General features: G+C 43.4%; 7 protein-coding genes, 1 long non-coding RNA gene and 1 pseudogene across 19 annotated transcripts; 7 read left to right on the top strand and 2 right to left on the bottom strand.

The window, feature by feature from the left end:
• The first annotated feature begins 12,815 nt into the window (after nucleotides 1-12,815).
• On the top strand, nucleotides 12,816-17,634 carry LOC139563210 (uncharacterized). Its single transcript, XR_011672510.1, has 3 exons — nucleotides 12,816-14,953; nucleotides 15,077-15,323; nucleotides 15,852-17,634. It is a non-coding gene; the product is annotated as an uncharacterized lncRNA (long non-coding RNA).
• Nucleotides 17,635-17,931: 297 nt separating this feature from the next.
• LOC139562751 (myotubularin-related protein 10-like) lies at nucleotides 17,932-47,057 on the top strand. 2 transcript variants are annotated; one of them, XM_071380740.1, is made up of 16 exons: nucleotides 17,932-18,559; nucleotides 18,734-18,794; nucleotides 24,946-25,082; nucleotides 26,087-26,159; nucleotides 32,358-32,500; nucleotides 40,804-40,897; nucleotides 41,373-41,520; nucleotides 41,922-42,009; nucleotides 42,238-42,326; nucleotides 42,597-42,727; nucleotides 42,876-42,945; nucleotides 43,299-43,369; nucleotides 43,490-43,662; nucleotides 43,992-44,162; nucleotides 44,335-44,517; nucleotides 44,800-47,057. In XM_071380740.1, exons 1-16 carry the CDS (start codon nucleotides 18,503-18,505, stop codon nucleotides 45,421-45,423), a joined length of 2,313 nt encoding a protein of 770 aa, XP_071236841.1. In that variant the 5' UTR covers nucleotides 17,932-18,502; the 3' UTR covers nucleotides 45,424-47,057. The 2 variants fall into 2 exon arrangements, with proteins under 2 accessions (XP_071236841.1, XP_071236842.1); XM_071380741.1 differs by lacking the exon at nucleotides 17,932-18,559 and having other exon boundaries at nucleotides 24,946-25,095.
• A 729-nt stretch (nucleotides 47,058-47,786) lies between these two features.
• LOC139563122 (ataxin-1-like) lies at nucleotides 47,787-59,101 on the top strand. Its single transcript, XM_071381416.1, has 3 exons — nucleotides 47,787-47,921; nucleotides 49,727-50,895; nucleotides 51,410-59,101. Exons 2-3 carry the CDS (start codon nucleotides 49,864-49,866, stop codon nucleotides 52,814-52,816), a joined length of 2,439 nt encoding a protein of 812 aa, XP_071237517.1. The 5' UTR covers nucleotides 47,787-47,921; nucleotides 49,727-49,863; the 3' UTR covers nucleotides 52,817-59,101.
• A 448-nt stretch (nucleotides 59,102-59,549) lies between these two features.
• On the bottom strand, nucleotides 59,550-76,670 carry LOC139563123 (zinc finger protein 821-like). Of its 9 annotated transcripts, none has more exons than XM_071381421.1 (6): nucleotides 76,543-76,670; nucleotides 66,489-66,608; nucleotides 66,264-66,360; nucleotides 65,416-65,514; nucleotides 64,705-64,871; nucleotides 59,550-64,532 (listed from the first exon to the last, which is right to left on the bottom strand). In XM_071381421.1, the coding sequence occupies exons 2-6, from the start codon at nucleotides 66,524-66,526 to the stop codon at nucleotides 63,617-63,619; spliced, it is 1,317 nt and encodes a 438-aa protein (XP_071237522.1). In that variant the 5' UTR covers nucleotides 66,527-66,608; nucleotides 76,543-76,670; the 3' UTR covers nucleotides 59,550-63,616. The 9 variants fall into 9 exon arrangements, with proteins under 9 accessions (XP_071237522.1, XP_071237519.1, XP_071237521.1 ...); XM_071381418.1 differs by having other exon boundaries at nucleotides 66,264-66,364; nucleotides 76,543-76,669; XM_071381420.1 differs by having other exon boundaries at nucleotides 66,264-66,364; nucleotides 76,563-76,653.
• Nucleotides 76,671-76,681: 11 nt separating this feature from the next.
• LOC139563120 (AP-1 complex subunit gamma-1) lies at nucleotides 76,682-105,457 on the top strand. Of its 2 annotated transcripts, none has more exons than XM_071381412.1 (22): nucleotides 76,682-76,823; nucleotides 88,829-89,032; nucleotides 90,361-90,485; nucleotides 91,232-91,373; nucleotides 92,864-92,960; nucleotides 93,623-93,699; nucleotides 94,904-94,999; nucleotides 95,095-95,175; nucleotides 95,267-95,421; nucleotides 95,535-95,648; nucleotides 95,805-95,945; nucleotides 96,508-96,562; nucleotides 96,825-96,947; nucleotides 97,180-97,269; nucleotides 97,398-97,522; nucleotides 97,650-97,754; nucleotides 97,838-97,979; nucleotides 98,801-98,927; nucleotides 99,301-99,396; nucleotides 99,619-99,779; nucleotides 99,965-100,063; nucleotides 100,229-105,457. In XM_071381412.1, the coding sequence occupies exons 2-22, from the start codon at nucleotides 88,832-88,834 to the stop codon at nucleotides 100,328-100,330; spliced, it is 2,454 nt and encodes an 817-aa protein (XP_071237513.1). In that variant the 5' UTR covers nucleotides 76,682-76,823; nucleotides 88,829-88,831; the 3' UTR covers nucleotides 100,331-105,457. The 2 variants fall into 2 exon arrangements, with proteins under 2 accessions (XP_071237513.1, XP_071237516.1); XM_071381415.1 differs by having other exon boundaries at nucleotides 76,728-76,823; nucleotides 88,811-89,032.
• A 3,606-nt stretch (nucleotides 105,458-109,063) lies between these two features.
• On the top strand, nucleotides 109,064-157,746 carry LOC139562841 (PH domain leucine-rich repeat-containing protein phosphatase 2-like). The gene is made up of 19 exons (XM_071380962.1): nucleotides 109,064-109,368; nucleotides 113,048-113,328; nucleotides 117,106-117,239; nucleotides 129,049-129,239; nucleotides 129,688-129,813; nucleotides 133,513-133,667; nucleotides 135,036-135,182; nucleotides 135,752-135,982; nucleotides 138,555-138,757; nucleotides 138,880-138,940; nucleotides 140,699-140,794; nucleotides 141,517-141,672; nucleotides 143,657-143,857; nucleotides 144,070-144,232; nucleotides 146,390-146,520; nucleotides 146,697-146,810; nucleotides 147,409-147,603; nucleotides 148,185-148,416; nucleotides 148,583-157,746. Exons 1-19 carry the CDS (start codon nucleotides 109,174-109,176, stop codon nucleotides 149,873-149,875), a joined length of 4,305 nt encoding a protein of 1,434 aa, XP_071237063.1. The 5' UTR covers nucleotides 109,064-109,173; the 3' UTR covers nucleotides 149,876-157,746.
• Nucleotides 157,747-158,213: 467 nt separating this feature from the next.
• Nucleotides 158,214-162,535, bottom strand: LOC139563199 (MARVEL domain-containing protein 3-like; annotated as a pseudogene).
• Nucleotides 162,536-162,955: 420 nt separating this feature from the next.
• On the top strand, nucleotides 162,956-192,635 carry LOC139563198 (ubiquitin carboxyl-terminal hydrolase 10-like). 2 transcript variants are annotated; one of them, XM_071381542.1, is made up of 15 exons: nucleotides 163,000-163,246; nucleotides 170,537-170,605; nucleotides 171,101-171,146; nucleotides 171,527-171,586; nucleotides 172,510-173,796; nucleotides 180,054-180,145; nucleotides 180,268-180,377; nucleotides 180,614-180,672; nucleotides 180,767-180,870; nucleotides 182,626-182,725; nucleotides 182,937-183,105; nucleotides 184,306-184,471; nucleotides 186,207-186,351; nucleotides 187,329-187,394; nucleotides 191,360-192,635. In XM_071381542.1, the coding sequence occupies exons 1-15, from the start codon at nucleotides 163,220-163,222 to the stop codon at nucleotides 191,545-191,547; spliced, it is 2,688 nt and encodes an 895-aa protein (XP_071237643.1). In that variant the 5' UTR covers nucleotides 163,000-163,219; the 3' UTR covers nucleotides 191,548-192,635. The 2 variants fall into 2 exon arrangements, with proteins under 2 accessions (XP_071237644.1, XP_071237643.1); XM_071381543.1 differs by lacking the exon at nucleotides 171,527-171,586 and having other exon boundaries at nucleotides 162,956-163,246.
• A 16,107-nt stretch (nucleotides 192,636-208,742) lies between these two features.
• On the top strand, nucleotides 208,743-230,697 carry LOC139562987 (cysteine-rich secretory protein LCCL domain-containing 2-like). Its single transcript, XM_071381210.1, has 13 exons — nucleotides 208,743-208,949; nucleotides 214,439-214,820; nucleotides 218,742-218,860; nucleotides 221,870-222,002; nucleotides 223,991-224,106; nucleotides 224,589-224,851; nucleotides 224,967-225,094; nucleotides 225,183-225,313; nucleotides 225,441-225,484; nucleotides 225,597-225,669; nucleotides 226,057-226,132; nucleotides 227,650-227,780; nucleotides 228,825-230,697. Exons 2-13 carry the CDS (start codon nucleotides 214,545-214,547, stop codon nucleotides 228,874-228,876), a joined length of 1,542 nt encoding a protein of 513 aa, XP_071237311.1. The 5' UTR covers nucleotides 208,743-208,949; nucleotides 214,439-214,544; the 3' UTR covers nucleotides 228,877-230,697.
• The last annotated feature ends 7,895 nt before the right edge of the window (nucleotides 230,698-238,592 follow it).

Here is a 238,592-nt window from a genome sequence, read left to right as displayed (position 1 = left end):
ACAGGCATCTCAATTCTGATATTTTCCCACTAATTGTTCTTTTAACTTCTTTGGGACTGGGGGGCAGTATTGAGTAGCTTGGATAAAAAGGTGCCCAGAGTAAACTGCCTGCTACTCAGGCCTAAAAGCTAGAATATGCATGTAATTAGTAGATTTGGATAGAAAACACTCTGAAGTTTCTAAAACTGTTTGAATGATGTCTGTGAGTATAACAGAACTCACATGGCAGGCAAAAACCTGAGAAAAAATCCAACCAGGAAGTGGGAAATCTGAGGTTTGTAGTTTTTCAAGTCATTGTCTATCGAATATACAGTGTCTATGTGGTCATATTGCACTTCCTAAGGCTTCCACTAGATGTCAACAGTCTTTAGAACCTTGTTTGAGGCGTCTACTGTGAAGGAGGGGGGAATGAGAGCTGTTTGAGTCAGGGATCTGGCAGAGTGCCATGAGCTCAGTCTCGCGCGCTCCCGTGAGAGTTAGCTGCGTTCTATTGCATTTCTACAGACAAAGGAATTCTCCGGTTGAAACATTATTGAAGATTTTTTTTATTTTATTTTTTTATTTATTTCACCTTTATTTAACCAGGTAGGCAAATTGAGAACATGTTCTCATTTACAATTGCGACCTGGCCAAGATAAAGCAAAGCAGTTCGACACATACAACAACATATAGTTACACATGGAGTAAAACAAACATACAGTCAATAATACAGTGAAAAATAAGTCTTTATACAATGTGAGCAAGTGAGGTGAGATAAGGGAGGTGAAGGCAAACAAAATATATAAAATATATATATAAATAAAAATATAAAAAAGGCCATGGTGGCGAAGTAAATACAATATAGCAAGTAAAAAAAACACTGGAATGGTTGGTTTGCAGTGGAAGAAAGTGTAAAGTAGAGATAGAAATAATGGGGTGCAAAGGAGCAAAATAAATAAATAAATACGGTAGGTAGGTAAAGAGGTAGTTGTTTGGGCTAAATTATAGATGGGCTATGTACAGGTGCAGTAATCTATGAGCTGCTCTGACAGCTGGTGCTTAAAGCTAGTGAGGGAGACAAGTGTTTCCAGTTTCAGAGATTTTTGTAGTTCGTTCCAGTCATTGGCAGCAGAGAACTGGAAGGAGAGGCGGCCAAAGGAAGAATTGGTTTTGGGGGTGACCAGAGAGATATACCTGCTGGAGCGCGTGCTACAGGTAGGTGCTGCTATGGTGACCAGCGAGCTGAGATAAGGGGGGACTTTACCTAGCAGGGTCTTGTAGATGACCTGGAGCCAGTGGGTTTGGCGACGAGTATGAAGCGAGGGCCAGCCAACGAGAGTGTACAGGTCGCAGTGGTGGGTAGTATATGGGGCTTTGGTGACAAAACGGATGGCACTGTGATAGACTGCATCCAATTTATTGAGTAGGGTTTTGGAGGATATTTTGTAAATGACATCGCCGAAGTCGAGGATTGGTAGGATGGTCAGTTTTACAAGGGTATGTTTGGCAGCATGAGTGAAGGATGCTTTGTTGCGGAATAGGAAGCCAATTCTAGATTTAACTTTGGATTGGAGATGTTTGATGTGAGTCTGGAAGGATAGTTTACAGTCTAACCAGACACCTAGGTATTTGTAGTTGTCCACATATTCTAAGTCAGAGCCGTCCAGAGTAGTGATGTTGGACAGGCGGGCAGGTGCAGGCAGCGATCGGTTGAAGAGCATGCATTTAGTTTTACTTGTATTTAAGAGCAATTGGAGGCCACGGAAGGAGAGCTGTACGGCATTGAAGCTCGCCTGGAGGGTTGTTAACACAGTGTCAAAAGAAGGGCCAGAAGTATACAAAATAGTGTCGTCTGCGTAGAGGTGGATCAGAGAATCACCAGCAGCAAGAGCGACATCATTGATGTATACAGAGAAGAGAGTCGGTCCAAGAATTGAACCCTGTGGCACCCCCATAGAGACTGCCAGAGGCCCGGACAACAGACCCTCCGATTTGATACACTGAACTCGATCAGAGAAGTAGTTGGTGAACCAGGCGAGGCAATCATTAGAGAAACCAAGGCTGTCGAGTCTGCCGATGAGGATGTGGTGATTGACAGAGTCAAAAGCCTTGGCCAGGTCAATGAATACGGCTGCACAGTACTGTTTCCTATCGATGGCGGTTAAGATATCGTTTATGACCTTGAGCGTGGCTGAGGTGCACCCATGACCAGCTCTGAAACCAGATTGCATAGCGGAGAAGGTATGGTGGGATTCGAAATGGTCGGTAATCTGTTTGTTGACTTGGCTTTCGAAGACCTTAGAAAGGCAAGGTAGGATAGATATAGGTCTGTAGCTGTTAGGGTCAAGAGTGTCCCCCCCTTTGAAGAGGGGGATAACCGCAGCTGCTTTCCAATCTTTGGGAATCTCAGACGACACGAAAGAGAGGTTGAAAAGGCTAGTAATAGGGGTGGCAACAATTTCAGCAGATAGTTTTAGAAAGAAAGGGTCCAGATTATCTAGCCCGGCTGATTTGTAAGGGTCCAGATTTTGCAGCTCTTTCAGAACATCAGCTGACTGTATTTGGGAGAAAGAGAAATGGGGAAGGCTTGGGCGAGTAGCAGAGGGGAGGGCAGTGCTGTTGACCGGGGTAGGGGTAGCCAGGTGGAAAGCATGGCCAGCCGTAGAAAAATGCTTATTGAAATTCTCAATTATAGTGGATTTGTCGGTGGTGACAGTGTTTCCTATCTTCAGTGCAGTTGGAAGCTGGGAGGAGGTGTTCTTATTCTCCATGGACTTTACAGTGTCCCAGAACTTTTTTGAATTTGTGTTGCAGGAAGCACATTTCTGCTTGAAAAAGCTAGCCTTGGCTTTTCTAACTGCCTGTGTATATTGGTTTCTAGCTTCCCTGAAAAGTTGCATATCACGGGGGCAGTTCGATGCTAATGCAGAGCGCCATAGGATGTTTTTCTGTTGGTTAAGGGCAGTCAGGTCAGGAGAGAACCAAGGGCTATATCTGTTCCTGGTTCTAAATTTCTTGAATGGGGCATGCTTATTCAAGATGGTGAGGAAGGCATTTAAAAAAAATATCCAGGCATCCTCTACTGACGGGATGAGATCAATATCCTTCCAGGATACCTCGGCCAGGTCGATTAGAAAGGCCTGCTCGCTGAAGTGTTTTAGGGAGCGTTTGATAGTGATGAGGGGTGGTCGTTTGACCGCTGACCCATTACGGATGCAGGCAATGAGGCAGTGATCGCTGAGATCTTGGTTGAAAACAGCAGAGCAGATGTTAAAAACATCCTAAAGATTGATTCTAAACTTCGTTTGACATGTTTCTACGAACTGTAATATGAGTTTTCGTCTGAACTTTTGCCTGGACTTGCCCGCGCCTCCTGAGTTTGGATTTGTATACTAAACGCGCGAACAAAAGGAGGTATTTGGACATAAATTATGGACTTTATCGAACAAAACAAACATTTATTGTCGAACTGGGATTCCTAGGAGTGCATTCTGATGAAGATCATCAAAGGTAAGTGAATATGGTAATGCTATTTCTGACTTCTGTTGACTCCACAACATGGCGGGTATCTGTATGGCTTGTTTTTTGTGTCTGAGAGCCGTACTCAGATTATTGCATGGTGTGCTTTTTGCGTAAAGTTTTTTTGAAATCTGACAAAGTGGTTGCATTAAGGAGAAGTGGATCTAAAATTCCATGCATAACACTTGTATCTTTTAGCAATGTTTATTATGAGTATTTCTGTAAATTGATGTGGCTCTCTGCAAAATCACTGGATGTTTTGGAACTACTGAACATAACGCGCCAATGTAAACTGAGATTTTGGGATATAAATATGAACTTTATCGAACAAAACATACATGAATTGTGTAACATGAAGTCCTCTGAGTGTCATCTGATGAAGATCATCAAAGGTTAGTGATTCATTTTATCTCTATTTCTGTTTTTGTGACTCCTCTCTTTGACTTGAAAAATGGCTGTGTTTTTCTGTGACTAGGTGCTGACCTAACATAATCGTTTGGTGTGCTTTCGTCGTAAAGCCTTTTTGAAATCGCACACTGTGGCTGGATTTACAACAAGTTTATCTTTAAAATGGTGTAAAATACTTGTATGTTTGAGGAATTTTAATTATGGGATTTCTGTTGTTTTGAATTTGGCGCCCTGCAATTTCACTGGCTGTTGGGTAGGTGGGACGCTACCGTCCCGAATATCCCAGAGAGGTTAACCAATCACATCAGACCTTTTCATATCAGCGCCAGTTCAGAGCTAATCTAATTGGTCAAAATATCAGAATTGGGCTTCCTGGGTAAATGCAGTCTAACATGGTGGATCTGTTGAGTTGGTAAACACAGCCTTGTGCCCTGTCAGTGCCAGGTGTGGGAGATTAATTGTAATTAAGGGTATGGCCTTCAGTGTATAACCTGGCTGTTTTCTGTGGCAGATTCCCATTACCATGAGAAGGTTGGAGTGCATAGGAAAGATGGGATTGTCCAAATTCAGAAAGGGCGCTGCTCATTTCGACTTCCACCGTACCTTCTCCGCTATGCAATCTGGTTTCCGAGCTGGTCATGGGTGCACCTCAGTCACGCTCAAGGTTCTAAACAACATCATAACCGCCATCGATAAAAGACAATACTGTGCAGCCGTATTCATCGACCTGGCCAAAGCTTTCGACTCTGCCAATAAGAATGCGGTGATTGACAGACTCAACAGCCTTGGTTTCTCAAATGACTGCCTCGCCTGGTTCACCAACTACTTCTCAGATAGACTTCAGTGTGTCAAATCGGGGGGGCCTGTTGTCTGGACCTCTGGCAGTCTCTATAGGGGTGCCACAGGGTTCAAATCTCAGGCCGACTCTTTTCTCTGTATACATCAATGATGTCGCTCTTGCTGCTGGTGATTCTCTGATCCACCTCTTTGCAGACGACACCATTTTGTATACATCTGGCCTTTCTTTGGACGCTGTGTTAACTAACCTCCAGACGAGCTTCAATGCCAAACAACACTCCTTCCGTGGCCTCCAACTGCTCTTAAATGCAAGTAAAACTAATTGCATGCTCTTCAACCGATCGCTGCCCGCACCTGCCCGCACGTCTAGCATCACTAGTCTGGACGGTTCTGACTTAGAATATGTGGACAACTACAAATATCTAGGTATCTGGTTAGACTGTAAACACTCCTTCCAGACTCACATCAAGCATCTCCAATCCAAAATTAAATCTAGAATCGGCTTCCTATTTCGCAACAAAGCATCCTTCACTCATGCTACGAAACATACCCTCGTAAAACTGACTATCCTACCGATCCTTGATGTCATTTACAAAATAGCCTCCAACACTCTACTCAGCAAATTGGATGTAGTCTATCACTGTGCCATCTGTTTTGTCATCAAAGCCCCATATACTACCCACCACTGCGACCTGTATGCTCTCGTTGGCTGGCCCTCGCTACATATTCGTCGCCAAACCCACTGGCTCCAGGTCATCTATACGTCTTTGCTAGGTAAAGCCCCACCTTATCTCAGCTCACTGGTCACCATAGCAGCACCCACCCGTAGCACGCGCTCCAGAAGGTATATTTCACTGTTCACCCCCAAAGCCAATTCCTCCTTTGGCCGCCTTTCCTTCCAGTTCTCTGCTGCTAATGACTGGAACGAACTGCAAAAACACTGAAGCTGGAGACTCATATCTCCCTTACTAACGTTAAGCATCAGCTGTCAGAGCAGCTTACAGATCATTGCACCTGTACATAGCCCATCTGTAAATAGCCCACCCAACTACCTCATCCCCATATTGTTATTTATTTATTTATTGCTCCTTGGCACCCCAGTATCTCTACTTGCACATTCATCTTCTGCACATCTATCACTCCAGTGTTTAATTTCTAATTTCTAAATTCAAAATTCTAGGCCACTACGGCCTATTTATTGCCTTACCTCACTAATCTTACTTCATTTGCACACAATGTATATAGACTTTTCTATTGTGTTATTGACTGTACGTTTGTTTATTCCATGTGTAACTCTGTGTTGTTGTTTGTGTCGTACTGTTTTGCTTTATCTTGGCCAGGTCGCAGTTGTAAATGAGAACTTGTTCTCAACTAGCCTACCTGGTTAAATAAAGGTGAAATATAATACATAAATATGTGTGGTTATGGCAAGGTTGCCTGCATGCTAGTTGGACCTGCTCTCCTTCTCCCTGGGCATGTCCCTCTGAGGTGTTGTGCAAAGTATTTTAAAAAAAATGTATTTTACCCTTATTTTACCAGGTAAGTTGACTGAGAAACACATTCTCATTTACAGCAACAACCTGGGGAACAGTTACGGGGAGAGGAGGGGGGATGAAGGAACCAATTGTAAGCTGGGGATGACTAGGTGACCGGGATGGTATGAGGGCCAGATTGAGAATTTAGCCAGGACACTGGGGTTAACACCCCTACTCTTACGATAAGTGCCATGGGATTTTTAGTTACCACAGAATCAGGACACCCGTTTAACCTAACATCCCATCCTGAAAGACGGCACCCTACACAGGGCATTGTCCCAAATCACTGCCCTGGGGCATTGGGATATTTATTAATAAAAACATTTAGACCAGAGGAAAGGGTGTTTCCTACTGGCCCTCCAACACCACTTCCAGCAGCATCTGGTCTCCCATTCAGGACCAACTCTGCTTAGCTTCAGAAGCAAGCCAGCAGTGGGATGCAGGATGGTATGCTGCTGGCGTAATATTGATCAGATCTGTGGGTGTCATGGCCCAGGCCTTTATTGAATTGTGGATTTAAAATGTTGTCTTGTTTTTCTTGTCCCTGATCATATGACACAGTTTCTCACAGCCACATTTCTAATGTAATTTGGTTGATGGATATTTGTAAAGCTTTTGCAAGTCCACTCCGTGTCTGCTCATCTACGGTCAGCAATGTGGGAAGTGAGGTGGCAGGTAGCCTAGCAATTAAAAGCATCAGATTTGACTCCCTGAGCCAACTGTGAACAATCTGTTGATGTGCCCTTATTGGTCCTGTAAGTCGCTCTGGATAAGGGTGTCTGCTAAATTTCTAAAACGTAAATGAGGGTGCAGGGAGGGGTGTGGTCAGACTGCTCGCTCTGTAACCTGTCTGACAGGCTTAACAATGGAATGCAGGCTGCCCATGACATTAGCTGTTTTTGAGAGGATCAAAACTGCAATGTATCATGGGTAAATTGTAACTGACTGATATATAAATAAGTAGTTATTTATAATGCAAGGTGATTTATAGATCACCTTGCAGTCGTTTTGATTCTCTCAAACATGGCCAATCTGTAACAGGTCATGCTGCATTTCCAACATCTTTGTCAGACACGTGTGCGTGTCAAAAACCTGTAGAACCTCATTGGTGAAAGACAACAATCGCTGATGAAGAGCAAAGATTATGGATATACTAACAAGATACTATGGGAGTCAATGTCCACAAAGCAGCACGGGGAGCTGTTTAGCTCCTGCATATCCTTTCTTTGGATTGGTGGATACATCTCATTATGTAATCTTTTTTTTAAATATTCGATGAGTGTTGTTGACATCAACCACCTGTATTTCAATAGGGACACTACTAGCCCCATACCACTTCTGTGGGACATCAAAGATATTGTTGTTAAAAACAAGTCTGTTCTTTCCTAAGTGGTTTGAAAGAAATAGTATATTTGTGTTTGATTTATTTGATAAAGGAAATATACTCTCTTATAGAAAGTTCTTAAACATATAACTTCCCAATACATTATAAAGAATGTAATTCTATATGCAAAGCAATACCTTCAGGACTTACTCAATTAATGAAATCTAATTTGTGTTTTGGAGAACGTGTCAAGATAGAGGCACAATTTATGTTAGAAGGTTGCTCCCTGCTGGATAAGAAATGCAATAACACATTCATAAGATAACTTTTTCACTCAAAGAACAAGATCTCTCTTAGAGGGAAATTCTTCTGGATTGCATATATTACTGAAATTGAATGGAGGAAAGCTTTGTTGCTCAGTCACAAATTTTGTATATCAAATAAAGTAAAAGAAATTCACGTTAAAATCTTGCACAAAATATACCCTTGCAATAACTTGTCTAAATTCATGGATTTAGAGGTAATTTGCCTTTTCTGTGATAAAGGGGAATCTATAATACACATGTTTTATGAGTGTGACTCTGAAGTTATTTTGGAGCGAGTCAATTTACATTTTTAATTTCATCAATAAGACCAATGTATTTACAATGAAAGATGTAATTTTATTATTTAAATGAAAACTTACTAAATTAGTCGCTAATTTCCTCATATTCTGTTAAATTTTATATACACAAACAAATATTTGAAATCTGTCCCAAAATGCTAAATATTTTTACTTGAAATCCAATATTTAATAACATTTTATTTTAGGTACCTTAACTTTTGAAAGTCAATTCTTGTGATTTTATTTTTTTACTTTTAATGTTATTTTATGTTTATTCAGAGAAAATACATGTGTAGTGATGTCCTATGTTTGTATTATAATTTAAAATGTAATATTATATATAAATTATACAACAACAAAAAAATACTAGCCTCTTACCGACAACTGATATTGTTTTTTCTCAAAGTCACCTCCTACTTACCAGTACACTCGTAACAACTTAAGCATTACGAAACTTCTATTCGATCAAATAAACCTCACGTAGCAAATAAGCCATACATTTTTTGTTGTCAATTCGGCATATTGACCTCCACAAAAACTCATTGCTTGGTGGACGAAACAAAAAACGTCACCCGTTGTTGGGAGACTGATTTTCTGCGGAGTTGGGCCCTTCTGAAGAGCTGGGTGCATGGCAATGACAGGAAAAAAGGTAAGTAGCGCCATCTGCAGGGCAAAAGTTAAGCACAAACTTTGCCCAGAGAAATTTGATGCTGCAAAATGGTAGGGGAACGGGGGAATTTAGAAATGTTCTTATTGTTACATTTACTTTGAGAATATTTGGAATCACGACTCTGTCGTATCCAAAAACAAATGTTTTAGTCTTATCTACAGTACATTGTATGGAATAGTATATATTTACATAATGGGAATTGTCCTATGCTGATCATTAATGGACAAAATGTCGAGACTGTAACGGTTCTCCTCTTCGTCTGAGGAGGAGTAGGAAATATCGGACCAATGCGCAGTGTGGTAAGTGTCCATAATTAGATTTTTAATAAATCAAATGAACACAGAACAAAATCACGAACAAACACCCGAAACAGTCCTGTATGGTGAAACAGACACAGAAATAAACTACCCACAACCCATAGTGGGAAAACAGGCTACCTAAGTATGATTCTCAATCAGAGACAACGATCGACACCTGCCTCTGATTGAGAACCATACTAGGCCAAACACATAGAATATAACATACAGAACAAAACATAGAATAACAACATAGAATGCCCACCCCAACTCACGCCCTGACCAAACTAAAATAAAGACATAAAAAAGGAACTAAGGTCAGAACGTGACAGAGACTTACATGATTAACTCTTAAAATAAGATTATTTTTTTAAACGAAATGTATAGTACAACTAATCAGCGAAATAGTTTACTTCTTTTAACTATACCAGTCACATTACCTACTCACACCACACACGTCTGCTCATTCTGTCTTCCTGTCACAGGCAGCTCTATTTCCTCATTCTGTAAATCAAGAACAAGTTATTATTGTAAGTATCATCAAGCTGATGATTATCTTGGGGAAATGTCAAGATAGGCAATTATTTTCACAAGCTAGTCAAACTTCAATGATTGGGTTTGTGGGTACAATCAAGGAGCTTGATTCTACTGTAACTTTGGAAACCTTATTTTCTCAAAGGGAAAACGTAGCTAATGTATCAAGAAGACAAAGAAGTAGAGATACCACTGCAATGTGAAGAGGGTCTTGGGCAAATTGACCTGAGTCAAGACAACACAGTCGATTAACTGCACTTCTGATGTCAATGAGAAGGAATGTGATGGCTTTAAGGGCAAAACACCAAGTACCAAATCATATATCACATTTAAAAAAGTGCATTATTTTCATGTGTTCGCAATTTTACCTCAACATTTCTATTTCCTTTTCATTTGTTAAGAGATCCTTTATTGTGGCATTTTCTAAATCAATGAGTGAGTTCACATTTCCATTTCCACAAATTCACATTTCCTAAATGATCCAGTATGAGGAAACCAACTCATGTAAAATCTGATAAATATACACATGTATTCAATACAACTTATTTGATTGATATTATTTTCAGATCAATAGTTTAATCATTCTCTATTTCTGTTTAGGAAGATATGGTTAAAATGAAAATGTGTTCTTTCTCCATAGTAGTGAAAGACGTGCCTGATCTGGAAACTCAGGTCACCAAACAGGAACGAGAATCAATCAACCTTACATGCCATTTCACAGCTGCAAAAGATTATTCTGACAAGCCATTCTCCGTGTACTGGATCAAGACCATCAGCGAAGAAAGCACTTGTCTTTATTCATTTTCTGATGAAAGCCATGATGCACAAACCTATAACCATCCCTGTCTCACTGATAAGGACTTGCTTAAAAGAGTGACACATACTTCATATCCCTCCCAAAATGGACGCAACTATCATCACCTTAAGATGAACAATGTCACACATTCGGACAGTGGACAGTATGTGTGTGCCTTAAAAGTACAAGTACAAGGTGAAAAATGGTACTGTGAGGTAATCACTAATATGACAGTCACTGTGAAAGAGAATGAAGAATTCAACAACCACACCTCCAAGAATGAAATATCTCCGTTAAATAGTGAGTTACAGTACATTGTTAACACTAAACAATCTTATGCTCATGAATGAATAATACCTAATTGATCTTCATTCTAAATGCTTTGTGTTTTAGATCCTTTCATACCACTGTATGTGGTGGGAGCCCTTTTCTTCTGCTTATTTGTTACTACCATTGTCATTGTCATGAGGAAAAAGACCAAGATTTCCCAAGGTGTATAAAAAACAACCTACTGTACTATCATGAAGTATGTATTTTTTCAATCATAGTCATTGTTATTGGCCTTCTCTTTTTCTCTTTTTCCTCTCCAGCAGAATCTCACACTCTGAGGATGAAAAGGTATGTTTTAGTTTAAAAAAAACATTTCCTATAAACCTGACACTCTAGACCCAAACTGTTACAGACCTATATCCATCCTGCCCTGTTTTTCTAAAGTCTTCGAAAGCCAAGTTAACAAACATATCACCGACCATTTCGAATCCCACTGCACCTTCTCCACTATGCAATCTGGTTTCCAAGCTGGTCATGGGTGCACCTCAGCCACGCTCAAGGTCCTATACGACATCATAACCGCCATAGATAAAAGACAGCACTGTGCAGCCGTTTTCATCGACCAGGCCAAGGCTTTCGACTCTGTCAATCACCACATTCTTATCATCAGACTCAATAGCCTTGGTTTCTCAAATGACTGCCTCGCCTTGTTCACCAACTACTTCTCAGATAGAGTTCAGTATGTCAAATTGGAGGGCCTGTTGTCCGGACCTCTGCAGTCTCTATGGGGGTGCAACAGGGTTCAGTTCTCGGGCCGACTCTTTTCCCTGTATATATCAATGATGTCGCTCTTGCTGCTGGTGATTCTCTGATCCACCTCTACGCAGACGACACTATTCTGTATACATCTGGCCCCCGTCCTTGGACACTGTGTTAACAAACCTCCAAACGAGCTTCAATGCCAAACAACACTCCTTCCGTGGCCTCCAACTGCTCTTAAATGCAAGTAAAACTAAATGCATGCTCTTCAACCGATTGCTGCCCGCACCTGCCTGCCCGCCTAGCATCACTACTCTGGATGGTTCTGACTTAGAATATGTGGACAACTACAAATATCTAGGTATCTGGTTAGACTGTAAACACTCCTTCCAGACTCACATCAAGCATCTCCAATCCGAAATTAAATCTAGAATCGGCTTCCTATTTCACAACAAAGTCTCCTTCACTCATGCTGCTGAACATGCCCTCGTAAAACTGACTATCCTACCGATCCTTGACTTCGGCGATGTCATTTACAAAATAGCCTCCAACACTCTACTCAGCAAATTGGATGTAGTCTATCATGGTGCCATCTGTTTTGTCACCAAAGCCCCATATACTACCCACCACTGCGACCTGTATGCTCTCGTTGGCTGGGCCTCGCTACATATTCGTTGCCAAACCCACTGGCTCCAGGTCATCTACAATTGAAGTTGTAAGTTTACATACACCTTAGCCAAATACATTTAAACTCAGTTTTTCACAATTCCTGACATTTAATCCTAGTAAGAATTCCCTGTCTTAGGTCAGTTAGGATCACTACTTTATTTTAAGAATGTGAAATGTCAGAATAATAGTAGAGAGAATGATTTATTTCAGCTTTTATTTCTTTCATCACATTCCCAGTGGGTCAGAAGTTACATACACTCAATTAGTATTTGGTAGCATTGCCTTTAAATTGTGGGTCAAACGTTTTGGATAGCCTTCCACAAGCTTCCCACAATAAGTTGGGTGAATTTTGGCCCATTCCTCTTGACAGAGCTGGTGTAACTGAGTCAGGTTTGTAGGCCTCCTTGCTCACACACGCTTTTCCAGTTCTGCCCAAAAATGTTCTATAGGATTGAGGTCAGGGCTTTGTGATGGCCACTCCAATACCTTGACTTTGTTGTCCTTAAGCCATTTTGTCACAACTTTGGAAGTATGCTTGGGGTCATTGTCCATTTGGAAGACTCATTTGCGACCAAGCTTTAACTCCCTGACTGATGTCTTGAGATGTTGCTTCAATAAATCCACATCATTTTCCTGCCTCATGATGCCATCTATTTTGTGACGTGCACCAGTCCCTCCTCCAGCAAAGCACCCCCACAACATGATGCTGCCACCCCAGTGCTTCACGGTTGGGATGGTGTTCTTCGGCTTGCAAGCCTCCCCCTTTTTCTTCCAAGCATAATGATGGTCATTATGGCCAAACAGTTCTATTTTTGTTTCATCAGACCAGAGGACATTTCTCCAAAAAGTAAGATCTTTGTCCCCATGTGCAGTTGCAAACCGTAGTCTGGCTTTTTTTATGGCGGTTTTGGGGCAGTGGTTTCTTCTTTGCTGAGCGGCCTTTCAGGTTATGTCGATATCGGACTCGTTTTACTGTGGATATAGATACTTTTGTACCTTTTTCCTCCAGCATCTTCACAAGATCCTTTGCTGTTGTTCTGGGATTGATTTGCACTTTTCGCACCAAAGTATGTTCATCTCTAGGAGACAGAACACATCTCCTTCCTGAGTGGTATGACGGCTGTGTGGTCCCATGGTGTTTATATTTGCGTACTATTATTTGTACAGATGAACGTGTTACCTTCAGGCATTTGGAAATTGCTCCCAAGGATGAACCAGACTTGTGGAGTTCTACAAAAAAAAAAATTCTGAGGTCTTGCCTGATTTCCCATGATGTCAAGCAAAGAGGCACTGAGTTTGAAGGTAGGCCTTGAAATACATTCACAGGTACACCTCCAATTGACTCAAATGATGTCAATTAGCCTATCAGACGCTTCTAAAGCCATGACATTATTTTCTGGAATTTTCCAAGCTGTTTAACTTCTCTAGGATAGGGGGCAGAGTTTTCACTTTGGGAAAAATAGCGTGCCCAATTTCAACTTCATTCTACTCATCCCCAGAATATAAGATATGCATATTATTTGGATAGAAAACACTCTGAAGTTTCTAAAACTGTTTGAATCATATCTGTAAGTATAACAGAACTTATGTAGCAGGCAAAACCCCGAGGACTAACCATTATTTTTTTATTTTATTTTTTAAGTCACTGTCTGTTCAATGAGTTTTCATTGGGAAGCCATATTTCTAATCACTCTGTTCTCAGTTCCTACTGCTTCCACTGGATGTCACCAGTCTTGGGAAATAGGTTGAGGTTATTCATTTGTGCAATGAAGAAGAAGGCCATCAGGAAGTAGAGTAAAGGTACAGTCAATTTAGTGTATGTAAACGTCTGATCCACTGGAATTGTGATACAGTGAATTATAAGTGAAATAATCTGTTTGTAAACAATTGTTGGAAAAATTACTTGTGTCATGCACAAAGTAGATCCTAACCGACTTGCCAAAACCATAGTTTGTTAACAAGAAATTTGTTGAGTGGTTGAAAAATGAGTTTTAATGACTCCAACCTAAGTGTATGTAAACTTCCCGACTTCAACTGTAGATGGAAACAGAAAAGTCTGAGACTTCTGGGTAAAACACTGGGGTAAATCCTGTATGGAAATGCACCATTTCAGGGAGGGAGTCTGGAAATACTCCTGGTTATCCCCAAAGCCAATTCCTCCTTTGACCGCCTTTCCTTCCAGTTCTCTGCTGCCAATGACTGGAACGAATTGCAAATATCACTGAAGCTGGAGACTTATACCTCCCTCACTAACTTTCAGAATCAGCTGTCAGAGCAGCTTAACGATCACTGTACCTGTACGTAGCCCATCTGTAAATAGCACACCCAACTACCTCATCCCCATAATACATTTTTTTTTTGTTGCTCTTTTGCACCCCAGTATCTCTACTTGCACATTCATCATCTGCACATCTATCACTCCAGTGTTAATGCTAAATTGTAATTATTTTGCCGCTATGGCCTATTTATTGCCTTACCTCCCTAACCTTACTACATTTGCACACACTGTACATAGATTTTTCTATTGTGTTATTGACTGTACATTAGTTTATCCCATGTGTAACTCTGTGTTGTTGTTTTTGTCACACTGCTTTGCTTTATCTTGGCCAGGTCGCAGTTGTAAATGAGAACTTGTTCTCAACTGGCCTACCTGGTTAAATAAAGGTTATAAAAATTATTTAAAAAACATGCTACTAATGATTTAATACAATACACATTTATTCTAGAATGATAATACTTATTATTGATCTATTACAGAGATCAAGATGGAGAGCAGACGCATGACTCAGACTGTGAGTGTGCATTGTGCATGTTTATTCCATAATAGGAATGTGTGAATTTGTTCATAGAAATATAGTGCTGCTGACTGCAGCTCAAACCCATCTAATTCCACTACTTCCTCTTTCTGGGTGTAGGCTCCCCATATGCTGTGAGCAGAAGAGAGGAGGAGGGGCCCTAATCACTTCTGAAGATGACTGAAGTGAGAGATCCTGTTACTGCACAGAACAGGACCGAGGAACACTGCACAGAACAGGGCTGAGGAACATGCTGATGTTGCTGCCGAGCCCTATTCTGTGGTCATGCTCAATACTGAATATGAGGCCTTTGACCCCCAGGCCACACAGACGTCATGCACCTGACCACCTCAGGATTGGAACGAAAGTATGAATTACTAACAACCAATAGTTACTCATATCATGTAGATATTGTGTTTAGACCGGGGTTGGGGTGGGGCCACCAGGGGTTTGTTTGGGATGGGGGTCAAATCAAATCAATGTTATTTGTCACATGCACCGAATACAACAGGTGGAGACCTTACAGTGAAATGCTTACTTACAAGCCCTTAACCAACAATGCAGTTTTAAGAAAAAATACCTAAAAAAGAAAATAAATAAAAGTAACATAATTAAAGAGCAGCAGTAAAATTACAATAGCGAGGCTATATACAGGGGGTACTGGTAAAGAGTCAATATGCGGGGGCACCGGTTAGTCTAAGTAATTGAGGTAATATGTACATTTAGGTAGAGTTATTAAAGTGACTATGCATAGATAATATGCTGCAATTGTTTATGTGTCGGGGGGCTAGGATCAGTCTTCTATATCTGGAGTATTTATCCTGTCTTATCCGGAGTCCTGTGTGAATTTAAGTATGCCCCCTTTAACTCTCTTTCTTTTTCTCTCTTCTCTCAGGGGATCTGAGCAGTAGGACCATGCCTCAAGACTACCTGGCCTGATGACTCCTTGCTGTCCCCAGTCCACCTGGTTGTGCTGCTGCTCCAGTTTCAACTGTTCTGCCTGTGGCTATGGAACCCTGACCTGTTCACCGGACGTGCTACCTTGTCCCGGGCCTGCTGTTTTTGACTCTCTCTCTCTACCGCACCTGCTGTCTCTAACTCTGAAGGATCGGCTATGAAAACCAGCTGACATCTACTCCTGAGGTGCTGACCTGTTGCACCCTCTACAACCTCTGTGATTATTATTATTTGACCCTACTGGTTATATGTGAACGTTTGAACATCTTGGCCATGTACTGTTATAATCTCAACCCGGCCCAGCCAGAAGAGGACTGGCCACCCCTCAGAGCCTGGTTCCTCTCTAGGTTTCTTCCTAGGTTCCTGCCGTTCTAGGGAATTTTTCCTAGCCACCGTGCTTCTACATCTGCATTGCTTGCTGTTTGGGGTTATAGGCTGGGTTTCTGTATAGCACTTTGTGACATCGGCTGATGTAAAAAGGGCTTTATAAATACATTTCATTATTTATTTATTTATTTATTTTTCCGTTATTTTACCAGGTAAGTTGACTGAGAACACGTTCTCATTTGCAGCAACGACCTGGGGAATAGTTACAGGGGAGAGGAGGGGGATGAATGAGCCAATTGTAAACTGGGGATTATTAGGTGACCGTGATGTTTGAGGGCCAGATTGGGAATTTAGCCAGGACACCGGGGTTAACACCCCTACTCTTACGATAAGTGCCATGGGATCTTTAATGACCTCAGAGAGTCAGGACACCCGTTTAACGTCCCATCCGAAAGACAGCACCCTACAGAGAGCAGTGTCCCCAATCACTGCCCTGGGGCATTGGGATCTTTGTTTAGACCAGAGGAAAGAGTGCCTCCTACTGGCCCTCCAACACCACTTCCAGCAGCATCTGGTCTCCCATCCAGGGACTGATTGAGGGGGGGGGGGCAATGCAAATAGTCCGGGTAGCTATTTGATTAGATGTTCTGGAGTCTTATGGCTTGGGGGTAGAATCTGTTCAGAATCCTTTTGGACCTAGACTTGGCACTCCGGTACCGCTTGCCGTGCGGTAGCAGAGAGAACAGTCTATGACTAGGGTGGCTGGAGTCTATGACAATTTTTAGGTCCTTCCTCTGACACCGCCTGGTATAGAGGTCCTGGATGTCAGGAAGCTTAGCCCCAGTGATGTACTGGGCCATACGCACTACCCTCTGTAGTGCCTTGTGGTCGGGTGCCGAGCAGTTGCCATACCAGGCAGTGATGCAACCAGTCAGGATGCTCTCGATGGTGCAGCTGTAGAACCATTTGAGGATCTGAGGACCCATGCCAAATCTTTTCAGTCTCCTGAGGGGGAATAGGTTTTGTTGTGCCCTCTTCGTGCTCTCTTGTCTTGGTGTGCTTGGACCGTGTTAGTTTGTTGGTGATGTGGACACCAAGGAACTTGAAGCTCTCAACCTGCTCCACTACAGCCCCGTCGATGAGAATGGAGGCGTGATCGGTACTCTTTTTACTGTAGTCCTTTTCCGTCGTTGTCAGTGTTCAGGCCTACCACTGTTGTGTCATCGGCAAACTTAATGATGGTGTTGGATCCACTCATGCTGGATTGAACATTTTCATTAAATGGTGGTAGTGCTTAGTCCTACAGTTGTGCTTAATGTTTCTCTGATAGTGTGTGATACTGTATGTTTGATTGCCTAATTATTATGTAACATTGAATAAACATTGCATAAATAAAATTAATGGGATTTTTTATTTTGATATGCAATCTTTGCAATATCAATTTGATTATCAATTGGGGAAAGTGTATAATGAGCCCCAAGTCGACATATGAATGGATCAGACGACGCTTGAGGAATCAAGAGCGAGAGAAATCACTTTATGGGGCTCTCCCATGCCCTCAGTTGTAGGTCAAAAGGCCCCTACGTTTATATTTTCAAAATTGTATAGTCTGGAAAGCAGTCAGTTAAAACTGGTCCCAGGTCTGTACTTGGGGGTGCAACATAGCCCGCCCCGAAACTCCTCCCCTGTCTGTATCTGATTCCTCCCGAAGGTAAACATGGCCGCTGTGTCTATAAAGCGAAAGGATAGCAAAGCTTTGGATATAATGCTGCTAGCTAGCTAAATTCGAAAGTTATCACTGCTGTATGCCATCAGGGTTTACGTTGTGGAGTTCTTCTCCAGCAAGCTAATGAATGAACCAACGTTCTGCAGCAAGGCGTTCGCAAAGTTCTGCAAATGGAATGCTTGCTAGATAGCTAGCTCTACCAAGTTGTTTCACGAACTAAAACTTGCTTGCTAGCCGCGAACTGCAATGTTAGCTTACTAGCTCGCTAGGAGGATAACCATAGCTCGCCAGCACAGCACAACAGCTGTGTGTTGACACGAAAGGGGATAGCCAGCCAGCTATCTCAGCCTGATCCAAATGGAGAAATCTATCTCGAAAAATGGATTGTATTTGACTACTTGACATATTCAGCAGTTTATTTTTGAGCTGTTGTGCTATCCAGCTTAGACGTTAGCTAAGTTTTGACATTATTTTCTCACTGAAGTCTTGGGAGTATCCATTAATCAACTTTAGTTGTTGGACTCAAGCTATTAATAATGTTTTCTGTGAAGCCCATGAAACCAACCTTTAAATCCTACCTTCCGCCTTTACAGGTGAGTAACCTTACTTTACTAGCTACGTTATTTGTCCTCAGTATACTGTAACTTGTACTACTGAGTAGTTAGCTAGGTAGGATTACTTGTTAATTCACTAGCTACTGTATATGCTGTGCATTTAGTTTGCTTATTATAGACTAACAAACGGTCTCTGTTTTACTTTTCATGCAGACTGAACTGAAAAAAATTCCACAGCCACCTATCAAGAAGTTAGAGGCCAGGTTACTTCCAGGTGAGTTTACAGTTCCCTCTGCCACAGCTAACTTGTTGCCTCTGCCTGTCCTATTTAACCAACAACTATGTTATGAGTATGTAGAGGCTACATAAATTAAACCACCCATCAAAATATCTCACTCCTGAAAAATAACCTGTAAAGGCTGATCTCATCCAGTTATAGTCTTCTCATGTTAATGTAAAAGATGACTGATATTTAAATGACCAGCCAGTGAAAACTCCTGTATCTCTTCAGCTAAATGTAATTTCTTGTTTTGAATGTGTTCTCTGTCAGTGTACCTCACTTGTGGTTTTGCCTACAGGTCATTTGCATCCCTAATTGTCACATCATTAGGCTGTGGTAATCTAATCCAACTGAGTCTATTTTCTCTGGGCTGTCTCAAGTCAACATGGCAGTGCCTGCCTGGCCTCCTTTTCATCACTGCAACTAATGGTGCATAATTTAGCCTTAGTTAACAATGGGCTGGTTCATATATTCCTTCCTGCCTTTGCAGTCACAAACCCAGCTCAGAGGATGCGAGTTGGTTAATGACTGTCTTAAGGAGAATACAATAAGAGATTCACAAGGGTATTTCCTGTTCATAGGGCATCAGTCACTAAAAGCTATTTACCACAGTGTGTTTTCCTCCACCAATGAGTTTTTAATGTGTGGCAGAGCCTCAGGTTTGTTGACTTTTTTTACATTAAGTTGGCAGTGTTTGTGTGAGCTAAACTGACACCCAACCTCTCCAAATTACATTTTGCTCCAGTATATTAAGATATACAAGGAGACATTAGAAAGAAAATTAAAATTCTGTATATGTATCTAACCATCACTCATCAAACTGTGTAAAGGGGGGGGGGGGGGGGCATGACCCTCCCACTCAATTCATGTTGCCCCCCCATAAACTATTGTTCCAAAAAAGCCAGGATGTGTAACAACATTCTTTGGCATTTCGGTTCATTCATGGCTGTTATGGAGGCAGAAGCTCACTGATATAATGGAGCAATATAGAGAAACACTTGACCATATAACCTTGAAGTATCATTAGGCCTATATCTGAGTCTAAGGAAAAGTAATGAACCAGAGGTTGTGCTGTGGGACTAATTTCCCTTTGAGGCGTTCACTCCTTATAATTAAGCAACAGAGGATAGACCTTCCCTCATTCTAGAAGCAATTAGCATGTTTTTTTTTTTACGCTGCTGAAATAAAACCAAAACGTTGTACTTTATTGCTATTTTCTCTGCTTTGCAGGGCTCTATGTTTGCATACACAAAGGAATTTAGGAGCGCAATGAAAAATATTCTATGTAATAATGCTAGAATCTTTCATTTTTAGGATCGCACAGTAAAATATTTGGGCGCATATGTGAGTAAAACAGGTGCACTGTATAGCCCTGCTTTGGTTGTATACTTCTACTCTTTTCTATTTCTCTGCTCTATTTCAGCTGATCCTTTTAAGATGCTGGTATGTTTTATAGAGGGATAGCCGCTGTTCTTTGATTGGAGGTTTAGCTAGTGTTATTGCTGGGTTCTGCCAGTGTCTTTAAATGAATGCTGGCAGTGAAAGTAAACATGACGCCCTCACGCAATGCCACCTGGCCTTGCTTTACAAAATAAGGTAGTCACCTCCTCTCCCTCAACTGGACTACAAACAGTTTAGCCTACATTGAATCTCAGGTTTGATTTTACACCATGGCCTATGTTCTGATCTTTAGTTCATGGCTCTGTGAAGGTGGCCCTGAATGGAGAGACTTTGGCTTTGTTTGTGGGCTTCCCATCTCCTCGGCAGTGTTGCTATGCGACTTGAATGTGACCCATTCAAAGGGGTCTCTGATTGAATGATCCATTCAAGTCCACACCACACTGACCAGACAGAGGACCACAGTGGGGCTAACTCAACAAATCATCTCAACTGTCCTCTCTCTTCTATCTTCCCCTCTCTCTCTCTCTGTTCATCTGTCCTACCCCTTTCATTTCTGTAGCTCTCTGTTTATCTCTCTGTCCTTCTCAGATTCTCTCTTCATCCCTGGCTGGTCCTTTGCTGGCTGCCCAGCTCTAATTAGTGAACTGTCTGGTTGTGATTCTCCCTCTTCTCTCTGAATATTTTTATTTTTCTCCTCCTCTAGGCGTAGTTCTCTCTCTCGTCCCCCACTCGCTTTCTCTCTCTCCTACTCTCTCTATTTGTATGTGACGTGTGTTTCTGGAGTGTGTGTATGGGTGTGCAAATATAGACGCCCAACATTGACTGTCTTGTTTAGGCTCCTCGCTGACACACTGTCACCTTCATGACACACATTCATCTGAACTGTAGGCATCTGTAATGATAGTTAGACAGGTACTTTAATAGATGTCCCACTGTTGTTTTCTCAGTAGGAGAATGTGAGCTGAGGTGGAAAAATGTGCCTGGCAGTGGTGTTTGCATGAGGCAAAGCGCACTCTCTGTACTCCCAAACACATTCTCACCTCTCTGGCCTCGTACTAATGCTGTCCTCCGTCTCTCTTCACCACTTAGTTTGTCAGCACGAGAGTTCTGCTCCGTTAATCACACAGCCTAGGCTAATGTGGGCAAAGTCATGAGTTTCTCAAAATGACATGTCTTATCGCTATCCATCAACAATGTCAAATCAAATTTATTTGTCACATACACATGGTTAGCAGGTGTTAATGCAAGTGTAGCGAAATGCTTGTGCTTCTAGTTCAGTAATGCAGTAATATCTAACAAGTAATATAACCTAACAATTTCACAACACCTACCTTATACACACACACAAGTGTAAAGGAATTAATACGAATATGTACATAAAAATATATAAATGAGTGATGGCCGAACGGCATAGGCAAGATGGTATATATAGTACACTGTACAGTGTATATATATATATGAGATGAGTAATGTAGGGTATGAGAACATTATTTAAAGTGGCTAGTGATACATTTATTTACATCAAGATGCAGTAGATGGTATGTGATGGTGTTACTGGCGCACTGTACTCTACTATTGTACAGGTGGAATGCTGACGCATATCTGTCCCTTTAACTGCCGTCTTTGTGTTGTAACTGAGGAATTTCTCCCTAGTCTCGTGTGACTCAGAGGGGATTGTGATAATCACTGTATACAGAGACCATGTTGTGTCTCTGAGCCTGTGTCCCTCGCCACCAGCTGTCCAAACTGATCTGGTCTGCTAGGTGCTGTACACAAACACAGGCGGCCTGCTTTGAAAGCTACAAAACCCCAGGAAGCAAAGCCAGGTTGTGGTTAGTTGGGTCAGTTGGCAGGTCTGATCACATTAATAGCCCTATTCGATTTAGGGGTTTGTGGACTTAGTCAAAAAGGAGAACCTCATCCAAGGAAGCGTTTGTTTCCTCCAGTATGGTTACATGATATACATGTTTTTGACATGCCAATCACACACAGGATAGGCCTTGTGATTCTTCTGGATCTGTGTTACCACTGGTCACATGATAGATCACAACCTTGGCCAACTGACATTTATCTGAATAGGCACTGAAACTAGCCAACTCTGTGATAAACAGAGAGTGCTATGATGTAAGCGGTTGATGACATGACCACAGTACTGTTTGTTAGATGTTGTGGTAACCCAGGTTACTTACTGGCAGAGTTGCTGTCCAGTGGGGGTTAAAGGCTGCAGTCCAGGCTGTGTGGCTGTACTGTATTCTTGTGTCAGACCCGTCAGCATTCTGCCTCCACAAAAGAGTTGTTAACTCAGCAAGCCTGCAGATTATTAGACCCAGCTTTGGAAGTGAACACGGTTGTGATGGATGGTGGTGATGGTGGGCGCTTGCTGACTTGTCCCACAATTACAAGAGCGGCAACCTATTTCTTCAGTCTCTCTCTCTGTTCCTTGTCTGATCTTAATCCATGCTGAGAAACATGACAGTAGATCTCCACCTTACTATCCCCACTCCCCGTCTTCAATAAGACTCACAGGCCATAACGTTTTATTGTTACATTCTTGTGCATACATTAAATAACTTGTAATGCAGTGACATGGGTCGTATAATGTAGCTTGTAAACAATGTTTTACATGAATTACAGGCAAGAACAAATACACCTAGCCTTGGGCAAAATGTGTAAGTAACATGTTCACATTTGTTTATTCGTCCTATACAAGGAGTAGCCTACACAGTGCAAGATTCACCTGGAAGTCAGCATTTCATTCCACTTTGTACTCCATCTTTATATCAATGTACGGTCAGGCTCTAATTTGGATGTACGGTCAGGCTCTAATTTCAATGTACGGTCAGGCTCTAATTTGGATGTACGGTCAGGCTCTAATTTGGATGTACGGTCAGGCTCTAATTTGGATGTACGGTCAGGCTCTAATTTGGATGTACGGTCAGGCTCTAATTTGGATGTACGGTCAGGCTCTAATTTGGATGTACGGTCAGGCTCTAATTTGGATGTACGGTCAGGCTCTAATTTGGATGTACGGTCAGGCTCTAATTTGGATGTACGGTCAGGCTCTAATTTGGATGTACGGTCAGGCTCTAATTTGGATGTACGGTCAGGCTCTAATTTGGATGTACGGTCAGGCTCTAATTTGCTCATAGACAATGCAGTGTATATAACGAATGCATCAAAAGAAACCAGCTAAATAGAAAGTGACAGATTATAGTTGTGCTGAAGGGGTTAAGCTCACGCTGACTGAGGAAAAGCTGTCATTTTGACATTTGAGGATCCTGTTTGCAGTGCTGGGCCTGGTTCTTTGGCTGTTCCCTGCCTGTCCTACGGTAACCCTCTGCAAAGCAGCTCCAGCTGTTATGGATGGGCTGGCCTATAGTCTAGCGAAGCTGCAGTGTCACTCACAACCATACTGCCACGATATAAAATGAGAGGGAATCACAACTGCACTGCATTCATGTACTAGTCTATCATACAGTCTCTTCTACTTTAGGTCTTCACTTCATACATTGGTAAATTCATGCTTAATCTATCATGAAATGCCAGGAATTTTGCACTATGCAAAGGTAGCAGCTGCATTCATTGAACTGGTCATTGTTTAGATTTCAAATGTTTGAGAGAGACAACGGTTTGTCATAAACATTCATGTCCATCAAAGTTGCCTGCGATTTTGTGAGCTCATTACCGTCAGACCTCTTAGGTTCAGTGACACAGGAAACGGCAACATCAATAAAATCAACATTCATGGTTTAGTGTAGAAAGTTACGGCCTAGTTTAGGACTGGGTACACCGGTCTTTGATGAAGAGGGGTTTTGATCTGGATGTAAAACTTGAGAGGAGGACCTCGATCCATATGCTGGGTTCTCAGTTCTCCTAATGGCAGATCATTTTCCCAGGAGGAGGACAGCTAGGCCTACCTGATCCCCATTCTCTGGCTCATGGGGTTTCCCTGGCAAGCCTGTAGTGCATGGGCTGAGTCTGAACTCCCACTGAATGGCCAGAGAGCGAGAAGGATCCTGGAGTAGAAACAGTCAGCAGTGTATGTGACTCATCATGAGCTCTTTTTTATATTGAAAAAGAAATACCTCTTGGAGCCGTGTGCATCTGGGCTATGGAGGTAATTAAAAACATCTGTTTGTGAGGAGGAGAGAAGTCCTGTAAATGGAGGTAATCCTCTTGAGTTCAGACACCAGGTTGTCAGGCTGTGGGTTTTTGTGGTGTGTCCTGAGATGCTACTGGAACCAAAGAGGGGTTAAAGAGTAGAGGTCACAACGGGCTACTAGGCCTATAAGTTAGGTAACAGAGAGTGTTGTGTTGACCTCCTCTGTCATGATGCGTTCTAGCTATTCTTTGACAGGTATTTCCATCACCCTGACCCAATGCCTCAGACTGGAATGTGGGATCATTAGAGCCAATTCGAGGGCCTGAGAGGAGAAATGCACAGATCACTCTCCAGCAGCGTAACAGGATGCCTCTGGCTGGATGGCAGAAGCCTGAATGAGACTAGGAGATAGACAGTTTAGTACGTGATCATTCCACTTCCATAGCACATTTTCCCAAGCTTCATTCATGTCATATTACTCAGCCATCTGTCCCTGTTTTGTTTCATCGCTATAAGACTTAAAATAACTGTGTGGTTAACACTCACCTTCTATTTATGTCCCTTTTAGGCCTATGTTTTCTACCTCTTTTCTTTGAAACCTAAATGTCATAGTTCATGTTACTTCCTGTTTGTCATCCTCAGGGGAGATTGTGGTGAACGAAGTGAGCTTTGTGAGGAAGTGCATCGGAGCAGATAGCAGCCATGGTGACCTGTGGGGGAAGCTGATATGCACCAACTTCAAGGTTTCCTTCATCACCCATGATGCCCTCCCCATGCAGGTCTGTTTTCAATGTGAGTGCACTCCAGTGAAGGCTGCTGAGGGGAGGATGGCTCATAATAATAACTGGAACAGCGCGAATGGAATGGCATCACATGGAAACCGTGTGTTTGATGTATTTGGTACCATTCCACTGAATCCGCTCCAGCCATTACCACGAGCCCGTCCTCCCTAATTATGGTGCCACCAACCTCCTGTGGTGCACTCTGTGTGCCTCTCCCAAAAATGACCGTAGCTCTATGGGCTGGTTACCCAGACACGGATTAATCCGAGACCATTTCCATTCAAATGTATTTCTAGTCCACGACTAGTCTTAATCTGTGTCCCGGGAGACTGACCCTACATGATCACACCTGAGTTTATTGGAGAAAGTGTGGTCAAGCTTGTCACACGATAAGCAACATGTGGGATAGGCCTGTTGTCTGTTGTAAAATACCCATCAACAAAAAGGTTTCTAGGACACTGCCGTCTTTCTTCCAGTGTCAGATGTTTTATGTGACTTCCCACCCTGTGCTTTTAGAACACCTGTTTTATGTTAAGCTTATTTTGATGCCTTCACCTCTTAAACAACTTAAGTGAGTAATCCCAGATCTGTTTACTTGAGAAACAATAGTTTATAGGAATCATGGAAGGATTGCACTACTCTTGGAAATTTAGCCTTGATTGTCATTGATTGCAAAGTTGTGGATTTGCCTTTCAGTGCAAATGGGGTAACTTTTAGATTCACAGATTTGCTCAAGTTGTCAATGATCTCCATTCATCAGCTGATTCCATGTTAATCATTACATTTCACTGAAATACAAAAACAACAGCATCATCATCATCAGTGTTCCTGGCAGAGCAATTCCAGATGGTTCAAATGTTCTCCTCTCAGCTGTTGATAACATGTGGTGCAGTCCCACTCTGCTCCAGTTAAAACCTCTGGTCTCCCTGGAACTATTGTGTGCTTTTTCCCCCCAGGTACCTCCACTCCTCACCATGTTGATCTCTGTGTTGTTCTCTCAGAGGTTCCAGGTTGCCAACCGTCTGCTTGGAGAGCACGATGTTCCCCTGGCGTGTGTTGAGCAGGTGGTGACAGGTAAGACCATGTGTTATTATGCTAACCATGGTGACGAGATGGCAAACAAACTCAAACAGAAATCTCCACCAAAATATAACTCTCAGTGGAAAGTAGCCTACTCATATGACACTGGCAGTCCCTTTAGTCCAGAAATAAAGAGCAGTTTAGGTTCCTGACAGGTGATGTTTATTTGTATTTTTTTATAGCCTGTGTAAAATAAATTACCTATGAAACACATTGCCCCCCACGATTCTGTCTTTATGACCAATATAGTGGATTTTGTCAGACACCCCACACTTGGACGGCTACAGCTGTAATGCTTCATCTACACCCAGCTGTTAAATTATGAATGCACAATGGGCAGGTTGTGCTCTCCTTTGAGATCCCCTTGAATGTTTTTTCTGATGGCTGAGGGACCGGTCGGATCTCTCAGATCCAATCACGTCCCATCTGGCTGACCTCAGTCTGTGTTTAGGTTTTATTTGACTGTCCTCTACCGGGCTGATTTTTCTTGTTTGTGTAACTCATAGCCTCACTCTCTGCTGACATGGCTGGGAGCGTGGGGCTCTTGTGCTGAGCTGATAGAGCATGAAGCAATGTTTTCTACTCAGTACGCCCTCAACAAAGGTCCTTTATGAGAGCCTTGGCTTGGCAAAAACACTGACCCAATGCTCCACCCACCACAAACCAGAGACGAGGCATAGGTCTTATCCTTGTCTTGTAAGGTTGTGAAAGTGTGTGCAGGTGGTGGTACACAGGCCAAGACTAGATTCCTGGTGTGCCATGGAAACATGCATATCATCCCCTTCTCGTTGTAAGATCATTAAATACTGAACAAAAATATAAAAGCAACAGGCAACAATTACAGTTCATATAAGGAAATCAATGAATTGAAATAAATTCATTAGGCCCAATTGTCGTACTTGAGAAAAAAGTAAAGATACCTTAATAGAAAATTACTCAATAGTAATTTGAGTAAAAGAGTAAAAGAGTCACCCAGTAAAATCCTACTTTAGTAAAAGTCTAAACGTATTTGGTTTTCAATATCCTTAAGTATCAAAAGTAAATGTAATTCCTTATATTAAGCAAACCAGACAGCACCACCTTCTTGTTTATTTATTTATGGATAGCCAGGAGCAAGCTCCAACCCTTAGACATCATTTACAAATAAAGCATGTGTTTAGTGAGTCCTCCAGATCAGTGGCAGTAGGGATGACCAGGGATGTTGTCTCGATAAGCGTGTGAATTAGACCATTTTCCTGTACTATTGTTTAGTAATGTAGTGAAGTAAAAGTTGTCAAAAATATAAGTAGTAAAGTACAGATACCCCAAAAAAAGTAGTATTTTTACTTAAGTACTTTACACCACTGGATTTCACAACTGGGCAGGGGCGCAGCCACGGGTGGGCGTGGGAGGGCATAGGCCCACCCATTTGGGAGCCAGGTACACCCACTGGCCCAGTCAATCAGAATGAGTTTTTCCCCACAAAAAGGCTTTATTACAGACAGAAAAGCTCCTCAGTTTCATCAGCTGTTCGGGTGGCTGGCCTTAGACAATCCCGCAGGTGAAGAAGCTGAATGTGGAGGGGCTGGCGTGGTTACACGTGATTTATTTTGTGTGGTTGGACATACTGCATTATTCTCTAAACGACATTGGTGGACATTGTCAGAGAATGGTAGAGAAATTAACGTTCAATTCTCTGGCAACAACGCTGGTGGACATTGATTTTCTTCATCGTTTTATGCCAATAACAAATCTACATACTGTATCAACACAGAACCCTCAAATTTACACCCTTTAGGGATTGTTTAAATGCAGCGTGATACAAAGTTGGACTATTTGTAAACATCATTCGTGCTCTCGTCCATACATACTGCCAAATTTAATATGTTACCTAATAGCCACAGTTTTTTTTTTTCTTGCAAGGATTATCCAACCCCAAAATCAGCTTTCGATTCTTCCCGTTACCCCACTAAATATAATACTTTTCTTGTGTAATTTTTGCCAATTTCAAGCTCTATTGCCTCTACACTCGCTTTTCCAATGACCAACGGCCCCACACACTACGCTTCGAGATTTTTTTCCGCTACACCCGCAATATCCGTTTGATAACAGGTTTCAAACCTGCCATCAAAAAATATGTACACATTTATAAAAAAAATAAAATAAAAAATGTTTTATTTCTTTTTCTCCCCAATTTCGTGGTATCCAATTGTTAGTCGTTACTGTCTTGTCTCATCGCTACAACTCCCGCACGGACTCGGGAGAGGCGAAGGTCGAGAGCCATGCGTCCTCAAACACAACCCAACCAAGCCGCACTGCTGCTTAACACAGCGCGCATCCAACCCGGAAGCCAGCCGCACCAATGTGTCGGAGGAAACATCGTACACCTAGCGACCTGGTCAGCGTGCACTGCGCCCGGCCCGCCACAGGAATCGCTAGTGCGCGATGAGACAAGAATATCTCTGCCGGCCAAACCCTCCCTGACCCGGACGACGCTAGGCCAATTGTGCGTCGCCCAACAATTTGATCAATATTTGATCAATATACTCACATACCCAAGCTGTGTTCAAATACCCGTAATAATATACTGTATACTACATACTTGATTTTTATATACTTCATGCTATTAGTTCATTTTAGTACATTGTAAACAAACCGTAACCTTTCAGTTGAGCTTCACATGTCTACCGGAAGTTGATGCTGTTGCTATGCAGCCTCTTGCTAGCTTGTTAGCATAGCAAATTACTAGTTTTGTTATTTTACAACTTCAGGTGTTTGGATTCAGACTGTTCAGAGCGCTCTCGACTAGGAGCAGGGTTGATCTGAGCGTTCTGACCTCACAACCGTAGTCAAGCACCCAAGCTAACTGGCTAAAGTTGGCTAGCTTGTTAGCTACTTCCAGACACAAATAAGAGAACACCTCACTCTAACCATTTTACTCACCCTAGCAGAGCTGGTTATTCAAAGTGTTGGTGACTGTAACTGTGCTGCTGGCAACAATAGCCAGAATTAAATGTCCATTGAGAACGTACAACAACTATACCATTTAGCTAAGAATGACGTGAATAATCAAGTTAATAAACGTTGGATAGTTAGTTAGATTATAGTTAATATACTGCCTGACAAGTCCGACGTATACGTTGCCAATTAACGTTAGGTAACGTTAACTAGCTAACATACCGGTACATACTGCTGTAATGTTGTGCGGTTCATAAGGATAGCAAAACTAACAAATTGTCAGCCAACATAATGTAACTTATTTGAAGTCATTACTTTATAACATTGCTCAACATTTTCTTAACATTTGTCATAATTAATTAAATTAATGAATTTGTATCTTGAGACCAATAAGCATACTACATACTCAATTTAATACACATAGTGTGGTTATGCTGAGTAAATATACTAATCTTGATTAGTGAACCGCGGATGTATTGAGCTTGTGATTTTTCTTTCATGTCATTGTTAGCCAGTTTAGGGGTGGCAGGTAGCCTAGGGATTAGTGTTAGGCCAGTAACCGAAAGGTTGCTAGATCGAATCCTGACATGGTAAAAATCTGGCATTCTGCCCCTGAGCAAGGCAGTTAACCCACTAGCTAACATACCAGTACATACTGCTTTAATGCTAGGCTGTCATTATACATAAGAATTTGTTCTTAACTGACTTGCCTAGTTAAATAAATCAAATAAAATTGTGCCAGTTCACAATAGCATCTCTGAATTCTTTATTAGATTGGAATTTTGCTGTCAGCAGGGAAATGCTACCCAGTTTTATCCATGATTTAGATTTTTTCCCCATATTCGAGCCGAATTGGTAGAATGCTCTTGCGCTTCTGTTAGTGCCTCTATTGCTTTGCTATAGTTGACCTTTTCTATGATTGTTATTTCTGCGCCTCTCTCAATGGTGTCAAGAGTTTAGATTTTCTCACTCACGGGTTTTAATATATGCCAAAACAAAATCCAAGATAGTGTTACCCACTTCCCAGGAGAGAAGTTCTGGTATTTGTGCCTTTCAGTTGGTCACGGCACTTGATTCCTTTGTATTAGAACTAATACTGAAGCGTCTGCCAATGTTCTACTGGAGAATATGGAAGACCTAATGTCTTATACCAGTGTCACGCTTCAAATATAACTGCTGTTGACAACACATATTACCAAAATTAGGGTCCATCATATAAATCTCTCGTCAATACACACACTCAGGAAACATACACACAAAACAAACAGTATTTGGTTAGGAATGTCTTCCTTTGATATAATTTTAAAATGAGTTATTTCTTCTCCATCAAAATATTTTTTAATTACTATGTAATTTTAAATTTTGTAGCAACATGGTAGTTTCTCCTATGCAAATTTCAGTGTAAGGTTTAAAGTTATAGCTGGTATGACTTTTTTAAAAATATATATATATATATATATATATATATATATATATAAAAATCTACCTCCGGTCCCTGTCCTGGAATGACATAGCTCATGCATTTATATCTTACGATCGTAACCCATGGCATATTTCTTCATGACTTTGTCCTGGTATCGCTATAGTACCTCAGGATCTTATTCTGGAATCGCTTTCATCAGGACTCTGTCCTGGCATCCAACACGTGACCTATTCAGAGAACAGGATTTTCTAAAAGTTCTTAGAACAGGTTTTTATAAGTTCCCAGAACTTTCCCCTATCGGAGGTTGCGTTTAAGAAAATCAGTCTCACCCTTAATTTATTTTGTCTGTTTGGAATGGCAAATCCACTCACGCTCCCTGCCGGTCCGAGAGTGTCCCTTTTCTGCTCCGCTTAGTCGGAGTGTGGGGCTCCCTGCCATGTCTAACGCAACCTCGGTCTCCTCGGGAGCAATCAGCAAGCGGAGTTAGCCATCCCATCCTTGTCGCCAAATTGTCAGATAAATTCTATAGGAAGAGAGACTGCAGATTCTTTCAAACAACAATTTTATTCTTAGATTTGCAAAAATGAAACAATCAACCATCACTAAGAATAGTCAGAGTTGAAAGCTCTACAAACCGAGTTGGCTCTCAGCTTTTATAGGAAAGTCCAACCTCATTGTCTATGTGGCAGTTAGCAGATGTGTGCAATCAGGGGTGAGGAACATGGTGTATAAAAGGCGTTTAGTTTGTCTCTGTAGATTAAGATAGCTGACGTTGCCACTATTGTCTGTTCCTTCCTGCATGTTTCCATACAGAGGAGTTCCTACAGATAGTACAAACGGGATGCCACATACTGCAGTCACACCCAGCTCTTATCTGCATGCCCAGACTTATAACTAAGTCCCAAAAGACAACAAGCCTGCATCAGGGAAAAAACCCACTAGCATATAACAATGGACAATTATCTAAGTAAAAACAGCATAGTATGTCTAATTTAGTAATTTTCCACGACAACATTACTATAGTCAGTATGCCAATTGCACACACTGTCAACTTGAAACATCTGTGGTGTTGTGACAACTGCACATTTTAGTGTTCTTTTATTGTCCCCAGCACAAGTTGCACCTGTGTATTGATCATGCTGTTTAATCAGCTTCTTAATATGCCACACCTATAAAGTGGATGGATTATCTTGGCAAAGGAGAAATACTCACTAACAGAGATGTAAACAAATTTGTGTACAAAATTTGAGAAATAAGTTTTTTGTGCGTATGAAAAATCTCTAGGCTCTTTTATTTAATCTCATGAAAAATGGGACCAACACTCTACATGTTGTGTTTTATAACTTTGTTCAGTATATTTTAGGGGGTGAAATAAACAGTTGAGTCTTGTGGAAGATGTTTTACCATATGTAATACTCGAGGAACCTCTGAAAAATATTATTCTGTATTATATTTAGAGTATTATCCCATAAAGGGTCATCCGAACATGAAGAATGAGGTTCCTCATTTGTTTTTAGACAGCTGAGGTCTGGTGGATCAATTTCAGTTCCTACTTGGTTGAATTTCTCTGAAGCTCTGTGGTGACATAGATAATCAGTTTTTCTGTGGAATCTTTGGTCACTCAGCTTCCCACTTCCCACATGTACATTACCCCACACCTATACTAGCGTTGTCCCAGATCTTTACTGTATGTGCTTTAGCCCAAGTCTTCTAAAAAAAACATTAGTCCTACAGACCTGGTACCAGGCTACTACTGTTACTATTTGACTATCCATTAGCCCTAATAAGCACTGTCTCGCCCCTGGTCTTTGTTTTATGTTTGTTCCTCTCAGTGAACGATGCTAAGGGGAAGCAGAAGGTTCTGTGTTCCAACCAAAAGCTGAAGTTTAATCCCACCGAGCTCATCCTTTACTGCAAGGATTTCCGAATCATCAGGTTCCGCTTTGACGAGGCTGGGCCCCAGAGCGCCAAGAAGGTTTGTGATATAAGCTTTCTGAACAAAATGGACACTGTTGATGTATGAACACTATATAAATTGACATGGTGTTGACTCTTGAATTGAACCTGAGGCTAGATACCAGCCATCTAGCATGGTAATCCTCCAACTCAACTCTGCCTCACCACTACAGTGGATTAGTTTCTAAGAGGATTTCACTGGTAATTCACTGTGGAATGGAATGCCTCTGCTGTCAGTATAGCTGTTCCTAAAAAATATATATATTTAAAAAAATTATCTCTTGTTAGTCTACATGATTATCAGAGTTCAATCCCATTATGTGAGTATGAGAGCAAACATGCTGGCAATGACACTAGATAATCCTTTATTTTGGATGAGTAAAAATGCCATGTAGCATGTCCTCTCCCAGAAAACCAAACGGCTGTATGTGTATGGTAACACCATTGACAAACACTCTGAGGTGGCTTTTGGAGAGCGTCTCCTTGGAGCCTTCTGGGGCCATGTAGGCTGCCCTGTATCCTCCTCTGTCTTTCCTCCCCTCCCCACCCCTCTTCTCCCTTCTCTACCCCACTTCTCCTTTCTCCTCTCCACTTCTCTCCACCCCTCTTCTCTCCACCCTGTTGAGTTGCTCTCTGATGAGGGGATTAGAGTCTGTCTCCCTGGTCTGTGTTTCTTTCATCCTCCCTTCCATCTGGCTGGCTGAGAGCCTGAGATTGGCCAGAATTAGCTCAGCCTGACTCAGGAGGAGTCAGGGTGGCATTGTCAGCATGTTGTTATTATCCGCATGTATTGCTTTACATTTGTATTGCCTTTTTATGGTACTTTCCTTTTTTTTATTTTTTCCAAGTAAGAAAAGGAAGTCAATGAGATTATGCTTAGATGTGTACAGGATGACTTGATACACATGTCACGGAGTGCTGCGCAACAGCTGTTGTTGCTAGGCAACCTATGTAATAAGGAGTGTCAAATGAACATTCCACATTGACTCATCTCTCTGAGCGAGTGGTGGATTATAGTCACAGATGTATCATGTCTTTAGAGTGGAACCAAAGCACTGCTCAAAGGGCCCCAGGACCCGCATGTGAAGCGTTGTGGGAGAGGTGTGTTGGTTTGTTTTACTCACTGGTTTGTTTTACTCACTGCTTGTTTTTGTTTGGTGTGAAACAACGACTTCCCTAATTTCTGACAGCAAAGCCAACAAACTAACAGGCCTGGTAAGAGCATTCATCTGGAGTTACTGAGCCCTGTGGGCCTGTTGAGCTCATGCTGGACAATGTGAGGCTGTGTGCAGGGAGAAGGGAGCCGGGTAGGAGGGAGAAGGAGCCACCCTGTGTATAACCTGCAAGCCCCTTGGAACATGTGAAGCCTGGATAGAGGCGTTTTTAAAGTCACCACAAAAAACAACCAGGGAACAAAACATCCATTCAGCCCTCTAGTTTCTGATCACTCTGCAAACACAGATGCTGTTGCACCCCGGGTTCTGGTCCAAAAGTCAATTCTGTGTTATGTGGAGTAAGGCCTCCAAGAGTTCTTAGCAGCAGCCCTGAGACCTCTGCATGGCCGTGGCAGGGAGACCGCAGACCTCATATCTTCCTGACACCCTGCTTCTATGTACACACGTGACCTTAGATCTCCAGCCAGAGCGCATGGTGCATGCCACATGGGAGCAGTTTGTCAGAGAAAGGGGGAGCTAGCGCTTGAAGCGCCTCAACACACACCTGAAAGATATTGAACTAAGAAGTAACTATCAACATTACCTGGCTACTCTACCTTCCAGGGAGGGGAACCCATGACAATTTGATTTGTTGTGTCTTGGGCACTGTTATGACTGCTGTTTTAAAGTCCAATGCTAACTCCTGGTTGTTTCTGATTACACATGGTGTTTTTTATGAATGGGTGTTTCCGCTGTAAGTATTGGAATGGTACGGAGTGGGATTTACTGCACTCCCTGTGCCTATTTCTATATGGGGACACAGTGTAATTACTGTGGGGAGCTAAACCAGGGCTCGGTCCTTGTTTTTCTTTGTGACATATGGAATGAAGCCATTCTATAATAGCTTATTATACCGAAGGAAATTACAGAGTTGGGAGCAGTCTCTCTCAAATACACACGGAGACGCTTGTGCGCGCACACACACATACATGAACACAAAAGTTCCTTCCTTGCGTCCTGTGTTTTGGTTGCAGCTCCTCCAATGAATGGACAGCATTATGTAATTCTATGCCGCTGCCTGATGGAAAGCTCCAAACGCCAGACTCAGCCCTCTATCCCAATAGTAATAGGCGTTCTGCTAAGGTTTGCGTTCCTAGGTTTCACTTAAATGAGATCCTGGCTGCCACGCTTAAGTCTGAATTCTTTGAGCAACTTAGCTACCCAGATAGTCCCAAGGCACACTTACAAATACATGAGTATGGTTGAAGTCTTTCAAATGTTTTCCCTTGCTTTTCAACGTTTGCCTTTCATTAGAAATAGTGAGACATACATTTTATGTCTTCGTCACTCACTTAAAATGAAATGCATCATGTGGTGAAATTACTTGTATATTTATGGTCAAATTCAAGGTTGACAATCTATTTTACTCTTCATAGTATTCCTGTGTGAGAGTACTATCTACCCTTCAAGGTGCAGAAAACATGACGTGGTGCCTCAGCTGTTGAGAATGTCTGGGCTAAATAATACCTTCAGCTGTTTAAATGGTGGAATCTTGTAGTAACGGTAGAGGCCCCTTGAAGCGAAGGCACAGCTTGAAGTGTTATTGAAAGTTTCCATGCACGTTCCTGAGTCTTTAGCCAATAAAAGCATCTCCTCCAAATGAATAAAAACAACTCCTGTAAAAGGTGAACAGAAAAAACACTGGCCGTGGTCAGCAGACTCCGAGGCAGCCAGAACGTGCCTCAAAGTGCATTTCAAAGACACAACTCATTGAAAAGGGACAGCACATCCTATGGAGTCACCGACACCTGTCTCCATTCACAATACAGAATAATCTGGTGTCACATCTCAAAGATTCTAGCAGACCATCTCCCTTAGATTGTGGTGTTGGGGCCAGGAGTTTTTTCCAGACTCCCTGACAAGTGGTGCATTTCCATACAGGATTTACCCCAGTGTTTTACCCAGAAGTCTCAGACTTATCTGTTTCCATCTACAGTTGAAGTTGAAAGTTTACATCAAATTTATTTCAAATCAAATGTATTTATATAGCCCTTCTTACATCAGCTGATATATCAAAGAGCTGTACAGAAATCCAGCCTAAAACCCCAAACAGCAAGCAATGCAGGTGTAGAAGCACGGTGGCTAGGAAAAACTCCCTAGAAAGGCTTAAACCTAGAGAGGAACCAGGCTATGAGGGGTGGCCAGTCCTCTTCTGGCTGTGCCGGTGGAGATTATAACAGAACATGGCCAAGATGTTCATAAATGACCAGCATGGTCAAATAATAGTAATCACAGTGAACAGGTCAGGGTTCCATAGCCGCAGGCAGAACAGTTGAAACTGGAGCAGCAGCACGGCCAGGTGGACTGGGGACAACAAGGAGTCATCATGCCAGGTAGTCCTGAGGCATGGTCCTAGGGCTCAGGTCCTCCGAGAGAGAGAGAGAAAGAAAGATACATACACTTAGGTTGGAGTCATTAAAACTAGTTTTTCAACCACTCCACAAATTTCTTGTTAACAAACTATAGTTTTGGCAAGTCGGTTAGGACATGTACTTTGTGCATGACACATGTAATTTTTCCAACAATTGTTTACAGACAGATAATTTCACTTATAATTCACTGTATCACAATTCCAGTGGGTCAGAAGTTTACATGTACTAAGTTGACTGTGCTTTTAAACAGCTTGGAAAATTCCAGAAAAGGATGTCATGGCTTTAGAAGCTTCTGATAGGCTAATTGACATTATTTGAGTCAATTGGAGGTGTACCTGTGGATGTATTTCAAGGCCTACCTTCAAACTCAGTGCCTCTTTGCTTGACATCATGGGAAAATCAAAAGAAATCAGCCAGGACCTCAGAAAAACATTGGAGACCACAAGTCTGGTTCATCCTTGGGAGCAATTTCCAAATGCCTGAAGGTACCACGTTCATCTGTACAAACAATAGTATGCAAGTATAAACACCATGGGACCACGCAGCCGTCATACCGCTCAGGAAGGAGACGCGTTCTGTCTCCAAGAACAACCCAGAACAACAGCAAAGGACCTTGTGAAGATGCTGGAGGAAACGGGTACAAAAGTATCTATATCCACAGTAAAAACGAGTCCTATATCGACATAACCTGAAAGGCTGCTCAGCAAGGAAGAAACCACTGCTCCAAAACCGCCATAAAAAAAGCCAGACTACGGTTTGCAACTGCACATGGGGACAAAGATCTTACTTTTTGGAGAAATGTCAGGAAGTTAAAGCTTGGTTGCAAATGGGTCTTCCAAATGTACAATGACTCTAAGCCATTTTGCCACAACTTTGGAAGTATGCTTAAGGTCAATGAAGTCAATGTATTGGAGTGGCCATCACAAAGCCCTGACCTCAATTCTACAGAAAATTTGTGGCCAGAACTGGTAAAGCATGTTCAAGCAAGGAGGCCGACAAACCTGACTCAGTTACACCAGCTCTGTCAGGAGGAATGGGCCAAAATTCACCCAACTTATTGTGGGAAGCTTGTGGAAGCCTATCCAAAATGTTTAACAATTTTAAAGGCGCTATTGCGCCTTCACCACACTGTCTGCGCGGGTAGACCATTTCAGTTTGTCCGTGATGTGTATGCAGAGAAACCTAAAACGTTCCACCTTCTCCACTGCTGTCACTTCGATGTGGATAGGGGGGTGCTCCCTCTGCTGTTTCCTGATGTCCACGATCATCTCGTTTGTTTTGTTTACATTGAGTGAGAGGTTGTTTTCCTGACACCACACTCCGAGTGCCCTCACCACCTCCCTGTAGGTTGTCTCGTCGTTGTTGGTAATCAAGCCTACTTCTGTTGTCTGCAAACTTGATGATTGAGTTGGAGGTGTGCATCGCCACGCAGTCATGTGTGAACAGGGAGTACAGGAGGGGGTTGAGCATGTGCGGCCCCAGTGTTGAGGGTCAGCGAAGTGGAGATGTTTCCTACCTTCACCACCTGGTGGCGGCCCGTCAGTCATGGACCCAATTGTACAGGGCGGGGTTGAGACCCAGGGCCTCCAGCTTGATGATGAGTTTGGAGGGTATTATGGTGTTGAATGCAGAGCTGTAGTCAATGAACAGCATTCTTACATAGGTATTCCTTTTGTCCAGATGGGATAGGGCAGTGTGATGGCGATTGTGTCGTCTGTGGACCTGTTGGGGCGATATGCAAACTGAAGTGGGTCTAGGGTGACAGGTAAGGTGGAGATGATATGATCCTTGACTAGTCTCTCAAAGCACTTCATGATGAGAGAGGTGAGTGCTACGTGGAGGTAGTCATTTAGTTCAGTTATCTTTGCCTTCTTGGGTACAGGAACAATGGTAGCCATCTTGAAGCATGTGGGGACAACAGACTGGGATAGGGAGTGATTGAATATGTCCGTAAACACACCAGCCAGCTGGTCTGCGCATGCTCTGAGGACACGGCTAGTGATGTCGTCTGGGCCAGCAGCCTTGCGAGGGTTACACGTTTAAATGTTTTACTCACATCGTCCACAGAGAAGAGGGAGGGGGGGCGCAGTCTTTGTTAGCAGGCCACGATGGTGGCACTGTTATCCTCAAACCGGGCACAGAAGGTGTTTTAGTTTGTCTGGAAGTGTGACCTCGGTGTCCGTGATTTCCTGTAGACTGCCACATTCATTGAATCAAATGGCTCATTAATCACAAAGCCCACTGATATTGCCAACTACTTTAATGACTTTTTCATTGGCAAGATAAGCAAACTTAGGGATGACATGCCAGGAACAAACGCTGACACTACACATCCAAGTATATCAGACCAAATTATGAAAGACAAGAATTGTACTTTTTGAATTCTGTAAAGTCAGTGTGGAAGAGGTGAAAAAATTGTCTATCAACAATGACTAGCCACCGGGGTCTGACAATCTGGATGGACAATTACTGAGGATAATAGCAGAAAATATTGCCACTCCTATTTGCCACATCTTCAATTTAAGCTTACTAGAAAATGTGTGCCCTCACGCCTGGAGGGAAGCTAAAGTCATTCCGCTACCCAAGAATAGTAAAGCCCCCTTTACTGGCTCAAATAGAAGACCAATCAGCCTGTTACCAACCCTTAGTCAACTTCTGCAAAAAATTGTGTTTGACCAGATACAATGCTATTTCACAGTAAACAAATTGACAATGGAATTTCAGCACGCTTATAGGGAAGGAGCACAGCACTTACACAACTGACTGATGACTGGGTGAGAGAAACTGATGACAAAATGATTGGGGGGGCTGTCTTGTTAGTGCAGCTTTTGACATTATCGATCATAGTCTGCTGCTGGAGAAACGTATGTGTTATGGCTTTACACCCCCTGCTATAATGTGGATAAAGAGTTACTTGTCTAACAGAACACAGAGGGTGTTCTTTAATGGAAGCCTCTCAAACATAATCCAGTTAGAATCAGGAATTCCCCTGCTTTTTATGCCCCTTGCTTTTTTCAACTTTTACTAATGACATGCCACTGACTTTGAGTAAAGCCAGAGTGTCTATGTATGAGGATGTCTCAACACTGTACACATCAGCTACTACAGCGCCTGAAATGACTGCAACACTTAACAAAGAGCTGCAGTTAGTTTGAGTGGGTGGAAAGGAATAAGTTAGCCTAAAAGCATTGTATTTGAAACAAAACACTCACTAAACCCTAAACCTCAACTAAATCTTGTAATGAATAATGTGGAAATTGAGCAAGTTGAGATGACTAAACTGCTTGGAGTAACCCTAGATTGTAAACTATCATGGTCAAAACATATTGATGCAGTAGTAGCTAAGATGGGGAGAAGTCTGTCCAAAATAAAGCGATGCTCTGCCTTAACACTATCAACAAGGCAGGTCCTACAGGCCCTAGTTGTCACACCTTGAGTTGTGTGGTCAGGTGCCAGAAAAAAGGACAGGAAAATTGCAATTGGCTCAGAACAGGGCAGCACGGCTGGACCTTGGATGTACACAGTGACAGAGAGCTAATATGCATGTCAATCTCTCCTGGCTCAAAGTGGAGGAGAGATTGACTTCATCACTACTTTTATTTATGAGAGGTATTGACATGTTGAATGCACTAAGCTGTCTGTCTAAACTACTGGCACACAGCTTGGACACCCATGCATACCCCACAAGACATGCCACAAGAGGTCTCTTCACAGTCCCTAAGTCCAGAACAGACTATGGGAAGGCACACAGTACTACAGAGAGCCATGACAACATGGAGCTCTATTCCACATCAAGTAACTGATGCAAGCAGTAAAATTTGATTTAAAAAAAACAGATTAAAAAAAACATATGTAACAGCGGGGACTGTGAAGCAACACAAACATTGGCACAGACGCATGCATACACACACATGAAAACATACATTGATTTAGTACTGTAGATATGTGGTGGAGTAGGGGCCTGAGGGCACACAGTGTGTTGTGAATGTATTGTAATGTTTTTTAAAATTGCATAAACTGCCTTAATTTTGCTGGACCCCAGGAAGAGTAGCTGCTGCCAAAGCAGAAGCTAATGGGGATCCATAATAAATACAAATACATAAGTCTCGTGTCTGAGCCGTTGAATTGCGATTCCACCTTGTCCCTGTACTTGCATTTCACTTGTTTGATTGTTTTGATTCTTCAGAGGTTGTTTATTCTGCTCTTCACTAGTCCTCACTGCCAGCCCTAGCTATGGAAACAAGTTTCCTCGTATAATATAAAGGTGTATACAATGGTGTTACAGTCAAAAAGCAGCAAAGGAAAACTTCCAGGCTCGTATAACTAGGCCCTACAGTGCATTCGGAAAGTGTTCAGACCCCTTGACTTTTTCTACATTTTGTTACGTTACAGCCTTATTCTAAAATGGATTAAATCGTTTTTTTCTCCTCATTAATCTACACACAATACCCCATAATGACAAAGCAAAAACAGGTTTTTAGAAATCTTTACAAATGTATTAAAAATAAATCTATTTCTGTTATTTTTATTTTTTATAAATTTGCAAAGAAATCGAAACCTGTTTTCGCTTTGTCATTGAGGTTTGTGTGTAGATTGCTGAGGCTGTAGCGTAAAAAAAAAAGGAAAAAGTCAAGGGGTCTGAATACTTTCCGAAGACACTGTACTGTATATTTGCCTGGACCTGTTCAGTTCCTTCCTTTTGAAGTCATGTGTTTGCCCCACCCTGTGATTTTAAGGTTTGCCTGGCCATCGCTCACTACTCCCAGCCCGCTGATCCCCAGCTGCTGTTTGGCTTCGAGTACGTAGGGAAGCAATACTATGGATCATTGGGTAGGTATACAGTACATTGCTTATTTTATTTATTTATTTTTATTTATTTTACCGTTATTTTACCAGGTAAGTTGACTGAGAACACGTTCTCATTTGCAGCAACGACCTGGGGAATAGTTACAGGGGAGAGGAGGGGGATGAATGAGCCAATTGTAAAGCTTAATCATCTGGTTCTGAGTGAAAAGGCTTTGACACACCCTTATTCCCTGTGGTCTGCCAAACTGTTCTAGCTATCAATAGCATCCCCACTGTACATGACATGTGAGGAACCTAAAGGAAAACATGCTGAATACACTGTTAACAGAACAATGTGATCAATTGAGTTTTGTTGGAACACCGGGGCATTGGTTGTATAAAATGTGGCTCTTCAATAAAGAACATATATTTACAGTTGTTGCAATGTTTGAGTTGAAGGAAACACAGCAAGCAGGTGTGTGTGTCTTTAATTAGCAAGCGCTCATTGCTACATGTTCAGGGGAGCGAGTTAATGGAGTAGATCCCGGAGGAGGACTGCAGATGCCCCTGTTTGACCGGCCTTCTGAATGGGACAGAGAGATCAAGAGAACGGGTGCAGCGGAGTGGAGGGTGTGCTCCATCAACGAGGGCTACGTCGTCTCACCCAGGTGGGGCCCACATAGTTTAGGGGAGTGAGGAGGGAGGGCTACTGCAGGCCTGAGCTCATTTTCTAAATGACAGCATGGATTATTACCAGATTTGGATTATGATTAACGTAGCTCATTAGTGTCCTAATCCTCATCAGGCAGAACTGTAGTACTTTATCTAACACACTTAGGTAATGGCTTACATTGACACTTTATGTAATAGAATCTTTGTTGAGATGGAAATGTAGTAATTGCTTCACTTGCTGCCACAGATTTTGAGTTATTTATTTTCATATTGTGGTGAACCATTCAGAATCTGCTGTGGCTAATATGGCGCCTGACTCAGTGGCATCAAATGTTAACCTCTTGCTGTTTGGAGCATCTATGTAATGCATATTTCCCTCTTATCTTTCTCTCTCCAGTCTCCCAGAGTACTTTGTGGTCCCAGTGTCCTTGGCGGATCAAGACCTGAAGCAGTACTTGTGTTTTTTCACTGCTCACCGCATCCCTGTGAGTGGCCAGCCTCTCATCTCAAAAAACAACAGCTTTTGCTTAATAAAAGCCTTTCTCGCTGTTTTAGACAGAATTCCCTAGACAGACTGTTTCTGTCAAGCATTAATGACGCCGATTTGTTAAGTGCTTTGAGAGGAGTGACTGCATTTGAGTGTAAGTGAGAGAACGAGGGAGGCTGTTTGTGTGTGACTGCTGAACCATGACAAGGTGGTGTTTTTCCCTTAGTTGTGGTGCTGGAATCACCCCAACGGCAGTGCCCTGGTGCGCATGGCCAGCATCAGTGACCCACTGCAGCAGAGGAAGCTGGACCAGAGGTACATTAAGACTGAATAGAATATTAATGAAAACATTTTATTTGTTGTTTTCATATTGTTCACTACAACCATCTGTTTTCAATTTCCTTTCAAATTGTGTGATTATCATGTCAGCACTGTGATTTGCTATTTTGGCATAATTGACAAGTGAGATTGGCAAACTATTCTGTCCAGACTCGCAGTACCAAATAAATAAATTAACTGCTTGTCAAATAAGCAGTGCCGTTAAGACCATTTCCAACAGTCTTTTCCTGCTCTGTGCTGTGGTAGGATCTGTAGTGCCATAACAAAGAGCCACCCACAGCGCAGTGACGTCCTCAAGTCCGACCTGGACAAGAACCTGCCCAACATCCAGGACATCCAGGCTGCCTTTGTCAAAGTGCGGCAGATCTGTGTCATCGGTAAGTTGGAGGAATTGAAATCAATCAAATTAATGTTGTGATCTATTTGTTTTTTTATGAAGGCACTTTGTTGTTCTTAGGCTTTTATTGCTGCTCTTAGGCATTCTGAAAGCGCCTGGGATATTTAACTGTGTTTGTTTGTGTGCAGAGCCCTTTGAGGAGTCTGAGGAGAAGTGGCTGTCGTCCATGGAAAGCTCTCGATGGCTGGAGTATGTCAGGTATGTACAAATACTGAGACACCACTGGCTCAGCAGGTTGGCTCACCTTGCTGTTTGCACTGGCATTGCCGCTGTCCTGTCCTGCATGAAGTTTCATTTAGAAAAGTACTAGCATTGACAAACGCTCCAGCTGGTTCTCTCTCTACCATCTGGTATATATATATATATATATTAGTCCTTTTATTTCCACTTTTTAATGGTGGTAATATTTACGGCGCAAGTACAGGATCATTTTGGTTGGACTCAATTTTTGGTCAGATTTAATGAATGTCGTACTTAAGATGTATGCGTAAATGTTACATATTTGTACCTAGAGTAAAGTCAACTGTATCCTTTCATATTCCTGGCTCTAGGGCCTTCCTGAAGCATTCAGCCGAGGTAGTCTACTTGCTGGAGGGAAAACATGTGTCTGTCATTCTGCAAGGTAAAGAAATACATGGTTTTGTCCTTTAGTTGTCTGTCTCTGTATGTTTCCTGTCTGTGTGTCTTGTCGGTCTTACTACCTGTATTTCTCTCTTCTTTTCTGTCTCTCTTCTCTCTCCAGAGGAAGAAGACAGGGACCTGAGCTGTGTGGTGTCCTCTCTGGTACAACTGATGCTGGACCCTCACTTCCGTAGCCTCACTGGCTTCCAGAGCCTGGTGCAGAAGGAGTGGGTGATGGCTGGCCATCGCTTCCTCGACCGGTGCAACCATTTGAAGAAGAATGACAAAGAGGAGGTAGGCTCTGTCTATTTGCATACTTGAAATGGAGCTTGACATGGAGTTGTACTTTGAAATGTTGTCATTGTTTTGTGCCCAGTGATTTTTATAATTTATAATTTTAGTCATTTAGCAAACACTTTTAACCCTAATTGCTCCTGTAAGTCGCACTGAATAAGTGCCTTGCTCAAGGGCACATCAACAGATTGTTCACCTAGTTGGCTCAGGGAGTCAAACCAGCAACCTTTCGATTACTGGCCAAACGCTTTTAATCGCTAGACTACCTGCCGCCCTTAATCACAATATTCTTTACCTTTCCCGCTCTTCCTCTCCTCCCATCCCCTCAGTCTCCTCTGTTCCAGCTGTTCCTGGACTGTGTGTGGCAGATTATAAATCAGTACCCAGCAGCCTTTGAGTTCACTGAGACCTACCTGACTGTGCTCAGTGACAGCATGTGGATCCCTGTCTTCAGCACCTTCCTCTTCAACTGTCCCCAGCAGCGCACTGAGAACAGCATGGTGAGGAGCTCACACACACACAAAAAGAGACAAAAACAGGAAGTTCCCCCTCAACCCTCACAACATAGTTGCGGTTGTATTGAACTCCGTCAACGCACCTCTGATATGATACAGCTCAGAACTGTGTGCAGCTGTGAGAAGTATTAGTAACCTTACCTGTCCTCCTCCACAGGACTTTGCTCAGAGTAAGTGCATCTCTGTGGGGGAGGAGAAGGCCCTGCGTTTCCCCCCTGTCTGGGACTGGTCACAGCAGTTCACCCCCAAAGACCAGGCCCTTTTCAACAACCCCATGTATGTTGGCAAAGGTGCCACCTGTGTTCAGAACGGAGCAGTGAAGTCCTTCAGACGCACTAAGGTCAGTTTGCTCTCTTTGTTTGAGAATGCAAATGAATACACTGAGAGTTCTCAACCACCCCTTAACAGGATAAGTACATTTCAATTCTAGATGGGTAAATTTAGGGAGCTTTGCAAGAAAAGCTATGCAAGACTATCCAGGGACAGTCCCAGATGCCTGGAAATAACCTGAATTCATGAAGATCAAAATGTCATGTTCCTCAAAGTAAAATCAACACCATCTACATGCATGTACATTCTAAATTAAATAACTTGTAAATGAGTGTGTTCCTTTCTCTTCCAGAAAAACTACAGTTCTACACTCCGAGGGATGCCCTCTTCCCTGAGGAACATCCTGATGGACGGCCATGACAGCCTCACCCTGACCAGACGGAACTCCCTCGTGTCGCGGCTCAAACCAGACTTCTCCCAGATCAGAGAGGTGGTGGAGAGTCCAACAGAGCGCTTCTTCAGGGACTGGGTCTCCCGGCCCGCAGACCTACAGGGGATGCTCATCCCCCAGCTCCTGCCTTCACACCTGGCCCTGTGGAGGCTCTACTTCCTGCGCTGGGTCCCTGAAGCCAGCATCCCCAAGGGCGGCCCTGTAACCGCATACCACAAGCTCTCCCAGCTGGCTGATGAGGTAGAGAAGCTGCAGAGCCAGCTACGCCAGTACAAGGGGGCCACTCCGGCCAGCACCCCGACCTCCAACCCCAGCGCCCCCCCATCAGACCACAGCAGGATGTACTTTAAGGCCGGTTCCACCCACGAGCCCTCTTCAACTCCAGAGTACCTCAGCTCCTCCTTCCCCTTCTCTCCCGTGGGGAACATGTGCCGCCGCAGCATCCTGGGCACTCCTCTCAGCAAGTTCCTGAACGGGGCAAAGATATGGCTCTCCACTGAAACTCTGGCCAATGAGGCACTCTGAGGTCCCGTGGCTAAAGTTCTCACTCAAATCAGTGCTTTTAGTCCAGAAGGGATGTCCTATCATGCTAGAGGCTGGAGGCTAGCTCAGTTTAATGTGATGTGACTGTTTGTTTTTGCACAAGATGATTCATCTTTGCTTAAATCGCACATTTCTTCAGGGTTTTGCCAGGGTTGCTCTCTGTAGGAAGTCAATTTTCATTTCCATTTTCAAGTTTTAGATTCAGTTGAGTACGTAGAAGAATGTTAGTGGAATATGATTTTGTAGTGACATGGATGAAGCGCTGATGACACTTTGCGACGGAAAAAAGGAGCTATGAGGAGGAGTTAAATCTGTGGTAGACACTTATCGCTTTATTTGTATCACTTAATATAGTTTAGTTGTATTTCTAGAGACCTTCTGGTAAGGTACTGCATTAATTCTAGAATGAATATTAACCAAATCATGAATAGTGAAAGGAGAAGGACAGACGAGGCTATTTACTATTAGGCCTTCTTGCAGGAAATGATCATCAATCACGTAACACACCAATAAAATGCCAGGGGACTGGCACTGGAAAATGCCTTCACCGTTTGAGACAAGAAATTTGTGGACATTCATCAATCAACTTTTTCCTTGATGGCTTTGGCATTGAAATGCATCAGTATCTGGACATGTATGATTTGGAGCTGTGGGCAGTAAAGAACTGCTGGGCATGCTGGATACCTGTCTTATCATTACTGTACACCCACACAGCCTGAACTGATGCTGCTAATGGCTGGACGCCTCCTGAACTGATGCTCAGACAATCAGCATGTCTATTCACCATAGTCAGGTGATGTGTTTCAGAGTGGGTTTGAAGTGGAGACATGTAAACAGTTGGAATCTGTTTTCTCTAATGAGCCCTCATTGCTCCTTCACCTGATATTAACAAGACAAATCCCAAATAAGAAGTGAAGCTGTATGAAATAACTACTGGTAATGGTAAATTGACAAATAATATACTGTTTTTATTGCTATTCTAATTATGGTACTTACTGTTTTTTTAGCCCCTACTTCTAGTTTATATACCATGAATGCACAGCCCTTATTTTAGTTTACCACTAATTCACACCATTGGTGCACTGGTATTGTATGACAATTGTGCTCTTCATTTGACACAATTTGATATTGATCAACAGTGCACATATTTATTCAGTTATGCAAATGTTCTAAAACAGGGATGTAGGAAATTCTCAGTGCCTTTTTAGATGGAAATGTGGGTTTACTTACTGTGTTCAATGTACCGGTTCACTTCTATCACTTATTCTACTATGCATGTTGTTACACCCAGAGTAATGACATTAGGAGAGACGGAGTACTTCAAAAGCTGCATCTGGAAGCCAAATTGAAGTGCTTGATCTGAAGTAACACCATGTTGGGATTAATGTTATGTTTTACCTTTGCTCTGTGGAGTGTCACTGTGTTAGATCAAGTTTGGAGATACACATTTATGGCATTGCAGAGCACTTGTTGGACAATTGAGTGGTCTGTAGTGCAATGTTGACCCTCTCCCCCCTTAAAAAGCACTGTCAACAATCTCTGACCACAGGGGATCACAGCTGTAAGGCAAAATGTCAATGTAAAGGAATTTAGAGCAAATAAAAATGTCAAATGTCTGAAGTTGTTTTTTTTGTTATTGGGGGGGGTAGATATTTGTGAGTATTCTTCTACTCGGTATTTCAGACACCCAATAAGGTGGCTGCAATGCTTGTGTCTGGATTGGAAAGCTGTCAAAATGAGACGATTAGCAATGTCTGCAACACAGATTTATAAGGGAAACTGAAGATATTTCACATGATATTCAAATTAAAATATTAACCATGGTATATGCAGGTCTGATATTAGTCAAATCAGGTCATACTACAGTCAGTGTATGTATAATAAAATGCAAAGCTACTGTACACACTAACTCAAATCAATAAGGCCATCAGCACCCCCTGCTGTAATACTGGAGCATCAACCGGGAAAATTGCAAAAACAACACGTCACAATAACATGCCGGTACTGTAAATCTGAGAAAGTACTGCATTTGTAATTCAAGAACCTCCTAAAGTATCCCAATGAGAGACTTTTAATGTGCTAAAATACTACTTGTTTTCATTGCCTGAGGATTGCCATTTAAAGAGGAACAAGGCAATGTGTGTTCCCGAAGGGAAATAGATAATTCCCTAATTTGTGCATACAGACATTCGGGGGGAAATGGCAATTCAAGTATTCCTAGCAGAAGGTAAACGTGTGTATGTTTTTTATTGGCCATGAAGCTCAAATTTATGAAAATGATAGGATTTATATGCCTCAAAATCATCCAGGAAATTGAATTTACTATGTGTGACGTCATCTAGGAGCGCCGCTGGGTTTTCGTCTGCTGGCCTCCGAAATGGGCTCGACTAATCAGCCCTGATTTCATCCACATTTCCTTATCATATTAACTGTTCCGAAAGCGTAAGGCAGTCGAGGCATATCCACAATGATATTTGGAGGTAAGTGCACGAGAAGACAGGAAGTTGTGGCGTTTGGAGATACTATATTTGACCGATAATAACATGATAAATGGCTATTCTGCTAACTAGCTAGCCATTACTAGTGTTCGCTGATGTCCAGCCATACATTCTGACGTTGCCTGGCCTTCTCACTTCACTATTATTTTCATCCCACGAAAGTTAACTTTTCTAACTATGCCAACAACAGTATGTAATTGTCATCTAATTATTTGATCATGTTTTGTAGCCAGTATTAGTATTCTCAATCTTGTTTGAATGACATGAGGAAACACCCAACTTGATTGCTATTTTTGACTCCCATCCCAACTCAAATTTCAGTTTTAGCCAGAGAACTAGCAAGAGAGCTTAATCAATTTGATATCAGATGTGGAAATGTTTCTAAGATCTAGTGCAGTTTGTCCAATGTTCTACGTTTAGAATAACAAAAACATGATCTATGCCTAGAGAGCATGGCTCCTATTCAAAGAAGATGAAAACAGCATCTTTCACCAAGTAGGCCTACTGTAGCGAATAACGCAAATTTCTTTATGGACATGCCAAAAATAGGCTATATTCGGGGGAAATGTTAGCACTATATTTATGAAAATATCAAGCACCCTGCTGTCTTTTGCTCCTCTGCACGTAGAAAGTGAGGCATGTGATGTGAATGTGGGTAATTTAAGACGTTTACGTAAGGTTTTATAAAGAATGGGAGGATATATGTGGGTGGAAGAGGGTTTGTTGTGTAGGTGTTTGTGCATGCCTGGGTGTTTTAACAGTCTCAAATCTGTCTTCACCCTTACCTTTCTCTCCCATGGCTTCCCACTAATAATCCAATTGACTGTGGAGAAAATACACAGCAGTGTCATGGGACAAGACAATATAATTAGGCAAGCTGAAAAAAAAAGGGTTCTGAATAATCTGGAAGCATTTCTGGTTGCAGCAGCTGAGGTGTAGAGAAGTCTCTCCATTACTCTCTTACTCACTCTCCCTATCTCTCGTGTGCTGTGATTCACTATGCCATACAGTTCAGCCTGTAACAACTTGTTGCCATGGGGAGAAAGCAATATGGCACAGACCATAAAATGAGCTGAAGTGTGTGCCTAATCTTTATGGTGCTGTTGGTTTTCTCACCTCCTGTCATCACACGGAGGCCTAATTATTCAAGGAAATAATATCCAGAGTTAAAAGCTGCAATATGTAACTTTTTGGGCGACCTGACCAAATTCACATAGACGTGTGATATAGATCTGTCATGCTCATTGACAGCAAGTCTAAGAAGCGGTAGATGTGTTCTATGTGTGCTATTTCTAGTCAAATCAAATTTTATTGGTCACACATACATGGTTAGCAGATGTTATTGCAAGTATAGAGAAATGCTTGTAGTGCTTATTCGTCCCTAAAGTTTTGTTTTTGCATCTTTTACTTTTGGTTATAGAAACTATACTTCAAAGCGGTTAGAAGATACAGTGATTCTCTAAACTATACTTGCTTGTTATGTCACCAAACTGAAATCAGGCGAACTATTAGAATTTTAGCAACCAGGAAGTGGCGGCGCAATTTCTGCATGGTGCATCTTTAACTGAAATTCAGTTTCTTTGGTTTGTTTGTGTCCATCATTTTGTGGATCTCCTGTGCCTAGGTCTGGAAACACAAGTTTCCTTTCGTCTACAATCTCTCTCAAACATCTTGGCACTCTAAGCCTGGCTTGTGACGTGGGTCCAGTATGTATCGATGTAGTATGTTAAGGTGAATCCTTGGGGTCGTCTGACGACTGGTCACACAGTCTCTCTCTGTGTTTCAAGGTGAGGCGGTGGACGAGGTCAGCTTCAGGTTCTCAGAGCTGGTTCCTGTGGTGCTGATTGCCTGGCCAACAGGCTCCACTCCCCGTGCTGCACAATAAAGAGCCTTTCACGCCCAGACAAGACTACACGGCACCGCCATGAAGCCAGGTCACGAGCGCAATCAGGAGTGCCTGCCTCCCAAGAAGAGGGATCTCAACAACAGCACCAGTAGTAGTAGTGCGGGAGGAGGGGCAGGCAGTGGGGTGGGGGGAGGAGGTGGTGGGGGAGGGGGGGAGGAAGTGGCCTCCACTCAGAGCTCAGGGGTCGGTAGTGACACTCAGGGAGGAGGCACAGCAGAAGAGTGGCTGCGTGCACAGCATGGTCTACACTATGGAGTAGAGAGTGCTGAGAGCCTCCAAGGGCTGCCCGTTGACCAGTACAGCATGCTCTATAGGGTGGCTCTCCCCTCTGTCTCCTACTCCCAGACCAGTCTACACCCAGTGTTAAGCCATATCTCTCCAGCTTACACTGTCCCCTCATCTCTCCTACAGCATCATCCAGGGATCTCCTATCCCCCTCTAGGCTATGCCCAGATCCCCCACTCCTCTTTCCAGTTTGTCTCCCCATACGGTGCAGTCCCTTATGCAGTCCCCCCTGGCTTTGTCCCCAGCTCCCTGATCTCTCCCTCGGGCACCCTCTCCCAGCCTCACCTGGTCCCCTACCAGTCAGTCATCCAGGAGGGGGTGGTCTCCCCTCCTACCCAGGCCCATGTATCTGCCCATGCCTTTGCAAAAGTGGGGTCGTCCGGAGGGGTCCCGCTGATGCTGACCTCGGAACAGGCTGCCCAGCACCAGCAGCACCTGGGCGCGCTGCCCGCCGCAGAGCTCAGTCCTCGGGGAGTGCCAGTCTTTTACCACTCTCAGGGCACCAGGGCTGCACCTGCCCCCTGGGACCCCTACAGCGGGGAGCAGGAGACAGACAGGGATAGAGAGTTGAATGGAGGGGAGAGGGAGCAGGCAGCCAGGGAGATGCTCCAGGACTCAGTCTACATTGCCAGAAATGCACGGCTGCTGCAGGCAGCATCCGCCTCTGTAGCACTGGAGCACGCACAGGACAGAAGCCTGAAGAGCCGCAGGCTGGACGAGAGGGCTTCGCCTGGGCAGCGCAGCACCCCAGACACTGACCTGGAGGTAAGACTTGAAGTTTTGTTGTAATTACTTACACGCATGTATTTACTTATTTTAAGTTATTTCAAATCTACTCCATAAGTCAAATAAATGTTTTATTTTACATTTTCGAATAAGGAGAGTTTTGATTTGATTATGAATTGTCCAAAATTCTGACTTTATTTAGTGCACTTGACTTTTTATAGTGTCTGCTGTGACACAATATCCATGTTCCCCTCCACTTCCTTCCTTTATTACTTTGTTGAGGGTGTGCTGATCATTGTGCAACCAGTCACATCTACACACTGCCTGCTGCTTCTAGGAAAGACAAAAAATTCTCTGGTTTGTGGTCTCGACTAGAGTTGATAGGAAACCACTGCTTTCTGAGGCTTAATAATGGTGGTTGAGAGGAGGTACAGGAGGACAAAACTTCAGTCTTTTTTCCTTTTTCTCAGACACAACAATTTATTACATTTAAAGATAAAAAGGTTGATTGATTGAAATGTGTTAATAAGATTTATCTTTTGTCATCCTCAAGGTTCAGCAGGTCGTTGGTCGCCTAGCCTCTCCTGTCCAAGGTGTGAGTGGAGGCCGCAAAGAGGTGTCCTTTGGTCCCCTGAACCTATCCCAGGGCTCTCAGAGAGGCAGAGAGGCTCATGGGGAGGCAGGTGAGAGTGCTGGCCGGACAGCGTACGCGATCCACCCTGCGGTGTATGGAGACCCCCGAATGACGGCCCATCAACAGCAGGCAGGGCAGCCAGGCCACGCGGTCATCTTGGCCAATGGACAGACAGTCCTGGTCCCCTTAGACTATCACCACCTCCCCCACCAACAGCAACAGCCACCCCAGCACTACCCCAGCCAGACCAATGATGACACCTCTGCTGTCACCATGGCCTCCCCCACCCCCACCCCCTACTCTAAAGCCTCTGAGTCTCCAGCCAGAGTGGGCCTCCCAGACAGGGCTGTGGTGGATCTGGCCGCCGTGGAGCAGCACCCCCAGCAGCCTTTTTCTGTCCCAGTCACGGCAGCCCTCACGCAGGCCCTGGTGCCCACCCCTGCCCCCTCCAATCCCTCCCATTTCATGAAGGGGGCCATCATCCAGCTAGCCACGGGGGAGCTGAAGCGTGTTGAGGACCTGCAGACTCAGGACTTTGTGCGGAGTGCTGAGGTGAGCGGGGGGCTGAAGATCGACTCCAGCATGGTGGTGGACATCAGGACCAGCCAGCAGAGACCCGGCCTGGTGGCGCTGCACTTCACAGTTGGCGAGCAGCAGAGCAAGGTGACCATCGACGTGCCCCCGGAGCACCCCTTCTTTGTGTTTGGCCAGGGCTGGTCCTCCTGCAGCCCAGAGCGCACGGCCCAGCTCTATGGCCTGGCCTGCCACCACCTGCAGGTAGGAGACGTGTGTGTGTCCATCACTCTGCAGCAGCCGCCCCAGCAACAGAAACAGCCCCTGCAGCAGCAACAACAGCAGCAGCAGCAGCAGACCCAAGCCAGGACTTCCACCAAAGCCAACTCCACATCAGGGGCCATCGGCCAGCCCATGGGGCCCCCTGCCCCCCAGCAGCCCAGGCCACAGCCTCACTTCAGGATGGAACGCATCCACAGAGAGAGGGAGAGGGGGGATAAAGAGGAGCCCATGCAACTAGGGGGTGTTGGGCAGAGTGAGATGCCTACCAGACCAAATAGGACTTCAGCAGAGCACACTAGGAGCCAGAGCAGTTACTATTTGCACACGGAGGGTTCTGCTCGTCCAGGGGCGGGGGTGGGAGTGGTGTCGACAGTGTCGAGCGCGTCTCAGAGGCGCTGGTCCGCCCCCGGCCTTCAGAGATGCATGAAGGTGGAGGAAGGGGCGCACCCTCAGCTGGGCTCCTCTCGACCCTCCTTCATCCCACAGGAGGTCAAACTGTCCATTGAGGGGCGCTCTAACGCTGGGAAGTAGCACCAACCACAGCATAGAAGAGACTGTCAGAGGAGTGAAAACATCAGAAAGGGGGAGTGGGAATGTAGCCTCAGAATGTTTGATATTTTGCACACCTAATAAGATTACAAGCTCTTTGTTTTCAGAGGAACTACCTGGTCTCGTGGCTGTTCAGGTCCGCTCTATTTGGCAGTCAGTCAGGACAGCTCCTGGTCCAGTGATCAGGAGATTGGGTCTCTGCTCTCCCAGGCTGACAGGGAGCGGATGCAGAAGCAGGGAGTGTATGTAGCTGGTGAATCACCTACCAAAGTCCTCAGACTGCATCTTCCTTCCTTCCTCCCTACCGCCCTACCAACCCCTCAGAACCATCCTTATCACAGGTGAACCAACCCTCAGAACCATCCTTATCACAGGTGAACCAACCCTCAGAACCATCCTTATCGCAGGTGAACCAACCCTCAGAACCATCCTTATCACAGGTGATCGCATTCACTGGACTTTCTCTCTTCTTTGACCAAACCATCTCTGGAAACCCAAGACTGGGGAGAATATATAGCCCATGTCTGGTAGACAGACACAGGGTCTGACAGTGACAAGAACATAGCTATCCTATTATGCTCTGTCTCTCCCCACATTTCTATTTTGGTCTGTTACCTTCAAAAGCGTTCTCCAAAAATAAGAAAAGACTAAAGACACACTTGCGGTGCTGAATTGCTGGTATCGGCACATAGATGCTTTTCCCTCTAATGATGTTGGTTCTCTTGATGCAGACTCTTGACGTGTGTCATCGTCACTTAGTGTGCTTCTCTAGTAGGAGCAGAGGACTTCTACTAAGGCACAGACACTCTCCCTCATCTCCCTGCCTCTCCTCGTAGGGCCCAGTCTGCTGAGAGAGGGTCTGAGAGGAGGGCAGGCAGCCTTAGAGGTCTTTCAATCAGCTCCTTCAATCAACCAATCAGAACCTAGGAAACCGCTCACTCCTTTCGTAAGGCACCAACCACGCTTCCCCGTTTTTCATTTTACACCCCAACCCCACTTTGTGCCACGGTTACATGTCAGTTTTCCTTTCGAAAGAAACCAAAAGAGATCATGCATTCCAGCATCATAGTGATTATCAGAGTGACCACAAGACAACACAACACTCATCTTCCCGAATGCAGCCCTTCCTGCCTGCTATACCTCTCAGCATTCCTCTGGCTTGTGACTGTTTACTGTATTGTATTAGTAGGCACCACTACTGGAGGCACGGGCTGGTCTCCACCAATGTCACCTGTGGGAATGATCCCTGTATGGAGCAGTACTGGCTGCAGGCAACTGGCCTGCTCAGGCTGCAGCCCGTCATGGACGGTGAGGGCCAGAGAGTGAAACCTCCCCATAGAGCCATGTTGGCCCTCTCAGTGCAGCAGCCCCTGGGCCTATGAGGGGGAACCCTGTGTGTGTTGGAGGGGATGAAGTTGGACCTGCTTCATACCTTTTTCACACTATTGTCCCAACACAAACTGGGGGGATCTTTTGGCTTGCTTTCCAGTGAATATAATTGGTTTAAGGTTAGCCTGCCATTTTCCAGCCTGGTTTAGGTTGTTCATAGCTAGCTAACTATGTGCCTCTGCTCGTTTAAAAGCAGGATGGCACTAGATATGTTATCTGGCCAGGTCAGCTTACACGACGGTGTGAAATGGGTATATGAGACCAGTCAATCCTTGCTCAGTTACCAAAATCAAAGCAATAGTGGCTTTTCTGTTTATTTGGGGTTTTCTGTGTATTTTGTTATTATTTTTATATAAATATACAGCTTGCGTATCAGACCTAATACTATCTTTAACCCTGACCTGAAACGTTCCTACTTTTCGAAGGTGATGCACAATTTGGCTCTGAAATGTTTTGATCTTTGTATGGTTATTACAGATTCACAATCAAAGCATGCCTTTTGAAATTATTTTTATTTAAAAAACCAGGCATTTCTTCTGGAGAGAATAGTCTCCTTTTTGATGGACTGAAGGTTCGGGCTCTGATCATCACTGATAGTATTCATTATGGTTTTATATGGTTAACCTATATAGTTACTCTATATGGTTTTATTCAAGTGCATCTCCCAGAGAGGCTTGACTCCAAATCAATGGTGAGCATCTTAACTGTCCTCTGTTTTGTCCTCTCCATTGTCTTTTAATCTACTTGTGTACATGTAGAATTGTTTTATTCTGTAAATGGCAATATTATTTCCAGTTGACCTTAATATTGTCTTGTATTGCACATAGAAAAATTCACCTGTTGATTCACACTGACCTTGTAATGGGAATTACAAATAGTTAATTTTTTTTATGAAGGGATTTTTTTTGTTTGTAGCTATTACATTTTTTGAAGTGTTCTTAAGGTAGTTTTGGCAATAGAGAAACTGACTTGCATGGTTGACACTGTTTACAAATTAGCCAAGAAAAAATGCTGCAGTTTCCTTTTTCGGACACAGATTTTAGTCACAAACTTCAAGTGGATAAAATCAAGATGACGTGCAATTAGAGCAGATGTAAAAATCACCCAGACATTTAGTTTGATATGTCATTCCATAAAGCAGCCAGACATTCAGTTTGATATGTCATTCCATAAAGCAGCCAGACATTTAGTTTGATATGTCATTCCATAAAGCAGCCAGACATTCAGTTTGATATGTCATTCCATAAAGCAGCCAGACATTCAGTTTGATATGTCATTCCATAAAGCAGCCAGACATTCAGTTTGATATGTCATTCCATAAAGCAGCCAGACATTCAGTTTGATATGTCATTCCATAAAGCAGCCAGACATTCAGTTTGATATGTCATTCCATAAAGCAGCCAGACATTTAGTTTGATATGTCATTCCATAAAGCAGCCAGACATTCAGTTTGATATGTCATTCCATAAAGCAGCCAGATATTCCCATTAGCTTATGGTAATTCCAGTTTTCTTTTTTCTTCTAAAATGTCTTCACTGTTATTCCTCTTGTCAGAAAGACATTTCACCTCAGTTTTGTCTAGTTTTAATGTCTCTGGTCACTTCTGAACCGGTAGTCCTTGTCTGTAAATGATGTGTATTTGTTTTGATATCACCTGTGTCACAAGATGTGCTCCAACACAGATCCAAGCATTAATATCCCAGGCTCACTGATACTGTGTGAGAAGGTAACTGTGTGTTAGAGCATCTATCTACTGGCCTGTCTGTACCTGTATCCTGGGCTTTGAGCTCTGAGGTGAAGACTGGTGATTGTGTGTGGTGACATCCCAATGCCTTCTTACGGACTTGAGTCCCTCATCCATGCTATTTATAGACGGCTGTATCAAATCTAGTTCATACACCCCTTCCAACCCCACCACCCTACTGCCTCCAGAACATTTCTGTTGAGTGGAGCCTCCAAGGACTCACGGTTCACTGAGGATAAAACATCAGACAGTCTTTGACAATAAGCCATGAGAGAATGTTCCTGAAGGAGAGGGGCGGTCCGTTAGGCCTGATCAAGGCAGAGTCACATGCCATTTGATACCGTCATAACAAACAATCTGTAATTTTGTTGAAATATAAATGTTTTTAAATACGATAGTGATCAAATTCCATACAGAGATGAGCTGGAGGATTTTCCACAGTGGAGCAGTAGACATTTAGCCATAAACCGCTCAATACTTAATTTATTTTTTACAGTAATTTACGTTTATATATTTTTTTAATGCTATAAGCAATACAGTTAAACAGAATACCTGAAAATATGTCATGTAGTATAAGGATGTGCTATGCAGTAAACTCTGAAGTATTCTGCTCTTCAGTGACCAAGTGTACCTACTACGGGGTAGGACAGGTTTGTAATGTATATAAGAAGGTGGCTGATGCAGTCATTGTACACTGATCTCTCTATTTGAGTACTATTGCTTATCAGTGCCCACCCTTGGGTGTCTGAATATAGTGGATTTATTTAGTTTTTGTTTGGTAGTTTTTGTTCAGACCCTTAGTTGTCACTAACCTAAGTTCAGCACAGTGTTTTGTTCCAGTCAGCTCAGCCTATAACCTTCACCTTCCGCTGCCAGGCAGTACGGGCCAAATCATGACCAGAGATAGGTATGCATGTGTCACTCCAATTTTGATGTAAATCTGTCGTTAACGTCTATGGATTTGTGCTGAAATTCAAATGATGTGCATGGATATCCAGTTAGATTTTGGCCTTATGATCTCTCTTGGTCAAGTGTGTATGTGTTGTGAATGGGTTGCATCTCATGTCCCACCTCCCTGGGGGCTCTTCCAGAAAGCAGGATCAATGAGTTAGCCAGCTAACGGTCCCCCAAAAAACAGGAAGAACTGCATTTTTTTATAGAAATATGAACTTTGACATTTGTAATGGTATAATTGACTTGACAACCAACAATCCATATTCAGGTTGTTTTCTAAATAAAAATTGAGATTTATTTGGCTGCTTATCAAAGTTACCTGGCTAAGGTAATGATCCTGCTTGCTGGAACACCCCACTGCTCATCACTTTTTCCTCCAGATATTCTTACTGCAGTAAAATATCATTAACAGAACTCCTCACATGCACAAACAGCACTTCTGTGTCTTACCACCTCCTCTCCTCCCTTTGCCATGCCACACAACATGTGTATCAAACTCAGTATTCTGGTCTGGGACAACCATTCTAGGTGCAAGCAGTGCCTCCTGTTTCTTTACCTCTTCCTCTGTCTTGAACACGGTATGAGGCAGTGGCTGTATGACCACTCTGACTCTCAGCAGACAGTCAAGTGGACAGGCACATTAGCAGCACGCCCTCTGTTACACTCAGACTAGCATCGTTCTCAGACTTCTCCTCGGAGCGTGAAAGTGCTACTTCAGCAGTTTTCTAGGTTCTTCTCTTGACTCTAACCATCGTAAGAAAGGGGAAACATTTGACCTGTACGTTTTTGACCTCACTCTTCTTATTACAATTTTAGTCAAAGAAAATTGCACTAATTTGCCATCCTTTATAGTATTATAAAATTAACGGTTATTTAATTGAAGTTTTTAATTATTAGCGCTAAACACAAAACCCAATGAAACAATCACTTGACCGTTGTGCATGTTTGTAGAGATAATGTTTTGTATGGCTATTATCAAGCTTGTCAATAACGCCTTAAGATCTACTTTGTACAATGTGTTAATGGAATGATGCTTATAAGTGACCCAGTTTCCCTCTTTTTCTGTAGCTGCAAAGGTGGATTAGTTCACTCTTGTTGTATTGACCCCCTCTTGGCACTCTCCTGGTGTTTTTATTCATAAGCAGAAAGGCATTTGGAGATGTACTGTATCTCTGGATAGGGATAGGTTACAGGGAGGGATCATGTTAGGGTGAGTCCCTATTGCTGCTTGAAAGCTGGACCAGTAACTGACTCACTGTTGTTTTTTTACACACACACACACACACACCACCCTCTGTTGTTCATGTGAGTGGACGTTGGGAGTAGGTCCCTGAAGGTGAGGTAGTGCTCAATGTATTTTAGTTCTGGTCCTGTCTGATCTACATGGGAGAGAACGTGAGGCTTTTCAAACCAGTGACAACTTTCCTTTATTGGTAACTGTATGGTCTGTTTTTGTTTTGTGATTATGGAAAAAGGCTTTATGACCCTTGTATAAAGTAGCCCTGTTGGTCTGATCTTGTATGACTGAGGTAAATAGACTGGATGGGATGGTGTTGTCGCCAGGCACTAGAGATTCAGAATTAAATCAGGAAGATGAGAATGGTTAAAAGTTAATGGAGTGGTTGGGTATTTTCAGATTTTACATTTGTATTTTGGCACTAAAGTTACTGCTTTTTACGTGACATTTGACTAGTTTTAAAAGAAACAGCATCTTTTTTTTAAGTATAAAATCTGCAAAATATATGCAATGATGTATGTAATATTCAATCCTCAAATATAATCCAGGTTGTATAAACTTTTGTATAGTGAGTTTTAATATCGTATGGCCGTACCAATATGTATTGATTCTTATCAAAAGCCTTAGTTGTCTACCCAAAGTGCTCCCTTAGAATACAGTACCCTACACCTACCTGAACTTTACAAAGCATTAATAACTATATTTTGTTGCGTTTTTTATTTTTATTTGTACCCTTTTTGAATAAAATAGATTTGTACTGTATATTTGTACCGCTGTGAACAACTTAAGGCTGTTTTGTTTTTGTTTTGCTGTTTTAATTCTATGTACTTAAGGACACAAAGATATTGTATTTTTATTGTTACAGCTAACTTCTTGGAGACATTGCATTTATCATGTTTGTTAAGTAAACACAATAATATATATATATATATACTTACTATTACCCTATGTCCAGAGTTGTGTTTTATTTGGTCTCTTCTTTGACTGGTCCACATGGAGAGATATGTGGGTCCTGGAGCTTGTTCCAGGGTCATAAACCATCTCATCTGCAGCTTTGGGTTATCAATGATTTAATTACCACAGAGGTCAAACTTGAGTTTCAGGATCATGTCTGAATTACCTATAGAGTTGTTTAACTACAGTACAATACACCAGTGATATTTTCATTCCTCTCATTCCATGTTCCTGCTCTGTTCACACCCCAGAGTTAGCATTGGACAGCACTACTCTGTCTAGGTGTTAGAGGTTTATGACCCTGTCTGTGTCTGCCATGAATAGAGAGGCCATTGTGGCCTGGAGAGAGCCAGTCCATTTGAGTGGCATGCTTTATTTGCTGACTATAGAGCATAGGGTGAACTGAAAGAGAAGAGAGATTGACTTTACTACACAGCGCGGGTGTCAATGTTTATTTCCACATTCTATTCCTGCTTTTAATATGATCTGTACATCTGTTAATCCAGTAGCAGAACAGCTGCCGTAAAAGTACTATTCTGAGAATTGTGACAACAGAACTAGCATAGTGTTCTCCTTTTCACTTTTGTTTACCCTCATTGATTTTGGCCTTCTTAAAAGGATTTCCTTTGTAAACATGGACATCAAGAGAATATCCTGATAGACTAGTAAAAAGGCCAAAGTTCAAAGAACAGTCTTGATTAAATTGAACAAAAACAGGCAGGCATAGAATAACAGTAGAATACAAATGCAGTTTCACGACATGCAGTGCTAATCCAGACTGTCACGCTAGGTAGAGCTTTAAACAGTGCTGTTCAAAAGCACAAACAGATCCTGGGAAACTGTCAATACCATTTCCTTTGTAGTATTTTAATGTCGAAGAGCGTACTCCACATTTTCCATAACATTATTCCACTGTGTGAGGATGACACTGATTTCAGCTGCCAGTTCAAATCAGTCAGAATACCCAGTATTCATTATTGAAAAGGTGTCCATACGTTTAGTACTTGGCAGAAATTATACAGATTTTGTAGCAAAGTTACTGACCATGTGTGACGACACTGTCTGCAGCATGGCTCTGCTCTCTGTGTATCTTAAATTAGGATAGTGATATGACCCTGCTGAAAATAAGTTAATGGACCAGAGCGCTGAATCTATGGCCAAAGAGGCCTCATCGCCTGAGTTGCACAATTCTATACATTTGAGTCCATTTGTTTTTTCCTGCACTCTGCATAGTTTTAATAGTCAAATTTCCCTTGGAATAAACAGCACTGTTGCATAGAGGTTTGAACCGCTCCTACACTCTTAAGGACAATTAGAATATAATAGCTTTTCCCTGTTGAGCGGGATACTATTCTGTTGTGGGCTTCAGCCTGGTAGTGGCTCAAACTGAGAACCAGTCTTAGTTCCTGTCTTGAGGAATACTCCAGAAAACTAATAATGTAATGTTGTCAATGTGTCTGCAGAGCTCAGTTGAGAAACATTGCGTATCAGAGGTTACCTTTGAGGAAAGAAATTGAGAACAAATGACCAAAGAGAAGGAAAAAACAAATACATACAGTACAGAACCAAACATGGCAAAATGTGTAATTGCATCTTATATACACACCAAACAAAATATCCCCCTTTTTTTTTTTTTACAAAATATATATTCACATCATGTTGCATAAATATCAATTGGAATGAGGTCAATGAAACAGATAAGACCAGAGATCTCTCCCAACTGGTCGAGGGTCAACAGGTTTAATAATGAGTAGAACATGCTCATTGGAGAGGAACTCTGCAAAGTGAGATCACTTGAAAAATGCAGAGATTAGTTATTTAAAATATAGCATTTACCCTGACATATGAGCATTTTTAAATACGTTGGCTGGGTGAGGAAGGAAATATGACAATTTGGGGCATTTAGAAAAATGCTAGTAAATTAGCAGTCCTAAATGTCCTAGAGGTAACTAACATATACAGAACACTAACAGCAGCAAAGATTGGGGTTTGATGAGCCGAAGATGCATAAAGTAAAAAGGAAATTATTACCAATTACTTGGCAAAGGTTATGGAGTGTTGAGAAGGTACGAGGGAAAAACAGATTGAGGAGGGTCAATGTGACTAATAAAAGGCAAAGAGACCTACAGTAGTGGCAGTATACAGTTGAAGTCGGAAGTTTACAAACACCTTAGCCAAATACATTTAAACTCAGTTTTTCACAATTCCTGACATTTAGTCCTAGTAAAAATTCCCTGTCTTAGGTCAGTTAGGATCACCACATTATTTTAAGAATGTGAAAAGTCAGGATAATAGTAGAGAGAATGATTTATTTCAGCTTTTATTTCTTTCATCACATTCCCAGTGGGTAAGAAGTTTACATACACTCAATTAGTTTTTGGTAGCATTGCCTTTAAATTCTGGGTCAAACGTTTTAGGTAGCCTTCCACAATAAGTTGGGTGAATTTTGGCCCATTCCTCCTGACAGAGCTGGTGTAACTGAGTCAGGTTTATAGGCCTACTTGCTCACACACACTTTTTCAGTTCTGCCTGCAAATTTTCTGTAGGATTGAGGTCAGGGCTTTGATGGCCATTCCAATACCTTGACTTTGTTGTCCTTAAGCCATTTTGCCACAACTTTGGAAGTATGCTTAGGGTCATGACCCATTTGCGACCAAGCTTTAACTTCTTGACTGATGTCTTGAGATGTTGCTTCAATATATACACCATTTTCCTGCCTCATGATGCCATCTATTTTGTGAAGTACACCAGTCCCTCCTGCAGCAAAGCACCCCCACAACATGATGCTGCCACCCCTGTGCTTCACGGTTGGGATGGTGTTCTTCGGCTTGCAAGCCTCCCCCTTTTTCCTCCAAACATAACAATGGTCATTATGGCCAAACAGTTCTATTTTTGTTTCATCAGACCAGAGGAGATTCTCCAAAACGTACGATCTTTGTCCCCATGTGCAGTTGCAAACCATAGTCTGCCTTTTTTTAATGGCAGTTTTGGAGCAGTGGCTTCTTCCTTGCTGAGCGGCCTTTCAGGTTATGTCGATATAGGACTTGTTTTACTGTGGATATTGATACTTTTGTACCCGTTTCCTCCAGCATCTTCACAAGGTCCTTTGCTGTTGTTCTGTGATTGATTTGCACTTTTCGCACCAAAGTATGTTCATCTCTAGGAGACAAAGTGTCTCCTTCCTGAGCGGTATGACGGCTGCGTGGTCCCATGGTGTTTATACTTGTGTACTATTGTTTGTACAGATGAACGTGGTACCTTCAGGCTTTTGGAAATTGCTCCCAAGGATGAACCAGACTTGTGGTCTCCAATTTTTTTTCTGAAGTCTTAGCTGATTTCTTTTGATTTTCCCATGATGTCAAGCAAAGAGGCACTGAGTTTGAAGGTAGGCCTTGAAATACATCCACAGGTACACCTCCAATTGATTCAAAATGTCAATTAACCTATCAGAAGCTTCTAAAGCCATGACATAATTTTCTGGCATTTTCAAAGCTGTTTAAAGGCACAGTCAACTTAGTACATGTAAACTTCTGACCCACTGGAATTGTGATACAGTGAATTATAAGTGAAGTAATCTTTCTGTAAAAAAATGTTGGAAAAATTAATTGTGTCATGCACAAAGTAGATGTCCTAACAGACTTGCCAAAACTATAGGTTTGACTCCAACCTAAGTTTATGTAAACTTCCGACTTCAACTGTATATTGAGTTGAAGAGAACATGCTGGAATGAAGGAGAATGTTGCTCAAAACAGGGCTCATTAAATAGTACAGAATATTCTGAGCATAGCGGATAGAATTGTGATGTATAGAACAGGCCCGTTTTCTATCGTTCCCGTTTTCTACCATACATTTCTGAATGTTCTGTCCTGTTGAATATTCCCCCAGTAAGCATATCCTAAAGATATAAACAAATCCTCAAACGAAGGAAACAACCCGCATTCTCTTCTGTAGTGTACGTGTAAAGAAGCTTGGAGTCAGAACGTAGACCAGAGGGCTCGTCCTCGGCCCTTACTGAGGTAGTTGATTGGGTGGATATGAGCTAGCCAGAGCAGAGACCCACGTTGGCAGCGTGAGACAGAGAGAGGTGTAAACTCCAGCGACTGGGCTAGCAGAAGGGACCAGAGGCGAGGGAAAGAGCTATGGGCTACGTGACTCACTCCCACCACTAAAGGTCCATGTGCAAAAGATGGAAGGGTGTAACTGCTCTTGACACAATGGGCTGCTAAGTCAAAGTCTGCTAGCCCCCTGAACAGATCAAATCTCTTGACAACATGCTTTATCAATATCATTAAGTGAAACATTCTTGACCCTGCTAGTCTGTAATAAATTAATGTTATTTGTTGACACAGGAGTTTGGGTATCAAGTCGTTGGACACAGAAGCTGCTGGAATTTCAACCAGCATGGAATGGTTCCATCTGTGACCATGGCAACCCATAGGCGTAGTGGAGTAAGTCATTGTAACTGTTAGTGGTCCAGTGTGCTGCCCCCAGTGACCTGGTCCTGCTAGGGCAGCTTCATGAAGAGGCTGTTGTCCAGAGAGGGGACAGGCATGGGGCAGGGGAACTGGAACAGGCTCATGTCTGCCGTCAGGGCGGCCATAGCAGCTGGGTCATGCTCTATCTGACCTCTCAGGGAGGGGTCAATCTTCTCCAGCCGCCGTTTCAGTCTCTTGGCCTCTCTCTCACGGATCAGCCTGGCCTGCCTCTTATCTGGCGTCTCGTTGGCCCTCTTCATCCGCATGGCCTCCCTGTCGCGGAGAAGCCTCCGTGTCCGTTGCTCCTCTGTCTCCTGCAGCCTCTGCATCCGCTTGGCTTCACGGTCCCGCAGCCGTCGCAGCTCCCGCTCCTCAGGCGACTCGTGCTCCCGCTTGGTCTTCTTGGCGGAGCGCTCGCGCTCTAGACGGTGCATGCGTGCCTCCACCGGCTCGTTCTTCCTGCGCATGGCCCACTTCCTCATAGGAGACTGGGCGTCCACCAGCTGCTGGTAGGCCACACAGCTGTTGCACACCAGCAGCACTCCGGCCGGGTGCACAGGCATGGGGCTCAGGATGTCTGGCAGCAGGGGTAGGCCTGGTGAGGGGCTGAGGGCGTCAGGGAAGGAGGGGGGCGAAGAGAGGAGGCTGTGGTGCAGCGAGGGGAGTGGGTGGCCTGGGAGGTGTCCGGGACCTTGGCCATGGTTGTGTCCCTGGTTGTGGCCGGGGTTGTATCCCGGGCCGTGGTTGTGTCCCGGGATGTGGCCTGTGCCAGGGTTGTGGTTTGGGCCGTGTCCTTGGTTGTGGCCGGGCCCGTGGCTGTGTCCCAGGCCATGACCGGGGTTGCCCATGGGGCTGCCGGAGAGAGACCGGGACATGGAACAGTTCTCATCTCCGCTGCTGCATTCCATACTGCTGCCTGTGTTCAGGATCTCTCTGAGCTTCTCCCTGTGTAGGGGGGCAGAGACGTGAGTAGTTACAGGACACAGCTGTTACAGGCTAGCTCAGACAGACAGCCTAACTCTGTAGATAACCCATGTCATTGTGTGTGTGAAAGGCTGAAGCACTAAACTAGGGTATAGGGCTGAAATGAGGTAGTAGTGGTGGAGGAGGCACAGACCTGTTGAAGTTGTTGGTGTCGGTGAAGCGTGTCCCACACACAGCACAGTTGGAGAGGCGGTCCTCAGAGTGGATGAGAAGGTGGCGCCCCAGGGAGCCTGGCGAGCTGAGCGCGCGCCCACACACTGGGCACACGTAGTTCTTACTGCTGCCCATCAACGATGTGTGCTGCTCCACAGAGAGAGACAGGGTGACAGAGAAAGAGGGAGCAAAAGGGAGAGAGATGGAGATTTATAGTCATTTAATTAGGTAGACCACAATCGTTTTCTTTGTCAGTGTCTTTTATAAGCGACATAAAAAAGTGAGGGCAAACCCCAACAGTGCATATCTAAAAATACACATTGTGGCATAAACATATGTGGTTAACACTCCACCATCATGTGAGAAAGTACACAAATGGAAGGAGGAGGAAGTGGTTGTTGGTAAACGTTTAATTCTGGCTCAGTTACAAGACACTGGCATAACAACTTAAAACTGGATGAAACATCCAAAACTTAGCTTGACACATAACCCAGAGACTGATCACATGACTGGATCATAAGTATCCTTCCCTCTTTAGTGAAGTGATGACAGTAGCTCCTAGGAGGTTTAAAGGTGATAGTCTAACCCTAGCCCATTATCCCGCCAATCCAACCGCTGAGGCTAAGGAGGCTTTGGCCCCGTCTGAATACTTGGTGCCATGGTGGGCTGTCTGGTACTGTACTGTCCTCACCTGGTAGACGTGTGTGATGAGCTGCTCGGGGCTGCTGAACTCCAGGGTGCACAGAGGACACACACAGCTGTTCATCAGGTCGGCCCCCTCCTCGCTCTCCTGAGAAACACAGAGGCATCAGTACTACTGTACACTCAGATACTGTGGATGCTATGTGGAGCTACCATACATATCTGCTTCATCAGTAATATGTATGCTAATGATTGTGTAATAATACAGTAGGTTATGTAATGGTGGTTCTGCCTACACTGAGAATATAGGGCAAATATTAGAAGAGGATTTAATGTGTACATCTAAAGGGTGGATATGCTCATCCTCTCTACAGTACCTCTATGGCTGGTCCTGGGAGCAGGAATCCTGAATGGTAGGTCATAAGGTTGTATGTGTGTGGTTGTGGTGTTGGGTGGGTTGAGGGTGAGAGAGATTTACCCTCAGGCCCCCAGTGACTAATTGACTGTCACTATGACACACTGTATGACTCTGCCATGGGTGTGAATCACACCACACAACCTGAGATGCTTTCGGTTTCTGGGGTCTGAAAGTGTGAGGATATTCTGTGAATCGCCAGTTTACAATTTACAAACGCAATGTATTCAGACTTATTCTTGTGCTGCATCTCTTTCTGTAGGATTATTGAATAACATAATTCTGGAAATGGACAGTGCGGGGTGGGGCAATAACCTTTCCACATAAGTCTAGAAGGCCAGATGACCCTGAGATCTGTAGAACACAAATCAGGAAGGAAGTGCATGTGTGAATCAGCAACCAGGCAGGCCTGCACTCAGTGACCACACAGTGCTAGGAGGAGAGAACACCCCTCCATGGGTAACCCTGACAGTGACACTCACTTCTTTAACTCCCCTGTGGTGTGTTCTCTTGGTGGAGGTCATGTGGTCGTCAGCTGAGGTGTTGGAGGATGAGTCGTGGTTGTCCAGGTCGCTATCACTGTCTTATATGGAGGCAAACACAGTCCTATCAATATAGACAGACAACAGAACTAGTCATATTCTCTCACGACACCCCCTACAGAGAGTATGTCACATTAGGGTCAGGGAAATGCCCTAAATGCCTACCTGAAACGCTGTCCTGTTGGGAATTGTTGCTGTGGCATTCGGTGTCCTCAATGAAATCTTCCCTGCCATCCATGTTAATAGTGTGGAGGGGGCCTGCAAAGCCGGTGCTGTGGAAGGGCCCTGTGAACAGAGGAGTCACAGGGAGATGATAAGACCATCCGAGGGAGGGGTGGCCCAATTTAACTCTAGGCAAATCCACCTGATTTTAAACACTTAAAACACGGAAGCCAAATGCAGAAACTACGGATACACTTCCTTATCATAATTCATATGCTCGCCACTAGAAATCCCTGCATTAGCATGTTTCTTTTCGCCGATAAATCCTGAAAAATACACCATATTACTGGCCTGCTCATGTGTCTGGACCTTGTAGGCTAACAGCTGAGAAAAAACCCAGAACTGATCCAAATGGTTGCCCAATCAGGCAGGTTACATGCAGTAATTTCTAAATGAACATTTAAAAACGCTAGGCTTTTGAGCGTTATTCAAATGACATAGGCTATTCACTGTAGTTTACGCCCTAGACTAGAGTTTTGTACTCAATTGAAAACAATAACATTCTTCATTACATTGTGTATGTGTTGTAGCCTCGGTAGGATACATTTCTTGTCCCTAAAAAACTGAAATAGGGTAGGTTTTCCAGCTGGTACCAGGGGACTGGGAGGGAGAGCACTCAGCACAGCCTCAGGAGAACACAGTGTAGGCTACCTATGATTTCCTGATCAGATAAACTTGTTTTTCCTTTCGTAAATTGACTGGATATATTCATGGCAGTATTAAGCCTAACATTGAGCTTATGAATTATGAGCTAATATGCATATGTTTCTAATTTAGGAGATCAACATCCCAAGCCTGTCTGTTGTGCAATTACGCACCTGGGATCTCTTCGTATTCAATCTCGTGGAGTCCCAGAAAAAGCCAGACTACAAAAGCTTGCTGGACACTTATTTTCTTTAACCTACTAAATTAGCCTATTAGAGGAGAGATACCTGCTTGCTCTTACCTGCTGAATGTAAAATAGGCTACAGCATTAAGAACAGGCAGGGAGAAGCCCATATTTTCCTATAGTAGGCCTATCTTAACACTGGGCTACATCCTGACAAAACACATGAGTGGCCTGCTTATGTACCTTTCTGGACCTTCTAAGCTGTTCAGAATAGTCCCAAACTAATCGAAATGGTTGCAAAATCAAGCCTAGGCTGTAGTAATATGCTGTTTTTATTTTGACAAAATAGGACATGAGAGGTTATTCAAATTAGCCTACATAACATGGACAATAATTGTGTACTCAATTGATAACAGTAAAACTTTTCTTGCACTTTGACTGATAAATATTGAGCTTCTTACTTCGGCTACACATTACTAGCCTCTTTCAGCTGTTCTCATTCACAACAGGCTATAGCAGGGGTAGACAACACTGGTCCTGGAGTGCCGCAGGCACTTCATGTTTATTATTTAATCGACCTGGAGGATCAGGTGTGTTGAATTTAGGCTGATCAATTATTAAACTGATCAATTAGCTCAGTTGGTCAGGTGGGGTGCCTAGTTTGAACAAAATCCTGCAGTACCTGTGGATTGTTGAGGAGAGAAAGTGCATTGGTGTGATCACTTTTGGCCAGTTATTATGATAACACTGTTGCACTGATGCATTGCAAATAGTTGCACAGGACAGAGAGATGAGCACAGTTGAAAAATAAGACCCAAAGAAATTGACAACCATTAGAAAAATGGAAACCACTTGAGCAATGAGGCAATGACATGCTGTAATAGATGTGCAGGCAATATGGTGTTTGTTGTTGAATTGCAACATTTAAATACAGTAGGAGTTACTATATTGCTTTACATTAGGGCTACATTGATGTATTATTTGCAGTTGTCACTATGACAATGAACATTCCCTGAAAGTACCGAATGGTCTGAACCAGTATCTGTGCGTTAGAGAATGCATGGTCACCTTATGGAGAGATAATAGGCAGGTAGGATACGTTGATCAGTTGATTGACAGGTGTAGGACTTCAGAACAATAAGAACTTTCCTCTAGTGTGGATGCTCACCAACATGTTATAGTTATGTAGCCTATAGTTTATCATTATAGTTATTGGCTTTGTGCCTGGCCCTTAACTCTGACAACACAACTAACGTTATTATCACAACAGAACTAGCCTAGTAGGTCTAGCTAACAGAGAACTTGAATGAAATAAATGTAAAATTACGCTTATATACTCGTTTACTTGACTTTTAAACTGTATACTATAAAATGACTCCAAATAATTGACTCTGGCTAATTTGCCAACGGCGATCCATCACTTCCGTTGTTTGGCTGTGCCCATAGTAACGTTTCAAAAATAAGGGTGGTTACGATGGGAAAGTGTGACAACTACATGTCGACTTTCTTCCTTTTTTTAATGTTCTTAAAACGCAACAGACACAGACGCAAACAGGACGCAAATGAACATCTTAAAAGGCATCGGGTAGAAGTAAATTAATAGACAAATAAATATATAATTGTATATCTTAAATGACAGCGTTTGGGAATTTGGTTATATAACCTTGAAAGGCCATTCAAAAAACGGAAGATCGAGGAACCAAGGCAAAATGGGCGGTCACTTTCCATCGTATTCTTGATTGAGGCTAACCTCAATGATATAGAAAAATATTTTTATTGATTTGATATCGAGTCAGGTGTGTATAATATATTGTATATTATATATTACAAGACAATGCAGGAAAATACAGCTAGTAGACAAAACCTTGAGGTAAAACGTGCTAGGCATAGGAATGACAGCCCTGGAACAGAAGATTGACAGGTCAGTAGTGCAAGGCGGAGCGTGATCATGAAGTCAGGGGAAGACATTTCTAGAGCACAGACCTGTAATATTTAACATGGAGGGCATAACAAACACCAGAGAGCCTGGTGTGTAGTCTGTACTTCAGTTACCTGGTGTAGGTGCTGACTAGCCACAAAAATCCAAGCAATCTATCACACATAGCCTACTGAAGAAAGTGCTTCAGATTAGAATAGCAAGCCTATCCAGCATTAAAGGAGCCGTAGCTACACACATAAACCCAGCATAGCTGCTATAATACACTAGTACAAGACGGTTGTAGAAACACAACAGAATACATGAAAGACCTAAACCTTTAAACACAATCATTCACCTAGCCTATATGCAGTTGACAAGGATGCTTTAAAATTCACTGACATGCCAATATAATGCTGCATCAACACATCGCAGAAGCGCACGTTGACACATGCACACATTCACACAACCAGACCCCCAATTTTCACAGAAGCAGAACAAACACACACACGCTTATCCAGGCATGCTGCAGTCCCAGGGGGAAGCAGCCTGCACTCCTTTCCAGTAGCAGCCTGCAAGGCAGTGTTTCTCCCGCTCTCAGTACCACCCACATACTGCACAGCCTGGCTCACCCTCTGTCCTCCCTGCTCATATGCAGCTCTGACTGTTCTATATCCATACCAGCAGCTCTGAGGGGGAGGCCAATACATCACCAACGGAGCCCATATGTGTCTGCTTAAACCCCTCACATGGCGCTTAGCATTTTACAGCATCTCTGCTCATTGCATTCGTATCCCATTTCCCCTCCGATCTACACCCAAGCTTGACACGGTTGTGATGGGAGCACAGGACCTCTCCAGTTGTTAGTGACAGTACACTCATGCCTGAGGACCTCTCCTGTCATCAGTATCAAAACAGGATCAGTATACATTAAATGGGAGATTTCATTTTGATCATTTTTATTTATCTCGAAGGTAAAAATATATATTTAAACTGCAACAGTTTAGGTTCCATAGCCCTCCAGTTATCACCCTCTGCTTCTGAATGCAATGAATTCCCCCTCCCCTTCCTGTCCAGTCTTTCCATTCAGTGTGATGGAAGGAACATCTCTCATCCAGTTACCTGAGGCTGGCAGAGGTAATTACAGCCTCTGTTCTAATCCTGGAGTAACATACCACTGAGGAGCATGGTCTGTGTGCGAGAGGGTTGAGGAATAATCTTCAAGTATCATTTTTTTTAAACTCCCCTCTAATCTTCACAGGGCTGTCATTCCTGCATTAACTTTTTAGCAGAGTATAGAATGTGAAAATAGTTTGGGAACATTTGCCATAGTGATCCAGGCACTCATTAGCATTGGTAGAGTGGGTCTGATTGTTGAACTATGAACTGCTACAGACTGGCTCCACAGCCAATGATTGATGTGTGAGAGCTACCCCACCCCCACTGCTAGGGTCTGTCTGTACATCTGTCTCTTCTCCCTCCCGCCCTCCCTCCCCATGTCTCTGCCACTCTGATGTTATCTCTGAGTCTGCGTGTCTGTAGGCAGGAGGTGACGCAGTGTCTGACTGAATCCAGACAAAGACAAACTCATCAGCCAACAGACACAGAGGGGGAGAGGAGGAGGAAGGGGGGACAAAACAAAACAGACAAAAGAGAGAATGCCAAAACTCTACTCAAACACTAAGCAATGGGGCTCCTGTTGAATTCAAGCTCCCCTCTTTTTTACCCACCCTCTGCTCCAACACACACAGTCACACAATACTGTCTGAGTCTCCAGGAAGTGCTGGGGCCCCTGCCTTCCATCTGTGTACAGGCACTGTGGTGTTCAGGACCATGGGAATGGTGAAACACAGACATCAGCTAATCCCAGACTCCCAGATCATTTCTCACTTCGCCTAATTGACAGCCTGGTATTTAATTAAGGTGATCCCTTTTTCTCCAGAATCCCTCCCACTCTGTGGAGCCCTACTCCCCAGTGAAGTGTCTGAAATGATCCCAACTCCGCTCTCAGACAAATCAACAGAAAATGACCCATCTGTATGGCTTCCTCAAGTATGTGTGTTGTGAAGATGATACATTATAGATCCACAATGAAGACTATTCTGATACAACCTGAACGCATGCTATCAAAACAGACCTGTTTATAATCACCAACCCTTTCAGGGCTAATGAGACTTCTAACAGAGCTGCGGTTTCCCCTGCTATGCTTTCCCTCTACCCCAGCCATGATTGGCTCAGACAGGCTAGCTGATTAGTTTTCCCATGCTGGTAATGTCTGTGCTCTACATCGAGGGACATTTCACATCAGTTCACAACACACACACACACACACACACACCACTTTTAAGGATTATAATAATGTTTAATTCGATGGTGGGTTAAGAAAATGGCCGATTATCATTTTATAAACTATGTGGTATGTGTGTGTGTGTGAATTTGTCTTGGACCAACTGTATGTGGTCATAGGAAAGTGCGAAGGTCTGGTTCATTCTGAGGATAATAAAAAAGACAGTTATTTCATAACTATCAGTCAGAAGTAGTACGTGAAGCTTGTAGACATCACTGTAGAAGCCCCCCCAAAAACACCTTAGGATTGATAATGGGTGTTGTTTTACTATACTGTGTTTGAACAGACTTCTATGGACCAATAAGTCTAGAAACACAATGCATCCTTACTGTGTTACTGTTTCCCGTGCCAGATGATGTTATTAGCACATAAGAATTATTGAGGCCATTAGAGCAATACGTATTTCAACACCATATTTAAAACAAACTAGACTCGCCTACCTACCTACAGCACCCGATGTCACAGGAAGGCCAAAAAGATCATCAAGGAAAACAACCACCTGAGCCACTGCCGGTTCACCCTGCTATCATCCAGAAGGCAAGGTCACGTATTAGTACAGGTGCATCAAAGCTGGGACCGATAGACTGAAAAACATTTTCTATCTCAAGACCATCAGACTGTTAAACAGCCACCACTAACATAGAGGCTGCTGCCAACATACAGACTCAAATCTCTGGCCACTTTAATAAATGGATCACTGGTCACTTTAAATAACACAACTTGAATAATGTTATCCTACATTACTCATATGTATATACTTTATTCTATACCATCTACTGTATCTTGCCTATGCCGCGCAGCCATCGCTCATCCATATATTTATATGTACATATTCTTATGCATCCCTTTACATTTGTGCGTATAAGGTAGTTGTGAATTTGTTCGATTACTTGTTAGATATTACTGCATTGTCGGAACTAGAAGCACAAGCATTTCGCTACACTCGCATTAACATCTGCTAACCATGTATGTAACCAATAACATTTTATTTTGAAAAGGACCATAAAGGCTACATGGTCATCTCACTGTATCGTTGGGTTCGAGCCCCTTGTGTGGACTTATGCGTCCTCAGGCATCCAGTAGCCTACACTATGAAGGATCAGCAGGCCAATACATCATGCTCTCAGTTTGACCTTCTAGCATGCATAGGAAAAGGACATCATCACCATCAGTAGAACATTTTGTCAGGCAACTACACAGCTACCAAACCTGTGGTACCTAGCCTATACCAGCTCTGGAATAGTCTCCCACTGGAATTGGAGGAATGTTGCTTGCAGATAGCCAAAGTAGCTAAAGTAGTCAGGGACACTAAAAAACACCCTCCCCTAAGCTGGTGACTATGACAGAGACAACAGCACTCATGGAACAGAAACTTTAAAATAGAGAAATAAAACGTGTTTTAGTGGCCACAGGCATTGACAGTGCCAGTAGTATGACCGACATTGCTATTCTCCACTGGCTGTACTGGTTCTGTATCTGAATCTGAGATGTGGAGAGCTTATCCAGAGAAACAGAAAGTACACTCAGAGCAAAAGCATGTTGTACCTAGTTTAAACTGACACTATACGAGGGACAACATCTTAAATGGATTCTGAGACCAATAAGGGTGAAATCTGTCCTACTCTCAAGACTAACATTATTTGCATTGACATTGGTAGGCTATATCATACTCTCAAAACAAGAGTTGAGAACAGGGACCAGCATGCCACAGCAGGTTTTCATGCTGTCTCAAAGAAAGAATCTTCTTAAAAACCACCAACATAAGCGCCGGTAAACACATGGAAATAACTATCTGAATAGTTTCCCTCAGAGAAAACGACCTGCGCATGCAATTGTGAGGTTGTCATCTCCATACAAATATTAATATCATAGTATTAGTAGCCTAATAATGGTTCATGATCATTTGTTTGGTTCAAAGATACAGACAGTCGTCAGTGTCACGCTCGTTGATTCAATGTATCATCAAAATTATTAAAATATTGCCGTCGCCCCACATAGGTTGAACAAAAACAAGGTTGAACAAAAACATTGTATCAGGCGCTTGTATCAACGATGGTGATTGACACATTGTCTTGCAGTTCACAATTGCAACGGTGGCGAAAACAATCGTCTAGTTAGATGGATGGAAATGATCCTCCTCACTACTTTTCAACAAGTAAAAATGTCATTTACAATATCTTAGATACCTACAATTAACTTTGAAGGGGTTGTTCTGTTTTCGCCTGGACATATTATCCCCCACTCCCGGTTGGAAAAAAATCGAATCTCCTCCTAGCCCAGACAGATTTGAAGATTCCCCTAAGCAATCCAGCTGTATTCCGTAAAGGGACTCCCTTCTGAGAGTACAACAATAACACTTAAATTATTTAAAATAAATACCAAATACCAGATGATCAAAATGGTCTACCCAGGCAGAGATGAACACAGCTTACACCATTGGTGAGAGTCGGAGTCATTTAAATGAATACAAAACAAATAGCCTAAACAAATAAAAATAAATAAAAGCACAAATGGCCTGGTTACAATCTGATTCACTTAAATTTAAAGCAGTCGATCTAGATATATTTTTCAAATTATAGAAACTGGGAGAGTCCTATCCAACCCGGACTGAGATATTATTTGCTCAGCACCCCCGAGCAGCTACAATCCTGCGTTGCTGTCGCTTTGCCAATGCACTGCAGCGATACATAGGCACAGCTTCTTCTTCTTCGGTTATAATGAAGTTCGCACATTTTGTTTGCGCATGCCGCCATCTACTGTGCGGTAGTGTGTGGTCGATCATGTACATTTTTGTGATACAAAAAAAAGGGGGGAAATAAATAAAAATTAACCACCAACTAACCCTACACCCATTTCATTTTTTTTTTTTTATCACCACCCCATTCCACTACTTTGACCCTAACTGATGCTACACCAGGCCAACGGCCTGGGAGGACCGGACTCTCGTTCAACACACCTTGTATCTCTTCCACAGTAAAACATTATACACCCAAGTACTGCCACCACAACATCTACTTTCTGTGATTTACATTCCATTTCTGCAGTACAATTTATAACCATGGCAATGAATGCTAAGAAGTCAACCTTACTGAAGCACAAATTCAAATCAGTCTGTCTATCCGTTCACCACGCTCATGCCGCAGTACTGCTTGCAGAACACGCACTGATGGCCTTTTTCCAATACCCATCTTCTGTTCCTTAGCCCAATTTAGTAGTCTGGCTATCTCCGGCCTCTCCATGCTCCCAAAATGTGCCACAATCGTCATCCATCTTAGCAAACAATCTCGGACTGCCTCCCTAACCTTGGTATGGTCTTGATTTTCATCCCACAGGCACAGCTGATATCTATGTTCACAAAATGCGCACCGCATTGTGGGATGTTCAAAACATTTGAGGGTAGATAACCTGTGATGACATAGGAGCAGTGAACTACTGTCAACTGCCAAAAATGCATACAATAATACATTGAGCCTACTTCTTTCTCTCCTCATTTCGTATATCATAATATTTGAATATTGCATATTTTTAAAGGATTTTAGGCTGCATGTTAGGTGATTTTAAAACATACTGACAATTTTAATATTGTGAATTTTAAATAGGCCTATATTCACAAAGCCCCCCAAAAGTAACACAATTTACACCAACTGATTCAATGACAGGGTTGCAAAATTCAGTCTGCGCTATCTCCAACATTACGTGGCACGTCGTGCACTTCAGCCTCTACCAAGAGGTGTAGACCTTTATGGTACAGGTGGTACTGCACTCGATTCACCCCATAATCACAGCATTGCTGGTTCAAAACCTGCTCCAGCTGTTTGCTCCGATTTTGGAGAAGGGAAGTCCCAACTGGCCGGGCTTGCAGCGGGGTGGTTTGCGACTGTCAAACACCTTAGCTGTTACACTAAGAGATCAGAATCTTAAGGTCGCTACACCCTACAACCTTCCTTCGAATAGTCTGGCTTGCACTTCTCTAGTTCCCCGTGCCTGCACCCTTGGGGCACAGGCGCAATCGGGGACATCCCATTTCTGACACCAGTGTAGCGAAGTCGGAGTGGTACCTGGGACCTTGCCATTAGGCCAAGAGATCCTAAACTCTTTTGATGAGGTTGCTAGGTGTTGGGTTAGGGCACCTACACTACTGGTACCAGCAGTGGGAAACCCATGGTTTTTCTGGCCTTTGATGGAAGTTTTCCCCTGTTCACATTCTGGTTTGTGCATGGGATACTTTTCTGGAGAATATAGTGCCTCCAAGTATGGGAGTGTACTATTGCTTCTGCCAAGAGGTCTGGACCTCTATGGTACATGTAGTAGTGTGCTTGTTAGTCCGAAACCTGGTGACTCTGGTTCAAACACCCTTCCAGTTGTTCCTATTCAATCTATGTACAGTATATTTTCAGATGGCAGAAAGAAATGTATACTTCATTAAAAAAAGAAGAAAAAAAAGAAAAGCTACGATGAACCCATGTCCTGATTGAACTTAGTGCGGAATTGTCTGTAAAGTACACTAGATGGAGCCCACAAACCTCACAAAATTACAAATGTCATAACATTACATGTTGACGTCATCACTGACTGCCACGAGGTGAGGCGTGCAGACCGCAGCACGACGTTGATAGACAATATTACTCATCCGCACATTTCGGACACATCTAAATACAACAACATAAAATACAACAAAGAGTTACCTAGCTAGGTAGAACACCAGCCAAGCAACATAATCAGACTGTGGCGTGCTATAATACCAATACTCGAAGCGTGCATTAATATCTCTAAACGTCTCACAAGTGCAGCTAGAAAGGCAGGCATATGCTAGTTAAAAGGTTATTTAGCTAGCTACTAGTAGCTATAGCATTATTGCAGTGGTAAAATAAACATGTTCGTATAACCAAAATGCTTACATACATACCAGCAACCCACGTTACTCACTCAAATATCACATAGCAGTGTCGAGGCTGGTGGATTTGCTAGCTAATTGAGAGTTATGCAAATAATTTGCGCGCTCGCCTGTTTGAGGTCTTCGTTCCTTTCTCATTCCATTCCATTGAAGTTTTGTTTTTTTCGGTGTAACCCTCCGCCTGCGGTAGAAGTGCTGAGGCTAGGAGAGCCACCATTTTGAATGTCTGGTCTGTTCCTCCCTCCGTCGCAAATAGAGAAGATTCAAGCTATTTTCTGGTGTCAATACGGCTAGTGAGTATAACTTTATACAAATATGTCAGTTAAACAGAGTTGTTTATTTTGATAATTGCTGAAATATCATTACGACTGTCTTAAACCGCGGTGACAATAATCCATGTTGGCGCTACATGATCGGAAGTGAGGCTGCGCTAACCAGCCAGTGTACCGGGGTTTTCTGTCAGAGAAGCGTTAGCCTGGTGTCGGCTAGCTGGTATGCTTACCTGATATGTACTTGTGCGATCTTTAACCTAAGGAATCTGTTTTTATACTGAACTTTTACTTGCTTACACGCCTTCAATGTATGTCAACATTGCATTTGGTTATTTGCTGTGTAACTGAAACGAGATGTACCGGTAGGGCAAGGTAGCTAACGTTATCTAGTTGTTAGTTAGCTAATCCTACTAGCTAGCTAACTAAGTCAGTGTGATGAAGGCCTCTTCGTGATTGCGTAGCTAGCTATCTAGCTATGCTCTGTATGTCCACTTGCTAAAAGGGTTTACTTTAGGTCTGAGAAATTAGAAAGCTGTAATTGTGCCATGCTCGCCCTGAAATGGCCTCTGACGTTAGATTGCTAGCTTGTTAGTGCCAATGCTAACTAGTGGTAACGTGACAATGAATAATATATTTAACAGGTGTGGTTAAATGTTCGTAAAGTATTGTGTTCAAGAGATGACTAGCAATTTAACTCCCTTTCCGTGGGCTTGTGATCTACCGTAGCAAGCTAGCCACCCTACCCTGCTAAAGCGTTACTAGTTAGTCAGCCAGCTACTCGGTATGCGGAATGTAGCTATATACCGACCATTGGTACCGACGTGTAAGTTACCTAGCTAACTACTTTAGCTAGCCAATTATGTTAGCGAAGTAGCTAGCTTACTTAGCTAGCGCAATACCAAGTTGAACTGTAACGTATACCCACGCTTCAAAGAATATGTGTGTGTTATAACGTTACTTAGTTTGGGTGTAAGTTAACTGTTGTAACGTTAGCTTATGCTGTTTCTACGTGGTTGCAATGAAGTCAAGGTTACTAACGTTACTTAAGCTAGCTAGCTACTATGGTATTGTTGCCACTTAACGTTAACTAGCTAACGTTAGCTACAATACTCACATACTGGTTGTGTGGGGAAGTTACATTGAATGTTAATATGCTATTATGTTAGATGTTTACACACCTCGACAATTGTCAATTCTTAGGTTCTTGTAGCTAACCTCTTTAATTTCTTCAGTTGTGCCATACCCCAGACTTAATTGACTTGTATAAAAAAAAAAGGGTTATTATGCCACCTGCTTCACTTGTGATTATTAGGCTATGTATGTGCCATTACAGCCATTGGGTTGTTTATTTGAGCTTGCTGCAAGTTCTTAAAATATTTTTCTCCTTTTGAATTGTGATTTCCTATTTCCCTTTTTCAACATCAGTGTCATATACTCAAATCGGCGTGCTTTTTTTCATTGCATGTTCTTTGTATTTGCATTAAACCAGCTGACAAGTGCCCATGTTTCTACCTGCATTTTCAGCCTATTCAATGAAAGCTTTCTGTCTACAGTACACACATATATTGGTAGGCCAATACTTGGCTAAACCATGTAGGTCCAATGTTTTGTATAAATGTTCTGTCATACTACTTGCAGAATTGTTTTTATGTTGGAATGGAGGTAGCAGCCTGCTGTATCTCGATCTTTTCATTCAAAGACTCAATCATGGACACTCTTACTGACAGTTGTGGCTACTTTTTGTGATGTATTGTTGTCTCCAGCTTCTTGCACTTTGTGCTGTTTGTGGCCAATAATGTTTGTACCATGTTTTGTGCTGTTATGTTGTGTTGCTGCCTTGCTATGTTGTTGTTTGTAGCAGGTCTCTCTTTATGTAGTGTTGTGACGTGTTTTGTCCTTATATTGTATTTATTTTTAATCCAAGGCCCCTGTCCCCCGCAGGAGACCTTTTGGTAGGCCGTCATTGTAAATAAGAATTTGTTCTTAACTGACTTGCCTAGTAAAATAAAAACACTACCAATTAAATATCTCAGTGAGAGCTTGGCTGAGCAGTGACAGCAAAATGAGTGGCAAAGAGAACAATATGCTGGGATATTGTGTTGAAAGGAGCGGTCCCTCTACAATGTTGGCTTCAGAATTGTGTCTGTAGCTTAATGAACTTCATTTCCACAACTTTGGTTAAGGAGGAAGTAAATTGTGGCACATACTCCAGTTGCTGTATTATTGAATAGTGTCGGGGTTCTCAATTGGAAAGAGCCTCATTGATGGTGTGTGTTGTCTCTGGATTCTGGACATTGGAAATTTAGTAGCCTATGTCCCCAGTGGACTCTTCCGTGTGTTGAGGTTGTTTTCTCTTGCCACTGGTTGCTAGGCTCTGCAGGCTTGTGTATCTTCCAGAGTCTCAGGAGAGGAATGGGCAGTTCCATTCACTCAGGAAATCTGCCACAGTTGGTGTCAGATATGATCCCTTCTGTGGCTATATGAGGGTGTTGATAACATTCAATATATCATTATTATTTCTTCCTATATGCCCATTTTGTTCCCAAAGCAGTCTTAAATAACATAATCAAATGCATCAGTATGCATGTGGAGGACAATAGCCTAATTCAACTGGGACAGGAATAAGTTCAGGAGTTTGAGATCCATCCCCCTCTAATTGATCAGGATAATGCCTCACGTCAGTCATTCCATTTGACAGCAATAGTTTTGGCTTGACCAAATTACACCGTGTTAGCTTTTCAAGCTCCTGTGAAATATAGTGGGGCTAAAATCTGTAGCGTGGACACACAGCCAAACAGTACTGTTTGTCCTGGGAGAGTAAGGCTGAGCAAAACTGATGTTTGTGAATGTGTCTTTGGTGGTTGCTGCCCAACAGTTCAGCAAGTGCAAACTTTATCCACCTATGGTTTTCCTAATCCACCTATTGTGCTCAACCCGTCCTCTGTCGAGACCAAACGCATCTTTTGTGCCCGCTTTTGGGGACATAATAAAGAAAATGTCATGTCTTACATGTTGTAATTAATAAAATAATGTGTACCTATAAAAGTTATTGCAACATTGTAGTAGAACAGACATTTCATAAACCTTTGTTAGTCTAGCAGAGACTGGATTTTCCATATTTGTTGTGTGTGCACACTTAGGAGCACATAGGCTGATTGGGGCCTTTGGTTACTTGTCAGATGTTAGTCACAGGAAATATAAGCCTTTGTTTTGCTCGAGTCATTAAGCCTAGGTGACAGGCCTTTTTATGACAGACCTGAATGTGTGTTATGATTCGATTCATGCATTCAAACGGATTGCTGGACTATAGGGTGTGAATTACTTGTTGCAGTTAATTGTACTTTCTTGTGCTATCTGGGAGTGACGGAGGTTGCTAATACATTGTGCCTAAGAAGAACACCTCTTAGCCATGACGATTTACCATAGGTTCTCATCTATGCTGCCCAGTTTCCGTTTGAATGGTAATGGAAGGGAGGGAGTCCGAGTCCCCCTGCACTTCTGGAATGTGCACTGACCTTCCATTGCACTTTGATCACAGTGAATACTGACATTATCAACATACTGGCTCATGCAACTATGCTCCTTTCTCTGCATCTTCCTTGATCCATTTAATTTCCTCCAGACTCCACGGTAGGGCTGTGCGATATGGCCTAAAAATCAAATGTGTGTATATATATATATTTTTTTGTCTAACATATGGAGATTCACAATGTGTACATTATATGACAAAGTATGTGGACACCTGCTCGTCAAACATCTAATTTCAAAATAATGGGCATTAATATGGAGTTGGCCCCCCTTTTGCTGCTGTAAAATCCTCCACTCTTCTGGGAAGTCTTTCCACTAGATGTTGGAACATTTCTGCGGGGACTTGCTTCCATTCAGCCACGAGAATTAGTGAGGTCGGCACTGATGTTGGGCAATTAGGCCTGTCTCGCAGTCAGCGTTCCAATTCATTCCAAAGGTGTTCAATGGGGTTGAGGTTAGGGCTCTTTGCAGGCCAGTCAAGTTCTTCCACATTGATCTCGATAAACCTTTGCTGTATGGACCTCGCTTTGTGCACGGGGGCATTGTCATGCTGAAACAGGAAAGGGCCTTCCCCAAACTGTTGCCACAAAATTTGAAGCACAGAATCGTCTAGAATGTATGCTGTATGCTAGTATGCTGTATGCTAGTATGCTGTAGCATTAAGATTTCCCTTCACTGGAACTAAGGGGCCTAGCCAAAACCATGAAAAACAGCCCGAATTTATACACCTGTCCGCAACGGGTGTGGCTGAAATAGCCGAATCCTCTAATTTGAACAACCATTTATTTATTTTTTATTCTAAATACGCTTTTGTTATACAATTTAAGGTCAAACAGTCAGCAATAATCTAATGAATTGAGGGCTTGAGAAGTTCTACCTAGGCTAAATTTAAGCCTTCCACAACCATAAGACCCACTATTTTACAATAGTTTAACCTGCTTTTTTGCAATCACTAAACTGGCTTTCAGGTCTATGAAAATGCCCTTTTTTTCTTCTTTTTCTACAAATTGAACATGAATCATGTATAATGTACAATTGAAGTCAGAAGTTTACATACACTTTTAGGTTGGAGTCATTAAAACTCAACAAATTTCTTGTTAACAAACTATAGTTTCGGCAAGTCTGTTAGGGCATCTACTTTGTGCATGACAAGTAATTGTTCCAACAATTGTTTACAGACAGATGATTTCACTTATAATTCACTATCACAATTCCAGTGGGTCAGAAGTTTACATACACTAAGTTGACTGTGCCTTTTAAACAGCTTGGAAAATTCCAGAAAATTATGGCATGGCTTTAGAAGCTTCTGATAGGCTAATTGACATCATTTGAGTCAACTGGAGGTGTACCTGTGGATGTATTTCAAGGCCTATCTTCAAACTCAGTGGCTCTTTGCTTGACATCATGGGAAAATCAAAAGAAATCAGCCAAGACCTCAGAAAGAAATTGTAGACCTCCACAAGTCTGGTTCATCTTTGGGAGCAATTTCCAAATGCCTGAAGGTACCACGTTCATCTGTACAAACAATAGTACGCAAGTATAAACCCCACGGGACCACGCAGCCATCATACCAATCAGGAAGGAGAAGCGTTCTGTCTCCTAGAGATGAATGTACTTTGATGTGAAATGTGCAAATCAATCCCAGAACAACAGCAAAGGACCTTGTGAAGATGCTGGAGGAAACAAGTAAAAAAGTATCTATATCCACAGTAAAACGAGTCCTATATCGACATAACCTGAAAGGCCGCTCAGCAAGGAAGAAGCCACTGCTCCAAAACCGCCATTAAAAAAGCCAGACTACGGTTTGCAACTGCACATTGGGACAAAGATCGTACTTTTTGGAGAAATGTCCTGTGGTCTAGAGGTCGACCGATTTAATCGTAATGGCCGATTTAATTAGGGCCGAATTCAAGTTTTCGTAACAATCGGTAATCGGCATTTTTGGACACCGATTATGGCCGATTGCACTCCATGAGGAGACTGCGTGGCAGGCTGACTACCTGTTATGCGAGTGCAAGCAAGGAGCCACGGTAAGGTGCTAGCTAGCATTAAACATATTTTATAAAAAACAATCAATCTTAACATAATCACTAGTTAACTACACATGGTTGATGATATTACTAGTTTATCTAGCTTGTCCTGCGTTGCATATAATCGATGCAGTGCCTGTTAATATATCATTGGATCATAGCCTACTTCGCCAAACGGGTGATTAAACAAGCGCATTCGCGAAAAAAAGCACGGTCGTTGCACCAATGTGTACCTAACCATTAACATCAACCCCTTTCTTAAAATCAATACACAAGTATATATTTTTAAACCTGCATATTTAGTTAATATTGCCTGCTAACATGAATTTCTTTTAACTAGGGAAATTATGTCACTTCTCTTGCGTTAGGTGCAACAGAGTCAGGTATATGCAGCAGTTTGGGCCGCCTGGCTCGTTGCGAACTGTGAAGACTATTTCTTCCAAACAATGACAGCCAACTTCGCCAAACGGGGGATGATTTAATAAAAGGGTATTTGCGAAAAAAGCATAATCGTTGCACGAATGTACCTAACCATAAACATCCATGCCTTTCTTAAAATCAATACACAGAAGTATATATTTTCAAACCTGCATATTTAGTTAAAAGAAATTCATGTTAGCAGGCAATATTAAACTAGGGAAATTGTGTGTCTTCTCTTATGTTCATTGCACGCAGAGTCAGGGTATATGCAACAGTTTGGGCCGCCTGGCTCGTTGCGAACTAATTTGCCAGAATTTTACATAATTATGACAGAACATTTTAAGGTTGTGCAATGTAACAGGAATTTTTAGACTTATGGATGCCACCCGTTAGATAAAATACGGAACGGTTCCATATTTCACTGAAAGAATAAATGTTTTATTTTTTAAATGATAGTTTCCGGATTTGACCATATTAATCACCTAAGGCTCGTATTTCTGTGTGTTATTATGTTATAATTAAGTCTATGATTTGATAGAGCAGTCTGACTGAGCGGTGGTAGGCAGCAGCAGGCTCGAAAGCATTCATTCAAACAGCACTTTCGTGCGTTTGCCAGCAGCTCTTTGCAATGCTTCAAGTATTGCGCTGTGTATGACTTCAAGCCTATCAACTCCCGAGATTAGGCTGGTGTAACCGATGTGAAATGACTAGCTAGTTTGCGGGGTGTGCGCTAATAGCGTTTCAAACGTCACTCGCTCTGAGACTTGGAGTAGTTGTTCCCCTTGCTCTGCAAGGGCCGCGGTTTTTGTGGAGCGATGGTTAACGATGCTTCGAGGGTGGCTGTTGTCGATGTGTTCCTGGTTCGAGCCCAGGTAGGGGCGAGGAGAGGGACGGAAGCTATACTGTTACACTGGCAATACTAAAGTGCCTATAAGAACATCCAATAGTCAAAGGTATATGAAATACAAATAGTATAGAGAGAAATAGTCCTATAAATCCTATAGTAACCTCAACCTAAAACTTCTTACCTGGGAATATTGAAGACTCATGTTAAAAGGAACCACCAGCTTTCATATGTTCTGAGCAAGGAACTTAAACGTTAGCTTTTTTTACATGGCACATATTGCACTTTTACTTTCTTCTCCAACACTTTTGTTTTTGCATTATTTAAACCAAATTGAACATGTTTCATTTTTTATTTGAGGCTAAATAGATTTTTTGATGTATTATATTAAGTTAAAATAAGTGTTCATTCAGTATTGTTGTAATTGTCATTATTACAATTTTTTTTTCATCGGCTGATTAATCGGTATCGGCTTTTTTTTGGTCCTCCAATAATCGGTATCGGCGTTGAAAAATCATAATCGGTCGACCTCTGGTCTGATGAAACCAAAATAGAACTCTGTCCATAATGACCATTGTTATGTTTGGAGGAAAAAGGGGGAGGCTTGCAAGCCAAAGAACACCATCCCAACCGTGAAGCACAGGGGTGGCAGCATCATGTTGTGGGGGGTGCTTTGCTGCAGGAGGGACTGGTGCACTTCACAAAATAGATGGCATCATGAGGCAGGAAAATGGTGTATATATTGAAGCAACATCTCAAGACATCAGTCAGGAAGTTAAAGCTTGGTCGCAAATGGGTCTTCCAAATGGACAATGACCCCAAGCATACTTCCAAAGTTGTGGCCAAATGGCTTAAGGACAACAAAGTCAAGGTATTGGAGTGGCCATCACAAAGCCCTGACCTCAATCCTATAGAACATTTGTGGGCAGAACTGAAAAAGCGTGTGTGAGCAAGGAGGCCTACAAACCTGACTCAGTTACACCAGCTCTGTCAGGAGGAATGGGCCAAAATTCAACCAACTTATTGTGGGAAGCTTGTGGAAGGCTACCTGAAACGTTTGACCCAAGTTATACAGTTTTAAGGCAATGCTACCAAATACTAATTGAGTGTATGCAAACTTCTGAACCACTGGGAATGTGATGAAAGAAATAAAAGCTGAAATAAATCATTCTCTACTATTATTCTGACATTTCACATTGTTAAAATAAAGTGGTGATCCTGACTGACCTAAGACAGGGAATCTTTACTTGGATTAAATGTCAGGAATTGTGAAAAACTGAGTTTAAATATATTTGGCTAAGGTGTATGTAAACGTCCAACCTCAACTGTACATGCAAATGAATTTGATCGCCCAGCCTTAAGCCACGGTGCGGCTAACTCGACCTGACATTTGTCTCGGGGGCTGCATGGGTGCGTTCATCTATACACACACACACACACAACTATACACTCACCTGCCAGTTTTTATTAGGTACACCACCCTGTTCCCAAAACTGGATCGATCCTACAGACAGTGAGTCACGTGGCCATGGCTTCCTATATAAAGGAGGCATTCAGTTATTGTTCGATTGAATGTTAGAATGGGAAAAACAAGTGACTTAAGCAACATTTAGCATTGTGTGATCGTCGGTGCCAGGCGGGCCCGATCCAGTATCCAGAAACGGTTGCCCTCCTGGGCTTTTTACACACAGCAGTGTCTCGTTGTGACAAACAAAAAAACATCCAGTCAGCGGCAGTCCTGTGGGGGAAAACCTCTTGTTGATATAAGAATTCGAAGGAGAATGACAAGAATCATGCAAGCTAACAGGTGGGCCACAAATGGACAAATAGCAGCGCAGTACAACAGTGGTGTTCAGAACGGCATCTCGGAAAGCACAACTGGTTGATCGTTGTCACGGATGGGCTATTGCAGCAGACGACCACACCGTTCCACTCCTATACGCTAAAACAAGAAGAAGCGGCTCCAGTGGGCTCACGATCATCAACTTTAACAATTGATGAGTGGAAAAAACCTTGCCTGGAACATGATGGCAATTTCAGTTTACTTGAGTGTCCTGCACAGACCTCAACCCAATAGAGCATCTTTGGGAAGATATAGAACTGGCTGTTCGCAGCGTGACTATCGCCGTCCAATCTGCAGCATCTGCGTGATGCCATCACATCAGCATGGACCAACATCCCTGTGGAACGTTTGACACCTTGTAGAATACCCCAAATAATTCAGGCTGTTCTGGAATAAACTGGCCGGTGAGTCTAAATTAATTATCTAAGATGTGCCAAATTTAGGGTATATCCAGCTCAGGGCTCAAGCTATGCATTTGGTGTTCTAAGTGGCTAGATGTCAAGATCAAGCTTCTTGGTTACAGCAGGGACAAACAATCCCCTCCTGGATTAAGATCCATGTTGCCTAAATTATTTTAGATTTTTTTCTAGATATAGCACCACTTGTGTGAACTTCCAGTAATACTGTATACCGTGGTATTGGAAAAAGTCTTTGATGTGATAACATAACTGGTGTTATTATTGGATTGTCTGTTCTCTGTTGGACCTTTTTGTGTGTACAACACCAGCCTTTATATTTTCCCCAGTTCTAAGAGGGTCTCTGCTCTGTCCATTTAGCAAGTGCGTTATTTTTTCAGCATCAGCTCTGAGGTGGCTTGATGCAGAAAATGGCTTTGTTCAGCAACTAATTACTGTCGTCCCTCTTGCTGTAACGGCTCAATTATGCTATCCATGCTAACAGATAAGAGCCATGCTTCTTTTGCGATGGGGAGTCATAAAGCACCTCTTCTCCGCACGCAGGAGCCAGCGATAATAACTTACTCTCTTTGTTCCTGGCATAGTGTGCGTGATGGATCCCCTGTTGTGGCGGTGGTGCATTAACACACACCCCTCTCACCAGGCCCTTCACTGCAATAAACAAGGCCTCCAGACCCACTGCGGGTGCCAGGACCTTGACCTTGTTCTGCCCACTCCAGCCTGCCCAGGGTTTCTCTTACGTCCTCTGTCACTCTGCTGTGTCTGGCTGTAGTACTGTAAGTGTACACTTCCTGAATCCACTACAATAGAGGGTAGGCTGCAGTGTTCATTGCTTTAACTCAGGTGTTGAAAGTCAAACGTGTCATTGCTATAGGGGTTTCTAAAAGCAGGAAGTAGAGTTTGTTTAGCACACCCAATGACATTGTGCCTTTGGAATGCTGAGATCTGTTGGTCTCTTGTCGTACGAGTCACTTCCTATGACTTGGCGTCTGTGTTTCATGTGCAGTTATTACACATTCATAGTTTCCCCTTCCACGGGAGACCGCATATCCATGTCTCTCATTGTGACAGTTTGTATTACTACTTTCTCTTTACTGAATTTTTAAGGTTAAAAGCCTATTGAGCAATTTTGTCTCGCTCTCTTAACTGCCAAGCGAGCAATCCTTTCTCTGTGTTTCCGGATTGCTCTCACACCACCGCTGGGCTCATCCTCACTAGCAGACAGTTCATGAAAGATTGTGATGCAGCTCAGTGCTCATGCACCATTTACCCAACTAATTCCTGCAGGGTTTAAACGCAGAGTTTCTAAACCCAGAGGCGCAACATCGTGAGACTTCGGGAAGGCTTGCAAAACGGACCAAACAGACCAGGCTGTGGTTTGAAAATTCAATGAGAGAAGTGAAATTCGTTTTTTTTTTTTTTTGAAGTCTAAAGGCAACCTAGATTCTAGTAAATGTCTTAAGCAGTTGAACATGTTATTACTCCAACCTCGTGAAAGTGACCAACTGACACTTTTTCATTTTCGTCAAACTACTTTTATATTGAAGGGGTGACTTTGATTTGACGGCCTTCAGATGCGCAGTTCGGCGCGAGATGACCGTTAGACCCGACAACGTGTTTCTGCTCATGAGCTTAGCTAGCCAAATTTTTCATGACATCGCCTACAAGTGTGATCTGGGATTTCTATAGGCTAAAACTGCTTCTCCAATCTTCATACTGTACTCTTGACTTACAGTCAAGGTCTCATTTACTTGTTTGTATATTTGATCCTCTGAAATGGGCATGAGACCAATTTAGTCAACTAGTGCACAGATCCAACATGCGAGCTGTTTCTTCTTGACCAGAGGCCACTGGATTGTGGTAGTGTGCACATACAGACTAGGTGGTCAAAGCGCAGGACAAGCAACCTGCTGTACCTTGCAGGCCTCTGAGACCACAGGCTTTGGGACGACCAATGTGAACTCAATTCATGGTGAATGTTATACCACACAGGAAGTCTACTTCTCAAATAGGAAGTAGTGCAGTGTATTTGTAATTATCGTCTTGCTGCCAACCCATAAAAGCAAATCAAATCCTTCTATCTCTGAGTCAGACACATATCATTAATGGGGTGAGAGATTATATGCTTGTGTCTAATCATTTAATTCTGATTGCATCCTCTCATGGAGCAGCGTTCTTGTTAGAATGGGAGTACATTAGTAACATCATAGAGGCACGGTACTGTGAGTACTCTTGTGTTTGCCAGGTCTGTACCTGGCTGATGTTTTAGAAATGGGGCACTGTGCTCCTATTGTTATTCCTCTGTGTGGCTGCATGTAAATACTGGAGAATGTATTCTCACCGCCAAGCATGTGCCCCTTCAATATTTAATCACCCTCCACTGGTTTGAAACCTTAGTGTTCTCTTCACAAGCTTCTGAGCAAGGAATTCTCCATTTCCTTGTCACATTTGAGGCTGTACACACAGAACAATGCTAATTTGCTTTTCAAATATTTATAATCACATAGGCTGCCAAAAATACCATTACAAGAGTATGCATTTATCTTATAGAATGAGTGAGCACCCATGGCTTCCTAATGATAACTATAATGAGCTAGACAGAAGTGGTGGTCAGGTGATTTACTAGCCCGCCAGCTACGTGCACTTAACTCAGAAATGCATACAGACGGACACTCTGTGGACCCACCCAGGCATTCATGTTAATAGATTTGTCCTCTTTATTTACATTTTATGTCTGTAGTAACGCCATAAGCAATACAAATGTTTGAGAAACAAAAAAGTTACTGATCTTATTGTCATTTTTTCCATACTTTCATAATGACATAGGTCTACTTTCATCTACCGGTTGCCAGATTTGCAGTATGGCCCTTGCAGCCGTTTGCTCTTGCCCAGCCAGTGCCTTCCCTTCCCTGTGCCAACATGTTTAGTTTCTCCGTGTTTTCCAGAGGATGCCAGCGCCGATCAGACTGCGGGAGCTGATCCGGACCATCCGGACGGCTCGGACCCAGGCAGAGGAGCGCGAGATGATCCAGAAAGAGTGTGCTGCCATACGCTCGTCCTTCAGAGAGGAAGACAACACTTACCGTTGTAGAAATGTGGCTAAGCTACTCTACATGCACATGCTGGGCTACCCAGCGCACTTTGGGCAGGTATGTTTAAAAAGAACACTATGTTCTTAATTTATTAACCAACATCTGTGAGTGTCTTGTTGTTCCTGGCAGTGAATGTGTCTCTTGCTGAAGAGAGCAGTTTTGTGAACTGATTACTACAGCTCAGCGTTCAACACCATAGTGCCCTCAAAGCTCATCCCTAAGCTAAGCACTCTGGGACTAAACACCTCCTTCTGCAACTGGATCCTGGACTTCCTGACGGGCCGCCCCCAGGTGGCAATGGTAGGGAACAAAACATCCGCCACGCTGATCTTCAACACGGGGGCCCTTCAGGGGTACGTGCTCAGTCCCCTCCTGTGCTCCCTGTTCACTCATGACTGCATGGCCAGGCACGACTCCAACACCATCATCAAGTTTGCCGATGACACAACAGTGGTAGGCCTGATCACCGACAACGATGAGACGGCCTATAGGGAGGAGGTCCGAGACCTGGTCGTGTGGTGCCGGGACAACAACCTCTCCCTTAACGTGATCAAGACAAATTGTGGACTACAGGAAAAGGAGGACCGAGCACGCCCCCATTCTCATCGACAGGGCTGTAGTGGAACAGCTTGAGAGCTTGAAGTTCCTTGTTGTCCACATCACCAACAAACTATCATGGTCCAAACACACCAAGGCAGTTGTGAAGAGGGCACAACAAAGCCTATTCCCCCTCAGGAGACTGAAAAGATTTGGCATGGGTTCTCAGATCCTCAAAAGGTTCTACAGCTGCACCATCGAGAGCATCCAGACATGTTGCATCACTGCCTGGTATGGCAACTGCTCGGCCTCTGACCGCAAGGCACTACAGAGGGTAGTGTGTACGGGCCAGTACATCACTGGGGCCAAGCTTCCTGCCATCCAGGACCTCTATACCAGGCGGTGTCAGAGGAAGGCCCTAAAAATTGTCAAAGACTCCAGTCACCCTTATCATAGACTGTTCTCTCTGCTACTGCACGGCAAGCGGTACCGGAGCGCCAAGTCTAGGTCCAAAAGGCTTCTTAACAGCTTCTACCTCCAAGCCTCTTGAGACTCCTGAACAGCTAATCAAAGGGCTACCCAGACCGCTCTTTTACACTGCTGCTACATATTACCTCAACTAACCGGTGCCCCCAAACATTGACTCTGTACCGGTACCCCCTGTATATAGGCTCGCTTGTTATTTTACTGGTGCCGTTTAATAATTTGTTACTTTTATTTTCAATTTTCTACTTAACTTTCTTCCTTTTTTTTCTAAAAGCATTGTTGGTTAAGGGCTTGTAAGTAAGCATTTCACTGTTCTATTTGGCGTTTGTGACAAATACAATTTGATGAGTTTTGTTTTCCAGCTTGAGTGCCTGAAGTTGATTGCGTCCCAGAAGTTCACTGATAAGCGGATAGGGTACCTGGGAGCCATGCTACTGTTGGACGAGAGGCAGGACGTCCATCTACTAATGACAAACTGCATCAAGAAGTAAGGCAGGCCAGAACCGCATCGGCTCAAACAAACTATCCTGACAGCAACAGCTGCTTACTTGTAGTGTAGGAGTAGAGATAAGAGCTGTGCTGCAGGAGGTGGTGATGTGCACCAACGGCAGTATTCTGTTACTGCCAGAAATGTTACTCATGAGTGGTGCTCTCGCCAGCAGCGTGTGTTTCTGATGTTGTATATGGAAACAGCCCCATAACCTGCCGGATCAGCTGTTGCGCCTTTTTCTCAATCTCTTGCTCTCATGCACATTTTTCTTCTTTCCTGTCTCCCCTGCTCTATCCTTCGTCGTCCCTTTTACCCACCTCTCCCTGTCTATCTTATATTTTGTTCTCTCCGTCTTTCCTCTTTCTCTTCTACATCTCAGCACCATCCTATATCTCTGATCTGTTATCTCCCTATGAACGGGGACACAGCCACATTCCAAAGTCTAGGTTGAAAACGAAAGGAGACCGGGCATTTGCCGTTAAGACCCTTAGACTTTGGAATGGTCCGCCAGAGATCAGGCTTGCAGATTCAGTGCCTGTTTTTAAATCTCTGTTTAAGACACACTTTTATAAAGATGCTTTTAATGTATGATTTTTAATTAGTTATCTTTTTTCATTCTCCTTCCTCCTGTCTTTATTTATTTGCTCGTACTTTTATTTTATGATGTGAAGCACTTACTTTATACACTATATAAAGTTATTATTATCTACTATCCACTCATTCTTCCCCCTGTCCTTCCTCAGTGATCTGAATCACAGTACACAGTATGTCCAGGGCCTGGCCTTGTGCACCCTGGGCTGCATGGGCTCCTCAGAGATGTGTCGAGACCTGGCTGGAGAGGTGGAGAAGCTGCTCAAAACATCCAACTCCTACCTGAGGAAAAAGGTACCTCATTCTCACCTAGCCCACATTCACTCTTTACAAAGAAGTGTTAGTCAGGTGATCAGTTTGAAATGTGTCAGCAGACCTGCCAACCTGCACTCATTTTGCGTACCATGCACACAATTTGAGGTCACAGTATGCTGGTACGAAAAACGACCCTAAAATACGCTTCTATTGGTACAACCGTCTGCATTTGGAGCTGAGCCAATCAGGACTTTGGTGAGGATAAAATATCTCTAGCTCTCCACTCCGGCACACCCCCTGTAGTCGTAGTAGTCTACTAATTTCCTCCCTCGAGCTGAATGGCAGCTCTCCACTTTGTCCGCTGATGTGTGACGAAAAAGGGTAGGGAAAATGGATAATTAACTATTTGGCGAATACATTTTCCAAAATTGTATGTGTTAATCAAGCACATGACCACTATTATTTCGTAGTTAGCTCCTTCGTCATTAAGACAAATGTAGTTAGCTAGTGTTTAGTCAACAGACATGGCAGTGAGAGCTGTTCTGCTAATACCGTCCTTCACAGAAAGTTATATTAGGCTGTCTTAAGATTAGTAGGCCTATGTTGATTTAATCAGTTGTTGATCTGTCATCTTGATGCAGCTGTATGTCAACATAAGGTAATGTTGTGATAATAATCAGTTCACCAATGACATGGTATGTTGATTGATGGTAGCCTAGTAGTCAGACCTTGATGGATGAGGTCAGGGATGGAGATCTGAAACAAACTAATATAGGCCTAGTTCGGTTGTTTCATATTCCAAATAGCCTACAGCAAGCTAGACATCCTGTAATTGAATTATTCTAAATGTTCTCCCCAAACAAAATTAAGGATCCAGTTTACGTTTTTACTAGACTATCCACATACAGACACCTATTAATTTGAATAATCAATGAACTCAAAATGTAACCTAGAAAAATTTGAGTGTCATTGAGACCACCAATTTCATTAATTTCTCTCGCTCAAAAGTTTTAGAACACCTACTCATTCATATTTGTACTATTTTCTACATTGTAGAATAATAGTGAAGACATAAACTATGAAATAACAGATATGGAATCATGTAGTAATCAAAGTGTTAAACAAATCAAAATATATTTGATATTCTTCAAATAGCCTTCCTTTGCCTTGATGACAGCTTTGCACACTCCTGGCATTCTCTCAACCAGCTCAACCAGGTAGTCACCTGGAATGCATTTCAATTAGAGGTGTGCCTTAAGTTAATTTGTGGAATTCCTTTCTTTCCTTGATGCGTTTTGAGCCAATCAGTTGTGTTGTGATAAGGTAGGGGTGGTATACAGAAGATAGCCCTATTTGGTAAAGTGCATTTGCCTATGATTTGAGCAGGGTGGGTGTTGCGCGCGCACCGTCATGGGAGCCGGGGGTGCCCCAGCGCTAAAGCCGTAGTCATACAAATTATTTACGGTTGGCAGGTCTGTGTTAGCATGTCATAGTTGAGGACTTTGAAAACATTCAAATTTTCTCCCCAGGCGGCGTTGTGTGCGGTCCACGTCATCAGGAAGGTCCCAGAGCTGATGGAGATGTTCCTCCCAGCCACAAAAAACCTGCTGAGCGAGAAGAACCACGGTGAGACAACAGGGGGCTGGGGCCAACTGTGTCCTGCACAGAGAGCATTGGGTTTGGTCACTCACAGATAAAATGGGGATGCCGTGTCCTTCAAAGGGATAATTGGGCTGGTGCCCTCTACACAGTTGAAATGTCCTTCAGTGAAGAGAGTTGGAGCTGTGGGGCTGCTGCGTCTTTCACAGCATACGGGTGTCATAGTACAATGGCTAATGTTCTGACAGCTTTATAAAGCGGCGCTCTTGTCAGAACCAATGTTATCACTTCGATTATGTTTCTAAACGAGTTTGATAGATGCAGTTGCCCCTAGAAATTGTAAGGTCAGTTTTGTGTTTTCTCCTCAATGGTCAAGGTAAGGATTTGGGGAGTTGATGCTAGATATATACCTGTAGTCGTTTTTGTAGTGCTAAAATAGGGCTTAATGACATTAAACTGGAACTTACTAAGAGTGAGAATCCAGACTATAAACCACCACAACGGAACCAGCAAACAGCTTCCCCCATAGACTATGTTCTTTATTTTAGTAACAATGCTGTGACATTGTTAAAACGTTGACTCGCAGGGAATTGGCAAGGAAATTTGTGCAAATTTGTGAACTACTACGGTTCACCAGGGATGCTGTTTGTAGACCTTTTTTCAAACTAGTTTCTCTTTGTCTCCTTAAGGTGTTCTCCACACTTCTGTTGTCCTCCTCACTGAAATGTGTGAAAGAAGTCCTGACATGCTCTTACACTTCCGAAAGGTATGGATAGCCACCATCTAATTAGTGAAATTACTAATATCAAGAGTTTTTGGGTAACAGCGTTACAGCGCAAGTCTTCAGGGAGTTAATTAAGCATTTGTCCTAAGCTCACTCTACATTTCATTCTCCCTTAGTACTCATTTTCCTTTCACTATGACTGTTTTGGATATACTTCAAACATATCTTGCATTTTGAATCCTTGGATTACATTTTCCCTTAAGGTTTGCTCTACATTCATAGTAGGCCTATGTCTCAGTCGTATCTCCTTGCCTCGCTTATTTCCTCGCTGTATCTCTAGTGGCTCTGTACCTCTTTCCCTTAGCCATAACAACCTTGAGCCAGTCTCCCACTCCTCATGTTCCAGATCAGAACATGACTTTGAGCTCTCTAAAAGTGAATCTTCCCTAACATCTACCTCATATTTTTTCTGTCATTTGTCTTTGTTACAATTCCTGCATTGTGTTAGAATGAGAAGGTAAGAGTACATTCTGGTTTCATAGCTGGTGCATGCTGTTACTAGTAATCACACGGTCACTGTAGATGTAATCAAATCTGTGTTCCGTAAAGTTCCTTTTTGTCTTTTTGATTTAGACTTTTACAGCGGTCATATGTTGGTGTTCTCTTTTTGATATCATGACAGGATTTTTTTATGTTTCTTAGACATCTCTCACTATTGTCAATGTGTCATCATCAACCTAATGTGTAACTCATTTGATCACCGTATGTTGAAAACAACATGGGTCTGTTTTCAATTGATCACCTCAGGTGTTTTCACTAGACACTGATGGTTTTATGTCTGTTAAAAGGGAGGTATGTGTCTGTATGCGTACAAATATATATTTCAGAAAATTTGCACCAATGCGAATATGTTTGTCTATGAATACTCTTGCCTAGCATTCCTGGTAATAATTATGATGAGGGTTCTATTTCATCCAGATGTGATTGAATGTGACATCACAGTTCGATTAGCTTTTCAAAACTCAACATCCTAACCGAATGTTTTCATACAATCAATGTTGTCTTGATTACCATAACCCAGAAAGTTACATTGATGATTAAATCAAGAGAATGTAAAGAATAACTGCACATTCTACAAAATACTTTGTCATGTTATTTCAGTAACAAGGTAGGACACCAATTCCTCAGAAATAAAGACCTTGACCCTTGGTGGCACCTCTCCTCTCCTGTTGTTGGTCTTTTGTAGTTGGTTCCACAGCTGGTGAGAATCCTGAAGAACCTGATCATGTCTGGATACTCTCCTGAGCATGACGTGTCTGGCATCAGTGACCCCTTCCTGCAGGTGAGACCTTTGACCTTGTGTTTCGTGCCAATCATTTGATATTCTGTAACAAACTTGGCTAGGCCAGTCAGTGATGCCCCTTGACTTCATTGCAGGTGCGGATATTGAGACTATTGCGAATTCTGGGCAGGAGTGATGACGACTCAAGCGAAGCAATGAATGACATTCTTGCACAGGTGAGAAGAGAGGTTAATCAATAGTACTCGAGGCTTACTGCCCTAGAGATATGGCCTTACAATCAGACTAATGGTTTCTTCACCCTTGTAGGTGGCAACCAACACTGAGACCAGTAAAAATGTAGGCAATGCAATCCTCTACGAGACAGTACTGACCATAATGGACATCAAATCAGAAAGTGGATTGAGGGTGTTGGCCATCAACATACTGGGACGCTTCCTTCTCAACAATGACAAAAATATTAGGTAAGTAACACACTTGGAACTAATTCATTGAATGATCTGAACATAGGTCATCAAAGTCCCAGGTAATATAACACTTAATGTGACTTTATGGTGTCTTTCTGTCCACCCTCAAGATATGTGGCACTGACGTCCCTACTGAAGACTGTACAGACGGACCACAATGCAGTGCAGAGGCATCGGAGCACCATTGTGGACTGTCTAAAAGACCTGGATGTGTCCATCAAGAGGTGAGACCTACACCTAAATGAGGAGAACATGAGTGACATACAGTATAGACATTAGTACATAAAACACTGCTAGTCACTGTACATACATTTCTGACCCGTACTTGCAGAAGATGTAGAGATTTCCTTGTCTTATCGTCCTCCCATTCTCCTCGCTAGGCGTGCGATGGAGCTGAGCTTCGCCCTGGTGAATGGGAACAACATCCGAGGCATGATGAAGGAGCTGCTCTACTTCCTGGACTCCTGTGACCCAGAATTCAAAGCGGACTGTGCGTCCGGAGTCTTCCTGGCTGCAGAGAAGTAAGGCTCATGGATGTGGTCCTGTTAGGAAGATCTGTAGAGATCAGGCTTTGCCAATCTGAAGGCTCTTGCTAGTTCCATAGCAACATTAAGGAGTTGCACCATGTGAAACCGTTCTCAACATTATCCCGTGGCTTGTAGGTCTTTACCACCTCATTTTGTTTGTATTGGCCGTTGCTCAGCAGTTGTGGTTAGAGTGATAATAGAAGGGTTAGTAGTGATTGCATGAGAGGCCATGGCAGCAGTAGTTTTTGCATGTGGGCTGCTGACACAGATCCTGACTGAATGCCTCAGTTTACTTGCATTAGGAATGTAGGCTTAGAGAATTAGATTACCTCCAATGATTAACTATTGTTTCCGCAACCTCCGGTTAATGTGTGTGGCTTACTTACTAAAATGCTGTATGATGATAAAATGAGTGATCCATCGTCAGAACATGACATTGTTGATACCATATATTTTCTGACAGCATAAACCTCAGTCCAACTTTTTTCAGTTCATGGTTATATGATCCTCCGCTCAGTGTAATGCAGAGGTGACTGATGCGTGTTCTGTTTCACAGGTATGCACCTTCAAAAAGATGGCACATTGACACCATCATGAGAGTCCTGACAACGGTATATGTATAATTTCATCAAATACTTTTCTCTGCACAGACGATGGTGAAATAAATAATTATGCTTGACTGTTGAGTGACGAATCCTTGAGTGATCCATCGACTGAAAACTACAAATGATGATCTCATCATATCTGACAACCGCTGCTTTTTTTTACCATGGTGACCAATACACTTCTTGTCTTGAAAGTGTTTTTGTCGCTGACCATCTGCCTCATTGTCCATTTTGAGACGGGTTTCTTTTAACACCTGTTTGTGTCCAGGCGGGGAGCTATGTCCGAGACGACTCTGTCCCCAACCTCATCCAGCTCATCACCAACAGTGTGGAGATGCATGCCTACACGGTGCAGAGACTCTACAAAGCCCTGCTGGATGACATCTCACAGGTCCGAGACATCTCTGGTCACACACACGTCTTGTATGATAAGAGGAAAACACACATTGAAACAGCCCAGTAACCAGACAAATAAGAGGAACCTGACAATGAATATGTTGATTGAAACGTTATTGGATCACTAAAGATCACATTTGGAAGTAGCAAACAGTGTGCGAATGTTTCCCTTCCTCTCTGAGGACTGGTTACAGTGAATCTGATCTATAAGTGTTTGTCTCCCATAGCAACCACTGGTCCAGGTGTCATCCTGGTGTATAGGGGAGTATGGAGACCTGCTGGTATCTGGACAGTGTGAGGAGGAGGAGCCCATCCAGGTAGACCTCCTGAAGCACTCAATCACCTCAACTATTTCATCTAGAACGTTACACACAACATGTCTATGTGCACTGCCGACCTCAAGAAGCTGAAATGTATATATTTTCTCCCCCTTTGTTTGCAACAGGTGACAGAGGATGAAGTCCTGGATGTTTTGGAAGGTCTTCTTGTGTCAAACTTGTCCACCCCTGTAACCCGGGGTTACTCCCTCACTGCCATCATGAAGCTGTCTACTCGCTTCAGCAGTGTCAAGTAAGTCCATCTGTGTTGAGCAGAGAGAATATCCAACAGGTTATGATGATTTTTATCCCTTAGCTTTGAAATGAATGGATGGCAGGACGCACACTCAAGGTTAACATTTGTGTCTTAAAATCTCCAGCCGAATCAAGAAGGTGGTGTCAATATACGGCAGCAGCATCGACGTGGAGCTGCAACAGAGAGCTGTGGAGTACAATGCACTTTTCAAGAAATATGATCACATGAGGTGAGTATGCCTCAAAATGTATTCCCATTCATTACAATGAATGTATTCCCATTCACCCCCCCCCCATCTCTTCCTCTCTGAAGGCCTGCCTTACTAGAGCGAATGCCCATCATGGAGAAAACAGCCTCCAATGGCCCTACAGAGATCGTGCAGACCAATGGGGAGACAGAGCCCTCGGTGCCTGACACAAAACACCTGCCCCTAGTCACCCAGCCAGCCAACCAGGTGAGGGCAAGGTCACATGACAAATCTGTATTTACCATTGATGGGAGGTTTTCTGTCACAGAAGATGTGTTGCTGAATCAGTGGATCAACATTTGATTCAGTTCAGCGTTAGACGCAATTGAAATGTAAAAGTAATTTACGATTGAGCTGACAAATGCAGCAGCTTTTACCGTGAATGCAGTCTTTGCTGATGCGTGAATTAAAAAAAATATATATATATATTGAGCTGTAGCGCAGATCTTCAGCGATACGGATTGAATCGAGCTCTTAAGCTCTTTAAAACGCACAAATGCACGTACTCACACACATTCTTTAAGTTTGGATTTCTATTCATGTGGTGAAATCCACAAATCAGTGAGTCTGCTAATGCTTTTACACACTGTTCAAACAAGGACCCCTGCTGGTAGGAAAATTAAACTGTGCTGAGCATATCAATCTACAGATGAATATGAAGCAGTCTACATTTTCCTTTGTAGAGTTCTGAGTTGAGTTACAAAATATTTTAACATCTGTCATGTTTTAAAACAAAGTGTAAATGAGATGTTATTCAGAGCACTGTTGTTTTGTCCAAATCCTCCCTGTATTACAGGTTCAATCTACAAATCCTCCCTGTATTACAGGTTCAATCTACAAATCCTCCCTGTATTACAGGTTCAATCTACAAATCCTCCCTGTATTACAGGTTCAATCTACAAATCCTCCCTGTATTACAGGTTCAATCTACAAATCCTCCCTGTATTACAGGTTCAATCTACAAATCCTCCCTGTATTACAGGTTCAATCTACATGTGCTTTATTATTTGGTTTCTCTTCTGTTCCAGGCTAATGACTTGTTAGACCTGCTGGGAGGTAATGATGTGGTGCCTGTGATCCAAACCACCCTGCCCACCAAGCCTGCCTCGGCTGGAGGAGAGCTGCTCGACCTACTGGGGGACCTCTCACTGTCTGGTAGGACTACAGTCTCGCTCTCGCTCTCACTCTCTCTCTCTCTCTCTCTCTCTCACACTCTCTCTCTCACACTTTCTCTCACACACTCACTCACATTCTCTCTCTAGCCCAAAGCACAGGTGTACCAACCTTGGTCAGGGCAACTTGATTGGTTTCTTCTTTTCTCTTTCATTGCAGTGTCTCCCTGTTCACCACCTATTCTCTCTGTCACCCTCCCTGCACCTTCCTTCATAAAGAAACCACATTAGTCAAGCCACATCCTGCTTGACTTGGTCAGGAATCAACTTGTCTTGTGAACTATCACCAGTGGTATCACTTATGTCTGTGTGTGGTACCCTGTTGGAACCCCCTGTGTTGTTGTCCCCCTCCCTAGGTGGTCCAGCTCCTGCCCCCTCTGTGCCCGTCTCCCAGCCCCCCTTCCTCCTGGATGGCCTCTCCTCACAGCCCTTGTTTAATGATATTTCAGCAGGTGAGAGCTAGCGCTCATCAGTGAAGCTTTCAAATTTCTAATTTGAACCAAAGCCAACAACTCTCCCATGTTGTTTAGCAAGTAGAGTAATCTGTGTCATTATGTATCCCTTTTAAAACAATGTGACCGTATACAAGTTCCTACAATGTTTTTTGGGGTTATCATGTTTGGTACTACTTTTTCACTCTGAATTGTATTGACTTGTGCCGTTCTTGTCTTTAGCTATTCCCCCCATGACAGCTTATAGCAAGAATGGCCTGAAAATAGAGTTCACCTTTGAGAGGGCCAATCCGAACCCGAACATAGCAGTCATCACTATCCACGCCACCAACACCACCGAGGCTGACATGACAGAGTTTGTTTTCCAGGCTGCAGTACCAAAGGTGAGCCATGACTGGACAGTCACATTTGTATAACTATGTAATACTAAGAAAAAGATGTGTGGTTCTATGATTGACCTCTGTAGCAATGTACAGCTTAGTCAAAGTTGGGAATATGCAGGCGTATGTCCTTTGAAGCAGACTTGGCAGGAGCAGTCCTTTACGCTCTGTGTGTCCATCTCCTTCAGACATTCCAGCTGCAGCTCTTGTCCCCTAGCAGTAATATTGTCCCAGCACTCAACCAGGGAAGCGTCACACAGGTCATCAGAGTTCTCAACCCACAGAAGGTAAGAGATGTTCCTGTCTGTCCTCATCTTCCTCACATTCTTATTCAGTTTCCTGATCTATTGGTGCTATCAGAGGAATTTAGTGCAGAGGGCTCCTATAGAGTTCAGCTCTACATTGAGTAGTTCATATTGCTTTAATAAACATGTCTTTCTCATGATTTACAGCAACAACTCCGCATGAGGGTCAAGCTGACGTACACCCACAAAGGCTCACCTGTCCAAGACCTGGCCGAGGTCAACAACTTCCCTCCTCAGTCCTGGCAATGATGACCGTGTCCTCTCGCGCTTAAAGACCCCGCCAAGGGAACTATGGGAAAGATTCTCCACCCCCTGTTCCCAGACTGATCCCCTGTGACATCACTGCAGACTGCTGCCCTGGGGTTGCATGGGGAGCAGCGGAATGTCAAACACACAAAAAAAAGATGGTATGAAGACCATGATGACGACAACCACAACAACGACGGCAATGACGATAGACATCACCAGAAATATGTGAAAACATATTAATTTACTAACCCTTTTCCTTGATTGGTTTCACCTCAATCTATCTGCTTTGCAGTTGCCACTATTTCCATCTCCTCGCCCTCTCAATGCACGTACGCCCACATTGCACTCTCTGTGGTACGCCCACCCCTCTAAGCCGCCTAAGAGCTGTTGACTATGAGCACTTGTTTAAGCAGTCTGTTTTTTCTTTTGTTTCATGTTTTTAATCTTACAGGAATTTAACATGGGTATATGTATTTTTTTTGTACCTATTTTCAAGTCTGAATGAGATGCAACTTAATTAACTTTATGAAATTTGCACACTGTCCATTCACCACTTTCCCGAATTGGGTTTGGAAACTTGGAGTACTTTGGCTCTCAGTATTTGATCTAGTTTGGTCTCCAAAGTGACTATAACACATTCTATTATAAAGATCTCCAGCTCTATGCTTCAAATGCAAGGTCTTCGGTTGCAATACAAAGGTTAATCTCTCGTGGACAGATTCTGGGTGTAAACCGAAGAATCTGTCGGGATGGAATGCGTAGGATCAGTTTGTCACTGATTATTTGGATGTATCTGGATTGGCCGAAGGCGATGCTTAAACTTCGACTGCTTCGCTTGTGTGGGGAAATTCGTGGAAGTGGGGTGTTTTGGCTAAGTTTCCTTTTGCGAGGGTAGAGACTTCACAAACCGGAACTCCCAATTTCTAATACGTATGGACTCACAAATACATCACGCAGCTGACCAAATTACGCCAGATTTTAGTCCTGCGTTAACTGAGATTATACAAACATTCACATGATTACTTTTCCCAGTTGTACCGGGTCTGCTCTTTTACATCCATTAACTTTGGCAGCAGAAAGGTTTTAAAGACCCAGAGCACTCATTCATTTTGGGGTTAACTTAATTTGACCCTCTATCTCATGAGTGATTTAAAAGGCAAAAGATGTGTGGAGTCATTTTTAATTCCATCAGTTTTGTCTGTTGAAGTCAGTTTGAGAGTTGTTTGAATCCCATTCACCTTGGTTGGCCAGAGAGGCCTTTCAGCAGGGTTGAGATACTGTAAATGGATAAAGTGCATATTTCGAAGGCTGGAGTGTATTTGTTTGTCATGGGCTGGCAATGGTTCCATTTTCTTTAGTTTGGTCAGCAGTTTGGTAGCCATAGTACGGCGCTATCTTGTAAAAGTTTCTTTCTGAGGTGGAATCTAGAGGATGGACATTTCTACTTTGTTTGACTGCCCTGTATAGCACCGTTTCCCCCACCTAGATGGGCATTATTTACAGTTTATTCCATCCATCTTGTTAAATTCAACGGTTAATTGCTTAGATCAAGCTGAGGTTATTGAAGCAATATGGATATTGTATATCAGTGTGGGTCTGAGACACATCTTAGTTAAAGGCAAATCCTTAAACATAGTTTCATTGAATACATTAACTTTGGAAGTACTGAATCTTCCATGCATCTGAACAAACAGCCTGAAATGTAAGATTTACAACTTTAGGACGTCAAAACGTCTCTCTTTTAAGACTATTAACCTGGCTGGACATAGCCAGCCTAGAGACGACATGTACATTACGTCTATTTTGAATGTAGTTATATGCACTGAATGCTTTTTCTTTGCAGTCTTTTTCTGTGGCTGTCCTCCTCTTTGAGGGCGCTGGCCATTTTGTTGGCACTATTTTTGTGGTAATATGATTTTTTTATTTTTTATTTTTGCATTGATTTGACTTAAACATTATTGCCTGATATCAAAATGATGTGCCTTTTGACATAACTAGATGGGAAGTCCCTAAACTTGTCTCATCTGATCTGTGTGAAGAGGGTTTGTGTGTCAGGGAGTGCTTATTGTGGGTTATATCCTGACTAGAGAGCAGGCAAGACAGACAGGCTGGATGGAAGGTAGGAGTCGAAGAAGAATGTGCCCTTTTTTATTTTAGAGACATCTCACACTCTGAGTTTCTAGCGTTTAGAGTGGAAATTATGTAGTCGGATATCAGTTTAGCTTACCGTGTGGTGACTGGTGTGATTCCTTGGCTGTCATACTTCTCCAAATCAGAATCCCGACCAAGCTGTCGGAAACATTAACCTGAATACCTCACGATGTTTTCTCTTCCTGTTTAACTATCAACAGTACCTGGATAGCTGTATTTAGTCTTCTGTATGATCTGCAATCAAGTGGGCACCTGTAGGACATCTCATTACTAACACGCTTAGCTGCCCCATGATGCTGTATGTGTTCAGACCTTCAGATGTTCAATCGCACTATATGCTTATTGATATTCACTATGCTACACTATCAAACTTTTGTGACCAAATCGGAAATGCTATTAGCGTTGGAAATAAGCTTTGGAAATATTTTTGAGCAATGATGTGTATATATGGAGAAAATGATTTCATTCTATTACTTTTTTTCTGTTTTTGACTAAATGCTATATTGGCTTTTTCTGTATATATTGAGGGCTTTTAAGGTTAGTCAAATATCCTTTCTTTCATCCCTTTTTATTTTTAGATACCAACCATTTTCTAAGACTTCCAATTACTCACGGTGTATATTGTCTGAATAGATCTTAGTCTACAATATGGCCTAAAGGAAAGACTTCCCTATTTCATCAGTCATCGCAAAAGATATATAATCGGCTGCCTGTACATTGTATATTATTGTAAAACGAAACAACAAAAGATGATCAAATGAAATAAAACCCATTTGAAGACTTATACAGATTAGCTAAGGACTATAATTGTATACATATATGTAAAAAAGAATCAACTTGAAACGATGCAAATGAGCTGCATTCTCTTCATAAGTTAGGATGCATCTTTTTTTTTTCTGCAGATTTTAGTGGGTGAGTAGGCTGCTATTGTTTTTTTTATAGATGTCCTCTTAAGGTTTGGTTGGGCAGTACTGGTGTTGTCTGTGAGTGATGTACTGTACTACTGAGAGGTCTGTGAGCTGAGCACAGTGCTGCACAGTGACCGAGGTGGCACCTTGTCGGTATTCGTGGTCCTCAGAAAGGCCTAATCTGTTTTCATATGCTCCTTAAGAGTAGGCCTCTTGCTAAGACGCTGTAACGCCTCCTTTGGTATGTATTGTGCTTTGTCGTTTTTTTTCTTCTCCCCAGCAAAAGTAATTGGAGAAAATGAATGTTGTCAGACATGCAAGCTAATTAATGGACGGATGACCTACCTACAGTGCACATGGTCCTTCTAAGAGAGCGATTCTCATTGTTGGACCCCTTTAAGTCTGATTCTCTGTTTTTCTCCAGTCCTACAGATTCTTTCCCCATTCATCTGGCATCTCACCTCCCCACATTAATTGTATTGGATTTCAGAGACGTGAGAATGGGCCCAGAGTTTCTCTGAAGTGTTGAATGAGGTCTTTTTTTTTTTACCCTTGTGATGATGTTGCACATACCTTTTATTGTAAGGTGGGGATTGAATATCCTGAGTATTTTCAGGCTGAGAAGTTTAATCTGTGTGGTGGATATGGTTCATTAAGTAGTAAGGCCTTGTCCTCTCATGTGGTTGACAGATACAATGTGCTCTTGGCTGCCTGTCATCATCCACTCTTACTGGGTCTGTTCATCGCTCCTGATGACTGCATTAAGGAACCCGTCTTATGGACTTGTTTGTATGGCTCAAAGAGAGCAGAGAATAGGCCTGGTTCTGTTACAGGGACCGGGCCAGCGGGGCAGTTGAAGTTCAGGCTCTCTAAGAGGAAATATGATCCTTTCTATTTATTGAAATCCAATTCAAAAATCAGGACGGAAGTGTGATGCAGATCTCTCTGCTGTGTGTATGGCCTTTTTGTGTCTACATTCTTTTCAGGGGACCTGTGATCTTAATGCAGTGCTGCTTAACCTGTCCTTGTGATATGACACAACTATAACACTGAGTTAAAGCTGCATGTTAGCTGTGCTGTGAGCTCATTTCCACAAGGGGGAGCTGGTCAAGATAGAAGGCTGTAGGGAAGGGAAAGACATCTCATACTTGTACCTTTTCTTGAATGTTTTGTTTTTATCGGTTTGATTCCATCAATCATGTTTGACCAGTTAACGCTTTTAAGGATACAGTGCCCCCATATAGTTTTAAATGAGAAATCCCATTGGTTTGGACACTGCATCTTAAAAAGGAAATTTGTAAAGGAAAGAACCCTTCAGAGGTCTGAGCAGCTTTTGAAGCATTTTGTTTGTCTAATCAGCCAGTGTGTGTGTAAATATCTCTGAGAGTGTGTTGGCATGTCTTGCCACAGTCACCTGGTAGGACATGAAAGTGGCTGCAAGGATTTCAATTCACAACTTCTGAGCTGCATGTGAGAACCAATGTAAATAGTGTCATTTCTACTCTACGTAGTCCTTTTTTTGAAATGCACATTTTTCAACAAATCCAACACCACCTTATTTGGTTGTATATTTGAAAATGTAGTTTTCTTTTTTTTTTTTTTTTTTGTAGGGGTTAATAGTGCACACCACTCATTCGGATGTAATTGTTTTTTACTTCTATATTTCGCCAGGTGAATTCTCTGTGTAAAGGGGTTTGAAGGCGCATCTGACATTAGCCACTATTATCCCTTTCCCTGTGAAATCATAAAGCGTCCATTGTACCTTTTGAAAGAGAATCTGTATATGTAACCCTCAGATTTATCCCGACTATACGACAACATATCTGATTTGAGATGGGGAGGAAAAAAAAACATTTTTTGAAATTCACTTTTCCAGACAGGTTTAACATTTTGAACTGAATCAGTCCCATGTCTTCAAGGTGGGTGTGAATGGACTGAAAATATGAATAATGATGTTGATGATTTAAAGCTGAAAACTACATGGGACATTTTAGACTTATGCTGTGTATTATTGTCTTTGGGTTGGAGGAAATGATGATCAAGAGTATAAATAAAAAGTCAAACACAATTTTGACCGGGCTCATTCATTTATCAACTCTTATATGCTGAACAAAAATATAAACGCAACATGTAAAGTGTTGGTTTCATGAGATGAAATCATATGTTTTGAGGGAGCGCAATTGGCATGCTGACTGCAGGAATGCCCACCAGAGCTGTTACCAGAGATTTGAATGTTAATTTCTATACCATAAGCCAACGCTTTTTTAGAGAATTTGGCAGTATGTCCAACCGGCCTCAACCGCAGACCACGTGTATGGCGTTGTGTGGTTTGCTGATTTCAACGTTGTGAACAGAATGCACAATGGTGGCGGTGGGGTTATGGTATGGGCAGGCATAAGCTGCACACAATGAACACAATTGCCTTTTATCGGTGGCAATTTGAATGGATAGATACTGTGACACAATCCTGAGGCCCATTGTCGTACCATTAATCCACCGCCATCACCTCATGTTTCAGCAGGATAATGCACAGCCCCATGTCACAAGGATCTGTAAACAATTCCTGGGAGCTGAAAATATCCCAGTTCTTCCATGGCCTGCATACTCACCAGACATGTCACCCATTGATCATGTTTGGGATGCTCTGGATCAACGTGTGCTGCACTGCATTGAGCATGTTTGGGATGCTCTGGATCAAAATGTGCCGCACTGCATGAGGCAAATGGTGGTCACACGAAATACTAACTGGTTTTCTGATCCACGCCCCTACTTCTTTTCCCCCCCAAAGGTATCTGTGACCAACAGATACATATCTGTATTCCCAGTCATGTGAAATCCATAGATTAGGGCCTAATTAATTTTTCAATTGACATTCCTTTTATGAACTGTAACTCTGTAAAATCTTTGAAATTGTTGCATTTATATTTTAGTTCAGTATAGTTACAAATGGGGTTCACCTACATAACTGATCTAGAATAGGCCTACACAGATATTTTCAGCTTAACATAGCCTGACATGTTTCAGTATACATAGGCTACTTGTCCTACTAAACTAGATTGAGTCAGTGAGGTTGGAGCAGCGTACAAATGAGGAGAATGCTGATCGAGGTTTAACTGTTCCAGTATCTGTTTCCACGGGAGTAGTTTCTTAGGTCAGTGATTCTTGATTAGCTTTTGAGGAACATCAAGTCCAAGCTGTTAAAAGTGCCTCAGTGTGGGCTGGTAGTTGAGTTAATTTTCTGTGAGCCAAACAAACTACAGTAGTGGAAGAAGCCAAGTCATGGCAGTCAATTAACAGTGATCCAGGTGGAATAGAAGTGACAGGATTTTCTCATGCACCACTTTAACACACCTGTTTGCTTTTACAGTGGTATATTAATGTCTACTGATAAACCCATTGGCTGGACATTGCTATAAGTTCAGTACTCAAGAGGACGACTCATGAAGGAACAGGCAAGTGGGAATGGTGCTTTCTTGAAAGATACAGTTGAAGTCGGAAGTTTACATACACTTTGGTTGGAGTCTCGTTTTTCAACCACTCCACAAATTTCTTGTTAATAACAAACTATAGTTTTGGCAAGTCGGTTAGGACATCTACTTTGTGCATGACAAGTAATTGTTCCAACAATTGTTTACAGACAGATTATTTCACTCATAATTCACTATCACAATTCCAGTGGGTCAGAAGATTACATACATTAAGTTGAATGTGCCTTTAAACAGCTTGGAAAATATCAGAAAATCATGGCTTTAGAAGCTTCTGATAGGCTAATTGACATAATTTGAGTCAATTTGGAGGTGTACCAGTGGATGTATTTCAAGGCCTACCTTCAAACGCAGTGCCTCTGCTTGACATCATGGGAAAATCAAAAGAAATCAGCCAAGGCCTCAGAAAAACATTGGAGACCTCCACAAGTCTGGTTCATCCTTGGGAGCAATTTCCAAACACCTGTAGGTACCACGTTCATCTGTACAAACAATAATACGCAAGTATAAACACCATGGGACCACGCAGCCGTCATACCGCTCAGGAAGGAGAAGCGTTCTGTCTCCTAGAGATGAATGTACTTTGATGTGAAATGTGCAAATCAATCCCAGAACAGCAAAGAACCTTGTGAAGATGCTGGAGGAAACAAGTACAAAAGTATCTATATCCACAGTAAAACAAGTCCTATATCGACATAACCCGAAAGGCTGCTCAGCAAGGAAGAAGCCACTGCTCCAAAACTGCCATAAAAAAGCCAGACTACGGTTTGCAACTGCACATGGGGACAAAGGTTGTACTTTTTGGAGAAATGTCCTCTGGTCTGATGAAGCAAATATAGAACTGTTTGGCCTTAATGACCATCGTTATGTTTGGAGGAAAAAGGGGGAGGCTTGCAAGCCGAAGAACACCATCCCAACCGTGAAGCACAGGGGTGGCAGCATCATGTTGTGGGGGTGCTTTGCTGCAGGAGGGACTGGTGCACTTCACAAAATAGATGGCATCATGAGGCAGGAAAATGGTGTATATATTGAAGCAACATCTCAAGACATCAGTCAAGAAGATAAAGCTTGGTCGCAAATGGGTCTTCCAAATGGACAATGACCCCAAGCATACTTCCAAAGTTGTGGCAAAATGGCTTAAGGACAACAAAGTCAAGGTATTGGAGTGGCCATCACAAAGCCCTGACCTCAATCCCATAGAAAATTTGTGGGCAGAACTGTAAAAGTGTGTGCGAGCAAAGAGGCCTACAAACCTGACTCAGTTACACCAGCTCTGTCAGGAGGAATGGGCCAAAAATCACCCAACTTATTGTGGGAAGCTTGTGGAAGGCTACCCGAAACATTTGACCCAAGTTAAACAATTTAAAGGCAATACTACCAAATACTAATTGAGTGTATGTAAACTTCTGACCCACTGGGAATGTGATGAATGAAATAAAAGCTGAAATAAATAATTCTCTCTTATTCTGACATTTCACATTGTTAAAATAAAGTGGTATTCCTAACTGACCTAAAACAGGGAATTTTCCCTTGGATTAAATGTCAGAAATTGTGAAAAACTGAGTTTAAATGTATTTGGCTCAGGTGTATGTAATCTTCCGACTTCAACTGTGCCTGGTTGAATCTGCTCTGTTTCAGACCCACCCCCTATACTGCTTTTCCATGACCCCGAAGAGACATGAGTGCCTTGGTTACCTCTCATTCGCTCTACTTTTTTTAAAATTATTTTATTTATTTAACCTTTAACCTAATTTAACCACATACCCCTAGCCCAGGCCTGCCTTATTGAGAGATCCTGACATGCCTTTTTAACAGGGTATTTTGTCATTAACATACTTGTTCCAATTCAGACCATAATGAAATGGGATATTGGCTACTCTGATTCCCTATGAGGAATAATTTGATGAGGAGTGCTTATGTGTGTGTATATATAAAAAAATTCTAAATGTAAGTATCATAAGACTCTAGGGCAGCAATAAGAAGCAGCCTACATTGAGTGAAATTAAAATGTCATGCATTAAATCAAAATCGCAAGACAGTTAATGCGGTAAAGCACACGTGTAATGGGTGTATAGGAAACCTAATGAATAATTCAGTACGCCTCTACTCAGAAATGGGCAGTGCCTTATGAATAATATGTTACCCTGCCTCTCTAATGTTTATTGATAGACCCAATCTGACAGCGGTGAGGTTCAGAGTCGTTATGGCGTCGCACCGAACGAGAATGGGATTTTTCAGCTGCCGCATGTATTGCAATTTACCAGTCATGTTACACGTTCTTTTGTAGTTAAATATACACATGCAAATGAAGGAAGAAGATAATATACCCGGAACGGTCAATGGCACTGTTATGGAGCGAAAAAAAGGTGGTGTCGAAGATAGCAGGGGTTGTACGGACACACAGGTCTACGAAGCGGGATCTAATCAAGCTGCAGGTCGTGGCGACCGCAATGGTACAGGAAACCGTGTCGGAACGGGGATACGCGTTCTAAAGGTAACTATCAAGCAAGTCATATTTGAAGGTTTATCAAAATACTGCAATCGCACAGTTCCCGGTTCTAACAGGGCCGAAGTGCGTGTGAAATTATACTCACGCGTCATCCAGTTTGAGCATCATTGATGTTCTCTTCTATAGTGATAATTATGTTGGTTTTGAAAGTATAACGTTGAGTGCAACAATGTGTCGAACCACATCGCCAGCATCCTTTCACTGTAACTCTTTCTAGATTGTAACAGAAACATTTGAATGAACTGTTAACGTTACAGTAGGCAATCGTTCGAGATGTTGCTACATATTGTCGTGCTCAACTGTTAGTCTATCCTATAGATCAGAACATGTAAAATCACATGTTTTAACTTGCTGTTTATTGCTGAAAATGAATAGCATAAACTATTATGGATAGTGTAACATTTGTAAACTTTTCAATGTGTTTCGCTATTTAGGCTACATGTTTATGTCATTGGATCAAATCCACTTTGAAATTCCTAAATAGCCTATGCAAAACCGAGTAAATAGGCTTGGACTGAGATTGTTCTGTAGCTTCGAGCCCTCAGTTAGCACGCACGATTGACAAGACATGTGATTAACTGTTTCCTTACTCATTCGTGTGCTGTTCTTCCGCCATTATGTCACTGATTAACCCATTAGGCGCCATTTACATAAAACATAATGGCTTGTGCCAATTATCCCCATGCATAATCATTTAGAAAATACATTTTATAGGCTGACATGAACCTCAGCCATGCTTCTATGGAGAGACTGCTTATTTCACCAATCTCTCATGCGATATTGTCATGGAGAATGACACATTCCAGTTACAATTGCACTAATAATAAATATCCAAAAGATAACTTCAGTGGAAGGACCATTACCTTTTATGTTCATTGAATCATGAATGGCTGCTGCTGCAACTAACGGTAGCCTTGTATTCAACCAACCAAGATTTAAACCTATGAGTGGTGAGTTTATATACATATCAGTGGCGGTTGGTGCCATTTTAAGATGATGATCATTTTTTTAATGAGCTTGGCCTTATTTCTATTACAGCATATTGGATGACTGTCATTGATATTCTATTCACCCAGCTCAATGTAACATCAATAGGTTTAGGCTACTCCATGATACTCAAATTTTCCCTGTACCTACCCATCATGAGGTTGTTTAAACTAGCCTATGAATGAAAGTTTACAAGGCAGGTGCACATGTCAAGATACTTTTTAGTAATCAAGGTGACAGTAACACATTCGAAATCGCCTTACAGAATCTTGCCAGCATTTAGCTGATCTAGGGTGTAATCATTTGTCCAACAGTTGCAAATGAGAGTTTCTATTGGACAAATTCAGGTACAGTGCATTCTGAAATTATTCAGACCCTTTCACTTTTTTCCACATTTTGTTGCATTAGAGCCTTATTCTAAAATGGATTAAATAGTTTATTTACACTCAATCTACACACAATACCCCATAATAACAAAGCAAAAACTGTTTTGTTTTGTTTTTTTGCAAGTGTTTAAAAAATAAAAATGGTGTTATTACGTTTTACAAAAGTATTCAGACCCTTTACTCTGGTTTTAGTCTGGGCTCTGGCTGGGCCACTCCAGGACATCCAATCTGATGTCCTGATCGCTCTGGAGCAGATATTCATCAACGATCTCTCTGTACTTTGCTCTGTTCATCTTTTCCTCGACTATGACTAGTCTCTCAGTCCCTGCCGCTGAAAAACATCCCCACAACATGATGCTGCCACCACCATGCTTCACCGTAAGGATGGTATTGGCCAGGTGATGAGCGGTGCCTGGTTTCCTCCAAACTTGATGCTTGGCATTCAGGCCAAAGAGTTCAATCTTGGTTTCATCAGACCAAATAATCTTGCTTCTCATAGTCTGAGAGTCCTTTAGGTGCCTTTTTGGTTAACTCCGAGTGGGATGTCATTTGCCTTTACAGAGGCGTAGCTTCTGTCTGGCCACTCTACTGTGGACTGATTGGTGGAGTGCTGCAGAGATGGTTGGCCTTCTGGAAGGTTCTCCCATCTCCACAGAGGCGCTCTGTCAGTGACCATTGGGTTCTTGGTCACCTCCCTGACCAAGGCTCTTCTCCCCCGATTGCTCAGTTTGGCCGGGCAGCCAGCTCTAGGAACAGTCTACTCTAGGTGGTTCCAAACTTCTCCCATTTAAGAATGATGGAGGCCACTGTGTCCTTGGGGACCTTCAATGCAGCAGAATTGTTTTTGTACCTTTCTCCAGATCTGTGCCTTGACACAATCCTGTCTCGGATCTCTATGGACAATTCCTTGGACCACATGGCTTGGTTTTTGCTCTGACATGCATTGTCAACTGTGGGACCTTATATAGACAGGTGTGTGCCTTTCCAAATCATGTCCAAACAATTGAATTTACCACGTGGACTCCAATCAAGATGTAGAAACATCAAGGATGATCAATGGAAACAGGATGGACCTGAGCTCAATTTCAAGTCTCATAGCAAAGGGTCTGAATGTTATGTAAATATGTTTTTTTAAATGTTTAATACATTTACAAAAATTATTTAAACCTGTTGTGATTTATGGGTGTGTGTGTAAATTAAGGCTGTATTTTAGAATAAGGCTGTAACATAACAAAATGTGGAAAGTCAAGGGGTCTGAATACTTAATGAATGCGCTGTATGTTTATCCCTGTTTAACATCTCAGAACATTGTTTGTTAATTGATCTTCTGATCACTCAGTTGTTTGAGCTTCATTTGACAGATTTGATCTCAGATTTGATCTCTCTGGCCTTGGACAGTTGTAGTGGTCATGGAGTGAAATGACGGCAATGACTGTCTGGGCAATAGTCAATGCTCAGGCTCTCTGAATGAGTTTGCCCGTCTTGTTGCCTCACACAGAGACCTATGGTGTGTGCCTTTGTTGGCTGTCACCATTGACGTGTGTGTTGTCATTGCACATAGTGAGGTTCTCTATTTTTGGGAGAGAGTGTGTGCATATGTTGCCTGTCACCCATTGAGGTGTGTGTGTTGTCATTGCACATTGAGGCCTGTTGTGTGCGTCTTTGGCGCTGTTGTGCTGAATAGATGCGACTCGGGGCCCTGCTGTCTCCTCTGTTGCCTGTGTGTGTGCTGCGGTGCAGTGTGGATGCCAGCAGCTGCCTCCCTGTGCCGGGCGGCCATGGGGATGCACGGCATCGTGGGACGATAACTTCATCAGTGTCTAACTAATGACCTGATGCCTGGCCACCAGTCTCAAAAATCAGGGTCCAGTTCACACAGCACCGTCCTGGCCGTTCTTGCCCTGTGTAAATATTTGTTCCGAGCTTCTCCAGATTTGAAAACAAGGCCAGTGATTCTGACACAGGCCGCACACGTCATTCTGGGTTTGGCTCTCAGTTTTAGCAAGGATCCTGTTTTAAGGTCACCAACGCCCATGAGCTGTTTGCAGGTAATCTAATCTGAACTTTCAGTTTCGCCAACCTGACAAATTGATTCGATTGAATTTGTCCTCTGGATGTGTTGGAACATGATGCAGCTTGAGATATCCTTGATTCAGAGCAAGGCTGCTGCAAGACAAGTTATCATTAACTACCGTAGAAGACCATGTAAAGTTCTCTTCTCTTACACGCCCAATACATTTACAGTGGATCTGTGGTGGCGGTCTTTTCATCTAATGTTTCTGTTTCTCCAGCGGAACATGAAGAGGAATGGGAGCAGAGGATGTGTTACCAGGAAGACCCGCTTTGGATCGCGGGAGCGGGACTGGCTGAAGGGGGATGCCCAGCGGGGCTGTGTGTGTCTGTACGGGAGAACAGTTGACCCCCAGCCCCCAGCCTCGGGCCCACAGACCTCCTCCACACTCCAGGCAGACCTGCGGCTGGTGTTATGCTCCACCACTACCACGGTGGAGGAGCTGTGTGCCCAGAGAGAAGTAGAGGGACTATACCTGCAGCTCCATGGAGACCTGCTCAGGTAATACTCACCTTTACAACTCTCCTCTCCCACTGACACTCACGTCTAGTACCACAGTGCTATGTTCACAACTCATGAATATGTTAGAAAGATGGCATTCTCATAGTGTCAATGGTTCTATTTATTGCTAGACAGTGTGTTAAATTCCAAATCTAAGTAATCCCATTCATGTTCAATATCACATCTTTGTGCTTTATTCACCTAGTCTCAAAGCCTGATCAGTCTCAAACCTTTTCATACTGTTGTAGCTTTGTTACCTCATTCTGGCACTGCCGATTCCTCCATTCTATTTTTACACATTGTGCCAGGTTTGTACTCTGTTTTCTTGAGTGCTCATGAGAACTTTGCTGCCGGTCTAGAACAGGAGCAGGCTCATACATCTAGACTTTGACTGACCTACACTACCATTCAAAAGTTTGGGGTCACTTCGAAATGTCCTTTTTTGAAAGAAAAGCAATTTTTTTGTCCATTTTAAAATAACATCAAATTGATCAGAAATACAGTGTAGACATTGTTAATGTTGTAAATTGCTATTGTAGCTGGAAACGGCTGATTAAAAAATAATAATAATTATAATTATAATTTTTATGGAATGTCTACATAGGCGTACAGAGGCCCATTATCAGCAACCATCACTCCTGTGTTCCAATGGTACGTTGTGTTAGCTAATCCAAGTTTATCATTTTAAAAGGCTAATTGATCACTAGAAAACCCTTTTGCAATTATGTTTGTATTTTATTATTTTTGATCAATTATGTTTATTGTATTTCTGATCAATTTGATGTTATTTTAATGGACAAAAAATTTGCTATTCTTTCAAAAACAATGACATTTCAAAGCCCATTCTTCTTCTATAGTGCGCAGCGAATTCTACTAGAGGACAAAATGAGAATGACATCCTGGCATTTTAAAGCATACAACATTTTTAAAAATGCACGTACTATAAAACTTAATTTTTCCGCATACCCAAAACGCCTAATATTTAGAACACAAGTACGGGTATTCAGACAGACAGTGACTTGACAGCTGTTTATGACACCACTTTTCCAGAATAACTCGTCATGACGATGCCTCTGAGACAGGCTATAATCTGCTTACACCCACTTGCTCTCCTCTTGGCTTTTTTGGTCAGGGAAGGGAATGCTTTTTACTCCCCGTAAGACTATTTTTGGTTGAACGCTGAGCACTGCAGGACACACTAAATGGGTCACGTGGTTCAGTGTTGTGCAGAAGAAAAATAACGTATAACATGACTGAGATTTGTAATGAATTACACACCTTGTTGCAGGATGTGCTTTACCTCCCCCTATGATATTGATTTTTACCAGCTGGAGTCCTCTACCACCTGAATTACATTTCTATAATCTATTAATACAGCTGGATATGCACTGGCAGTTTAGCACTATGCAGGTAAAGTGCTTTTCTGAAAAGACTGGATCAGCACAGGCATGTCTCTTTCTTTCTTATTTGAGCCTGAAAACCTCTCAGGTTTGGTTCTGTAACCACCTAGGCTTCTCCTCTCTCCCCTTAAGGGAACTCTGATCAAAGTCATTTCACATACAGGTGATACAATGTCAGATTTATCTCGGTAGTGCCATGTTGTCTCCTCCCACACCCTGAAGACTGTTGGATAACTGTGCTGCCTGGTGGAAATGTCAACACTGGGTAATTTCATGTACCCTCAGGTTTTATTAGTGTTTGTTGTATTCTTGTTATTACAATTTCAAGGCCCATAGTTAGAGATTTTCCTGTGCTTTGTATACTTTTTAGCCAGTAGTTCTGAAAGTAGCGCTCGGAAGCCAAAAATGGTCCCAGAAAATGTGTAGATATGTGCATCACGTTACTGCTCTCACTCTGCTTTGTGTGCATCTTGCTAGCTGTCACTCAAATGGCGAGGGACTTCAGCTCATTGGCTGGAACTCTAATTGTTAGGGGGCTGGCCATACGTGGGGGGAAATGTAATGGGTCTGCACAGCTTCCAGTAAAACCCCTTTCAAACTAGGGATTTTTATAGCTAATTGATGTATAACAGTAATTCTACTCATAGATTATGCATGTATGAACTACACATTGACACATCTATCACAAAGCGCTAGGTTTAAAATATATATTTATACTTCGCCAAAGTTCTGGAGAATGTCTTAAGAGACATATACACAACAAATTAAGGGAATGTATCTAGCCACCCAAATTAAGGAAAGGAGCGTTTTGGTGTCTTTTGACAGAGATTAAGTGACTGTATATTTAGGAGCCTCCTGTAGTCATGGCCACGAGGGGAGTGGATTTGTGAATAAATGTACATGCTCTCAGAGCATGTGTGAATGGTCTACAGGCAGTCCTGTACAAACAGTCATCCCTCCGAGCCTGCCAGGGATCTTTCTAAATCCTGTGTGAGGTGCTGGGGCCACGACTGTGTGTGATCAGCAAACATGATCCTGATTGTTAGACCCCGCTGGGCTGGCAGAGGGAGTGTGGGCAGGGAAGTGCCACAGCAGCCACCAGACGCTGTGTCTCCTCACCATCGCACTGGTGTGACAAGGGCTGTGGCTGGAAACCAGTCACTTCTGGCTTAGCATCATGGTAATCCTAAACTACAGTACATAGAGGACCTGCGCTGGGAGTTTGCTATCACAGGCGTACTGACTAGGGTGGGTCTCTTAGAATGTATGGACCGAGGTGGGGAGGAGAGAGCCAATGATGACTTCTTCTAGAGTGGTAATGCGTTAGAATAAGCAACACAATCACACACTGTATGCCGCAAAGAGTTGTAAAATCTGAGGCTTATTGATTTACAGCATATTATGAATTTTATTGGGCAAAGCTGGGGCTCCCATAGACAGTGGGTCATTGTGAAAAATACCCTCACAGATTTTGAGTGCATGGAGTCTTCAGTGGTTCTGTAGCAGATATCCTTGGTGTGTTCACGTGCGGATCAGCGGTGTTGTGTTGAAGGCGTGCCATTGCCAGTGACAGGCTGGGGGTCACAGATTGCAGGCTCAGCAGACCTCATGTTTGATAGCAGCATGAGAGGCCCTTAACAGGATTAGCCATGGAATGAGCTGATGATTTCATTAGGGCAATAAGGCAGAGGACTCACACAGGACATTAAAAGAAAGGGGTTCCATCACCATACCATTCAGACGCATTATTCAGATGAGCTATTGTTATTAATCAAATTTATTTATATAGCCCTTACATCAGCTGATATCTCAAAGTGCTGTACAGAAACCCAGCCTAAAACCCCAAACAGCAAGCAATGCAGGTGTAGAATCACGGTGCATTAGAGTGCATGTTGGTCATTAGCGGGTGCTTCATATGATTAAGGATGCTCTTCCTCCATATCTGACTACAAACTTTGGACCTGATACCTGTGCGGAGATAGTTTCTCTCTCTGCTTGATTGACATCCGGCACGGAGTCGGACTCTGTAAATGTTTTGATAGAGGAGCCTCATCAATTCCCCGGTCTGAAAGTGAAACACCTGTGTCCAGCTCTGCTGATTGGCGTGACAGCTTTCCTCTGGACTTTACCTGTCATAACACAGGGAAGGATGGATTGGAATGTCTCTGCTTGCATGTGAGTGTGTGTGTGTGTGTGCTTGCGTGCATGCAAATGTGTGCCAGAAATGGTTGATGAACTATGCCCCTTTGGTTGGATTCCAAGCCTGGAGGCAACGATGCACAAATTAATTATGTGTAGAGGAGAATCTGTGTGCCTGTTAAGGGTATTGATTGTGATTGGCGTATATCCTGACGGTTTCTATTTCTGTCACCTGTAGGAGGCTGGACCCCTCTGAGCGCCCTCTCCAGATGGTGTATGACTACCTGGCTGCTATAGGCTACCAGGACCCTCTGCGGGTTCAGAGAGAGGCGGCCAACTCGGACCTCAGCTGCATGATCCGCTTCTACAGTGGTGAGTAGTGACCCAGGGGGCCTGTCTACGGCCATCTGCAGGCCATGATAGGCTCTCCTTCACTGGGCTCTGGCTGGGCTCAGCCCGCTCTGCTGGAACTAGGCCTGGAGCCCTGTCAATGGACCTGGCTCTACAGCTGATGGAGCAGTCTAAACTGTCAGCTTCTGGGATGGGTCCTGTCGTTCTGATCTATAGTGTGTGTGTGTCGGAGTGTTTGTGACGGTGTGTGTTTTTCCACTACTCTCCCGGCTGAAGGGCTGTTAGCACTACCCTGAATTAATGAAGTAGGCTTCACTCACCTGGATTGGGGTTCATTTTTGCATAACCTTTTTATGCATATAAGTCTTTGTAACGTTCGGGGTAAATGGTACTCTTTCTAGTATTATCATGCTTCCATAGGTAAGAAAACGATGCATATCTGTCAATATTGTATCTCTGGGTCTGCATACTGTCTGTCTGTTTGCAGGAGCCAAGCAGCCTAGGCTTGTTGTACTTTAGCTTTCATACCGGCAGCAAGAAACACCAGCAAGACACACGCAGATCTGTCTGTCAGAGATTTTGGAGCAGCATTTTGTACTTAGAAGAATTCATGTTTTCCACTTAAAAGAATATGCTTTCTCCGTCTGCGCCTCTACACTTGAGTGAAGACACTGTCCTAGCTTCAGTACTCAGCTAGTCTCAATCATTCTAGCACATTAAGAGGAATCAAACTGGTTTATCAGGGCCAGAGGGGTAAACTACAAAGCAAGCTAGATCTAAAGGTAGCCAGCTTCAGTTAGCTTTCCATTCCAGTTCAGGCTTCATCCGTACTACAACGGTGAATATTGCTCGTCCACCTGCCGTTAACTCTAGCACTTATCTAGTTGAAAACTGAACTCTTCATTGAGACAATGCTGAAACATCAATCCATGGGCAAGTCAGTGCCGCTTTTATTTTTGTCTTTATATATTTTTGGTACTTTTTACTCTTTTTTTTTTTTCTCCCCAATTTCATGATATCCAATTGTTAGTTAGTCTTGTCCCAGCGCTGCAACTCCCGGACGAGAGAGAGGCGAAGGTCGAGAGCCATGCGTCCTCCGAAACCCAGCCAAGCCGCACTGCTTCTTGACACACTGCTCGCTTAACCCGGAAGCCAGCCGCGCCAATGTGTCGGAGGGAACACCATACAGCTGGCAACCGAAGTCAGCGTGCATGCACCCTGCCCGCCACAAGGACTCGCTAGAGTGCAATGAGACAAGGACATCTGGCCGGCCAAGTCCTCCCCTAACCTGGATGCTGGGCGCTGCCTCATGGGTCTCCCGGGATCGAACCCGGGGCTGTAGTGACGCCTCTAGCTCTGCGACACAGTGCCTTACACGGAACCCAAACCGGCTGCGAGCGTGCGCCATCGTGCATACATTTATTTTGTCCCCCTACACCAAACGCGATCACGACACGCAGGTTAAATATCAAAACTAACTCTGAACCAATGACAATAATTTGGTGACAGGTCGAAAAGCATTAAACATTTAACGGCAATTTGGCTAGTTGGCTTGCACTTGCTAGCTAATTTGTCCTATTTAGCTAGCTTGCTGTTGCTAGCTAATTTGTCCTGGGATATATACATTAGGTTGTTATTTTACCTGAAATGCACAAGGTCCTCTACTCCAACAATTAATCCACACATAGAACAGTCAACCGAATCGTTTCTAGTCATCTCTCTTCCTTCCAGGCTTTTTCATCTTTGAACTTATATGGTGATTGGCATCTAAACGTTCATAGTATTACCACGACAACCGGCAACACAGTTCGTCTTTCAATCACCCACGTGGGTATAACCAATGAGGAGATGGCACGTGGATACCTGCTTCTATAAACCAATGAGGAGATGGGAGAGGCAGGACTTGCAGCGCGATCTGTTTCAGAAATAGAAAGGACCTGCCTCTACAGGTCCTCCAATTATAAAATAGTTGTATTGGGTCATACAAAAGTTTAACTGTGTGTGAAATTTCCAATGCATTTGTCATTACTAAATGTGTAATGTGATAGGTATTTTAACATTACAATTTTGAACACACAACACATTTGATTTAATAAAATATTTAATCAGTTTGTCTTCCTCAAATTAACTAGATGATGATACAATCTTTGCGAGAGGGCGGGAATCTGCTGTCATTGGTCCTCAACTCGCGGCTCAGACACTCAGGATCAATGTAGTTAACCCGTAGTTAGCCTGCCCGGTGCAGGTTAGATCTGAAGGATTTGTTGCCATAGAAATTCACCTGGCTAAAAGGTGAGCCATGTTTGTGTACTGGTTATTACAAGTTACTCGAGTTGACCAAAGTTACCTTGCTAAGTCCTCAAACTACATTTGTAGTTTTGGTGCTGAGGTGATGTCTGTTTAATAATGTTTCCGTTGTTTGAACCAGGTTGTATTGTGGTTTGGGTTGCTACTACAACAGTTCAATCCCACATCCTCAAAATGAGGGCCCATGAGTGGCCGCCTTCTCCTCTGGGAAGGGGTTAAGTGACCGCTGCTGGTTCAGGCCTGTGAGGGATGTGTGTCAGACTCAACCCTGGGCGTGGGTAACCTTCATTACTCTGAGGCCAGGACGCAGCCCAAACAGCCATACATCAGGACTGCGTGGTCCCTGACTGACCATCCTTCTTCCCTGGGCCTGGCGCAGGTTAGCGTTTTTGTAATGAATCTTGTTCTTTAGGCAACTATGCAGTGGTCACTAGCTGGCACAGCCACAAAGTCATAAAATCTGATTTTAAACCAAACTGTAACCACACTGCTAACCTTAATGCCTAAACCAAACCATGAGCACATTTTTGTTTCCTGAATTTTTACAATATAGCCAATTTTGACTTAGGCCAGCTGCAAAGGGGAAATCACTCAGTTTGAACTCAGGACAAGACTCATGACATTAGACGTCAACCTGCGGGCCTGGCTGGCAGTGTGTCCGCTCTGTCACAGCCCCACCAGTAACTAACTACCCGTGAGTCACTGATGTATGGCACCAGATAAAGGATGGATGTGGCTTGCTGGTTCATTTTAACACACTGGTCCCCTTAGGGGGACGGGGAGATGTATTTACAATGGTGTGATGTGTCCATATCATTCAGTCAGTCTCTCTCTCTCACACACCTCGAGTCTCACACTCCTCCCTCTTTGTGATCCTGTGTGGTAGTGGCAGGTCTAATGATCCTCTTATCAGTCCTGATAGGCTTTGCTGTAAGAGGAAGAGGAGCGGGGACCTGATGTTCTGTAATGCCTCTCCTATTAATAACCAGGCTGAGACTGGCTGGGCCTAGCACTGTGCAGTGCTGAGTCAGTGTCACTGTCTGACTGGCTGGGGGTGTGGCTGCGCCCATGCTGTGGTGAGAGACAGTGAGAATGACGGAGCGGTGCCACCATCTCTGGCCGGCATAGCCTTCTCTCACTGTCACACACGGTGAAGGAGCCCCTCTCTTCCCATCCACTGACTGCACATGCTCAGGCATTTTTTGTTTGTTTTTTATTTGACCTTTTATTTAACTAGGCAAGTCAGTTAAGAACAAATTCTTATTTACAATGACGGCCTACTAGGGAACAGTGGGTGAACTGCTTTGTTCAGGGGCAGAACGACAGATTTGTACCTTGTCAGCTCGGGGATTCATTATAGCAACCGTTGGGCCAATAACCAAACTCTCGAACCACTAGGCTACCTGCCGTCCCATTCACAATACCTCCCAGAGAAATCCTTCTGAACATACTCAGGCTGTTTCAGTGCATGTACTGTCACTACGTAGTATAATACACTAAAACTATAGTTAGTGTATGTTCCTTTTTGTATTGAGAATAAAGCATGCCCCTCTTGTCTGTCTGGTTGGTTCTCAGTGCTGTAGCTGTTTGTCTTGCTGTCGGCTCTCCAGCACATTGCAGACCTCATTCTCAGTCACGGTGTGTAGGCTACAGTGGGAACAGAACAGCGCTGGTCTCTCCCCTGCTCGGCCCAGTCCTGTGAGAGCTGGCTGTGCTGTACCGTGGTGTTATTGAGCAGAGCAGACCTGTGGCCCAGAGGTTGGCCAAGCCCTGGGAGAGAGATCCCTCACCTTTTTATTAGCTGCTTGTGGGAAAACACAGGAAACACTGGCATCCTAACTAGGCTCGCAGGGTGGCTGGATTGGATCAGATGAGGACTCATACAGAACTACGGTAAAATGTCTCCACTCCACCCATACAGTCATGGGGTAACAAGTCTCTCCACCCACACATCTAAGGGGTTGTTAAAGAGCTCTCCACCCACACAGTGGTAATGAAATAGATGGGCTGTGTTAGTTGGAGAACTCCGTAACAGCCCTGTGCTGTACATATGTCTTTCTCATGTGCCTGGCAGCCGTTGTCAGGGGTAACCTAACCTCCTGATTGAGCTGATGAGGGGATCTCTGCCGCAGCGGTAAACAGTACAGCTGTCATAGGAAGGGTTTGACAATATGTTCACGCTTAATGAAGTCTTTTTAAACCCTTTCTAAGGCCTGCATAAAGGCTTCACAAATCAGTTGTTATAAGCATATGTCATTCTATATAAAGGGTGGAATAAGGGTGATCAGTTGACACATGACAAAGCACCTCTTATCACCCTTAAATAGTTCAGCTTTATACGTAATAAAGTGTGTTTCTATTAAAGTGTGACCATGAATCCTGCATTCACTGGGCTTCGCTGTGCACACCTTTCTAAAATGTGTTGGTATTCACACTGCAGGAGTGTTGAAGGTTTTCTGCTAAGCACAGGTTTATGACTTCCTTCTCTCTTTCCATGTCAGAGAGGTGTTGATAAGGGAACATTGTGTGAGTTATTAAAATACACACGGCTCTATTTGTACAGGAAACTAATCTCCGAACCCCCCCGAACCACAGCCCTGTTGCCCACTCACAACAGCCTGCTGTGGCGCTCCAATGAGATGAAAACAAACATGGAGGGGGGAGTAAACATGAATAAATGCTGACTTAATAAAGCACTCTCTATGAAAACAGCGCTCCAGAGACCTGGGGGGGCGTACAGCTGCACCTCTGAGGGGGCATGTGAGTCCTGGCGCTGGTCCACTGGGTCTGGCTTCACCTCGGCCGGTCCGGACCTGGTTCTGCTGCGGAGCTCTGGAGCTCACATCCAGCCTGGGAGCCTTAGTGTCTCAGCAGAGGGGAGTTAATCATATGAGGGCTGACCAAGTTTGTCAACTAATGAGTTATTGATCTGCCAGGATCTTATAAAAATACCAATGAAAACTAAGTAAACAGCGTGGAGGCCCTAAGCTGCGCTGACAGGGGCCACAGCAAACCGTAGGGGGTCCAGCAGCCAGGCCATAGAGGTCACTGGGCTGCTGCTCACACAGGGGTCTTCTAGGCCCCTATTACAGACTCACCCATCTGTAATGGTCAGTGCCTGGAGGAGCAGAAGGAGCGCGATTACAGTACGCTACTTCCTGGTCTCGCTAACTGATGAACTGAATAACAGAGGGAGGGAGAGGAGGAGGGGGTAAGAGAGGGATGGCACGACCAGGAGGAGAGGAAAAGTGCTCCTACTCATGAGAGACATTACACACCACTGAGCAGCATCTCTGCATCTCTCTACCTTCTCTTCTCAATATTATATGCAGATCCTAGATGTGAGTCAGCAATCAACTGCTAGAGATTTTCCAGTGTCAGACACTGGCACCTCAGCCTTGAGTCACGCAATATCTGGCTTAAAGAGCTGGGTGTCTCGGAGTTGGGAGGGGATCCTGCCAGTTTAGATTGGTCTGGTTTATTTCATTGCAATCTTTATTGGGAAATCACCCCTCATCCTATTGCTGAACCATAGAGGGATGGGGAAGATGTGCATATTGGAAAGATGCTAGCTGGACTTTCCACCTTCCCATTTGTTCAGTATCCAGTAAGCACTGCCACTGTCCCATAGTTCTGTACTGTCTGACTTGTCTGCATTATTCTGCTGAAGCAGTTTGACATTTTATTTGATTTCCCTAGTATGGAAGCAAGCTTAAGGACTTTATGAATTGCATTTCTCACAGTAAGAATAGGTCACGGAGGGGGCCTGCACGGCTCTGATTTGATGTTATTGCCAAAAATGGCCTGCTGTTCTGATCCTGGGCTCCAGTAAGCCTGTGTTTCTGCCTCCACTGGCCCCCCACTGCAAGCTAACCTAATCTATGCAATATTCTTCTAGTTCTCCCTGTTGGAGACAGAACATCAAGGCAGTTGTTCAGTCTGGATGGACGGACGGGGCTGTCTGGAGTCATGTCTGGCTGACAGTTGAAACATGGTCTGGTTTGGGGGATTCTCAGGTTCTGGTACTCCATAGGGAAAGTTGATGTACAAGTGTTGGGTCTATAGAATGCATTTGGCCCATTGCCACCTCTTTTGACTCTCTCGCTCACTCTGTGTCTCTGTATGGTAGTTTCAATGCCATAGGGGACACAGTTTGACCTGCCTCACTCCCCTGCCCATCTGGTGACTGAAGTAAGACTTGACCACTGTCGCCAAGACTACCGTCAACAGGAGACAGGGACATTACAGCTGAGGGACAGAGGGCAGGGGTGTGAGGGGGGTTCACCCAGGACATACACTGCGATCTGTCACTTGTAACTCTGTCCCTGTGGCTTGGCAGTGTCTGAACAGTGGAAGTGGGACTAGGTTTAGTGATTAGGCATGTCCTCTCTGTACCCCTGCTGCCGAGGACTCCCACCCTGCTGCTATTGGAACTGCTGCTGGAGTCTAGCCTCAGAGAGAGAACAGAGAACAGAGTTAAACAACATCTGCCGCTCTTCCAGACCTGTACACATTTTATGACCAATGAGATTGGTCCATATCATAAATCACTGCTGTGGGATTGGCTGACTCCTGCTCAGGGGTGAAGGATAATTAAACCCTCCCCTACATATTTATTTGGACAATGAAACTAAAACTTTTAATTTGGCTCTATACTGAAGCTAAACTTTTAATTTGGTTCATACCCCTCAAAAATGCTAACCTCCCCTGTTAATGGTAATGATGAGAGTTTAGCATGTCTTGGGGGTATGATCTTCGTGCCATAACTTTCTCACTCATCATTATTCACAATTCATTCATGATTATCCGTAATCATGGTAGCATCCACATTAATGTAGAAACGTTTTTAAAAACACATTTTATTGTTATTTACAATAAAAGAGACTCCAAAATGACACAACATTATTTACCATTCATTTCTATTGGGAACAACTTCATCTGAAACGCAATCAAAACAAACTGAAAATGCATCCAACAAGATTGTAGCATATCTAGCGTGATGTAGTCATTGCGTGCTAGGAATATTGGACCAAATACTAAGCTTTTGACTACTTTAATACACACAAGTACATTTTTCTAAATACTTATGACACCTTCAAATGAGGGGACTAGACACATGATTGCTTTCTAAACAGTAAAACAGATCTGTATGAAAATACCCTCAAATAAAAGTTAACATTCTGTACTGTTGCCTCATATGAAAAATGTGATCTCAAATCCAAAATGCTGGAGTATAGAGCCAAACTAAAAGTTATAGCTTCACAATCCAAATAAATATGCAGGGTTAGTGTAGATGGTGCAGATGTACTAGGCTGGAGCAGACTTTGATTCCAAGTTACTCATCGTTTCCCTGGCAACTCTGACATGGTGGGAAAGCATGCGTGTTTGTTTTGGCTGCAGCAGTTTGCCGTGAATGGCTAAGACTTGTTTTCATTGTGATTGAATGAGAGGGTGATTGTCAGAAAGTGTTATCGTTGTGTTAGGAGAGGAAGTTGAAGTGTCAGTGTTCTCGCGATCCGGGGCACACTGCAAACATTAGTGGGGTTGTCTTTCGTTAAAGAATGAATAAAGAATCTGCAATGATCATTTGTATGTTTTGTGAACGTTTCAGGTCTGTTTGCTGGGTGTTTGAGCTGTGCTGACTGCTGTAAATTGTTTTACATTAAAGCCTAATGCAACATGAAAAAAAGTTGTGCCTTTCTCAGATGTGTGGCAATTGCGTACCATTGGTGATGAGGCCACATCTGAGATACTGCAATTATAAACTGGGTAGTTCGAGCCTTGAATTCTGATTGGCTGACAGCCGTGGTATATCAGACCGCATACCCCGGGTATGACAACATGTATTTTTACTGCTCTAATTACATTGGTAACCAGTGTATAATAGCAATAAGGCACCTCAGGGGTTTGTGGTATATGGCCAATATACTGTACCACGGCTAAGGGCTGTATCCAGGCACTCTGTGTTGCGTGACGCTTAAAAACAGCCCTTAGCTGTGGTATATTGGCCATATGCCACCCCCCCCCCCCCCCCAGGCCTTATTGCTTTAGTATGATCTTTTATTCCCCATCATTCTGATAGAATGAGATGATAATGAAAGTACGTACTTGCCAACACCCTGTAGCAATGCAATAGTATAGGCTGTAGGTATTTACACACAACCATGTTACAGTTAATGGGGGTGACATTTTTCCATGGCCTGAGCAGGGAGAGCAGAGCACAGCTCAGTGTCTCTGTGCGTTCAATTATTTCAGCGTGATGCTGCTCTGTGCAGAGGCCCGCTCCTCAGATTTGGAGTCGAGTCCAGGGGGATGTCCAATTTAGAAATGCTTGTTGACATCCTTCGTGATAGTCAGAAGATCTTGAAGTAGAATTGATTTGAAGGGCTTTTTAGGGCTATGCTACGTTTAAAATAGCACTGTATTGTCCTTGAGCTACATTCTGCTGCCGTCTCTCAAAATGCAATCAAACCCCCAAATATTGAGTGACTTTCACTTTCCTCTTATTGCTGTAGAAAACGCTAACTCTAGTTAGAAGCGGTGTTTTCAGTCTGGCCCTCTGGCTCCATTGTTGAGAGAGGGCTTATCACTGTAGTGTTTCTGGGGATTGTTCCAGCCTGGATCATTTCTGTGCGCTAGCTACAAACACAATATCTACCATTCCCTCTCTCTCACAACCCACTGCACCAGAATCAACACTATTTATAATAATGAGGCACTGTTTTTCCTGTGTTTGTGTGATGGTGGAGGTGAGAATGCTCAGTGGGACTCTGAGCCAGTAGTCTGAGATTGTATTGACGTGCCTTATTGGCGTGCTGTGTTCTTGGATCATTTCACAGTGAGGTGGAAAGAACAGGGAGGTGATTATTAGGTGTTTAATTCAGTTGGACGGTGAGATGTGAGGAAGAGATTTGGGGGGGTGGTTGGTAAGCAGCAGTTCATTGGGGATAGAATGGGATGAGTGTGTGGATGAGGGAGGAATGTGGCTGTTTGTAGTGGATTTGCTGTGGGGCCAGTGGGGGAGAGCGTCTTGTCTGCCCGTGTCTTCCTGGCTGTATGTGGATCCCCTACAGGGCTTCAAGTCTGTCTTTGACAGGTCAGCCTCCTTCACCCTCACTGACACAGACACATAGAGGGCAATGATGCAGCTCTCCCCCTCTTTCCCTCTCGATTGCTCTTCCCCTCTCCTTCTAAGGCTGGCTGCCCTTGGCCCCTAGGGCCTTTGTGCTGGAGCTGAGGTACTCTGGTCCTCTTCTCTCTGACAGAGGGGAAGCCCAGGGATCAGAAACCACTATTGATCCCCAGCGGCCCAGTTTGCTGTCAGAGGCCATTGTCTTGTTCATTATGGGTTTTCCAGACAGCACAAAGTCAAGCAGCCTGACTTCATTTTGGTCCCTGGCAGCCACTGACGTGAAATAGAAGAAAGAAAAGGGCAGAGAGAGCGAGGACATGTCTGCCTGCCTCTGGAAGGTGGTATTAAGGAAAACGCAGTTCTTGTTATTTCAAGGGAAATTGAGAAAAAAAGCTGTGTGCTTATTTGACCAGCCTTTAACCTGAGTGTACTTGAGGCCTGGCAGAGCAGAGGGAGGGAGGCCTGCTGTTTGTGTCCTTCAGAAGCAGCATAGTCAGGCTGCAACACTAGCCTCACCTCCCTGCTACATAATTTGATTGAACTAGGGTTTAATGTGACAAAAGCCTGACTCATTCATCAACCTGACTGATGCATCTGAGTTAGAGCATCTCTGAGAACAATCGCAAAGTGTGTGTGTGTGTGTGTTAATGAAAAGGGGAGACTGATCAAACGCTAGGGACACCTTGAGTTGAGCCAATGAATGCTCACCTGTATCACCTGGTGTGATCAACCTTGTCAGCAGCCTAGACATGCAGAGCCCAGTGATCTCTGATCAGAAGTTAGAGGGAGTGACACTCACACCTTTAATCTCTACCATGGATGAGCCATAGATTATAAAGCCTTCAAACTATCTTTAGATTCCATCCAGTGAATAAATGTGTTTTGATACGTTATTACAGTGTGTCATAGCAGATGTTAAGCATGCTCTAGAGATATCAGCTCTCTATGTGGAGGATAATGAGACTATAGGCTGGGCTGATCTGCTGACATAAGAACACTTCCAGGAAGAGATGTCCTATTCATTGACTAATGCATAGGTGACATCATCGTGACCTGTTGATATCAGTGTGACTTCATGTTCTGGCAGCGTCTAGCCCTCTCCTTGTCTTTGTCTCTTGATAACACTACCCCTTTTGAGAACATATGGTATTAATTAACGTATTGTTTGTACAGGGAGTGGATGGGATGTATGTGCTCTGTGTATGTATAGTATGTGTGTGTGGTAGTGTATTCGGAAAGTATTCAGACCCCTTGACTTTTTCCACATTTTGTTACGTTACATCCTTATTCTAAAATTGATTGAATTGTTCCCCCCCCCCCTCATCAATCTACACACAATGCCCCATAATGACAAAGCAAGAACAGGTTTTTAGACGTTTTTGCAAATGTATTAAAATAAAAAACTGAAATACCACATTTACATAAGTATTCAGACCCTTGACTCAGTACTTTGTTGAAGCACCTTTGGCAGTGATTACAGCTTTGAGTCTTCTTGGGTAAGACGCTACAAGCTTGGCACACCTGTATTTGGGGAGATTCTCCCATTCTTCTCTGGAGATCCTCTCAAGCTCTGTCAGGTTGAATGGGGAGCGTCAGATGTTCGATCGGGTTCAAGTCCGGGTTCTGGCTGGGCCACTCACGGACATTCAGAGACTTGTCCAGAAGCCACTCCTGACTTTTCTTGGCTGTGTGCTTCGGGACGTTGTCCTGTTGGAAGGTGAACCTTCGCCCCCCCCCCCCCCCCCAGTCTGAGGTCCTGAACGCTCTGGTGCAGGTTTTCATCAAGGATCTCTCTCTGTTCTTTGCTCTGTTCATCTTTTCCTCAACCTTGACTACTCTCCCAGTCCCTGCTGTTGAAAAACATCCCCACAGCATGATGCTGCCACCACCATGCTTCACCGTAGGGATGGTGCCAGGTTTCCTTCAGACATGATGCTTGGCATTCAGGCCAAAGAGTTCAATCTTGGTTTCATCAGACAAGATACTTTTGTTTCTCATAGTCTGAGAGTCCTTTAGGTGCTTTTTGGCAAACTCCAAGTGGGCTGTCATGTGCCTTTGGCCAGACGGAAGCCACTCCTCAGTAAATCTACCATAAAGGCCTGATTGGTGGAGTGCTGCAGAGATGGTTGTCCTTCTGGACGGTTCTCCCATCTCCACAGAGGAACTCTGGAGCTCTGTCAGAGAGACCATCAAGTTCTTGGTCACCTCCCTGACCAAGGCCCTTATGTAAATAAGGTATTTGTTTTCTTTTGAATAAACTTGAAGAAATGTCTAAACCTGTTTTTGCTTTGTCATTATGGGGGTGTTGTGTGTAGATTGTCAAGGGGTCTGAATACTTTCTGAATGCAGTGTATGTGACCATGTTCTTTAACTAACCCCTCTCCTCCCCAGAGTGTCCAATGAACGCGGACCAGCAGGAGCGAACCCTGCTGACGGGCGTGTTCAGCGTCAGGAAGGGGAAGACCCAGCTGCACAAGTGGGCAGAGCGCCAGGTCCTCCTGTGTGGAACCTGTCTGATTGTGGCCTCCGTCAAAGACAGCCTGACGGGGAAGATGCACATCCTGCCCCTGGTTGGGGGAAAGGTGAAGGGTTAGAGGTCAGGGGTTGGAGAGATGTTTTCCAAGCCCACACATTCCCCAGGGGTCAAAGAGAGACAGAGACAACAGCAGATCACAGATACAACAACACAGCTGGGACGGACAGACGGACAGAGGGGATGCACTGTACAGCACAATGAGAAGGGAGCAAATAAATACACGCTGTGTTTACACAGGCAGCTCAATTCTGATCTTTTTCCCAATTATTAGCCAAAGAGCTGATCTGATTGGTCAAACAACCAATTAGTTTAAAAAAATATCAGAATTGGGCTGCCTGTGTAAATGCAGCCATAGACATGCACATTCAGGCACACTTAAGTGTCTCTGCCTTATATGGATGGAGCCAGTAGGCACCATAATGCCTTATAGTAGTTTCTTGGGAACATCAGTGGAAGTGTCTGTCCTCCTCAACATCTCTGTTCTGTATGTTCAGGTGGAGGAGGTGAAGAGGAGACAGCACTGTCTGATGTTCAGCTCAGCCGGACCTCAGGCCCAGACATACTTTGTTAACTTCGACACACTGGCAGACTATCAGAGGTGGCATCGGCAGGCTTCAAAAGTAAGTGTGTTTACATGTCAGAGTTGTTATGTAGGACAATCTGTGTGCCAAAGCTTTGTGTATGTTTTCTCTGATCAATTATGCAAGGTCTCTGTCAGGAAACGCAGTGAGGGGTGGTCCTGGTTGGTTCCTCTGGGCTGGGAGGGCAGAGTTACAGAGTGCCCACTACCTGGTCTGTCATCCAATCAGAGTCTTGCTTTGGACCACATGTGACCTCTGTGATTGGCTCTACTGCGACGACAGAGGACCAGCAGTGTCTGGCTTTGATTAAACAACTGGCTAGGAGGGTGCATGGGTCATTGATTGTGTCTGTGTGCTTGCACATGGGACTCAGTACAACTATATGGGGTGGCAGGTAGCCTAGTGGTTAGAGCATTGGACTAGTAACCGAAAGGTTGCTAGATCGAATCCCTGAGCTGACAAGGTAAAGATCTGTCGTTCTGCCCCTGAACAAGGCAGTTAACCCACTGTTCCTAGACCGCCATTGAAAATAAGAATTTGTTCTTAACTGACTTGCCTAGTTTAATAAAGGTAATTTAAAAAAAATGAAGTGTCCTCAGCCACTCTCTCTGTCCCTCACTGACTGCTCTGCTCCTCTCGCTGTGCCTCTAATTTCTGAATTAATGGTCATTGTGTCCCAGCCCCTTACTGGGCCCTAACGAGCTCTGTGAATGCCTCCATCCAGGCAGAGCAGGCACACAATGAGCCGTGGAGAAAAAAAGGCAACTGAAAAATGAAAATCCAATTAGTAGTAGATCCATGCTAAGTCAAGGAGCTCTCTCTCCCTCTCTCTCCCTCTCTCTCCAGCTCTCTCTCTCTCCTCACTACCTACCTACCTGTCACTGTGGTGCGGATCACTGAGCTGGAGTGGCCCTGTTACTACGGGAGCAGTTTAAGAGAGTTAGACATCAGAGGTTCCTATGGCGACATGATTGGCTGGAGATGAAGACAGAGAGAGAGAGGGGAGGGAGGGAAAGCTGAAGAAGAGAGAGGGAGAAAGAGAGAGATTTAGGGGGACAGAGAGAAGAGGCTTTGAGATGAAGGCAGAGAGGTATGGAGGAGTAGAGAGAGGTGGGGCTGAGATTTAAAAAAAATTATTTTACCTTTATTTAACTAGGCAAGTCAGTTAAGGACAAATTCTTATTTTCAATGACGGCCTAGGAACAGTGGGCTAACTGCCTTGTTCAGGGTCAGAACGACAGACTTTTTTTACCTTGTCAGCTCGTGGATTCGATCTTACAACCTTTCGGTTACTAGTCCACTAGTCTACCTGCTGCCCCAGATTAAGATGGAGGGGAGGATTGAGATAGAGAAAGGACTGGAGGGGCAGAGAGAGATGAGGGGAGAAGAATTAGAGGAAGGGTGGATGAGATGGTGGATTTGGGGCAATACTCATGCCAGGCCAGACACAATCAAGCCCTTGTTTCAGTGTGCATGTGTGTGTGTTTCTGAATCAGTGAGGGGGAGATGGGGGGGGGGTTGTTGTGATGGGGGCTGTGCTGGCTGGCTAATGGCTCCTTGCTCTGACAGTGGCCTGTATGTGAGTAGCTGGGCCTGGTGAGTGGCCTTGTGGCGTGCCCAGTTCCTCCCAGACAGAAAGGCTTGGAGGCTGTCTGAATGCATACAGGGAGGAGGGGGTCATCTTCCACAGCCACACACACTGGGCATCAAGAGCTCCCACTGCTGCCTAGCTGGCATCTACCCCACAGGCTGCTCTCCTCTCTCAGGCCAGTCAACATGCAGGTCACTTCCCCCAGCCTTTCTCTCTGTCTATTTCGATTTCTATTCTCTCTCATTTCTCCAAATCTCTCTCCCTCCTTCTCTCTCAACTCTCTTCATCTGTCTCTCTCTGACCGGCGCTCGATGGCCTTTTAACAGCTAGCTCATGAGTACTCTAAGATTTTGTCTTTGTTTATCCCTAAAAGCAATGATGTGACGACATGCTCTGCTGAGCAACCAATCTATTTTCTGGGGTGTTGCACAGTATGCATTCCTGTGGTGGATTGAAGCGAGCATATTTTCAGACTGAGAAATGTATTAAACTACAACCCCCAGACAGACAGTGTCCTCCCTGTGCTGACAACTATACAGTCGATCTTTTCAGAGCTGAAGGAAATGCTGTTCAGCTGCATTCTGCACATGTAGATAAGTGAGCAATGACTGTATGAGCATAGCCAATGAAGCGCGATGGCAGGACAGGGAGTGCTGAACAATGCAAAACATCTAGACTAAAATCAGATATAGTCAGGGGTGAAAGTAAGCCAGAGCGGTCCAGTACGGAGTCCTGGCAAAATAAATAGTAAGGGTACACCGTACCGGTAAAACATGAGCCTGTCATAATAATTAAAACAGATTCCAAGAAAACTGTAGGCTATTACACTATTTATCATTAGTCATGTGAAAGATTTGCGTATTGACTTGAAGAGGTGTGGAATAGCCTACGCTCAGTGCCGTTTGGGTCGACGATAGCATTGAAATTTTGCCAAAGCAGAGATGAGTGGCCAAGACCGAGACGCGCACGGACAGAGTGTACACATCAATTCAGGTTACAAGACTTGTAGGCCTAATGAAGGACAATCACAGAATGCCATTCATAAGACTTTTGGTGTTTTGTAACTGATGTCTCTTTGCATTTATCAAGTGGCGGGTGTACAGTGCACTTGTATGGATGCCAGAATGATAGTTGGAATAGTGTGTGTATATTTTAACTAGGCAAGTCAGTTAACAACAAATTCTTATTTACAATGACGGCCTAGTAACAGTGGGTTAACTGCTTTGTTCAGGGGCACAACAACAGGTTTTTAGCTTGTCAGCTCGGGATTCGATCTAGCAACCTTTCAGTTATTGGCCCAACGCTCTAACGACTAGGCAGGTGCTCTAACGACTAGGCTACCTGCCGACCCAAAACGGAAGTAACCGAAACGGAAGTCTGGACGGGAGTCTGGACACTGAATGTAGGCTTCATATGTAGCGTATTATAATGTTAACTCCTGCAGAATTGTGTTCCTTGCAGTAAAATGATAGACCAAATGTACATATTTGTCTCGGGAACAGGAGTGTCAAAATATGATTGAAATGTGCGTTTAGGGACCGTGCTGTGTAGCCTAAATGTGCAATTTCTTTCAGCAACATAGAAGCTCAAAGTATTCCATTTTCAACCACATGAAATATCCATCAAAGACTAATTGAAATACTCTCAGAACTCCTATTAAATTAATAGGGATTCTATGTAATTCTATGATTAGGACTATAAACAATTTTAAAAGCACTTGCACACACAGGAGGTCCCGTTCCGGGAAGAAATGAAATCTACTTTCACCCCTGGATATACACCTCTGTGGAGTTCATGCTGCCAACTCTACTAGACCACAACACTAGAGCTGTGTGAACATCCTGTTTTGTTATGGACTCACAACATGACCTTATCAGTATTCCTTTATTTATAATGCTCCATAAATCATTCTGTAATGCTGAAGACAGCGTATGATTCCAACTTCCCTTCTGTGATCGAATCATTATTGAACCAACTCAACCTTTTTTAATTAAAGTTGTCCGTTACTCTGTGTGTGTTTGTGTGCAAACCTCATTTGCTCCATGCAGGTGGTTTCTGGTCAAAACCTTGTTCTATTATCACTAAGCTTCATTAAAAAAACTATTTGGGAGCAGTAAACAGTAAAGGGACATGTCCTGTGTTTGCAGGTGGTTTCTCAGACCATCAGCCTGGTGGATCTGTCATGCTACAGTCTGGAGGAGGTGCCAGAGTACCTGTTCTACAGCCAGGACCTCACCCATCTCAACCTCCGACACAACTTCATGTCCCTGCAGGGCCCCGGAGGCCTGCTCAACCTCCCCAGGTAAATACACTCTCTCACCAGGCAGGGCAGCACCCAGCCACTGACACACCTTACTCAGGAAAACCCTACCTAATACTAAGTCCAAACATGCCAAGCAAAACCTGTAGCCCAATACCAATCCTGCCAAATCTCCCAACTAAACCTGCCCAGTAACACACTTACCTCAATACTAAATCTTCATCTGTTCACAGATATACTTGTCCTCCCTGTTACAATGCAATGTGTGGTCGTGTTACAACACAGTCTGACTGTTTTACCCAAATGCATTATGTAAGCATGTAATACGATTTTCTGCAAGTACGTACGTTGTTTATCACAGATCTTGTTTTATGGTCTAGTCGGTGCTGATACGTTTTCCTGACTGTATATCTCTTGTTTGTGGTCGATGCTCAGAGACAGTGGTTCAGCCTGCATATCATCTGGTGGGATTGGAGGGGCACGAAGCTCAGTGTCCACTTCTATGGTCCAACTGAAGCATATTTGAACAAGCTGGCATTCTCAAAAGAGATAATGCTATTAAATGTTAATGATCTACTACCCTCTGTAGTATTTCCTGTTGTAAGGCAAGCATTACAGGAAGGGCCGAGATGGAATAAGTGGTGTACGTGTGTGAAGGGCTGTGGAAAGAACACATTCTAGAGGATCTACTGTGCCGGGTAGCTGAGAGGAATAAAATGTACACATCACTGCATCTCTCTCTCTTTTTCTCTCTCTGCCTCTCTCTCTCTTTTTCTCTCTCTGCCTCTCTCTCTCCTTTTCTCTCTCTGCCTCTCTCTCTCCTTTTCTCTCTCTGCCTCTCTCTCTCCTTTTCTCTCTCTGCCTCTCTCTCTCTCTTTTTCTCTCTCTGCCTCTCTCTCTCCTTTTCTCTCTCTGCCTCTCTATTTAGACTCCGAGCAGGGCTAGGAGAGTGAGGGAGGCTGATGGAGCCTGAGGGAGGGGGGGTGGAGGAGGGAGGGGGGGTGGAGGAGGGAGGGGATGTGGTCTGTGCTCTAACATGTGGTGTGACTCACAGCGGCCACCTCCATCCCCCATCCGTTCTGCATCACTTCATTCACTAAAATGCTTGTATTGCTACTTTGTGTGTGTGAGATGGGGTTTTGGTTTTGATATGGATATGATACCCACCGGTCCGTGAAGAGGACTCGATGCGAAAATGTAAAATGTCAACAGCCTGTAGTAACGAGGACACAAATTCCAATGGAGCGATTTAAGATGAACGAGACTACCGGAGCCAACGCAATGAGCCCACAAAATACATCTATTTTTATAATCAGACTTGTCGCAACAAGCAAAGCGTTGCGTTTGGTCATTCATTGAACATGTCAGAAAAGCCAGCTCCAGTTTTTCAAACCCTCTCTTTCTCCTCAGGTTTTCCCAGCTGAAGAGCCTGAACCTTTCGCATAACCGCCTGGGAGTGTTTCCAGAGTCTGTCTGTGAGATCCTCACCCTGACAGAGCTCAACCTCTCCTGTAACGGCATGAACACTGTCCCCGCACAGATAGGCAACCTCCAGAGGTAAGACCGTCACACATATACACCCTATATCAGTCCGCCAAAAATATATCTTCTTTTCAGTTTGGCATAGAGTACATTCTAACATTCCCACTCTAGTTGTGTTAGGTAGGGTGTAATTCCATGATGGTCAATATGAGTATCAGTTCCTCTATGTACTGGATGTTGGGTTGGACATTTTGTGCTGCTGGGTGCAGTACACTCCACTCGCCCCGCTGCTCGCATCTCCACATTAGCCCCTTTCTGGCCACATGAGCCCACCTCCTCCTCTTAGCAATGAATCATTACCAAGCTCGTTATCGCTGTGTGTGTGTGTGTGTGTGTTTGTGTTTTAATTGAACCAATGCATTAAGTTCAGCTGTTTGTTGTTATGCAATCAGATTAAATCAAGCTTTAGAATCAGGCCAGTTTTCATGCTCTCAGCTCACTTACTGCAGCATGATGCTTAATGTAGAATGATTTCAAATATACAAACACCGACGTTTTCACCTCTCATTATGGAATGCCAAACAGTTGTGTATCCTCAGAAAACAGAGATGAAAGAAATGTAAATGTAGGTCTCTGTCCCCCAGTCTGCAGACCCTGTCTCTGGATGGGAATCAGTTGAGCTTCCTTCCTGAAGAGCTTGGCGGCCTAGCTCAGCTCAGCAGCCTGGGGCTTTCCTTCAACAACTTCCCCCACATCCCTGGTGTGCTGGATAGGCTGAGTGGCATGGACAGGTTAGCCATGGCTGGGAACAGGGTGGAGACCCTGGAGCTGGGGATCCTTGCCAGGATGAGCCACCTCAAGAACATCGACCTGCGGTGAGGAACTAGACCAGTCTGTACTCTCTGCCCCCCCTGTCTGTCTCTCTTTCTATTCCTATTTCTCACTCACTCTCCCTCTCTCATCCCTCAGTGTGTACACTCTACTCATTAGTCACTACATGCATAATGCAGGGTCAATACACAATGGTAATAAGATCTCCCCTGTCAGTAAATCTCACAGAGTTGGCAGCAGCGGTTCAATGTATCCCCCCCAAATTTCCCCCACCCCGATGCCTGACCCTGCCTCACCCAGCCATTTTCATATAAAATGCCTTTCTCATCTCTCTATCCAGCTCTGATGCAGCCATTGATTTTGAGGTTGATCCCCCAAAAACCTGCAGTATCACCCCCTTGATTCCCTGTCACTGTTTTAAAGTTTAGTCGTTATTCATCTCTCTCCTCCCATCTTTCTCCCTCTCCCTCTATCTATCTCTCTCTCGCTCCCTCTTTCTCGCTCCCTCTCTCTTTCTCTGCCTCACCTTGAGAATGAGTTATTGGGTGGAGGGATGGGCTGGATTTATGGGGGCTGGGTGCCTGCAGGATTAGGAGGCCAGTTGGGCTCATAAAAGGGAGAGGAGAGGTACTGCAGAGTGAGATCAGATCAAGGAGACACACAGGGCCAGTCTGGAACTCATCAGCCAGGCAAAGAGGATGGATGGACTAATGCTCTTCTCCGCTCCTCATCTGAACTGGCCTCTGGTTTGGAGGAGGAGCACCAATACTTTTTTTCTAGTTGCTGACTATATTCTGTCTTGTGTATGTCTGCTGTCAGCATTCTAACCCAGTGTTCTGTTTGTCTGAAGCCAGTGCTTTAACATCATGTTGATGTTAATATCTTAATTCTATGTGTATGAGGCCTGTGTGTTAATTAAGCAATAAGGCCCGAGGGGGTGTGGTATATGGCCAATAGACCACGGCTAAGGGCTGTTCTTAGGCATGACTCGTTGGATACAGCCCTTAGCCATGGTATATTGGTCATATACCACAAAGCCCGAGGGGCCTTATTGCTATTATAAACTGGTTACCAACGTTATTAGAGCAGTAAAAATACACGTTTTGTTATACCCGTGGTATACCACCGCTGTGGTAATAGTAATTAATAATTAATAATAATAACCATTCAGGGCTCGAACCACCCAGTTTATAATGCTGTTTATACCATGGCGTTGTTGAATACTCATTTCTGATTGGCTTGAAGGGCATTCAAGAGTGTGCATTATTTCCCTATAACGCATGGTATATCAGCAGGGTAGAATTCAATGGCTATAGTTCATACATGTTCTATGTTTGAGCTGCTTTTGAAAGCAAAGTCAAATTGAAAACATTATTGGCATTGTTAAATGAACACATTTCTAGCGGTAAATTCTAGTAGTATTATGGTATAAAATGGATAATCAACTTGGGGCTGTATGTGTTCTCTGGAAAATGCAACTCCGTGGAAGGTCAGTTCCACTCCTCTAGCGCGTCGTGTTGGAACACACCTTTCACGTTGTGAACGCATAGCCCCTTGTTCATTTTCCCTTACATACTGTATGAGGCCTGGGTGTTAATGCTGTGTACTGTATGAGGCCTGGGTGTTAATGCTGTGTACTGTATGAGGCCTGGGTGTTAATGCTGTATACTGTATGAGGTCTGGGTGTTAATGCTGTATACTGTATGAGGCCTGGGTGTTAATGCTGTATACTGTATGAGGCCTGGGTGTTAATGCTGTATACTGTATGAGGCCTGGGTGTTAATGCTGTATACTGTATGAGGCCTGGGTGTTAATGCTGTATACTGTATGAGGCCTGGGTGTTAATGCTGTATACTGTATGAGGCCTGGGTGTTAATGCTGTATACTGTATGAGGCCTGGGTGTTAATGCTGTATACTGTATGAGGCCTGGGTGTTAATGCTGTATACTGTATGAGGCCTGGGTGTTAATGCTGTATACTGTATGAGGCCTGGGTGTTAATGCTGTATACTGTATGAGGCCTGGGTGTTAATGCTGTATACTGTATGAGGCCTGGGTGTTAATGCTGTATACTGTATGAGGCCTGGGTGTTAATGCTGTGTACTGTATGAGGCCTGGGTGTTAATGCTGTGTACTGAATGAGGCCTGGGTGTTAATGCTGTGTACTGAATGAGGCCTGGGTGTTAATGCTGTGTACTGTATGAGGCCTGGGTGTTAATGCTGTGTACTGTATGAGGCCTGGGTGTTAATGCTGTATACTGAATGAGGCCTGGGTGTTAATGCTGTGTACTGTATGAGGCCTGGGTGTTAATGCTGTATACTGTATGAGGCCTGGGTGTTAATGCTGTATACTGTATGAGGCCTGGGTGTTAATGCTGTATACTGAATGAGGCCTGGGTGTTAATGCTATGTACTGAATGAGGCCTGGGTGTTAATGCTGTGTACTGTATGAGGCCTGGGTGTTAATGCTGTATACTGTTATACTGTATGATGCCTGGGTGTTAATGCTGTGTACTGAATGAGGCCTGGGTGTTAATGCTATGTACTGTATGAGGCCTGGGTGTTAATGCTGTATACTGTATGAGGCCTGGGTGTTAATGCTGTGTACTGTATGCAGGCTGAACGGTCTGCGCTGGGTGAAGAGTGAGGCCCTGGAGGCAGTGAAGCAGGTGACCCAGCTAGACCTGAGGGACAACCACTTGGCCACCCTGGACCTGAGCTCCATCTGCAGCCTGGAAACCCTGCACTGTCAGAGAAACCAGCTGAGGGCGCTAACACTGAGTGGCTTCACCCTGCGCACACTCCACGCCAGCAGCAACCGTGAGTGGAGCACCTCCCTCCCTGGCCCTGTCTCTCCAGGCCCTCTACCACTGTTACTGTTACATAATGCATATAGCCATCACTAGCTTGGCTGCTGATCACTGCTTTTCCTCTACCCACAGGCCTGACCACAGTCAACATCTACCCAGTACCCAACCAGCTGACACAGATGGACCTATCACGGTGAGTGCTGTGTGGCCAGGGCCTCAGTTTCTCAATCAGTAAGGAAGAGGTGTTAATAATGTTATTAATCCATCAACGTTCTTCTTCTCATCATGAACTTGGTGTGTTGGTACCTTTTTTCATATACGGTGCATTCGGAAAGTATCCAGACCCCTTCACTTTTCCACACTTGGTTACGTTACAACCTTATTCTAAAATTGATTAAATAAAAATGTTCCTCGTCAATCTACACACAATACCCCATATTGACCAAGCGAAAACGGGTTTTTAGGAATGTTAGCAAATGTATTAAAAATAAAAAACAGATACCTTATTTACATAAGTATTCAGACCATTTGCTTTGAGACTCGAAATTGAGCTCAGGTGCGTCCTGTTTTCATTGATCATCCTTGAGATGTTTCTACAACTTCATTGGAGTCCACCTGTGGTAAATTCAATTGATTGGACATGATTTGGAAAGGCACACAGCTGTCTATTTCAGGTCCCACAGTTGACAGTGAACGTCACAGCAAAAACCAAGCCATGAGATCAAAAGAATTGTAGATAGAGCTCCGAGACAGGATTGTGTCGAGGGGGAAGGGTACCAAAACATTTCTACTGCATTGAAGGTCTCCAAGAACACAGTGGCCTCCATCTTTCTTAAAAGGAAGAAGTTTGGAACCACCAAGACTCTTCCTAGAGCTGTCCGCCCGGCCAAACTGAGCAATCGGGGGAGAAGGGCCTTGGTCAGGGAGGTGACCAAGAACCCGATGGTCACTCTGATAGAGCTCCAGAGTTCCTCTGTGGAGATGGGAGAACCTTCCAGAAAGACAACCATCTCTGCAGCACTCCACCCATCAGTCCTTTATGGTAGAGTGGCCAGATGGAAGCCACTCCTCAGTAAAAGGCACATGACAGCCCGCTTGGAGTTTGCCAAAAGGTACCTAAAGGACTCTCAGCCCATGAGATACAAGATTCTCTGGATTGATGACACCAAGATTGAACTCTTTGGCCTGAATGCCAAGCGTCATGTCTGGAGGAAACCTGTTACCATCCCTACAGTGAACCATGGTGATGGCAGCATCATGCTGTGAGGGTGTTTTTCAGCGGCAAGGACTGGGAGACTAGTCAGGATGATGAACAATCCAAAGTACAGAGAGATCCTTGATGAAAACCTGCTCCAGAGCAATCTGGATCTCAGACTGGGGCGAAGGTTCACCTTCCAACAGGACAACGACTTTAAGCACACAGCCAAGAAAAGGCAGGAGTGGCTTTGGGATAAGTCTATGAATGTCCTTGAGTGGCCCAGCCAGAGCCCATACTTGAACCCGATCGAACATCTCTGGAGAGACCTGAAAATAGCTGTGCAGCAACGCTCCCCATCCAACCTGACGGAGCTTGAGAGGATCTGCAGAGAAGAATGGGAGAAACTCCCCAAATACAGGTGTGCCAAACTTGTAGCGTCGAACCTAAGAAGACTTGAGGGTGTAATTGCTGCCAAAAGTGCTTCAGCAAAGTACTGAGTAAAAGGTCTGAATACTTGTAAATGTGATATTACAGTTTTTTGCTTTGTCATTATGAGGTATTGTGTGCAGATTGATGAGGGGGAAAAAAACGATTTAATCTATTTTAGAATAAGGCTGTAACGTAACAATGTGGGGAAAGTAAAGGGGTCTGAATATGTCCGAATGCACTGTATATGTACAGTTGGAGGTAAAAAGGTCTTATATCCCCTTTGACCACTATGTTGACTGTGACCTCTGTGACCTCTGTGAAAAGGAACCTGCTGGAGTACCTACCTGACTGGGTGTGTGACAGTAGAAAGGTGGAGGTGCTGGACGTTACACACAACTTTCTGTCTGAACTACCAGCCAGGTTAGTCTCCCTACGAGGACTTGTTCATCCTTCTCAAACTCCTCACTTCCAACTCTAGTTATTAATCTAAAGATGTTCTAAACATGCATATTTGTTAAGGTAGATTAAAGGCTGTTACTTACGTTGTCCATCATGTTGCGCTATATGTTTAATATGTCCATCTCGTATCATCCGGATTTGGCTTTTAAACATTCTGCAATGATTATTAGAATGAGCACCATATTAATCTGATTAACATTTGGCATCATTTAGCCAATGTCCGGCCAGAAATAACTGTGCCTAAAACATCAGCAGATGTGTTGACAGTCAGCTGATGAGAGGATTTCATTGGCTGTGTGAAGCCAACGCACAGCTTGTCGTCTTTCTGTCAGTAGACTGTGATCTCAGTATGACAGTGCTGGAGCACTCTGCTCAAAGCAACCATCATTTAACATTACCCTTTAACACAACTATATTTGCATTTGAATAGACCAAAGCCTTCACAAACAAGATAATATTCGGCTCGACGGCTTAGCTGCAGATGAGACCTCTGTTATTCTTTCTAGAGTAAATTGTGCTGTGTTGGTAACTGTAGGCTGCCAAGTTGAAAAATACGTTGATGGATTTGTTGGGTGTGGAGTTACCTTACCTCAAGATTTCCCCCAGTTTCACAAGTGATCAAATTCACAGCAGGAGATGTTCTCTCTCTTCTCTCTCTTTCTTTTTATCTATGTCGCCACTAGACTGCTCAGCAGCCTGAGTCTGAGGAAGCTGCTGGCTGGGAACAATAGGCTCCAGAGACTGCCTGACCTACTTGACCACGTCCCCCTGGAAGTACTCGACCTCCAGCACAACAAGCTAGGCGAGCTCCCAGAGAGCCTCTTCTACAAGGCCTTAAAGTGGGTCAATCCCCCTTCCACTCTCTCTTCTCTCTCTCTTTGCACCCACCCTCTCTCCTACCCTTCTCTTTGGTGCTTGTACTCTCTCTCCCTCTCTCTGCCTCTCCCTCCATTTCTGACAGGTGTTTTGGAGGCTGCAGCTGATGCTCTGTCTCCCCCAGGGCCTGTGACGCTACTGCTGCTGCTTTAAACCCCGGAGCAGCAGTGCCTCTATTCAACCACAACAACCAATTAAAGAACAAAACAGGATCGGGCATATTGAAAGGAAACACTGCCCTACAGTACATCCTCCTTACATCATGCAGTAGAAATACAGTATAAATATTTGATGGGGTTGATGTATCTAGCTTAAAGTGGTTGGCAGTCTGTAAGAGATGTCTTACTTCACATAGACATGTGGTGGCCCTGTTTAGCTGCTCCAGTAGAGGTGGACTGACTGGGTCCACTGGGCTGTGTCTGCCAGGCTCTGGAGGGTGTGGCTCTGTGGACGAGTCAGAGAGTTGGACTGTAACGTGAGCTCCCCCCAACAGCCTGACTCTACTGTTTCCTGTCTGATAAATCACTGGGCTTCCATTAAGCCTGGCCTACTCTACTCTGTCTCCCATGCTGAGACATCGAGCGCCAGTGTGACGGCTGTAAAGTGCCTCATTGGTCAACAACGTTTGTTTCTCAGTGTTTTAAAAGAGCCACCACTAGAAGGTGTATTCTTATTGATTTTCTCCCTGTCATACTTTATCTGAATCTGTTTTGTTAAAGGAAATTTATGGCCAGAGTGTTGGTAACAAGAGCATTTAACTCTCCTGTCATAACAGTTTTAAGAGGAAGTCCTACATTTGACACTATGTCTAAATCATCGTCTAAATGCTGACTTGATATTACACATTTACATCACTTACAGTTGAAGTCGGAAGTTTACATACACTTAGGTTGGAGTCATTAAAACTTGTTTTTCAACCACTCCACAAATGTCTTGTTAACGAACTATAGTTTTGCAAGTCGGTTAGGACATCTACTTTGTGCATGACACATGTAATTTTTCCAACACTTGTTTACAGACAGATTATTTCACTGTATCACAGTTCCAGTGGGTCAGAAGATTACATACACTAAGTTGACTGTGCCTTTAAACAGCTTGGAAAAAATTCCAGAAAATGACGTCATGGCTTTAGAAGCTTCTGATAGGCTAATTGACATAATTTGAGTCAATTGGAGGTGTACCTGTGGATGTATTTCAAGGCCTACCTTCAAACTCAGTGCCTCTTTGCTTGACATCATGGGAAAATCAAAAGAAATCAGCCAAGACCTCAGAAAAAACATTGGAGACCTCCACAAGTCTGGTTCATCCTCGGGACCAATTTCCAAACACCTGTAGGTACCATGTTCATCTGTACAAACAATAGTATGCAAGTATAAACACCATGGGACCACGCAGCCGTCATACCAATCAGGAAGGAGACGCGTTCTGTCTCCTAGAGATGAACGTACTTTGGTGCGAAAAGTGCAAATCAATCCCAGAACAACAGCAAAGGACCTTGTGAAGATGCTGGAGGAAACAAGTACAAAAGTATCTATATCCACAGTAAAACGAGTCCTATATCGACATAACCTGAAAGGCCGCTCAGCAAGGAAGAAGCCACTGCTCCAAAACCGCCATAAAAAAGCCAGACTACGGTTTGCAACTGCACATGGGGACAAAGATTGTACTTTTTGGAGAAATGTCCTCTGGTCTGATGAAACAAAAATTGAACTGTTTGGCCATAATGACCATCATTATGTTTGGAGGAAAAATGGGGAGGCTTGCAAGCTGAAGAACACCATCCCAACCGTCAGGGATTGTGTCAGGGATGTCAGGGATTGTGAAAAACTGAGTTTAAATGTATTTGGCTAAGGTGTATGTAAACTTCCGACTTCAACTGTATATCACTGGCAATTAATCCTGTGTTCTTTCCTATTCACATACATCGCTCTCTGCTCCTCCTCCTAGCCTAAAGTACCTGAACGTGTCAGCTAATGCCCTGGAGACAATTCCCCCCAGCAGCCAATCAGAGGAGAGCCTCAGCACTCTCCAGGAACTGTACCTGACGGGGAACAAACTGAATGAGAACTGCGCTGCTCTGCTGGTCGGACACCAGAACCTCCGAGTCCTGCACATGGCCTACAACCAGTTGCTCTCTTTCCCTGCCAGGTAACCAACTCCACACCCATTTATACTGCCTTCCTACTGTACCTATGAAGAATGGAAATGCCTTCAATCAGCGGAAGTATTCTACACTACTTTAGAGATTGTGTCTTTAGACATAAAATGTTTTCTATTGCTCCTAATATACTGTAGCTATTCTCTAGATCTGATATGAGCCATTGTTCTGGAGACGTCTCTATAATGCTCTGTGTGTGCAGTAAACTGAGTAAACTGGAGCTGCTGGAGGAGCTGAATCTGAGTGGCAACAAACTGAAGACCATCCCCTCCACTGTGTCCAGCTGTAAGAGGCTACACACCCTCATAGCACACTCCAACCACATCAGTGTGTTCCCCGAGATCCTCAACCTGCCAGAGATCAAGGTCAGTTTCACTCATATCTGTTTATATTAGGGCTGTCCCCGACAAAAAAAAAATCTTGGTTGAACGAGAGTCGTCCTGTTCTTTCAACCAATCGATTGGTTGAAATATTGAAACTTATTTTTCCATATATAGACAGACACACCCTAATAAAATCAACCATATGCACTGAGCTTGTCTGATGCTTTAAGCCACGGTTTGATTAAATAATTAAGATGACTCAAGAAAGAGCTCGATGGTCACACTGTGTTAAAAAAAAAGTATAGCGTGTGACTGGTGCTCGTTGTCTCGCTCTCCTCCCTGCTGCAGCGAACAGGCACCACAGCATAGCACGTGTTTATTGCGCTGTCCGTGCTTAAGCAGCAACGTCATTTCAGCCATTACCTGTTTCTGACTGAAGTTATGTTACTGAAATCCGTAATTTGTTTAAGAAAACATTCCCTATTCTCTCAACCTTTGCTCTCTTTACTTGAAACATGTATTCATCACATGCACGTGACCAATAGGGCCTGACCTATAACCTATCATTATCACATCAATAAATTGGTTAGAACAAATTTCGAATACAGTAACACATGACAGCAAAATGCATGTGGAAGTTGTGAAAAATAAACTCAAAACAGGCGAATGTTTACTGGTTTTGTGCCAAACAGTTGCTGTTAGATGATAATATTATAATTTTTTCTGACCATTTTGAAATAGTGTAAAAAATACTAAATATGTGTACCAGAGTCTGTACTAACAAAAATAAATAAATATATAAAGCCTTTATTACAGCAGACTAAAATCAGATGCATGCATTTGTGAATTGCAGTTTATTTATCGTTTAGGCTAATTATTCACAGCTCCCTTTGTTATTTCATTTTAAAACAAAAATGCTTGATTGCATTTCAGAGCATGAATGTCTCGTGTGCTGTGTGATGGCATGAACGAATGGATGATTGACTGATACGGTAGCATATATATTGAAATATAGGCTTAAGTAAGTTACGGTATTAAGACTAAACAGGACGCGCTCTTTTGCCTACAGCTCGATGGTGGTTATACAAGGCTACTATACCAAGACCACTAATGATAACGACATTACTTATTATTATAATGATGATTATGATTATGATAATAATTGTAATAATAACAGTAAGGAGATCAAGAAAAAGGAGGGTATAGGAGCGAGAGCTGCGTGCATATTATGTGTGACAAACAGGTGCTGTTATATTACAATATTATTTTTCTGCCTGTTTGGAACAGTGTAAACAACACTAAATACATTATAAGTAATACCAGTCTGTACTAACCCTCCCAAAAATGTAAAGCTTAAATTACAGCATAGTAAAGATTAAAAACAGACGAATCTGTGAAATTGCTTTATCTGACATTTTGCTGTTGCATGAGGCTTGGTCCTCATGGAATCAGTAGGCTATTAAACAAACACTCAAAACAGCCAACAGAAGCAGGATTTGTCGTTTTTCTGTAGATATATATGGATGATTTTTTATAAAGCCAGGCACATTTGACAGTTAAGTTGGTTTCCTCTCTCCTCAATTGTTTTTAGACAATTAGGCGAAGGCAAGATCTGTTTCTGCTGCTCCACCGCATTGTTTTCAATCCCAATATGCAGGTTAACGTTGTTATTATGCAACATAGGGAAAGGCGTCAATTCTATGGCGCACTGAAGGTTATGTTTCAGAACCGCGTACAGCGACCGTATCCAATGCGGGAGAACTTGCATTTGTTATAAAATAATATTAGACTTATTAGTGTTGCATAATTTTTTTACATAATATAACCATATACCATTTCAGTATCACATGTCTTAGAGGGATGGACTGTGCCATCCCCGTGGCCTCCACAATGGATAAGTCCACTGAGACAGGCACAAATCAGACAGGTGTCTTGTGCACTGCTCGACTAAAGAAATCTCGGTCAACCAACAGGCTATCGACCAAACAATCAACCAGTCGACTAAATGTGGTCAGCCCTAGTTTGTGTTTTGTTTATGCATATGTCTATAAGATGTGTATATGTCTTTATTACAATGTTATAATGTATAACTGTGAGTGTGTGTTATCTTCTACCTCCACCCTGTGTGTGTGTTATCTTCTACCTCCACCCTGTGTGTGTGTTATCTTCTACCTCCACCCTGTGTGTGTGTGTGTGTAGCTGGTGGACTTGAGCTGTAATGAGCTGACTGAGATCCTACTGCCAGACTCTCTAACGGCCACCCTGCACGAACTGGACCTGACTGGCAACAGCAGCCTCATGCTGGAGCACAAAACACTCAACCTGTTCAGGTGACACACAGAGACCACAGTGTCACGCCGCACAATGAAGTATCATTCATTGTACCAGTAGCTGGTGTACTTGGATAAGCTATGAGATAAATCATATTCTCATGCTACGCCGTGAATTATGGTTCGGCCCAGTGCAGGGTGAGGTAATGCCCCCATCTCTTTGTGTCTCTCCTCAGTCACATCACCACCCTGAAGCTGGACCAGAAGCCAGCCATGACCACCGGGGACTCCCTGGGCTCCTCCACCCTGTGGAACCACGGCTACTCTGAGATGAGCGGACAGAGGAACAAGTGAGCAGGAGGGAGGGAGGGAGGAGGGCTGAGGGAGAGAGAGAGTTACTTTGAGACAGTGAGTGAGCGTGTATGTGAGAGCATCAAAGTGTATTTTTCCTGAGTGAAGCCCTAATTTATGACAATCTTCTGATGAGAGGGTATAAATAGTATTATGAGATTACGTGTGGTTTTAGAGAGCGCCTTTAAGGAACATTTAAGGGATATTTTTTAATACTAGGGAAGGCCGGGAAGCCTAATACTTCCTGTGGATACAACGGGTATAAAGCAGTTTCCCCTGCATCATTGATGGGGGCCCAGTTTGCCTGGCTCGTGTCCTAACAGGGCCTCACAGGGTCATGACCACCACAGTGTCACAGGGGGCCGTGTCTGGTGTCACACCTAGCCCCTGCTGCCTCCGTAGGAATAGGGCTCTGTCTCACTGTGTTCAAGTATAGATGAGTTAGTCCTGTTTGGCTTGAATTTGAGGAAGATTCTATGCTTATGAGCAAGATTGTATAATGGGATTTACACACAAAAAATGTAACCACATTTTGTTTCCACTTTTTGTGTTAATACCATTAGTATAGATATAAGATTTTCTCTTCCTTGGGGACAGGTTGTGTGTGTCTGTGCTGGCAGTGGACCGCTTTGGGGATAGTGTTGAGGCGGCCTATGGCGTCTTCGACGGAGACCGCAATGAGGAAGTTCCTCGTCTGCTGCAGTGCACCATGGGAGATGTGCTGTCGGAGGAGCTGCTGCATTCCAGTGTGGACAGTGTGTACATGAGTAACACCTTCCTCACCTCACACAGGTATGAGCATCATGCATACACAGACACATACCCATTCTGCTTGTATTGCTGTAATACAAGCAAAATGTAGGCACATTTCAGTATCCTATGAATCAGGGGCGTAACTTTGGTTTTAGAAGTGGGGTGGACATCATTATTATAATTAATTTTTTATCCAGTCAGATAAACACTCCAAACAACCTACCCCACCGATCAGAGATGTCCGCATGGTCCTAAAGCACACCGTTGCCTCGTTTGGTATCACATTCCAATGCTAAAACTGGGGGGTACAAAAATGCAACTTCAGAATGTGGGTGCGACATGTTCCCCCCCGCCTCCCCCGCCCCCACCGAAAGTTGCGCCCCTGCTATGAATTACTGTTGCCCCTTAAGGAAGACAAACCTACAATTGTACTATTCCGTGTTCATTTACATTTGATTGACTTAATTCACAACTGCATTAGCTAGGAACTAACATATGCAAATAACAACATAATGAATATTCATAATGGTCTACTTTTAATGTTTATTTAACAAAGAAGCTAGCTATTTGCAGGACATATGCTGATAGTTGCATTCTGTGATGTATGTTGTATGATGCAGGAAACTTGGCATGGCTGGTCAGAAGCTGGGTGCATCTGCCCTGCTCTGCTACATCCACCACGAGCCGTCGGAGCTGGGCAGCTACTTCAGCCTGACGGTGGCCAACGTGGGCAGCTGCCAGGCGGTGCTGTGTCGAGACGGCCAGCCCCTGCCCCTCTCCAAGGTCTTCAGCCTGGAGCAGAGCACCGAAGAGATGGACAGGGTCAAACTCAGCAAGGCGATCATCACTGAGGTACTGTGGGGAGTCAGGCGAGTGCGAATGCACGTCTCTGTGAGGGCCTTTGTGTTCATTAAGATCTACTTGTTAGTTAACATTTGATGTGATGCCTTATGCTCCGAGGTATTCATTTGTATTCGAAGTGCAGAGCTGAGTCCCCTCCTGTGTTATTGTGTTGCAGGATAACAAGGTGAGTGGAGTGACATGCTGCTCTCGTCTGCTGGGATGCTCTTATCTGTCTCCCTGGGTGCTGCCCAAGCCCTGGGTGCGCACCGAGCCCCTGTGTTCCCAAGATGAGTTCTTGATCCTGGGGAACCGGGCGCTGTTTGAGAGGGTGTCCTACCAGGAGGCCGTGTGCACTGTGCAGGCCGTGAGGGACCCCCGCGCTGCTGCCAAGAAGCTCTGCACGCTGGCCCAGAGCTACGGCTGTCGGGACAATGTGGGGGCGGTGGTGGTGTCCCTGCACATCGGGGAGGACAGCTGTACCTGTGAGCCCCCTCACGCCAGTACTGGTACTGAACCCCGTGGACCCCCTCCAACACCCCTCCCCGTCACTGCTCCCCCAGGGGACCCGGCCACGCCCTCCTCCAGCAGTGGCATCGCCTCAGAGTTCAACAGCGAGACTTCGGCCTCGGAAGTGGGGAGTGAGGCGGGCTCCACGGCCTCTGACGAGCACCCCTCCTCTGGCCCCACGGCCCGACCTGAGAGGCGCTGTAGCCTCCACCCTGCAGCCACGCTCTGTGCCCCCGCGGGAACCGGCTCAGCTGGGGTAGGGGGGCCCCACCCAGTCCTGTTCCAGCGCCAGCCCTCCTGTGCCACCTTCTCCAGTAACCAGTCTGACAACGGGCTGGACAGTGATGACGAGGCTCCACTAGAGGGGGTCATCTCCAACGGGAGCAAGCTGGAGGTGGAGGTGGACATCCACTGCTGTGCTTTCCAGATCCGCTCTGGGCCCCCCGCGAGCCACAAGGACCACAACCTGGACAAGACGCGCTCAGACTACCCCAACGGAAAGATGCGTCGTCAGAACAGCGTGGTGGTGTCAGCCACTAACGGCTGCCTGCTGGCTGTGTGTGGCAGGGAGATCTCCGACCTGAAGAAGTCCCCCTCCACCTGCAGCCTCTTTGGGAAGAAGCTCTCCAACGGCTCCGTGGTGGCCCCGGAAGATAGCCACAACCTCATCGAGGTAGCCGTGGAGGCCCCTAAGAAGAAGTCGGGTTACTTCACTGCTCCTGCCCAGCAGGACCCCGAGGACCAGCTGGTAGTGCCTCCCAGTCTAGAGCAGGATGTTAGGGAACAGCTGAGGGGCCAGAGCCCTATGGTCCCAGGACCTCCACCTCCTTTCACACCCCCCTCCATCAGAGACCCTGTGTGGGACCACCCCCACCCCCCTGCTCCCATGCTGCCCCAGCGGGACCTCGCCCCCAACCCTATCCCTGCCCTACAGCAGGAAGTCTATGATACTGCCCTCTAGAGGGGGCCAGAGCACAGCGCCACCCTGTGGTTGTCCTGTGACAGTGCCATACCAGGGGGGCAGAGGAGGTCTCTCTGGCACAGGTGGGATATTCCAGTTCAAGTTTCCATTCAGCTCTGTCATGAAGACATGTGGGGCCTTGACTGTTCACACATGAATGCGTTACGTCACGTTAGACGTAGAGAGGTACTTAGCTAACTGTCTGATGAACCTGGTGGAACTGTCTGAGTATCAGAGCTGAACAGGCACTAAAGTCACTAACCATGAAAATAGGTTGTGAAAAGAAGGGGGCCACCAGAGGCCAAAATACCCCAGCCTGAACTAGAATACCTCATGCTTTTTAGACTGCAAAACTTGTTTGCAACATTTCCCTTTACTTGAAAGGAAGGTCAAATAGTGAAATGGTAGAATAATCCATTTGAGTGTGTTATCATTCCATTGCTGGGGGCTCCAGGGGTTCCTAGATCCCAGGGACAAGTCCTGTGACCAAAAGGTGAAAAAGTGCCTACTGTAGATGACTCAGCCCCAGATGTCCCTGCCTCCCTGCCTGTGTGTGTATGGAGGGGGGAGGGGACACACATCAGTATTAACCCTGGAATAGGACATCACTGTGTGACAGCGTCCTCCAGGGGCCACCAATGGTACAGCCACTTCTCGCTGTCTGTCTGGCTGTCTGTCTGTCTGTCTGTCTGTCTGTCTGTCTGTCTGTCTGTCTGTCTGTCTGTCTGTCTCGTACTTTATCTCCCTCTCTAACCTGTTGACTGCACAATGGCAGCCGACATGGCTGGCAGGACTGGAAACTGGGCTGACTGGCCCTTACTCTGTGGTACAAGGATTCAGACTGTGTATGCTAGAGGCAGGTAGGAACATAACAGCAGGCGATTAAAAAAAACTAATTTAATTTTTATTTACTAAAAAAACTAAGATGTGACCCTTTCTATCTACACCATAATCCTCTATATGGGACATACAGTTAGTATCTATATACACATTTAGTCTGAGCAGTATAGTGCAGAACCACATAGTGGTGTAATCACATGGCCTGCTTGGCCTAGTCCTAGCATCAGGATGTGTATCCATTTGGAAACCATTGAAGCCTTGCTGGGAGGAATAATACAGAAAATAATGTTCAAAAATAGCATCAAGCTCTCAAGAAAAGGCAAACGCAAAATAACATAACATAACAGTGCATTGCTCACCTGTACAGAATCAATATGGCATACTGCTTCAAAACCATTATTGTAACACTGTATCCGTGACAGTGCATGGTCAGCAAATTTTGACAGAAAAAGTTGTTATATTAATTGTTTTATGGGCAACATGAGTGGTGACAATGAAGACGAAACAATTGTTCACGGTGTTCATATCTCAAAGACGCTACAATGCACACTAGATACTGTACAGTAATCATTACAAATGATGGGTGAAAAAACATGTTCTTCAACATGAGTTACTCACATTATTAGAGTGCCATCATTTAAGGAGTCCAGATACTGTGAGGTGTGTAGCCCCTTTTTCTTTCGTTTTTCTAGTTTTACGCTTGTTGTACCCAGGAAATTGTGCAAAATCTCTCCAGTGACCAACGTATCGAAAGTGTTTTAAGATTTGAGAATCATTCTGTTCCCATCATTCCATTAGCTTCACAGTCAACTAAACAAAATATCCATGAGTAGTGTACTAAAATGAGGATGTAACATGGTATATTATTTTACATGTAAAGTATGCATGTTGTGAAAGTCTATTTTAGCCATGCAGTTTGCATAATTCCTTTGGAGCCTATAGATAGAGCTGGTTGATGTTCTTCATTTTAAGTCAGTGACCGGCAAGAGAAAGAGTAAAAATAATTGAAATAATTAGATATTTCATTCTCATAGATCTACTGACAGATTCAATAGGGGTTTGTGGGACATCTGGTGGTGATAACTATGAATTGCCTCAAATGTTAGTCCTATATCAGTGAATATCACCAGTATACTGTACCACTGCTACCACCTACTGTATAACAGATTCAGAATAAGCACAGTGTGTTTTTGTTGGCAGGACAGAAAAGCTCATTGTTGTCTTGGTGACAATAAGGGCTGGTTTGAGTAAGAGGGGTGGTGTGAAGCTCACATGAGTGGCAACACCAAACCATTTCAACAGGTGGGTGGATGACTGGATGGGGTATTGTGAAGGAACAACGTTTCAAGAGGTATGTAGGACACCTGACCTAATGCTGAGGAGGATGTCATCTTACTCTTCTTTCAGTGTGGAGACAAGCCTTTGTCTGTTCCATATGTTTCTAAGCTGTCAGAGGACCCTTGGTTAATACCATCCAACCAATGAGGGAAACGGGTTTATCAGATTACGTTTATGTGGAATTTTAGCAAAAATATACAATACTCTTATCTACAAATCAACTCACCAGAGCTAATGATCTCATCCATCTCAAATGTGTGTCCTGGGATAATGACATGATGCAGATGTGGGTTAAAGTATCGACTGTATTTGACACACAAAACAAAAAACACAGGTATTCTTATGTATAGGGCCAATGAGACATTAACTTATACATTACATATGCAGCTCACTGGATAATGAAGTGATGACATCACAATGAGCAAAGTACTTTTGTGTCCCGAGAAGAGTGAAAAAACTAAAGTATTGAGTGTAAGCCATTTGTTTTGCATCAGAATTTGAGTTCAGACTTTATTTGGGGCATTTGATAATGGTTTTAGTGTTGCTGAGGTATGGAGTGGTCCACAGTATGGCCCTGGCTTTTATCTAGCACAGACATTGTGAAATATGTCGGTCATGGACATTGCTTTGAATAAAGGCATCTGCATAATATGGGTCAGTTGACTGTGAATATGACATTTCTATAAAGTTGCACTTGTGCTCCAGCAATGTTAAAGGATAGTATACCGCTAATTGACTCATCATTGATATAACAAAGCTGCAGACCAAAATCTACCCCCCTTCCCCTTTGTGCCAAACTGCCTAACTCTAACCCATTTTAGAGAGAACAACTTTCTGACTTAGTAAGAGAGGGCTTGTGGTCTGACAAGAGAATGACCGGGATGTGTTCCTAGATGCCACTGTGAAAAGGCTAGTGGCATGGTTGTAATACTTACCATAGCTGCTTAGCTAGCTACAACCCTCTCTATGCTTGTTCATAGCCTTAATGCAGCGCTGCCAGTCCTAATGATGATGGGGACTGTCTTTTTCTGTTGGTTTTATTTCCTTTAGCGGAGCTGGTTTTGCCCTTTGACCTGACCAAGGTCAGGAGCATATAACACGCCAATATTTTGCATTCTTTTCTCCAAATTGCAGAGGGAGCAAGGCAACGTTTCAAGCCAGTAGAACAAGGATTGGGACCAGAGGGGTGGATTCTAAAGGTTTCGTAGAACTGGCTGTATTTTAGATGCTCAAAAACCTCACAGCGGCTTCGAAATGGCTATTTACTTCATTCTTAACGTTCTAGACTGGAATGATTGGTGAATTTGCCTTTCTTAAGCTTGCTTGCTTATAATATAAGATGTATTACATACAATTGAAGTCGGAAGTTTACATACACCTTAGCCAAATACATTTAAACTCAGTTTTTCACAATTCCTGACATTTAATCCTAGTAGAAATTCCCTGTCTTAGGTCAGGTAGGATCACCACTTTATTTTAAGAATGTGAAATGTCAGAATAATAATAGAGAGAATGATTTATTTCAGCTTTTATTTCTTTCATCACATTCCCAGTGGTTCAGCAGTTGGCATACACTCAATTAGTATTTGGTAACATTGCCTTTAAATTGTTTAACTGACAGAGCTGGTGTAACTGAGTCAGGTTTGTAGGCCTCCATGCTCCCACACGCTTTTTCAGTTCTGCCCACAAATGTTCTATGGGATTGAGGTCAGGGCTTTGTGATGGCCACTCCAATACCTTGATTTTGTTGTCCTTAAGCCATTTTGCCACAACTTTGGAAGTATGCTTGGAGTCATTGTCCATTTGGAAGACCCATTTGCGACCAAGCATTAACTTCTTGACTGATGTCTTGAGATGTTGCTTCAATATATCCACATAATTTTCCTTCCTCATGAGGCCATCTATTTTGTGAAGTGCACCAGTCCCTCCTGCTGCAAAGCACCCCCACAACATGATGCTGCCACCCCCGTGTTTCACGGTTGGGATGGTGTTCTCCGGCTTTCAAGCCTCCCCATTTTTCCTCCTAACATAACAATGGTCACGATGCCCAAACAGTTCTATTTTTGTTTCATCAGACCAGAGGACATTTCTCCAAAAAGGACGATCTTTGGCCCCATTTGCATTTGCCAACCATAGTCTGGCTTTTTTATGGCAGTTTTGGAGCAGTGGCTTCTTTCTTGCTGAGCGGCCGTCGATGTCGATATAGACATAACCTGTCTATAAAATTGTAAATTGTAAAATTAAGAGTATCAGGAGCGGTAGAGATACTCTTAATGATCGGCTATGAAAAGCCAACTGACATTTACTCCTGACTTGCTGCTCCCTCGACAACTACTGTTATTATTTGACCATGCTGGTCATTTATGAACATTTGAACATCTTGGCCATGTTCTGTTATAATCTCCACCTGGCACAGCCAGAAGAGGACTGGCCACCCCTCATAGCCTGGTTCCTCTCTAGGTTTCTTCCTAGGTTTTGGCCTTTCTAGGGAGTTTTTCTTAGCCACCGTGCTTCTACACCTGCATTGCTTGCTGTTTGGGGTTTTAGGCTGGGTTTCTGTACAGCACTTTCAGATATCAGCTGATGTAAGAAGGGCTATATAAATAAATTTGATTTGAAATTTGATTTGATATAGGACTCGTTTAACTGTGGATATAGATACTTTTGTACTTGTTTCCAGTTTCCTCCAGCATCTTCACAAGGTCCTTTGCTGTTGTTCTGGGATTGATTTGTACCAAAGTATGTTCATCTCTAGGAGACAGAACGTGTCTCCTCCCTGAGCGGTATGACGGCTGCGTGGTCCCATGGTGTTTATACTTGCGTATTATTGTTCGTACAGATGAACGTGGTACCTTCAGGCATTTGGAAATTGGTCCCAAGGATGAACCAGACTTGTGGAGGTCTACAGTTTTATTGATGAGGTCTTGGCTGATTTCTTTTGATTTTCCCATGATGTCAAGCAAAGAGGCAATGAGTTTGAAAGTAGGCCTTGAAATACATCCACAGGTACACCTCCAATTGAATCAAATGATGTCAATTAGCCTATCAGGAGCTTCTAAAGCCATGACATCATTTTCTGGAATTTTCCAAGCTGTTTAAAGGCACAGTCAACTTAGTATATGTAAACTTCTGACCCACTGGAATTGTGATACAGTGAAATAATCTGTCTGTAAACAATTGTTGGAAAAATGACTTGTGTCACGCACAAAGTAGATGTCCTAACCGACTTTCCAAAACTATAGTTTGTTAACAAGTGATTTGTGGAGTGGTTGAAAAACTAGTTGTAATGACTTCAACCTAAGTGTATGTAAACTTCTGACTTCAACTGTAAGTTTTATTCACTTATTTTGTTCCAACTTCGGACAAAATCTGCTCTTCAAAGGATCAAACACTGTTTAAAGCACTTTGTACATAGGGAGATGAATATATTCAAAGATTGATATTTGAGTATTATGTGAGAAATTTATCAAAAATGCACATTAACTCATAGGGCTTGAGTTGTCGTTGTTGTGGCTTCTGTCAGCCAAACATATCACGTCTTCTCTAAGAGAAAGTATCCAATAGAAGTGCTAATAATTTGAAGTAAAGTGTGAGAGAATTACAAAACTGCTTTTCGGTTGGATGCAAGTTTCTTTTAGCACAAAGATAGGCATTGTTCTTCCTTGTTCAAGTCTTAAGGCTTTTTTTCTGTTGAGTCATTCTGCTTCCATGAGAGGAACAGCAGCTAGTGTTGTGGGGTGAAAGATCCTGGCTCATTCTAGGGATGATAAGTGGCAGAAAGCAGGCATTTTGAATATTGCTTTGTTTGCTAACGGAAGCCACCTGCTGTGCCTCAGGCGGTAACACAGGTACATGTACGCACCACAGGTGTGGGTTTGCCCTCCACCCTGGGCACAGAAAGAGCATTTCAGGACAGACTAAAGAAACAGATTTGAGCTTGCACACATCTGACATTTTCATATGGCATTTAAGTTGAGAACATAAGAACAGTATGAAGAGGTGATTGTCTTTGATGTGGTTGGTGGAACAAGAGAATTCAAAGTTCTCATAATCCTCTTAATGAACAGGAAGTTGGACTTCAAATACAATACACAATGTAGATGATTATGATCATGAATTCCCTCACATCAAATATGCAACGTGTCACCTGTATATATTACTAACAGGTTACACACCTGACCTGAAAATAGGAGGATCCTTTTTTCATAACTATGGAAATGAGTAGTAACTGAACATTCTTGTCTGTGTGTGCGTATGCATGTGTGTGTGAATCATGAAGTGCAGTGTTCTGCCATCGTGTGCGTTTTGACCTTTTGTCAACTCTCTTTCTACGCAGTGGTCCATGTAGAAAAGTTGATCAAGAGGCTCCATAATTGGGCCCTAGTTTGCCAAGTGGTGACCAGCAACACACTACTAAGCTCTGTGCGTCCCAAATGCACCCATGCTACGTGCTCTAGCAGCCAAAAATGCATTCCGTATGTCAGAACATGCATCTGCAGATCCTTAGCCAATTATTATTTGCTATTTTGTTTACAGTCAACTCTCCCTTGTTTTTGTAAAGAACCAAAAAGTTGACTCCTACTAACAAGAGCTGGAAACAATATTGATTGAAAAGGTCATTAACCTCGATAGAGGAATAAATGTGCCTGTACATATGCAAACCGTACGTATAGCTACAGGAAGATGGGGCACAGTAACAGATCAAGGTGACATCACAATGATGGCAAAGTATTCCCTTTAATTATTTAGTAGAGGAGATCAACTACTGTTCATGATCTGAGTGCACAATAATCCCATGTAAATACAGGTGTGTGTGTGTATGCATATTTAAGTAGGTTACGGTGTCAATGCTTTTCTGATTCCGTTTGATCCACTCTCTGTAAACACATTATAGGTTTTAGTTCTCTTCTCAGAGGGAGAACATGCTGCCTGTTTGTCATTGCGGTCTGAGTGAGAAAGTATGCATGTGTTGCTGTTATATTTAATAGAATGAATCTCCATTCGGTTAAATGATTATGGTGAACTCTGGAAAGAATTTGATATTGAGGATGTTTCAATTGTTTAATATGTGACCAAAGTAAACATTGTTTGATCTCACCTTTCTGTATATTATTTTCTAGAGATGCTTGAATATTTTCTCTCAATGCCAAGAAGCTGAGGTTTATTTTTGTATATTGTTTCATGCAAATGTATAGGTCCTTCTCCACTACAGAATCTAGAATAAAGGGATTCTATTGTATATCGTCGCAGATTATGGTATTTTTATTTAAGATTCTAATTCATGTATTTAATGTCTGAAGCATGCCATATATAAATATAAAATGTATACAGTGCATATATGTGATTACTTTCTACAAAATGTTAACATGTTTGTAAGCCAAGGCATTGTTTTGAATATCTGGAGCATATCTAATATTTTTGTTTATATTTTAGCATGCAGACAACTGCTACAAATATTTTTATTCTGTTAAATATTTGATGTAATTAGTTTGAGGATACCTTGTTTTATCATTTAGGAAAGGACTAACCATGAGCACTTTTGCTGTTTGTCAGCCAGAATTGTACTCCTTAAAATTTTCAGTGGGCGATGGTTTATTTCATTTGAGATGCTGCTATGACTAGTTTTGAGCAGAAAATATGTATTTTTAATTAACTTTCAGCCAAGTAGCAATAAAATGTATACTGTGAAAAACCTCGGCGCGTTTCTCTCTAATTTCCCGACCTTCTGTTCCCCTCGATTGTCTTTCTGATGATAGCATTGGCCAGACTCTATCTAGACGCAAATCCATGGTGTTTCAGAACCAAATGGAAGCAAACATAGCAAAACAACAGTTTTATTGGATCAATTCAGGTAGATCCCGCCCAGGTCGCTTTAGTTTAAGAAGCGTTTTGCAACAGAATTGGCGGAATGAATACACCCCTGATCGCTTTGCTCTGCTCAGATTTATGTTTTCAGTCCCACAGAGACCACTAACAATAACTATTCTTCTACAAGGTAAGATGGAGATATTCTAGGCAAGGGGGTTCATGAGGAAGAGAAATACATCTGTTTAAGATTTTTATTAGTAAAGAACAATGTTTGACAGTGTAGATGTCTCACATCTGTAACATTTAGTAAAACAAGTGTGCGGTTTTTGAAGTCACAAATGTACAAAATTGCTCTTTGTACAGTTACGTTTTTTAATCAATCACAGTTCATATAAAATACACTAGCATTTATAGCTGTTTGACCAAATTTGATCTCAACCCTACATTTGTATCCACTCTATTCACAGTGGGAGGTGAGCAAACCCCGTTATAAGTTACCATCTTCCATCGCTCTGTCTCTTCATCTCCCTCACTGCCCTGAAAGCACGGATGGCCAAGACCATTCCGAAGATGAAAACAATGACTCCAAGCACCCCGAAGAGGCCTCCAGCGATGTCTGCTCCATTGAGTGCACACGCAAAGCCCTGATGCCCTTTGCTCTTGTAGAGCGCTTCCCTCTCCGTACAGATGGGGTTGTCGTAGGTCTCCTGCAGCTTGATGAAGTAGAAGGCCAGGGCAGGGATGTAGCCCAGGCCGATCAGGAGGTTCACCAGGGCCTCACCCAGCAGCACAGGGGGCCAGCGGTAAGGGACTCTCAGAACCCCGAAAGCCAGAATGATGCAGGCATAAACCATCAGAGCCCCTCCACAGGCCATGCTGAAGATGTATGGAGGCAGCTTGAGCTGGTGGAACAGTTTGTCCAGCTCCTTGACCCTGTCTGCGTCGGCTCCAGTGAAAGCCTGTGCTCCTCCATAGTAGTAATGATAGATAACCCCGAAGCTGGCCAGGTCCCGGTAACCCCCGTAGTTACTGTAGGACACTCCGGAGCAGATGACTATCAGCAGGTTTACAAAGACCTCCATTATCTGGCATAGACCTGAACAGAACAGATCAAGAAAGAGCTAAATACATGACTTATCATACAGTAAGAGTCTCTGGGAGAAAGCGAACTGAGTTGAAGGTCAAGTTATACGTTTCACAAGAGAGGGAGAATTATGCAACAATGCAGCTAAATAGAGGTTGATCCGAGTTCAACTAACATGGTTGATGGTTAATTTCAGTGGGAATTCCACCTCAGAGGGAGATAGAACATACAGTATGCCATAGTGTGAATTAAACATATATCATGGATGAACAACCAATTTGGAGAAAGAAACGAAATCCAAAATCTCCTAAATGTTGAGTAATACAGATATTATAACTCAAAACTCCAATCCCCTCAAAGACCCTGTACCATCGGAGAGGGTGGTCATGTGGTTGGTTAGGTCATTCGTAACCTACCCTACTACAGGGGTGTAATCATTAGTTCAAAACGGTTTGCAACGGAAACCGTTTATGCCCAACGAAATCGAGTTTCTATTGGACAAATTCAGGTAGGTCCCTCCCCATTTGGTTCTGTTTGGTTCCGAGTGAATAAATCCCAGGACCAATTAAACAGAACACCGCCTACTACACCGTACCAACGAGATTCACCCACAAAAACATTTCAGGTGTAAGTTATTGCTGTTTGTTCTTTAATTTAAACATGACTTGCCTCTGGCTGTTAAGGCATATCTGAGGTTGTACAGAGCCTGTCTGTGTTGTGGCTCATAGTATTCCCCCACAGAGGGACATGTGGAGGCTTCTGTATACCTGCAAAGACAAAATCAGAAGTTGACGTCTGCCAAATCTTACATTGAAACTACACCACAAACCCACCACACCACAACCCTACCCCATGGCAGAGAACAGGTTTTGTATTCCAGGGGTGTATATTTACTTTGGGCACCCCAAGAGTCTATGTGCCATTCAAACACTAGCAGACAGACATTACAAGGAGTCAATCCCAAACCAGTGAAACCAGAGACTTCTCACGCTGTACAGTATAAGCGGGCAATAGTACGGTAACAGAATGATGCAGACTCAGATTTTCACTTTAAAATGTATGCCAAACAAAAAAACCAATGATTGGAAAGTTAAATAAACCATACAACTATATGCCCAAGGATGACTTTTCCTGTGTTTTACATACAGTGTACTAAACATTAGGAACACCTGCTCTTTCCATGACAGACTGACCAGGTGAAAGCTATGATTCCTTATTGATGTCATCTGTTAAATCTACTTCAGTCAGTGTAGATGAAGGGGAGAAGACCGGTTAAAGATGGATTTTTAAGTCTTGAGACAATTGAGATATGGATTGTGCATGTATACCATTCATAGAGAATAGGCAAGACGAAAGATTTAAGTGACTTTGTGAATGGGGTATGGTAGTATGTGCCAGGCGCACCTACTACCATACCCCCCGGGTTGAGTGTGTCAAGAACTGCAACACTGCAGGGTTTCTCATGCTCAAAAGTTTCCCGTGTGTATCAAGAATAATCCACCACCCAAAGGACATCCAGCCAACTTGACCCAACTGTGGGAAGCATTGCAGTCAACATAGGCCAGCCTCCCGTTGGAATGCTTTAGACACCACCTAGAATCCATACATCTGTTTAACTTTGTAAACTAAAGGTGTGTTTAGAATGATTTTTGTTGTATTAATGCTATTTAATCTCTCCTCAGCCTAATATTATTCTGTTTGTCCTGTGGGTACCTTTGCCACTGTTCCACCCCTTGTGTATTGCGCTGTCATGGTGTATTTGTTCCTATTATTTTGTACACTGTGAACATTTCCACACTGAGGTTGGAATAATAATGTGAAATTGTGAAAATTATGATAATGTCCTTTTAATGTTTTGGTGGGATGGAGTTTTGGCCTGCCTGGTGACATCACCAGACGGTAAATTAGTTAATAGACCGATAAGAAAGAGTTCCAAACCTCTCTGCCCATAGAGGGGTTAGTTGTTTAGCAACAAAACCAACAATGCCCAGGATGGTAACTGTGGAAGCCACTCTGTGACAGTCAGATGGTCTCTTACGCTCTCTGTTGTCCTTGTTGACTACTGCCTCTGTGGTCAGGTGGTGCGTCCTTGTGAGAGTGGGGTGTCATATCCCGCTGTCTGTCAGAGTAGTCCTTCTCTCTGACCCTCCTGTCATCTCCAGAGCCCTTCTCATCCCTGTATCTCTCATCCATTTTGTCTCTCTTCCGCCGGTCTCCCTCTCTTTTCCTTTCCCGGTCTCTCTCTTCATGTGAGGAGCTTCCTCGGTCATGAGTGCGGTCCCTCTCCCTGCTCTTGTCATACTCATCCCTCTCCTGGTATCTGCTTCTCTCTGGCATTGTCTGGTCTCCTGGCCACTTCTCTGAAAATGTATTCGAATGAACATTGCCGTGATCAATTGAGTATTAGTGTAAAGGTGTCATAACGATATCTAAGGGAGATCAAATGACAATATATTATTTGTGCATGTAGCCCTACTAAACATTGGTGGCAATGCTTGTTGGCACTAGTGACAGTTACCACGTGGCATTCCTCCGATTCAGAAATGACTACTTAGTGAAGATGGGGGCAATCTAACAGCAGGAGAAACCTGCCAAAAACCCACCCCTTCTTTCAATTGGCTCCTGGATGCTTCTCTTTTTATTGTCTCGTGACTATTACCTCATTCTACGGGCCATAGTACCGCCCGGCGACACTGTGATACAGCTGCTCAGTGGGAAGCATTTACCCACTGCGACCCATAGAATGATGAAGCAGCCTGGAGCCAATAGAAAGAGATGCATCCAGCAGCCACATGAAAGCAGGGCAGGTTTTGGGCGTGTTTTCCCTGGGTGGTTCTAACCTGGTCCGTTAAGAACCGTCCAGGATGGGAGTCACAGTCAGACCCAACTTGAATGATATCGTAATGATTCTGCACACAACTGAATACACATTGAAAAACTTTGACAATGGTTTCAAACGTCAAACAAAATGCTGACACTGACTCGCAACCTGGTCTCCGAGCATTTCGTATTATTCTGTAAGTAAATCTGAGGTGTGCCATAAAGTATGACGCTTGGTATGGTTACATAAGAGAGATGGTTGCTTAAGGCAAAACCGAAAGTAAAAAGGCGAGAGTCTAGCAACCCAAATGTCACATATCATACGAAATGGGTGATGGACACCCACAAATGAATACATACCATACGACACGTTTACATATCATACTAAATGGTGTGTCGGATTTACGTACAGAATAATACGAAATGCTCTGAGACCAGGTTGTGATTTGAGGGTAGTAGGCACTAGGGAATAACGTTTGTTAGTATATTTGATGAAGATAAAAGCATACATGCACTTCCATGTTAACGTTACCTGTGACGAATGATAAGGCTCACAGGTATGCTGTTTGTTGAAGCGAACCAAACATTGAGATGATAACGAATTGATGAATTAAGGAAGAACAATTAACAGTACCTCTTAATTCTGGTTCTTACCTGGATTAATCTGTGCGAATGATTGGATTCTTTACGTCTTTAACTTTTCCTGTATCTTGGCACGTCTTTCGTCTCCAAGCTCCTCCCTCTCACCTGTTCGCTCTATAGAACTCCACCCCCTACCACAAAAACAGCATTCCGAGGGCATGGGACAAAGAAAGGCGTGTAGTGTCGGTGGAAAAAGTGGTGTTTCAATTGTGACGTTTTTGGGTGTCAGAGATTTTAGTGCAGAAGAACTACAGGGGGTTTTAAGAGAAGGGATTCCAGACTCCCAGGCAGGACAACTGGTGCCAAAGTAGTGGGAAGGGGTGTTGGGCAGATGTATATTAGTTAGATTGTGGTGCAATTTCCTTTCCCCCCACATTTCCCTTTTTATTTTTACACATGTGCATGGATGGAATGTTGAATTAGAAATACATTTTCGTTATAACAACACAATCGGTCTGTCCTAAATAATACATAGCTGACAGCTCTTTTAGCTCATACTCAAGCTGTCAAACGTTCTCTACAATACCCTCCTACCCGGACGTAAACGCACGCGTTCCCAGAGCACACTAGCCATCCGCGGCGCGCGCAGGCCAGAAGCAAGGAGGCGAGACAGAAATGGCGGCGACGGCGGGGGAAGCAGCGTGATATGCTGTAGCAATAAAACAACCTAAAAATACAACTGTCAGTCCATTGTCGAGAAAATGAAAAAGATGTCGAATTAGGCCGTCTTTTGTAATAATTATTACAAAAAACTAACACATTCCCTGGAGAACGTCCATTTTCTGATTGGAAAAGAGAATATCACAGGGAGCATGGCTTCTCAGAGTAACGTTAACCAGGTAACGTTACAACTCTTCACGCTGCTGATGCGCCTATAATTTGAACTGTTTCACATTTGACATAAGATTAATGGAAAAAGTAGTCTTAAATAATATATTGTTAGATTTCTTGATGTGTTTCTTGGCCAAAATATAGTGGTAACTCGTGTCATTGAAAAGTGTTTTGATAAATGCTTGCTAATGCTGCCCTAAAAAGCCTATTTCCCCATTGAAACACCAGCATGGTACAGGCCCGAGGAGCCTCCATTCAAATTAGCCAACAGTACTCGAAGTAGGGTTAGCTGAAAATCTAAAAATGGGCAAAAATCGTGGTCACGTTTTGGGTTGAGAAAATAACACATTCAAAAGATTCGAACAGTTGTAATTTTCCTTTGACAATTTGTAGTTAAATTGCTGCGTGTATGTGCATGGCCCACCTGCTCTGGCTGATGCGACAGGCCTGCTTATCACAGTGCAAATTTTAATAACTGGTTGTTAGCTAGCTTAGCATTTAGATACGAGTGATGTTAAAAAGTGCCGACGAGTTATAAGCAAGGAATCAATAAACTTGTATATGGTCAAACGTAAACTTTAATTGATTTGTCTGGCCAGCTAGCTACCTAGCTTCATTTAGCTAGCTGGACAACTAGCCAGAGTTCGTGCGGACGCAGGTGGTGTGGCTAATGACATAGCTACTAGCTACAGTGGGCCTGATCAGAGGCGGTTTAGGTAAATCTAAACTGTACCAGTCAGGATTCTGCAAACGGTTCGGAAACTTGCGCATTGTGCACTCCGTTTTTGATGTCCCCTTTAGAGCACGTAGCTAGTTGTGCTGCTTTCAAGGGAAGCTGACTCATGTGGACAGACCTCCATGATCTGTTGAACTGTAATGTCTTGTCACGGCCTGAAGTCGTAACTACTAGCTAGGTAGCTAGCTATCTATCCTACATTGAAAAGGTAGCTAGCTATATATTCTGCCCATGTATAACATTAGCTAACTAGCTAGACATGGCTGTATACATCCATGTAGCTAGCTCGCCTGCTGGGGACCATACTAGTAAATTTCTAAATCCACCAACCTATGGAACATCCTGTTTAATTCAGGAAATGGTCATCTATCTACATGCTGGAATGTTGAATAAAATGTGAACCTACTGTACCGGTTGTCTGCGTGGGCAGGAATGAGACTATAATATGTCCACAATAAATTATTATTAAACCAACTTTCCAAAGTGCTGGTAGTTAGATTTCTCGCATGAACACAAGGCATATACATGCACGCGACGCATGTATACTTGCCACGCTCGTGCACGTTTTTACATGGTTTTGTGCATGTCAGGTGATATAAATCTGAACACACTACCAGCACTTTGAAAAGTTGGTTTAATAATACTTTCCTGTGGATATATTGTCTAATTCCTGTCCATATAAGGACGAGCCACACAGATAACCGGTTGAGTAGGTTCAAATTAAATTGTATTCACCATTCTAGCTTGTAGAGGACCGTTTCCTGAATTAAACATAGATGTTCCAGACCTTGGTGGATCTAGTAGGCCGTCATTGTAAATAAGAATTTGTTCTTAACTGACTTGCCTTTTTTTAAATAAAGGTAAAATAAAAAATCCTTCCTAACTCTGTTGCCGGAGAGGAAGGAAACCGATCAGGGATTTTACCATGGTGACTTTAAAACAGAGTTTAATGGCTGTGATAGGAGAGAACTGAGGATGGATCAACAACGTTGTAGTTACTCCATAATGATAGACTGAAAACAAGGAAGCCTGTACAGAATAAAAATATTCTAAAACATGCATCCTGTTTGCAACAAGGCACTAAAGTAATACTGCAAAAAAATGTGACAAAGCAATTTACTTTCTGTCCTCAATACAAAGTGTTATGTTTGGGGTAAATCAAATACAATATATTACTAATTACCACTCTATTTTCAAGCATAGTGGTGACTGTAACATGTCATGGGTATGCTTGTAATCATTAAGGACTGGAGAGTTTTTTAGGATAAAAAAGTAACGGAACGTACCTAAGCACAGGCAATATCCTAGAGAAAAGCCTGGTTCAGTGTGCTTTCCACCAGACACTGGGAGACACCAGACACTGGGGACCTTTCAGCTAGACAATAACCTAAAACTAGATCTAAAGCCAAATATAAATACTGGAGTTGCTTACCAAGAAGACGGTGAATGTGCCTGAGTGGTCGAGTTACAGTTTTGACCTGAAAATGGTTGTCTAGCAATGATCAACAACCAATTAGAATTTTGAAAAGAATAATGGGCAAATGTTGCACAATCCAGGTGTGGTAAAGCTTTTACACTTACCCAGAAAGGCTTGCAGCTTTAATTGCTGCCACAGGGGATTCTAACACAAGATTCTCCCACCCTGTTCCTGGAGAGCTAACTTCCAGTAAGTTTTTGCTCCAACCCCAGTTGTAACTAACTTGATTAATATTATCAACCAGCTAATTATTAGAATCGGTGTGCTAGATTAGGGTTGGTGTGAATTTACAGGACGGTAGCTCTCCAGGAACAGAGTTGGAGAACACTGTTTTAACATGCATTGACTCAGGCTGTTGAATACTTATCTAATCAATATGTTTTACAAATGTTATTTTTTCTTCCACTTTGACAGAGTATTTTGTGTAGATCTTTTACAAAAAAATGACAAATCAATTTGAATCCCATTTTTGTAACACAACAAAATGTGGAGAAAGTCAAGGGGTGTGAATACCAGCTAACTAGTTAGTTAATTTCTTGTTGGCCTATTGGTAATCTGTCATACGGTCCATGTTTGTCCAACTACTAAGTGTTTTTAATCCTACTCAACCATTTTCAACAATGGTGGTTTATAGCGACACGTAAGATTAATAGCTAGCTTACTACCTTGCTCATCCACAGACATTTAAATCAATACAGTCGGCCTAAACTAGATGTCAAATTCCCATTGTGCCATAGGGTCCACCCCACCAGGGCTGGCGAATGTAAGCAGACTATCTAGCTGGCTTGCTTGGGGTTTAAGTTTAGGTGCATGTGTGAAACTATGTATATCTCACTGAAGGGGCGAAATATTAAACCATTGATCTAAAGGAGGTAGTTTTCTTCTGAGTCATTCTGAGAGGGCTGTTCTTGCACCTGAGGTAATGTGTCCACTGCCCTACCATTTGATATTCTTAATATAAGGCTCTGGTATCAGGGGTTGAGCGTAGTGGCATTGAATGCACGTAATGGAGACATTCATTTATGATTCACAATAAAATTACATTTTACACTGCAGATTGTCGCTGAGCATTGAAGAAAATTGGTTGAATGCCCATGGCAGAGAATTGAATGTACCTGCAATGTATGGGTTGAGCACAAGGAGCTGCAGAAGACACATCTTTGCTTTATGACTCAGGGATTCTAGATTGAAGCAAAGGGCAGAGGAATGGCAGCTGTTGGACACCGTTCCACACCACAGCAGTGGGTTGTCTGGGTGTTGCATACCAAAGTATCATCACAATATTTTCCAAGTTAATAAATTAATGCTGGGAATCTTCAGCTGAGTAAATGCTTCCATCTATTGTGGACATCAAGCATAAAATGGTTCATGGGCCTGTATAGTTTCTACCTAAGTATATTGTACTGTGCATTTGCCCATATTTTAGTTTTTGACAGTTTTGTCAGTTGGTGAACATCGTGGATTTGGCAATGGTGGATTGTCTTAATGTCACATGACAAATATGGGGGTTAGGAGTGGGTAGCTGTGGGTAAACCTATACCTAATTACGGGGTTGTAACTGAAAAAGATGGCAACCTCTTGTCACAGTGACGATCTGTACTTTAACTACAGAAAGTGTTATGGTTAATTTCCAAGCATGATCTGATATGCTGGTGGTGGCCTTCATCTTTTGAATGGTGAGCTCCTGATTCAACATTATGGAAATGGCACATGAGGCCCAGAGTTGCCTGGCTTTTTAGGTATTTTTCTGAACAGCAGTGTTTAGAGAGCAGAGCTGCCTCCCATTTGTTTTACTCTTGAAAGGTCCTGCAACACCATTGCCTCAGAGAATCCCATCAGCTGTTGGTAATCGCCCTGTATTAAAGTGTCTCTTACGATAATAAATTGTAGTGTTCTGTCATGTCTCTGCTCAATGTTTTTTCAGTTCTTGGGCGTCACTCACTGTGCTAGGTCATCATTCTTCATAAGAATGTAATACGCAAGCCCCAACATGCATCATCGGTTTATTCGAAACATGTTTGACCTTATTTGTAGTGTTACATATTCATGGAATGACAAGTTTGCTAATAGTGACTCTTTGCATTCCAATTTGTGAGGCCTTGCAAGGCTGGCTTAGTCCCAGTCCTTGTAGGTAGGTATATGGGGGTGTGGATTGTTATTCTATGCATCAGGTAGGAGTTGGTAATGTCTGGTAACTTGAAATTCAAGTGAAACAACTTGTTTGACTGGCTCTTATCAGCTTGTCTGCTGTTTGACATATTTTCTCTTAATAAACCCCCACCCCTCTAAGCCAACCACCCCATCCACTTCCTTAAACCTGTCTTCCACATAAAACACATTTGGATGTCTTTTTGTTAAACAGAAGCCTCATTGAATGCTGTCTGTAATATATGATTATCATTCTACTCTATTGACGTAAAGTATACTAACATTAGAAATGAGCATGTGTTCAGTTTCTCTGGTTTAGCTCCTTTTATCAGAGACGATGTCATCGTGCTTTATATTTCATATGGATCCCACCTTACACTGTAAGTCCCACCACTGCTCCATGATCTGTAACCACATTCATTGAAAGTGTGTGTGTGTGCACCGTCTCACTGGAGCATGTAGAAGTAATACAGATGGCTATTTTGTGGTAATCCTCAATCCAAACCAACAGCGAGGGAAGCTTAGTGTGGCACGCCTGTAGAAAGAGTCAAAGGGACATTCTTTCTGTTGCGATTGTATTAGCTGTCCTGAGGCCGTTGGATTATAGCTGGCTGTTTGTCGCCTGTAGTGCCATTTCAGCAATGTTGGGCCCTCATTTGCGAAGAGTTACATATGCTTGAACTGCACTTTCTTTTCCCTGTGCCTCCCTTTTCATGTCCCACAGTTCAATGCGCTGGGAGGATTCTGTGTGGTTAGCGAGCTTGTTTCAACTGTTCTTTACTGCTCCGTGTCATTGGACACCTTCCCCTCACTATGCACCACCAACACTTGTTTTTGTTTAGATATCATTTTTTATTTGTTGCCTAATGAAAGACTTCAAGGTTGTCTTTTCAGGCTGTAATGTTATGCAGATATGTTTTTGGATCGACACAAGTGCCCTGCTATCCTGTAATGTGCCAAACCAAGAAATGTCAACCGTGCGATTGAAGGACCAGTTCACCCCACTGTGCAGGGCTGTCGGTGTGCAGCCCTGCACTATATTTATGAATATTTGAAACATCAGATGTGGGTCACTGAAAATTAACTAAATTGAATTCTTATTACTACATTGATCCTCAAACAATACGAATGACCACCCCACTTCCAATTATTAATATGGGGATTTTGGTTGTGTGTAGTGTGAAAAGTGTTGCCAGTACTCAACTAAATTTGCTTAATCACATTACAGTGTGGAGCCTTGTGTAAAAGGTGCAGCTAGAAGGAGTAATCCCTGGACAGGGCTTGACATTAACTTTTTTTTGTCAGTTGTCCAAAAATAGAAAAATGTTACAAGAAACCACTTTACAAAATAAAATGCATTACTGTATTGTTTACCATAGAAAAGAGAATCAGACAAAAAAATTGGCTGCACTCTCCTTATTGATGACTTTGCATATTCAAGCCTGTTTGCATATTCAAACACTGCGCCTTTAAGGCTCTCCTGGAGGATGTTTGGCCACCTTTTTGTAGCCTATAAAATATTGCAACATTAAAATGACAACCTTGTATGTTTGTATGTCTACGGGAGAGTAGACATACAAACACTCTGGGAGAGTTCTGGGACAACAGATCCAAAATTCATAACCACTGCACATAAAAAAGTAAAACAATGAGGTTGATGAAACTGATCTGACAGTTTTGCTTAAAATGTTGCTAAATTTTTATTCCTTCATATTATAAGCTCAATATTTAAAAAATGACCGTTTATTGTGAAATAGTTTCAAAATGTTAGCCACCTCCACAACAGGCACTGTCCTAAACTCTCCGGTCTTGTGACCATTTGATCTGAACTAAGTGCCTTGAGTATGTCGACAGAATCAAGCCTTCAGAGGTTTAATGTTAATTATCCTAAATTATATTTGTCAAACATGACTGGTGTTTGCCCTATATTTATGTAATTAAAGTTTGGCTACATTTTCTGGCGCCTCCACGTCAGCATCGGTTTGGACATGCGGCTGTAGCTGATATGCATATCACATACACTTTGTCATGTAGGCTTTTTATTTGGCCTCTGATCCAATTCTGATTGGAGTAATTGTTTGATATTGTGATTTAAAAAAATCTACTTGTCAATTTCGTGCAACTTAAATCTGTTATTCTTGTCCTGCAAGCATTAATATCAAGCCCAGCTGGATGAACCCATGGGATTTGAGGGTCACAAGTCCAGACCAGCATACCAAATAATGATACTTCACTGCCATTAACATTTTCCTGCCCCAGAACATTGTGTGAACATTTTTGAAGTTGTTACATTGGGGGACATAAGATTGATAAAATAATGCATTGTGGCCAAATGTCAGCTAACATTTCAAAAGTATTGTTTTACTCCACTTTTGAAGAAACTACAAAAAATGGACTACAATAGTTATTTGTAGTTCATTCCCTTAGAATGTGTTACATATTGGCTGAAGCCAGTGAGTCGGGTCTCTCCATTTGGCTCAGTTCTTTGGGAAGTGGGCTGCCGGGAGCCATTTTGCCATTCTAATGCTGCATGACTCGTCACTTTCATGTTATCCCTACTTTTACCCAAACCCATGGCGCAATCTGGGCAGACTGATGATATGCAAGCCCTCTCCCAGTAGGCCTAGTCTTACCTCTCCAACGGGTCTGTCACAACTGTGTCAGTTCATCAGTAAGAGGTGTACTCCTTGTCTGTAAAATTCTCTGTAGACAAATGGAGGGCTAAAGCGGACTTTTTCAAAGTGTGTTTCTCATGGGGTCTTGGGATGTTTTAGCAATATTTCACACTTACGTTTTCTACACATGTTAATATTGAAGATACCATGTAATATATGTAGTGATTTAATAAATAATATATTGATTTTAAAAGGTTGCACATGATTATCCTCAGTATGTTGAATCAGATATTTTATGTAAATATATTTTCTCTCTGCGCAGTACATCTTCGGGGAGTTCAGCCCTGATGAGATCAATCAGTTCTTCGTGACTCCACGATGTTATGTTGAGGTAAGACAAAGAGTTTTGAATGAGGCTCGAATTAAACATTTATTCACATACGTTTCCTCCAGCTTATAGCTGTTTTGACACCGTATAGTCTACGGTGTTAAGTGTTGGTGTGCCGTTTGCTCTTAATGTTAACCGGGTCGATCTTAAGAATGGCCTTTTGGAAGCTCATTAACACCCAAACCGCTGAGTTTATAGATTTAGTCCAGTGTGTTTATCTACTCTGTCATTGTCTAAAACACAGAAGACAATGGTTTATTGCATATGTTCTCTGTTTAGTGAGTGTGAACAATATAAGCCACAAAATAACACGTTTTTATCACCAGTACTGTCATCTGCCCCCCTCTAACGTGCACATTACACAGATGTGATTCATTGATAAGCAGGAAGGCCCAGACTGACAAGTCGTGGTCTATGAGGTTAACGCTATGTTTGATTATTTACTTTAACTAGAAGTGTCTTTTTAATTTGTAATCTAATCTCTCTGCTCTTTGACAGCTTCCCCCCTTCAATGACAAAGTCTCCTGCGTCAATCAGTCTTCAGGTAAGAACGTCTACTGGATTGCTCTGATTTATTTAAGTTTGTCTTGTAGACATTCCGAACGTCATCCGCATGAGGCCGGCCAGCGCTCTCTGGGTTGACAACACTCTTGCCCCCACATGATGTAATGGTTATGACCAAAATCAAACATACATATGCCCGTTTGTGCTCGTTGGATCCAGACTGAACTGCATGTAAGAGAGTGACAGTTTAAGTCTGAATTGACATTGTTTTAAGATAAGATTTTACTTGTAAAAAATATGTCCAAACATACCTGCAGAGCAGGGATTTTGGAGCCAACAAGTTACAAAAAGTCTGTCAACCATACCCCTCCCCTGCTCATAACACTTAATTTTTTACCCTGATTTGTATGAATTATTCAGGAAGTTACTGCACTCCTGCTGTGCCTTACATTACGGAGTCTATGAGACGGCAGGTTTGCGGTGAGTTTTGGGTCCGACGCTGTGCTTATTATTTGTTGCTGAAGCACTCAATCCCAGGTCTTAAAAACTGGTGGCTTTCTAAACCTTGCCCCTATTTACTCTCATTCTTGCCTGTCCGTACGATCTGTGAGGCTTTGCATGCTTAGATGCCGTTAAATATCTCCTCTCTATTGCATTAAACACATTGGCACCGCAGCAGTGCTTTAAGTTGACTTGTGATTGATTTGTATACCCCCTCCCTCACTTAACTGGATGGATTGAGAGAACCCTTTTTTATTGGACTTAAGGGCATAGTAATGGTCTTATATGGAAGCTAACAATTACAATAGGTATTTTGTTTTGCTAGGGTTTGTCACTCAATGCATCATTATGACTCTCTGGAATGAAATCCCTTTGGTAAAAACACTAACAGAGGACACTCTAATCCACAGAGAAGAGCGAATCTCGAACAAACTCTAACCATACCTTAATTCCCCCTCAGGGTTTCCGGTGGCTGGGTTGTATGGATGACCAGTCTTGTCTTATATAGCCCTGACGTACCATTTTCAGTGTTGGGATGATCTGAATTTACTAACGTTTTCCTCATGTTCACCTTCAGCTGTTTCTCTCACTGCCTATCATCTTTCAATTTGCAGTGTTAGCAACTTGTTAAATCTAATCGATATTTAACTTACTGTTCATTGCGTGATACTTTTATTTGTGTAGTGCTCAAGGTCAATGTTTGATATATTCCATTGAGTTTGTGACAGTTAATGAAGTTGGAAATTGTGTTGTATATTTCATGATGCCAAAATTTGTTTTGGAGTAGTAAGTATGAATAATTGGTCACAACATTATTTTATTGTGTTGTGTGAACCTTTGTCTTCAGTGCAGAACTGTAGTGCTTTATGTTCCCAAGCTGACTGACACATCCTCCTCTGCAGGTGAAGACTACCAGCACATTGAGTTTGGTGTGGATGAGGTGATGGACTTGGAGCCTGTGGGAGTGAAGGATCCTTTCTTCAAGGTGTCCAGCACTCTGAACCCCCAGGCTCCAGAGTTCATCCTAGGATGCCAGCCGTCTCAGAAGGTTCCGCAGACAGCCGCAGCCCTCTCTCCGGCAGCAGACGTCTCAGACGGAGCACACTACAACTCCCTGGACGGACCCGACGGCCCGGACGGACCCGACGGCCCGGACGGACCCGATGGCCCAGACTCGGAACCTTCCGCCATGGACAGCAACCAGAACTGCCAGGATGGGGACGGGGGCCCGGGCAGCCTGGGCCAGCGGGAGAGGAAAAAAAAGAAAAAGCGCCCGCCAGGATACTACAACTACTTGGAGGGCTCAGGCCCCAATAGCGGTGGCATGGGTGTGGACGGGCCTCCTGGAAAGGGGTTGGTGAATGGACACGCTCTTAGCGGCCCTCACCTCGGGTCGCAGGACATGGTTGGTAAGACGTTGTCAGGGGGCGGACTTTCCACCTCAGCCCCTGTCGCTACGGCAGCAGCGTCGGCTGCTGTGAATCAGAGGACTTGTGATAGCCCTGATGAATCGTCTTTGGACTTCACGAGTGGAGCCGCCTCATTATCAGATGGTAAAGATGCGGCCTCCACCTCCTCCTCTTCCTCCTCTCAGAGCAGTGGGGTGGCAGAGGGAGGCAGAACTGCAGAGCAGCAGCCTGAGAACATGGCTTCAGAGAGCCCTGAACTGCTGGGCAGCGGCGGGCACAGACCCTGCCCCACCTCCCCTCCTCCCCCCTCAGTTGCTGTGGCCAGCCCCCCTGCCACCATTGCTACTGCTACTATTGAAGAAGAGGAGGTGACTAGGGACAGTGGGGTGGCTAATGGGCTGGCTGAGCCCCATGCTGGCATCAGTGCAGACGGACACAAGGAGGCCTCTGAGGCATTGGAGCAGCCCCAGCAGCAGGCCCCAGCTCCCTCAGTGGAGCATGCTTCCTCCCCAGACTCTGAGGCCCAGCCGGCAGTGGCAGAGCAGCCTAAGTCGCCTGCCTCTCCGGCTGCGCCCGCTGCCAACCCCCTCAAATCCTGGGCTAGCCTCTTCCACAACTCCAAGCCTCTGCCTGGAAGCCCTCAGGCCTACGTGGAGGTGAAGAACGTGGTGGAGGTAGTGGCTCCCTCCCTGGCCGCCGTGGAGCAGCATGAGAAGGCTGGGGAGGTGAAGGAGAGCCCTGTCCATGTATCAGAGGATCCCATGGCCCCTAAACTTGCAGGTAGTGTACTCACAGATAGCCCCACAGTGTGAGGAAGAAGAGCTCACAGGTTAACCCTTATGTCCTTTGGAGTGTGTTAGGACTGTCCCCGACTAAAAAAATATATAATCTTGGTTGACCGAAAGTCATCTGTTCTTTCGTCCAATCGATTGGTCTAAATTTTGAAATGTGTATTTTTCCATATATAGACACCCTACAGTGGGGCAAAAAAGTATTTAGTCAGCCACCAATTGTGCAAGTTCTCCCACTTAAAAAGATGAGAGGCCTGTAATTTTCATCATAGGTACACTTCAACTATGACAGACAAAACGAGAGGAAAAAATCCAGAAAATCACATTGTAGGATTTTTAATGAATTTATTTGCAAATTATGGTGGAAAATAAGTATTTGGTCAATAACAAAAGTTTATCTCAATACGTTGTTATATACCCTTTGTTGGCAATGACAGAGGTCAAACGTTTTCTGTAAGTCTTCACAAGGTTTTCACACACTGTTGCTGGTATTTTGGCCCATTCCTCCATGCAGATCTCCTCTAGAGCAGTGATGTTTTGGGGCTGTTGCTGGGCAACACGGACTTTCAACTCCCTCCAAAGATTTTCTATGGGGTTGAGATCTGGAGACTGGCTAGGCCACTCCAGGACCTTGAAATGCTTCTTACGAAGCCACTCCTTCGTTGCCCGGGCGGTGTGTTTGGGATCATTGTCATGCTGAACGAACCAGCCACGTTTCATCTTCAATGCCCTTGCTGATGGAAGGAGGTTTTCACTCAAAATCTCACGATACATGGCCCCATTCATTCTTTCCTTTACACGGATCAGTCGTCCTGGTCCCTTTGCAGAAAAACAGCCCCAAAGCATGATGTTTCCACCCCCATGCTTCACAGTAGGTATGGTGTTCTTTGGATGCAACTCAGCATTCTTTGTCCTCCAAACACGACGAGTTGAGTTTTTACCAAAAAAAATATATTTTGGTTTCATCTGACCATATGACATTCTCCCAATCTTCTTCTGGATCATCCAAATGCTCTCTAGCAATGTACTGGCTTAAGCAGGGGGACACGTCTGGCACTGCAGGATTTGAGTCCCTGGCGGCGTAGTGTGTTACTGATGGTAGGCTTTGTTACTTTGGTCCCAGCTCTCTGCAGGTCATTCACTAGGTCCTCCCGTGTGGTTCTGGGATTTTTGCTCACCGCTCTTGTGATCATTTTGACCCCACGGGGTGAGATCTTGCGTGGAGCCCCAGATCGAGGGAGATTATCAGTGGTCTTGTATGTCTTCCATTTCCTAATAATTGCTCCCACAGTTGATTTCTTCAAACCAAGCTGCTTACCTATTGCAGATTCAGTCTTCCCAGCCTGGTGCAGGTCTACAATTTTGTTTCTGGTGTCCTTTGACAGCTCTTTGGTCTTGGCCATAGTGGAGTTTGGAGTGTGACTGTTTGAGGTTGTGGACAGGTGTCTTTTATACTGATAACAAGTTCAAACAGGTGCAGAGTGGAGGACAGAGGAGCCTCTTAAAGAAGAAGTTACAGGTCTGTGAGAGCCAGAAATCTTGCTTGTTTGTAGGTGACCAAATACTTATTTTCCACCATAATTTGCAAATAAATTCATTAAAAATCCCACAATGTGATTTTCTGATTTTTTTTTCTCATTTTGTCTGTCATAGTTGAAGTGTACCTATGATGAAAATTACAGGTCTCTCTCATCTTTTTAAGTGGGAGAACTTGCACAATTGGTGGCTGACTAAATACCTTTTTGCCCCACTGTATGTGTTTTAATTAAATTAACTATATATGCATTGAGCTTGTCTGATGCTTTAAGCTCACTGTTCGATTAAATAAGACACAAATGATTCGAGGGAGCCAGAGATCAAGATAACCCGAAGACAGAAACCTTAACCTGTCCCGACCATCCTCCTCCCGCTCCTACTGGCTTTCCCAGATTCTGCCGTTACTCTCCTGAAGTTGCCAGCAATAGGCGACGTAAGGAGTCGGCAACCCTTCTCATGTGGAATGACAATTTATTTGACAATTTCTACCGATCTTGCGTGCCAGTTATGGTTTTCATATGCACATTTTCGTGGAAGTTTAATTTAATTTATAACTATCTTCGGATCTCAAAATTATTATCATGTGGTTAATCAAAAATCTATATGAAAATGATACAAACCTAAAAAGTGTTTATGTAACAATAGCCTATAAAGCCAACCAATGAAAACATTGCATTCAGCAGGTAGAAAATATCCAGATTTTTAAATCACATCGGCTACGCGTGGCCTGTCTGTAACAAACTTGAAACGTATCAGCTATTAACTTGGGTCCGGCTTGAAGCTCCTTGCAACATTGTATAAAATATTCTGGGCCCTCAGTTTCCTGTGCCAGTGAACTCTGGACACGCAGCTTTATGATATTTGCGCAAGGGATAAGAAGTAATCAGGTAGGCCTATTTTATGATGTTTCCACTGGATCAGAGCATGACATTTATCTAAAGGGAGAGAGCTGGAAAGATTTTTCAAATACATTGAGGAATTATTGTCATTCTCAATGGATGTAAAAACAGACTCTGTTTGCTTGCTGTTTTGAGGTGAAGAAAACATTACTTTGAGAAGTTCCACGACTCATTAGTGGTGGTGCGTTAAGACAATCAGAAATACTGTCAGATCCCCAAATGGGCACATTTAAATGCCGACATTTGCGCGCAGGCCAGGTAACCTATAGGCCTACTTCTATGCATAATCAGGTGCGCATCCTTACTCAACATTGACAGGAGCGCTCCAAACAAAAGACAATGACTAAATTGACAACTCAATTTAAATGGAATGAAATAAACCAGAACCAGAATGTTTTCTCCTACCATCTTTGAAATGGAAGAGAAAGGTCACAGTTCCAGCCATCACTCTGGTTGTAATTCCGATGGTGTCCACACGATGGCAGCAGTGTATGGGCAACGTTTCAGACCGATAACTTGAAGTATGAGCGAGCTACAGGACATTTAGTGTGAAGTCACCCAGGTACATATGGGCAAATCGTGAAAGAGACATTTGCATTCATATTACGTTTTTCTGCAAGAATATCGTCAAATCTGTATACTTTGACTTTGATTTAGCTTTTCCAGTATTAGTAGCCATATTATAAGTTAAACATTTGCAAAACAACCAGTTTTCATAACTTCATAGCTCTCCATATTCTTATTTTTGTCCAAAAGCAAAAGGCATGCTGTAGCAAAAGGTTAGCACCTACATTTTGCGACAGACACAGGGTTTCCAGATACTTTGACTTTGATTTAGCTTTTCCAGTATTAGTAGCCATATTATAAGTTAAACATTTGCAAAACAACCAGTTTTCATAACTTCATAGCTCTCCATATTCTTATTTTTGTCCAAAAGCAAAAGGCATGCTGTAGCAAAAGGTTAGCACCTACATTTTGCGACAGACACAGGGTTTCCAGATACTCCCGTAAAGCCCAGCTCATTGGCTATTTAGCTAGCTTTGTTTGACCCCGATTGGTTGTTATTTGACAAAGAAAGAGTCGTTCAATTGAAGACCGCCCACGTCATCGACATGCCATGAAGGCGTTGCTCTCTGACCAAATATGGTGTCATATAGGATATACTACACCCCTAATGATATAGTGAAGTCTTGTTACGTTCTAGGATTTCTGAGGAATACATACAAACGTGATTTAACTCGTTGAAACAACGTTTGGGGTGAGATTTTCGCAGATTCCTTTCTTTGCAAATTGAACGAGTGGAAATACAAAATCGGTCGTGCATGCTATATGGACCTTTTTAGGATATGAAAAATGATTTTATCTAACAAAACTTCATGTTATCTCTTGGACCCTTTGGATGATAAATCAGAGCATGATTTCAGAATGTAAGTACACATTTCACCTTCAGAGGTGAATTTATCAAACCTATCGCGGTGAAAAGGTGTTTTGTTAGGAGCTCTCCTCAAACAATAGCATGACATTTTGACATCGCAGTAATAGCTACTGTAAATTGGACAGTGCAGTTATATTAACAAGAATTTAAGCTTTCAGCCGATATAAGACACTTATATGTACCGACATTTGTTGTTTCTCTAAAATCTGCAATGGTGACACAGCACTGCATGATTTACAACTGTCCCGTTGACGGGATGCCGATCTCTAAGAAGTTTTCGCGGACTTTACCGTAACCAAACAAACATTGTAGATTAGAAATTATTGGAATTAACCGTGTATGTACTACTGGTGATATATGTAATGGGGAATTGATAGACACTAACAATCAAAAGCTTCTCACAATTAAGTTATGAAACAATGAATGTGCATAAATTAGCAGGAGGGAGCACATTCTGGAGAGAGATGTGCATTGTGCCGCCACACTCGCATTCTTGGGCTGTGCCATCCCCGCGGCCTCCGCGATGGATTAGTTCACTGAGATGGCCGCGAATAAGACGGGTGTCTCGTGTGCAATATATTTGCTACTGCTCGACTAAAAAATAATCTTGGTCGACCAACAGCCTATCGACCACTCAGATAATTGTGGTCAGCCCTAGAGTGAGTTGACAAAACTATACCCATTGATTATTATAATAGTCTTTAATTTGTGCACTTTTCATGTTCTGTATGCATGTGCTGAAGTTCAGCCTACCGTCCACTTGGTGTCAACATTAGGGTGTTTAGCTAGACTGATACACATGAGCACCAGGTGGTGCTAACACTCAATGCTTGGTAAGGCCCAGATTGCTATGACACATCTCCATGACATGCTTTACCTCACCACCCTATTTTCCCCAATAATGCCCCAATGAATGGAGCTGGGGAATGAATGGCAGGCCATGTGAGCCCAGGGAGACTCCCATGTAGCCAACTGGCCTTGCTTGCGTCAAAGAGAGTCATTGTATATAGCAGTAATACTAATACATGTTGAAGGCCTCTATTCCAAACTGCATTCACGAGAATACAGAGGGTGGGCTGGAGCTACTGCTTTACCAATAATGTATGAGCAGCACTAATTAAGTCCATTACCATGACATCAACCTTATGGATTTTCAGATGCAGTAGACTAGAGCAGGATAAATCTCTGACCTCACCCCTTTCTCCTAACACACACAGAATATAAAATAAAATTGCAAAGCTACATAATGAGTTGATCTTGTAAGCTGCTTAATTAAAGGGGATATGTAGGGTCATATCCTGATTACTCACTTCCCAACAACAGCCTCCAGGTGTTGGGACCACACAGGGTACACTGGCGGTTTTAAACCGCCTGTGACGGGGGATTGCCATGTCTGGGTAATGTGTGGTTTTTGTCTTGACGGGATTATTGCTTGTCTCGCTCAGTGCTATGACCCTGGGCTTCCTCAGGCCTCATGGATGTAGTTCTGTGTCTGGAAGAAATATACAGACGGGCCTTCTCAGTGGGTTACTTAAGCCTGTCATCCTTTTTGTAAACTGGGATTTTTCATCTGAGGTATTTATGAGAGATGGCTTCTGGGCAGGCTAATGTGCTTCTGTCTAGATAAACCTGATGGTTTCCTGTGCTCTACGGCTGTAGATAATTAAACCATGCTCCATGTGGTTGCCTTCACCGTTCAGTAGAAAGGCTTATTTTGTACCCACAATACAGTGCTCAGACTGCGCACTCCTGTCAGGAAATGAACAGGAGGATGAACACGAAGCTATTATAGGACCCCTTACTGGTGTCACCACTACCAAGTCTCATTTTGATTTCCAACCCTGTATACGATCGTATCTCTGGACTGGATTTTATCTGGAGTGTGCCTTTACTGTTTAGCCAAACTATATTTCTCTTCTCCTGGAATGATCGTTTCACTTTTAGCAAACCTGTTATCTATAAAAACCATGTTTCTGTAATTTGGAGGTTGTTCATAATATGCTATGTACGTAGGCGGAACTATCAAAAAAACTGCCTGCCATTTTTAACCCATTTTCCCATAATGTGATTATGTGGTGGTGTTTTATGATACTTTCTATGTTGGAATGTCTGTCCACGTTACCATGGAAGCTGTGTTGTCAGTGACAGTCTCCCTTCCTAGGCGTGGCACAGTATTTCCTTGTTCTGACAAACCAGCCTTGTGTGCCACTGTCATATGATGCAGAGTTGGAAGAAGGGACACAATCTATATAGCACACAGTATGGTGTAAATTTATATTATTTTTGCCCTTTGCTTTACAAACTAGCTTCTATTTAAACTTTGATTTTAGTAAGGGATATGTGTTCAAAATCATGTGTATTTGTTTGAATCCCCAGAACTAATTGAGAATGTGAAGTTGATACACAAACCAGTGTCTTTGCAACCAAGAGGACTGATCAACAAGGGAAACTGGTGCTATATCAACGCTGTATCCTTTTCTCAGTTGCATGTGAAATGCTTAAATCACACCATGTCATAAACAAAGTGACATTAAATGTCTGTATTTAGTGTTCCAATGAGGTTATTTTACCCTTGACTGCCACCCCCGAGACATTGCAGGCCCTGATTGCTTGCCCTCCCATGTATCACCTGTTGAAGTCCATTCCCCTGTTCAATGACACCCAGAGACCCTGTACTTCCACACCCATGATGGACAACTTGTAAGTAGCCTCTCTCCCTGGGAGCTGACTGGCTGTTTTTAAAAGTCAAATCTCACAAGCAATAGAGGTCTTGTTTGTGTGAAAATAAGCAGCGACAACAAATTCCTGCCTGAACTAAATTGGTTAAACTGTGTTAAGAGTATTGAGAGAAGGTGTTAAATGTGTGCTCACTGCATTGGGTTGGGTGTGTACTTCTTTTCCTGATTACAACTCCCTGACCTTGTTTCTCCCTCCAGTGTAAGGCTTGTCAATGAGTTCAGCAATATGCCTGTGCCATCCAAAGCCAAGCAGCAAGGTAAGCTGTCTGTCAGCATCTTCTAAAAGAGCTAGAGTTTCTTGTATTTCCTGTTGATGTTCATTTGATGTGTTCCTTGTTGCTTTTTCCGTAGCTGCTGGTGAAAAGATAATAAAAGACATTCGACCAGGTGCTCCTTTTGAACCCAACTACATCTACAGACTCCTCACCCTCATCAAGTCGAGTCTCTCAGAGAAGGTAAAGCCATTGGGCATCCAGACCAAGCATTTACCTGCGGCCTGTAAAATGAGTAATGTGTCCTCGGAGGTTGTACTAGCAATTAGGACTGGGTGATGTATTTTATTCATTTGAATGTTTTAGCGCAGAATATTGCAACAGTCTTTTTTTATGTCCGCTTGTTGTCATGTTTTATTTTTGGTCTAGTCTCCTTTGCTCCGTCTGTGCTGTGTGCACCTTACCATTTACACACACACCAAGTCCCTCCCCCGGCCACTCACAACAACAAAGATGAGAGATCACTTCTTCCTCTCTGACAAACAGGTTTCAACTTTCCACTTGCATTTGTGGTTTGGTCCAACAGAATCGGTCATATGGAGACTGAAACACATTGAGACATTATTTTACTGTAATAGAGGAGAAGTTAACCTTTCTAAATGATACCCTTTTTATCTCTCAACTCTTCAAGTTGCTCACAGAGCAGACACTACTAAAACAGGAGTATCAATGAACATTGGTTCTGGAAAATGTGTTTTAGGCATTTTAGCCAGAGACTGTTATACTAGCTGTCTAGTCTGTTTTATAAATGTGCAATAATTATAAAACACAAATATAAGGAATTCTGAGAAATAAGGTAGGCTACATGATTTCAACGTCTGAACAAAGTGGACAGGCTAGCATGCTTTTCAAACCGTTGGAAACAGACAGAACGGTGTGTTCATAACAATTCTATCTTGTTAGCCAGCACATAGGCCCAAGTTGGCTAAACTTGAAATATAAAGATTAGCTGGCTACTCAGTAGCACATGGGCTTGAGTGATTGTTTGAGACCTGTGTTAATGTTCTATAATGCCTGCTACAAATGTTAGTCATTATTAGTGAATGTGCATTATACATGGTTCTGGTTATTTGTAACAAAAAGGTTTATTTTCATAGACTGACTTATAAGCTAGAACAGTGATTATTGCAAAAAAGCAGGTGATCTATTTTTGATAAAATAATTCAATTATTAATGGCTCTTATGGTTGTGGAAGGCTTACATTTAGCCTAAGTATAACTTCACAAGCCCTGAATTAGATTATTGCTGGCTGTTTGAAATGCAGTGTATTTGACATTTAATTGTACAACAAAGCTTATGTAGAGAAAACATATTGAGATATATATCGTGAATTGCCGAGAAGTTAAATAATAAAGAGGTGATTTTTAGGCCGTACCGCCCGGCCCTACTATCAATAACATCAATATAAAACGATTTAGTCTTTACATTTCAGCCGGGTTTTATTTCGAATTTTGAACCATCCAGACATTCCACACTTTCAGGTGTTCAGGGACTTGGAGCAAATAAACTGAAACACTTGGTATCACCTGTTTCCTGACACTGGTTTTATGTAAAATTCCACATTCTCATCAGTACACTTGAGTCTATGCACCAGAGACGTTCAGTCTGTACCTGTCTGATGGTACAGTACATGGATACATGTACAAATATCCATCTGTTGGTGCATGAGACATGCTGACTCATTACTGATTCATACTCGCATGAAGTGTAATTAAAAAAGCTATTCCAAATGGAATGAGAGAGCTCTTGAGGCAGGCATTCCCTATGTGGTTTAGATTGTATCTCACCTGTGCCATGTGCACACTGATGTCCTGTCCTGAAGCTCAGTAACAGTGGACAGGACCTGGTGTCTGCTGAGTCAGTGGTGTTGCATTAGAGCGCAGGCTCCCTTTGGCACCGTGGTCTCATTAGTGCTGATGGTTGTGCGTTCTCTGTCAGGGTCGACAGGAGGATGCGGAGGAGTACCTGGGCTTCACCCTCAATGGACTGCATGAGGAGATGCTGGCTTTGAAAAAGCTCTTCTCCCCTCAGGAAGAGAGTAAGTAGTGCCATGGTCTAAATCTGATGCATGAGGTCATACGATTATCTGTTTACACGTGCTCTCTGCTTATGAACTGAACTGATCTAGTCCCTTTTCATTTCACATAATTTCCTTATGTTCTTTGGCCTCACTGCTGAAGCTGGATCTGCTCTATGATTGCCATTGACTGTGGTTCTAAATCAGTTGTCTCTTCTCCTGTCTTGATCAGAAGCCCCCACACCCAACGGCCCAGAGTCCCAGTCAGACGATGCTGCTGATAAGGAGGAGGGGAGCGAGGACGAATGGGAGCAAGTGGGCCCCCGAAATAAGACCTCCATTACCCGTCAAGCTGACTTTGTCCGCACCCCTATCACTGACATATTCGGAGGGCACATCCGGTAGGGTAACACCGTTGACTTGTGAGGTGTCAGGAAACTCACACACAGTTTCTTTACATGTGAGGTGTTGCTTATAATGGAAACTTAATGTTGTTCATGACGATATAGTCAAGTCAATGTTTTGGTGGACCCAAAGCCTTTACTACTATTTCCTTGGAAGAAAAGCCTGAGGCTTGGAAAGACACCTGGCTTCTCCCACATGAAGCCAGAGTGATGGTCAGCCACTGAGTGTTTCTTTTCTCCCTTCCCAGAGCTTATTTTTCTTAAAGCCCAGCAGCAGAATTGTGGCACCAGTGGTGTCCTTGCCCTTATTTTTATTGGCTGTGGCGCAGGTGCTTGGTATGACAGGAGAACAGAGAGTATAGTGCCATCTTTATCTGGGCCCCCTTGGGCTGGTTGCCCTGGCACCACATCTGGCCCCCAGCTCCGACCTCAGCTGAGGATGCCATCCCAAACAGGCCTTCCACCAGCTGGCTCTGGGCTTTCTCTGCTCAAGAAGCACTCTTCAGCATATCAGCCATTGTGGCCCGGCCTGTGGTCGGTGGCCTGGACAGCCAGGCGTGGGGCACACACTCTAGCAGAGAAAGAATCACAAAACAAATTTGAAAGTGTAGGACCTGTGAGGGTGTGCCTGGGCCAAATGACATGCTCTCAGAGGTTCTGATCTGGCACATGCCTGGCCTGACTGGGTTACAGATCACTTCAGAGGATTATTTTTCTCTGAAAAAAGAGAAAGTAGTCAAAGTAAATGGAACATAAGGGCAGACCTTCCGGAAGGTCTACATTCACGTTTTCAGCCACTCGAGGGTAATTGGTTTGGCTGAGGGGTATCATTGGAGCAAGTTTGAAATTATTTTCACAATTTAAAGAGATTTGCATGACCGTTTCACTCATATGGCTGTCAGAGGGCTATGAATGTTGGAGTTGTTTTTGCCATTTGAACATTTTGGATCAGTTTCTGCCACTAAGAGGAGAATTTGAGGAAGGAGAGGAGATGATTCATAAAGGTGTAGTTTGGAGAGACGTGTAGAGAGAATCAGTAGTATGACCCATACACTTTCCTTCAAAGCTGTGATGCTGTTTTCTGAGTTCAAGATGTCATTGAGAGATACTCAAAACCCATTAATGTATGAAGCTTTGTGTAATGTCCTTGTATTCATTGTCTGAAGTGGGGTATATTTGACTTTCTGTCCCATGCAGGTCGGTGGTGTACCAGCAAAACTCTAAGGAGTCAGCCACCCTGCAGCCCTTCTTCACCCTGCAGCTGGACATCCAGTCAGAGAAGATCCGCACCGTTCAGGAGGCCCTGGAGACCCTGGTGGCACGGGAGTCAGTTCAGGGCTACACCACTAAAACCAAGCAGGAGGTAAGGGTCTTACACACACAGTACACCTATGCTACTATTAAACCATTACAAGGCTCGGATGTGTTTGCATATTGGTCATTCTGATTTCATTCTCAATCGCTTGGTTTCCCCACCCACATGCAATTAGTTGAAGTATGTTGATCCAAACTTGAATGCTGCCTTGAAAACCTCCAATTGATTTCCGTTAGTTTTTCTTCTGCAATCTGAAACAAGGATGTGGGCATGTTGGCAGTTAAAAGTAAAACATGTAGTGTTTAGACAATGAGAATTTTTGTTACTGTGGTGTCTCGTTTCGTTTAACGGGAGTATTTGGGATGCTCAGCAGCACTCTCTACTAGTACACAAAGCACTCTCCCCTTGATGGGCCCCTTCTAATCGGCTGAAGTGGTTGGACTCTGACAGATTGTCTTCCCATTGGCCTTGTTTCTCTTAATACACTGAGGGCTGTGTTGTGCGTGTGGACTCTAAAGCATTGTTTTTGCTTCATGTCGAAACAAATTTATTTATATAGCCCTTACATCAGCTGATATCTCAAAGTGCTGTACAGAAACCCAGCCTAAAACACCAAACAGCAAGCAATGCAGGTGTAGAAGCACGGTGGCTAGGAAAAACTCCCTAGAAAGGCCAAAACCTAGGAAGAAACCTAGGAGGAACCAGGCTATGAGGGGTGGCCAGTCCTCTTCTGGCTGTGCCGGGTGGAGATAATAACAGAACATGGCCAAGATGTTTAAATGTTCATAAATGACCAGCATGGTCAAATAATAATAATCACAGTAGTTGTCGAGGGTGCAGCAAGTCAGCACCTCAGGAGTAAATGTCAGTTGGCTTTTCATAGCCGATCATTAAGAGTATCTCTACCGCTCCTGCTGTCTCTAGAGAGTTGAAAACAGCAGGTCTGGGACAGGTAGCACGTCCGGTGAACAGGTCAGGGTTCCATAGCCGCAGGCAGAACAGTTGAAACTGGAGCAGCAGCACGGCCAGGTGGACTGGGGACAGCAAGGAGTCATCATGCCAGGTAGTCCTGAGGCATGGTCCTAGGGCTCAGGTCCTCCGAGAGAGAGAGCATTAGAGAGAGCATACTTAAATTCACACAGGACACCGGATAAGACAGGAGAAGTACTCCAGATATAACAAACTGACCCTAGCCCCCCGACACATAAACTACTGCAGCATAAATACTGGAGGCTGAGACAGGAGGTGTCAGGAGACACTGTGGCCCCATCCAATGATACCCCCGGACTGGGCCAAACAGGAAGGATGTCCTCTCTGACTGCGCTGCCTGGTGAAAACACATTGTTTTAAAGCCACAGTATAAGAAGACAAATGTGCCTTGCCTGCTTCCTCTGTATGGAGACAAAACCGGCGAGGGCAACATCTGTTGAACAGCTGTAGTTGGGGCCTCAGCGTTGTGTTGTTTACCAACCTCATCAGCTTTTATTTTACAAGACAGTTGTTACAGTACCTTGATATTGTTTTAGAAGTAGCTGGTAGTTGGGGTCACAGTCTGGTTCTGACAGTGAAGGTGTAAAACCCCAGTGATTCACAAGTGACTAGATCAACGCTCACAGCAGGTTCTTGGTGTAGGCCTGTGTGACAGTGTGTGCTGGTTTTGTTCAGAGTCTAATCCCTGGGTAAATTGGGAGATCCTGTTCTGGTTTATATTAGCTGTTTGATGTGGCTCCACTGTGTCAAATGGTCCCCTGGCTCAGTTTGATAATCTCTCCTGTGTTTGCAGATTGAGATCAGCCGGAGAGTGACCCTAGAGGAGCTCCCTCCAGTGCTGGTGCTCCACCTCAAGAGATTTGTGTTTGAGAAGACTGGAGGCTGTCAGAAACTGATCAAGAACATTGATTACCCTGTAGACCTGGAGATCAGCAAAGGTACATGAATCACTGAAAAGCCTCCACAAACCATTGGGTGAAGTCCCCACTTAAAACACATGCCCCAATTATTGAATTAACTCTATTGAATGTGTGTTAAGCTCTCTGAACCCTGGGTGAGAAAGGCAATCGTTCATAACACACTTCACAGTCAGCATCTGATCATATTCCAGTAAAGACTAGTCTTTCCACAGTCTGGGTCCTAGTTAGACAGACACACAGGTGTAGCTCACTTATCTGACATTGCGTATTTAAACGAGGGTGCCGGCAAAATGCTGGGAAGTCGTCATCAGCGGCAGGGAGAGATGATTTGTGGGTTGACCTCATACCGTTAAAGGCCTCCTCATTCAGCCCCAACACACAACTTTACACCTCATCAGTCCTGTGCTGGCCAGCCAGCCTGCCTATGTTTACTGCTCCGCCCGGCCTACCCTACAAGCCCTGAACCCACAGCACACGGAGGAAATATTTATAGAGGACCCCCCCCGATAAAAATACAATTTCAGGTCAACATGTCCTTAATATCTGAGGGAGCCTCTGTTTCCATCTGTCCCATGTAGGAGGTTCAAGTGGGGTTTCTGTAAGTAATCCTAAAGGCACGTCTACCAAATCCCCACAGACAAAGTCCCAGCAGCTTGAGGATATTAGTACTGTAGATTTGCAGAATAAGCATCAGAATGTGGAGAGAATCATCGTTCCAATGTAAACTGGGTCCAGTGTGTTGGTCTCCTGCGGTGTATAAATTATAAAAAGTAGGCTACATTTAATTCTGGCATGAGCGGCAGCCTGCCAGCATTTTGCGTACGATTTACCAAACGCTACACTGGGGTATTTTTATAGCCACCTTTATTTCGACGGGTTGGCTTTCATGGCACACAGACCCAAATAACTATAATTGATAGTGCTCTGAGGGATATCTTATACATTTTGTTTCTCTCTGTGATGTGGCTGTAGTGTATTAATTTGTCTCTCCTTAGATCTCCTCTCTTCAGGGGTGCGGAGTAAAATATTCAAAGGCCAAAGAACCTACAGGCTCTTTGCAGGTATGTACTGTATATACCGATTTATGATCAACTACACACCTCTCCTACACCCACAGTATCACTCAAATGGTCATAATCATTCAATTATATGCAGTAATAGGGCATTGGCCCTATGCTACAGGCAACAACATATATACACTGCTCAATAAAATAAAGGGAACACTTAAACAACACAATGTAACTCCAAGTCAATCACACTTCTGTGAAATCAAACTGTCCACTTAGGAAGCAACACTGATTGACAATAAATTTCACATGCTGTTGTGCAAATGGAATAGACAAAAGGTGGAAATTATAGGCAATTAGCAAGACACCCCCAATAAAGGAGTGGTTCTGCAGGTGGTGACCACAGACCACTTCTCAGTTCCTATGCTTCCTGGCTGATGTTTTGGTCACTTTTGAATGCTGGCGGTGCTTTCACTCTAGTGGAAGCATGAGACAGAGTCTACAACCCACACAAGTGGCTCAGGTAGTGCAGCTCATCCAGGACGGCACATCAATGCGAGCTGTGGCAAGAAGGTTTGCTGTGTCTGTCAGCGTAGTGTCCAGAGCATGGAGGCGCTACCAGGAGACAGGCCAGTACATCAGGAGACGTGGAGGAGGCTTTGTGGGGCCGCACAGCACTCCATGTGCTCGCCAGAGGTAGCCTGACTGCCATTAGGTACCGAGATGAGATCCTCAAACCCCTTGTGAGACCATATGCTGACACATGCACATTTGTGGCCTGCTGGAGGTCATTTTGCAGGGCTCTGGCAGTGCTCCTCCTTGCACAAAGGCGGAGGTAGAGGTCCTGCTGCTGGGTGTTTGCCCTCCTACGGCCTCCTCCACGTCTCCTGGTGTACTGGCCTGTCTCCTGGTAGCGCCTCCATGATTTGGACACTACGCTGACAGACACAGCAAACCTTCTTGCCACAGCTCGCATTGATGTGCCATCCTGGATGAGCTGCACTACCTGAGCCACTTGTGTGGGTTGTAGACTCCGTCTCATGCTACCACTAGAGTGAAAGCACCGCCAGCATTCAAAAGTGACCAAAACATCAGCCAGGAAGCATAGGAACTGAGAAGTGGTCTGTGGTCACCACCTGCAGAACCACTCCTTTATTGGGGGTGTCTTGCTAATTGCCTATAATTTCCACCTTTTGTCTATTCCATTTGCACAACAGCATGTGAAATTTATTGTCAATCAGTGTTGCTTCCTAAGTGGACAGTTTGATTTCACAGAAGTGTGATTGACTTGGAGTTACATTGTGTTGTTTAGGTGTCCCTTTATTTTTTTGATATATATATATATTAGTCAAACATTAAGTTCAATAGTGTGTTCAGACTCGCACTGAGGTGTACTCCACATGCTATCTCAGTGACTGATAATATTGATCCTCTTGAGTTGAGCTACCTTGGAAGTCTTGCTTCGGCAACTGAGTTTTTGATAAGAAGCAGATTGAACTTCTCGGAGCCATGACTTTGCTCTTGGAAAAATGTTATGTTTTGTACAAAACTCAATTGACCCTTCGCTAAGTCACACCCAAGAATTTTCAGCAACCAATGGAAAGCAATAGTTGTCAAGTGCGGCAACTCATACAAGCTCACGCTTAAATCTCATGATAGGTAGTGAGGGCTATAGCAAAAACTGAGTTTTCATTATTATATATATATATTTTTTAATGGCTAAATAATAGAACAGTGCACCAGTAATACTTGGTACTGTGATTCCTGAAATACAGAGCTTTTTTTTCAAATCTGAAATTATACTTTTGTTACATTGTTTGCTATATCAGCTGGTTAGGTAGCTCTGTCTCATTGACCACCAAACGTTGCTAACCACTTAATGTATGTTGGTTAGATAAGTTTGCAATGTTATGAACCTGCTGTCGACATCAGGATAAGATTTGAAAGAACTATTTAGCTCCAAAAAGGGTTATAGCTTTGACTGCATGCTGACAGTGAATTCAGAGCCATTTAGTGGCTAGCTACCCTACAAACATAATTTTATCAGGTTCCTGTGAAGAAATTGTAATGACAGTCCACCACAACATAGCCTCCCCAAGTTTCCTTACTAGCAAGGTGTAGTCTGTTTTTTTAACAGTAACCAAGGGATGCGGGGCTTAGCGAAGGGTCAATTTCGGGAAAGGTTGACTCAAACCATGTTTAGAAACTTTTAGTGGGAGCAAAATGCTGTTTCTGCAAATGTATCTATGCCCTACCAAATTCTAGAGTGTAAACATACCTGTTTAATGTACTGGACAGTATTATGACTTGTCTGTGAAGAAAGGTACAGTGAAGAGTTCAGTTGCTATGATTCCAGAGGACTCCTTGTGGAATGATGCCTGAGGTAGCTAGTGCTGATCTCAGCTGTGAAATGACGCAAGAGTTTCATTCTCTGTGGTAACCATGCATATCGGTAAAACCACATTCTCCCACTCCTCTCTTCCTCCTAGACCCAAGAAGTATTTCTAGACTAGAGCATTACACCAGACTTTACCACAGCCCTGCCCCCCCACCCCACCCCGATAACCTCCTCCCTGGCAGGACCAAAGGGAATAAAGTGGGCCTTCATTAGGGAGCTCTGCCTGCTCAATGAAAACATCTCCACTGTGCTGCTGTCTGGTGTAGGTGTGAGTGGCCAGTGTTCAGTTAACTGTTATTTCCAGCAGCTCATTCAGCATGTAGTTCTCCTGCCCCCTCCTCCACTCTCTTCACGCCTCACTGACCAGTTTAAACAGAGACAACCTCCACTGTGGATATGGGTGTCCTGTTAATCTCCCTGTAGTTTGGAAGTAAATTGTCTTCAGCCGTTTATTTTCCTTTCAGTGCAGAAAAAGGCTTTCCTTGTCAAAAATCTGTTAGTAGAGTAACCCCTGGCAACTGTTGCTATAGCGGTGCAGTTAATCTTTTACTGTAAGATCCTGGAGGTAGAAGTTTTGCCTTCTCTCTGACCATCTGGCCCATGGGACGGAGAAAGTCTTGATGAAAATGTCTCATGCTAGTCAGCGTGTAATGTGATAACATAACAGTATAGTAAATATGTAATATAAGCGCCTTTGGAAACTTCAATCGTGCCATTTTAAAATTCTGGCGCCAGTGAAAAGGTGAACCTATGCAATCAAGCACTTAGGGGAAAAGTTGTCTCAACTACACACTGGTATTTCTTGTTTCCCTCCAGTTAAACCAATCATTCAGTTGTGGTTGCACATATCTGTTGTCAGATGAGGGGGTAATGATGTTACTCCTTGCCTATAGTAGCTTATGGTTTCAGTACAAAGAATGAGTTACCGCCTGAATCTAGTTCTGTGTCCAAATCAAACAGATCTAACAAGATTGCCATGTTTACTCAACTTAATGATTTATTTCTGCCTGGTAATAACTGTCACTGTGGCTTAAATCCGAAGCCCACTTTTAAACGTGGTCTTCATGGTATCGTAGTGTTTCACACTAAGGGCATTAAGTCCATTTGGAACACGTGTTGCCAGCCTGTAAATACGGGCACAGAATGGACTATGTTATTTTCTTTCCACATTCTCCTGCTGTAGTTACTTAGGTTTCTACATTTGGTCATGATTGATGCATTCCCAAGAATTCTTATGACACTTGATCAGATATGTGAAAGAAGTGTAATATAAGTTTGAACTATATGCTTACAACATGATATTCAATGCCTACATTAATACCACACTGACATGGAGGCCTCTCTGTAAGGCTAGCAACCCTGGTCTACATGCCTAGGGTGCTCCAGAAAGTTGCTGATATCAGTAGTTAGTTACTGGCTCTGACCTTGTGTAGCCAGAACCAGATAACAGAATGACTTTTCCATTTGGACATTGTCATTTAGCAGACGCTCTTTTCCAGTTAGTGCATTCCTCTTAAGATAACTAGGTGAGACAACCACATGTCATAGTAAGTGCATTTTTCCTCATTTCAGTTTGATTTCCGCCTCTGAAAAGCTTCCATTTTGTGTGTCCCTGTCGCAGTTGTCTATCACCATGGGAACAGCGCTACAGGCGGCCATTACACCACGGATGTCTTCCACATCGGTCTGAACGGCTGGCTGCGCATTGACGACCAGTCAGTGAAGGTCATCAACCAGTACCAGGTGGTGAAGCAGACTGCTGAGCGCACTGCCTACCTGCTGTACTACCGTCGCGTCGACCTGCTGTAGACACCACACACACACACACGTGTTCATGCACACTCAGAGGAACACAGAGGAACACTCGTTTTACACACATTCAACTACATATACACACTCCCACTACAGACATACACACAAGTGCGCATACATACAAACACACACAAACTAATGAACAGGAACACTGCCCAACTTCTTGCAAGATTTTCTTTTTCCTCCCCCTCGTCCCTGCTTTTCCAGAGAGCCAGCTTTTCCAACAATGCCTTTTTTCCTTTTATCCTTTTTTGAAAGAATTAGAAGGGAAAAGGACGTGTTGTAAAATATTTTCCCTGTGATGGCTTCCTCTTCTCTGTGCGCCACTGCTGTTTTTTTAATGCTGAGAGGAGAGACTGTTGAATGGACTGAGGGGAGGGGACCTTGAGACTCGCCTCTGAACCTACAGCCTCGTTCAGACTGGGAACAGTGGGTACCTTACCCACAGGACGAATTATCTATCTACAACACCAGGCTGCAGATGGCCGGTTGGACTGCTGGAGAGAAGTAATAATTTTTTTGGTTAATCTACTCATTTTTTGTTGTTGTTGAAAATGGCATAAAATAATCAGTGTTTTGCCTTTTAGCAAGGGGAGTTGTTGTCTAATGAATTTGCAGCAGTTTAAACACCTGTTGAAATTTTGCCAGAGTGCATCGAAAAAGGCCCAGCACCAGCAAACGACAAAACGTTATCGAATGAGTCTCTTTAACTCCAGAGGCAAGATACTCTTCATGGCCACCATCTCTTCTTACTTCTCCACCTTCCTCACTTTCCTGATGCTTTTAAATCTAGGTAAAACTTGAGCCATCAAAAAAAAAAAAAAATGACAGGAGAAGAGGTGCTGCTACCGTGTGCTGAAACTAAACAGCTTTGTTTGAAAGAACCTTGTGTTTTCTGGGTGTAGAATTAGAATGACTATCTAAAAACAATTTTAATGCGCTTTAGGATTTAAATGATGATAAAAAAAGAAGCTACTGTGCACGTATAATATATCTGATCAATAACGAGATGTGGATGTGCTAATGCACACTTGCAGATATTTTAAGATTTAAAAATAAATAATTAAAAATAAAAAAGGAAAAAAGGAAGAAAAAAAGTAACATCTGAATCTAGGTGAGTGTCACCTTGTTTGGCTCCCTGGGTGGCTGTTAGTTCTAAGGATTTCTGAGTACTCTGGAACACTGGAGAGATACCAGTGAAGACTGCGATTCCACCACAAGCACCAGCCCTTGTTCATTTTATACCTATCCTTTCCCCCCTCCATCCTTCTTTTATAATTTTTTCCCTGTTCTGGTCTAAAGGTTCCATCTATGTATAGGCGGTCTGCCGTTGTAGAGTTACAACAGCCACATGACTCCTTACCCCCCAACTCACCAGAAAAAGGGGGCTGCCTTAGGCTCGCAATGCGAAGCTTTCTAATCCAAATCTCCACTCAATGTACGAGTCCAACCCAGTGAGTGTGACAACTGTAAGTCAAATGTCTGTGAAGTTTTATTGGACTGTACCTGACCTTTGCATTTCCTCTTTTGTTGCTGAGTACAGTTCTTCTCCAGTGAGAGAGACTGTCCATGTTGAGGGGAAGTGGGATCACATCTGCTGCTTGGCTCTAGAAATTAAATCCCCCACAATAAATGCGCACAAAAGGAAATCATGTTTGTTTTTGTTTGAGACCTTGCTTTTTGCATCATTAGTATTCATTGATTGTGTTTTGAGTTTCGCTTAAATGTTATTTTTCATTTGTTCAATAATACCATGACCGTTTCCCCAGAGTTATACTATATGACATCTAAATTGATAATTGAGTGAAATTACCCAAGGTAAAAGCACAACAATGAATAAATTGGACAATTTCTTTGCTTGATCATATATATTTTTTTCCCTTTAAGTTTGATCCATAGTTTAATTTTAAGGGACATTTCAACCAAATCAATGTCAGAATCTGTCAGTATTTAATCCTTTACAAAAAGAACATAACTGGTACATTACTTTGCTGAAGGCTTGGTGCATTGTGGTTTACCCTTGTATACTCTGTCTTTAATGGGCAAAGCAGACCATTTTCTAAAGATCTTTCACATACTGTATACACTTTCTCACATACACACACTACGTGCACACACACTACGTGCACACACACTTGGCCATAAGATAAAGCGAGGTACACAATTGGGAATGGGTCTTTTTGTAAGGCGGCTCTCACACTTTCCCATTTCTGACCACTGGAACGTTGGGGCAGTGTGAAATAATTTTTCCCACATCGGAATAGCAGAGCATGCATTTTAGATCTTACAGGAAGAGCTTATTTTAGCCTATTTCTCACTTTGTAGTTCTCTCACTGATGGTAGCAGACTTATTCAATATACCTGTATCCCCTTTTATTTAAAGTGACTGGAAACTGAGTAATGGAAATAGTTATCTTACCATGTGCATTTTCTGTGTTGCATACTTTATTGAGTTTGGAGCAGTGTCATTTAAATTGCCCACACAATTCCCTTCCCATGAATTAGTGTTGTATATTTTGTCATGAAAAATGTGTATTATGTTAGTGACTGCAATTTCGTAGTCTAAACTGTGCAGAATTTGGTTCCCACAAGTCATTTGCTTATTACTTATGGGTATGTAAAGTCTTTTTTTTTTTTTATCTCCAAGTGAAACCAAAGGATACTTCACATTGACCCTGTTGGCTTTCATAATTGCGCTAATGCTTCTGTCTAATTTTGGTTTCACCTCTGCATCATAAGTTCTGTTGCCACAGCTCATGATTCATTCAATCAGCATGACTCAGTCATTCCATATGAGGAAATTGAGCTGATCTGTTCAGATCATTATAAAACTCCTTATAAGTGTTAGTTCAATTGTGCTGATGGCGATGTGGTCATATCTGATACTCATTGTGACAATGTTGGTTTGATTTGTTTTTCTTTCCCCCCTGAAGAATGTTTTGAAGATGGTTTGAAACAGACACTAAAGCTGTCAGAAAGCTTTCTGTTGTACACATTTTATCCCTGAGTCTTTTTTTATGATTATGGTCAGGATATGTGCTGGCGAATCGCTTCAATGATGTCGTTCTGTTTAGTTTGTGCTTCCTAACACGGTTGTCTGCTGAGGGCTTGTGTGGGGATATCAAGCTGAAAACTATATGCTGTCTTTTAATCTTAATCCTCCAGCATTCTACTCTTTTTGTTTATTGTTCAAATAAAAGATTGTGGAAAACCGAAGCTGTTTGTTAATGGTGTAGTCAGACTGCTTAGCCTTCTTTTGGTACTCCAAACATCTGTAGTCTCTACACACCTTCAACTGCCCTAGTACGGACAATGTCACAATAACAGCCTGGTCTCATAGACTAGACGTAACATAGAAAATGTGAATCCGGGACACTCAAATTAGTATGGTATGGTTTAGAGGTCGATCGATTATGATTTTTCAACGACGATACCGATTATTGGAGGACCCCAAAAAAAGCCGATACCGATTAATCGGCCACTTTGTTTTTACTATATATTTGTAATAATAACAATTACAACAATACTGAATGAACACTTTTATTTAAACTTAATATAATACATCAATAAAATCAATTTAGTCTCAAATGAATAATGAAACATGTTAAATTTGGTTCAAATAATGCAATAACAAAGTTTTGGAGAAGAAAGTAAAAGTACAATATTTGCCATGTAAAAAAGCTAATGTGTAAGTTCCTTGCTCAGAACATGAGAACATATGAAAGCTGTGGTTCCTTTTAACATGAGTCTTCAATATTCCCACGTAAGAAGTTTTAGGTTGTAGTTATTAGAGGACTCTTTCTCTACACCATTTGTATTTCATATACCTTTGACTATTGGGTGTTCTTATAGGCACTATAGTATTGTCAGCCTAAGTCATAAACAGCACAATGCTTGAAGCACAGCAAAGAGCTCCTGGCAAATGCAGGAAAGTGCTGTTTGAATGAACGCTTACGAGCCTGCTGCTGCCTACCACTGCTCAGTCAGACTACTCTATCAAATAATAGACTTAATTATAATATAATAACACACAGAAATACGAGCCTTAGGTCAGTAATATGGTCAAATCTGGAAAATATCATTTCAAAAACGTTTTTTTTTTTTCTCAGTGAAATATGGAACCATTCCGTATTTTATCTAACGGGTGGCATCCCTAAGTCTAAATATTGCTGTTACATTGCACAACCTTCAATGTTATGTCATAATTATGTACAATTCTGGCAAATTAATTACGGTCTTTGTTAGGAAGAAATGGTCTTCACACAGTTCGCAACGAGCCAGGCAGCCCAAACTGCTTGCACAGAACGCAAGAGAAGTGACACAATTTCCCTAGTTAAAAGAAATTCATGTTAGCATGCAATATTAACTAAATATGCAGGTTTAAAGATATATACTTGTGTATTGATTTAAGAAAGGCATTGACGTTTATGGATAGGTACACATTGGTGCAACGACAGTGCTTTTTTTCGCCAATGTGCTTTTTAAATCATCACCCGTTTGGCGAAGTAGGCTGTGATTCGATGATAAATTAACAGGCACCGCATCAATTATATGCAACGCAGGATAAACTAGTAATATCATCAACCATGTGAAGTTAACTAGTGATTATAAAATGGATAGTTTTTTATAAGATAAGTTTAATGCTAGCTAGCAACTTACCTTGGCTCCTTGCTGCACTCGCGTAACAGGTAGTCAGCCCGCCACGCAGTCTGCTTGTGGAGTGCAATGTAATCGGCCATAATCGGTGTCCAAAAATGACTATTACCGATTGTTATGAAAACTTGAAATCAGCCCTAATTAATCGGCCATTCCGATTAATCGGTCGACCTCTAGTATGGTTACGTAAGACAGATGGTTACTTAAGGCAAAAACGAAAGTAGGGTGGTTGGTCGGCGTGGATAGGTGGGCGTACATCTAGTAACCCAAAGGTTGCGAGTTTGAATCTCATCATGGACAACTTTGGCATTTTAGCTAATTAACAACTTTTCAACTATTTACTACTACCCCTAACCTTAACCCTTTTAGCTAACCTTAACCCTTTTAGCTAACCTTAACCCTTTAACCTAACTTCTAAACTTAACCCCTAGCCTAGCTAACGTTAGCCACCTAGCTAGAATTCATAACGCATCAAATACGTAGCATATTGTACATTTAGCAAATTCATAACATATATAATACGAATTGTAATTCTTAACATATGATACGAAATGGGTGATGGACATCCACAAATTAATATGTACCATACGAAACTTAACACATTAAACTAAATTGATTGTCTCGGATTCATGTACAGAATAATACGAAGCGCTTTGAAGTAGAAACTGATCCTCACTGTATATATTGCATGTATTGTAACCAATATATTAATAATCACCTGTATTGTAGCCTACCAGTATCTAGAAATAACCACCCATGGTCTCATTCCTCATTTAGTTTTTACCTACAGTATATGATGTGCAGTATTTGAGTTTATTTTATTTTTACAGGGACAGTGCACATTAATCAACGTTTCAGTCAAAGTGCCGGTTTTAGCCAGCCGGCTAATTTTCAACCGCAATCCCTGGGCAGGTTATTAAAAACAATTACAATATAGACAATCATTGAGCAGTGAGCACACGCAGAGCAACATAGGACAAGCAAGACATAGCATACAGACAGAGCAACATAGGACAAGCAAGACGTAGCATACAGACAGAGCAACATAGAACAAAAAGCAGCAAGACAAAATTCATAAAAGCAACAAAGTGTTTCCACACCTCACAAGCTACAAACAACAGACAACATGGAAAGCGGCAATACACAGCTAGGGATTATGTTCACAAATCTGATTGACCTTTAGCCATGTCTTCATGCATTTTGTGAAAGTGTGATAGGTGGTGCAGTTATGTGTGTCTGATGGCAGTGTATTCCAGACATGGGAAGCTCTCACAGAGAAAGCAGATTTACTAAAGGTGCTTTTCTTTAAGGGAGCTATACAGTCACCTCTCATGGCAGACCTTGTGGATCTGCTGCCAAATGTTTGGGTTTTCTGTTTAACAAAAATACTGAGTGGAGGGGGAGCTAGGCCATTTAGGATCTTGAATACAAGACATGCGTCGGTGTATTGCACACGATTTTCCCAACTCAGGAGCTCATGCTTTCTGAGAATGCAACAGTGATGATGGCTATTGGGCTTCCTATCAAGCACTTTGAGAGCCAGTTTGTAGACAGACTGAATAGGTTTTAATGTTGTACAGCAAGCTTGGGCCCAACTAGTCACGCAGTATGTTAAGTGGGGGAGTATCATAGATTTGAAGTACAGTTTTGCTACCTCTGTAGTGAAACAATTTCGTATAAATCGGAAATTAGCTAGGTTGAATTTGGTTATTTGAATTACCTTTTTCACATGATTTTAAAAGAGGTTGGAATCAAGTATGATGCCAAGGTACTTGGCATCAGACACCACCTGGAGCTTCTCCCCTGACACATAGACATCTGGCTCAGTAGCATCTGTTGCCCTCTTTGTGAAGAACATGCAAACTGTTTTTTTCACATTGAGATGCAAACACGAGTCACTTTGTAACCTGGACCATTACAGTAGTGAGTTATTGTGCAGCTTGTTGTTTGCTCTTTGCATGCACATACAGTGGGGAGAACAAGTATTGGATACACTGCCGATTTTGCAGATTTTCCTACTTACAAAACATGTAGAGGTCTGTCATTTTTATCATAGGTACACTTCAACTGTGAGAGACGGAATCTAAAACAAAAATCCAGAAAATCACATTGTATGATTTTTAAGTAATTAATTTGCATTTTATTGCATGACATAAGTATTTGATACATCAGAAAAGCAGAACTTAATATTTGGTACAGAAACCTTTGTTTGCAATTACAGAGATCATACGTTTCCTGTAGTTCTTGACCAGGTTTGCACACACTGCAGCAGGGATTTTGGCCCACTCCTCCATACAGACCTTCTCCAGATCCTTCAGGTTTCGCGGCTGTTGCTGGGCAATACGGACTTTCAGCTCCCTCCAAAGATTTTCTATTGGGTTCAGGTCTGGAGACTGGCTAGGCCACTCCAGGACCTTGAGATGCTTCTTACGGAGCCACTCCTTAGTTGCCCTGGCTGTGTGTTTCGGGTCGTTGTCCTGCTGGAAGACCCAGCCTCGACCCATCTTCAATGCTCTTACTGAGGGAAGGAGGTTGTTGTCCAAGATCTTGCGATACATGGCCCCATCCATCCTCCCCTCAATACGGTGCAGTCGTCCTGTCCCCTTTGCAGAAAAGCATCCCCAAAGAATGATGTTTCCACCTCCATGCTTCACGGTTGGGATGGTGTTCTTGGGGTTGTACTCATCCTTCTTCCTCCAAACAGGGCGAGTGGAATTTAGACCAAAAAGCTCTATTTTTGTCTCATCAGACCACATGACCTTCTCCCATTCCTCCTCTGGATCATCCAGATGGTCATTGGCAAACTTCAGACGGGCCTGGACATGCGCTGGCTTGAGCAGGGGTCCTTGCGTGCGCTTTTAGATTCCGTCTCTCACAGTTGAAGTGTACCTATGATAAAAATTACAGACCTCTACATGCTTTGTAAGTAGGAAAACCTGCAAAATCGACAGTGTATCAAATACTTGTTCTCCCCACTGTATATGACTGTATCATCTGCATACATTTGAACTTCAGACCCAGTACAGACAGAAGGCAGATCATTAATGTACAGGCTGAACAGGAGGGGCCCCAGTATTGACCCTTGGGGCACTCCCACATCATAGCTAAGAGTGGGCGACAGCTCATTGCTCACTCTGACACACTGAGTTCTGCCTTCAAGGTATGATTTCATCCATCTCAAGGCATCGGGGGAAAAGTTGAACTTGGACAATTTTGTGATCAGAATCTCATGGTCAAATCAAATGTATTTATATAGCCCTTCTTACATCAGCTGCTATATCAAAGTGCTGTACAGAAACCCAGCCTAAAACCCCAAACAGCAAGCAATGCAGGTGTAGAAGCACGGTGGCTAGGAAAAACTCCCTAGAAAGGCCAAAACCTAGGAAGAAACCTAGAGAGGAACCAGGCTATGAGGGGTGGCCAGTCCTCTTCTGGCTGTGCCGGGTGGAGATTATAACAGAACATGGCTAAACAGGTTAACAGTATCAAAAGCCTTCCTTAGGTCCAGAAACACAGCCCCAACAACGCCCCCTTTGTCCATCTTGGACTTCACATTTTACAGAAGAAAGCAGTTGGCCGTTTCTGTGGAGTGTTTCGCTCTGATGCCAAACTGCATGGAGTGTAATGTGAAGGGGCTGTTGTTGAGGTGGGCAATCAGTTGTTCTGCTACACACTTTTCAACAACCTTTGACACCACAGGTAGTATACTAATGGGCCTGTAGTTACTCACGTCAGCAGGGTCGCCCGATTTAAAGATGGCCGTTATTATGGCCCACTTCCGTACCCTTGGAAACACGCCCAGACCAATAGATGTGTTGGTGACCTTAGTAATGGGGCCAATGAGTGACTCTTTGTAGTTTTTAAGAAAGGTAGAATCCAGCTCAAACACATCTTTGGCTTTAGAGTTCTTTAGTGAGCTAATCACCTTGTTACATTTTTACATTTTAGTCATTTAGCAGACGCTCTTATCCAGAGCGACTTACAGTAGAGTGCATACATTTTATTACATTTTTTTTTACATACTGAGACAAGGATATCCCTACCGGCCAAACCCTCCCTAACCCGGACGACGCTATGCCAATTGTGCGTCGCCCCACGGATCTCCCGGTTGCGGCCGGCTGCGACAGAGCCTGGGCGCGAACCCAGAGACTCTGGTGGCGCAGCTAGCACTGCGATGCAGTGCCCTAGACCACTGCGCCACCCGGGAGATACAACAGCCCCTTCGCCACCCGGGAGATTGTTCACCTTTGACTCAGAAACCTCCCTTATGAAGACAGGTTGAGTGTCATTCACTAGCACTGAGCCCAAGAAACCAGTGGAGGGGTTCTGTGTCAGTATCCTGACAGTCAATAAAGTAGGAATTGAAGGCTATTGCTATTTCGACTTACAGTATGCTGTAGCTGTTCTCCCCCTGACCAGGACTGTGGTCAAGCTGGCTGCCTCTGTGTCCTGACTACAGTCTGGTTCAGGGAAGTGAGCTTGCTTCTGTTTGGTTTATACAAGCAGGCCCATCATTTCAGATTTTGCCAGTGAAGGATTTTCCCCCCTCTGTTTTTCTTGCTATAATTTGGCCTTTTGCAGGGATGCGGGGTGCAGATTTTGCTCTCAGACTTGAACATGTAATTAAGTGTGGTATTTTTCTTGTTAATGTCACTGCACAGCTAAAGATCCTCTTTATAGGCCGGAGGGGGGGGATTACAACCCTGGGAACCCAGTGATGGACCACCTATATACTCAGAGAAGTGTCTCTTTCAGCCACACAGAGAAAATTATAGGTTGTAAGGGAGCTTGTTTTATCTCTTCCATTTTTATGGCATGAGTGGATGTTTATAGCCAGAACACATTTTTTTTAAGTCAGTAATTTGTAATGGGCATGTTGCATTGCAAACCATGGCATGAATGTACACTGAAAACAGGGGCTACTCTTAACATGTAGGTAGGGGTTGTAAAGTGACGTTTGAACCTTCTAGGAGATACTTTAACATTACCTGTGACGATTTGAAAACTAGCACCATTGCCTGTGCCACAGAGGTTTGACGCGTCAGGGAGAGATGGTCTAGTGAGGGATGGCTGAATCAGAAGTGCTTAGAACATTGAGTGAACATGAAGTTCAGAACTCTCCTATATGGGGGCTGAGTGCAAACTCCCCCATTCTTCATGAAGGATGGAGAGATGTAGTGCAGGAGAGAAATCTAATCTACCCCTAGAAAAAATGTGTGTGGTTACATACATCCATATCAACACCATAGCCTCCCCAAACCTGTCCCCTAACCACCTCAGTCCTTATTTTCAGAATCATTTTTCTTGGCTCCAGAAAACTATGCAATTTGTGACAACCATTTCCTGTCTGTAGTAACCAGGGAACTCGGAGGGGGAATCACATAGTTTAAGTTTCTCTTAGAACATTTTTCTGTGGTTTAGCATACACAATTCAGTAATTTGCATTTGAATGGTAATGAGCAGTAACGGTTACTTTCGTCCCCTCCACTGTGTGTTGGCACAGGACTATCCTGGCCCAGTCAAACAAACTGTAGACCTTGAGACTGGAATCCCAGGCATGCACTCCCTCCTCTGGTGCTGTGATGGTCCCTGTGCCCTCCAGCTACGCAGACCTCTCCCTATAGCCCCCTTGGCTCCTCACTCCAATGGCTGAGCCCCAAGAGACTTGCCACTTTGCCCTCTGTGATACTCCCACCCTCTTGTTCACCATCAAGTCCTATATGCTGCAGTTCTACATTTCCCAGCCTAAACTATCATGGATGTCTTATTTTCTATCTACTGTATGTGGAGCATCTTTCATGTTCTAGTAGAACAACCCATATTCACCCAGTCTCATTTGGTTCAGTCACACTGTCTGTACCCCATTACCCCCCCCCCCTCTGGCTACATAGCTCTCTCACCATCTCAGTCCTTCCCGTTCAGGGATTCCACAGTGCCCCCCTTAGTCGCTAGGGAAACAAACCGTGGCGACCAGGATTCGAAGGATCCCCCCCCCCCTCTCCAAATAAACTCCAGAGCAGGGGTATGAGCAGAGCAGGAGGGTGTTCTGAAATACTGCTGAGGTAAATATGAAACCCCCCTGTGCTTCTCAGTGTAGCGTGGCACCTGGACAAAGGCCCATTCAGTCAAGGACATGGTTGGCATCCTGTTACCTGAGTTTTATTAAACTCTGGAGATTTCCGGGTCTATGGTGGATTGCATGATAATGAAGAGCAGTGCTAGAACTGACACAGATGGGAGGATGTTTGAGTCACCTTTCTCATTTGGCTTTGAACCCCCAGATACAGTCTAGGTTGTGAATAATCCCCCCTCAAATAAAATCTGTAAGGACTCAATTCTATCTGAAGTTTGATTCTGAAAGTGATCCTCTTCCTCTGTCCACATCTCTTCCCACAGGTCTCAGGGAACAGTGCCCTCTGGTGGACATAAATCACACAACCATCAAGCCTGTAGAGATTGTTAGAATGTTCAATGTAAGTTATTCAGTATACAGGTAACAGGTTTAGACTTTGCCCTCTTTTCATGCCACCATTCATTGTGGTGAAAAGAACCCTCTGACATGACAGAGAGGGTTTGAGTGTAAATGGCTGTTCTGCCTCTCATAACATGTGAGCCTATTCTCAGGACTAGAAACTATATTATTTTCCCACAATTGTTTGCACGTTTGTTGAATCTTTGGACCATTTTCCCAAAACTCTAAACACAAAACCACAAACATAAAATGCAAAACTTTACAAATCTCGAGCAAAAGCAGACACTGCATTCATAACTGTTTTACCTCTTTCCATAGTGTTTTTTTTTAGCATCAAAATGACACACGCGCGTCATGAATAGATCTGTCTACTAACCAATACACTGATGTGCTCAACACAAAACGCTACTATGAATATCCCATCAGTAGGTTTATGCCTTTTGCATTTTTAGTGTTACACTGTAGCCGGTTGTAAAAGATTGTTACATTAATGTATACCTCTGAAATATACATAAATGGACACACACAAATGCCATACAGTAACAAAAACTTTGTAATTTATTTCCAAAATGCAGTATTTTTATAACACTTGTTTTGTATGTAACACTTTCCAGACCCAACAGGAGAAAACCAGGAAAAACATTCAGTAAGAATGGGTTTTCTGTACAAAAATAAAAAATGAAAGTGGCTCATTGTTTCAAAACTCTAAATACAAAAATACAAAAACACATGCAAAATGTAAGAAAAAATACAGTAGGCTCCGTCCTGCCTCCTGTTTTGGTCTGGCCACAGCACCTCATCTACATCGCAAGCGATGTTCTCCCTGGCTAAACAGAGGGGAAAGAATCTTCTGGAGTGACGGATCCAGCCACCGAAAGCCCCTATATCAACTTCATCCACATGCGTCCTCCATTGCCTGGACAAGAGGCATGCGTGCGAGGGGATGGCGGTCATACATACACCTTCCATCGCCATGCTGAAAAAAACTCTTCATTTGGGTTTAGGAATGGGGAATATGGTGGAGGAATGGGGAATATGGTGGGAGGTATAGAACAATAAATTGTGGATGGTCGATGAACCAGTTGCGGACCAGAGCAGCCTGGTGGAAACTCACGTTGTCCCAGATGACAACATACCTGGTCTGCTCTGGTCCACCCCTCTGCTTGGCTGGAATGAGGATGCCATGTAGTGTGTCCAGGAATGTGATGAGAAGGGCGGTGTTGTAGGGATCAAGGTTGGCATGGTGATGGAGGACGCCACGCTGTCCAGGGACAGTCACAATGGCACGGTGGCCAATAATGTTCTGTCCCCTTCTTTTGGATAGGTTGAAGCCAGCCTCATCAATGTAAATATAAACGTACTGAATTGCAGCGGCATCCAGCTCCAAGACTCTCTGAAACAGACAAGACAATATGTGACATAGACCTAGTAGACATAGAACAGTCAATATGGTGAGGCACAATACACTGGATTACAGTACTGTAATGTGTCTATACAGTGCTGATATGATAGTAAATTCACAGTATAGTACTTACTTGCACATATTCATAACACTGTTCTTTAACTCTCTCTGAGTTTTGCTGAAATGGCACCATGTAGACCTGTTTCATCCGGATTCGGTTGTGCTGTAACACACGGTCCAATGTAGACAAGCCCACCTGGTGAATGTTATTGAATATTGTGTTGTCTGCAATTATGTGGTTCTGGATTTTTCGTAGTCTAATGGTATTGTTTGCCACCACCATGTTCACAATAACGGTCTCCTGTTCTAGGTGAACAGCCAGTGTCTTCCACCATAGCTGTCTCTCAGTTCTGCAGAAGATCCACAAATATGATATGATTGGTTACAGTAAGCAAAATTTATCTATTTTATTAGGCCTACTGATATGTTGGACTGCAGTATACTACAGTATACATACATAAAGAGCATAGTGTAGATGGTAGGTAACTTACTGGTTCTCATTTCTGAATGTATGGATCATAGATGCAACGTAGTGGCTCAGGTTGGGCTGAACTCTCTGCCCAGCTTCCCTCATACTCAATCCATGGTTGAGCACATGGTCAACCAATGTGGCCCTGATCTCATCTGAGACAACTGTCCTCCCTTGTCTTCCTCATCCTCCTCTTCCTCCTCTTACTCTCACTCCTTCACCTCTAGCTCTTGTTTCATCATTGATCATCTTGTTTCATTCCATTTCCTCCAAAACAGGAGAGCTCATTTGTGGCTTTTTATAGTGCTAAAGCTCTGATTTCTAAGAGAACAATTCAGCAACTAGTGTTTACACCTGTGAGTAGTGGGTGTTGCCAATTGGTGTGTAGAGTTTGGCATTGTTTTCCAAAGGGACTAAAGAGATTTTAATTTTGAATGTTGTGCCTAATGTAGAGAACTGTGTGTAGTGTTTTGCAAAAAGTGTGATATAGAATTGAAAACTGAGTGTAAAGCAGGAATTGTGCTTGCGATTTTGCAGACTTGGTTTAGGGATTTGGTGCATGAGTTTCTGGTTTCGGTGATTGCGTTTCAAGTTCCAATTTTAGTGTGTAAACAATTGGGAAAAACTGTAATCCTAACAGTATTTCCTGTAGCATGTTGGTATCTTTACCAAGCACTGGACCCATGCCTGAGAGGGAGGGGGGAGATGTAGAGATGTTCTCATCCTCTGTCCCAGCTCTCTGTTGACACACTAGCTGTAGTGCTTGGGCACCTGGGCACAGTGTTTAAACTGCTGAGTTTCACTGAGAGTTTCTTGGGTAATTTGAGTAAAAAAGAAGAGGCCTTCAGCCAGTTGCACACACTGTGGCCTCTTAAAGGCCAACAGAGGGGTTTCACACAGAAAAAAGTAAATCACCGGATTAAGCGTTCCCCGTCTCTCACTGCTGCTAACCAGTAATGTTACTGTGGTTACCTTAATGTTGTTCATTTTGGCCTTATCAGAGTGGTACAGCGGAAAAAAATGATCATTGAGGAGTAATGTAAGTACAGTTTATGTGCTGGGTTCTTAGCAAGAGGGTGGTGGAGGATGTGGTGGAGCAAGCCAATCATGGGAGGCTAGGGGGTCAAAGCTTCCCTCTGAAGGGTAGGAGTAGTAGGACAGGGTACCCTCCGAAGGGTAGGAGAAGTAGGACAGGGTACCCTCTGAGCGGTAGGAGAAGTAGGACAGGGTACCCTCTGAACAGTAGGAGAAGTAGGACAAGGTACCCTCTGAAGGGTAGGAGAAGTAGGACAGGGTACCCTCTGAACGGTAGGAGAAGTAGGACAAGGTACCCTCTGAACGGTAGGAGAAGTGGGACAGGGTGGGACAGGGAAAGCAGGTCCATCTCCAGACAGAATATTAGTCCATGGAGCTCCTACATCAAACATAGAACACCTGAAACCCATTACTTATTTTAGGCAAGGGTCCCAGAACTACTATAACGATAGGGGAGGAGATGTGTTAATAATATGGGTGTAAGACTTATATTCATGTACACTGAGTATACAAAACATGAAAAACACCTGCTCTTTCCATGACGTAGACTGACCAGGTGAATCCAGGTGAAATCTATGATGTCACTTGTTAAATCCACTTCAATCAGTGTAGATGAAGGGGAGGAGACAAGTTAAAGAAGAATTTTAAAACCTTGAGACAATTGAGACATGGATTATGTATGTGTGCCATTCAGAGGGTGAATGAGCAAGACAAAATATTTAAGTGCCTTTGAAAGGGGTATGGTAGTAGGTGCCAGGCACATCGGTTTGTGTAAAGAACTGCAACGCTGCTGGGTTTTTAACACTCAAAAGTTTCCCGTGTGTATGTAACCGATGTGAAATGGCTAGCTAGTTAGCGGTGGTGCGCGCTAATAGCGTTTCAATCGTGATATCACTCGCTCTGAGACCTTGAAGTAGTTGTTCCACTTGATCTGCAAGGGCCGCGGCTTTTGTGGCGCGATGGGTAACGATGCTTCGTGGGTGGCTGTTGTCGATGTGTGCAGAGGAGAGGGACGGAAGGGGCGAGCCCAGGTAGGGGCGAGGAGAGGGACGGAAGTATACTGTTACACGTATCAAGAGTGGTCAAGCACCCAAAGAACATCCAGCCAACTGGACAGCTGTGGCAAGCATTGGAGTCAACATGGGCCAGCATCCCTGTGGAACGCTTTCGTGTAGAGTCCATGCCCTGATTAATTAAGGCTGTTCTGTTCCACTAAATATTAGGAAGGTGTTCTTAATGTTTTGTACACTCAGTGTATGTGCAAGACTGACAAGCCCAGATACACATAAAAGCCACTGCAGCAGCTTTCTGATGTCTCTCACTGGTTTACTATACGGATTATACGGATTATAATGCAATAAAACGTGGATTCCAGTAAAAACTTTTTGAACAAATAATTTTTCAATCATTCAGGTAATTTGTAAATGGTCATTTATCAGTGGTCTGGGTTTGATCTGATGAGACTTTTGCTTTGTCTTCACTCTGGTGGAGATTTGGAGAGATACTTTGTTAAATGGAGCAGAATTCTTAAAGTCATTTTCAAATCCCTTTTGAGAAGATTCGTTCCTTGTAAAATTCACAACCTAAATGTTTCAGAGCAATATCAACTTTATGGAGGAATTATGGGTAGAAAATGTTTTGCTATTTAGTTCACTGTGCAGCTGGCTTTTCTTCTGCTAGGTAAATAACAGCGACAATATGATGAACCATCTTCTTAGCAGCACATGAAGTCTCGGCTTCTCTGTGTTACCGTGCCAACCCTAATCCGTGTCTGGCGGGTCAACACCCCTCGTGTTCCCCCGTGCCAAGTGTCATAAACTTTTGTTTCTCCTACGTAACATGTTTGTTAGTGCGTCTTTTATGTGCTGCTGCTGAGTCAAATGAAGGCCAGCTGACATTATCTCTATTTTTCATCTCCCTCTGTGGTCCCATGAGGCTGTGTGTTTAGACAACAGTCAAATCATGATGGAGTAGTACCATGCCTTTACATCCACAGGTATGGGTCAGTACAGAAGATGTAGGCATGTATGCTATACTTTACATGTGGAGTGTGATGTAGAGGTTGGTGTGCCAGTGATGCAGTGTGTGAATCACAGTATGTGTAAAGTTCCACCTTGGATTCCCACTCTGATGGGAGTCTTGGTCTCCATACCTGGGGGTAGAAATGTGAATTCCCCATGGGTTAAGTCATCCTCACAGAGACAATGCTGAGCTGTACCAGAGGGAGGGAGATAAAGAGACTGCTCTGACAAACTAGGTACTTGGTACAGATGTGAATGAAGTGTTTGCACATCTGAGGACAGTGAAGAGAGACGAGTGTAGTAAGAGCACTCCCTATTCTTCATCCCTGTTTGATTTACAACTGTTCGGTTTTAGAACCGAACTGCCCCTCCACTCTGCTATGGAAAGAGGACATTCTGTCATGGCATTCCTTGAGTGGCATCAAAGCAAGGCATCAAAATAAAAAGCCAACAAGTGAATAGTTGTTCAACGGAAATTCAATGGAAATAAGTCCCAGACTTTATTGTGTGTTATCCTCGATGATTTTACTCATGCGCATGTATGGCTTTTTCAAGTTTTATGTGTGCTTGTTTTTTTAAATGGTCGAATGAATAAACTAAACTAAAACCATAAACTGATATATCATACCATCTATCATATCATATGAAGGATATATTATAATACAACTATAGAGATAATTATTAATACTAATAAAGTTATACACAAATTACATTGTTATCACTTTCAAAATAGAGCAAATTATAATAATATCGTAGGTGGAATTATGAATTATATTTACATGTATCCGACTATAATTATATACAATCATGCAATAATCTGTATGATAGGCTAATGGTAATTATCGATGAACTGTCTTGAAGAAACTCTGGCAAAACTTTTGAATTGGAAAAGAAACAGAAAAGTTATACAAAACTCTATTACGCTTTTCGATTGCACTGTTTCGTGGTGAATTACATACTTTGCGTTTTACTTTCGACATCAATCGTTAGAGCGCAGGATGCTTGCCAAGAACATAGCCATCTTGAGGAGGGAGCTGTGGGAGTGACTAAAGAAAGAAGCGTTAAGATTTGTTTCCCTCCTCGCTCGTTCAGCGGGATCTCTATATAAAGCACTGAGATGCCGCTGTAAAGTTAGTCAACAGTCACAAAGTTACTCTGCCCTCTAGGACCGCAGCCAACGAGTACAGCTCCACTTCAGCACCAATTTAGCAAACGGGAAATACTCATCAGGCGCAGAAGCTTTTGGATAATTGCCGGATAATTCCAGTGAATCCAGTGATTGAGGTTAGCATGTTTTTCTACATTTAATCAGATTTATTCTGCAACATGTATTCACCATGTAATTCTATGCTTTTGGGTGCCACTGAGTTCAAACATTTTATAATGTTCAGAATTGATAAGAATATGTGAATGTATTTAAAAAACAAATGTTTTCTTTTATCAATGCTGTTGTAAATTATTTAGCCTGTCATGAAACACTACACATTTCAATATTGTCCTGAACATTGTTATAACACATGCAAGTGCAGTGCTCCAGCCATCATCGCTGCCACATTTCTACTTCTGTGAAATAATGTCAAGCCCAGGTGTCAATTCCTAGAGAGCAATTTAATGAAAACTGTGCATACAGTATGTAGCTTATATCAACAATATAGCTATTTTGAGTTAGGTTTACCTAGGAGCATGTGTTGTCAACTTGTCCAAGGGGAGTTGTGTTGATGTGTGACACTCCTTGGTTTGACATTGGGGGCAGTATAGAAGAGTTACTGCAGAGCCAACAGGTGAGAGCCCACCAGGCTCCTCTGTGTGTGTGTGTGTGTGTGTGTGTGTGTGTGTGTGTGTGTGCGTGCGCGTGCGCGTGCGTGCGTGCGTGCGTGCGTGGCAGGCTGCTCTGTCTGACACTCAGGTATAACATTCATGAGAATGATGAGAAAGGCCCAGAAATAAAGACTGGTGGAGGTTTGGCGTGAGAAGGTAGGCCGGGACACAAAGAGAGTGCCAGAGGAGGGGTGTGGTGGGATGGTTGGGCTGCCTCAGGCCAGCCGGCTGGCTCCCATCACTGGCTGGGGCTGCTTGGCGCTGTGACAGTGTGTTGACACAGACCGGCCGTCAGACCTCAAGCCGCCATTCCAGGCTGAGAGAGAGAGGAGGAATTGAAGGATGCAGGGAGCAGTGCTATGACTGCGCTCTCTCTTTCCTTCTCTCTCCCTCTCTGCCATGCCTTCTCCTGCCGGCTGATTTAGTAGCCCTGCTGTTTGTCTTCTCCTGGCCAATGGGGTTGTGGCTGAGGCTGAGAGCCTGCCTTGTGCCCTGTGAGCCCTGTGTGCTGTGGCAAAGGAGGATGAGAACCACACACTACCTCATATTCATACTAAAATGTTCTGTTTTAGTAAATAACTCTACATCTGTCTCTTCCCCCCTCTCTCTTTATTTGGCTTTCTCTCCCTCTATTTTCATCTCCCTATCCAGCATTCTCTCTCATTAACTAATAACCCTTTCTGCTGTAGTTCTTCCCTACTCCCTCTACTGTTTTAGATTGTGATTTTGCAGGTCAGCCAGAGGACGATCAGAGAGAGGTTACAGAGATGATGGGCTTCTTGAACCTGACTGATTACTCTCTTTCCACACAGATTATATATCACTCTGGAATCCAGGGCCATTAAGGACAATTAATGGCTTTAATGAAATATCTGCAGTTATGTTTACTGATAGATCATAGTTCCAAAGGGGCTGAGTAAAAGTGAATTTCCTTAGTCACTGTGTTGAGCAATCGATGGAAGATTACAATTAGTCATTATTATGGATCATAAAGGATATCCCCAGCTAATTGCTGTATTATGACAGAGCTGAAAAGAGCTTTGAAAGGATTTGGCTGCCTCTCTAAAGTCAAATTGAAGATGATCAGGTACAATGTGGAGATTAAATGTATGAGATATTGTCTGACTACTGAAAGCCTTGTAGAGAGAGTGTATCCTTGGATATGGAGTAATACCACTCATTTGGCTACATAGCTGATGCCTGCTGGACTGTTCATTTATCACGGTACTCCATTTAGTTTTTTTTGTTTTTTTTTGTTTATCTGTCGGCCCTAGCCCAGAACTCAGTGTGTAGTTAACCTACCCTCTCTGCCCACTCATTGTCATTTTACCTGTTGTTGTTGTCTTAGCTGATTAGCTGTTATTGTCTTACCCGTTGTTGTCTTAGCTACCTCTCCCAATCAACACCTGTGATTACTTTATGCCTCGCTTTATGTCTTTCTCAAATGTCAATATGCCTTGTGTACTGTTGTTTAGGATAGTTATCATTGCTTTAGTTTACAGTGGAGCCCCTAGTCCCACTCTACATGCCTCAGATTCCTCCTTTGTCCCACCCCCCACACATGCGGTGACCTCACCCAGTATAACCAGCACGTCCAGAAATGCATCCTCTCTTATCGTCACTCAGTGCCTGGGCTTACCTCCACTGTACCCGCACCCCACCATACCCCTCTCTGCACATTATGCCCTGAATCTATTCTACCACGCCCAGAAATCTGCTCCTTTTATTCTCTGTCACCAACGCACTAGACGGCCAGTTTTGATAGCCTTTAGCCGTACCCTCATCCTACTCCTCCTCTGTTCCTCGGGTGATGTGGAGGTTAACCCAGGCCCTGCGTGTCCCAAGCCACTCTCATTTGTTGACTTGTGTAATCGAAAAAGCCTTGGTTTCATGCATGTTAACATCAGAAGATTTCAATACCCAACTACAACATTTTCAGTCAAGATAGAACTGTCAAAGGGGGAGGAGTTGCAATCTACTGCAGAGATAGCCTGCACACTTCTGTCATACTTTCCAGGTCTATGCCCAAACAGTTCGAACCTCTAATTTTAAAAATGAATCTATCCAGAAATAAGTCTCTCACTGTTGCCGCCTGTTATAGACCCCCTCAGCTCCCAGCTGTGCCCTGGACACCATATGTGAATTGATTGCCCCTCATCTATCTTCAGAGTTCGTTCTGTTAGGTGACCTAAACTGGGATATGCTTAACACCCCGGCAGTCCTACAATCTAAGCTAGATGCCCTCAATCTCACACAAATCATCAAGGAACCCACCAGGTACAACCCTAAATCCATAAACATGTGCACCCTCATAGATATTATCCTGACCAACTTGCCCTCCAAATACACCTCTGCTGTTTTCAATCAGGATCTCAGCGATCACTGCCTCATTGCCTGCATCCGCTATGGGTCCGCGGTCAAACAACCACCACTCATCACTGTCAAACGCTCCCTAAAACACTTCTGCGAGCAGGCCTTTCTAATCGACCTGGCCCGGGTATCCTGGAAGGATATTGACCTCATCCCGTCAGTCAAGGATGCCTGGTCGTTCTTTAAAAGTAATTTCCTCACCATCTTAAATAAGCATGCCCCTTTCAAAAAATGTAGAACTAAGAACAGATATAGCCCTTGGTTCACTCCAGACCTGACCGCCCTTGACCAGCACAAAAACATCCTGTGGCGGACTGCAATTGCATCGAATAGTTCCCGCGATATGCAACTGTTTAGGAAAGTCAGGAACCAATACACGCAGTCAGTCAGGAAAGCAAAGGCTAGCTTTTTCAAACAGAAATTTGCATCCTGTAGCTCTAACTCCAAAAAGTTTTGGGACACTGTAAAGTCCATGGAGAACAAGAGCACCTCCTCCCAGCTGCCCACTGCACTGAGGCTAGGTAACACGGTCACCACCAATAAATCCAAGATAATCGAAAATTTCAATAAGCATTTCTCTACGGCTGGCCATGCTTTCCTCCTGGCTACCCCAACCCCGGCCAATAGCTCCGCCCCCCCCCCGCAGCTACTTGCCCGAGCCTCCCCAGCTTCTCATTCACCCAAATCCAGATAACAGATGTTCTGAAAGAGCTGCAAAACCTGTACCTGTACAAATCAGCCGGGCTAGACAATCTGGACCCTCTCTTTCTAAAACTATCCGCCGCCATTGTTGCAACCCCTATTACCACTCTGTTCAACCTCTCTTTCGTATCGTCCGAGATCCCTAAAGATTGAAAAGCTGCCGCGGTCATCCCCCTCTTCAAAGGGGGAGACACTCTAGACCCAAACTGTTATAGACCTATATCCATCCTGCCCTGCCTCTCTAAAGTCTTCGAAAGCCAAGTTAATAAACAGATCACTGACCATTTCGAATCCCACCGTACCTTCTCCGCTGTGCAATCCGGTTTCCGAGCTGGTCACGGATGCACCTCAGCCACGCTCAAGGTACTAAGCGATATCATAACCGCCATAGATTAAAAAAACAGTACCGTGTAGCTGTCTTCATCGACCTGGCCAAGGCTTTCGACTCTGTCAATCACCGTATTCTTATCGGCAGACTCAATAGCCTTGGTTTCTCAAATGACTGCCTTGCCTGGTTCACCAACCACTTTGTAGACAGAGTTCAGTGTGTCAAATTGGAGGGCCTGTTGTCTGGACCTCTGACATTCTCTATGGGGGTACCACAGGGTTCAGTTCTCGGGCCGACTCTTTTCTCTGCATATTTCAATGATGTCGCTCTTGCTGCGGGTGATTCCCTGATCCACCACTACGCAGACGACACCATTCTGTATACATCTGGCCCTTCTTTGGACACTGTATTAACTAACCTCCAAACGAGCTTCAATGCCATACAACACTCCTTCCGTGGCCTCCAACTGCTCTTAAACGCTAGTAAAACCAAATGCATGCTTTTCAACCGTTAGCTGCCCGCACCCGCCCGCCCGACTAGCATCACTACTCTGGATGGTTCTGACCTAGAATATGTGGACAACTACAAATACCTCGGTGTCTGGCTAGACTGTAAACTATCCTTCCAGACTCATATTAAACATCTATAATCCAAAATCAAATCTATAATCGGCTTTCTATTTCGCAACAAAGCCTCCTTCACTCACGCCACCAAACTTACCCTTACTGACTATCCTACCGATCCTCGACTTCGGCGATGTCATCTACAAAATACCTTCCAATTCTCTACTCAGCAAACTGGATGCAGTCTATCACAGTGCCATCCGTTTTGTTACCAAAGCCCCTTATACCACCCACCACTGCGACCTGTATGCTCTAGTCGGCTGGCCCTCGCTACATATTCGTCGCCAGACCCACTGGCTCCCGGTCATCTATAAGTCTATGCTAGGTAAAGCTCACTGGTCACGATAACAACACCAACCCGTAGCACGCGCTCCAGCAGGTATATCTCACTGGTCATCCCCAAAGCCAACACCTCCTTTGGCCGCCTTTCCTTCCAGTTCTCTGCTGCCAGTGACTGGAACGAATTGCAAAAATCGCTGAAGCTGGAGACTTGTATTTCCCTCACTAACTTTAAACATCAGTTATCTGAGCAGCTAACCGATCGCTGCAGCTGTACATAGTCCATCTGTAAATAGCCCACCCAATCTACCTACCTCATCCCCATATTGTTAATCTGCTAAATTGTAATTACTTCTCTACTATGGCCTATTTATTGCCTACCTCCTCACGCCATTTGCACACACTGTATATAGACTTATAGTTATGCAATTTGTTCTCAATGTGGTGAGATCTGCTGTGATATCATTTCCCGGACTGATGTATTGCAACCAGTGAAAATGCCTCAAGTAAAATGGATCAATACCTATAGTACAGTTACCCATGGCAAGAACCAGGGTTCTCTTGCATTAGCTCAGTCGTCTGTCTGGCCATGTGCTTTGCTCTGTAGCCTGTTTTGTTGGCTGGCCGGCTCACAGTGTGTTTTCTCCCCACAGCATCGTGTCTGCTGTGCTCAGGACCAGAGCTCACACAAGGCTGCCCACTGTGGTCTGCCCAGAGCCCTAGACACAGACGCCCAGAGACCCGTCCCAGAGACCGGAGATGACTGCTGCCATGCCCTGCTGGCTCTCCGCCCTCACCCTCACCCTAAACCTCCTGGTCCTCTCTGCCAGGGAAGGAGCTGCCCTCTTTCTGCCCGACTCCAATGAGCTGCGGCAACTACTGAGCCGGTACCAGGATGACCAGAACAGCACCGATAAAACAGCGGGTAGTAGGACCCGACGGGCCATCCAGTGGACAGACCGCGGGGAGATTCTACAACTGCACAACAAACTGAGGGGACAAGTCTACCCCACCGCATCCAACATGGAGTACATGGTGAGACATGCCATCCTGAAATGTACACTACCGTTCAAAAGTTTGGTCGTCACTTAGAAATGTCCTTGTTTTTGAAAGAAATGCATGTTTTTTGTCCATTAAAATAACATCGATTTGATCAGAAATACAGTGTAGACATTGTTAATGTTATAAATGACTATTGTAGCTGGAAACGACAGATTTTTTACGGAATATCTACATACAGAGGCCCATCAGCAACCATCACTCCTGTGTTCCAATGGCACGTTGTGTTAGCTAATCCAAGTTTATAATTTTTAAATGCTAATTGATCATTAGAAAACCCTTTTGCAATTATGTTAGCACAGCTGAAAAATGTTGTTCTGATTAAAGAAGCAATAAAACTGGCCTTCTTTAGATTGTTGAGTATCTGGAGCATCAGCATTTGTGGGTTCGATTACAGGCTAAAAATGGTGAGTTGCAAAGAAAAAGCCATATCTCAGACTGGCCAATAAAAAGAAAAGATTAAGATGGGCAAAAGAATACAGACACTGGACAGAGGAACTCTGCCTAGAAGGCCAGCATCCCGGAGTCGCCTCTCCACTGTTGACGTTGAGACTGGTATTTTGCGGGATCTATTTAATGAAGCTGCCAGTTGAGGACTTGTGAGGCGTCTGTTTCTCAAACTAGACACTCTAATGTACTTGTCCTCTTGCTCAGTTGTGCACCAAGGCCTCCCACTCCTCTTTCTATTCTGATTAGAGCCAGTTTCTGCTGTTCTGTGAAGGGAGTAGTACACAGCGTTGGCAATTTCTCGCATGGAATAGCCTTCATTTCTTAGAAGAAGAATAGACTGATGAGTTTCAGAAGAAAGTCCTTTGATTCTGGCCATTTTGAGCCTGTAATCGAACCCACAAATGCTGATGCTCCAGATACTCAACTAGTCTAAAGCAGGCCAGATTTATTGCTTCTTTAATCAGTTTTCAGCTGTGCTAATATAATTGCAAAAGGGTTTTCTAATGATCAATTATCCTTGATTAACTTGGATTAGCTAACACAACGTGCCATTGGAACACAGGAGTGATGGTTGTTGATAATGGGCCTCTTACGCCTATGTAGATATTCCATAAAAAATTGGTCGTTTCCACCTACAATAGTCATTTACAACATTAACAATGTCTACACTGTATTTCTGATCAATTCAATGTTATTTTAATCGAACAAAAAATTTGCTTTTATTTAAAAAAAAAAACATTTCTAAGTGACCCCAAACTTTTGAACGGTAGTGTATGTACTGTAGCTTTAACTATCATCACCCTGACAGGTACACTGTCAACACACTGTAAAGAGGCTCACTATTCACACACTACTGTAGCGCAACAACCTCTATTACATGTAGAATACATGGTGAAAGTGACGGGTTGGGGGTTGTTTCACTAGCTGGAGGCACAGAAAGCTGATGAAAAGCAGGTGCGTGGCAGGTAGCCTAGCGGTTCAAGCATTGGGCCAGAAAGCGAAAGGTTGCTAGTTCGAATCCCTGAGCCGACAAGGTGAAAAATCCCTAATTGTGTCAGGGTTGCCATTGATAATGGCAGACCCTGCTGGTCGTGACCCCCCCTCCCCCCCAGTTGGGGTAGGCAAAAAACACATTTTCAGTTCACACGTGAAATAGGACAAATATAAGCACCCACCAATGTATTATTATTAGATAGTACAGAGAGATGGAGGTAAACACCAGCATCAGTCTCTGCTGCTCAGGAAATACCAGGGTCTTGTGTTTATGAGACAGTGATATAATGTAGGTGAGTGTTTATAGGCTCCACTTTCAGTGGGAGGGTTTTGATTTTACTACTGTTAGGTTCTGAACAAACAGAATAAAAAGTCATGGACATCTAGAAAAAGCTCAAACCAAGTTTATTCACCCACTGGGTCATACAGCTGCAAAGACAAAGATAGGATTAAACAATAACAAATATTTATACCTTCCTACTAGGCACAGTCAACTCCTTGCACATCTAGACAGCCAATACATTATTTTTTTATATATATTTTTCACCTTTATTTAACCAGGTAGGCCAGTTGAGAACAAGTTCTCATTTACAACTGCGACCTGGCCAAGATAAAGCAAAGCAGTGCGACACAAACAACAACACAGAGTTACACATGGAATAAACAAGCGTACAGTCAATAACACAATAGAGAGAGAAAAAAAAAGTCTATATACAATGTGTGCAAATGGCGTGAGGAGGTAAGGCAATAAATAGGCCATAGTAGGGAAGTAATTACAATTTAGCAACATCTCTGTTGCTAGTCTGGAACTTAATTGGTTCCTCTCACTGGTGTAGTCATGGCCCTGCCTGGTGCTAGAACCTTCATGGGTGTGGAAGTACAGTATATGTGTGTGTAATAGGACTGTTCTTTCTCACTTCATCTGACCTGACCTCGGGCCGACTTCCTCGCTCCTCCCTAATCCACAACTGCCCTACCTTAACAGTGACTGAAACCAGACTGTTTGCCCTTTGCCTCCCTCCTTAGGTGCCATGATATTTAACAATACCATGTTTTGACAGAATGTAAACTTTCTGCACTCCCCCTTGTCTCACTCAGTAACTTTCCCTACGCCTAGGTTCTATCCACCCTACATTGATCGCCAACATATACATTCATTATACATGTAAAGTAATCAATAAGTTCTAGTATGGTAACATGAATAAGTATGTTTCAAGCTGGAACCCAACACTACAACAATCTTCTCTTCTGGAAAAGATGAGCTCATGGTAGTCAACTACTGGCAGCCTGGAGAGGAGCTGGCTTACTGGGAGGATAATTACACTGACTCTACTTTACCTGCTGGGAGTCAGACACTGCAGAGAGGGGTGAAGACAGGGTAGGCCAGAGAGAACGAGGGAGGCCAGAGAGAACGAGGGAGGCCAGAGAGAACGAGGGAGGCCAGAGTGGCCAGTGGAGGAGAAACAGAGTGCTACATGGAGGGATGGATAGAGTGGGAAGGGGACTGTGGAGAAGAGAGAGCACTGAATGTTATTGAGAGGGATAGTGTTTATGGAATATGGTGACTGGGTAAGAAGGTGGACTGAGGTTAAGGTTAATATAGTTTAGATGGACAGACTCGGGGGGGGTTGTGGTTGATGTAGTTCAGATGTAGTACTGACAGTGTGGTGTCTTGTGACTGCGATGTGGTCTGGCAAGAGAGGAAGGGCCATGAAGTCTCCCTCTGCCCTGCTCTTCTGTTCTCTGCCAGGCTTGGTTCTGAGGACAGGACTGGGGGTATAGCCGAGCTGGCATAGTCATGGGCATGCATATGTATGTGTGTGTATCTGTATGTGTGGTGGTGGTGACCACCAATGGCCTGGAAATGTACTGAGGAGAGACACTGTGAGGCGCCACACTGTACCAGTCCTCTCCTCCCCCTCCTCCCCCATATCCTAGTGGTGAGAGTGGTGGCAGAGATGAGTTGCATCCCATCTTTCCACCCTCTTTTCCATGGGTAGAGAGAGAAACCCGCTCAGGAAATATGCCTAATTCAGCTGTGATTGCTAGGGATTTGTAGTGGAGCGGGGCCAGGCGCTGCTCCACTCACATTTCCTGGGCTAAAGCTAATGTTTTACTTGTATCCATATCAATTTCAGCTCCCTGGGAAGAAAGAGGGCTAGCAGAGGCCTACTAAGGTAGCTAGTGGTTAGGTAGGTAGCTATGAGGAGACAGGAGTAGTATTATTATATGAAGGGGATCTAGCTGGTGGCCTGATATTAAAGCAGCTGGGGTAAGTCTAGCTGTGGTGATGGTCATGGATGAAGGTCGTTTTGATGGGTCTGTCTCACTGTTCACTGATCATATGTTTGAGTGTGTCACAGTGTGGACCCCTTTGCTGTCATTAATGTTACTGAAATGTGTGAGTTTTAGTGTTACAACTTTGTTCTAACAGTGTTATTTGTGTGTTTCCAGGTCTGGGATGATGAGCTGGAGAGGTCAGCCACTCACTGGGCAGAGGCATGCCAGTGGGAACATGGACCTAATGACCTGCTCATGTCCATCGGTCAGAACCTCGCTGTTCACTGGGGCAGGTAAGACAATATGACACACACACACGCATACATACACACATGTACACTTCACACGCACACGCACACACACACACACACACACACACACACACACACACACACACACACACACACACACACACACACACACACACACACACACACACACACACACACACACACACACACACACACACACACACACACACACACGCGCGCGCTTTGTGCTGTCTGCTCCCGAGTCTATGTGAGTCTGTAGTGTGGCTGTTGTGTGTGGATGTACACTGAGTGAACAAAACATTATGATGAACACCTGCTCTTTCCATGACAGACTGACCAGGTGAATCCAGGTGAAAACTATGATCCCTTGTTCATGTAACTTGTTAAACACTTCAATCAGTGTAGATGAAGGGGAGAAGACAAGTTAAAGAAGGATTTTTAAGCCTTGAGACAATTAAGACATAGATTGTGTATGTGTGCCATTCAGAGGGTGAATGAGCAAGACAAGATATTTAAGTGCCTTTGAACAGGCTATGGTAGTAGGAGCCAGGCCCACCGGTTTGTGTTAAGAACTGCATCACTGCTGTTTTTTTCATGCTCAACAGTTTCTCGTGTGTATCAAGAATGGTCCACCACCAAAAGAACATTCAGCCAACTTTTGGATGCCTACGGGAGTGCAGCTCCCGCTGATCCCAGTCCATACTCTTCTCTGTCTTGGCACCCCAATGTTGGAACCAGCTCCCCCCTGAAGCTAGGACAGCGGAGTCCCTGCCCATCTCCCGAGAACATCTGAAACCCTACCTCTTCAAACAGTATATATATATATACTTTTTGGTTTTTATTGAGGAACACAAAGAAAGTACAAATAAAGTAAAAGAACCACAGAAAAGATCTGTCAGTTACAGCGCACATCACACATTCATCAGATTAGTTGCATTGACATCATCTTTTGAATTAGACAATTTTCAAGTACGAAACCCCTTTTCCCCAGTATTCCTGACCTCTCTCCTGTTGAGTTCTTAAAGCAAAGGTCATACATATGGTGTATTTCTTTAATAATATCTAACCATTGTGTCACGGTGGGAGGGTCTTTTTGCAGCCATTTCCTAGTGACAGCCTTTTTACTGGCTGCCAGTAGGACCTTCAAGAGGTACTTTTCTCTATTGTCTAAGTTATCAGGTATTTCACCCAAGTACAAAGAAATTCATGTTTGTTCTATGTCAAATCCCATTATTTTCCAATGTAAGATCTTATTTCTCCCCAGTAAGTTTTGATTGCGGGGCAAGTCCAAAAGATATGAGAGTGATCCACCCTTGATAGCCCGCATTCTCTCCAACAAGGGTGTAGTGAACCAGTCTGTTTTGATTTCAGTTGAGGTGTTATGAAGAATTCTGAAGAATAACAGAATTCTCTCCATGACCTTGAGTTGGTGGAGCTTTGTTGAGTCTCTAATATGTTCAACCATGTTTCATCAGTTATTTCAATGTTAAGTTCCTCCTCCCATTTCTGTTTAATATAGTTTGTTGATTGTTTCTTTGAGGATTGAATACCCAAGTAAAGATTTGAAATAGCTACTCGAGGGTCAATACCTTTTATCTCCCTTAAGAAATAGTGTCGAACTTGTAGGTATCTGTAAAAATCTTGTTTATCCAAGCCATGTTTTTTTACTTAGGTCCTGGAAGTTATCTAGGTCCCCATTCCTTATAATTGTACTGAATGATGTGATGCCTTTCTGCGTCCATTGTTTAAATCTGCTGTCCTGAGTTGCAGGGATGAAGCTGGGGTTGTATGCGGGCCAACTCAGCAGTTTGACCTCTATCTAAATAATTGTGCTCAACTACTTTAAACCATGTCTTAAGAGAGAAATTAATCCACTGATTTGGTCTATTGTATATTTCTATTACCATGTCCTTATTTCCCAAAACTGACTGTATGGGTATCTCTGTATGGGTGTCTCTGTATGGGTGTCTCTGTCAAAGTAGTCTCCATGTCTTTCCATTTGGATTCGTATTCTGAATTGCACCAACACACCAGAGGTCTCAATTGGGCTGACACAAAATAATATTTTAGGCTCTTCAAACAGTATCTTAAATAATCCTCCTCCTCACCTCGACCCCCCCCCAAAAAAAAATGTGACACCCCCCCACACACACTCCACCCCCCCTTCTAGCTCTGACTCTACTGATAACTACGTTATTGAAGAAAAATAGACTTTCTGTCCCTGTGATATGTGGTTGTCCCACCTAACTATCTTAAGATGGAAGCATTAACTGTATGTTGCTCTGGAGAAGAGCGTCTGCTAAATTACTCAAATGAAAACATTTAAAATATGGACCAACATCCTTGTGAAATGCTTTCGACACTTTGTAGAATTCATGCCCTGACAAATTGAGGCTGTTCTGAGGGCAAAAGGGTGCAACTCAATATTAGGAAGGTGTTCATAATGTTGGGTATACTCAGTGTATGTATTTGTGCTGTGTGTTTGTTAGTGTGTTCAGAGCATTGCAGCCTGACAGTGGGGCTCTTTGTGCATGACAGTGGAGGGCTCCCTCAGCAGGTGCCATTCCAGGAATCTGCTCGCTCGCGCTCTCACAGCCCCCTCTCCCTTTCTCTCTCTTCTGATGCCAACACCGGCCAGGGCTGTTTTTCTCCCTCTTCGCTGCCAGTTTGTAGTCTCAGCACTTTTCAGTACCGTAAAAAGAGATGTTTACAATAAAGGGCCATAATTGATTCGACAGGCTGTGGAGCCATGTTTAGTTTTTGTAATTTTTTCTCAGCATGGCTCGAGTTCCCCAGTGTTGGAGGGAAACAGACTGTGAGTGAGTCTGTGTGTCTGCTGGGTCAGAACCGGACTAATCAGTGGATGCCAGAGGGGAGCCTGAGGGGAGGCTGTCTGTCGTCCATCTCAAGCCCAGCCAAAGCACCTGGCAGCCCCCTCAGATATTCCTCATATGGCTCTGGTAGCTGGAGGTCCTCCTGTATGAGCGCTCTGTGCTGCTGAGGCTGATGCTGCTCCCTCTGTGTCTGCAGGTACCGCTCCCCAGCCTACCACGTCCAGGCCTGGAATGATGAGGTGAAGGACTACACCTACCCCTACCAACATGAGTGCAATCCCTGGTGTCCCGACCGCTGCTCAGGGCCCATGTGCACCCACTACACCCAGGTGAGTCTTGGCTGGGGGAGAAAGGGAGTGGGGGTTCTGAGTTTTGAGCTTTGAGTTCATGAGTACTTCCCTCAACAGTTCCTCCATGAACAGCAAACCACATTTGGATCTAATTCCATATTAAATTGTATTTTCTCAGGTTTCCTTTGAACTAATATAGATGATCTGTGTATGAGCCTGTGCAGTGTTCAAGGTCATATGTTTCCTCTCTACCATCAGTATATAATGGACAGCACGTGACTTTTAAGGGTGATGCTGCTGCAGGTATTCAGGTCCTGTGTAAAAACAATGTGTTGCCTGCAGCCTCTTCAATGGGTGTCCATTAACTAAAAACAGGGGGGGGGGGGGGGTGCCTTAAACAGTGTGGTTACCATAGGACCACATGGGGGCACAGTAGTGTAGTGACAGGGGAAGTTATTTACCACCTCAAGACCATGAAACCATCACAGCAGAAAGGGTGAAACAAAGGGGATGAAATAGGGATAAACAGAGAGGGGAAGAGAGGGACAAGAGGGGGATGAAGAGGGAGAATTGGCTTCCTCTCCTCATACATTTTACATTTAAGTCATTTAGCAGACGCTCTTATCCAGAGCGACTTACAAATTGGAAAGTTCATACATATTCATCATAGACTTTAATTTGTAGCTGGGATGGGTTTGTGAAAACAGCCTGACCCATCCTCCTGCATCTGCATACTTCACATGGGAAACCAGGTTACTAGCATCTGAAAACATTTCCCAGACACACCAATCATCTCTGTGTTTGACCTGGATTCCTTTGAAGATGCAATGCAGGAATGCGGGGAACAATGCCAAGTCTGAACACCCTCTCCTTGTTTCTGCCTTTCATTTTCTAGGAATACTAGCGTAGCGTAGCATAGTTGGGGTCCAATCCCTACCATAACACTGCAAAGCTAGGTTATGCTAGCCCCTCCGGGTCAGTATCCTCACAGTCTCTCTCTGGGATGACACAGAGCTTTACCACAGGCTCCAGCCCTCATCATCACATCTCTGTGTATGCTGTAGTGGTGTAGCAGTGCGGTGTCTATGCTGAGTCATTGTCTCTAAGTCAATACTGCCTGTGGCCTCTCACTGGCCCAGGAAAGGGAAACACATTCCTGAAAGAGAGGGGGGGGGGGGGGGGGGGTCAGAGAGAGAGAAAGAGAGAGAAGAATTAGGGGTACAAGGGGAAAGAGTGGTATTGGAGTCACGTAACAAGCTCTTAGTAGTAGGACTGCCCTGGTGTCAAATCCATAGGTGCTGCCTGTAGCTTTACATTTAAGTAGTAAAAAAACCTAATTGAATTACTATTTTTCACTTTTGTATTTGGCATTTGATTCTTGATTGATACTGTTATTGTACTGCATTGTTGAGGAGAGTTAGCAAGCAAGCATTTCACTGTAACATGTGCACGTGACCAATAAACTTTGATTTGATTTGATTTAACAACCTCTCCATATTGACAGAGGAAGTGGGTCTGTCCAGAGTTGTCTTTGTTCGGTCCGAGCCACTGCCAGTATCATTTACTTACATTATTAAACTGGATCATGAGAATGATCATAGAACGTCGCAGGAAACAAACTGTGGTCACACTCGACGTCTATCACAGGGGCCCCATCAATCTGCCTCCAACACCCCAGCATGGGAGCCACTTCCTGTGGCAGGAATGAGGGATCTATGAGGGGCGAGAGAGATGAGTGAGAAAAAAGAAAGAGAGAGGTCTACAGTGACATGGTGCTTCCTACCGATGTGTCTGTGAAGCTTTTCTCAGATCTCCATAGCCACCTATGACAGGCCCCTTCAAAGGCTGCAGAGCTGCAGGGCACCAAATCAAATAGTTTTAGCTAGTACAGTTGTCTGCACTTTTATGTGGAGCTGAGGAACTGTATCGGTGGAGATGGATGTGTGGTCATAGAAAGAACAACGAGTCAGCAATGCGAATGTCCTTTTATAATAACAATGTTAATGGAAGTGTTGTCTTCTCTGCAGCTGGTCTGGGCCACCACTAGTCGTGTGGGGTGTGCAGTGCACGTGTGTCCCAGGATGAATGTGTGGGGGGAGATCTGGGAGAACGCTGTTTACCTCGTCTGTAACTACTCCCCCAAGTAAGACCAACTCACTAACGTTACTCTCATTTCCCCACTCATTCACACATCACGTCTCCAGTGTTCTATTTTACATACTTCTTACCACCACATGGGGTGTTTACCTAATACCAAACGCTTTTGAGGGCACATGTCAGGGTATGAATTTGTCTGTCTAATGTTACAGTTAAAGTGTCTGTCTAAGAAGTATTTCATGACACATTGAGGCCATGCTGAAATTCCAGCAGAAGTTCAAATACAAAAATAATAAAGGAAGGGGAAAGAGAAACAGGTCCTAAGCAAACTGTTCCAGACAGACCTCGTTTCATTTCCAGAGGGAGAGCAGGAGTGTTTTCATTATCCAGCTGGACTCAGGGATTTAAGAGTGTGTGATAATGTGCAAAGAACACGTGAATAATTACAAGGCCATGTGCCGTGATGGCTGAGTGCTGATTAGTTTCCAGTCAGTCATCCTGACCACTGTGCTCCTTCCTCCTCCCCAGGGGAAACTGGATCGGAGAGGCCCCTTACCAACATGGGCGCTCATGCTCACAGTGCCCTCCTAGCTACGGAGGAAGCTGCAGGGACAACCTCTGCTTCAAGGGAGACTCTCAGCGTTCTGAGACTGAGGACATGAACGAGGTGGAGAAAGCTCAGATTCCCATGTCACCCCGTACCACCGCCAAGCCTGTCCCCAGACCCAAACCCAAGCCTGCTGCTCCCAACAAGCCCTCCGCTCCCAAGGCTCCCACCACCACTTTCCTGGGTGAGTTTGACTAGTGGGAATCGTGTTTAGGGGCTTTCAGAGTTGACTATTTCTATGTATTGTTTGGGAAGGAATGAGATCCCTTATTGACCAGTAATTGATTTGTCTTCCACAGCTCAAAACATCAAGTGTGAGACCAAAATGCGTGACAAGTGCAAGGGAGCAACCTGCAACAGATTCACCTGCCCTGCTAACTGCCAGAACAAGAAAGGGAAAGTGTGGGGGACGCTCTTCTATGATGTGGTGAGTCTCACACTGAAGTCCAACATTTCACACTATACATTTTGTATGCCTGAATGTGTTTCTAAGGATTATTTTTCTATTTTTCTAGCAATCAAGTATCTGTCGTGCTGCTATGCACTATGGCATCATCAATAACAATGGTGGTCTGGTGGACACTACAAGGAAAGACAAGTTGCCATTCTTTGTCAAGGCAACAAAGAACGGCATTGAGTCATTCAGGTAGATATTTCTGGTAGTCTTTATTTTCTGTCGTCATTCTGCCTGCTATGCTCATTCATGTTTTGTGAAATGAATGATTTCCTGAAATGTAATGGTCTTCTAATGCCTGGCTTTGATCTCTTCACAGTAAATACAAAGCCGGCAATGCATTTGTGGTGGCCAAAGTGGAAAGTAAGTCAAACTTTTTCCAGAATAAGTGGAGCATGCACACCCTTGTTTTTAGCTTCTTCACCTGATGACTTTTGCAGCTGTTGATGGCGTATGTCTCCTCTCTGTGCCACAGGACAATCAGTCGACTGCTATGCAACAGTGGCGGAGATCTGCCCCTTCAAGAAGCCCTACTCCAACTGCCCAAGGTGCCTAGCTCCTCTCCCCCCACCATGTTTCACACGCACAGCAAGAAGTGATGACTTGTGAATTAAGGGCCTTGCTTTGTAAGCAAAATCTAATTAGAGTCAGATTCCTGCTCTGGGCCAAATGCTTTAAACCTCCATTACAAAACCACTGGAATCTCCTAAACATGCAGACTCTGCTAGAAGGAAGCGTCAGTCTTTCCTCTGTTCTACAGAAGTTCTACGGAAAATGTGTCAGGGTTATTCATGACATGACATACATTACATTTAGCTAAATTGCAAATTCTTGCAGAAATCCTGCATTTCTCATTGTTGCATCATAAACCATGGGTCTGCCCATTCAATTGTATTTGTCAATAATAATGCATTCTCAATGTGTGTCTCCCTCAGAGTGTTCTGTCCAGCCAACTGCAAGAACGAGCCATCCTACTGGGCTCCGGTGGTTGGGAACAGCTTCTACACAGATGTAAGTGCTGGACCTAGTCACTGGGTATTCCAGAATGGCCTCACCATGCCTGTCCTATCCTCCTGACCATGCTGAAAGGCTGAGAGGTCATACTGACAGAGGACAAAAAGTTCATCCCCACTGGGCCTGAGTGCGGTCTAGCCCCGTTGAGCACTTAAGAGACTGTGGCCTGAGGCGACCACGAGCAACTTCTGAATAGCAGTGTGAACACAGTCGGAATGGGAGCACTGGTGATGCAGGCCTGGTAATGGTCGCCAGTAATGTCTCTCCCAGTGCTGGGTTCGACCACACACAGCTGCTCAGCCCTGACTGGCGGATTAACTGACTCATAACTGGCCCAGAGATTGCATGCCTGAGGCCTGAGGTCTGAGGCATGGGACTGTGTCAGGAGAGGGCTTTAGGACCAGTCTCAGAGAGGGAGGAGCAGTGGGACTCACTATCACCTCCATTATTGTCACTTCACCTCAGTTCCTGCCAGATCACCTCTTTCACTTCCTAATGACCTGAGGGCAAATCTCAAATGATACACTATACTCCATACAGAGCGCTACCTTTGACCAGAGACACATACAGCTCTAGTGACAAGGAGTGCACTATATAGACAATAATATGCCATTGGAGACACGCCATATGTCGTTCTAAAATCACCTCTGGCCTAAGTTGCAAGTTGCATGTGTAACCTAATGTGAGACTGCAGTGGATGAAAGGAGTGAAACAAATAATGATGCTCCCCTGGGAACCATTTTGGACCTACATTGATCAAGTTACATGAAGTTGATGTTTTAAGTGTTGTTGCCTCGAATGAACTTGTTGACTCTTGTTTTTCCCCAACATTATTTCACTTAGATGTTGTCCAACTGGACACATCAGTTTCCCAGAGATCTCAAACAGGGCCTAATGACTGTATTTTGTCAGGGCAGAGCCTGATTCTAACACTTAAACACTCACAGCGCCAACACTGAGCAAAACACAGCAAAAGGAGAAGAACAGGCCTATATTGACATGACAGAAGTCCCTAGACACCAGTCCGGTTCACCAGACACCAGGGAATGTGGCCTGTGTTGGGCTAGACTAGTGTGATGGAGTATGATGAATGAGCTTCCAGGTTCGTGATAAGGACCCAGGGTCTGACACGCTGGAGCCAGACTCAGTGCTTCGGACTGGGGGACAGGAGGCACCATGCCCTGCCTCAGAACCATGTGTGGAGTGTACAGCTCTCTGCTGCTGTCTGTCATCTGTAATCCAGAGTGGGGCAGCAGTTTACATCCTGATAATGATGTGCCTGGCTTCAGCCTTGCTATTGTCATGCATGTGTACATGTACAGGATTTGTACATATTGAATGCTCTGGAAACTAATACATTGACTGTATTTGGTGTGGCTCTGTGCACTGTATGTGCCTGTACTGTACCCAATACAAGAAGCATTACTGATATAGTGAAATTGAATAATAAGCCATGTTTGTGTATCTGATATCATGAACCCTCTCTTCTGATACCCCCCCCCCCCCCCCCTCAGCGCTCCAGTATCTGCCGAGCAGCCACCCATGCCGGGGTGATCCAAGCCGGTGGGGGCTACGTGGACGTCCTGGCCCTGGATAAGAAGAAGAGTTACGTTGGCGTCCTGAAGAACGGCATCCAGTCAGAGAGGTGGGTGCCTGCTCTACCCTCCTCTTCCCCTGTAAAATACCCTTCCCTGCCCTCTCCCTACCCTTCCCTCACACGCCCCTCCCCTGTCAGACAGAGGTCTAGGGCTCAAGCACGGAAGCCATTGGCGCCAAGTCCATGTTTGGCACACAGGGGTGCAAGAGTAATGGTGTGGTTTGGTGTGCGGACGGCCCACACATGAACTCTTTGCTTATTTTACCCGGATATTCAATGGAGTGTGTAAAATGCTGCATGGCCAAAATCAGCTGAGCTAGAGTACAGTGAAATCTAATGCTGAAATCAAGGGCCCCCTCACTGGGAGCCTCACCTTAACCTTAGTGTGAGTGAGGACATGGGCTGTCAGTGACAGGGAACAGTATGGTATTACAACCATGGCTATCAACAGTCAGCCCCTGGTGTGATAGAGACTGATCCAGAGGTTGACTTCTGTCCAAGTGAGGACCCAGCTGTTAGGAAGTGGGGCGTACATGTAGCTGGTTGGGTGGACGGTTCTTTAATAAGGAGGAAATAATCACAGCCTATTCATTTACACGGGGATGGAAAAGCTGTCGGCGGCTGACTCAGTGCTTCCCTATGCAGGTAATTGCAGCCAATCTGATGCCAATGGGACGGGCATCATCCTGGCATTACTGAGATTGGCAGGCCTTCGAGGCCTCTCCACTACTGAATTAATAACAATGCCATCAGGCCCAGCACAATAGTGGTTGTTGGAAAGATCAGTCACTATAACAGCATGGTTAACAATGAGCCAGTGTTTGAGTCATGTTTCCAGATACGACCACTCTGATTACGCTACTCTTACTGTAGGATGTCATGAGCAACTTGAATTGCCTTGAATTGGAGCCAAAAATAAATTTGGTCCACAAAACAACTGACTGACTTGACAGCAATATGGGTTATATTATTTGAGTTTTTCTTAGATTTATGTCACTTTATCTTAGTAATGAGTTGAAAGGACACTGGTTAACTGTTTGAGTTCATGAATGAATGCTCAATGTAACCATCTCTCTCACTTCTCTTTTGCAGTAAGAGCAATCCAGAGGGTGGCTCGTTCCGTGTTTTTGCTGTGAGGGAGTGAGTCTCCTCCATCTCAGGGCCTCCCACTCATTGGTTCAGGGACTAACAGGGTCCCCAATCTGCTCTTACTGCAATCTGGGGGCAGGAAGTGCCCATAGGTTTGATGCCATGGCAACTCCTCCCATCTGTCTCTGTCCCCCACTCTGGGAGGAAGCAGAACTTTCCATTGGACCAACAGACACTTCTCCCTCTTAGCTAATAAACAGTATCTGACTGCTCAAAGTCGGTGGCTAACATCACAAAGAACCCTTCTGTCTTCTCCTACCCTTCTCACCTTTAAACTGCATATTATTTTTGTAAGATACACAAGCAGTAAATGCAAAATGATGTGTAACATCAAAGACCAATAGAACAGCTGGTGCTGGATCTCTGCGTCTTGACATGTAGTTAGGTTTCAAATCAAATATGTCATATTTGTTTATATTTTATGTTCTTAATACAAAATTGAATCATTGGTCTCCATACACAGGAATGTATATTGATCACTGTATTTAATCATTCTGTACAGATTTCATTACTTAATTTTTTTCTTCTTAAATGGGTGTATTTTGACAGTTTTATATGTGTTCATAATGTATTTTGTAGCTTGTCTCCGCTTTCCTAACACATTAATGCTTTCATCGTGGTCTTTACCTTTGGCGGATAGGCCATGGTGCTTGAGTTAGGAGAGGATCTGTGTTTGGCATGCTGGACGAGCTCACAGTGGACAGACAGGCAGACAGAGACAGACAGACTTAGGGGTTGCGTAGGAAGGGAAGGGGAATGAGGAGGAGGGGAAGGCATACATCCAAGGAAAATAAACCTTTCCTGAATACAGCTTGTACTTGTTCCAGTGTCAATAATGTTCAGACGATCTGGTAAAGGTACAAAAACATTGTAGCAATATTCTGTCCACTGTGAGCTCAGGAAGGCAATGGGAGCTTGTGTGGGCAGGGCTTTCAAAATGGTGGCATATCTGGCTTCATCTGAGGACATTCACAGATGAACGATGTTCTTGTTTGAAAAATGATTCTGTATTTATAATAGCTCACTGCTTTATTCCCCCTTTCCTCTCTTGATGCCATGTGTTTTGATTGAATAAGAGAAATAATGTACGATAGGTTGAATTTGTCCCCACTTAAGACAGTTGAATGTTGTAGGTTTTGTAGAAAGAGGGTCTTATACAGTCCAGTGTAAGAAAGGTGTGCCAAGTGTTCCTATCAGCAGGTTTAGCTTCAGTTAGGATTCATGACTAGGTAATGATTTGTAAAATACACAAGAGGATGCAGAATATGGATCTGTTTAAACCACTCATACCCAGTGATGTAATAAATAGTTACTTATCCAGAAGGAAGGCACACAGAGGCAGAGGCAGGCTTCAGTTGGAGAATATCCTCTTAACTGCTGAGGATTTGTCGTGAGAGGAGAGTAAATCTATGTAAGTTGATGCTGGAGGTTTTGGGTCTCCTAAAGAAGGACATTAGGTATCCTATATCTATCCCTAGGCTAGACTGAACAGCAGTGCAGCCATTCTCTTTTTGTTTTAGTTTTCATCTTTCTACTTTTTTTTTAGGCTACCTCAGTCTTGTTGCTGCGCTAGGTTTATAGTACATTGGAAATCTTAAGGGAAATGTTAATGGTTTGTACAGCTTTGGAAATGGAGTGTAAATACTTTGATTTGTCTTTTCTGAACTGTTCTCTATGCTGTAAAGGTATCTTTCTAAATATATGTGGTGTGTTATTTTGTTTGTTTGTCTAGTTTGTATGGTGTTTATAGGCATTGGATGGGTTTTGTATTTTTTTGGCACAATTTGAAAATAATTAAAGTTTGAAATAGTTAGAATTTCAGTTTCTTTAAGTTTCTTCTGTACATTGGATATAGTAGGATACAATACATACATTTTCCTAGGTAGTAGGAACATGTTCCTATAGCAATTTAGCATAAATACTTATTTCTCAACAATCCAAATACAACAACACATCTTAAGCCAGGTCACATGACTGGAGCAGTCAGGTGACATGACAGGCATGCTGAGTAGTGATGGGCATTCCTGCTCTTTTCAGTGAGCGGGCTTGGCTCAGCTCACCAAAAAGAGACAGCTTTTTTGCATCCCAAACGACGCTTAACATTTTTTTGGGGGGGGATTTTTTCAAGTCAAACAGTTTGCGATAGTTTGAATATGATTGGTGTTAAAACAATTCTAATTAAATTATTAAATGAAATCATACTCTACCTTAACCACAATGTATTTAAAAATGCATGTGTTTGTTCTGAAAAAAATGCTATTAAACATTTGCATTTAAAGTATAACTTTTTAATGTATATAAACAAAGTGCATATAAATCTAACCATTCAAAACTAATACAATCTGACCAGCATAATATAATATTGCACCATATCAAAGAAAGATAAATAACAATGTGCAAAACTGCAGCATCCCAGTTAAAACATTAAACTGGTCCCTCTTTTCTCTCTCTTATTTATTGCCATGTTATAACCAGCAGCACACAGCAATGCTGACCATATTTTGCCTTTATGAGAGATTTGCATTCAGAAATGCAAGCTGCCTCACTTTCGAGGGGCTGATGCGGTTTCTTCTCTCAGTAATTATTTGTCCCGTTTTCGAGAAGACCCTCTCAGAGGGAACGGATGTGGCCACTATGCAGTCTCCCTGTCATGACTTTAGTAAGCCATGGGTAGACAGAGGCCTTGTTCTTCCACCAGCTCAGAGGATCTGCAGATCTTTGGAGGAGGAGCTCCTCCTATTAGGATCGAACCTCCATTATGGCATCTACTGAGGGATTCCTTCAAGCTGCATCCCCAGTTGCTCTCTCATCAAACAGCATCCAAACAGCAGATGTTTGTGGCACTACTGCTGGTGCTTCTGCTCCATCTGATCCCTCTTCTTCCTGTTGCTCTGGTGCCTGAGCCAGCTGACTGCTGGGGCTGTCCCTTCTTGCTGCTGAGATTATTCTTTGAAGAGCCTCATCAATCGCTCTGGCATCACTGAAGGCTAACTTCTTAAACCTGGGGTCAAGTGCAGCGGTTTCTGATAGCACGGATTATATTCCATTCTGTGGAACTTGCTGTCCCTTGATGAACATAGGGTGTCCATCAACTCTGTCACATGTCCTGTGGTTACATTTTGCTTCTCTCTGACGGCTGGCTGTGATTCGCTGCAGACCCTTACACAGGAGTATCATTTTTGAGGCTGTCACAGCTGAAAAGAGAGAACAGTAACTTATTAGTTAAGGTTCATGTTTTGTCTACTGATACTACATTATCATCTACTGCTCATATACATATATAATACTGGATTAAATAATGATGAAGTAATAACTGCTTACTGTACCTCTCCACTGATCTCCACAGTGACCTGCTCAAAGGGTTCCAGGAATCTGCACACCTCCACCACCTCCCATTCCTTTTGGGTCAGAGCATCAACAGGTGTATTGACAATGGCCAGGGTAGAGATGATAACATCCTTTGACTCAAGAAACCGCTTCAACATATAAAATGTTGAATTCCACCTTGTAGTGCAGTCTTGTTTAGGCCTCAGCTCAGGCATCCCCATCTGGCGTTGTGTAGACTTTAGTTTTTCAGCACCTACTGTGCTCTTGTGGAAGTATTCCAAGGGTGCTTTCACTTTGTCCACAGTGGGTTTCATCACCTTCAGAGCATCTCTTACAATCAGGTTGATTGTGTGGGCAAGACATGGATGATGGGTCCATTTAAAAATGTTCATGGCTTTGGTTATGTTAGCTGCATTGTCGCTTGCTATTCTCTGGCCACTCTCAGCAGTTCCTCTGCCAAGTTCTCTGAGGTGTCTGTTGCTGAACTCAAAGCAGTCCAGAAGACAGCTAGACATCGAAAAATCTTTAATGAAGTGACATGTAGCCGACATGTAAGAAGTGGTTACCCTTGATGTCCAGCAGTCAGTGGTAAGGTAAACTGCAGTAGCTTTTTGGACTCTTTCCAGCACTGAAGCCTGTGTGCTCTCGTACAGTTGTGGAATAAGGGATTTTGAAAGGGGTTTCCTGCTTGGAATTGTGTACATTGGATTTAGACTATTGCTATAATTTATAAAACCTCTGTCCTCCATGATCGAACATGGCTGGAAATTGGTGGCAATAATTTTTGCCAATGCAATATCAATTTGGCCTTGTTTTGCTACAGACATAGACTTTGGCATAAACTGGTCCATAGAAGTGCATTGCTGTGGGTCGCGGAGTAGGCCTACTTGACTGAGTGGATACATCTCCACGTGTGGAGGTGCTGGCTCCACCACTATCACTAGCAGGCCCGCTAGTTTCTCAAAGCTCCGCTACAGCTAGCTTCACAGTTGGGTGCACAGTTCGCATATGCCGGTCTAGGTTGTGCGTAGAACTGGCTTGATATGAGAATTTGTTTTGGCGAATTCTACACTGTACTCTAACATTGTCTACATTATTAAAATGCATCCAAATGCTACTGTGCTTCCGACTCATTTTCCAGCTGTTGTTTTCACAGCTGTCCTTCCTCTCTCTCATCGGCTGCTAAGTGTGTGACTGTGAGTGAGTTGGCTCGAGCCTCCCTCACGCATCTTTGGTTCATTGGTTGACACTGCGTGTCTGATTGACAGGAACAACAGGTGAGGCTGTTAGTCTGAGCAGAAGGTCAGAACGAATGTGTGCGCTTGAGCATTTAGGCCTATATTATCTTATAAATTTTTTCGTTCTTTGAATTAGTTAATTCTATTCATTTAAATCTTTTGATTATTCATATCTTCATTTTTTAAATATAAACAAATTTGGCTCTTCTGATATGTGAGCCGGCTCCCAACGTTCACCTACAAGAGCCGGCTCTTAGAGCCGATTCATTCGTGAACGACCCATCACTAATGCTGAGGTCCACAGCAGGAATGAATGGAATAGAGACCTAGGCCACCCAGGCTAGGCCCATTATCTTTGGAACAACTTCACTGACCACAGACACGATCTGAACTGGCCTTGGTCTGCCTCTGGTGGGTACAGACATGCAGGAATGGGGTAGAACAGATTCCCACTCAGTTCAAACAAATACTTAACCTTAGGAAACACAGAGATGTTATGCTGATACTGTAGTCCTGTAGATCTGAGTTAGCACAGTACAGAGATGGTAGGCTGATACTGTAGTCCTGTAGATCTGAGTTAGCACAGTACAGAGATGGTATGCTGATACTGTAGCCCTGTAGATCTGAGTTAGCACAGTACAGAGATGGTAGGCTGATACTGTAGTCCTGTAGATCTGAGTTAGCACAGTACAGAGATGGTATGCTAATACTGTAGTCCTGTAGATCTGAGTTAGCACAGTACAGAGTGTAGGCTGATACTGTAGTCCTGTAGATCTGAGTTAGCACAGTACAGAGATGCTATGCTAATACTGTAGCCCTGTAGATCTGAGTTAGCACAGTACAGAGATGGTATGCTGATACTGTAGTCCTGTAGATTTGAGTTAGCACAATACAGAGATGGTATGCTAATACTGTAGTCCTGTAGATCTGAGTTAGCACAGTACAGAGATGGTATGCTGATACTGTAGTCCTGTAGATTTTAGTTAGCACAGTACAGAGCTGGTATGCTAATACTGTAGTCCTGTAGATTTGAGTTAGCACAGTACAGAGATGGTATGCTGATACTGTAGCCCTGTAAATCTGAGTTAGCACAGTACAGATATGGTATGCTGATACTGTAGCCCTGTAGATCTGAGTTAGCACAGTACAGAGATGGTCTGCTGATACTGTAGTCCTGTAGATCTGAGTTAGCACAGTACAGAGATGGTCTGCTGATACTGTAGTCCTGTAGATCTGAGTTAGCACAGTACAGAGATGGTATGCTAATACTGTAGCCCTGTAGATCTGAGTTAGCACAGTACAGAGATGGTCTGCTGATACTGTAGTCCTGTAGATCTGAGTTAGCACAGTACAGAGATGGTCTGCTGATACTGTAGTCCTGTAGATCTGAGTTAGCACAGTACAGAGATGCTATGCTAATACTGTAGCCCTGTAGATCTGAGTTAGCACAGTACAGAGATGGTATGCTGATACTGTAGTCCTGTAGATTTGAGTTAGCACAATACAGAGATGGTATGCTAATACTGTAGTCCTGTAGATCTGAGTTAGCACAGTACAGAGATGGTATGCTGATACTGTAGTCCTGTAGATTTTAGTTAGCACAGTACAGAGCTGGTATGCTAATACTGTAGTCCTGTAGATTTGAGTTAGCACAGTACAGAGATGGTATGCTGATACTGTAGCCCTGTAAATCTGAGTTAGCACAGTACAGATATGGTATGCTGATACTGTAGCCCTGTAGATCTGAGTTAGCACAGTACAGAGATGGTCTGCTGATACTGTAGTCCTGTAGATCTGAGTTAGCACAGTACAGAGATGGTCTGCTGATACTGTAGTCCTGTAGATCTGAGTTAGCACAGTACAGAGATGGTATGCTAATACTGTAGCCCTGTAGATCTGAGTTAGCACAGTACAGAGATGGTCTGCTGATACTGTAGTCCTGTAGATCTGAGTTAGCACAGTACAGAGATGGTCTGCTGATACTGTAGTCCTGTAGATCTGAGTTAGCACAGTACAGAGATGGTCTGCTGATACTGTAGTCCTGTAGATCTGAGTTAGCACAGTACAGAGATGGTCTGCTGATACTGTAGATTTGAGTTAGCACAGTACAGAGATGGTATGCTGATACTGTAGTCCTGTAGATCTGAGTTAGCACAGTACAGATATGGTATGCTGATACTGTAGCCCTGTAAATCTGAGTTAGCACAGTACAGATATGGTATGCTGATACTGTAGCCCTGTAGATCTGAGTTAGCACAGTACAGAGATGGTATGCTGATACTGTAGTCCTGTAGATCTGAGTTAGCACAGTACAGAGATGGTATGCTGATACTGTAGTCCTGTAGATCTGAGTTAGCACAGTACAGAGATGGTATGCTGATACTGTAGCCCTGTAGATCTGAGTTAGCACAGTACAGAGATGGTATGCTGATACTGTAGTCCTGTAGATCTGAGTTAGCACAGTACAGAGATGGTATGCTGATACTGTAGCCCTGTAGATCTGAGTTAGCACAGTACAGAGATGGTATGCTGATACTGTAGTCCTGTAGATCTGAGTTAGCACAGTACAGAGATGGTATGCTGATACTGTAGTCCTGTAGATCTGAGTTAGCACAGTACAGAGATGGTATGCTGATACTGTAGCCCTGTAGATCTGAGTTAGCACAGTACAGAGATGGTATGCTGATACTGTAGCCCTGTAGATCTGAGTTAGCACAGTACAGAGATGGTAGGCTGATACTGTAGTCCTGTAGATCTGAGTTAGCACAGTACAGAGATGGTATGCTGATACTGTAGCCCTGTAGATCTGAGTTAGCACAGTACAGAGATGGTATGCTGATACTGTAGTCCTGTAGATCTGAGTTAGCACAGTACAGAGATGGTATGCTGATACTGTAGCCCTGTAGATCTGAGTTAGCACAGTACAGAGATGGTATGCTGATACTGTAGCCCTGTAGATCTAAGTTAGCACAGTACAGAGATGGTATGCTGATACTGTAGCCCTGTAGATCTGAGTTAGCACAGTACAGAGATGGTATGCTGATACTGTAGTCCTGTTGATCTGAGTTAGCACAGTAATGACACACGTATGCTACTCAATAGATGTAAAATAATCATGTTAGACACCATCAGGGTTTCTTGTTCTTTGTACTTTGCAGCTTTCCACATTGAGAACAGACAAATGGAGACGCATTGGAAATAAGGGCTTATGAACCATTGGAAGAATGACTACGTTTGAGATACTCTCTTTAAGCAGTGGTACGTTCTGATTCTGTCATTTAGAAAGACGTACAGTAGTAAGGACATGTGGTGTTACTTCAGCACACAAACCCAGGCTGGGCCTTTGCTATTGACCTGATGTTGAGAGTAGAGAGCCATCTGAATAACACCCCAGTCTAACACTGGCAAGAGGCTGTGTTTAATCACTGGGCCTGGCATAATGAGAGAGAGAGATAGAGAGAGAGCGAGAGAGCGAGAGAGGAGGAAAAAGAGAGGGAGATCAGCAAGGGGTGAGTCCTGGCTGAAGCTGGGAGCTAGGAGCTAGACGCTAGAAGCTAGGTCTGCTGATTAACAGCTGTTATAGGCCAGCCTGATGACTGTTTAACTCTCAGTGATGATGAAGATGGAGTTTCGCTCTCCACTCAACCTTTAACGACCCTCAAAGTGCAGAAAGAGAGGACCAAGTGTTACGCTGTTTTGTTCCAGTTTTCTCTTTCGACGCTCTTGGCACGCACCACATCTGTTTGAATGTCATACAAATACACGTTTTTTATTTCCTCCCTGCTATGTTGAAGCTGAGGCTCTGAACGGCTGTTTGTGTGTCTGTTATCTCCAGAACACTGTATCTTGGCATAACAACTCCAACAGGCTCACCCATCCAGCAGCCAGCTGCTCCTCTCCATCTCCCTGCTTCTGCTTAAGATTACCTTGCCGTGTGCTGCAGACTGTTAAGTTGGGTTACTGTAGTAGTCCAGGTGTGTGTCCTTGTTGTTGAGCTGAAGACTGTTTGTCCCAGGGCTGCACTGGAACATGGACAGGGCAGTGCTGGGGAATCCAGTACACATCAGGTCCACTCACGCTGTGGGAAGCAGCAGTGGATGGAAAAACAAATAGGCCTCACTTGTCTTGTAACCCAGCCACTAATGCTCAACAAACAGCAGGGCCTTCAGCGGAGAACATGCAGCCTCAGCCCTTATCCTGCACCACTGCAGCAGCAGCAGGAGCAACACACTGTATCGACCAGCTGCTGTCCATAAGCAGCCTGGAGAAGAGCCCTGTCTCCTCTGCTGGGGATATCCAATGTTCTACACACTGACCTCAGTGTGTGTGTGTTGGAGGGGGATCTTAAAAGCAAGGTATCTGGCGGAAGTCCCTATAGCTAGGACTTTGCACTCCTTACAATCATTTACAGTATGCTAGTGAGCAGCTGAATTTAACCTCCAGTGACTTTTGGTTGAAAATCTCTCTGCTGTTATTGGGTGCCATTATCAACCACAATGTCAAAGACTACTGTCAGACTACGGTCAGACTACGGTCAAACTACGGTCAGACTACGGTCAAAGACTGTAATTCAGAGTGACTTTGTGCTTGCCTTGTTTCCACCTGAAATTTGAGCGAAATGAAAGAGGACATGTTGAACAAATTACATTAAACAACTCCTTAACCCTTTAATTTACACAGCAGATCCTCCTAAAACTGTGGTCTTTAAGTCAAGGCCTGGCAGCTCCATTTCCTTTCCATCCTTCTGATGTGCTGGACATTTCCTGCATCTCACCCTCACACATCGTTTAATCAACATCTGTGTGGGGGCTGGAAGTCATTTCTGAGGAAGGCAGTACAGTAATTACTGTAGTGAAGTCCTTTGGGGGAAGTGGCCATAGCTGTGCGTCCTGGAGGAAGCGCCGCAGGGCTTCCAGGATATGCTGCATGGCTGTTATCAACCTCCGGTTTGTTGGCTTGATTTAATGAGGCTTCACAGGCCAGGACTGCTGACCTACAGTACTAACATGGATCCCCTTTCTGGGGGCCTTGTACACCTCTGTAACATTCCACTGGACAGTGTGCTGTGTGTCCTGTGTCCACCACTCTCCATGCTGCTTGTCCAACAGTCTACAGTTCATGATGAAAAACACTGTCCACTCTACTC

Source organism: Salvelinus alpinus, chromosome 33 (genome assembly GCF_045679555.1).
Source record: "Salvelinus alpinus chromosome 33, SLU_Salpinus.1, whole genome shotgun sequence".
Classification (NCBI taxonomy): domain Eukaryota; kingdom Metazoa; phylum Chordata; class Actinopteri; order Salmoniformes; family Salmonidae; genus Salvelinus; species Salvelinus alpinus.
The sequence above is the reverse complement of the archived record's forward strand: the minus strand, read 5'-3'. Positions and strand labels throughout refer to the sequence as shown.

Bases quoted from the DNA above. Each gene is read 5' to 3' on its own strand.
- LOC139563198 (XM_071381542.1), top strand. From the start codon at position 163,220: ATGGCTTCTCAGAGTAACGTTAACCAG. The intron at 180,871-182,625 runs GTAAAGCCATTG...GTTCTCTGTCAG, and splicing joins AGTCGAGTCTCTCAGAGAAG to GGTCGACAGGAGGATGCGGA. The intron at 182,726-182,936 runs GTAAGTAGTGCC...TGTCTTGATCAG, and splicing joins CTTCTCCCCTCAGGAAGAGA to AAGCCCCCACACCCAACGGC.
- LOC139562987 (XM_071381210.1), top strand. From the start codon at position 214,545: ATGACTGCTGCCATGCCCTGCTGGCTCTCCGCCCTCACCCTCACCCTA. The intron at 218,861-221,869 runs GTAAGACAATAT...CTGTGTCTGCAG, and splicing joins CTCGCTGTTCACTGGGGCAG to GTACCGCTCCCCAGCCTACC. The intron at 224,852-224,966 runs GTGAGTTTGACT...TGTCTTCCACAG, and splicing joins TCCCACCACCACTTTCCTGG to CTCAAAACATCAAGTGTGAG.
- LOC139562841 (XM_071380962.1), top strand. From the start codon at position 109,174: ATGCAAATGAAGGAAGAAGATAATATACCCGGAACGGTCAATGGCACT. The intron at 144,233-146,389 runs GTCAGTTTCACT...GTGTGTGTGTAG, and splicing joins TCAACCTGCCAGAGATCAAG to CTGGTGGACTTGAGCTGTAA. The intron at 146,521-146,696 runs GTGACACACAGA...GTCTCTCCTCAG, and splicing joins AAAACACTCAACCTGTTCAG to TCACATCACCACCCTGAAGC.
- LOC139563123 (XM_071381417.1), bottom strand. From the start codon at position 73,866: ATGTCCAGGCGAAAACAGAACAACCCCTTCAAAGTTAATT. The intron at 66,609-73,826 runs GTAGGTATCTAA...CTCTGTTCACAG, and splicing joins CAACCCCTTCAAAGTTAATT to GGCCCTTCCACAGCACCGGC. The intron at 66,365-66,488 runs GTAGGCATTTAG...CCTCCATATAAG, and splicing joins CCAACAGGACAGCGTTTCAG to ACAGTGATAGCGACCTGGAC.
- LOC139563122 (XM_071381416.1), top strand. From the start codon at position 49,864: ATGAAGCCAGGTCACGAGCGCAATCAGGAGTGCCTGCCTCCCAAGAAG. The intron at 50,896-51,409 runs GTAAGACTTGAA...GTCATCCTCAAG, and splicing joins CCCCAGACACTGACCTGGAG to GTTCAGCAGGTCGTTGGTCG.
- LOC139562751 (XM_071380740.1), top strand. From the start codon at position 18,503: ATGTTTTCTGTGAAGCCCATGAAACCAACCTTTAAATCCTACCTTCCG. The intron at 41,521-41,921 runs GTGGGGCCCACA...TTCTCTCTCCAG, and splicing joins GGCTACGTCGTCTCACCCAG to TCTCCCAGAGTACTTTGTGG. The intron at 42,327-42,596 runs GTACATTAAGAC...GTGCTGTGGTAG, and splicing joins CAGAGGAAGCTGGACCAGAG to GATCTGTAGTGCCATAACAA.
- LOC139563120 (XM_071381412.1), top strand. From the start codon at position 88,832: ATGCCAGCGCCGATCAGACTGCGGGAGCTGATCCGGACCATCCGGACG. The intron at 95,000-95,094 runs GTGAGACCTTTG...ACTTCATTGCAG, and splicing joins TCAGTGACCCCTTCCTGCAG to GTGCGGATATTGAGACTATT. The intron at 95,176-95,266 runs GTGAGAAGAGAG...TCACCCTTGTAG, and splicing joins TGAATGACATTCTTGCACAG to GTGGCAACCAACACTGAGAC.